Source organism: Nycticebus coucang, chromosome 9 (genome assembly GCF_027406575.1).
Source record: "Nycticebus coucang isolate mNycCou1 chromosome 9, mNycCou1.pri, whole genome shotgun sequence".
Taxonomy (NCBI): Eukaryota; Metazoa; Chordata; class Mammalia; order Primates; family Lorisidae; genus Nycticebus; species Nycticebus coucang.
The window spans coordinates 111,666,659-111,953,810 of record NC_069788.1 but is presented as its reverse complement, the minus strand read 5'-3'; the positions used below and the strand labels follow the sequence as shown (position 1 = coordinate 111,953,810).

The window sequence follows — 287,152 nt, the reverse complement described above, 5'->3', positions numbered from 1 at the left end:
TCCCCTACCTTGGCAGAAAAGGACATCCCTTGTTTTCCAAAACCCAGGAGCAAAAAATGAAGAAAGACTGAGAAAAATCAGATGTTCCTTTTTTTTGTCAGAGAACTTCAGGGCCCTGAGACCTTAAGTTAAAAGAGGGTCTAGCTTTGGGCTTGAAACGAAAATGAAAAATGAAATGATTTGTGGTCATGGACCCCATAGCGCTAAGCCAATACCCTCTAGTTAGGCACAACCAATGAATGAAGAAAAGAAAGGAGGGGGCTGTAAGGACTTAAGAGGCCAGGAGCAAGTAAAAAATTGAGCCTAGGGGAATTCTGCTTGAAGCTATTTAGAAATCTTACATTTGAATGGCAGTTGGGGCGAAATTCTCTTGGATTCTCCAACAGACAGACAGGTTAGTGAAGTCAGGTCTGGGCACAATTGAACTAGGTTCTGAGCAAACTGGGGTGACTAGGGAGGCTGCAACCACCTTCCAGTCAGCCACCAGGCCTGGGTCTTTGGCACCATGTGAAAGGTGTAAACGATGGCACCAGAGAGGAGGCTACAGATATTTTAAACACCCCAGAAGGTGGGCGGCGCCTGTGGCTCAGTCGGTAAGGCTCCGGCCCCATATACCGAGGGTGGCGGGTTCAAACCCGGCCCCGGCCAAACTGCAACCAAAAAATAGCCGGGCGTTGTGGCGGGCGCCTGTAGTCCCAGCTACTCGGGAGGCTGAGGCAAGAGAATCGCTTAAGCCCAGGAGTTGGAGGTTGCTGTGAGCTGTGTGAGGCCATGGCACTCTACTGAGGGCCATAAAGTGAGACTCTGTCTCTACAAAAAAAAAAAATAAAAAAAAAAAAAACACCCCAGAAGGCTCAGGCCAGGTTTATTAAAAGGGGAGGGTGACCTGCTTGGGCAGTGCAAAGATGGCATCTGCGCCTGGGGGTGGGGGCAGTTAGAGACCCCTTTTATAGGGGCATAACGGGTAGACACATCCACAGGTTGCCTGCCAGGTTAGGGTCTTTTGGCTCCGACTTCTAGGAGGTAAGGCTAGTTAGAGCCTTTGTGTCTTTGTCTTAGGAGGAGGAGGAGGGGAAAAGGGTTTGTATGTGGCTGCATTATGTCCCCCAACAGTGACAGCATGTGAAAATACAGCACCTTCTTGTTTTCATGTGATGGAAGGGGCAAGCCCCTCTTCAACCTCTTTTTTTTTTTTTTGTAGAGACAGAGTCTCACTTTATGGCCCTCGGTAGAGTGCCGTGGCCTCACACAGCTCACAGCAACCTCCAACTCCTGGGCTTAAGCGATTCTCTTGCCTCAGCCTCCCGAGTAGCTGGGACTACAGGCGCCCGCCACAACGCCCGGCTATTTTTTGGTTGCAGTTCAGCAGGGGCTGGGTTTGAACCCGCCACCCTCAGTATATGGGGCCGGCACCTTACCGACTGAGCCACAGGCGCCGCCCTTCAACCTCTTTTATAAGAGCATTAATCCCATTCTTGAGGGGACAGCCCTAATGACTTAATCATTTCCCCAAAGGGTGAGAGAGAGCACTCCTTCCCTCAGTTTCCCCATCTATAGTGTGTATATAACAACAATCCCAGATTGTTGGGAGGAATTGATAACTGTGTATCAAGCTCTGAGACATCAGGCTCAAATAGTGTTAGCTAGCATTAGAGCTAATTATCACTTACTGTTTTTTTTTTTTTTTTTTTTGTAGAGACAGAGTCTCACTTTATGGCCCTCGGTAGAGTGCCGTGGCATCACACAGCTCACAGCAACCTTCAACTCCTGGGCTTAAGCGATTCTCTTGCCTCAGCCTCCCGAGTAGCTGGGACTACAGGCGCCCGCCACAATGCCCAGCTATTTTTTGGTTGCAGTTTGGCCGGGGCCGGGTTTGAACCCACCACCCTCAGTATATGGGGTCGGCGCCCTACCGACTGAGCCACAGGCGCCACCCAATCATTTACTGTTTTAAACACCCCAGAAGTAGGGAACATTCACCAGATATTATGCAGAAAAGGAAACTGAGGCCCAGTACCAAAGGCAGAATCTGGATCTGGGGGTTTACTCTAACGGTCCCCAGCCTTTTTGGCACCAGAGACCATTTTCATGGAAGACAATTTTTCCACAGATGGGGGTGAGTGGGTGGAGGGTGGAAGGTTTCGGGATGAGTCAAGCTCATTTCATCTCTGCCTCAGATCAGCAGGCATTAGATTCTCATAAGGAGCATGAGACCTAGATCACTTGCATGCACAGTTACAGAAAGGTTTGTGCTCCTATGGGAATCTAATGCTACCACTCAGGTGGTAAAAGGAAGCTCAGGCAGTTGATGGGAGCCACGGGGAGTGGCTTAAATACAGATGAAGTTTTCTAGGTTGCCCCCACCCCACCCCACCCGGCTGTTCACCTGCTGCTGTGCAGCCAGATTCCTAACAGGCCACAGACTAGTACTGGTCTACATACAGCCCAGGACATTGGAGACTGCAGCTTTACCTGGTTAAATGCCAAGAGAGGGCTGGGTGTCATGAGCCTGTAATCTTAGCATTCTAGGAAGCCAAGGAGGGAGGATTGCTTGAGCTCAAGAGTTTGAGACCAGCTCGAGCAAGAGTGAGACCCTCTCTCTACCAAAAATAGGGAAATTAGACTCGGCGCCTGTGGCTCAAGCGGCTAAGGTGCCAGCCACATACACCTAGCTGGCAGGTTCGAATCCAGCCCAGGCCCGCTAAACATCAATGACAGCTGCAACCAAAAAATAGCTGGACGTTGTGGCAGGCGCCTGTAGTGCCAGCTACTTGGGAGGCAAAGGCAGGAGAATTGCTTACACCCAGGAGTTGGAGGTTGCTGTGAGCTGTGATGGCACGGCACTCTACCCAGGGCGACAGCTTGAGGCTCTGTCTCAAAAAAAAAAAAAAGGAAATTAGCCAGGTGTGGTGGCATGCTGCCTGGGAGGCTGAGATAGGAGGATTGCTTGAGCCCAGAAGATTGAGTTGCAGCGAGCTATGATGATGCCACTGTACTCTACCCGAAGCAACACAGCAAGACTGTCTCAAACAAACGAACAGAACAAATGCCAACAGAGGGTACAGCCCTGCGGCCCCTGGTGGAAAAGAATGCATACCTGGGGCAGCGCCTGTGGCTCAAAGGGGTAGGGCGCCGGTCCCATATGCCAGAGGTGGTGGGTTCAAACCCAGCCCTGGCCAAAAAAAAAAAAAAAAAAGAATGCATACCTGAGCCTTCTTTTAGAGCCTCTGGGGCCACCTGGAGTAGTCAGTCTTTACAGGGCTTCTCACCTCCAGCTGCCCTTCCTTTGAAGGGGCCCCCTGCCAACAGAACCAGCCCCAACCACCCAGAAATCCCAAGCTTTTTTTCTATCATGTTGTAAAGGTAATACTGCCCTCCTACACACATCCCAAAGTCAGGGACCCTGGCCCAAATCCTTCTCAGGGGGTCCTTCCTCCTCTCATCAGGACTCCTTCCCAACCCTCAAAACAGCCTCCTGCAGGAATACAGGGCCCAACGGAGAGAAAGAGCACCCAAACACCACGTTTATAAGAGGAAGGGCTTTATTCACCAGCTGGGCACTTACAGCATGAAGAATTCCAAATGGCCGTGCTCCCCGACTGGCTTGATCTTTCCCTTTTTATCGACAGTCAAAAAGTTCCACTCCACAGGTACCCTTCTCATTGGCCAGTTTGAATCAAGTGGGAGATGCTATTCCAGCCCCTACAGAACTACAGGATTTCACAGAACTTGGAAATTTCCAAGTTTCAGGAAGTTAAGTTTACAAATTCCCAAGTGCTGAGTCACCATGGAGAGGACCCTGCAGGTGTATCCTTGTGGTCTCCTTGAGAAGACCTGTTCTCCTAGATCTCAACCTTTTCGGGTATCCTCTCTCACTACCTACATTCTACATCCTCCTCCTTGCCTCAGGCCTGTTGGGAGTCCCCAGCTATGGCTGGATCACCATTCCTCCCCCCAAACCAGAGCTTGGCAGAGGCAGAGCCATCATTCCAACTCATGGTCCCTTCCCTAACCTTCAACTGCCTATTTCATCTGGGCTCTGGCCCCATTTTCTTTTATCATTTTTTTCTTTTCTTTTCTTTTTATTTATTTATTTTTTTGAGGCAGAGTCTCACTTTGTGGCTCTTGGTAGAGTACCCCTTTGGTAGAGTGCCTCACAGCAACCTCAAACTCGCAGCGGGTGAAGTGATTTTCTTGTTTCAGCCTCCCAAGTAGCTGGGATTATAGGTGCCCACCACAATGCCCACCTATCTTTTAGAGACAAGGTCTTGCTCTTGCTCAGGCTGGTCTTGAACCTATGAGCTCAGGCAATCCACCTGCCTCAGCCTCCCAGAGTGTTAGGATTACAGGTATGAGCCACTGCACCTGGCCTGGCCCCATTTTCTGATCCCCTTCCAGCCCTCACCCCCACAATCCTGTTCCACACAAATTGTTCTCCCTGTGACCCAACCACTGCTGCCCCATGCCTAGGCCAGCCCACCTGACAGCTGCTTGTCATCCTATAAACACCCCATGTCCTCAGAATTTCCCCCTTACAGATACCATAACATCTACTACACCTTCCAGACGCCCTCTGCCTGGGCCTCACGTGATGTCAATCACCTATGCAGGCCTCCAAGACCCCATGCCATCTGATCTAGGGCATGGACCCCAAACCTCTCATGAAGTCATGGCCCCACAGCTCTCCCACTGTGCTCCTGGGCTGAGGCCCCTCCCTAGCTGGCTCTGACACCTTCCCCATAATTCCCTACCCCTTTTTATTTTGTGCCTGCTCCTTGGGGACACTTACCTCCTGCCCCCTCCTGGGGTCTTGGTCCTGGATATCCCCCTCCCCGCCCCCAGCTGCCAAAGCCCTGCCTTTGAATACTATCACACTGGGTATTAAGTTTATTAGGTTTATTAAATAAAGACAATGGCAGGCCATTGTTCTGTACTAAGCTCCGGCATTAGACTGCAATAGACCAGACTCAAAATCAAAATGGAGTCACTCATGCTAAAGTTCCACCTCACCAAACCCAAACTGAACTGTTATCTGACCTTCCCCAGAAATCAGGAGAGATAACAGCCAATTGCTCACACAGGCCAATTTTTATCTTCAATTTCCAGGACCATGAAGTTACCTCTAATTTAATCCTTACAGAAGTAGCCTGAAGCAAACTGATGTTAACTAATCTTTTTTTTTTTTTTTTGCTGTTCTGTCTCCAATTCCCAGTTTTAGAAGAAAAGTTGCTTCTAAAGGACTAATAATCTCTTTGTTCTTTGCTTCTACTTTCTTTACCTCTTTTCTGTCTATAAAGCCAACTTCTGCTCAGCTCACGAGAACATGTATTCTTCTATTTTATGTAATGAAATGTTGCCTAATCCTAGAATCGCAGTAAAGCCAATGGACATCTTTAATTAAATTTGTTGTAATTTTGTCCTTTCTGATGAGTTCTAATGTTTGAATATAGAATTCAAGCCATGGCAGCAATTATAATCAACTCTCTTAAGAAAAGTCCAGTGAGGCTGGGTATGGTGGCTCATGCCTGTAAACCTAGCACTCTTGGAGGCCGAGGTGGGTGGATTGCTTGAGCTGAGGAGTTTGAGACCAGCCTGAGCAAGAATGAGACCTTGTCCCTACTAAAAATGAAAAACTGAGGCAAGAGGATTGCTTGAGCCCAAGAGTTTGAGGTTGCTGTGAGTATGAGCTATGATACCACAGCACTCTACCAAGGGCGACAAAGTGAGACTCTTGTCTCAAAAGAAAAAAAAAAGGAAAGAAAAGTATACAATACATTACATATAATCACCATGCTGTCCAGAATTTATTCCTCTTGTAACTGAAAGTTTGTATCCTTTGACCCACATCCCTCCATTTCCCCCTCAGCCTCTGGCAACCTCTGTTCTGCTCTGTTTCTGTGAGAGTTTGACTCTTAGATCCACACTGAAGTGAGATCATGCTGTGTTGTCTGTGTCTGGCTGATTTTACTTAACTTAATGATCTCTTGGTTCATCCATGTTGTGACAACTGGTAGGATAACCTTCTTTTTAAAGGCTGAATAATATTCCTCTGTGTGTGTCTTTATATCACACTTCTTTAAATCCATTCATCTGTCAAGGGACACTTGGACAGTTTTCATATATTGGCTGTTGTGAACAATACTGCAATGATTATGAGAGTGCAGGTATCTCTTTGAGATACTAATTTCATTTCCCAATTTGGGAGCCAGGACAGCCCGGGAGGCCCTGGGGACATAATTTTTGGAGCCTCTGGGCCACCTGAGAAATTCAGTCTTTACAAGGCTTCTCACCTCCAGCTGCCCTTTCCTTCGAAGGGCCTCCCTGCCAACGGCACCAGTCCCAACCACTCAGAAACCCCAAGGTTTTTTTCTACCACATTGTAAAGTTAACACTGCCCTTCTACACACAAGTATATACTCAAAAGTGGGATTGCTAGATCACATGATAGTTCTATTTTTAGTTTTTTGAGGAACATTCATACTGTTTGCCACAGTGGGTGTGCCAATTTACAATCCCACCAACAGTGTACAAGGGAACTTCGCTTTTTCTTCACATCCATTCACATTCCATATGAAAAGTGCTCAACGTCATTAATCATCAGGGAAAGCACATCAAAACCACAATGAGATAGCACTTCACACCTGTTAGTACGATGTCAACCTAAAAAAACTGAGGCAAACTTACTAAATAGAGACTTTATTTAGGCCAAGTTGTATGACTACAATCAGGGAGCACAGATCAATTGGCCTAAATATATACTGATTAGTAACAGTTACCAATGATAGGTTGGTCGGAGGAACTCCAAAAACAGAGCAAGCATAGGCCACTCCATTTCGAACATAAGGTCCGCCATCTTAGCTATTCAGAGACCTCTGCTGAAACTACCCCCTTCTGGGACTCAGCCACAAGGAAGGAGAAACTAGTGTACACATTGGCTCCAGGAGAAGCTAAAGTACAAACAAACAGAACGGTCTCAGTGTGAGGCCAGCTAGAGCCATACCTGGCAACAGCTGCTGGTACACCAAAGTAACATTCTCCCCCTCCTCCCCTGCCTAAAACCTTTTTTTATTTGAGACAAAGTCTCACTCAGTTGCCCTAGGTAGAGTGCTATGGCGTCATAGCTCACAGCAACCTCAAACTCTTAGGTTCAAGTGATCCTCTTGCCTCAGCCTTCCGAGTAGCTGGGACTACAGGAACTTTCTATGATGCTTGACTAATTTTCCTATTTTTAGGAGAGATGGGGGCTCACTCTTGCTTAGGCTGGTCTTGAAGTCCTGAGCTCAAACAATCCACCTGCCTGGGTCTCCCAGAGTGCTAAGATTACGCCCAATCAGCAGGGTTTTAAAGGAAAAGAAGAGGCAATTTCTGTTTACCAAGAATTTGCATTAAAATAACATTAGCTGCAGCCCAGTGCAAAGGCTCATGCCTGTAATCCTAGGCCTAGGCGGGTGGATCGCTTGAGCTCAGCAATTGGAGACCAGCCTGAGGAAGAGTGAGATTGCTTGAGCCCTGGAGTTTTAGGTTGCTGTGAGCTATGATGACACTATGGCACTGTACCCAGGTGAGAAAATGAGACTCTGTCTCAAAAAAAACCAAACGAACAAAAATAAAACATAAGCTTTTGATTGTCTATACACTGTTCTTTATATCACGAATTCTAGGAAGATGAAGATAATGGATGAGACAGCTTGTCAGGAACAAAAAGTACGTAAGCAAAGGCCCAAATTCATCTCTCTCTGGGTAAGTCACAGAGCTCAGGCTCTTATCAAAAGGTAAAAAACAAAAACAAACAAAAAAACCCACAAGTGTTGAGGAGAATGCACCTCTATGTTTTGTTTTGTGTGATAACTTTTTACCCTAAAAAGATAAATGCTATAAAAAATGCTGTATAGTAAACGTTTTAGGATGCAGATGGGCTTTCTTTTGTAAAGGACTATTTTACTTTTTCTGAAATAGGACATACATGCACTCTGATAAAACAGAATGAAAGGCCTCCATTCATGGGAGTTCCTGTACAAGGCTCTGACCCCGTGTTTGAAGCTGAGCGACGCACCGCAGCTCTCCCAGCTATCTTTCCGGAATGGTGTTCTGTGAGGCAAGAGATAAATGGGTGCTAACTGACTTCTCAATTCCCTCTTTCTCCAATGGAATAAACCGCTTTCACAAATAACTGCTCTGGGTGGAGCCTGTGGCTCAGTGAGTAGGGCGCAGGCCCCATATACCGAGAGTGGCGAGTTCAAACTCAACCCTGGCCAAACTGCAACAAAAAAATAGCCGGCATTGTGGTGGGCGCCTGTAGTCCCAGCTACTTGGGAGCCTGAGGCAAAGAGAGTCACTTAAGCCCAGGAGTGTGAGGTTACTGTGAGCTGTGATTACTGAGGGCAACAAAGTGAAGACTCTGTCTCTAAAAAACAAACAAACAAACAGCTGCCCTATGTGAAACCCATCCTTTTCTAGCTTGCAACAAAATAATTAGGGAAAAATAGGAAAAAAATAAGAAAAACCAACACTGAAGCAATCATACTTCTCATGTCTTTAAATAGAGAAGTTTGGGGAACCTTCAACCAAAGGAAATAAAATATGTGCAGGTTAACGACTTAATTTATTCACCAGTAGCTAGGTTTGTTCACTGTGGGGAAGAAATCCTCAGGACCCTAACAAAAGTACAGCTATTTGGAGGCAGGAAGCAAAAGAAAGCAGGCCAGAAACCAAACTGCGTGATTACAACAACCCTCTTCCCATACTCCTGTAAATTCTCTGACCCTGACAAGAGTATAGCCATCCTGGGAGGACAGCTAGTGATAGAAAGCAGGTCAGAGACCAAATGGCAAGATCACAGCAACCTCTTCCCCACCCTCCTGAAATGCTTTAGGGCTAGTGTTCCTGGGAAGCATCAGAATTTCCTATCCTCATCCTGGCTGGCACTAGAGATAAGGCCTTCAAGTGCAAGATTAACACCTTTTGTGAAAGGCAGTAATTCTAAAATCACCCTCAGACACAGCATCATTCACTCTGTAGGAAAGATGACTTCCCTCTCCTCTCAAGACCCCCTCCCACATTCCAACTACAGTAATAAAAGTTCCTTGAGGCTTGGCACTTGTAGCTCAGCAGCTAGGGCACCAGCCACATATATCAGAGCTAGCAGGGTTCAAACCCAGCCTGGGCCTGCCAAACAACAAAGACAACTACAGCCAAAAAATAGCCAGGTGTTGTGGCAGGCACCTGTAGTCCCAGCTACTTGGGAGGCTGAGGCAAGAGAATCACTTAAGCCCAAGAGTTTTAGGTTGCTGTGAGCTGTGACCTTATAGCACTCTACTAGGGCAACATAGTGAGACTCTGTCTCAAAAAAAAAAAAAAAGTCCTTGAAACTATGTGAGGGGAGCTGACTTCTGGTCAGACTCCATTCTGCTCCTTTAAAATAAAATCCATCCAGGGTAGCTCAGCACCTGTGGCTCAAGCGGCTAAGATGCCAGCCACATATACCTGAACTGGCAGGTTCAAATCCAGCCCAGGCCCGCCAAACAACAATGATGGCTGCAACCAAAAAATAGCCAGGCGTTGTGGTGAGCACCTGTAGTCCCAGCTACTTGGGAGGCGGAGGCAGGAGAATCGCTTGAGCCTAGGAGCTGGAGGTTGCTATGAGCTGTGATGGCACAGCACTCCACCCAGGGAGAAAGCTTGAGACTCTGTTTAAAAAAAAAAAAAAAAGGGTGGCGCCTGTGGCTCAGTGAGTAGGGCGCCGGCCCCATATACCGAGGGTGGTGGGTTCAAACCCGGCCCCGGCCAAACTGCAACCAAAAAAAAAAATAGCCGGGCGTTGTGGCGGGCGCCTGTAGTCCCAGCTACTTGGGAGGCTGAGGCAAGAGAATCGCTTAAGCCCAGGAGTTGGAGGTTGCTGTGAGCTGTGTGATGCCACGGCACTCTACCGAGGGCCATAAAGTGAGACTCTGTCTCTACAAAAAAAAAAAAAAAAAATCCACCCAGGGGCAGTGCCTGTGGCTCAGTGAGTAGGGGGCCGGCCCCATATACCAAGGGTGGAAGGTTCAAACCTGGCCCCAGCCAAACTGCAGCAAAAAATAGCCGGGCATCGTGATGGGCGCCTGTAGTCCCAGCTACTCGGGAGGGTGAGGCAAGAGAATCACCTAAGCCCGGGAGTTGGAGGTTGCTGTGAGCTGTGTGATGCCATGGCACTCTACCGAAGGTAATAAAGTGAGACTCTGTCTCTACAAAAAAATAAAAATAAAAATAAAATCCATCCTTAATTCCTAGACTGGCCTCCTCTCTTTTTTGAGAGTCCTAGCAGGACTCTATCTCCAAATCTATCATTTACTTAAGGCTTTTAACCCCTTTCCAACCCAACGATCCAGCTATGCTTCTAATAAATGAAATGCAAACAATTCCTAGATAGATAGACAGTATATTTTTTCATTGTCAGGTACCAAATCCAGAGGCTCAATACTTCATTCTTCATTGATTCTTCATTCATACTTCATTGAACCTCTGGATTTGGTACCTGACAATGAAAAAATATGTTTTCTAAAGAGGAATCATGAAGGTGGGCATCTGCAGCTCAGTGGTTAGGGTGCCAGCCACAAGCTCTGAGGCTAGTGGGTTCCAACCCTTCCCAAGCTAAACAACAACAAAACAACAAAATAGCTGGGTATTGTGGTGGGCGCCTGTAGTCCCAGCTACCAGGGAGGCTGAGGCAAGAGAATTGCTTGAGCCTAGGAGCTTGAGGTTGCTGTGAGCTACGACACCACGGCACTCTACCAAGGGTGACAAAGTGAGACTGTGTCTCAATAAAAAAAAAAAAAAAAGAGAGTAATTATGACAGCTATGATTTGCAGTGGTCTAGGGAGGAAAAAGTTGACAACCTTGGTGACAACTTCTGTCTGTTTCACATATCCTGGCACTCGCTCAGTGCTGTAGAGAAGAGTTTGTTCACAATAAAAACAGGTAACAAGCAATGAGGACATCACTGTTGCAATGGAAAATTCTTATAAGGAACCTCTTGAGAAATGTGTCTTGTGTGGAAAGCGTGTAAATTATAAGAATGTACAGGTCTTATAAGAGCAAAAGCAATTAAAAGAGCCCAGAAATTGGGGTTTATGGCAGCTACATATAAGGATTCTGCGTATCTCAAAGACCCTAAAGTTTACAACATCAAGTATTGGGAATACATGATGTGTTAACACCAATAAACTTATTTTACAGTAAAAAAAAAAAGATGCTTTTTAACAGGTCAGGACTGAAGACTAAGAACAAGAAATCCAATTAAAGAACAATACTCTCTTACTCAGTAATATGTCATCCACACTTTCCCTAACCTCATATTAAAGGAAGGAATCCACCAAATTTAGATTGTTGGGACTCAGAAAATAATACCCTAAAGTGAAGACTTCAGAAGTAAAGTTTCTCTCTGACCTTCTACTGCCCTCCTAACCTCCTTCTCCCCTGAGGCTAGCCATTGGAACTTGAATTCCTTTCCCACAGGGCAGGTCACAGAAACCAGAAGCTCCTTTCCCCAAAGCCAGCCATAAAACCTAAAAATATTACTCTATTGGGCAGCGCGCGTGGCTCAAGGAGTGGGGCTCCGGTCCCATATGCTGGAGGTGGCGGGTTCAAACCCAGCCCCGGCCACTCTCCCTCTGCCTTTCTGTGTAAAACTGGCCATAAAGAAATCAGCACTCTGGGAGGCCAAGGTGGGTAGATTGCCTGAGCTCAGGGAGTTTGAGACCAGCCTGAGCAAGAATGAGACCCTATTTCTACTAAAAATAGAAAAAACTAGCTGGACATTGTGGTCCCAGCTACGTGGGAGGCTGAGGCAAGAGAATCGCTTGAGCCCAAGAGTCTGAGGTTGCTGTGAGCTATGATACTACAGCACTCTATCCAGGGCAAGGGAGTGAGACTCTATCTCAAAAAAAAAAAAAAAAAAGACAGAAAGAAATTATCTGACCTACCTTGTCTGACCATAGGTCACAAGATCCCCATTCCACAGAGGGCCCTGCCGCACACCCAGAAGGAAGGAATGCATGCTCAGATAAGAAAGGCCAAGAAGAATCTAGACAGACAGGCCCTGGGTTTCACTACTTAGTCTATTATTATCATATACTTTTTGTCCAAACATTTCTACATGGCTGTCCATACTTTGTTGAACCTAAGCATAAAAATAGACAATTTCCCTTCCATTATCTTTGCTTTTTCATCCTGAAGGCTCCCATGTATACATTAAAAATGTTTGGGGCGGTGCCTGTGGCTCAAAGGAGTAGGGCACCTGCCCCATATGCTGGAGGTGGCAGGGTCAAACCCTGCCCCGGCTAAAAACTGCAAAAAAAAAAAAGAAAAAAAATATTTGCATGCTTTTTCTCTGATTAATCTGTCTTTTGTGAGTTGATTTTTCAGCATACCTTCAGAGGCCCTTCAAGAGGAAAAGATCCCCTTGCCCCCTACAAGTTCAGTTTTCTGCAAATAAGTATCACCACCACAATTTTCAATTTTGGGGAAACTACCTCAAACCTTTTTTAAAGGAAAAATGAATAAAGATATTTTCCCAGGGCGGCCCTGTGGCTCAAAGGAGTGAGGCGCTGGCTCCATATGCTGGAGGTGGTGGGTTCAAACCGAGCCCTGGCCAAAAACTGCAAAAAAAAAACCCCAGATATTTTCCCAGCTTAAGATCATCTCCTAGCCTTTCATCTTCTACTATAAGGGTAGAATATAGGTTAAGATAATAAAAATCCAATGTCTCCTATGGCACCAGGAAAATGGAAGGCTATAAAAATAATCCTCACCACCCTAGTGTGGATGCTGATGCTTTCATACTGGGTATTCACTGACAATAAATGATGTAGCCTCCTAGGAGTCCAGCTCCAGGCTCGGCACCTATAGCTCAAGCAGCTAAGGCACCAGCCACATACAACAGAGCTGGTGGATTCGAATCCAGCCTGGGCCTGCCGAACAACAATGACAACTACAACCAAAAATAAAAATAGCAGGGCGTTGTGGCGGGTGCCTATAGTCCCAGCTACCTGGGAGTCTGAGGCAAGAGAATCACTTAAGCCCAGAAGTTGGTGGTTGCTGTGAGCTGTGATGCTACAGCAATCTACCCAGGGTGATAGCTTGAGGCTCTGTCTCAAAAAAATAAAATAAATAAAATAAATGAATAAAAATAATAAAGTAGGGGAGCACCTGTGGCTCAAAGAGGTAGGGCACTGGCCCCATATGCCGGAGGTGGTAAGTTCAAACCCAGCCCCAGCCAAAAACTGCAAAAAATAAATAAATAAATAAATAAAATAAAATAAAAATAATGAAGTACAGCTCCACAGAAAGTTTTTGGGTTAGTGTTTTTCCCAGCTTACTTCTGAAATAGGAAAAGGAAATTCCAAACCAAAAAAAAAAAAAAAATGAAAAAGCTATAGCTATTAACTTTTTTAAATTTATGTGTGTGTGTGTATATATATATATATATATATTTTTTTTTTTTTTTCTGGAGACAGAGTCTCACTATGTCACCCACAGCAACCTCCAACTCTTGGGCTTAAGTGATTCTCTTGCCTCAGCCTCCCAAGTAGCTGGGACTACAGGTGCCCACCACAACGCCCAGCTATTTTTTTGTTGTTGTTATTTTTGTCATTGTTGTTTAGCATGCCCCGGCTGGGTTCAAACTCACCTGCCTCACTGTATGTGGCCAGCACCTTAACCACTGAGCTATGCGTGCCGAGCCTTTATTTACGTTTTTTTTTTGCAGTTTTTGGCCAGGGCCAGGTTTGAACCCACCACCTCCGGTATATGAGGCTTGCACCCTACTCCTTTGAGCCACAGGCACTGCCCTATTTATGTATTTTTGAAACAGAGCCTCACTGTGTTGCCTTGGGTAGAGTACCATGGCGTCATCATAGCTCACAGCAACCTCAAACTCCTGGGCTTGAACCCTCTTCCTGCCTTAGCCTTCCAAGTGGCTGGGACTACAGATGCATGCCATGACACCTGGCTAATTTTTCTATTTTTAGTAGAGACAGGGTCTCTTAGGCTGATCTCGAACTCCTGAGTTCAAGCAATCTACCTGCCTGGGCCTCCTAGAGTGTCAGGATTATAGGCGTGGTGGCTTGCCTGGCCCAGATGCTAATCTTTAAATATGAATGCAATGGATTAACTGATAAGGAGAAAAGATGTAAGAGAAGGGGAGTGCCCACGAATAACCCAATAAAGATCAAATTCTGCAAATGGAAATTTTAAAGCTGAGTAAATCTTTCCTAGATCCAAACACAGGCTATTGACACCAGATTTTTTTTTTTGGCCAGGGCTGAGTTTGAACCCACTACCTCCGGTATATGGGGCCGGCGCCCTACTTCTTCAGCCACAGGCTCCACCCAGATTTATTTATTTTGAGACAGTTTCACTATGTTGCCCTCGGTACAGTGCAGTGGGAGGCACCTCAGCCTCCCAACTAGCTGGAACTACCCAAAAGTGCTACCATGCCCAGCTAAATTTTTTTTTTTTTTTGTAGAGACAAAGCCACGTTTCCCAGGCTGATCTCAAACTCTCAATCTATCACAGCTCACAGCAACCTCAAACTCTGTTATCATTGTTTGGCAGGCCTAGGCTGGGTTTGAATGCGCCTGCCTCGGTGTATGTGGTCAGCGCTCTAGCCACTGAGCTACAGGTGCCAAGCCTATGACACCAGATTTTTAAGTTCTCAACTTATAGAATTAAGAGCTCTTTAGCTGTTAACTTTGTCTTGTATCTGCCTATTCAGAAAAAAATTTCTCCTAGAATCTATATAAAAGTGACGAGACAAACCTGACAACACAAGAGATAACTTCCAGCTCTTTTATGAGATGAAAGTCATTTTTCTTTTCCTTAAAGACAGGATCTCAGGCTCAGCGCCTGTGGCTCAAGCATCTAAGGCGCCAGCCACATACACCTGAGCTGGCAGGTTTGAATCCAGCCTGGGCCCACCAAACAACAATGACGGCTGCAACCAAAAAATAGCTGGGTGTTGTGGTGGGCGCCTGTAGTCCCAGCTACTTGGGAGGCGGAGGCAGGAGAATCGCTTGAGCCCGGGAGTTGAAGGTTGCTCTTTGCTGTGATGCCACAGCACTCTACCCAGGGTGACAGCTTGAGGCTCTGTCTCAAAAAAAAAAGATAGGATCTCAATCTATCACCCAGGCTGGAGTGTAGTAGCCCAGTCATAGCTCATTACAGCCGTGAATGCTCCAGCTCACCTCATCCTCCCAACTAGCTGGAACTACCCAAAAATGCTACCATGCCCAGCTGAATTTTTTTTTTGTAGAGACAAAGCCATGTTTCCCAGGCTAATCTCAAACTCCTGGCCTCAAGCAATCCTCTGATTTGGTTTCCCAAATTGCTGGGATGAGTCATTTTTATTTATTTTTTTTGGGGGGGGCGACAGTCTCACTATATCGCCCTCATTAGAGTGCTATGGCGTCATAGCTCACAGCAACCTCAAATTCTTGGGCTTAAGCGATTCTCTTGCCTCAGCCTCCCAAGTAGCTGGGACTACAGGCACCCACCACAACGCCCAGCTATTTTTTGTTGTTGTTGCAGTTGTTGTTTAGCTGGCCTGCGCCGGGCTCAAACCCACCAGTCTTGGTATATGTGACTGGAGTAACCACTGTGCTACGGGCAACGAGCCCTCCCTCTGCTTTTTGGGAACACCCATTTGTTTTAGCGCTATTTCAATACTTGTAACTATTCTTTTTTTTTTTTTTTTGAGGCAGAGCTTCAAGCTGTTACCCTGGGTAGAGTGCTGTAGCATCACAGCTCACAGCAACCTCCAACTCCTGGGCTTAAGCGAGTCTCCTGCCTCTGCCTCCCAAGTAGCTGGGACTACAGGCGTCTGCCACAATGCCCGGCTATTTTTTGGTGGCAGCCGTCATTGTTGTTTGGCAGGCCCAGACTGGATTCGAACTTGCCAGCTCAGGTGTACATGGCTGGCGCCTTAGCAGCTTGAGCCACAGGCGTGGAGCCAATACTTGTTACTATTCTGATATCAATACAGTATCTGCTAGGAACACCTTATCTCACCTGACTTATTTCCACAGGGTCTCCCATGCCCACTTGATTTTCAGTGTTGAAGATAAACTGAGAAAGAATTTTCATCTTGCAGGGAAGTACCACTATGGGCTTAGTTTTTTTTTTTTATTTTTTTTAAGACAGACTCTCTCTCTGCTGCCGTGGCTAGAGTACTGTGTTATCAGCTTAGCTCACAGCAACCTCAGACTCCTGAGTAGCTGGGACTAACAGGTACCCACCACTACGCCTGGCTAATTTTTTCTATTTTTAGTAGAGATGGTGGGTGGTGCCTGTGGCTCAAAGGAGTAGGGCACCGGCCCCATATGCCAGAGGTGGTGGGTTCAAACCCAGCCCTGGCCAAAAACTGCAAAAAATAAATAAATAAATAAAAATAAATTAAAAAAAATAGAGATGGTGTCTTGCTCTTGCTCAGGCTGGTCTCAAACTCCTGAGCTCAAGAGATCCTCCCGCCTCAGCCTCCCAAAGTGCTAGGGTTATAGATGTGAGCCACTGTGCCCAGCCTAACATACATTTTGTATGTTCAAATCTACACCACAGTCTTCTTAAATTCAGCCTCCAACTTCCAAATTCCTTAGTATGTCTCATTAACACATTGACACACTAGAAAAAAAAATTTTTTCCCCTTGGGGCCATAGTGTTTTATTAGGTCAAGATAGCTCAAGAGACAGAGGTGCCCTGTAGCTAAAGTGGGTAGGGCGCTGCCCACATACACCACCGAGGCTGGCGGGTTCAAACCCGACCCGGGCCAGCTAGAACAACAATGACAATTGCAACAACAAAAAAATAGCCAGGCGTCGGGCGGCGCCTGTGGCTCAGTCGGTAAGGCGCCGGCCCCATATACCGAGGGTGGCGGGTTCAAACCCGGTCCCGGCTGAACTGCAACCAAAAAAAAAAAAAAAAAATAGCCAGGCGTTGTGGCGGGCGCCTGTAGTCCCAGCTACTCGGGAGGCTGAGGCAAGAGAATCGCTTAAGCCCAGGAGTTGGAGGTTGCTGTGAGCTGTGTGAGGCCACGGCACTCTACCAAGGGCCATAAAGTGAGACTCTGTCTCTACAAAAAAAAAAAAAAAAAATAGCCAGGCGTTGTGGTGGGTGCCTGTAGTCCCAGCTACTTGGGAGGCTGAGGCAAAAGAATCACTTAAGCTCAAGAGTTTGAGGTTGCTGTGAGCTGTGATGCCAGCACACTCTACCCAGGGGGACAGCTTGGGACTCTGTCTCAAAAAAAAAAGGTTAAGAGATATGTGAGTTATATATGCTTCATGAGGCCCAGGGCTCAAAAAATGGCATAAATTAAATATAAGTCATATGACAGTTAATGTGTTAACAGTCATAAATCCTATTAGACCCATATTTTCTTTTCTTTTCTTTTTTTGAGACAGAGCTTCAAGCTGTCGCCCTGAGTAGAGTGCTGTGGCATCACAACTCACAGCAACCTTCAACCCCCGGGTTCAAGTGATTCTCCTGCCTCCGCTTCCCAAATAGCTGGGACTACAGGCACCCGCTACAATGCCCGGCTTTTTGGTTGCAGCCATCATTGTTGCTTGGTGAGCCCGGGCTGGATTCAAATCCGCCAGCTCAGGTGTATGTGGCTGGCGCCTTAGCTGCTTGAGCCACAGGCACCAAGCCGATCTATATTTTCTTTAAATTCAAAAATTTTACTTTCTTGCCCAAAATGTTAAGGATTACTTATCAATAAGAAGTTTCTTCCATCATACTCACAGATGTTGTTGGGTACCTACTCAGCATACATCATCCCTTTCCCTTTTATAAGAACTTTTGGTTTGTATCCAGGTATTGCCCTTCCCCTTGCAACTGTGGGTTGCAGGGAATGCCAACTCCACCCAGATCCAGTGGGCAATGATGGTGATCTCCATTTGGTTTAAGCCAACCTCAACATTCCATGAGAGGAGAAAGTATGTGATTTAATGCTTGCTTGGAAATCTAGATATTCTCTCTACCACTAAATATTAAAAAGAAGCATGAACACTGATTACTCTAGCAGCCACCTTATCATGAATGGCAGAGCAGACAGAAAGCAGACAAAAACAATTATTTTTTTTCATCCCTCTCCTCCCCCAACCCTGGGTAGAGTGCCATGGCACAAACAGAAACCTCAAACTCCTAGGCTTAAGCCATTCCCTTGCTTCAGCCTCTCAAGTAGCTGGGACTACAGGTGCCCACCACAACACTTGGCTAATTTTTGGTTGCATTTGTCATTGTTGTGCAGCAGGCCCCACCCTAGGTATATTGTGGCCGGTGCCCTGCCAACTGAGCTACAGGCGCCGCCGAACAAAAACAATTTTTAGTGTCATCCTTGAGCCACTAGGTCAATCAAAGGGGAGACCCACTCCTGACTTTTCAGCCAATAAATTTACTTACTCTCTAAAGCCTTACTTTTGAGTGTTAGATTCACAGCAAAATTGAGCACAAGGTACAGAGATTTCCCATATACACCTTCCCCACCCCACACACAGTTTCCCTCCATCTGCTGTCAACAGCCAATACCAGAAAGGTACTTTTATTACAACTGATTAACTTACAGTGACTTATCATTACCACCCAAATTCCTAGGTTTACTTTAGGGTTCACCCTTGGTGTTGTGCATTCTATAGCTCTGGACAAATGTACAATGACGTGTCTACCATTATGTAATACAGCATAGTTTCACTGCCCTAAAAACTGCTTTTGCTCCAAATATTTATCCCTCTCTTCCCCCAACTCTGGCAACTACTGACCTTTTTACCATCTCCATAGTTTTTCCTTTTCCAGAATGTCATATATTTGGAATAATACAGTATGTAGCTTTTTCATATTGGGGTCTTTCAGGTAGTAATGTGCATTTAAGGTTTCTGTCTTCCCATGGCACATTTCTTTTTAGTTCTGAATAATATTCCATTATCTGGACATATCAGTTTATCCATTCACCTATTCAAGGACATCTTAGCTGCTTCCAAGATTTGGCAATTATAGTTTTTGGCCGGGTTTGAACCCACCACCTCTGGTATATGGGGCCAGTGCCCTACTCCTTTGAGCCACAGGCACCACCCAGATTTGGCAATTATAAATAAAGTTGCTCTAAACAACTGTGTGCAGGTTTTGTGTGATAAGTTTTCAACTCATTTGGGGAAATAACCAGGAGCCTGATTTCTGGGTAGTTTCATAAGAGTATGTTTCATAGGTGAGAAACTGCCAAACTGTTTCTTAAATTGGCTGTACCAGTTTGCAATCTCATCGGCAATGACTGAGAGGTCTTGTCACTCTACATTCTCACCAGCATTTAGTGGTGTCAGTGTTGTGGATTTCTGCCTTAGGTAGGTGACTCTATTTATTTATTTTTGTAGAGACAGAGTTTCACTTTATTGCCCTTGGTAGAGTGCCATGGCATCACACAGCTCACAGCAACCTCCAACTCCTGGGCTTAGGCGATTCTCTTGCCTCAGCCTCCCGAGTAGCTGGGACTACAGGTGCCCGCCACAACACCCAGCTATTTTTTGTTGTTGTTGTTGCAGTTTGGCTGGGGCTGGGTTTGAACCCACCACCCTTGGTATATGGGGCCAGCGCCCTGCCCACTGAGCCACAGGCGCCGCCCTTTATTTTTGTTTTATTTGTTTGAGAGAGACACTGTCACTCAGGCTAGAATGCAGTGGCCAAATCATAGCTCACTGCAATTTCAAACTCCTCTTGCCTCAGCCTCATGAGTAGCTAAGACTACAGGTGCATGCCACCACATCTGGCTAATTTTTCTATTTTTTGTAGAGACAAGGTCTTGCTCTTGCTCAGGCTGGTCTTGAACTTCTGATCACAAGTAATCTTCCCACCGGGGCCTCCCTAAGTGCTAGGACTTACAGATATGAGCTACTGTGCCCAGACTTTTCTTTCTTTTTTTTTTTGTAGAGACAGAGTCTCACTGTACCGCCCTCAGGTAGAGTGCTGTGGCGTCACACAGCTCACAGCAACCTCTAACTCTTGGGCTTACGCGAGTCTCTTGCCTTAGCCTCCCGAGCAGCTGGGACTACAGGCGCCCGCCACAACGCCCGGCTATTTTTTTGTTGTTGTTGCAGTTTGGCCGGGGCTGGGTTTGAACCTGCCACCCTTGGCATATGGGGCCGGCGCCCTACTCACTGAGCCACAGGCGCCGCCCGACTTTTCATTTTTTAAAAAAAAAAAAAATTTCTTTTTTTTTTAAATTTCAGTTTGCTTGTTCATTCTTCTTTGTTTGAAGTACTCCCTTTTTGTTCATTTTCTTCTTCCTCTGGCGGTGCTGGCTGTTTTTGATGTTGTTAGTAGAGACGGGGTCTTACTCTGGCTCACTGCTGCTCATACTGGTCTTGAACCTCTAAGCTCAGACAATCCACCCGCCTCAGCCTTCCACAGTGCTGGGACTACAGGCGTGAGCCACCACGCCTGGCCAAGACTTTTCTTTTTCAATTTTTTGCAGTTTTTGCCCAGGGCGGGGTTTAAACCCATGACCTCCGGTATATGGGGCGGGCACCCTTCTCCTTTGAGCCACAGGCACAGCCCCAGTGCCCAGTCTTAATTATTTTTTAACCACATTGTTGTTACCCTGCACTTAGAGAAGCCTAACTAATATAACTTAACTGATGTGGTCAGGGAATTATTAAAAGACCAACTTGAGGGCAGGCGCAGAGGCTCATGCCTGTAATCCTAGCACTCTTGGAGGCTGAGGCAGGTGGATTGCTTGAGCTCAGGAGTTTGAGACCAGCCCGAGCAAGAGTGAGACCCCATCTCTACTAAAAGTGAAAAACTGAAGCAAGAAGGTCACTTGACATCAAGATTTGAGGTTGCTGTGAGCTATGAGCACACAGCACTCTACTAAGAGCAAAAAAAAAAAAAAAAAAAAAAGAACCCAAATAAATAAATGACATAAAAGAGAGAAATAAAATTTTAATTGTTAAAAATAAAGTCATATAAGTATGATACTAGAAGAAAAAAAAATAGATCAAATTTAATAATCCTAGGTAGAGGAAAGTCTTTCTTTTTTTTTTTTTTAAACTTTTTTTTTTTTGGCCGGGGCTAGGTTTGAACCTGCCACCTCCAGCATATGGGACCGGCGCCCTACTCCTTGAGCCACAGGCGCCGCCCGAAAGTCTTTCTTTTTTCTTTTTTTGAGACAGAGCCTGAAGTTGTCACCCTGGGTAGAGTGGTGTGGCATCACAGCTCACAGCAACCTCCAACTCCTGGACTCGAGTGATTCTCCCGCCTCAGCCTCCCAAGTAGCTGGGACAACAGGTGCCCGACTGCATTTGAACCCACCAGCTCAGGTGTATGTGGGTGGAGCCTTAGCCACTTGAGCTACAGGCGCCAAGCCAGGAAAGTCTTTCTTAACATGACACACAGCCCAGAAACCATACAGAAAAGACCAAGAGGCTTGGCGCCTGTAGCTCAGTGGCTAGGGCACCAGCCACATACACCAAAGCTGGTGGGTTTGAACCCAGCTCAGGCCTGCCAAACAATAATGACAACTGCAACCAAAAAATAGCTGGGCATTGTGGCAGGCACCTGTAGTCCAAGCTACTTGGGAGGCTGAGGCAAGAGAATCACTTAAGCCCAAGAGTTTGAGTTTGCTGTGAGCTGTGATGCCATCGCACTCTACCGAGGGTGACATAGTGAGACTCTGTCTCAAAAAAAAAAAAAAGAAGAGAGATAAGACCAACAGATTCAGCATCGTAAGATCAAAAACAGGGCACAAGAACATTAATCGACAGGGCGGCGCCTGTGGCTCAGTGGGTAAGGCGCCGGCCCCATATACCAAGGGTGGTGGGTTCGAACCTGGCCTCGGCCAAATTGCAACAAAAAATAGCTGGGCATCGTGGCAGGTGCCTGTAGTCCCAGCTATTCGGGAGGCTGAGGCAAGAGAATCGCCTAAGCCCAGGAGTTGGAGGTTGCTGTGAGCTGTGACGCCATGGCACTCTACCAAGGATGATAAAGTGAGACTCTGTCTCTCACAAAAAAAAAAAAAAAAAAAGAAACGAAAATTAATCGACAAATTATATAATGGGAGAAAACAACACATAGCAGGTAATATATAAAAGGATATGTAAAAGGTCTCTACACAGTAATAAAGAATATGGACAAGGCTTGGCATCCGAAGCACAGTGGTTATAGTGCCAGCCACATACACCAAGGCTGGTGGGTTCCAACCCAGCCCCGGGTCAGCTAAACGACAACAACAGCAAAAAAAAAAAAAAAAAAAAAAAAGCCGGGCGTGTGGCGGGCGCCTGTAGTCCCAGCTACTTGGGAGGCTGAGGCAAGAGAATCGCTTAAGCCTAAGAGTTTGAGGTTGCTATGAGCTGTGACACCGTGACACTGTACAAAGGGTGACATAGTGAGACTGTTTCAAAAAAAAAAAAGAATATGGACAAAAGATAGAAAAATACATCTTTTAGGAGAAAAAAATACAAGTTGATAATAAATATAGGAAAATAATAGGGCGGCGGCTGTGGCTCAGTGAGTAGAGCGCTGGCCCCATATACTGAGGGTGGTTGGTTCAAACCCGGCTCCGGCCAAACTGCAACAAAAAAAATAGCAGAGCATTGTGGTGGGTGCCTGTAGACCCAGCTACTCAGGAGGCTGAGGCAAGAGAATCACCTAAACCCAAGAGCTGGAGGTTGCTATGAGCTGTGACGCCACAGTACTCTACTGAAAGTGACAAAGTGAGACTCTGTCTCTAAAAATAATAATAATAATAATAATAATATTGGCTCCACTTGGACTAAGTTCATCATTCTTCTTCCACATCCCTTAAAATGAAAGAAAAGATACATGTTTTAGAAGAGTAATTCATAATAATCTCAGAGGATAGAAAAACAGTGCTATTTTATTTATTTATTTATTTTTGGAGACAGAGTCTCATTATGTCACCCTTGGTAGAGGGCTGTGGTGTCACAGCTCACAGCAACCTCAAACTCTTGGGCTTAAGTGATTCTCTTGCCTCAACCTCCCGAGTAGCTGGGACTACAGGCACCTGCCACAACGCCAGGCTATTTTTTTTTTTTTTATATTGCAGTTGTCATTGTTGTTTAGCAGGCCCAGCCTGGCTCCAACCCACCAGCCCTGGTGTATGTGGCTATCGCTGTAATCACTGAGCTACGGGCGCCAAGCCTATTTTACTCTTTTTTTGATCAACATAATTTTAAGTGTGCCATGGAAGTTTAACTCTAGGTTCAAGTGTGCGTTGAGATAAAAAAGATTGAAAAAAACTGATATAGAGGTTCAGAGACAAGCAGCAGATACTGAAGTAATTTACAACCTCCACAAAAGACAGAGAGGGGAGGGGGTAAATAGGGAAAGGCAGCTCTGCCTGGAGGCAACTGGCATAAATTATACCTCCAATTCAAGTTGTAAAGTCCTCTTTTTGGGGGGTGGGGAGTTGGGGAGAGGTTGTCCCCAGGCAGCCTGCTTGCTCAGGCTGAAGATAAGTCTGATACTGACACTCACATGTCCCACTCATTTACATAAAGCCTATTCAGTCACTTCCCATTTAGGAGAGACCCCCCCCCCCCACAAGTGTATGCCAGAAACTGCGGTCAGCACGGAACACTACTTATACAGGGTGTCCATAAAGTTCGTGTGCAATTTAAAATAGTAAACACGAATTTTACGGTCAGGGCTAGGTTTGAATCTGCCACTTCCCGCATATGGGGCGGGCGCCCTACTCCTTTGAGCCACAGGCACTGCCCCGTCACTATGTTTTTGTTTTTTTTTCCCTATATATACATTTCTATGAAAAAGTTTAATTTATAAATTAGCAACAGTGCTCTGTCTGGCACATTAGGGGTCACTATCAAAAGTAAAATAAGGGTTACTTGAACATAAGCCTTGCAATATCTCCATGATGGATCTGATAGAGTAGGTGGCTGTTAAGTGACTCACAGGTGAATAACCTATACAGCAGGGATACTCTGCACAAAGAGCTAATTTATGTGTCAGGGAAGAAAGAGCAAAACACGAGATTTCATCATGCTACGCAGAATAGCATGAAATTTAAAACGTATGAATTGTTTATTTGTAGAATTCTCCATTTAATATGTGTCCACCCCAGTTGACCACGCAAAATATATTGGCTTGTGAAAATTCACTAACCTGTGCACGTAGGATTTGCCCATTGTGGAGGTATGTAAGTTATACTTTATTAAAATAATTTTTTTTTAAGTTGCCATAGAACCCATAGAGAGGCTGAAATTGGCTTGATCTCACTCACCTCTGGCTTTAGGAGGAATCCAGCAGTCAAGAACTTTCACTCCAACAGGGAGTGAGACAGAGAAGCGTCTTCGGGGCGGGTTAGGGCCACACCCACAACTTCCGGACGCCCCAGCTTGCCCCACCCGGGGGCCAGGACAGGAGCCAGGTATTTTTCGCCTCGGAGGAGTCCCAGCCGTCGGGTCCACGGATCTCAAGCGACAAGACGCCTCCCGGGCCCCTCAGCGCCGACCGCTCCTGGTGCCAGGGGACGCGGCATCAGGCACGTCTCTTGAAGCGCTCGCCACTACCCCGACGTGCCTGGAGACCTCCTCATCCAGCTCACCTGCCCCGACTCCGAGATGACGGCGGCGCTGAGCCTGGAGCCCGCGGGCCGCTGCTGCTGGGACAAGCCGGTGCGCATCGCCGTGCACGGCCTGGCCCCTGAACAGCCGGTCACGCTGCGCGCGTCCCTGCGCGACGAGAGGGGCGCGCTCTTCCAGGCCCACGCGCGCTACTGCGCCGATGCCCGCGGCGAGCTGGACCTGGCGCGCGCGCCCGCCCTGGGCGGCAGTTTCGCGGGGCTCGAGCCCATGGGGCTGCTCTGGGCGCTGGAGCCCGAAAAGCCTTTCTGGCGCTTTCTCAAGCGCGACGTGCAGACGCCCTTCGCCGTGGAGCTGGAGGTGCTGGACGGCCACGGGCCTGAGGCCGGACGGCTGCTGGGCCGGGCGGTGCACGAGCGCGACTTTTTGTCGCCCGGGGTGCAGCGGGAGCCTGTGCGCGCGGGCCGGGTGCGCGCCACGCTCTTCCTGCCTCCAGGTGAGCCGAGGCGGTGGGGATGGTGTGAGCGTAGATGGCCTGCGCTGCCGGTAGCTTCCGTGCTGCTCCAGCTGGGGTTTGGCCTTGGGCCAAAGTCATAAAAGCTGGCATTGACTGCCAATAGCCACTTGACCAAAACGGAGTTCTGCAGTATGCGTTTTACTTACATTATACCACTAAATCTTTGCAATATTCCCCCGAGGTGGGCGTTGCTCTTCAGCAGAGGAAAAGCTAGTGTCAGATGGGTGGGTGGATACATTGACCCGTTTGCTATTAAGCACTCCCCTAAGGTCCCTACAGGCATCAGCCCCACTGATCTTAGACAAAATGCTCACCATCAAAGAGGTGGTTGCCACGTCCCCTTCTCAAGTGTCCTAGGCACGCTGGGCCTCTTCTCCACTTCTTCATGTCCCACTTTAGATCACAATTCAGACTCCATGCCTCCCTCACCTACAGACAACTCTGGATATTTCTTTTTCTTTCCTTGCTTTTAAGTAGACACCTCAAATTATCAGTACACAAAAAACCTGAAGGCTGATGTAACACAACATAAAGCTGTTTTAGATCCTTATTTCTATGTCCCAACAGAGAACTTATTTCTTCTAACAGAGCACTTTGTCAACACCATTTAAAATGTGAAATCCCTCTTTCCAGGATGTATTCATAACAAAAGACCTTGTTACTCCTTTGTTACTTAAAGATTGTTAGTTAGCATAGAATCATTTGGAGGGTCAAATCATCCATGAGAAGGTACTCTGTTTTATATTTTTCTCTTTCCAAGAACCTTTGTTTGCCTTCTCAGTAGTGACTCAGGCATTTGCTCTCTTTCCTTTGATTTATAAGAACCCACTAGATTTAGGATTTAGAACAGTGGTTCTCAATCTTCCTAATGCCATGATGTATTTTCATTGTTACAAAGGGGTCGCGACCCTCAAGTTGAGAACCTGATTTAGAATGATGTGTAAAAGGAGCGTAAATTCTTTAAATTGTATAATGCCTTGCCTTTATAATTTCTGTTTTCTAGGACCTGGACCCTTCCCAGGAATCATTGACATCTTTGGTCTTGGAGGGGGCCTGTTGGAATATCGAGCCAGCCTTCTGGCTGGCCATGGTTTTGCCACATTGGCTCTAGCTTATTATGACTTTGAAGATCTCCCCAAGCAAGTGGACGGCGTACACCTGGAGTACTTTGAAGAAGCCTTGTGCTACATGCTTCAGCACCCCCAGGTTCTCCCATGTCCTTTCTTTAATCAGGCTCTCCAGAAAAATCTCCATAGAGGGATGACACCTCTACCAGGTGCAGAGATGCTATTCTGTTCGTTTTTGACATTAGATTAGGCTTCTTTTGGAGCCTTTTTTTTTTTTTGAGACGAAGTCTTACTCTGTTGCCCTGGGTAGAGTGCCATTTGTCGTAGCTCACAGCAACCTCAAACTCCTGGGCTTGAGCAATCAGTCCTCTTGCTCAGCCTCTCAAGTAGCTGGGACTACAGGCGTGCATCACTATACCCGGCTAGTTTTTCTTTTTAGTAGAAATGGGTTTCACTCTTAGTTAGGCTGGTCTCGAACTCCTAAAGTCAAGCAATCCATGCACCTCAGTCTCCCAGAGTGCTAGGATTACAGGCGTAAGCCACCATGCCCTGCTTCTTCTGGAGACTTTTTGAGCTTATTCATTTATTTATTTATTTATTTATTTTATTGCGACAGTCTCACTTTGTTGCCCTTGGTAGAGTGCCTTAGTGTCACAGCTCACAGCAACCTCAAACTCTTGAGCTTAAGCGATTCTCTTGCCTCAGCCTCCCTAGTAGTAGGGACGACTGGCGCCCGCCACAATGCCCAGCTATTTTTCTTTTTCTGTTTAGCAGGCGCAGGCTGGGTTTGAACCACCAGCCCCAAAGCATGTGGCCGATGTCCTAACAACTGAGATATGGGTGCCGCAAGGCTGTTATTTTTAATATTTGTTTATTTATTTATTTATTTTTTGCAGTTTTTGGCCAGGGCCGAGTTTGAACCCACCAGCTCTGGCATATGGGGCCAGCACCCTACAACTTTGAGCCACAGGCGCTGCCCCCACTTTTTGAGCTTATTATTATTTTCACTTTCACTGCCAGATGGATTGATGGTGCTAGAATTAATGGTAAAATTCATTTGAAATTATATTTAATAATATTAAGATGCCTTTTGTAGTACAAACTGAGCTTCTAATTTATTTTCTTTGCATGCTTATTTTTAATCTTTAATCTTCTGATATCAGCTTATGTTCTCAGATTTTTTTTTTTTTTTTTGTAGAGACAGAGTCTCACTTTATGGCCCTCGGTAGAGTGCCGTGGCCTCACACAGCTCACAGCAACCTCCAACTCCTGGGCTTAAGCGATTCTCCTGCCTCAGCCTCCCGAGTAGCTGGGACTACAGGCGCCTGCCACAACGTCCGGCTATTTTTTGGTTGCAATTTGGCCGGGGCCGGGTTTGAACCCGCCACCCTTGGTATATGGGGCTGGCGCCTTACCGACTGAGCCACAGGCGCCACCCATGTTCTCAGATTTTTATCAGAACTTGTCCACTCCTTGTAGAAGCTAAGAACTACTTATTTGAGCAATTCTCAGATTAAAGCTGGTAGCATCTCTATTTGAATTTTAGAAAAGCATTTTTGTGTTGGATGAGTTTTTGACTCTTCTCTCTTCTTTTCTTCCAGGTAAAGGGCCCAGGTATTGGGCTTTTGGGCCTTTCTCTAGGGGCTGATATTTGTCTCTCGATGGCCTCATTCTTGAAGAATGTCTCAGCCACAGTTTCCATCAATGGATCTGCGTTCAGTGGAAACAGTGGCATATACTATAAGCAGACCAGCATCCCACCATTGGGCTATGACCTGAGGAGAACCAAAGTAGTTTTCCCAGGCCTCCTGGACATTGTGGATGTACGGAATGATATGATCGGCGGTTGTGAGAACCCTAGCATGATTCCAATAGAGAAAGCCCAGGGGCCCATCCTCTTCATTGTTGGTCAGGATGACCACAACTGGAGGAGTGAGTTATATGCCCAGGTAGCTTCTGAACGGTTACAGGCCCACGGAAAGGAAAAACCCGAAATCATGTGTTACCCTGGGACTGGGCATTACATCGAGCCTCCTTACTTCCCCATGTGCCCAGCTTCCTTTCATATATTACTGCACAAACCTGTGGTCTGGGGTGGGGAGCCCAGGCCTCATTCTAGGGCTCAGGTAGATGCTTGGAATCAAATTATATCCTTCTTCTACAGACATCTGGGAGGTACCCAGAAGAGTGCTTTCCCCAAATTGTAATGCATTTGTCTGTTGTTGACATGAAAGTTTCAAGGTCAGTTTCTAATCTTCAGTAACCCCGTGTGAATCAGATGTGTCCTGGATAACATTCAATTCACATCTTTGCCATTTATGGTGTATTTTAGGTAACTTGATTGAATAAATTTTATTTGTTATTAATTTTACCAATGTAATACATGCTTGCTCTAGAAGATTCAGAGCTATACAACACCAAAATATAAAAATTATCCCCTTGTTAATTTTTATTTTCAGCTCGGCGCCTGTGGCTCAAGCGGCTAATGTGCCAGCCACTTACACCTGAGCTGGCGGGTTTGAATCCAGCCCGGGCCTCCAAACAACAATGATGGCTGCAACCAAAAAATAGCTGGGCGTTGTGGCGGGCACCTGTAGTCCCAGCTACTTGGGAGGCTGAGGCAAAGGAATCGCTTAAGCCCAAGAGTTTGAGGTTGTTGGGCGGCGCCTGTGGCTCAGTGAGCAGGGCGCCAGCCCCATATATCAAGGGTGGCGGGTTCAAACCTGGCCCCGGCCAAACTGCAACAAAAAAATAGCCGGGCGTTGTGGCGGGCGCCTGTAGTCCCAGCTACTCGGGAGGCTGAGGCAGGAGAATCGCCTAAGCCCAGGAGTTGGGGGTTGCTATGAGCTGTGTGATGCCACGGCACTCTACTGAGGGCAATAAAGTGAAACTCTGTCTCTACAAAAAAAAAAAACAAACAAGAGTTTGAGGTTGTTGTGAGCTGTGACGCTACGGCACTCTACTGTAGGTGACATAGTGAGACTCTGTCTCAAAAAAAAAAAAAAAAAAGAAAGAAATATAGCTTTACATTCTTTGACATTTCTTCAGAGAAGAAATGCCATAAAGAGTTTTACAGATCAGAAGGCCTATGTCCCTTTCCTTTAAGTCTGGATGGACTTGTGACTGTTCAGTGAGTGGACTAGAGCAGAAGTCAGCCTAGGTGCTAGATATGTGAGTGAGAAAACCTCCAGATGATTCCAACCCCCAGCTATTGGATTCTTCCCAGTGAAGATTTCAGATATCCTAGAGCAGAGAAGAGATGTCCCAGTTTGTTCTGTCAAATTGCATATTTGTGAGAAAAAGAGATTGTTCTTGTTTTACATGATTTATGTTTTGAGGTGTGTTTCTGTTCTCTATTGTTGTATAACATTCACCCCAGCACATAGTAGCTTAAAGCAATAACCTGGTATCTTTAAGTCTGCAAAGTGAACAGAACTCAGTAGAAGATCACTTCTGTTCCAAGTGGCAGTGGATCTGGCAGTTTGAGAAGGCTCTACTTTCATGGCAGGGAGGTTGGTGCTGGCTGTTAACTGGGACCTTAGGCAGGGCTGTGGTTAGGAGGTTCTTCCATCCAAGTACTAACCAGACCAGACCCTGCTTAGCTTCCAAGATCAGATGAGATCAGGATTATTTAAGGTGGGTGTGGCTATAAATAGAAGGGTCTCAATTTCTCTCCACCTGGGCCTTTCCGCAGGCTACTTGGGCTGAGTCTCAAGAATGAACATCTCAAGGCCAGGCGTGGTAGCTCACACCTGTAATCCTAGTACTTTGGGAGACTGAGGTGGGTAGATTGCCTGAGCTCAGGAGTTTGAGACCCACATGAGCAAGAGGGAAAGCTCATCTCTGAAAAATAGCCAGGCTTTGTGGTAGGTGCCTGTAGTCCCAGCTACTCCAGAGGCTGAAGCAAGAGGATCACTTGAGCCCAAGAGTTTGAGGTTCCTGTGATCTGTGATGCCATGGCACTCAACAACAGGAGGTAGATGTAGACTCTGTCTCAAAAAAAAAAAAAAAAAGAATGAGCATCCCAAGACAGCAAGGTGGAATTGCATGGCCTTCATTTGACAGTTCTGGAAGCTACGTACTATCACTCTAGCCATAAGGCTCACTGAAGTTCAAGGAGAACACAGAGGTCACCTCTTGAATGAAGAGTGGCCAGGATCTCGATTTTAGAAGACCATGCAGAATGGGAAATACTGTAGTCATCTTTGGAAAATACAATCTGTCTTCCTGTCTACAAATACTTTCCATATGTCAAATGCACATGTCCTTCCACTAAAACACCTCAACCTCCACAAATTTCATTTCAATATAGCATCACACTGAAGCTCAAGATCCAAGATCTCATCTGTGTCAGGTCCAGGTACAGAAGAGGCTCCTCAGACCAGTCTTGGGTATAGCTCCTTGAGGACTATTCTTCAGAGTCTGAACACGTTTGAAACAAAGAAACAAGTTAACTGTCCTCACAGATACATAATACAATGGTGGGAGAGGTATGAGAAAACTCAGATAGTCTGGGCCAGTGAGATGGCTCACGCCTGTAATCCTAGCACTTTGGCCAGTGAGATGGCTCATGCCTGTAATCCTAGCACTTTGGGAGGCCAAGGCAGGTGGATTGCCTGAGGTCAGGGGTTCCAGACCAGCTTGAGGAAGAGCAAGACCCCATCTCTAGTAAAAAATTAGAAAAACTAGTTGGGTGATATGGCAGGCACCTGTAGGCCCAGCTACTCGGGAGGCTGAGGCAGGAGGATCTCTTGAGCCCAAGAGTTTGAGGTTGCTTGAGCTATGATGATGCCACAGTATTCTATACAGGGTGAGAGTGAGACTCTATCTCAAAAAAAAAAAAAAAAAGATACCCTCTATAGACACTCATGTTTAGAAATAGGGAAAATGGGAGGCACAGAGCCATCATGGGCCCTTAGCAACTCTGAAATCCACTGAGAACATGGTGTGAACTCCTTCATTACCACTTGGTTTACTCTGTGAGTTGTCCTACGAGGTTCTTGGTCCCACCTTCTAAGTTGCAACCTTTCTTTTCCAAAAGAAAATGAAATAGCAATTGAATGTTGGCTCAAACTGCTTCCCCGATGGAGAGGATTAGGAGTGCCAAGTTACTTTTTGCTTGTTTGTATGTTTGTTTGTTTGAGACAGAGTCTCAAACTGTAGAGTGCCATAACATCACAGTTTCACAGCAACCTCTAACTCTCAGGCTTAAACAATTCTCTTGCTTCAGTCTCCCAAGTAGCTGGGACTACAGGCACCGGCCACAATGCCCGGCAATTTTTTGGTTGCATTTGCCATTGTTGTTTAGCAGGCTCACGCTGGGCTCGAACCCACCAGCCTCGGTGCATGTAGCCAATGCCATAACCACTGTGCTACAGGCACTGAGCCTACTTTTTGTTTTTGACTCAAACCCCCCCCCCACCCTTCTGTTCAAGCTCATAGTACTTCCACCCGAACACTTCTCTTAAACATTTTTGGGGTTTTGGCTCGGCTCCTGTAGCTCAGCGGCTAGGGCACCAGCCACATACACCGGAGCTGGTGGGTTCGAATCCAGCCCGGGCCTGCCAAACAACAATGAGAACTACAACCAAAAAATAGCTGGGCATTGTGGTGAGTACCTGTAGTCCCAGCTACTTGGGAGGCTGTGGCAAGAGAATCACTTAAACCCAAGAGTTTGAGGTTTCTGTGAGCTGTGATGCTACAGCACTCTACCGAGGGCGACAACTTGAGACTCTGTCTCCAAAAAACAAAAAACATTTTTGGGGTTTTTAAAAAAAGTTCAGTGTGCTTCACGTCATTAGTCAGAGTTCATAGCTGTAAATCTGTTTGATGTAAGAACCTGTGGGTATGCCACAGGACAATGCCCTTTCCAGTGCCCTTCTATTTACTGGACAGGCCTCAACTAACCTTCCTGCCTAAGCATCCTAAGTAGTAGGGATTGCAGTGAGGAACCACTGCTCAGTTTTAAGTCCACACAGAGGGTTGTAGCCTACAGGCTAGATTTTTCCCAGGCTTGGAAATATAGCCTAAGGTCCAGGCATTTTGAGGTAGGGAAAGATGAGACAGGAATCTGTGATGAATGTGTTGGCCAAGCATATATATTCAACAAGTTACAGGAAGAGCTCTGAATATTCATGAAGGTGGGACACGCACATGTATAGTAAGGAAACATGCATATCACATGAGGGTAATTTTCACTTTGAGGCAGAGACTTAACATTTAAATACAGGGCATTCCAAAAGTCTCCATACATAGGAAAATTAACAAGCTCATATTTCAATTTTTTTTATATTTATATACCTGTAGGGCCACTTAAAAGGCATAGTGTACAAGGAAAAGATTAGAAAGGTGGATCATTTAAAGGAATGCATCAAAATGTGATTACTTATACAACAACTGATACCTTGGGCCAGGTGAGGTGGCTCACGCCTGTAATCCCAGCACTTGGGAGGCTGAGGCAGATAGATTGCCTGAGCTCAGAGGTTCAAGATCAGCCTGAGCCAGAGCGAGACCACACCTCTAAAAATAGCCAGGCATTGTGGGGGCACCTGTAGTCCCCACTGCTTGGGAGGCTGAGGCAAGAGAATCACCTGAGCCCAAGAGTCTGAGGTTGCTGTGAGCTGACACAATAGGACTCTACCAAGGGCAACAAAGTAAAACTCTGTCTCAACAGATATCTTGGAATGTGTTCACCAGGAGTGGGAGAGAAGACTTCATATGTGTGTAGAAAGAAGTGGCCAACATGTAGAGAATATTTTGTAAATATTGTATAAGATTTTGTAAAGAATATTTTGTAAATAAAGGTGCATTTACCTATAATTTCCCATTTTCCCTATGTACAGTGATGCCCCACACATTAAAATTAGGCTCTCTGAATCAAAGGTGAAACAGGACACACAGGTATCTGGGGAGTAACCTTAGTAAACCAGTCAGAACCAGTCCGTCATCTGTCATTTCCTTTTTTTTTTTTTTTTTGCAGTTTTGGCCGGGGCCAGACTTGAACCCACCATCCCTGGTATATGGGGCTGGTGCCCTACTCCTTGAGCCACAGGTACTGCCCCCATCTGTCATTTCTTGTCTGGAAGAAATACTCATCAGTTGTATAAATCAGTAGTGGAGCAAGTCTCTCAAAAAGGTGATTTCCATCTAACCTGTCAATGGGAAAGAAGCCGTACTCTGTAAAATAATTTAAAGAGGTTTATTCTTTTTTTTTTTTTTTTGAGACAGAGCCTCAAGCTGTCACCCTGGGTAGAGCGCTGTGGCATCACAGCTCACAGCAACCTCCAACTCCTGGGCTCAAGCGATTCTCCTGCCTCTGCCTCCCAAGTAGCTAGGACTACAGGCGCCTGCCACAACGCCCGGCTATTTTTTGGTTGCAGCCGTCATTGTTGTTTGGTGGGCTGGATTCGAACCCTCCAGCTCAGTTGTATGTGGCTGGCACCTTAGCTGCTTCAGCCACAGGCGCCAAGCCACGAGGTTTATTCTGAGCCAGATTTGAGGACCATGACCTGGAGCTACACCCAAGAAGCCTTGAGCAAGTGGACTTGCTGTGGTGGGGTTACAGTTTGGTTTTATACACTTCAGGGAGGCAGGAGTTACAGGTAAAGATATAAATCAATATGTGAAAAGCATACATTGTTTTGGTCCAAAAAGGTGAGATGTCTCAAAGTAGGGGCTTACAGTTTAGTTTATAGGCGGGTTTAAAGATTCTTCAGTTGACAACTGGCTAAAAGAGTTAGGTTGTGTCTAATACACCAGGACTCAGAGAAAAAGGAATACTTGAGTTAAGGTTCTGTTAATCAGAGACAAACTACAATATATATGCCCAGATTCAAGTGGTTTGTTGTGTATACCGAGGACCTGCAAGTATGTCTTGCATAGTCATAGGCCTGTTTTTTTGATTTTGTTTTCTTGTTGTCATTTTGAGATAGTCTTATGCTAAGCCCTGGGCAGAGTGCCGTGGCATCCTAGCTCACAGCAACCTCAAACTCTTGGGCTCAAGTGAACCTCTTGCTTCAGCTTCTGGAGTAGCTGGGACTACAGGTGCACCCCACAACTCCTGGCTAGTTTTTCTATTTTTAGTAGAGACAAGGGTCTTGCTTATTCTCAGGCTGGTCTCGAACTCCTGAGATCAGGGGATCCACCTGCCTCAGCCTCCCAGAGTGCTAGAATTACAGGCATGAGCCACCTTGCCTGGCCATAGGTCTATTAATGAGTCACAAGGACATCTCTAAGAAGGAAGGGGAACATGATGAAGCAAGTCTGATCTCCTTTGTCATGGCCACCAACTCAGTTGTAAGGGGTCTATTTGGCTAAGAGTGGGTCTAGTCAGTCAGTTTCTGGCAGGTGGAACCTTAAGCTTTTATTTTAACGCACAGATCCTTAGGAAAGAAAGTATAATGGAGGTTAATTAGGAGGGAGCGGGTATAAACAGTGCCTGACTTCCTGTCCAGTCATGGCTGAGAACTCAGTTTTTAAGGCTTTCTCTGGGGTACCTTTCACCAAGAGGTCGTCCATTTAGTTGGGTGGGGAAGGGCTTAGATTTTTTTTTTTTTGAGACAGAGTCTTGCTCTGTCACTGAAGCTGGAGTGCAGTGGCTTGATCATAATTCACTGCAACCTCAGACTCCTGCCCTCAAGTAATCTTCCCTCTCAGACTCCCAGAGTGCTGGGATTATAGACATGAGCTACTATGCCTGGCCTAGAATTTTATTTTTATTTCTTTTTTTTTTTTTTTGAGACAGAGTCTCATTATGTTGCCTTTGGTAGAGTGCTGTGGTGTCACAGGTCACAGCAACCTCAAACTCTTGAGCTTAAGCGATTTTCTTGCCTTAGCCTCCCGAGTAGCTGGGACTACAGGAGCCTGCCACACAACCTGACTATTTTTGTTGTTGTTGTTGCAGTTGTCATTGTTGTTTAGCTGGCCCAGGCTGGGTTTGGACCCACCAGCCTTGGTGTATGTGGCTGACATCATAACCAACGTGCTATGGGCACCGAGCCAGAATTTTAATTTTATTTCTCATTTTGCATTTTGTTGTAGGCAGCAAGAAGAAAGCAGATCACTTTCAGTATTCTTCTGGGAAATCACCTTAACTAGGTCATTGCATTCATTAGGTATATTTTTATTTTTCACATTATAGCAGGTTTAATTGCTGACTCCAATTTCCAATATGTTTTTCTTGTTCTCCTTTAAGCCCTCCTGAGGGCTTAGGATTTCACTACCAATCTCCTGTGAGGCCCTTCTAGCTTCTACCTGCTACCTAGTCCTAAAGATACTGTGATTCCTGAGCATATGGTATGGATTTCTCCATAGGGTGCTTTGGCTTCCTTGGATCATGAAATTTGGTTTTCAATCATGAATGTATCAAGAGCAATACATGCTTTAAAAAAATATACGGCACTGTTCACAATCTAAATTTTGGAAGTCATATAATATCCCTTCCAATGTACTCTATTGGATGAGGTAGACACAAAGACCCGTTTGGGTTTAAGGAGAGTGGACACAGACGCAGTTTTCTTCATAGGGAATGGCCAGGTTTTGGAAGTGCACGTAGGGTGGGAGACACCATCACAGTCATTTTTGAAAAATATAATCTGTCCACAGACCTGTCTGTTGAGTATCAATGGGCAACAGAAACACTACTGAAATAAAGTTAAAACATTTAACCAGCAAAAGAAACAAAACAAAAGCAAATTAAAAAAAAAAAAATTTAACCAGCAGCCACGGAAAAAAAGAAGACAATATGCAAGGGAGTGGTAAGACTAACAACTAACTGCTCAACAACCATGATGGAAGAAAAAAAGCACTGGAATATCTTCAAAGTATTGGAAAAATAGCTGACAAAGGAGTAGTAAATTCTAACCTAGGGGAACATCATTAAAAATGAAGATACTGGGAGGTGCCTGTGGCTCAGTGGGTAGGGCACTGGCCCATATACCGAGGATGGCAGGTTCAAACCTGGCCCCGGCCAAAATGCAACAAAAAAATAGCCTGCATTGTGGCGGGCACCTGTTGTCCCAGCTACTCAGGAGGCTGAGGCAAGAGAATTGCCTAAGCCCAGGAGTTGGAGGTTGCTGTGAGCTGTGTGACGCCACGGCACTCTATTGAGGAGGATAAAGTGAGACTCTATCTCCACAAATAGAGATAGAATATCTCCAATAGAGATAGAATTTTGCTATGTTACTTTAGGCTGGTGTTGAACTCCTTGCTTCAGACAATCCTCCTGCCTCAGCCTCCTGAATACTTGGGGTTATAGGCGTGAACTAGTGCACCTCACTTTTAAGGTAATTGTTCTCCATACAGCATATTCAAAAAAATTGAATGAGGCAGTACCTGTAGCTCAGTGGGTAGGGCACCGGCCACATACACTGAGGCTGGTGGGTTCAAACCCAGCCCGGGCCAGCTAAAACAAAACGACACCTGCAACTTCAACAAATATCAAGAGCCTACTACGTGACAAAAAAAATTAATCAGACACAAAAATAAAGTCATTTTCATAAAAGTAGGAATGTAGAGAATTAATATAGTAAACCTGCAATAAAGGAAAAAGTAAAGAATATTCTTCAGGCGGAATGAAAATAATTCTAGGTGGAAGGTCGGAGATGCATGAAGACATGAAGCATAATAAATAAGGTAAATATGTAGATATTTTTATAAGTAATGTACCATAGGATTTGAAATACATGTAGATTTAAATAGCATATGTAGGGAGAGGGTAGATGGAGTTAGTATTCCAAGATTATTGAATTCTTCAGAAAGTGGCAAAAATATTGACTTATGGTTGATGTTAAAAAACTCCAAAGAGACATGTTGCAATAAGCTAATAAATGAAGCACTGGAGAAAACAATATAGAACAAGCAGGGTATAGTATAATAAAGTGGTAGATTTAATCTTAAATATATCAGGAACCACACTGAATGCAAATGCACATTCCAGTTAAGGACAACAAATAAGGTTGACCTTCCTGCCATGCCCAATTCTGTGCTCTAACAAAAGGTATTAGATCATAGACAGTATTGATTTCTAGTCGGGGATTAAAAAATGGACAGTTTAACCTCTAGAGATAGTAGGTACCTATGCAGAATGTTAAGTAAATGTGTAAGATAAAAGAATTGTTATGTTTAAACCCTGTCCTAAGAAATCATTACTGATAAATAATAAAACAAAAATCTCAAAAAGAAAAGTCACTTTAACCAATGTGTTTAATTTCCATATCACCTTAAGCGCATTGGCAAGTGATTTATATTAGGTGTTAATGTAGCATTCACTTGGTCAAGGGGAAATAAATTTGCTTGAATTCTTTGTTGAAAGATGATCATCTCAGACTAGTCTGGTAGTGGTGCAGGTGATAGAAAATAGTTACATCCCAAAGTAGATGTGCAAGATTTAAGGAATTCCAAAGATAACAAAAAAACCTTTTCTTTTTTCTAGTGTTGCCTCAGTCATTCAACTGCCTTCAACATATATCAAGAGCCTACTATGTGTGGGCAGTGCCTGTGGCTTAAAGGAGTGGGGTGCTGACCCCATATACTGGAGGTGGTGGGTTCAAAGATGGCCCTGACCAAAAACTGCAAAAAAAAAAAAAAAAGAGCCTACTGGGCGGCACCTGTGGCTCAAGGAGTAGGGCGCCGGTCCCATATGCCAGAGGTGGTGGGTTCAAATCCAGCCCTGGCCAAAAAAAAAAAAAAAGAGCCTACTATGTGGCAAACAGAGTTCTAAGCTCCTGGCTGTGATGAATAAAGAGAGAGTCTTTGCCATCAGGGAACATTTGTTCTAGTAGGGGAGACAGAAAATGAAATGATAACTGCTATGAAGAATAAAAAGAATAGGGGCTTGGCACTTGTGGCTCAAGTGGCTAAGGTGCCAGCCACGTATACCTGAGCTGGCAGGTTCGAATCCAGCCTGACCCGCCAAATGACAATGATGGCTGCAATCAAAAACATAGCTGGGGGGCAGTGCCTGTGGCTCAAAGGAGTAAGGCGCTGGCCCCGTATGCTGGAGGTGGCGGGTTCAAATCCAGCCCCAGCCAAAAACTGCAAAAAAAAAAAAAACATAGCTGGGTGTTGTGGTGGGTGCCTGTAATCCCAGCTACTTGGGAGGTGGAGTCAGGAGAATCGCTTGAGCCCAGGAGTTAGAGGTTTCTGTGAGCTGTGATGCCACAGCGCTCTACCCAGGGAGACAGCTTGAGGCTCTGTCTCAAAAAAAAAAAAAAATGCAGAATAGGATTAGAACATGAGGAGGGGGACCAAACAGGTTGGTCAGGCAGAGCCTGTAGCTCAGTTGGCAGGGTGCCAGGCACATACACTGAGGTTGGCGGGTACTCATCAGTCGTATAAATCAGCAGTGGAGCAAGACTCTCAAAACAACAATGACAAATGCAACAACAACAAAATAGCCGGGCATTGTGGCAGGCGCCTGTAATCCCAGCTACTTGGGAGGCTGAGGCAAAAGAATTACTTAAGCCCAAGAGTTTAAGGTTGATGTGAGCTATGACAACACAGTACTCTACCCAAGGCAACAGCCTGAGATTCTGTCTCAAATAAATAAATAAGTAGAAAGAAAGAAATAGGCTGGTCAGGGAAGGCATCTTTGAATAAGTGATCTTGGAGCAGAGACCTAATGGCACACAGGGAGTGATTCATGCTCCAGGCTGAGGGGACAGTGAAGGCACTGGCCTACAGTGGAAGCATGTGCTTGGTCTGAAGCCAAGAAGGGAGGGGCAGAGGAAGAGAAATGAAGTCACAGAGGCAGCCAGGGGATGTGTTATGGGAAGCCTCTGGGGAGTAGAAGATAGGGAAGTGGCATGATTTAATTTTTAATTAATATTTTAGAATGTCACGCTCACTATTATATGGTGAATCACCTGAAGGCAGTGTTAGCACTGATTCATTGAGGCCAATTGGGAAGCTATTACGGTTGTCCCCATGAAAGATGCTCACCTTGGACTAGTCTAGTAATAGTGCAGGTGATGAAAGGTAGTCAGTTTCATTCCAAAGCAGAGCTACCAGAGTTAATTCTGGATAGAATTTGGGATGGAAAAAAAAAAACGACAAGAATGATTCCAAGCCATGGATGAGTCATGGTGCCATTTTTAAAAACAGAAAACAGTGGGAAAGGAGCAGATTTGGGTAGAAAAAAACTAGGTTTCCTTTTTCTTTTTCTTTCTTTTCCCTTCCTTCCTTCTTCTTCTTTTTTTTTTTTGCAGTTTTTGGCCGGCGCTGGGTTTGAATCTGCCACCTCCTGTATGTGGGGCCAGTGCCCTATTCCTTTGAGCCACAGGTGCCACCCTCCCTTCCTTCCTTCTTTCCTTCCTTCCTTCTTTCCTTCCTTCTCCTCCCTCCTTCCTTTCCTTCATCCCTTCCTACTTCTTTTTACATAAGATCTTACTCTGTTGCCCTGGTTAGAGTGCAGTGGCATCATCGTAGCTCACTGCAACCTCAAACTTCTCAGCTCAAGTCATCCTCCTGCTTCAGTCTCCCAAGTAGCTGGGACTACAGGTATCAGCCTTCACACCCAGCTAATTTTTCTATTTTGTATAGAGATGGGATCTTTCCCTTGCTCAAGATGGTCTCAAACTCCTGGCCTGAAACAATCCTCCTGCCTTGGCCTCCCAACATGCTAGGATTAGAGACATGAGCCACTGTTCCTGGCCAAAAATCTTAGCTTTCAATTTTTGCCATGTTAAGTTTGAGTGTCTGTTGGGCATCCAAGTGAAGACTCCAGATAAGCAGCTAGACCTACAATCTCAGAGGTCTCATCTGGGTTGAGAACATATATCTTGGAGTTAACAGTCAGTAAACTGGAAAGTGACCGATCACAAAAACTGGGTTGTAGGAGGATCAATGTTGATTTTATATTAGTTTGTGCCCTGAAGTTAGACAAGTGAAATTAAATTCAAATATGTATGCCTTAAACACTACTATGTAAAAGTGAACTGATGTCCTTTTCTGGACCAGGTACCTGAATCTGGACCAGTTCTCCCACAGAAAACATTTAAAACTCCTGGATAAATATGTTTTTTTTTTTCTTTATAATAGCCTTTTTTTTTTTTCTTTTGCAGTTTTTGGCTGGGGCTGGGTTTGAACCCGCCACCTCGAGCATATAGGGCTGGCACCCTACTCCTTTGAGCCACAGGTGCTGCCCAGCCTTTTATTTTTTAATACCTATTATGCCATGAATTCATACGGAAAAGGTTCCAGCAGCTTTGGGAGAGGTGCCGTACCATTGAATGTGACAAAACTTACTATGCCTATTATTCCATGAATTCATGGGAATAGGTTCCAGCACCTTATGCTCCTGTTCCATTGGTTCTCTTGGTTCTCCTGTGTGCTGTGCTGCCCGCCTATTATTCCATGAATTCATGGGGATAGATTCCAGCACCTTATGCTCCTGTTCCATTGGTTCTCTTGGTTCTCCTGTGTGCTGTGCTGTACACCTATTATTCCATGAATTCATGGGGATAGATTCCAGCACCTTATGCTCCTGTTCCATTGGTTCTCTTGGTTCTCCTGTGTGCTGTGCTGTCTGCCTATTATTCCATGAATTCATGGGAATAGATTCCAGCACCTTATGCTCCTGTTCCATTGGTTCTCTTGGTTCTCCTGTGTGCTGTGCTGTCCGCCTATTATTCCATGAATTCATGGGGATAGATTCCAGCACCTTATGCTCCTGTTCCATTGGTTCTCTTGGTTCTCCTGTGTGCTGTGCTGTCCGCCTATTATTCCATGAATTCATGGGAATAGATTCCAGCACCTTATGCTCCTGTTCCATTGGTTCTCTTGGTTCTCCTGTGTGCTGTGCTGTCCGCCTATTATTCCATGAATTCATGGGGATAGATTCCAGCACCTTATGCTCCTGTTCCATTGGTTCTCTTGGTTCTCCTGTGTGCTGTGCTGTCCGCCTATTATTCCATGAATTCATGGGGATAGATTCCAGCACCTTATGCTCCTGTTCCATTGGTTCTCTTGGTTCTCCTGTGTGCTGTGCTGTCCGCCTATTATTCCATGAATTCATGGGGATAGATTCCAGCACCTTATGCTCCTGTTCCATTGGTTCTCTTGGTTCTCCTGTGTGCGGTGCTGTCCGCCTATTATTCCATGAATTCATGGGAATAGATTCCAGCACCTTGTGCTCCTGTTCCATTGGTTCTCCTGGTTCTCCTGTGTGCGGTGCTGTACACCTATTATGCCATGAATTCATGGGAATAGGTTCCAGCACTTTATGCTCCTGCTCAACTAGTTGGTTCTCTTAGTTCTCCTGTGTGCTATGCTATATGCCTTTTATGCCACGAATTCATAGGGAATGGGTTCCAGGAGCTCAGGCTCCTTTCCATTGGTTCTCACAAAGTAGGCTTCTCTGGGTGGCACAGGCTGGTGCTTTGATTGAACCCAGGCACCTTTCTCCTTGGCTTCCTTCTTTTTCTGATCATTTTCCTTCACATATTTCAGGAAGCTATCTCGCTTCTTAGAGTGCTTAACATACTCAAGACAAATATTAATCCTCTTGGCAAAAATCTTGCCCTTAACCTGTTTGTTTACAAAAATGCCAACACCATGCTGGGTAACACTGTAGACTCTTCCAGTTTTGCCACAGTGACATCTGTGTGGCATGTTTTTTTGAACAGTACCCATTCCCTTGATGTCTACAATGTTACTTTTCTTGTAGATTCACGTATATGTGGCTAAAGGAACAACTCCATTTTTTTTTTTTTTGTAGAGACAGAGTCTCGCTTTATGGCCCTCAGTAGAGTGCCGTGGCCTCACACAGCTCACAGCAACCTCCAACTCCTGGGCTTAAACGGTTCTCTTGCCTCAGCCTCCCAAGTAGCTGGGACTACAGGCGCCCACCACAACACCCGGCTATTTTTTTTTGTTGTTGCAGTTCGGCCGGGGCCGGGTTTGAACCCGCCACCCTCGGTATATGGGGCCGGCACCTTACCGACTGAGCCACAGGTGCCGCCCAACTCCATGTTTTCTAAAAGGCCTAGAGAACATGTATCGGGTGCCTCTCCTCTTTCCCTTTGTGTTTGTCATTTTGGTGAATTACTGGAAGATGGCGTCTCTGGCTGAAAAGCCTCGATAAATATGGATAAAAGCCTGGATAAAGCATTTGATGATCTGACAAGAAAGAAAGGAAATTCTTAGGGAATGAGTAACGGTAGGAATACTGAGGTCAGCACTGATTTATTTCCTGAAAGAATTTGCTGAATGTGGAAACATTTCACTATATAATATAAAAAAAAAAACAACTCACTCAGGAGGCTGAGGCAAGAGAATCGGCTAAGCCCAGGAGTTTGAGGTTGCTGTGAGCTGTGACACTACAGCACTCTACTAAGGGCGACAAAATGAGACTCTGTCTCTAAAAAGGAAAAAAAAATCTCATTAGTTAATATTCACTACTAATCTCATTATTTAATTAAAGGTACATGTAGCTATCAAGGTGACAGAAATTCTGATTTTCTCTTGAAAGTTCAAATCTCATCGTAGGTTTATAAAGTTGTCAATTTGAACCAAGAGGCTTGCTTACTTAGCAACCTGCTGGGAAAACATTCGGCAAATAACCAAGTGTTAGTGTCATTTTATCAAGCAATCCAGTGTTCTGTGAAAAAAAAAAAGTGGCTAGTTCAGTTCACAACTCAATCACATTAAGTACTTTTACTGAAGATAACCATATTTCTGTTGCAGCAGAAATGCTTCATGTGCTTCTCAATTTGTCAAACAGAATATTAAAAAGATGTATACCCTGGAGTGAAGATTTAGTTAAACCTGTAAATTTTACAGACTCAACAGAAATATTCTTCATTGAAATTGCCTTTTCCCCCCTTTCTGCCAGTGGTGGTGGTAAGGAATACAATGATTACAATGCACTGTTTGGTGTCACCACCTTATTCATGGTAAGGTGCCAGCAGTTTGACCCATTCTTGCATCAGTGCAGATGTCAACACGGTGAAAAAGGAAAATAACATCAGAGAGTTATTATAAAAATAGTTTTTATCTTCACCCAGGCATTTACAAACCACATTTGGAGAATGTTTATTCTAGTGAAACTCTTAATATATGCACCAGGAGACAAACACAAGGATATTTAGAGAGACCTGTTTGTACTAACAAAAAGCTGGAAATAGTCAAAATGCCTAGTAACAATAGATGTGATTAATAAATTGTGGACTACTAGTAAAATGTAGTAAGATGAAACAATGAAAATGTATGAGCTGAGTGGAGCCTGTATCTCAGTGGTTAGCGCACTGGCCACATACACCTGGGCTGGCAGGTTTGAACACAGCCCAGGCCAGCTAAACAACAATGACAACTGTAACAACAAAATAGCCGGGCATTGTGGTGGGCGCCTGTAGTCCCAGCTACCAGGATGGCTGAGGCAAGAGAATCACTTAAGCCCAGTAGTTTTAGGTTTCTGTGAGCTGTGACACCACAGCACTCTACTAAGGGTGACATAGTGAGACTCTGTCTTAAAAAAAGAAAGAAAGAAAATGTATGAACTATAGAGATCCAACACATAAAAAATAGTGGCATCTCAGCAAAATATTGACTAAAAAAGCAAATTGTAGAAAAATTAATAAAGTATGTATTCATTAAATACGCTACCCAAAACTTGAGCAAAAAAATCAATAAGTTGGGACTTGATCAAAATGAAACATCTTTTTGTGCTTCAAAATATACCATCAGGAAAGTGAAAAAAGATAATCCACAGAATGGGAAAAATTATTTGCAGATCATGTATCTGATAAGAGATTAATGTCTAGAGTATATAAAGAGGGCTGGGCGAGGTGGCTCACGGCTGTAATCCCAGCACTGGGGAAGCTGAGACAGGAGGATTGCCTGAGCTCACAGATTTGAGAACCAGCCTGAGCAAGAGCGAGACCCTGCCTCAAAAAAATAGCTGGGCGTTGTGGCGGGTGCCTGTAGTCCCAGCTATTTGGGAGGCTGAGGCAAGAGAACCACTTAAGCCCAAGAGTTTGAGGTTGCTGTGAGCTGTGAGGTCACAGCATTCTACCAAGGGTGACAAAATGAGACTCTGTCTCAAAAAAAAAAAAAAATAGAATATACAAAGAACTCTTAGAACTCAAAATAATAAGACAATGTAATATTAAAGGCATCTATTTGGAAAAGATATTTCCCCAGAGAAGTTATACAAATGGTAATAAGCACATGAAAATATGCTCAACATTAGTAGCCATCAGAAAATGTGAATTAAAACCACACTGAGACATTACTGCAATCCACTAGGGCAGCTATAATAAAAAGACATACAATAACAAGTGTTGGTGAGAACATAGAAAAATTGGAACCCTCATACACTGCTAGTAGGACTATAAAATGGTGAAACCACATTGGAAGTCTAACACATCCACAAAGGTTAAACATAGAATTACCATATCTTCCAGCAATTCCAGTCATAGGTATATATCTAAGAGAAATGAGACCACTGACCACACAAAAGCTTGTACACTGAAGCACTTTTCATAATAGCTAGAGGGTATATACAACCCAAATGTCCATCAACTGATGAATGGATAAATGAAAGTGATATATCCACACAACAGAATATTATTCAGCAATTAAGAAGGAATGAAGTACTAATAAATGGATGTACCAAGTAACATAGATGAACCTTACAAATAGTATGGCACAATAAAAGAAGCCAGTCATGAAAGACCACATATTTTATGATCCCATTTATAAGAAAGGTCTGGAATAGCCAAATCTATAGAGACAGATAGTAGATGAATGGTTGTCTAGGGCTGAGAATAGAGAGAGTTAGGGGCAAATGGGAAGTGATTGCTACTGGGCACAGGGTTTCTATATGGGGTGATGGAATATTGTAGAATTAGGTAATGGTGATGATTGTACAACATTGTGAACACTAAAAAACATTGAATTTGTAATGGTATGTACATCGATGCCTTAGAAAGATACTATTTTTTTAAAAAGTGGATGAACTCATAAGATTTGCATTCAGCTAAAATAAAAGCTTAACTTTGATCATGGAAAAAAGAGAATGATTTAATTTATGTAATTTTCAAAAATTAGCAAAACTTCCAGCATGAAACTGGAGGTGAAAAAAATTAGCAAAACTAAAACTATTTAAAATTATTATATATATATGCCACCTCTGGTATATAGGGCTGGCGTCTTACTCCCTTGAGACACAGGCACCACCCTATATATATATATTTTGAGACAGAGTCCCACTATGTTACCCTCAGTAGAGTGCTGTGGCATCACAGCTCTCAGCAACTTCAAACTCTTGGGCTTAAGCGATTCTCTTGCCTCAGCCTCCCAAGTAGCTGGGACTATAGGCACCCACCACAATGCCCGGCTATTTTTTGTTGCAGTTGTCATTGTTGTTTTTTTAGCTGGCCAGGGCTGGATTCAAACCCCACAACTTCGGTGTATGTGGCTGGCACTGAAACCACTGTGCTATAGGCTCTGAGCCTAAATTATTATTATTATTTTTTTTTTTTAGACAGAGTCTCACTATGTCTCCCTCGGTAGAGTGCTATGGCGTCACAGCTCACAGCAACCTCATTGCTTGCCTCACTCTCCCAAGTAGCTGGGACTACAGGCACCCGCCACAATGCCCAGCTATTTGTTGTTGCTATTGTTGTCATTATTTGGCAGGCCCAGGCTCGGTTTGAACCCACCAGCCCCAGTGTATGTGGCCAGTGCCCTAGCTGCTTAGCTACAAGCGCTGCCCTATTTTTAAAGTATTATTATTATTATCATTATCATTATTATTATTATTTAGAGACAGAGTCTCACTCTGTTGCCCTCAGTAGAGTGTAATGGCATCACAGCTCACAGCATCCTCCAGCTCTTGGGTTGAGGCGATTCTCTTGCTTTAGCCTCCCAAGTAGCTGGGACTACAGGCACCCACCAGAACGCCTGGCTATTTTTTGTTGCAGTTTGGCTGGGGTCGGGTTTGAACCTGCCACCCTTGGTATAGGGGGCTGATGCCCTACTCACTGAGCGACAGGCACCGCCCTTATTATTATTATTTTTGAGACAGAGTCTTATTCTGTTGCCCAGGCTAGAGTGCCTTGGCATTACAGCTCGCAGAAACCTCAAACTCCTGGGCTCAAGTGATCCTCTCGCCTCCACTTCCTGAGTGGCTAGGAGTTAAGCCCAGGAGTTCAAGGTTGTAATGAGTTACGATAACACCATTGCATTCTCCTTGGGTGACAGAGAAAGACTCTGTTTTTTAAAAAAATGCAAATTTTGAAATAAGAAAGAAGGCTCTAGAAAACTTGCCTGTCTTATGTTAGGACCCTCCTCCTTCCTTGCGCACTTTAGAGCCAATCAGCATTTGGCACTGCCTTAGGGATCCCTAATGGCTTCAGATCAAGGGAACAGTGGGTGATGGGCTCTTTTTTTTTTTTTTTTTTGCAGTTTGGCTGGGGCTGGGTTTGAACTCGCCACCTCTGGCATATGGGGCTGGCGCCCTACTCAGTTGAGCCACAGGCGTCACCCCAAGTGATGGGCTCTTCTAAGGGGATGGGGGATGGGTTGGCATGACCCATCAGTATTTTATTTCTGTCACTTTCCATTTCACCCTTTTAATTAGAGAAATCAATGATACTGACTTCAAGAAGAGCCACTAGTTCTGCCCTGTTTTCTGAGCTCCTTACCCAGCTTCTGGAGTTTCTCTTTGAGAAGATCTCCTGGCTAGACTGATGTCGTCTGATCATCCTTACCCAACATATGATGTGTTTCATGAATTAGATTGGTCTTATTAAGATACTTAAATATTGAGCAGTAACTACATCAAACCACTTTCTTCTCAAATACATCAACAAATAATGGTCTTCAATAAGGAATCTCTCTCTGTGGGTTTGGGGTTTTTTATCTCTCTCTCTTGGGTTTTGTTTTTCTTTTGAGACAGCGTCTTGCTCTGTTATGGAGTACAAAGGAGCGATTACCTGAGGTTCTCATTAGGTGAGAGTGTGACCAAAACTTGGGGCTTCAGCACTCTCTCAATTACCATTATTTTGGATTTTCAGTCCTAGCATGTCACTCAAAGGTTATGGTGTCCTCAAGATCATTCCAGTTTTTGTCATTCCGTTTGAAGAGAGAACATTTGACGAGAGAAATACATTTAATTAATAATTTTAGCTATGGTTATACACACAGGTGTAGCATTGGCCTTTTTGCATAGGAGTACCTCTGTACAACCAGAAAATGTATTAAAAATGACAATTGAATGAAATCGCTCTATAAATATTCAAATGGCCCATCAGATAATGGAAATTTGTCTGAAACTTTGTCTTCCCAAGATTATGGGTTTTATCTGTTCCATGATGAGTTATGGAGTGTTTTTTTTTTTTGAGACAGAATATCACTTTGTCACTCTCATAAGAGTACCAGGGCGTCATAGCTCGCAGCAACCTCAAACTCTTGGGCTCAAGCAATTCTCTTGCCTCAGCCTTCCAAGTAGTACAGGATCCCACCACAACGCCCAGCTATTTGTTTTTGTTGTTTAGCAGGCCAGTGCTGGGTTTGAACTCACCAGCCCTGGAGCATGTGGCCGGCACCCTAACCACTGAGCTATGGGCACCCAGCCAAGTGGAGAGCTTTTAATGATGGAAGTTTTAAGGACTCAGGAAAGGCCATGTGGCTGTCCACACTCTCCAAGAGTTCACGCTTAACAGTGGATTTATAGTCTCTTAAATGCTAATTTTGTTTCTCTAATTTAGGTGCATGGTGCTGTTTATTAGATGGGTTACGACAGGTAATTTGACTTGGACCATAGAGTTCCTTCAAAATTGTATATCTAAACAATTTTGGTATTGGCTGACTTAGCATGAGAATCTGGTAAGGCACTTTCTTGGCATTCAATTAATTTTTGTCATGCTTAGGTGAATAGTTTATAAAACTAGTCAGTTTCTTCATTAGAGTTCAGGAAATTCTTTCCTAGTGCAAATGATAACGATCCTAAAGTTATCAAAAACTTGTATTTAAGAGTGCTTGTCAGGCTTCTTACCATCCTTTCAAGAACCTCTTCAAAGATACAACATGCTAGGATTATACTTGCTTGTGAGGGGTTTTTAAGAAATGCATCAGAATTAATTATCCCAGAAATATGGATGCCTTAAAAATGTATTTTAAAAAAAGAAAGTAGTAAAAATGAATTAAAATGGTCACAGTTAAGGACACAATTGACAAGGAAATTTGTTTATTTCTGTGGCCTATAATAATTAGCATAATCATAATTATGAATGATAACATTACCAAGACATAGAATCTTAGGAATATCGTACAATTTTGGAGCACATATATTAATAACACACACATAAAAATATAACTTGAAGGTGAAATATAATTTCTTATTTGGCAATGTTTCCCATATAATTTAACATACCAAATAAATAAGCCTATTTATTATCACTCTTTTGGATGCTGCTGGGGCCCTCTGTAATATCTCAAAGTTAATATGAGGTCAAAAACTTAATTTTGAGGGCGGCGCCTGTGGCTCAGTGAGTAGGGCGCCAGCCCCATATGCCGAGGGTGGCGGATTCAAACCCAGACCCGGCCAAACTGCAACCAAAAAATAGCCGGGCGTTGTGGCGGGCGCCTGTAGTCCCAGCTGCTCGGGAGGCTGAGGGAAGAGAATCGCGTAAGCCCAAGAGTTAGAGGTTGCTGTGAGCCGTGTGACGCCAGGGCACTCTACCCGAGGGCGGTGCAGTGAGACTCTGTCTCTACAAAAAAAAAAATAAATAAAAAAAAAACAACTTAATTTTGAATTTGAAATTTGATTTTGGGAAGCATGTCAAATATTTCAAAGGTTTAAAATGCTTGATAAAACTAGGATCACTGTAAAATAAGTCATCCATTTAGCCACTGTAATAATCCAAAGGTTTTAAAAAAACAAAATCCTTTATTCTTTGCCAGAGAGGAGTCTCAGTTTTCCAAACGATCAGAAAATCTCTTTTCTTTGGAATCCGTGAGTCTACTCACAGAAACTGTGGGTTCAATTGGGGGTATCTTCAACTATTTATTAAATTTCCTTCTTTGTCAACTGAGCTTTGGGAAGTCATCATATTTATTCATTAGTGGTTTAATGGATTTCTTGGTCATTCTTTGAAAAATAAACGTGTAAAGTGTGTAGCTCAATATTTTTTCCTCACAGGGTTTCATAAATCCTGCTGAGAATGAGGCAAAGCAACTAAGGAAGCAGGGAATATGCTTCAGATTACCAAGCTGAGCGAGTAAACGGGAAAGTAGAAGCTGCCCTTGGGCCTTTTCCATCCCCTTTCATCTCCTCACTCCTACTTAATCTCCTCCATCTATACATACAGTTCAATTCCATTCTCCTGAACCCTGGATCCTGGCTAGATCCAGCTAATAGTGTTAGTCATTAACACTATTTTTAAAAGGGGACTTCAAGTCCTGGATTTCTAATAGTATAATTTCAGGCCCACGGAAATACTAATCATCACCTTGTGAAACAAACTAATTTATCCTGACAGCAGGAAGTATTTCTGGGCCTAAAGCTCCATCTAGCTGACGCAGGTCATGCTCAGCATCTGTTCCTTCCAGGTAAGGCTGGCATTGCTGACCTACCTGGGCACTGACTTTAGTGCCTGGCTCCAGCTGTACTCAGACCCTTGGACCCCCAGAAAATGTCAGAGGATATAGTCTCTGGTATGAGACTGAAAGATTTAAAAAATTAAAGATTTAAGTCCTGTTGAAATTCTCTCAAAAAATTAAACATGGAATTACTATGTGATCCAACAATTCCCCTTCCAGGTATATGCCAGAAAAAACTGAAAGCAGGGACTGGAACAGGTATTTGTACATCCATGTTCATAGTAGCATATTTGCAATAGTCAAAAGGTGGAAGCAACTCAAGTGTCTATCAATGGATGAACAGATAAACAAAATGTGGTATATGCATACAACAGAGTGTCATTCAGCCTTAAAAAAGCATGAAAATTTGATACATGTTTCAAGTATATGTATTAACCTTGAAGATATTATGCTAGGTGAAATAAGCCAGACATAAGAGAACAAATATTATTATGATTCCACTTATGCAGGAACCAGAATAGTCAAATTCATAGAGACAGCGTAATAATGGGCTGGGGGCAGGGAGGGAGGAATGGGGAGTTATTTTTTAATGGGTAAGGATGTTTAGTTTGGGATGATAAAGTAATTCTAGAGATGGATGGTGTTGAATATACTTAATGCCACTGAATCACACACTTAAAAAATGGTTAAAATGGGCTTGGCACCTGTGGCTCAAGCGGCTAAGGCGCCAGCCACATACACCTGAGCTGGCAGGTTTGAATCCAGCCTGGGCCCGCCAAACAACAATGATGGCTGCAACCAAAAAATAGCCGGGCATTGTGGTGGGCGCATGTAGTCTCAGCTACTTGGGAGGCGGAGGCTTGAGCCCAGGAATTGGAGTTTTGCTGTAAGCTGTAATGCCATGGCACTCTACCCAGGGCGACAGCTGGAGGCTCTGTGTCAAAAAAAAAAAAAAATGGTTAAAACAGCCAAGTGCAGTTGCACAAACCTGTAATCCCAGCTACTTGGGAGGCGGAGGCAGGAGAATCGCTTGAGCCCAGGAGTTGGAGGTTGCTGTGAGCTGTAATGCCATGGCACTCTACCCAGGGCAACAGCTTGAGGCTCTGTCTCAAAAAAAAAAAAAAAAAAAAATGGTTAAAATGGCCAAGTGCAGTTGCACAAGCCTTTAATCCCAGCTATTTGGGAGGCTGAGGGAGGAGAATCCTTAGAGCTCAGGAGTTTGAGGCTGCAGTGAGCTCTGATCACATCACTGCACTCCAGCCTGGGAAACAAAGTGAGACCCTATGTTTAAAAAAAACACTTTAATGGTTAAAATGGTACTACATAAAATAATAGTAATAAAATAAGTAAAATGGTAAATTATATGATTGTATATTTTGCCACAATTTAAAAAAAACAAAATTCTGTTTAATCATAAAAGCCATTTAGATATTGTGATAGAAATTCTAGACAAAGAAGAAAATTAAAACTATGCATAATATCCCATGGCCTAATAAACAACAGTATGCAGTAGTTTTTGACTATTTTATAAAATGTATTAATATCTTATAAAAGATAATACATACTCTAACCTATCTGTAATATGCTTTTTTTTTTTTTTTTTGAGACAGAGTCCCACCTTGTCACCCGTGGTAGACTGCCATGGCCTCACAGCTTACAGCAACCTCCAGCTGTTGGGCTTAGATGATTCTTTTGCCTCTGCCTCCTGAGTAGCTGGGATGACAGGTGCCCACCACGGTGCTAGGCTATTTTTTTTGGGCGGGGTTGGGTTTGAAACCCCCACCTCTGGCATATGGGGCTGGCGCCCTACTCCCTTGAGCCACAGGTGCCGCCCATCACCTGGCTATTTATTATTGCAGTTTGGCTGGGGTCAGGTTTGAACCTGCCACCCTCGGTATATGGGGCCAGCGCCTTACTCACTGAATAGGCACAGGCCATAACATGCTTATTTTTCAATTTTATAAAACTTTCCTCATCATATAGTTTTCTGCTGTATCATTTTGATTTTTTTTTTTTGAGACAGAGCCTCAAGCTGTTGCCCTGAGTAGAGTAGTGTGGCATCACAGCTCACAGCAACCTCCAACTCCTGGGCTCAAGTGATTCTCCTGCCTCTGCCTCCCAAGTAGCTGGGACTATAGGCGCCTGCCACAACCCCCGGCTTTTTTTTTTTTTTTTTGGTTGCAGCCATCTTTAGATTGGAACCTGCCAGCTCAGGTGTATGTGGCTGGCGCCTTAGCTGCTTCAGCCATAGGAGCCGAGCCTGATGTTTTTTTTTTTTTTTTTTTTTTTCAGGCAGAGTCTCACTCTCATCCTCCACAGAGTGGTGTGGCATCATAGCTCACAGCAACCTCAGACTCTTGGGCTCAAGAGATCTCTTGCCTCAGCCTCCAGAGTAGCTGGGACTACAGATACCAGCCATAATTATTTTCCAAATCCTCAACACTGTACATGCCATGTGAGAGACAAAACGTAATAGTTCCCAGCACAGGCTTGGCAATCAGATTGCAAAGGTATGAATCCCAGCATTTCCACATTCTAGCTGTATGATCTTCAGCAAATCAGTTAACCTCTCTGAGCCTTAATTTATTCATAGGGATTTTGCAAAATTAACAACTAGCTTTTTTTTTTTTTAATTGAGACAGAGTCTCACTTTGTCACCCTCTGTAGAGTGCTATGGCATCACAGCTCACAGCAACCTCAAGCTCTTGGGCTTAAGCGATTCTCTTGCTTCAGCCTACCTTAGTAGCTGGGACTGCAGGCGTCTGCCACAGTGCCCCGATATTTGTTTGTTTGTTTTAGTTTAGCAGGCCCAGGCTGGCTTGGGACCCACCAGCCCCGGAGCATGTTGGCACTCTAATCACTGAGCTTCAGGCACACGGAAAACTAGCTATTATTATTTACCTTCTTTATTTCCTGCAACTCCTGTGCACAAAATACACCTGCAGCAAGCCACAGAACCCATGCAAAAGTAATCAGAGATACAGGGAGCTGCATGATTAACAACCAGCGGGACATGAGAGAATTTGGAATTAGGTTAAAAGGCTTGTCTTGAGGGCAACGGTACTGCCAGGAAAGGCAAACAAGATTTTTGCACTTGAAGAGTATACAGTTCCCTAAAGCAGGTTTCTCTAACAAAGAGAGGAAACCATGAATGTAAAATCAGGTACAAGGCCTTGGAAGGGGCCTAAGGCTTAAGTCTGACGAAAAATCCACCCCTGGTTGGAACTAACAGCTTATGAGAAAGGGGGGAAAGGTGCTGAGAGGGCGATTTGGCTATTTTTACATCTGTACCGAATGAGGCTCAGATGTCACACTGCTAGGAAGAGGTGCTTAGATATGAGACCGCTGGGGAGGGCACAGAGAACACATACGCCAAACACCCTGCTGCTGAGCGGCCCCTGTGGCTCAGTGAGTAGGGCGCCGGCCTCATATACCGAGAGTGACGAGTTCGAATCCGGCCTAGGCCAAACTGCAACAACAAATAGCCGGGAGTTGTGACGGGCGCCTGTAGTTCCAGCTGCGTGGCGCCCTCGAGGGCGACAAAGTGATACTGTCTCAAAAAACAAACAAAAAAACACTCTAACACTTTGCTGCGAACTTTGAAAGAAAAGGCTTGTTTAGTAAGGAGCGGAGTCTGGCGATTGGAGACTTTGGTAGCTGCGGGCTCTTCAAGAGCCAGCTCACCCTTCGCGGGCAATGAACTTATGAAAAGCAGTGGCAGGAAGCTCCCAACAAAGAGGTCTTCGCAGGTGGAGTTGAGCAAGTTCGCTTGCATGGGTCTGTGTTCGCTTCCGCTGCCTGGCAGGGCTATGGCTTTCCCAGCTCACATAAGCTGATCACTTGTCCCAGTGGGCGCTGGGCCGGCGGGCAGGCAGCCCTAGAGGATTTTCTTCCTTTTTCTTTGGCTAGGGCTGTGTTTGAACCCGCCACCTCCACAGCGCCTACTCCTTTAGCCACAGGCGCCGCCCAGCCCTGTGGAGGATGATTTCATCCGTGTGCAGTTGTTCCCAGGTCTGAAATCCAGGTGCAAAATGCCGTCTCTTGCTGTCTTGCGAGCGTCCGGACTGTTCCGAGGGGGCCTGAAAAGTTGGGCGCAGTGCTGGGGGCCTCCTCCGCTGAGATCTCATGGCCCGATGACTTGGGCTCCTGCACGGACAGCGGCTACGCTGAGCCTGGAACCCGCGGGCCGCTGCTGCTGGGACGAGCCGGTGCGCATCGCCGTGCACGGCCTGGCCCCGGAACAGCCGGTCACGCTGCGCGCGTCTCTGCGCGACGAGAGGGGCGTGCTCTTCCGGGCCCACGCGCGCTACCGCGCCGATGCCCGCGGCGAGCTGGACCTGGCGCGCGCGCCCGCCCTGGGCGGCAGCTTCGTGGGCCTCGAGCCCATGGGGCTGCTCTGGGCCCTGGAGCCTGAGAAGCCCTTGCTGCGGCTGGTTAAACGCGACGTGCAGACTCCCTACGCGGTGGAGCTGGAGGTGCTGGACGGCCACGGACCGGAGTCCGGGCGGCTGCTGGGCCGGGCGGTGCACGAGCGCGGCTTCCTGCGGCCCGGGGTGCGGCGGGAGCCGGTGCGCGTGGGCCGGGTGCGGGCCACGCTCTTCTTGCCGCCAAGTGAGCGTCCGCTGCCCTAATTATGCCGGCTGCTTGTCCCTCTTCCTCTGGCTTTTACACTGAGAAAGGAGGTAACTTTCTGGAGGTCAGTGTAAAGGAGACAGGAAAGGAATGGAAGGTTGGCGTGGGAGGTGGCCCTGCTGCTCCAAAACTAAGAGGTCCTTCAAATTTGGTACTATTAAAAGACCTCGTAAGGAAGGGTTGAGGATACTTGAAAATTTTAAAATAAAACCAAAGGTAATTTAGTTTGGATTTTTAAATTTTTTTTTGTGTGTGTGTGGTTTTTGGCAGGGGCTGGGTTTGAACCCGCCACCTCTGGCATATGGGACCTGTGCCCTACTCCTTGAGCCACAGGCGCCGCCCTTAAGTGTTTTTTAGTTTTGCAACTTTTTAAAAAACTCTCACAGCATGTTGTTTACATACGTAGATTAGCATCTCCAATAGGAAGAAGGCCTTTTGCTGTCAACTGCAAATCTGAGATAATTGGATATTTTTACATAAAGACCAGCTGGCTAAGGAAAAGATGTTTATCCTTACTAATAATCAAGGAAGTGCAAAATAAAGCTGCAGAGTATATATATTTCATACCCTCAAAAGTGGCAACACTTTAGAAGTCAAACATTACCAATTGATGACAAGTACAGAGGACATGAAACCCACATGCACTGCTAGCAAAATATCCATCTACTCTGGGGAACAATTTTTTTTTTTTTTTTTTTTTGAGACATAGTCTCACTATGCTACCCTCAGTGGAGTGCAATGGTATCACAGCTCACAGCAACCTCAAACTCTTGGGCTTAAGTGATTCTCTTGCCTCAGCCTCCCAAGTAGCTGGGACTACAGGCATCTGACACAACGTCTGTCCAGCTATTTTTTGTTGTTGTTTTCGTTGCCATTGTTGCTTGTAGGCCCCTGCTGGGTTCAAACCCACCAGCCTGGGTGCATGTGGCCAGCACCCTAACCACTGAGCTATGGGCGCCAAGCCTGGGGAACAATTTGTTTTTAGTTAGTTTAATATGTCATTTGAAGGGATCATGGTGAAACATTCCTTTTTCGTTGGTTGGTTAGCTGAAAGATCAACTCACAATTATGGTAGATTAGTAAGAGAAAGGTTTATTGGCTCAGCTCTGGTGCTCAGTGGTTAGGGCACCGCCCACATAGACACGGCTGTCAGTTAGGAAACTGGCCTGAGCCTGCTAAACAACGACAATTACAACAAAAAAATACCCGGTTGTTGTGGTGGGCGCCTGTACTCCCAGCTACTTGTGAGGCTGAGGCAAGAGAATCGATTGAGCTCAAGAGTTTGAGGTTGCTGTGAGCTGTGACTCCAGAGCACTCTACCCGGGTGAGAGCTTGTGCTCAATGTATAAATAAATAAATAAGGTTTATTTCCAAATACCATGAGCATGGTGGGAACCACAAAAATGATTACCTCATGTCTCAGTGATAGAGACCTTTTATAGATGCCTTTTGGGGGGAGAATGTGGAAAATACAGGGACAGCAAGAGATTGCTAGAGGGGGTGTACGTGTAGATAGGTGGAAATAGATTGATTTGGAGATTAACCTGAGAGACAGGTATCATGCTTCAGATAACCCTGGGGCCAGGTCTATTGGCATGTAATAAGGAAGTCAGCAGCCCCTTTTTGATTCTGAATCAAGTTACTCAGGTTTTATGTTTACAGAGGAAAGCCCTCCTTAAAATATTCTGTATACTAAGGAGTCATATTTTAGGGCAAAATTTCCTTAGCTCTTTCACATTGTACTCATATATGTGTGCCAGGAGACATGTTGTCCATAAGCAGAAACTATTGGAAACAGCCCACATGCCCATTCATAAAGAATTGATGAATAAATTGAAGTATATTTCCAGCAGTTGAAGTGGTTGAACTATAGCTACAAAACATAATCAACATGGCTGAATCTCCAAAATAGTGTTATGTGAAACAAATTCTCAAAAAACACATTGAATATCTTTCCACTTAGATAAAATTTTAAAAATATGCAAAATAAAATATTATTTCAGTTACACATTGAAGTGCTAATACTATAAAGAATATCAAGAGAATAAGAAACAGAAAGTACAGGATAAGGGAGGTGGAGGAAAGGGACACATTCGGGATCTTAGTACTTAAAAACCATTTATTTTATTTTTTTAGAATTAACCAGTTACCCAAGTAAATACTGAACAACTTCTTCTTTTTTTTTTTTTTTTGTAGAGACAGAGTCTCACTGTACCGCCCTTGGTAGAGTGCCGTGGCGTCACACGGCTCACAGCAACCTCCAACTCCTAAGCTTACGCCATTCTCTTGCCTCAGCCTCCCGAGCAGCTGGGACTACAGGTGCCCGCCACAACACCCGGCTATTTTTTTTTGTTGCAGTTTGGCTGGGGCCGGGTTTGAACCCGCCACCCTCGGCATATGGGGCCGGCACCCTACTCACTGAGCCACAGGCGCTGCCTTGAACTACTTCTTAAACCAACTTTTGGCTATAATGTGTTTGCTTTATTATTCTTTAAATTTTATATGTGAAATACAAACTTTTTATGTAAATGAAGAGAATATCTAATAAGTGGAATCATAAGAATGCGTATGTAGCCTTTTGAGTCTGTTTCCATTCACTTAAGCTGTATGTGTAAGTGCATTCTAGTAAGTGAATGTTTTTGAGATTCATTTGTGTTCCTCTGCGTATCAGTCCCTTTAGTTTCTTAGTACTCCATTATATGGATGTACACAGTTTTGTTTATTCATTTGCCAGTTGAAGGATATTTGGGTTCTTTTCAGTTTTTGGAGATAATTAATAAAGTCACTATGCATACATGCATACAAGTTTCTGTGTGAACACAAGTTTTCATTTCATTTGTTGGGCTCATTATCTAGGAATAGGATTGTGGTAAGTATATGTTTAACTTAAGAAACTGCCCAACAGGCTTAGCGCCTGTGGCTCAAGCAGCTAAGGCGCCAGCCACATATACCTGAGCTGGCAGGTTTGAATGCAGCCCCGGCCCACCAAACAACAACGGCTACAACCAAAAAAAATAGCCTGGTGTGTGGCAGGCACGTGTAATCCCAGCTACTTGGGAGGCAGAGGCAAGAGAATCGCTCGAGCCCAGGAGTTGGAGGTTGCTGTGAGCTGTGATGTCAAAAAAAAAAAGAAAAAGAAAAGAAACTGCCCAACTGTTTTCCCAAGTGACTGTATTTTGAATTCCTGCCAGAATTGTATGAGGGTTTAATAGCTCTGCCGCCTCACTAGTATATGGCAGCGTCAGTTTTGGAGGGGAGAGTTCAGTGTTTTTGTTGTCATTGTTTATAAATTTTTTTTTTTTTTTTTGCAGTTTTGAACTCGCCACTCCAGTATATGGGGCCGGCACCCTCCTCCTGTGAGCCACAGGCACTGCCCTATAAATTATTTTTATTTTTTATATTATTGGGGGAAAATTATTATTAAAAAAAAATCTTCTTGAGACAGTCTCCCTCTGTTGCCATGGTTAGAGTGCCATGATGTCATAGCTCACAGCAACTGCAAACTCCTGAGTTCAGGAGATTTTCCTGCCTCAGCCTCCCACGTAGCTGGGACTACAGGCACCTGCCACAATGCCCAGCTATTTTATTTATTTTTATAGTAGAGACAGGGTCTCACTCTTGCTCAGGCTGGTCTTGAACTGAGCAGCTCAAGTGATCCACCTGATTTGGCCTCCCAGAGTGCTAGGAATACAGGTGTGAGCCACTGTGCTAGGCCTTATAAATTATTATTATTATTATTATTATTATTTTTTGAGACAGAGTCTCACTATGTTGCTCTTGGTAGAGTACTGTGGCATCACAGCTCACAGCAACCTCAAACTCTTGGGCTTAAGCGATTCCTTTGCCTCAGCTTCCCAAGTAGACTACAGGTGCCTGCCACAAGACTTGGCTATTTTTTGTTTCAGTTGTCATTGTTGTTTTAGATGGCCCAGGCTGGTTCGAACCCTCCAACTTCTGTGTATGTGGCTGGCGCTTTAACCACTGTGCTACGTACAGGTGCCGAGCTGCTTATAAATTATTTTTAATCTCAAAAGTAATACAGTCTCTTTGTAAAAATCTGTGATGCTTTGAGGCTTTGAATGTAGACAGGAATGTAGATTTAGCCTATGCCAATCTCTAGATTAGTATTTCTCTTTTCTTTTTTTTTTTGAGACTGAGTCTCACTCTGTCACCCTGGATTGAGTGCCCTGGTGTCATCATAGCTCACAGCAACCTCAAACTCTTGGGCTCAAGCCATCTTCTTTCTTCAGCCTCCTGAGTAGGTTGGACTACCTACAATACATGGCTAATTTTTTTCTCTTTTAGTAAAGATAGGTTGGCCTTGAACTGCAGAGCTCAAGTGATCCTCTCCTGTCAGCCTCCCAGAGTGCTAAGATTATAGGTGTGAGCCACTGTACCTGGCCAGTGTTTTTCACAACCTTTTTTTATCTCATGGCATACTTGAACCTAGAGTTAAATTTCCATGGCATGCTTAAATTATGCAAAAAAAGAGTAAAAAAAGAATATACTGGGCGGCGCCTGTGGCTCAGTCGGTAAGGCGCCGGCCCCATATACCGAGGGTGACGGGTTCAAACCCCGCCCCGGCCAAACTGCAACCAAAAAATGGCCGGGTGTTGTGGCGGACGCCTGTAGTCCCAGCTACTCGGGAGGCTGAGGCAAGAGAATCGCTTACGCCCAGGAGTTGGAGGTTGCTGTGAGCTGTGTGAGGCTACGGCACTCTACCGAGGGCCATAAAGTGAGACTCTGTCTCTACAAAAAAAAAAAAAAAAAAAAACAGAATATACTTACTGTACTTTGAACTTCTTTCAAAAACAATTTAATTAATGATCTTTAAAATATTTTTCAGCAGGCTTGGCTCCCATAGCTCAGTGAGTAGGGTGCCAGCCACATACACTGAGGCTGGTGAGTTTGAGCCCAGCCTGGGCCTGCTAAACAACAATGACAACTACAACCAAAAAAAAAAAAATAGCTGGGTGTTGTGGCGGGCGCCTTTAGTCCCAGCTACTTGGAAGGTTGAGGCAAGATAATCGCTTAAGCCCAAGAGTTTGAGGTTGCTGTGAGCTGTGACATTACAGCACTCTACACAGGGCGACATAGTGAAACTCTGTCTCAAAAAATATATATATATTTTTTCTCAGCACACCTAAGATCCTCCCATGGCACACTGGAGTGCTGTGGCACATTGGTTGAAAATCACTGCTGTAGATGTTTGAAGACCAAGGTGTTTCAGCATTTCTGATTGTTAGTAGAAAACTTTGATATCGCCAAGTAGGCAACAAATGGCTTTTGTTATCACTGCAAAGAGTTTCAAGAATAGTTTCATTTTAGGGTGGTGCCTGTGGCTCAAGGAGTAGGGTACCAGCCCCATATACCAGAGGTGGTGGGTTCAAACCTGGCCCCAGCCAAAAACTGTAAAAAAAAAAAAAAAAAAAAAAAGAATAGTTACTTTTGTGTTTTATTTTCTTTCTTCCCTAGAACCTGGGCCCTTTCCTGGGATTGTGGACATTCTTGGAGCTGGAGGTGGCCTCCTGGAGTACCGAGCTAGTCTGCTGGCTGGGAAGGGCTTTGCTGTGATGGCTCTGGCTTATTATAACTATGAAGACCTCCCCAAGAGCCTGGAGACCCTCCACCTGGAGTACTTTGAAGAAGCTGTCAACTACCTGCTCAATCACCCTCAGGTTAGCTCTTCTCTGAGTTTTATGGGCTACCTTTTAGGTCTCCTCCTCCTCCAACAGAAGTTGGCTCATTTATCACAGCTCCTCCTTACCCAGCATACACTACCTTTTATAGTCACTCTCATAGACATCTTCTACACAATTCTGTATTACTATCATACACTTTCTGCTAGTAAAGATGTTCGTAGTTGTTATTATGGAATTTTAAATTCCAATATTTTATAATATTTCATAATGAGTCCAAACACATTTAGGAAGCCTTGGTTTGATATAGGAAGTAAATGGAAAGAGGAAAGGAGTTGCTGTCTCTGGAGGTGCCAGATTCAGTGTTTGAATTTAACAGTTCTCTCTCCTAATATCTCCTTGTCCTGAGTACAAAATTAAGATTTTTTTCTTCTATTAAATTTTAAGGGAGAAACATGGTAGTCAGAGAACCTGGATACTAGGTATGTTTTGAGGGTTCTAGATTTAGCATATCAGGGGATTTGAAGATAAATCTTGCTTATTATATAAGTCAATCAGAGCTCAAGGTTAATCGCACTGAAGCTCATAAAAAAGGTGATAGGAGAGTTGAGCACAGTGGTGTGAGCCTGTAGTCCCAGCTATTTGGGATACTAAGGCAGGAGGATCACTTGAGCCCAGGAGTTCAAGACTATCATGAATTGTGATCGTGCCTGTGAATAGCCACTGCACTCTAGCCTGGGCAACATAGTGGGACTCTGTCTTGAAAAGAAAAGAAAAAGGTGATAGGGGGACAGGAGAGGTGGCTCATACCAGTGATCCTCCCACTCCAGGAGGCTGAGGTGAGTGGATTGCCTGAGCACAGGAGTTTGAGACCAGTCTGAGCAAACATGAGACCCCTTCTCTACTAAAAATAGAACTACCCAGGTGTTGTGGTGGGCACCTGTAGTCCCAGCTACTCAGGACGCTGAGGCATGAGGATCACTTGAGCCCAGGAGTTTGAGGTTGCTATGAGCTACGACACCATGGCACTCTTCCCAGGGCAACAGAGTGAGACTCTGTCTCAAAGACAAACAAACAGAAATGTTTTTGTTTTTTTTTTCTCATTGTATCTTTAGGTCTTTGTCAGGAGAATGACATTAAACTCTAGCTCTGCTCTGATGAGGCTCCAGGAGATTTGGATGTGGATGTTTACACTATGCCTTTCATGGGATTATTTTTATCCTGGTAGATGGCCTAATGCCTAAGTATCTGACATTTGACCAGATGTCCTTTTTAGAGGAAATTTGTTTGTATTTGTTTAATGCCCTGTTTCTCTTACCAGACTCAGGTCCGGTTTGTTCCTAACAAGATAGCCACTCTATAAGATAGCCCTGACCTGGAAAGAAGTTAGCTGTGTGGGTCAGGTGAGACACAGAAGAGGCAGTAAAATGAAAAACATGAAATAACAGAAGCAGTTTATTACTTACAGATCCAGAGTAAAAGGATGGTATAACTTACAGACATGCACATTCAACTAAGGAGTGGGAGAGAGAGAGAGAGAACCTGTGGGCCAAGTGCTTTATTGGGGCTGAGGGTGTTACTCAGGCATATTTTTCCATAGGGGATTATGAATTGGCCAGTTTTTAGAAATGATGCAGAAGGTAGGGAATTTATTTCCATGACTCTGGTCTTGGTCATTAGGTTTTAATGCAGTCAGCAGCAATGAGCATCCCCAGTGTCCATTAATCCTGCCACACTTCACTGGCATATTTACTTTTCACGTCTGGGAAAGACTACTTCATACCTTATCCTGTCTCCTCTAGACCCTGTAACTCCCACTTCCCCCTCACTTTTTTTTTTTTCTGAGACAAAGTCTCACTCAGATGCCTCAGTTGAGTGTTGAGGCATCATAGCTCAACAACTCTGTAACCCCCACATCCCCCTCATACAGAGGTATGTTGGGTTTTGGGTTTGTGGGAAGAGGCACAAGTGGGTTATATCATAAACTGCCACACACAGGGGAAGTCTTCAGTAGGCCAATGATGTTGGGGGTACAACTGGGTTTCAAATAACTTATATAAGGCAACTGTATTGAGACAGCAACTGTATTGAACAAATTTATGTCAGGTGCTTCCTTGGACACAGGACAGAGGGCAGAAATGTTCATGTGAAAATTAGATTTGGCAGTAAGAAAATAGTATCTGTTATCATTTTAATGAAGTATGAAGAACTGATGATCACACACTGTACTACAGCCTGGGTGACAGAGTGAGGCACTATTCCTACCCAAAAAAAGTATGAAGAGCTAAAAGTAAGTGGGAAAGGCCGAGCGTGGTGGCTCACACTCTGGGAGGCCAAGACAGGTAGATTGCCTTAGCTCAGGAGTTTAAGACCAGCCTGAGCAAAGCAAGACCCTGTCTCTACGAATAGAAAAACTAGCTGTGAGTTGTGGCAGGCATCTGTAGTCCCAGCTACTTGGGAGGCTGAAATAAAAGAATCGTTTCAACCTGAGAGTTTGAGGTTGCTATGAGCTATGATGCCTCAACACTCAACCCCAGGGCATCTGAGTGAGACTCTGTCTTGGCAAAGAAAAAAAAAAACTGAGGGGAATGTGGGGGTTACAGGGTCTAGAGGAGATAGGAGAAGGTGTGAAGTAGTCTTTTACAGAAGTGAAAAGCAATTATACCAGTAAAGTGCAGCAGGACTGATGGACACTGGGGATGTTCATTTGAAATTTGTGGTCATGAAATGAAAGTGAGGTCTGTTACCATCAATGTATATATTTTTTTCCTCTACCAATGTTCATTTGCACAAATGCAGTCCTGGATGAAGTGAATAGGTAGATTTAATCAGAGTTAGCATTTTTCCAGGTCTGTATGATCAAAGTTTGCAATGGAGTGATAACGAATGAAGCATGAAATTTAAGCTGGAGAAGATGGGAAGTGAAAACAGGAGAGAGATATTGATAGTGAAAAAGTGGTAGCCAGGGTTGCAAAGAAGTGGACACAGGGGTTATCAGAATGGCTAAACTGAAAGTATTAAAGATGGTGATCTGAGAGTGGAATGCTTAAAGATGAGATTTTGGACATGATATACTTATTGATGACTCATTTTAGTTATGATAATGGGACTGGGTGGCTTGGGTAGGACAGAGAAAAAGACCTTGGAAATACAAAGTCAAGGAAATGAGCAGCCAAAATAATTGACAGATTAGACATATGGTTGTCACTAAACAGTGATGGAGAAATTGTGGAAAAGAAGACATGGAGAGGAAGGGTAAGTAAATTTCCCAAGCCTGCAAACTGGGTAGATGGTAGAAGCCACATTCAAGCTCAGGGTTGTCTGACTTCCAAGGGTGGTACCATTTATCACACTCCCTGTTGTCTCTTTCTTCTTCTTGTGTCCCTGTCCCTTTCACAGGTAAAGGGTCCAGGAGTCGGGCTGCTTGGAATTTCCAAAGGGGGTGACCTATGCCTTTCCATGGCCTCTTTCCTGAAGGGCATCACGGCTGCTGTCATAATCAATGGCTCTGTGGCCAATGTTGGGGGAACCTTACACTACAAGGGTGAGACCCTGCCCCCTATTGGCATCAACAAAAATCAAATCAAGGTGACCAAAGATGGCTTTGCAGACATTGTGGATGTCCTTAACAGCCCTCTGGAAGGACCTGACCAGAAGAGCTTCATTCCTGTGGAAAGGGCTGAGAACACCTTCCTGTTCCTTGTGGGTCAGGATGACCACAACTGGAAGAGTGAGTTCTATGCTCATGAGGCCTCCAAACGCTTACAGGCCCACGGGAGGAAAAAGCCCCAGATCGTCTGTTACCCGGGGGCAGGGCACTATATTGAGCCTCCTTACTTCCCCTTATGCTGGGCTTCCCTGCATACTTTGGTGGGCAGTCCTGTCATTTGGGGAGGGGAGCCCAGGGCTCATGCCATGGCCCAGGTGGATGCCTGGGAGCAGCTCCAGACTTTCTTCCACAAACACTTGGGTGGCAAAGAGTTCAGGGAACTCTCTTGAAAATACAATTCATTATTTGAAGGTCTGTAGGTTAAGACTTTAATATAGTCTAAGAACATCAGTTAGATCACTTAAATGTGTTGTTATAACCTCTTCAAGTTTTTAGTATTTTCTTTTAAAAAAATATTACTATTAAAATAGTTTTCATACAAAAATGATATCCAGAATGAAAAGGGAGCCATATGTATAAACACCTTTGTTAAACTAAGACATGGAAAAGCCTCCATCTCCTTCAATACTTAGATTTTTTTTTTATTTGCAGCTTTTGGCCAGGGCTGGGTTTGAACCCGCCACCTCCGGCATATGGGGCCGGTGCCCTACTCCTTTGAGCCACAGGCGCCGCCTAATACTTGGATTTTTGTCACTACCATCATTCTCATTTCCAAAAGTAACCATTGTGATGATTTTGATTTTTTTGAAATATTATTCTTTAACATGCATAAATATACTAAATAACAAAGCTTTTTAGTGCTTAATATCATTTTAATAAGAATATTGATCTTATAAAACAAATAAGTGTTAGAAAAAGAGCACCTTTTACCTGAGATAAACCTTAGGCCACGGCAGCACCTGGAACTAACCAAAGGTTTTATTCCAGGATGGAAAAAAGAATTTCAAGGAGAAAACAGTGCTCCCAGGACACCTATTTTATGTAATCCCACAATCATTCTGTGAGTCAAATAAAAGAATGTGTGCAAGTAAAAATATGTGTGCAAGTAAAAGCTCTTGTTCACAACTTTTTTTTTTTTTTTTTGACACAGAGCCTCACTCCATTGCCTGGGCTAGAGTGCTGTGGTGTCAGCCTAGCTCACAGCAACCTCAAAACTCCTGGGTTTAGGTGATCTTCCTGCCTTAGCCTCCCGAGTCTCAGGACTATAGGTGCTTGCCAAATACCCAGCTAATTTTTCTCTTTCTTTCTTTCTTTCTTTCTTTTTTTTGAGACAGAGTCTAACTACGTTGCCCTCGGTAGGGTGCTATGGCGTCACAGCTCATAGCAACCACCACCTCTTGGGCTTAAATGATTCTCTTGCCTCAACCTCCCAAGTAGCTGGGACTAAAGGCACCCATACAACGTCTGGCTATTTTTTTTGTTGCAGTTGTCACTGTTTAGCAAGCTTGGGCCGAGGTCAAACGCACCACCCTTGGTGCATGTGGCCGGTGACATAACCACTGGGCTATGGGCGCCCAGCTGCCCATCTAATTTTTCTAGTTTTAGTGGAAACAGTCTTTCTTTGCTCAAACTGGTCTTGGACTCTTGACTTCAAATGATCCTCCTGCTTCAGTCTTCCTGTGTGCTAGATTACAGGTGTAAGCCCCTGCACCCAGCCTTGTCTATGAACATTTCACGGCAAAAGTAATCTGTCAGAATCAGTGATTGCTATTAACAGCCATTCAGCCAAAGATAGACCAGAAAGACAAAATCAGTCTAAATTGTCTCTCCCTAACAATGAAAATTTAGGTATTTCTATATTGAGCATTAGAAACCAGCAAGGTTGTTTTACATAATTAAGTAGTGAGGCTTAGATATGGATGGTTCCATTCTATGGGTCATAACATTAAACTTTTTATAGTCGAGGCTGGCGGGTTTGAGCCCAGTCCCTACCTGCTAAACAACAATAACAAATGCAACCAAAAAGTAGCCAGGCATTGTGGTGGGCGCCTGTAGTCCCAGCTACTAGGAGGCTGAGGCAAGAGAATCGCTTAAGCTCAAAGAGTTTGAGGTTGCTGTGGTGCCACGGCACTCTACCAAGGGCGACATAGTAAAACTCTGTCTCAAAAAAAAACAAAACTTTTATAGTCTAGATCAGGAGCCTTCAAACTTTCTAAACAGGGGCCAGTTCACTGTCCCTCAGACCGTTGGAGGGCCGGACTATAGTTTAAAAAAAAGCTACGAATAAATTCCTGTGCACACTGCACATATCTTATTTTGAAGTAAAAAAACAAAACGGGAACAAATACTATATTTAAAATGAAGAACAAGTAAAGTTAAATCAACAAACTTACCAGTATTTCAATGGGAACTATGGGCCTGCTTTTGGCTAATTAGATGGTCAATGTTGGGTTCCATACTTGTCACTGCTAGTCATAACAAGTGATGCAAGTGTGCATCCATTAGTCTAGATCTGGTTGGAGATTTCAGATGTTTCATTCTGGAAAAAGTCTGTTCACAGACATAAGTGCTACCAAAGATGGTTGCCATTTTGAGTGCATGGTTCCTGAGATTAGAATATGTCTCAGAGGGGAGAGATGCATAGAAATTAGGAAGGCTGCTTGACTTGAATGTGTCTTTCAGAGAGTCACAATTCTGCAGTTCAGCCAGTTCCATTTGGTAAATCGTATCCACATTTTCAATGTCAATAGAAAATGGGTTACGGGAAAGCCGTATGTCCTGTTCATGGAGATGAAGCTCTTTAAATTTAAATTGGAACACCTTTTGCAACTTTTCCAGTGAATCCACACATGTTTTATCTGGGAATGCAACCAATGGATTTTCCGCTAACAGATTTTGAGTTGTGGGTAGATAGCAGGAATTTTCCTCCTTCACTTGTTAGATGAGGAAGCCTAATTTTACTCCAAATGCTTTCACATGTGATTGCATATCACAGATGAGCTTCCCCTTTCCTTGAAGTTGCACATTGAAATTATTGAGTTGCTCTGTTACATCTATCAGAAAGGCAAGGTGCCATTTCCATTCTGCATCATTGAGCTCTGGTACTTGTGTTTTGAAAGCAGAAAAGCTGTAATCTGTGGAAGCAGGTCATAGAAATGTTTCAAAATTCTCCCTTGACTCAGCCAAGGGACTTCTGTGTGGTACGGAACATCTTCACAGGCAACATTTGGCTCAGACAGAAATTCCTGAAATTGTCTGTGGTTTAGTGTATTACCTCTAATGAAGTTAACACAAGATACCACAGTTTTCATAACAGAGTCCCACTTCAGTGATTTACTACACAGCGCTTGTTGGTGGATGAGGCAGTGTATGGCTATTGGATGAGAATGGTTATGCTTGTCCATCTCTTGGTTAATGTGAGCAATTACTCCTTTCTTAGACCCCACCATGCTAGGAGCATCATCAGTTGTCACACTGGCTAGTTTTGCCCAGTTCAGCTCTAAACTATTCATGGTTTGGCAAACCTTTTCATAGATATCCTGTCCTGTAGTTGTTCCTTTGATGCTTTGCAATGCAGCAAGCTCTTCTGTGACTTCGAAATAGTCATTCGTACCACAAATAAAAATTAGAAGTTGTGCAGAATCACAAACATCATTACTTTCATCAAGTGCCAAGGAAAATGGGAAAGGTTTTTTGTGGAGTTTTGCAAATGCTGATGCAAATTGTCTCCCATTTCTTCAATCCTTCATGTAATTGAGGGTCCTAAAAGACTCACTGTACTAAATAAATCAGCCTTCTCTGAACACATCTCTTTGGCAACAGAAAGAAGGCGTTCTTTAACAAATTCTCCCTCCACGAATGGTCTGCCAGTGTATGCTATTAGCTTGGCAACTTGAAAAATTGCTTGCAGTGATGAAGTATTTAGTTGTTTCTGCTTCACAAAAGTATTTTGCTGAGTTGTCAATGTATATTTCAGTTTTAATATTTTATCTTTTCTCACTTCTCCGACCAAACGATCATCTTTATTTTTGAGTTTGATAATGTCGATGCAAATTGTATTCTTTGAACACAGACGCTTTATTCTAGCATATCAAACACACAGCTCTTTCCTTGTACTGCATGAAAAAGTAATCATAAGTCCACTGTTCTTTGAATATCCTACCCTCTGAGTCAATTTTTCTCTTTCTTGATATCATTGTTTCCTAGGAATTCCAAATTGCTATTAGTAAAATACCTATATATATATATACAGCACTCCAAAAACAATATACCAGCAATAACTTTGCCCACACAGAGACATATAGACTGCACTGCCCATCAATGCAGTCTGATCAGTGTCCATCAATGCAGCCTTGTCAGTCCACATCATTTCAGCCTCGCCAGTGCCCGTATGGTAGAACTCTGCTTTTACGTCAGGCTCACACTGGTGGTGCGGGAACTGGCACGATTACAGAGCTGGTTCCTCTACCACCTTTCCAGTTCACACTACCCTGTGCAAACTGCACTGCAATCTGTGAACTCGCACGGGAATGCGATCAGATTCCACTGCAGGAAAAAAGAAGGCTTGTATGCCTTTTTTCTTCTGAATCTAATGTGAGTTCAGCCATACAAGCATATGGCTGAACTCGCACTGCTCAGAGATTGCGACAGTGTGAACCGGGGCTTACATAGCACACAACATACAACATCATACACAACTGAATAGCAAACAGAATATAAATGCACTTACTGGCAATTAACTTGGGTTTCCTACTCCTTGGCTGTCTGCAGAGCCAGATTAAGTTCCCATGGGGCCCTAGGCAGATTACCAGTTTGGGGTCCCCATGCAATAACACTGAGCACTGACCATTTGCATTAACACTGACCACTGACCATTTGCATTAATACTGAGTGCTAACAGTTTGCATTAACACTGAGCACTTACAATTATCACAATCACTGAGCACTGACTATTTGCATTACCTCTGAGCTCTGACCATTTGCATTGCCTCTGAGCACTGACAATTAGCATTAGCACTGAGCTCTGACTATTTGCGTTATCACTGTGATGCAACCCCCCCTTAGAAACTACCCCCAACCAACTAACCAACTTAAAACAAAAGGCTTTCCTAACTTCAAAAAAAAAGGCTCTTCTAACTTCAAAAAAAATTGCCCCCATCTGCAAAAAAAAAAATACCTTCTAACTTCAGAAAAAAAAGGACCCCCTTAACTGCAAAAAAAAAGGCCCCACTAACTGCAAAATAAAAAAAAAAAAGACCTCCTAACTTCAAAAAAAAATAAACATCCTAACTTGTTCTTACCTCAGTCCTTAGGCAGCAGCAGGCTCTGCACAGGCAACCTGGTGACTCCTCAGATTACACCAGAGACTGAGATGAGGAGTCAAGAGACAGAGAGAAGGAGTGGAATTGGAGAGTAGGAGGGGATTTGGAGAGTGTGGGGCATATTCCACACATGCGCACTGCAGCCTGGACAGTGGGTTGCTAAGCAGGACGGCAATAACACCTGGCGGGGAGAGACAGAGGGAAGGAATGGAGTTGGAGAATTGGCACACATTCCACACATGCACACTGCAGCCCGGGACAAGTTGGCTACTAAGCAGGACAGGCAGCTGTGGCAAAAACCCCCGGCAGACTGGATAAATGTCCTCGGAGGGCTGCATGTGGCCCGCGGGCCGTAGTTTGAGGACCCCTGGCGTAAGCAATTCTCTTACCTCAGCCTCCCAAGCAGTTGGGACTACAGGTGCCCGCAACAACACCTGGCTATTTTTTTGTTTTTAGCAGGCCAGGGTTGGGTTCGAACCTACCAGCCCTGGAGCATGTGGCCAGCCCCCTACTCTCTGAGCTATGGGTGCCACCTCATTTTTTTTTTGAGACAGAGTTTCATTCTATCACCCTGGCTAGAGTGCCATGGTGTCATCCCAGCTCACAGCAACCTCAAATTCTTGGGCTCAAATGATCCCCTTGCCTCAGCCTCCTAAACAGCTGGGACTACAGTTACAGGCAATCACCACAACACCTGGCTAATTTTTCTATTTTTTTTAGTAGGGATGGAGACTCGACTCTACTCTTACTCAGGCTGGTCTTGAACTCCTGAGACAAACAATCCACCTGCCTGGGCCTCCCAGTGTGCTAGGATTACAGGTGTGAGCCACCTCACCTGGCCTGAACAAATTTTTAAATATTGAAATCATATCAAGTATATTCTCAGAGCCACAGTGAAATAAAATTAGAAAGCAGTATTTTTTTTATTATTATTATTTTTTTTTTGTAGAGACAGAGTCTCTCTGTACCACCCTCCGGTAGAGTGCCGTGGCGTCACAGGCTCACAGCAACCTCTAACTCCTGGGCTTACGCGATTCTCCTGCCTCAGCCTCCCGAGCAGCTGGACTACAGGCGCCCGCCACAACGCCCGGCTATTTTTTTGTTGCAGTTTGGCCGGGGCTGGGTTTGAACCCGCCACCCTCGGCATATGGGGCCGGCGCCCTACTCACTGAGCCACAGGCGCCTCCCCTAGAAAGCAGTATTAAGAAGAGCTTCACCAGTAGACAATCTAATACACATAAGAGAATAACTCAAATCAATTCAAGGTGACTGGCAAGGCAATGAGGGAGTGAGGGGAGGGGAGGCAGGCAGGGGATGGGTGGGCTCCCATTTAATGGACACAATGTTAGGGTATATGGCACACTTCTTGGGGGCAGAACATAAATGTAAGAGGAACTCTACCTAACAAATGCAAACATTGTAACCTAATTCTTTATACCTTCAAATTAACCTGAAACTATAATAAAAACAAAGAGCTTCAGAAACTGTGTGTGTGTGTGTAAATTAAACAACATGCTCCTGAATGATCACTAGGTCGATGAAGAAATAAGAATGTAAAAAAAAATTTTTTTTAGGAAGTAATGAAAATGAAAATACAACATACCAAAACTTGAGGGGTACATAAAAATCAATGGTGAAAGGGAAGTTTATAGCATTAAATGCCAACATCAAAAAAGTAGAAATTTATCAACAAGTTACCAAGATAACAATGCATCTCAAAGAACTAAAAAAACAAGTAAAATCCAAACTCAAAGTTAGGGGGAAAAAAGAAATAACAAAGAGCAAAAGAACAATACAGAAGAGACCAATGAAACTAAAAGTTGGTTCTTTGAAAAGATGAACAAAATTCATAAAATATTAGCTAGACTAACCAAGAAAAGAAGACCCAAGATAACACAATCACTAATGAAAAAAAGAGACATCACAATTTATGCTGCAGAAATTTAAAAAATTATCAGAGACTATTATGAACAAATAATACTCGCATACTAAAAACTTAAAAGAAATGGATGGTACACATCCATTTCCATTGGATGGAAAAGGTACACATACCCTTTCCTCATGAAGCATACAACCTCATGAGACTGAACCAGGAAAAAAAATAGAATTCCTGCACAGATCAATAATGAGCAATGAGATGTAATCAGTAATAAAAAAAAAAAATCTCTCCTCCATAAAGCCCACAACTAGATGGATTCACAGCTAAATGCTACATACAAAGAAGAATTAATATAGTCTTTCTAACAGTGTTCCCAAAAATATCAAGGAGGAGGGGATTCTTCCTGACTAATCTATGAGGCTAGTATCACTCTGATATTAAAACCAGACAAGGATGCCACAGAAAAAGAAAACTACAGAGAAAAATACCTAATGGACATAACCTCAAAAATCCTCACAAAATTCTAGCAAACTGAATCCAACAGCACATCAAACTATAAAACACCATGATCCTAAAGGGTTTTACACAAGGGATGCAAGCATGATTCAGCATATACAATAAACATGACACTCACATAAACAGGATTCACATAAACAAAAACCATATGACCATCTTAATAAACACAGAAAAAGCATTGGATAAATTTAGCAACCCTTCATGATAAAAATCCTCAATAAACTAGACACAGAAGGAACATACCTCAAAACAGTAAAAGCTATATATGACAAACCTACAGCCAACACCATACTTAATATTGGGGAAAAGTTTAAAGCATTCCCCCTAAGAACTGGAACAAGACAATGATACCCCCTTTCACCATTCTTTATTTATTTATTTTTATTATCAAGTCATATACACATAGATCATGAATACATTTATGCATATGTCGGGTACAATGTGTTGATTTTTTTATACAATCTGACGGGGTTATATCAAACCAATCAACATAGCTTTTGCCTCATTTACTTGATTATTGTGTTAAGACATTTATGTTGTACACTTGACAGATTTGACTTGTACCCTTGCAATATGCTCCATAGGTGTGGTCTGTCTTTTACTCTCCCTTTATCAAACTTCCCCCCTCCCCTCCCTTCCCACTCCATTTCTCTCCTTTATCCTGGACTATAGTTGTGTTCTATCTTTCATAAGAAAATGTCAGTAAATATAAGTTGGTTTCATATTAGTACTGAGTACATTGGATACTTTTTCCTCCATTCTTGAGATATTTTACTCAGGAGAATATGTTCCAGGTCCCTCCATGTAAACATAAAAGAGGTAAAGGATCCATCTTTTTTAAGGCTGCATTGTATTCCATGGTATACATATACCACAATTTATTAATCCATTCATAGGTCAATGGGCACTTGGGCTTCTTCCATGACTTGACTATTATGAATTGAGATGCAATGAATAATCTGATGCAAATATCTTTTTTGCAAAGTGATTTTGGTCTTTTGGATATACTCCTAGTAAATGAATTGCAGGATCCAATGGCAGGTCAATTTTGATTGACCTGTCAGTCAGATCCCTGAATGTTCTCCAAACTTCTTTCCAAAAGGAACATATTAGTTTGCATTCCCACCAGCAGTGGAGAAGTGTTCCCTTTTCTCCACATCCACGCCAACATCTGTAGTTTGGGGATTTTGTGATGTGGGCTACTCTTACTGGAATTAGATGGTATCTCAAAGTGGTTTTGATTTGCATTTCTCTGATGATTAAAGATTATGAGCATTTTTTCATGTGTCTGTAGACCATGCACCTGTCTTCTTCGGAGAAGTTTCTGTTCAGGTCTCTTGCCCATAGTGAAATGGGATCACTTTTTTTTTTTTTTAGGACACATTAAACTTTGCTTTAATACTTCTTTGGGGGAAAAAATCACACTTTTAGTGAATAAACAAGAAACATTTTTACAGTAGCAGTAGGCTATTATTTTTATCTACCATGCCATGAATTCATAGGGAAGAGTTTCCAGTAGCTTGGGGAGGCACCTTGCCAATGAATGTGACAAAGTGTTGATTGACTTTTGAATTCATGGGAAATAGGTTCCAGCACCTTGTATCACTGTTACATGGGGTCTATTGGTTATTCTGTGTGCTATGTTGTACACCTATTATGCCATGAGTTCATGGGGAATAAATAGGTTCTTGCACCTAAAAGCATAGGTCCACTGGTACACCTGTGTGCTATGTTACATGCTTATTATGCCATGAATTCATAGGGAATGGGTTCCAGGAGCTCAGGCTCCTTTCCATTGGTTCTCACAAAGTGGGCTTCTCTGGATGGAGCAGGCTGGTGCTTCAGTTGAACCCAGGTACCTTTCTCTTTGGCTTCCTTCTTTTTCTGACCATTTTCCTTCATATGCTCAATACGAACATTAATCCTCTTGGCAAGAATATTGCCCTTAACTTGTTTGTTTACAACAATGCCAACAGCATGCTCGGTAACACTGTAGACTCTTCCACTTTTGCCATGGTAACATTTGTGTGGCATGCCTTTTTGAACAGTACCCATTCCCTTAATGTCTACAATATCACCTTTCTTGTAGATTTGCATATATGTGGCCAAGGAACAACTCCATGTTTTCTAAAAGGCCTAGAGAACATGTATCAGATGCCTCTCCTCTTTCCCTTTGTGTTTGTCATTTTGGTGAATTACTAGAAGATGGCGTCTCCGGCCGAAAGGCCACTTGTTCTTTTTTTATTAATAAGTTTGAGTTCTCTGTGGATTCTGGTTATCAGACCTTTGTTGGAAACATAACCTGAAAATATCCTCTCCCATTCTGAGGGCAGTCTACTTCTTTACTGTTCTTGGCAGTGCAGAAGCTTTTTAGTTTGATGAGATCCCAGTAATGTATTTCTGGTATTGCTTCAATTGCCCTGCGGGTCCTCCTCATAAAGTTTTCTCCCAGGCCAATTTCTTCAAGTGTTTCCCCTGCACTCTTTCCAAGAATCTTTATGGTTTCATGTATTAGGTTTAAGTCTTTTATCCAGTGAGAATCAATTTTTGTGAGAGGTGAATGTGTGGGTCCAGTTTCAGTCTTCTACAAGTCACCAGCCAATTCACCCAGCACCATTTGTTAAATAGGGAGTCTTTCCTCCAATTTAAGTTTTTGATAGGCTTATCAAAGATCAAATGACAGTAAGTGTCTGGATTCATCTCTTGGTTCTCAATTCTGTTCCATACATCTATCTACCTCTCTATTTTTGTGCCTATACCATGCTGTTTTGATCACTATAGATTTATAGTATAGTCTGAAGTCTGGTAGCATGATTTCACCTGATTTATTTTTATTTCTGAGTAATGTCTTGGCTATTTGAGATTTTTTCTGTTTCCTTATAAAATGAAGTACTAGTTTTTCCAGATCTTTAAAGTATGACAGAGGTACTCTAATGGGGATTGCATTAAATTTGTAGATTGCTTTGGGACATTTTAACAATGTTGATTCTTCCCAGTCATAAGCATGGTATGTTTTTCCATTTGTTGACATCTTCAGCTATTTCTTTTCTCAGAGTTTCATACTTCTCTTTATAGAGATCTTTCACATCCTTTGTTAGGTACACTCCCAGATATTTCATTTTCTTTGGCACTGCTGTAAAGGGAATAGAGTCCATGACTGTTTTTTCAGCTTGACTATTGTTAGTGTCTATGAATGCTACTGATTTGTGTATATTGATTTTGTAGCCTGAGATGCTGCTATATTCCTTGATCACTTCTAAGACTTTTGTGGTTGAGTCCCTGGGGTTTTCCAGGCATACAATCATCTCATCTGCGAAAAGTGAAAGTTTGATCTCCTCTGACCCTATATAGATACCCTTGATTGCCTTCTCTTGCCTAATTGCAATGGCTAAGACTTCCATTACAATGTTAAAAAGCAGTGGAGATAATGGGCAACCTTGCCTGCTTCCTGATCTGAGTGGAAATGTTTTCAATTTTACTCCATTCAATATAATATTGGCTGTAGGTTTGCTGTAGATGGACTCTATGAGTTTAAGAAATGTCCCTTCTATACCTATTTTCTTAAGTGTTCTGATCATGAAAGGATGCTGGATATTATCAAAAGCTTTTTCTGCATCAGCTGAGAGAATCATATGGTCTTTGTTTTTAAAATTTTTTATGTGATGTATTATATTTATAGATTTACATATATTGAACCAACCTTGAGAGTCTGGGATAAAGCCTACTTGGTCATGGGAATAATTTGTTTGATGTGTTGCTGGATTGTTTGCTAGGTTCTTATTGAATATTTTTGCATCAATATTCATTAGAGATATTGGTGTATAATTTTCTTTTCTTGTTGGGTCTTTTGCTGGTTTGCGGATCAGGGTGATGTTTGCTTCATAGAATGTGTTGGGAAGTATTTCTTCTTTTTCTATGTTTTGGAAAATGTTAAGTAATATGGGTACTGGTTCCTCTCTAAAGGTTTTGTAGAATTCTGATGATGCCATCTGGTCCTGGACTTTTCTTTTTAGGAAGATTTTGTATAGTTGATGCTATTTCAGAACTTGATATAGGCCTGTTCAACATTTCCACTTCTTCCTGGCTAAGTCTAGGAAGATGGTGTGATTCCAAGTATTGGTCAATTTCCTTCAGATTTTCATATTTCTGAGAATAGAGTTTTTTTGTAACATTCATTAAGAATTTTTTGAATTTCTGCGAAGTCTGTGATTATCTCGTCTCTGTCATTTCTGATTGATGAAATTAGAGATTTTACTCTTTCATTTCTGGTTAGGTTAGCCAAAGGTTTATCTATTTTACTGACCTTTTCAAAAAACCAACTTTTTGATTCATTGATCTATTGTATAATTATTTTATTTTCAATGTAATTTAATTCTGTTCTAACTTTGGTTATTTCTTTTCATTTGCTGGGTTTGGGGTTGGAATGTTCTTCCTTTTCCAGTTGCTTAAGCTGTCACATTAAGTTGTTGATTTCCTCTCTTTCCATTCTTTTAAGAAAGGCTTGCAGGGCGGCGCCTGTGGCTCAAGGAGTAGGGCGCCGGTCCCATATGCCGGAGGTGGCAGATTCAAACCCAGCCCCGGCCAAAAACCACAAAAAAAAAAAAAAAAAAAAAGAAAGAAAGGCTTGCAATGCTATAAATTTCCCTCTTAGTACTGCGTTTGCAGTATCCTAGAGGTTCTGGTAGTCGGTGTCTTCATTATCGTTTTGCTCCAAAAGTTTGGTAATTTCTTTCTTAATCTCATCTATGACCCAGCTATCATTTATGCTATTTAGCATAAGATTATTTAGTTTCCATGTTTTTGTGTGAGTTTGCGGATTCCTGTTGTTACTGAGTTCAACTTTTATTCCATGATGGTCTGACATGATACAAGGAATAATTTCTATTTTTTAAAATTTGCTGAGGTTAGCCTTGTGACCTAAAATGTGATCAATTTTGGAGGAGGTTCCACGTGCTGATGAGAAGAATGTGTATTCAGTTTTGTTAGGATGAAATGTTCTGTATATGTCCGTTAAATCCAATTGTTGAATGGTTAATTTTAAGTCTAAAATTTCTTTGCTTAGTTCCTTATTGGAGGATCTATCCAATACAGCCAAAGGGGTGTTAAAATCTCCAACTATTATAGTGCTAGAGGAAATCAAGTTGCTTATTTCAGTTAGAGTCTCTCTTATAAATTGAGGAGCATTCTGGTTGGGTGCATAAATATTAATAATTGAAATCTCATCATGTTGAGTGTTTCCCTTAACAAATATGAAGTGATCATCCTTATATTTCCTTACTTTTGTAAGGAAAGGTTTAAAGCCTATTGTATCTGAGAATAAAATTTCAACACCAGCTTTTTTCTAATTTCCATTTGCCTGAATTATAGATGACTATCCCTTCACCCTGAGTCTATATTTATCTTTTAAGGTAAGATGAGATTCTTGTATGTAGCAGATATCTGACCTGAGTTTTTGTATCCAGTCAGCCAACCTGTGCCTCTTTATAGGGCAATTTAAGCCATTCACATTAATTGAGAGTAATGATAAGACTGGTATTATTTTGGGTGTCAAATTTTTCGAAATTCCAGTGGACATTTTTAATCCTTTCCCTACTGTGGAAGTTGGGTTTTGATCAAAATTTTCAGAGTGAGTTTACTTTGGTGGTAAAATGTGGTGGTGGTCATTGTGGAGGATGGGTCTGAGAATATCCTGGAAAGCTGGTTTAGTTATAGCAAATTTCTTCAGCATGTGAATATCATTAAAGTATTTAATTTCTCCATCATAAATGAAAATCAGTTTAGCTAGATAGAGGATCCTGGGTTGAAAATTGTTTTGTTTTAGGAGGTCGAAGGTAGATGACCATCCTCTTCTAGCTTGAAATGTTTCAGCAGAGAGATCTACAGTCATTCTAATATCTTCCCCTTGTAGGTTATGGTTTTCTTACATCTGGCTGCTTGCAGTATTTTCTTCTTCATATTAACTTTGGCAAAATTAATTATAATGTGCCTAGGAGATATCTTATTTGGGTTGAGTGGAGCTGGGGTTCTGAAACTGTCTGATATCTGAATTTCAGAATCTCTTGGCATGTCTGGGATGTTCTCCTTCATTATCTCATGAAGTAGAGCATCTGTGCCTTTCAAAGCCTTTCAAATTCCTATAAGGTGAATATTAGTTTTCTTCAAATTATCCCAGAGCTCTTTGAGAGAATGATCCGTTTTTGCTCTCCACTTCTCTTCCTCTTTGAGTGTTTGGGAAAGTTCAAAAGCTTTGTCTTTGATGTCAGAAATCCTTTCTTCTGCCTGTTCCATTCTGTTACTGAGGAATTCTACTGTATTTCTCATATCTTGAAATGCTGCAACTTCTTTTCTCAATGTGTCAAAATCTTTGGTGATTTTGTCTTTGAATTCATTGAATTCTGGAGACAACTTTTGAATTATTCCTAGAATTTCTAATTCCAACTTTACTTCCATTCTGTTAATCTTATTTGCCATCCAAATTCTAAATTTGATTTTTGACATCTCAGCATCTGTTTATGAAGGGGATCCTCTGGTGTGGCTGGTTTGTCATTTCTTGGGGGAGTTGATCTGTTCTGATTATTCATGTTGCCAGAGTTTTCCTACTGATTCTGTCCCATGATTGTTTTTCACTGTTTGGCTAGATGAGCAGGTAAGGTGAAATTGCATTGGAGGCTTCTGGGGTTGTGGTTGACCAGCCCTTCACCAAAGAGCTGGGACTGGTGACTGCAGCTTTTCCTCTACAGCTTTGCAAAGGACCCCTACAGTACTACAGCCTGAGACTCTGGAGACCTGCTTGGTGGGGTGGGGCTAGGTGGCTCTGTCTTGTATTCAGCTGATCTCTGTCCAGTCTTAGTGAATCAGTGACTCTGGGTTGAAGTCTCAGCTTTGGAAAAATACAAGCAACTAAGACATCCCGCCTGCCACAGGCAACACCTGGAAGAAGAAAATCAAACCTTCCCACTACAACAAAATGAGGGTATTGGCTCAGCACCTCTAGCTCAAGTGGCTAAGGAGCCAGCCACATACATCTGAGCTGCAGGGTTCAAATCTAGCCTGGGCCCGCCAAACAACAATGATGGCTACAACCAAAAAATAGCCAAGGCACTGTGGCAGGCACCTAGTAATCCCAGCTACTTGGGAGACAGAGGCAGGAAAATCACTTGAGCCCAGGAGTTGGAGGTTGCTATGATTGTGATGCTACGGCACTCTACCCAGGGTGACAGCTTGAGGCTCTGTCTCAAAAAAAAAAAGAAAAAAAGTTCAAAACCAACTGTCCCAACTCCACTAGCTGGACAGTTCAAAAGGTCTCCAGCAACTAGATAGCAGGAGTCTACTGATAGCTCAAGTTTGGCTCACTCTGGTGCTCCAAGGAGTCAGAAAGGCCCATCCAGTAGAAGGTTTGGACCAAGGGGGCTGATGCCTCTTTCCCTACCTTGCTCACCCTTCACCACTGGACTCTGGTAACCCCAGTTTCTGGTAACCCCACCGCCAGTCTCTGTGGCCCAGTTCTGTCCAATAAGCAAATGTGCCAGGGTTTTGCGCCTGCCAGAGTTGAATTAAAGTCAATGCCTCCTTCTCTCGGCCACCACCCTCTACCACCAGCCGGCAGGGGAAGCTGAAGCCTGCCTGCATCAGGTACTCAATGACAACTGGAGAATGTTCCACCTGAGCTCAATCTAAGCCTGAGGATATCCAGACAGCAAATGTATTTCTCCCTCAGCCACCACATCTTTGCTGCAGCTGTTCTGCAACTCTGGTATCCCTGTAGGGTGAGGTCTGGTTCCCTTGGCAAACCACAGAGTTGGGGAGGTAACTCTCCAAAATTAGACCCCAGCAGGATCGCTCTATTAATGCTGATGTTGGGTGGGAGGTGTCTCCACTTGGGTTCGTGCACCTCATCAATTCCCAAGTCTCCACCTGTCGCGTGGAGACCCAAGCCTCTGCCCACTGCTGAGATACACTTTCTCAGAGCCAGGCCAGACACCTTCCCCTCTGTGTCTTTCTGTACTGTTACCAGATTCACTGATACTGCAAGCAATTACTCCTTAGACCCACCATTCTAGGAGCACCATCAGTTATCACACTGGCTAGTTTAGCCCAGTTCAGCTCCAAACTATTCACAGTTTGGCAAACCTTTTCATAGATATCCTGTCCTATAGTTGTTCCTTTGATGCTTTGCAGTGCAGCAAGCTCTTCTGTGACTTCGAAATAGTCATTCATACCACAAATAAAAATTAGAAGTTGTGCAGAATCACAAACATCATTACTTTTGTTGAGTGCCAAAGAAAAATAGGAAAGTTTTTTGCGGAGTTTTGCAAATGCTGATGCAAATTGTCTCCCATTTCTTCAATCCTTCATGTAATTGTAGGCCCTGAATGACTCACTGTCCTAAATAAATCGGCCTTCTCTGGACACATCTCTTTGGCAACAGAAAGAAGGCATTCTTTAACAAATTCTCCCTCCACGAATGCTCTGTCAGTGTACGCTATTAGCTTGGCAATTTGAAAAATTGCTCGCAGTGATGAAATATTTAGCTGCTTCTGCTTCACAAAAGTGTTTTGCTGTGTTGTCAATGTATATTTCAGTTTTAATATTTTATCTTTTCTCACTTCTCTGATCAAACAATCATAATTTATCTTTATGTTGAGTTTGATAGTGTTGACGCAAATTGTATTCTTTGAACACAGACACTATATTCTGGCATATCAAACACACAGCGTTTTCCTTGTACTGCATGAAAAAGTAATCATAAGTCCACTGTTTTTTGAATATCCTATACTCCAACTCAATTTTTCTCTTTTTTTTTTTTTTGTAGAGACAGAGTCTCACTTTATGGCCCTTGGTAGAGTGCCGGGGCCTCACACAGCTCACAACAACCTCTAGCTCCGGGGCTTAAGAGATTCTCTTGCCTCAGCCTCCCCAGTAGCTGGGACTACAGGCGCCTGCCATAACGCCCAGCTATTTTTTTTTATTGCAGTTTGGCCGGGGCCGGGTTTGAACCCGCCACCCTCGGTATATGGGGCCGGTGCCCTACCAGCTGAGCCACAGGCGCTGCCCAATTTTTCTCTTTCTTGATATCATTGTTTCCTAGGGATTCCAAATTGCTATTAGTAAAATACCAATATATATATATTGAGAAGACCCATGCAATCAGATTCCACTGCAGGAAAAAAAGGCACGTTTGCCTTTTTTCTTCCGAATCTAATCTACATACACTTGTATGGCTGAACTCGCACTGCTCAAGATCACAACAGTGTGAACCATGGCTTACACAGCACAGAACATACAACATCATACACAGCTGAATAGTAACAGCACACAACATACAACATCATACACAATTGAATAGTAATCAGAATATAAATGCAGGGGAGTTGGAGAGTTTGGCTCACATTTCATACATGCGCACTGCGGGCCTGAGATGAGATGGCTGCTAAGCAGGACAGGCAGTGGCGGCAAAAACACCCAGCGGGCCAGATAAATGTCCTTGGTGGGCCACATGTGGCCTGTGGGCCGTAGTTTGAGGACCTCTGATCTAGAATCTACAAGGACCTCAAATAAATTTATAAGCAAAAAACAACCCTATTAAAAAGTGGGGGAAAGATTAAAACAAAATTTTTTCAAAAGAAGATATATAAATGGCAAAAAAGTATGTCAAAATTTTCAACATTACTTATCACCAGGGAAATGCAAATTACAACACAATGGAGACTCCCTTCTCCTCTCAAAGTGGTTATTATTAAAAAGTCAAAAAACAATAGATGCTGGTATGGATACAGTGAAAGGGATTGCTTACACACTCTGGGAATGAAAATTAGAACAACCTCTATGGAGATCAGGATGGAGATTCCTCAAAGAACTAAAAGTAGATCTACCATTTGATCCAGCACTCCAACTACTGGGTATCCACCCAAAAGAAAAAAAGTCACTGTGTCAAAAATACATCTTCACCTAAATGTTTATCCCAGCACAATTCACAACTGCAAAGATGCAGAATCAACCTACGTGCCCATCAGCTGAGGACTGGATAAAGAAAATGTAGTATACGTATGTATACATCTCACACACACACATACACACACACACAAACCACACACACCCTCAACTACTACTCAGCTATTAGAATGAGTGAAATAATGTCTTTTCCAGTAACTGGAATGGAATTGGAGACCATTATCCCAAGTGAAGTATCTCAGGAACAGAAGAACAAACAGCATGTTCTCACTTATAAATGGGAGCTAAACAATGGGTATATATGTCACACAAAATGAAATTATTCCATCAGAGACTAAGAAGCCGAGGGGTGCAAGGAGAGGGGAATTAGGCATAATATCCTTGCATTTTGGGAACATTATTAAGTAAAATAAAGGTTACTTGATTGCAAGCACTGCAATACATCCGCAGGGGATCTGATAAACCAGATGGTTAGCAAGTGACTAACAGGCAAGTGGCCTATAGAGGTAAATACCCTGCCAAAAGGGATAATTCATGTTGGGGCAAGATAGAGTAGGACAAGACAAGATTTCCTTATGCTAATCAGAATAGCATCAAATTTAAAACTTATGAATTATTTCTGGGATTTTCCATTTAATATTTTTATTATTTATTTATTTTCTTTTTTCTTTGCAGTTTTTGGCCGGAGCTGGATTTGAACCCACCACCTCCAGTACATGAGGCCGGCACCCTACTCCTTTGAGCCACAGGCACCGCCCATATTTTTATTTATTTTTGAGACAGAGTCTCATTATGTCGCCCTCGGTAGAGTGCTGTCACATCACAGCTCACAGCAACCTCAAACTCTTGGCCTTAAGCGATTCTCTAGCCTCAGCCTCCCAAGTAGCTGAGACGACAGGCGCCCGCCACAATGCCCGGCTATTTTTTTGTTGTAGTTGTCATTGTTGTTTAGAGGCCCCGCCGGGTTCGAACCCTCCAGCCCGGGTGCATATGGCCGGCGCCCTAACCACTGAGATACCCGCACGGAGCCCATTTAATATTTTTAGACCACAGTTGACCACAGATAACTAAGACCACAGAAAGTTGTGAAAATTCACTGAACTATACGTGTAGGATCTGTGCATTTTATTTATTTATTTTGAGATAGAGTCTCACTAGGTCGCCCTTGGTAGAGTGCTGTGGAGTCACAGCTCACAGCAACCTCAAACTCCTGGGCTTAAGTCATTCTCTTGCCTCAGCCTCTCAGTAGCTGGAACTACAGGCACTCCTCCACAACTCCTGGTATCCTGGTATATATATATATATGGTATATATGGTATACATATACATATATTGGTTTTGCTTTTGGTTTTGGCTGTAGGTGTCCTTGTTTGGCAGACCCGAGCTGGGTTCGAACCCACCACCTCTGGTGTATGTGGCTGGCGCCCTAGCTGTTGGGCGACAGGCGCCGAGCCAGTAAGTTCTATCTCATAAAAATCTTTAAAAAGAAACGTCATGGATCACATGAAGGGACTCGATCTCATTTACCTCAGGTTTCACCACGAATCGAACACGCAATAACTTTCAGTCCAGCAAGTGGGGCAGAGAAGCGTCCTCAGGGCGGTTTAGGGCCACACCCACAACCTCTGGGCGCCCTCGCGCGCTCCGCCTCGGAGCCCGCAGTGGAGCCCGCTACCTTTAGCCTCAGAGGAGTCCCGGGTGTCGGGTCCACGGATCTCAAGCGACCAGACGCCTCCCGGGCTGCTCAGCGCCTACCGCTCCTGACGCCAGGGGACGCCAGATCCCATCGGGACTCTCGACCTGACTCCGTGACTTCGGACGCACCCGTGACTTAGGTCTCCGGTTTCTCCGCTCAGATCCGAGATGACAGCAACGCTGAGCCTGGAGCCCGCGGGCCGCTGCTGCTGGGACCAGCCGGTGCGCATCGCCGTGCACGGCCTGGCCCCCAAGCAGCGGGTCACGCTGCGCGCGTCCCTGCGCGACGAGAAGGGCGCGCTCTTCCAGGCCCACGCGCGCTACCGCGCCGATGCCCGCGGCGAGCTGGACCTGGAGCGCGCGTCCGCCCTGGGCGGCAGCTTCGCGGGGCTCGAGCCCATGGGGCTGCTCTGGGCGCTGGAGCCCGAAAAGCCTTTCTGGCGCTTTCTAAAGCGCGACGTGCAGACGCCCTTCGCCGTGGAGCTGGAGGTGCTGGACGGCCACGGGCCCGAGGCCGGACGGCTGCTGGGCCGGGCGGTGCACGAGCGCGGCTTCCTTCGGCCCGGCGTGCGGAGGGAGCCTGTGCGCGCGGGGCAGGTGCGCGCCACGCTCTTCCTGCCGCCAGGTGAGCGGAGGCTGTGGGGATGGTGTGAGCGTAGGTGGCCTGCGCTGCCGGTAGCTTCCGTGCTGCTCCAGCTCTGGAGCCATGTCAGAAAAGCTGGCATTGACTGCCAGTAGCCACTCGACCACAACGCAGGATTTTGATAGTAAGTTCTGCAGTGTGCGTTTACTTGTATTATGCCGTGAAATCTCTGCAAGGGGGGTGTTACTATTCTTTAGATTAAAAGCTAGTGTCAGGGCTCGGTGCCCATAGCTCAGCAGTTAGGGCGTTGGCCACTTACACCGAAGCTGGCGGGTTCAAACCCGGCCCGGGCCTGCTGAACAACAATGACAACTACAACTACAACTAACGGTGGCTGGTGTCTGTAGTCCCAGCTACTTGGGAGGCTGAGGCTAGAGAATCGCTTGAAGCCGAGAGTTGGAGATTGTTGTGAGCTGTGACGCTACAGCACTCTACCAAGGGCAACATAGTGAGACTCTGTCTCAAAGAAAAAAAAGCTAGTGGCAGATTGGTAGGTGCCCTGTGCTCTGTGCTATTAAGCACTCCCCTACATCAGCCCCACTGTTCTTAGACAAAAAGCTCACTGTCAAGGAGTTTGTTGCCATGTCTTCTCTAGTGTCCTGGGCACACTGGGCTTTTTCTCCACTTCTTCACGTCTGGCTTTACTACAGACATGAAGTAAAAGGCCTTCCACACCTAAAGCCATCTCTGGATATTTCTAATTCTTTCCTCTGTTTTCATATAGACGTCTGAAATATCAGTACACACACCCCCCAAAAAAAGTTTTGATTCAGATTAATTCTTTTTTTTTGGTGAGGCAGAATCTCACTTTGTCATGTTGGGTAGTGTGCTTCAGCGTCATAGCTTACAGCAACCCCGGACTCTTGGACTCAACTGATCCTCTTGCCTCAACCTCCCACGTAGCTGGGACTACAGGCTCCCACCACAACACTAGGCTATTTTTTTTTTATTTGTTTGTTTAGCAGGCCCAGGCTGGGTTTGAACCCATCAGTCTCAGTGAATGTGGCCAGCACCCTAACTGCTGAGCTACAGATGCCGAACCCTGGCTAATTTTTTTTTTTTTTTTTAGTAGAGAGAGATCTCACTTTGCACGGACTGGTCTCAAACTCCTGAGCTCAAGCTGCCTACTCCTGTCATCTGCCTCCTCCTCCCAGAGTGCTAGGATTACAGGCCTGAGCCAATGCTTCCCCCAGCCCAGATTGTTAATTGTTAATCTTCAGCAGCACACTGTGTTAACATTAACGCTGTCTGAAATATGAAATCCCTCCTTTCATGATGTATTTATTCATTAACAAAAGACTTTGTTACTTAAAGATTCTTAGAATCTTGCCAATAAATTAGCATAGAATCATCTGGAGGGTCAAATTATCCATGAGAAGATACTCTGTGTTTTAGATTTCTCTCTCTCCAAGGACCTTTGTATCCCTTCTCAGTGACTCAGGCATTTGGTCTCTTTCCTTTGATTATACCCTGTTTCCCCCAAAATAAGACAGTGTCTTATATTAAGTTTTGCTCCCAAAGATGCACTAGGTCTTATTTTCAGGAGACGTCTTATCTTTCCTGTAAGTAGGTCTTATTTTCGGAGGATGTCTTATTTTCGGGGAAACAGGGTAGGAACCCACTAGATTTAGGATTTAGAATGGTGTGTAAAAGGAAAGCAAATTCTTTGAATTGTATAATGCCTTGCCTTTATAATTTCTGTTTTCTAGGACCTGGACCCTTCCCAGGGATCATTGACATCTTTGGTCTTGGAGGGGGCCTGTTGGAATATCGAGCCAGCCTTCTGGCTGGCCATGGTTTTGCCACATTGGCTCTAGCTTATTATGACTTTGAAGATCTCCCAAAGCAAATGGATGGCGTACACCTGGAATACTTTGAAGAAGCCTTGTGCTACATGCTTCAGCACCCCCAGGTTCTCCCATGTCCTTTATTTAATCAGGCTCTCTAGAAGCATTTCCATAGAGGGTGTCACCTGTACTAGTTGCAGTGATGCTGCTCTTTTCTTTTCACAAAGATTTCTTTTGGTAACTTCCTTGGTTGAAGGTGCCAGCTTTCAACCAGTTATGTAGAGTTTATCTGATGGCTTCATAATATAGTATTAATCATAAAATCTATGTGAGATTTAATTTAGTAATAATAAAATCCCTTTGTAATCTAAATCAAACTTTTATTATCTTTGCATGATTTAATTTTCTGATGTCAGATTATGTTCTCAGATTTTCATCAGCATTTGTCCACTCCTTTCAGAAGCTAAGAACTACTTATTTGGTCACCTTAGCCTTGCATTATAATCATTTACCAGTATACATTGACGGGGATTGATCAATGATTCAAATCTTGGAACAGAATTTTAGATATACACTATTGGATACACAACCATGTTAAGACTTGTATTGGGCCTACCTGAATGAGGCCCTGAACTTGATAGGCTTCATGTGGCTCAGCCTTCTATAGTGGATGATCCTCTGGATATTATCAAATATGCCAAGGAGTTTAAGATTTGTTGGCCATAATGGGGGGAAGAAACTCCACTGTCATCTGTGGTTGATTCTTTTGTGGATAATTCCCAGATTCATTAGCTAGCATTAGCTAGCAATATCTCTAATGCATTCCAAAAAAATATTTTTGTGTTGGATGAGTTTTTAATTCTTCTCTCTTCTTTTCTTCCAGATAAAGGGCCCAGGTATTGGGCTTTTGGGCCTTTCTCTGGGGGCTGATATTTGTCTCTCAATGGCCTCATTCTTGAAGAATGTCTCAGCCACGGTTTCCATCAATGGATCTGTATCCGGTGGAAGGACAGGCATACACTATAAGCAGACCAGCATCCCACCATTGGACTATGACCTGAGGAGAACCAAAGTAACTTTTTCAGGACTCCTGGACATTGTGGATGTAGGGAATGCTATGGTTGGGGGGTGTGAGAACCCCAGCATGATTCCAATAGAGAAAGCCCAGGGGCCCATCCTCTTCATTGTTGGTCAGGACGACCACAACTGGAGGAGTGAGTTATATGCCCAGGTAGCTTCTGAACGGTTACAGGCCCATGGAAAGGAAAAACCCGAAATCATGTGTTACCCTGGGACTGGGCATTACATCGAGCCTCCTTACTTCCCCATGTGCCCAGCTTCCTTTCATATGTTGTTGAACAAACCTGTGGTCTGGGGTGGGGAGCCCAGGCCTCATTCTAGGGCCCAGGTAGATGCTTGGAATCAAATTCTATCTTTCTTCTACAGACATCTGGAAGGTACCCAGAAGAGTGCTTTCTCCAAATTGTAATGCATTGTTGTTAACCTGAGAGAGTCAAGGTCAGTTTCTAATCTTGAGTAACCCTGTGTGAATCAGACGGGTCATGGATAACATTCAATTCACATCTTTGCCATTTATGGTGTATTTTAGGTAACTTGATTGAATAAGTTTTGCTGTTTTATTAATGTAAAACATACTTGAAGTTTCAGCTGTATATAACACAGAAATATTAAAAGCATCTCTACTATTAAAAATTTGTGTTTTCTTTCTCTATTTTTTTAGTTAACGTTTTAAGCCATAGATGAGTTTTTTTTTAATTTTTTTATTAAATCATAACTGTATACAATGATATGATTATGGGGCATCATACACTCACTTCATAAACCATTTGACACATTTTTATCACAGTGGTTAACATAGCCTTTCCGGCGTTATCTCAGTTACTGTGCCAAAACATTTATATTCTACATTTACCAAGTTTCGCAAATACCCCTGTAATATGCACCACAGGTGTGATCCCACCGATTCCCCTCCCTCTACCCACCCCCCCTTTTCCCACTTCCCCCTATTGTTAAGTTGTAGCTGGGTTATAGCTTTCATGTGAGAGTCCCAAATTAGTTTCATAGTAGGGCTGTGTACATTGGGTATTTTTTCTTCCATTCTTGGGATACTTTACTAAGAAGAATATGTTCCAGCTCCATCCATGTAAACATGAAAGAGGTAAAGTCTCCATCTTTCTTTAAGGCTGCATAGTATTCCATGGTATACATATACCACAATTTATTAATCCATTCGTGGATCGATGGGCACTTCGGCTTTTTCCATGACTTAGCAATTATGAATTGGGCTGCAATAAACATTCTGGTACAAATATCTTTGTTATGTTGTGATTTTTGGTCTTCTGGGTATATGCCCAGCAGAGGAATTACAGGATTGAATGGCAGATCTATTTTTAGATCTCTGAGTGTTCTCCATATATCTTTCCAAAAGGAATGTATTAATTTGCATTCCCACCAGCAGTGCAGAAGTGTTCCCTTTTCTCCGCATCCACGCCAACATCTCTGGTCTTGAGATTTTGTGATATAGGCTAGTCTCATTGGAGTTAGATGATATCTCAAAGTAGTTTTGATTTGCATTTCTCTGATGATTAAAGATGATGAGCATTTTTTCATATGTCTGAAGGCCGTGCGCCTGTCTTCTTCAGAGAAGTTTCTCTTCAAATCCCTTGCCCAGCCTGCGATGGGATCCCTTGTTTTTTTCTTGCTGATGCGTTTGAGTTCTCTGTGGATTCTGGTTATTAAACCTTTGTCAGAGTTATACCCTGCAAATATCTTCTCCCATTCTGAGGGCTGTCTGCTTGCTCTGCTTACTGTGTTCTTAGCTGTGCAGAAGCTTTTTAGTTTGATCAGAGAAGTAGATATCTGGAATAGAATAGAGAACCAAGAGATGAATCCAGCTACTTACTGCTATTTGATTTTTGACAAGCCAATTAAAAACATTCAGTGGGGAAAAGATTCCCTATTTAACAAATGGTGCTGGCTGAACTGGCTGGCAACCTGCAGAAGACTGAAATTGGACCCACACCTTTCACCATTAACTAAGATAGACTCTCATTGGATTAAAGATTTAAACTTAAGACATGAAACTATAAAAATACTAGAGGAGAATGCAGGGAAAACCCTTGAAGAAATTGGTCTGGGTGAGTATTTCATGAGGAGAACCCCCCGGGCAATTGAAGCAGCTTCAAAAATACACTACTGGGACTTGATCAAACTAAAAAGCCATAGATGAGTTTTAAAGCTGTTGACTTTCTCTGTCACTGTGAGAGAATGGTCATCCACTGTTTGCTTTTGAGCTATTGGTAGTAGGGTAGAATTGTCTTTGCCAAAAGCATAGATAGATGGGTATTGATATAAGGAAAGGCAGCTGACCTTTTCATTCTAGAGTTCAGAGAAGATCCTTCGAGAGGAGGAGTTGGGGGCATCTGCCTCTAGAATAGTTAAGTGTAAACACTGTTCCTCGAATGAATGGCTGTGATCTGTTTTCCTTCTCACTTCCTGGCTTCAATAGTGGACCTGAGAAAATCAGCATGATAATCTTTCTTGTTCTTTTTTTTTTTTTTTTTTTTTTAGAGACAGACTCTCACTTTATTGCCCTCAGTTCAGTGTGATGGCGTCACAGCTCACAGCAACCTCCAGCTCTTGGGCTTAGGCGATTCTCTTGTCTCAGCCTCCCAAGTAGTTGGGATTACAGGCGCCTGCCACAATGCCCGGCTATTTTTTGTTGCAGTTTGGCCAGGGTGGGGTTCGAACCCACCACCCTCGGTATATGGGGCTAGCGCCCTACTCACTGAGCCATAGGCACCGCCCTATAGCATGATAATCTTAGAGGAGTCATTTTTCCCTTTCCTTGTCTTCAGGCTACAATCATTGCATAAGTATATTTGAAGAGAAAATGGCTGAGAATTTGCCAAAACTGATGTCAAAGACATCAAGCCATATTTTCAAACAGCACTATAAACTCCAGGCGAAGAACACATCACAGTAAAACTGTTCATGAAATTTTTTTGTTGTTGTTCATGGAATTTTTAAAGACAGCTCCCAGCAAAAAAAAAAATGCCCTGGTCCAGATGGCTTCACACCAGAATTCTACCAAAACTTCAAAGAAGAGCTTATACCTGTATGTTGGAGAAATTATTCCCAAAAATAGAGAATGAAGGACTGTTCTTCAGCACATTCTACAAAGCAAGCATCACCCTAATACCAAAAACAGGAAAAGACCCAACTAAAAAGGAGAACTTCAGACCAATTGCAATAATGAATACAGATGCAAAGAATTCTCAATAAAATCCTAGCCAATAGATTACAGCTTGTCATTAAAAAAGTCATACATCATGATCATGTAGGTTTATCCCAGGTATGCAAGGCTGGTCTAACATACACAAGTCCATAAACATAATTTATCATATCAATAGAAGCAAAAATGAAGACCATATGATCCTCTCAATAGATGCAGAAAAAGCGTTTGATAAAATTCAGCTTCCTGGGCAGCGCCCGTGGCTCAGTGGGTAGGGCACCAGCCCCATATACCGAGCGTAGCAGGTTTGAACCTGGCCCTGGTGAAACTGCAACAACAACAACAAAAAAATAGCCAAGCGTTGAGGCAGGCGCATGTAGTCCCAGCTACTTGGGAGGCTGAGGCAAGAGAATCACCTAAGCCCAGGAGTTGGAGGTTGCTGTGAACTGTGACACCACAGCACTGAACCAAGGGCAATAAAGTGAGACTCTGTCCCCCACAAAAAAGAAAATTCAGCTTCCTTTTCTAATTAGAACACCAAAGAATATAGGCTGAGGTGGCACATTTCTTAAAGTGATCAGAGCCATCTGTGACAAACCACAGCTAATATTATACTGAATAGAGTTAAACTGAGATTTTCCACTTAGAACTAGAACTAGACAAGGTTGTCCTCTATCACCACTACTATTCAACACAGTGCTGGAATTTCTAGCCAATATAATCAGGCAAGAGAAGTAAATAAAGGGCACCCAAATGGGGGCAGAGGAGGTTAAACTCTCTTTGTCGACGATATGATCTTATACTTAGAGAACACCAAAGACTCAACCACAAGACTCCTGGAAGTGATCAAAAAATACAGTGATGTCTTACCATATAAAATCAATGTCCACAAATCAGTAGTCTTTGTATATGCCAATAACAGCCAAGATGAGATGCTAATCAAGGACATAATTCCTTTCAAAGTAGCTTCAAAGAAAAAGCTAGCAAAAGAAGTGAAGGACCTCTATAAAGAAAATCATGAGGCTTGGCGCCTGTAGCTCAGCAGCTAGGGCGCCAGCCACATACACCAGAGCTGGCAGGTTCAAATCCAGCCCGGGCCAACTACCAAAAAAAAGAAATAGCTGGGCATTGTGGCGGGTGCCTGTAGTCCCAGCTACTTGGGAGGCTGAGGCAAGAGAATCGCTTAAGCCCAAGAGTTTGAGGTTCCTCTGAACTGTGACACCACGGCACTCTACCAAGGGTGACATAATAAGACTCTATCTCAAAAAAAAAGAAAAAAGAAAAGAAATAGCAGAAGATATTAACAAATAGAAGAATATACCATGCGCTCATGGCTGGGAAGGATCAACATTGCTAAAATGTCTATACTTCCCAAAGCAATCTACAGATTCAATGCCATTCCAATTAAAATACTAACATCATACTTTCAAGACTTGGAAAAAATAATTCTTCATTTTGTATGGAACCAGAGAAAACCTCGTATAGCTAAGGAAATTATTAGAAATAAAAACAAGCTGGGAGCATCAGCCTACCAGACTGTAGGCTGTACTACAAGGCCAGAGTGATCAAAACAGCATGGTATTGGCACAAAAATACAGACATAGACATCTGGAACCAAATAAAAAACGATGAGATGAAACTAACATCTTTGACAGCCACCTAATCTTTGATAAACCAAATAAGAACATACACTGGGGGAAAGACCCCTGTTCAATAAATTGTGCTGGGAGAACTGGATAACCACATGTAAAAGACTGAACCTGAACCCACACCTTTCTCCACTTACAAAAATTAATTCAACATGGATAAAAGATCTAAATCTAAGGCATGAAACAATAAAAGTCTTTGAAGAAACTGTGGGGAAAACACTTGAAGGTATTGGCCTGGGGAAAGACTTTATGAAGAAGACTTCTGTGGCAATTGCAACAACAACAGAAATAAACAAATGGGACTTAATTAAACTGAATAGTTTCAGTACAGCTAAGGAGACAACAACCAAAGCAAATAGACAATTATCAGAATGGGAAAGATATTTGCATATTATGAATTGGACAAAGGCTTGATAACTAGGATCTACAGAGAACTCAGATTAATCAACAACAAAAAAGAGCCAACAATCCCTTATACCACTGGGCAAGAGAGATGAATAGAATCATCTCTAAAGAAGACAAATGAATGGCTAACAAACATATAAAAAAGTGCTCATCATCCCTAATTATCAAAGAAATGCAAATCAAAACCACCCTGAGATATCACCTAAACCCAGTGACAATGGCCCACATCACAAAATCTCAAAGCTGCAGATGCTGGCGTGGATGTGGAGAGAAGGGAACACTTTTACACTGCTGGTGGGACTGCAAACTAATACAATCTTTTTGGAAGGAAGTAGGGAGAATCCTCAAAGAATTCAAATTAGACCTCCTATTTGATCCTGTAATCCCATTACTAGGCATCTACTCAGAAGAAAAAAAATCATTTTATCATAAGGACATTTGCACTGGACTGTTTATTGCAGCTAAATTTACAATTGCCAAATTGTGGAAACAACCTAAATGCCCACCAATCCAAGAATGGATTAACAAGCTGTGGTACATGTACACCATGGAATATTATTCAGCCATTAAAAGAAATGGAGACTTTACATCTTTTGTATTAACCTGGATGGAGGTGGAACACATTCTCCTTAGTAAAGCATCACAACAATGGAGAAGCAAGAATCCCATGTACTCAATTCAGATATAAGGACAATTGATGACCTAGTACATGGTGGGGAGTGGGAGAATGGGGGAGTAGGGAGAAAGAAGGAGGGAAGGGAGTGGGGGGGTCACAGTGTATGTCCACCTCTTGGGGGTGGGACACAACTATAAGAGGAAATTTACCTAACAAATGCAATCAGTGTAACCTGGTTATTTGTACCCTCAATGAATCCCCAACAACAACAGAAAACAGACATAGCTGTACGTTCTTTGACATTTCTTCAACCAAGAGGTGGGAGACGTATATCCCTTTCCTTCAGGTCTGGATGGACTTGTGACTAGGAGTCATGCTATGTGATTTCACAGGCTAAGTTGTAGAAGGCCATGAAGATTCCATTTTAGTCGTTAGGAACACCTGCTTTCAGATCTTGAGCCGCCACATAAGACATTTGTCTACCTTGAGCTTGTGATGCTGTGAGGAAGCCACACACACATGGAGAAGCTAACTATTGGCTCTCAGTGGCCTTTGAGTCACCGCAACCCAGGTGCCAGATATGTGAGTGCGAAAACCTCCAGATGATTCTAGTCCCCAGCTGTTGAATTCTTCCCAGTGAAGACTTCAGATATCTGAGAGCAGAGAAGTCCCAGTCAAACTCTGTCAAATTATAGATTTGTGAGAAAAAGAGGTTGTTCTTGTTGTACATGACTATGTTTTGAGATGTGTTTCCATTCTCTATTGTTGTGTAACGATCACCCTACCACTAGTAGCTTAAAGCAATAACCACGTATCTTCAAGTCTGCAAAGTGAACCGGACTCAGTAGAAGTGGATCACTTCTGTTCCAAGTGGCAGTGGATCTGGCAGTTTGAGAGACTGGAGGCTCTAATTTCATGGCAGGGAGGTTGGTGCTGGCTGTCAACTGACACCTCAGGCAGCAATAACAGAAAACCTCTTCTCTTCTCTTGCATTGCCTTGGTCATTGAATTTCCTTCAACAAATATCAAGAACCTATGACATAGCAGGCAGAACTCTAAGTTCCTGGCTAAGATGAACAAAGAGAAGTTGTTTGCCATCAAGAAGCATTTATTCTAGTAGGGGAAAGAAAATAAAGTGATAACTGCTGTGAAGAATAAAAAGCAGGATAAGGTTAAAGCATAAGGAGGGGGTGATATTTTAAATAGGCTGGTCAGGGAAGGCATTTTTGAATAAGTGATCTTTGAGCAGAGACCTAATGGCACATAGGGAGTGATTCATGCTCCAGGCTGAGGGGACAGTGAAGGCACTGGCCTACAGAGGAAGCATGTGCTTGGTCTGAAGCCAAGCAAGGGAGGGGCAGAGGAGGAGAAACAAAGTCAGAGAGGCAGCCAGGGAATGGGTTATGGGAAGCCTCTGGGGAGTAGAAGATAGGGAAGTGGCATGATTTTTAATTTTTAATTAATAATTTATTTATTTATTTATTTATTTATTTTTGAGACAGAGTCTCACCATGTCACCCTCGATAGAGTGCCATGGTGTCCCAGCTCACAGCAACCTCAAACTCTTGGGCTAAAGCGATTCTCTTGCCTCAGCCTCCCAAATAGCTGGGACTACGGGTGCTTGCCACAATGCCCACCTATTTTTTGTTGCAGTTGTCATTGTTGTTTTAGCTGGCCCAGGCCAGGTTCGAACCCACCAGCCTCAGTGTATGTGGCTGGCATACATAACCACTGTGCTAAAGGTGCCGAGCCTAATTACTAGTATCACTCTGGTTACTATCTGGAGAATCGCTTGAAGGCAGTGAGGCCAGTTTGGAGGCTACCGTAATCTCCATGAAGGTGATCATCTTAGACTAGTCTGATAGTGGTGCAAGTGATGAAAAGTGGTCAGTTACATTCCAAAGTAGAGCTTCCAGATTTACTTCTGGATGAAATGTGGGATGGAAAAGAAAGACAAGAATGATTCCAAGTTTTTATTTTTTCTGTAAGCCAATGGACAAATGGTGGTGCCATTTATTGAAACAGAGAACAATAGGAAAGAGCAGGTTTAAGGAAAAGCATCTAGGTTTCAGTTTTTGCCATGTTGAGTTTGAGTGCGTATTGGACATCCAAGTGAAGATATCTAAATACATAGACCCACAAGTTTGAATCTCAGAGGACATACCAGGGCTGGAAATATAAATCTGGGAGTCAGCAGTTAGTAAACTTGAAAGTTACTGGTAACAAAACCTGGGTAGTAAATTGATTGATATTGATTTTTTTATTACTCCATGCCATGAATTCAGATGAATGAAATTAAATTTAATATACATATGTTAAGTACTAATATGCAAAACTGTATCAGCTTCTCATTCTAAGTTAGGTACCTGGATCAGAAAACATTTAAAACTCCTGGGTAAAATGTGTTCTAAAACCATTTGATGACCTGGTAAGAAAGAAAACAGATCTTCAGGTCAGGGAGTGAGTAAAGAGAATGCTGAAGTAAGTAGAGCATTGACTTGTTTCCTAAGAGCATTTGCTAAATCTGGAATTGAGGAATTGACACATTTCCTTACACCTTATCAAAAAATCACATTAGCAAATCATCACTACTGTTCTCAGTAAAAAAGAAAATTTCAAGTATCAGAAGCCATCAGGCTGATAATGGTGGATATAAGATTTCCTAAATTTGAATTTTTTCTTGAAAACTCAAATCTCATCATTGATGACAAAGTTGTTAACTTAAAACAACAGACTTACTTGCTTCCCTTTTGGGAAAAGTCTGAAAAATACTCAAGCCTTACTGTTAATTCTATCAAGTGTATTGGTGCTCTGGGAAAAAAGTGTCAGAGTTCAGCTCACAAGTCAATTGCATAAGTGCTTTTATCTAAGATAACTATCATACTGCAGTTGCAACAGAAGTGCTTCATGTGTACTCAATCCATTTGTCAAACAGAATATTAAAAAGGTATGTCCTCAAAGGTAAAGATTTAATTACAGCTTCAACAAGACATTTTGTCATTGAAATTACTTTTTTCTCCTTTTTGCCAGTGTGGTGGTAAGGAATATAATGATTACAATGCACAGTTGGGTGTCACTACTTTTATTCATTCTAAAGCAGTTGCACTTTGACCCATTCATGCATCAGTGCAAATGTCAACACAATTACAGGGCAAATACTATTTTAGGATTATTATGAAGATTTTTTTTTAACTTTACACATAGTTAATTATACGCTAAATAGGTGAATTGTATGGTATGTAGATTATACCTCATAAAGATTTTTTTTACCAGGCATAGTGGCTCATGCCTATATTCCCAGTGATGTTGGAGGCTGAAGCAAGGGGATTGCTGGAGCCCAGGAGCTTGAGACCAACCTGGGCAATATAACAAGACTCCACGTATAAAAAAATAAGAGAAATTAGCTGAGTGTGGTGATCATATTTTGTGAATGTTTATTCTAAAGCAACTCTTCATATATGCACTGAGAGACAAAAGCAAGAATATTCACAGCAGAACTGATTGTACTAGCAAAAAGCTCAAAATGATCCAAAATTCTATTAATAGTAGAATGGGCAAATAAATTGTGGACTAATCACACTACATCATGTCGTATGATAAAGCAGTGAAAATTAATGAGCTAAAATGATTCAACACATATAACACATGAATCTCAGGAAAATATTATCGACTGAAAACAAATGGCAGAAAAATTAATAAAGTATATTTTCATTAGATGCGATACCAAAAACTTAAGCAAAAAGTAAGTTGGACTTCATCAAAATGGAAAAAATTTGTGCTTTTAAATACACCATAGAGAACATAAAAAGATGATCTAGCCCCAGCCAAACTGCAACAAAAAAACAGCCGGGCATTGTTGCAGGAGCCTGTAGTCCCAGTTACTCAGGAGGCTGAGGCAGGAGAAATGCCTAAGCCCAAGAGATGGTGGTTGCTGTGAGCTGGGATTTCACAGCACTCTATTGAGTGTGACAAAAAAAAAAAAAAAGATAATCTAGGGCGGTGCCTGTGGCTCAAGGAGTAGGGCGCCAGCCCTATATACTGGGGGTGGTGGGTTCAAGCCTGGCCTGGCCAAAAATGCAAAAAAAGAAAAAGATAATCTACAGAATGAGAAAAATGTAATTTGGAGATCATATATTTGATGAGGGACTTCTATCTAGACTTTATATCCATAAAAAGAACCCTCACAACTCAATAATAAAAAGACAAATGACCTAATCTTAAAGGCATCTAATGTGAATAGACGTTTCCCCAAAGAAGTTTTACAGATGGCCAATAAGTACATTAAAACATTGTCAACACAGCCACATACACCTAAGCTGGAGGGTTCGAATCCAGCCCAGGGCCCGCCAAACAACAATGATGGCTGCAACCAAAAAATAGCCAGGCATTGTGGCGGGCGCCTGTAGTCCCAGCTACTTGGGAGGCAGAGGCAGGAGACTCACTTAAGCCCAGGAGTTGGAGGTTGCTGTGAGCTGTGATGCCACAGCACTCTACCCAGGGTGACAGCTTGAGGCTCTGTCTCAAAAAAAAAAAAAAAAACATTAGTAGCGGTCAGGAAAATGAGAAATAAAACCGCAGTGAGACGGTACTGCAAACCCACTAAAGCAGGGATAATTAAAAAGACAAGTATTGGTGACAACATGGAGAAATTGGAATCCTCATATACTGTTGGTGGGATTGTAAAACGGTGAAGCCACCTTGGAAGTCTGACATATCCTAAAAGGTTAAATATAGAATTGCTCCAGCAGGGCGGCGCCTGTGGCTCAGTTGGTAAGGCGCCGGCCCCATATACTGAGGGTGGCGGGTTCAAACCCGGCCCCGGCCAAACTGCAACCAAAAAATAGCCGGGCGTTGTGGCAGGCACCTGTAGCCCCAGCTACTCGGGAGGCTGAGGCAAGAGAATCGCTTAAGCCCAGGAGTTGGAGGTTGCTGTGAGCTGTGTGAGGCCACGGTGCTCTACCGAGGGCCATAAAGTGAGACTCTGTCTCTACAAAAAAAAAAAAAAAAAAGAATTGCTCCAGCAATTCTAGTCCCAGGTGTATATCTGAGAGAAATGAGACCACATGACCACACAAAAAACGTGTACATAATGTTCATTGAACACTTTTCACAATAGCCAGGAGGCATATACAACCCAAATGTCCATAAGTGATATGTCCACACAATAGAATATTATTTGGCAATAAAGAGGGAATGAAGTACTAATGCATAGATATATCATGTAACATGGATGAACCTCGAAAACAATATGGTATGTGAAAGAAACCAGTCACAAAGACCACATATTATATGATCTCATTTCTAAGAATTGTCCAGAATAGACAAATCTATAGAGACAGAAAGTACATGACTCATTACTAGGGCTGAGAAGAGAGAGAGTTAAGGCAAATGGGAAAAGTGGCTGCCACTCGGCACAGGGTTTCCATGTGGGGTAATGAAAAGTGTGGAACTAGGTAATGGTGATGGTTGTGCACTGTTATGAATATACTAAAAACCGCTGAATTGTACATTAAATAAGTGAATGATATGGCATGTAGATCATACCTCATAAAGATTTTGTTGCCAGGTATAGTGTCTCATGCCTATAATCCCAGTGATGCTAGAGACTGAGTCAGGAGGATCACTGGAAGCTAGGAGTTCAAGACCAACCTGGGCCTGTCCATAAAAGAAAAAAGAAAGAAAAATTAACTGGGTATGGTAGTACTGCCTGTAGTCCCAGCTACTAGGGGAGACTGAAGAGGCAAGATCACTGGAGCTCAAGAATTCCAGTCTGCTATCATTGCGGCACTGCACGCCAGCCTCGGGAGAGAGCAAGACCCCATCTCTTAAAAAAAAAAAAAAAGCTAGACACAGTGGCTCACGCCTGTAATCCTGGCACTCTGGAAGGGTAAGGCAAGTGGATCACCTGAGCTCAGGAGTTTAGACCAGCCTGAGCAAAGTGAGACCCTATCTCTACTATAAATAGAAAAACTAGCCAGGCCTTGTGGAGGGCACCTGTAGTCCAGCTACTTGGGAGGCTGAGGCAGAAGGATCAGTTGAACCCAAGTTTGAGGTTGCTGTGAGCTATGATGACACCAGGGCAGTCAACCTCAGGGCAACTAAGACTCTGTCTCAAAAAAATATAATAAATAAATAAATAAATAAAAGACAAGTCTTGCTATGTTGTCCAGGCCAGTCTTGAACTTATGGGCTCAAGTGACCCACCTCAGCCTCCCAGGTACTATGCAGACTGTGTCTGAATATCAATGTTTTTTTTTTTTTTTTAAGTAGAAGCACTTGTTAAATTTGCATTCAGCTAGGCAAAAGCTTAACTGTGGAGCCAGTGATGTGGCTCACGCCAGTAATCCCAGCACTCTGGGAGGCCAAGGCAGGTGAATGGCCTGAGTTCACAAGTTCAAGACCAGCCTGAGCTAGACCAAGACCCCGCCTCTAAAAATAGCCGGGCATTGTAGAGGCGCCTGTAATCTCAGCTACTCCAGAGGCTGAGGAAAAAGAATTCTTGAGCCCAGGAGTCTGAGGTTGATGTGAGCTATGATGCCATGGCGCTTTACCGGGGGCGACAAAGTGAGACTCTGTCTCAAAACACAAACAAAAAAAAAGCTTAACTGTGATCAAGGAAAAAGAGAATGCTTTAAAACAGTGATTCTCAACCTGTGGGTTGCGACCCCTTTGTAACAATGAAAATACATTGCAGCTTTAGGAAGGTTGAGAATCACTGCTTTAAAACCTGAACAAAACTAAAAAAACTATTGTTAAAAGATGGAAACACGATAAAACTATAAAGAAAACTAGGGACTTAATAAACCCAAATTGAAGGTGCTGATTATCTCTGAGTGGGAACAGGCTGGAGCACATGGAGACGTCAAAACTGATGTCAAAAACATCTGTTTAAAATTGCAAGGATGGGCCTGTAATCCCAGCTATTTGACAGGCTCAGACAGGAGGAGCATTTGAGTCCAGCAGTTCCAGGCTAGCCTGGGCAACAAAATGAGATCCCATCTGATTAAAAAAAGATAAAATTGGTAGGACATTAGGCAGCAAAGACAATTCCAGTTAGCAGGACTTGGGTCTGATTGATAGTAACAACTGTAAATATTTGATAATAAGTGTTGCCACCTTGAATTGAATGTGAATTACAGTTAATGGATCAGAGATGGGTCAAGCATGTCTTTATCATGGCTTCTAAAAGGCTACACTTGCCTCACAGTCCAGCAGGTGATGATGCTGTTTTGTTTTTCTTTTCCAGGTAAAGCCAGAGAAAAGTGTGCATCTTGATAAGAGGTGATCATCCAGGAATAGCTTATAACTGAGCAAGTAACACCAAGGTCCATGCTATAGGTGCATAAGCACTATCTCTTCTGAAGATCTCTGAAGGGGAGATGCCATCAAACACTGTCATCTCTATTTAAGATTTCACAGCATTCATGGCAGGCTACTCAGATGGGAAACCAATAACTAGATTCTCAAATACAGCTGAATAAGGTAATAGGAATAGGAAGAAATATCCGTGTCGTCATTTTTAATTTAAGACCCTAGTATTTTCCCTCTTTTTCAAAATTTCAGATTAATATGAGGGTATAAACAAATAGATCACACACTGGGCACGGTGGCTCATGCCTATAATCATATGACTCTGGGAGGGTGGATGTTTTAATTAGTCCAAAATACTCTAAGTCCTTCTAGTGAAAGCTTATATTTTATTGACTATCATTGCAATTATGGTGGCATCTGGAGTTTGTATGACTGATAGACAGTCCCCCTCTGGATAGGTGAAAGTCCAATGAAGCAACTTGTCTGACAACCAACAGTCCAGCCCAGTAGGAGTGCAAGGGAGAATCTAGGGAAGAAAAAGCTGTATGTACCAAGTGGTCACAGTGGAAACCCTTAATGATTTGATCACTGAGAACCTTATCTAAGATGAGCACAGCCACAGACACAGAAGACACGTGAGCCTCCGGCCTTGGCTCTGTGGCCTCTGGGACTCTTATACATTAAGGTACGATAGGATAGAATGGAACAGTGCTCCAGCCATACCCTCCAGAAGGCCAGGAAGGTTAGGAAGCTGACTGCTACTATAAAGCACAGTCTGCTATTATTGCAGCATTGTACTCCAGCCTCAGGGGAGAGCAAGAAACTTTTTCCTTATTATTTGTTTGCAGTTAGAAGGATCTTTGTCATTTTTACAATACAAATTCTTTGTTCTTTGGGCAACTTTTTATGAAAAAGTGAGGTAAAACATATTTACCAGAATGACTAATGGATAATGCAAACCACAAAATGAAACAAGGTCAATTTGCTGAATGGTGAGTTGAGGGATAATCTCAATGCCAGGTATCACTTAAAATATATCAGGTATAGAGGAGTAGGAGATAGATTTTTGTGATCTAACACTGTAGATATCGTGTTCCTTATTATTAGACAATAATATCATTCAGTCCAGTGTTTAGCAAACCTTATTCACTACAACTCATGGTAAAAAATAAATTTTACATCATGTACTAGTTTATACACCATTATTATGTGTGTTTATACTAGAAACAAACACTGTTAAATCAAATAAATACACCTTAAATCAAGAACCATCAAAACTTGGCATAAGGCACATAAGCTGGAACCAGAAAAATGTCTATGGATTTATAATCTATATTATCCAAAGGAAATTATTAAAATTATAATTATGAAGGAAATGAGTAAGTTCTTTTTTTTTTTTATAGACAGAGTCTCACTTTATGGGGAAATGAGTAAGTTCTTACTACTGGAGATAAACGTTACTACACATGTTGCAAGATGCATGCAAGAGAGGTACAGAAGACATCTGATTGTTGATGCCAACCGACTCCCTTTGACTCCCTCCCATACCCATCAATATACCTGATGATACTAACCTCTTCCTCAAATTATCCCCCCTGTCTTCACCATGGCCATGCACCAATTCAGTACTCTTTTCATCTCCTGCTTGGTCTTGCAGTTTTACCTTTCTCCAAGTTGTCTTCATCCTGATAGCAAAGTGATTTTTATAAAATCCAAATCTTTTCATGTATGATTCTCTAGCTAGAATCTCAGCGATCTGCCTCTTGCTTCTCTTAGCCACATCTCCCTCTTAAAACGCTACACTTCAGCTGCGGGCAGTGGCTCACACCTGTGTAATCCTAGCATATTGGAAGACCAAGGGGAGGATCACTTGAAGCCAGGAATTTGAGACCTCTTGTTACATAGCAAGATCCTGTCTCTTAAAAAAAGAAAAAAAAAAATTAGCCAGACACAGTTCTAGCAACTTTTTTTTTTTTGAGACAGAGCCTCAAGCTGTCACCCTGGGTAAAGCGCTGTGGCATAATAGCTCACAGCAACCACCAACTCCTGGGCTTAAGCAATTCTCTTGCCTCAGGCTTCCAAGTAGCTGGGACTACAGGCATCTGCAATAACGCCCAGCTATTTTTTGGTTGTAGTTGTCATTGTTGTTTGGCAGGCCCGCGCTGGATTCAAACCCACTAGCTCTGGTATATGTGGCTGGCACCTTAGCCGCTTGAGTTACAGGTGCTGAGCCTTTTTTCCTTTTTAAAAGAAACAATATTAGTAGTCCATCGACTTAACCACTAGGTGGCCCAAACAACCCAGGTGCCCATCAATACATGACTGGATTAATAAAATGTGGCATATGTATACTGTGAAAAATAGCAATCTAGTATCTTTTATAACACGTGGATGGAACTGGAGACCATTCCTCTAAGTGAAGTATTACAAGAATGGAAAAACAAACACCACATGTACTCAATACTAAATTAGAACTAGTCAATTAACACTTATGTGCACATATGGAAATAAAACTCAAAGGAAATCTAGTAGGGGGAAGAGGGAGGAAGGGTAGGATAAACTCACACCTAATAGATGCAACGCACATCTTCTGGGTGAAGGGCATATTTATAACATTGATTTTAAAAGTACAAATGCGAATTATGTAACCAAAATGTGTGTACCCCTGTAATAGTCTGAAATAAATATGTATTTATTATTTATGTTAAAACAGGGTTCTCTCATTAGCAAAGAGAGTGCAAAAGACCCTTCTTTAACCTGATGCTTTCTCACTTTTCTCAGCAGACTGGACAGTCCTCCCTGTGTAGGAGGGACGGTTCTCTACCTACCTTTGGGTTTGGTTTGGGAAAAAACTGCAACAAAAATGCTCAAAAGATGAGCTCAGCTATCCTTAGCAACTGGGATGTTGTGTGGCATCCTCGCCACAGGAATCATGACCCTCGAGGAAGAGACTGAGGGAAAGGGTGGAGTTCCAGGGATTTAGGGCAATGAAACTATTCTGTAGGGTAGTGTAATGGTGGATATGTCTTTACATATTTGTCTTTTTTTTTATTTCCTTGCTTATTTTTTATTTTTATTTCTTTGCTTTTTTTGTTGTTGTTTAGACAGAGTCCCACTCTATGCCCTGAGCAGAGTGCAATGGTGTCACGGCTCACAGCAACCTCAGACTCAGGCTGTGGGCATCCGGCAGGTTTTTCATTTTTTGGGAGGGTAGGGGCGTCTCATTCTCGCTCAGTCAAGTCTTGAACTCCTGAGCTCTCAAGCAATTCTCCCTCCTCAGCCTCCCATAGTGCTGGGATTACAGGCATGAGCCACCGCGCCCGGCTACATATTTGTCAAATGAGAGTGAACAAGCAAGAACGTTAAGGTAAACTAAGGACTTTAATTAATAATGATGTATCAGGCTAGGCGCCAGCCACATATATCAGAGCTGGCGGGTTGAAACCCAGTCCAGGCCTGCCAAACAACAATGACAACTACAACCAAAAAAACCAGCCAGGTGTTGTGGCAGGCACCCGCAGTCCCAGCTACTTGGGAGACTGAGGCAAGAGGATCACTTAAGCCCAAGAGTTTGAGGTTGCTATGAGCTGTGACACCTGGGACTCTACCCAGGACAACATAAAAAATAAATAAATAAATAATGATGATGATGTATCAATATTGGCTTATCCATTGTAACAAAAGTTACAATAGGACCACTGCCATGAAAGATGTTCACAGTAGGGGACACTGTGGGAGGGTGTGATGATAGTGACAGAGGAGGCATATGGGAAATTCTTTGTACTTTCTACTCCATTTTTTTCAAAACCTAAAATTGAAGTTTATTAAATTTTCTTAAAAAGTTACCTACTTTCGCAAAGTATATATTTAGTTATACATGTAATACAATTTTTAATGGATTTAAGAAATATTTTTATGCTCTATTTGCATTCTTTTCTCCCTTTCCTTTTTGTATTCCTTTTTTTTTTTTTTTTCATTTTCTTATTTATTTCTTTATATTTCTAGAGATGGAGTCTCACTATGTTGCCCAGGCTGGTTTCAAACTCCTGGCCTCAAGCAATCCTCCCACCTCACTCTTTGACTAACTGAGATTATAGGTACAAGCCATCTCACCCAGCTTTACAATTTTTTATATATAGATAGAGGTGAAATGCCATGGGATTGGGAGAAGAGATGAGAGTATACACTGGTACAGCCTTTTTTTCTTTCACTTTCTTACTTTATTTTTCTTTTATCAGCACCCTCCCCCGGTGGGGCTGGAGAGGAGCTCAGCAGGTTGGTTTTGATCTGATAAATGCATTCATCCCTGTCAGGAGCCTTTTTGTTTTAATTATAAAATATTTAGGTGGGCAGTGGTGTATGATTGTAGTCCCAACTACACAGGGTGACAGGGTGAGTTAAGGGGATTGTTTGCCCAAGAATTTGTGGCCAGCAAACTAGAGATACTAGAGATACTCTATCTTTATTAAAAAAACAAACAGACAAAGGCTGGGCATGGTGGCTCACGCCTGTGATCTCAGTACTCTGGGGAGCTAAAGCGGAAGGATTGCCTGAGCTCATGAGTTTGAGACCAGCCTAAGCCAGAGCAAACAAATAGTCAGGTGTTGTGCTGGGTGCCTGTAATCCCAGCTACTCCAGAGGCTGAGGTAAGAGAATCACTTGAGCCCAGGAGTCTGAGTTTGCTGTGAGCTATGATGCCACAGCACTCTACAGAGGGTGACAAAGTGAGACTGTCTCAAAAACAAAAACAACAACAACAACAACAACAACAAAAATCCAGACAGACAATTAGACTATTGTATAGAACTGTGAAGTTTAACGTCTTTGAGGTATAACAGTTAGGTTTAAGCTAGGTAATTTGAGTTTCCCTTTACCTTTTTTTCATCGTATTTGGTGATCAGAAAAAAAATTTTAATGTGATATACAGTGGAAAAGTGCTCTAAAACTCCAAAAATGATATCCACTTTGCCTATTACATTACAAGAGTGTGTGTGTGTGTGGCTTGTCTTGGAAGTGTCTTGATAAAATTCTCACACACAGTGATAAACGTGGGGTCAGGTCTTGCCACCAGACACTGACAAAACTGGGAAGATGCCAGTGGTCTTGACAGAAAATGAACAGAGAGAATTTAATGGACTGTGAAAACAGGTATATGATCCCAGTAGGCATCTGTCAGACACTTGTATTTCCTGGCTACAGTTTTAAAATAGTAACTTCTCATGGCTTTATCTTTAAATGAGCCTTAAGTAAAGCTAAGGAGAGACGTGAATATTCCCAAGGCAAAATCACAGACACAAATTTTATAAATAAGCTTTGAAGGTAAAGGACCTGGAAGGGTAAAAAACTCTGATCTTGTGATAGGACGGTATAAGCGAAAAGCCTATGTGCCTCTGTGCCCACCATTCTGAGAGTGAGCAGAGACAAATTCTTACTTTGCACAGTCAAGCCAAAACCGGGGCTGAACCCTAACTAGGCTGTTAAGCCTGAGTGCTTTGGAGGTGAAAGTCCAGTGCTCAGGGCAGCACCTGTGGCTCAAAGGAGTTGGGCGCTGGCCCTAAATGCCAGAGGTGGCGGTTTCAAACCCAGCCCTGGCGGTTTCAAACCCAGCCCTGGCCAAAAACTGCAAAAAAAAAAAAAAAAAGAAAAGAAAGAAAGTCCAGTGCTCAGAAGCTGGCCAGGGGCTAGGGCGTGCAAACATGCCATTGGTAAGTCCTAGGAATCTCCGGACTGTGGTTTTGTAAGATAAGGTCTTGGCCTCCGATGATTTGGGCTTTCAGAGAGCAGAACAATCAACCTTTTCCCGTGTGTGACTCCTTGGTCTTGTGACTTAGTGGCTTACAGGGGGGTAGGGGTAGGGAATGGCTAACGGCATGTTTTTCCGGGACTACTAATTTTAAATATAATAGCAAGAATGAGTATCAATTGATCAGTAGATTAGCAGATTCCAGGAAAGGATTAATTTGTCCTTACAATGTACATATGAAGTGATTATGTGTTTCTTGATTAACAGTGTGTATGTGCAGAACTGGCTATTTAAGCTGGTCAGAAATAAAGAAGTTTGCTACATGCCACCAGAGCTTGTAGTCCCCTTTGCCTCACACTATTTCAATAAGCAGGTCTAACCTCCACGTCATCGACCGCCCGGACAGCCCTTGCACAACAGGAAGGTCTATTTGAGGAGGCAATTTAGAAGTAAAAGCTTGGGGTGAGAAGATGAGGAGATGAGGGCACAATGTCTCCTGAATGTTTCTCCTGGACTTTAAAGAAAGAAAACAGGGGCTTGGTGCCTGTAACACAGTGGTTATGGCACCAGCCACATGCACCGAGGCTGGCGCATTGGAGCCGGCCCTGGCCAGCTAAACAACAATGACAAGTGCAATAAAAAATAGCTGAGCACTGTGTGGGCACCTGTAGTCCCAGCTACTTGGGAGGCTGAGGCAAGAGAATCACTTAAGCCCAAGAGTTTGAGGCCACAGCACTGTACCAAGGGTGGCATAGTGAGACTCTGTCTCAAAAACAAACAAACAAAAACAAAAGCAGGGTAGGACACCTTTAATCGCAGCACTTTGGGAGGCTGGGGCAGAAGGATTGCTTGAGGCCAGGAGAGTAAGACCAGCCTGGGCAACAAAGCTAGACCTCATCGCTACAAAACATTTTTTTAAACTTAGCCCGGTGTGGTGGTGCATTTGTAGTTCCAGCCTGAGTCAGAAGGGCCCAGGAGGTGGAGGTTGCAATGAGCTGTGATCCAGCTACTATATTCCAGCCTGGGGACAGAATGGGACCCTGTCTCTAAATATATATATATTTTTAAAAGAAAACAGGGCAGGCAGGAAGCATTCAGCTATCCTCTCCCCAGACCAGATTCTCTGGCTTCTCTACATGGTGTTGAAGGGCAATTTTATTTAGTCCTTCACCATAAATCTCTTCAGACTCACCCAGGCATCAGTAGAGGTAAAGTAGGAAGGCTACTAGGGGCCAGTTAATGGACACCATGTTGAGAAGAGGCCTAGTAGCACTTAGGGAAATATAGCTCTCAGTATTATTATACAGCCAGACTCCTGGCAATCTATGTTATAATGGCTATTAAGATTATAAGATAAAGCAGAAGGACTTTAGAAAACAACACCTGAAAATATGGCACTTTGGTATACTAAACTAAAGACACGGTCTCTAGGTCTCTGACCAATACCCCTGCCAAACACATACACACACACACACACACAAAATTCTCTTTCCCAAAGCAGAAGATGAAGCTGTTCTCTGTAGTTCCCTTATCTACCTAGAAAGTGGACCTCCAAAGAGAGACAGAATTACTTTGGATTCCTGCCCTGAAATTTCATTAACCAGAGAAGATTAAAATTCATGCCACCGAGGGAAAGACTGAAATGTTAGGTAGTTAGCTAGACATGAACAGGGAGAATGACAGATAATGGTTAGGCTATTTTGGATTGTTTTGAGTCAGGCTGACCTGGGCTATTATAGGAATGAAGCTGATTAAGAGCGTGCGGGTGGGTTTTGAGAATAGAGTTAAGACCCTGGGATGCTGCCAAAAAACAGCTGATACTCCTCAGAGTTGTGTATAAAAACCCAAAACTGCCTGTAGTCGCTAGGAACAGCCTTGTTTTGCTATGAAAGTTGTTACTAACATTTTTTTTTCTTGCTAAAACTTTACTTGCTCTCTCCAATTATTTTGACGACTACCTTGAGCCTTGAGCCACTGCATCACTCTAACAAAAACTAAACACTGCACCTAGAGCCCAGATGACCTTTTCCCCAAACCTTTATCTGTTCTCCAATTCCATTCAGTTCCCAAAGAGAGTCATTTACTAACCATCGTCTGACCATTGTGCCCATCTATTCCTTCCAAAAATCATTTATTACTCCTCATTAAAAGAAAAACTTCAGACAAATTAAAAAAATTTTTTTCAGCTTGCTTGTTCATTCTTCTTTGTTTGAAGTACTCTTTCTTTTTGTTCATTTTCTTCTTCCTCTGTCGATGCTCTGTCCCGTTGCCTCCCCAGTAGCTGGGATTACAGACACCCACCACAACGTCTGGCTGCTTTTTTTTTTGTTTTGTTTTTTTTAAGACAGAGCCTCAAGCTGTCACCCTGGGTAGAGTGCTGTGGCATGACAGCTCACAGCAACCTCCAACTCCTGGGCTCAAGTGATTCTCCTGCCTCCGCCTTCCAAGTAACTGGGACTACAGGCGCCTGCCACAACTCCCAGCTATTTTTTGGTTGCAGCCATCATTGTTGGTTTGGCGGCCTGGGCTGGATTCAAATCCGCCAGCTCAGGTGTATGTGGCTGGTGCCTTAGTGGCTTGAGCCACAGGCGCCAAGCCCGTCTGGCTGTTTTTGATGTTAGTAGAGATGGGGTCTTACTCTGGCTTACTGCTGCTCATACTGGTCTCGAACCTCTGAGCTCAGGCAATCCACCCACCTTGGCCTCCCACAGCGCTGGGACTTCAGGCGTGAGCCACCACGCCCGGCCCAGACAAATTAAATTTAAAAGTTTAATTGAACTAAGAATAATTTGTGAACTGGGAATCCCCCAAACCAGAATAGGTTCAGAGTGACACAGATACTGCCTCATGGTCAGAAAGGATTTATGAACAGAAAGTGAAAAGTGACTTACAGAAAATGGAAGTGAAGGTTATTAAGGTACAAACAGCTTGGTGTTTGCCTTCTCTGAACACTGTTAACTGCCTGTGATTGGCCAAAACTGAGCGTTTGGTTCACGAGAATGTCACACTCTGTTTACACACACATCCAACCAGTTAGGTTACACTTCACTACATACAGAGAAACTTTTAGGCCAAACTTAAAATGTAAGGAGGAGCTTTTTAGGCTAAACTTGTTTTAGCACCCTCAAAATTGCCACATTTCCCTTATCTCCCCTTCCTCTATAAAGAAGGGTATATAAGCATCTGGAGCTCATTGGGTTATTGTACAGTCGTTTTCCTATGAACCCCCTGTATGCGTACATGTTAAATTAACTTATATACCTTTTTTGCCTATTGTTCTGCCTTCTGTCAATTCATTTTCAGTGGCAGAGGTGAAGATTTCCATTGGCCCCTATAGATTCAAATTGACCAGGTTGAAGTAGGGAAGAGAGAGTCTCATAAAGAGGACTCTCCTTGAAAGTGGCATTGCAAGAATGCCACTTGTTCTGTTTTGTATTTGATGAGACTGCGGAGATTACCATGACCCTAATTGCCAGGTATTAGGGCACAACTGCAGTCATGGAGAATTATAATAGAAGCAATCAGTAATGATAAAAAAAAAAAAGGCCATTTGAATCAGCCTGAAGCATCTGAAGTGGGGGGCAGTCTTGTGGGACTGAGCCCTCAATCTGCAGGATTTGATGCTAAAACCAGATTGATTTTAGTGTATGAGCTAGTGGATGTAGGTTTTGAGAAAGATTTCTACAGACAGAGATTAAGGTAGAAAGAAGAAAAAGTTTATTTTACTTTTCCAGATGGAAAAGGGCCAACACAGAAGTGAAAGGGGTTGAGAGGGTTATCAGGGATTTTTAGTCAAGGTTGTAATGGAGGTGAAGAAGATTTATATCTGTAGCCAAATTAACAGAGGACAGTGAATTGCTGGGTCAGCTCCTTCTCTCTTCTTAGCAGCAGACAGGCTTATCACTGGTGGCTATGATCTTGTCAGTGATTCTGCCCTAGATATATGGTTTTGGGACAGGAACCTAGGCCTGAAGTTTGAACTTCCCTCACCCACTGTCTGTTCAGGAACTTTCCAAGGCTGTAAAAAGCCAGTTCTTTTTTTTTTTTTGTAGAGACAGAGTCTCACTTTATGGCCCTCGGAAGAGTGCCGTGGCATCACACAGCTCACAGCAACCTCCAACTCCTGGGCTTAAGTGATTCTCTTGCCTCAGCCTCCCGAGTAGCTGGGACTACAGGCACCTGCCACAACGCCCGGCTATTTTTTGGTTGCAGTTTGGCCGGGGCCGGGTTTGAACCCGCCACCCTCGGTATATGGGGCTGGCACCCTACCGACTGAGCCACAGGCGCCGCCCAAAAAGCCAGTTCTAAAAGGCAGGTTTTAGCCAATAGGTCTAAAAACTTACATTTCATTTGTTTAGCTCTTTTCAGATGTCGTGAAAACAGAGTCCCCACAGGGTACTTTTCAGTAAGAGAGGGAGAGAGCTAGAAAGCTCATATGATTGGTGTTAGTTCTTACTAGGAAACTACTAATTAGATAATTTTTCTGTTGATATTTTTCTGTTATTTTAGCAAGTCTATTCTTTCCATTGATACTGTCAGAATTGAGTAAAATCATAATGATAGAGTCAAACCCCATCAAAAGAATCAACCCACCTAAAAGAATCACCCCCCTACCTCTCCCATGGATGTCCCACCTAACAAAGATGAACGGGTCAACCCCCCTGGATGTCCCACCTGGGAAAGGTAAATGGGCCAACTCCCACCTTTACAACAGATTTCCAACCTAGGAAAGGGAATGTCCTGACCCCCATCTTTCTGACCTTTAAAACCCCCATCTGCCATTACTCATGTGTCAATTTCTTCTCAGTTGGAAATCTCACCCCACCTGCACCCAACCAGGTGGAATAAAAGCCATTTTATTTTTATTTATTTATTTATTTTGAGACAGAGTCTCACTCTGTTTTCCTTGGTAGAGTGCTGTGGTGTCACAGCTCACAGCAATCTCTAACTCTTGGGCTTAAGTGATTCTCTTGCCTCAGCCTCCAAAGCAGCTGGGACTACAGGCACCCACCACAATGCCCAGCTATTTTTGTTGCAGTTGCCACTGCTGTTTTAGCTGGCTGGGGCTGGGTTCGAACCCACCACCCTTGGTATATGGGACCGGCACCTTACCCACTGAGCCACAGGCGCCGCCCCATAAAAGCCATTTTAATTGCACAAACCAGGCCTCCCTATTCCTTTCATCTTATGCCTCAGAATAATCTCTCATCTTTGGCTCTGTAACCTTTCATTTGGTGCCCAAACCTGGGATGGGGAGAATCCCCTTTGAGGGGCAGAAATATACCCCATTGGACCCAGCTAAACACACCCTTCTTCTGGAAAGACAAAAGAAAACAGGAAACCTTTCTAACCTTGCCTAAACTTCATTCATATAATAGTGAGCTTTTTTGTCTAGAACTCCTTTCTAAATTTTTTAAAACTTCTCTTCCCATGCTCTACTCTTAATTTCCTCTTTCCCTCTCTCTCCATCTCTGGATCTCTTACTTCCTTCTCTTCCATTTTTTTTTTTCAGATGGTTTCATACATGGAGGCCTCGCTTCCCTGATTCCAGCCCTGGCCACCCCCAGCAAGCCAGGCTTGCCTGCCTGCCCAGGGCCTTGTGTTTGGGGATGTCCTCTTGTAGGCCTGGGCTCTGGCTGGTTCCCCAGCCTCATCCCTCTGGTGCCCTACTGTGGGCCTAAACCCCTCTGGCTGGTTAAGGTCACATGCAGAGACCAGACCCTCTTTTGATCAAAGCCATACTCAGATAGTCCAGCTAATCTGCTGAGCCAGCCTCGATGAGCCATTCTCATTGGTCCATTGCCCTACTGTGGGCTGGACCATTTTTGCTAGTTCAATGAGCCAGGCTTGCCCATCCAGTACCTACTGGAGGTCTGGATCACCATTTTTTCCAGCTGGTCTGACTTTCTTCTTCCTCCTCTTACATTTACCACTTATTTATTTATTTATTTATTATTATTATTTTTTTTTTTTGAGGCAGAGTCTTACTATGTCACCCTTAGTAGAGTGCTGTGGCGTCACAGCTCACAGCAGCCTCAAACTCTTGGGCTTAAGTGATTATCTTGCCTCAGCCTCCCCAGTAGCTGGGACTACTGGTGCCCACCACAACATCCAGCTATTTTTTTTGTTATAGCTGTCATTGTTGTTTAGTAGGCCCTGGCCAGGTTTGAACCTGTCAGCCCCAGTATATGTGGCCAGTAACCTAACCATTGAGCTACAGGCACCGAGCCTACATTCTCCCTTTAATCTCATTTCTTTTCCTACCTCCAGTTTTCAGTATGAGCGCCGCTCAGTCACAGATTCCCCCTTGTTCACCTCTAAGCTACCTTTTACCTCCAGAGTCACACATTCCCCTTTCTTCACCTCTAAACTTCCTTTTGACTAATCTCAAGCCTCTAATGCTCTATCTTAACCTAAAAATGTCTCATTTTTTTCTGTAACACTGCTTGGCTTATGTACAAGCTTGACAGTGGCCTCAACATGGCACCATCAATCTCTCAATTCTCACTGATCTCAATAAGTACGGTCAAAAATTAGTCAAATGGGATTGGATTAAAGATGGCGACCGAGTAACAGCTTCCCTGCAACTGGGCACGGTGAGTCTGGGGAGATAAGACTCCAGACATCTCTGGCTGGTGAAATCTGCCTATAATCATCCCTTTGAGGATACAGGGAGTCAGCAAGGGACTTCTGGACCCCAAGAGGAGGACAAAAGCAGTGGGAAACTGGCAAGTGGTTGCATGTGTTCGATCGACCTAATCACGCCGGCAACCATGAGTACAAGCAGCAGTGAGACTGCAAACTGGAAAAGTCTTATCTGTGAACTGTTTCAGTGTTTTTGGACTTGGCACTCAGTTGAACTGCCTTGGGGAGAGCTTAGGCAGGAGTGTGGAGAACTTTGGGCATTGTCTGGGGCCCCAGACAGAGCCACTGAGCTGGGCTGCAGGGAGCCATTGTGTGAGCTCCGCAAGCTCCGCCCTCAGGGTCCCAGAGCAAGGAGCCGGTGGGACCTAGTAACATAGCAACTGAGCAGTCTAAAGGCGGGGACCGAGCTGCCTTACAGCCTTAACCCTTAGGGGCAGAGTGAGATGGTTTTGGCACACTGGAGGCTCAGGCTGTTGCCCTGGGTAGAGTGCCGTGGTGTCACAGCCCATAGCAACCTCAAATTCCTAGGCTTGGTGCTGCCTGGACCTCCATAAGATCTGTGCCACGACGACGCACCAACCGGACCTCCGCATGCCCTGACCAGGAACTGCGGGAGTGGTGCAACCCTGCGTCCTCCCTCCTGTGTCCTCCCAGCCTCCACACTGGCCCACTCATCTGGCCAGGGATACTGGTAGCTGTGTGCCCCCTGGAGCCCTCCCTGCCTCTACGCAGAGCCCTTCTCCTGGCCAGAGACTGCTGGAGCCTTGGGCTCTCTGTACCAAAGTCATTGGGTGCCAGGCACTCCGAGAACCGTGCGCACCACCTCCTGCCCTGTTACTGGATCTGGGTGTGTCACCTGCTGGAGCTGCTTCCACTCCCTAGCTGGAGCAGCCCCAGAAGAACTACACAGGGTCACTCCCTACAAAGATCAAGCAACAATAGAGTGATCCCGCTGGGATCTAATCTTGGACAGACACCTGCCCAACTCAGAGGACAGCCAGGGGCAACGGTGAAAAACAATCATGAGGCAAAATCAGCAGAAAAACTCTGGCAATATGATAATCAGAGTAGATCAACTCCCCCAAGGATCAATGGGGCAGACACAGCACAAGATCCCATGCACAAACAAATAGCTGAGATGTCAGAAATCGAATTCAGAATCTGGATAGCAAATAAGATTGAATTAGAACTCCAAGCAGTAACCTAAAAGATATCTCAAGAATTCAACAAATTCAAAGACCAAATGACCAAAGATTTTGACACATTGAGACAAGAAGTTGCATCCCTCAAAGATCTGAGAAACACAGTAGAATCCCTCAGTAACAGAATGGAGCAAGCAGAAGAAAGGATTTCTGACATTGAAGACAAAGTTTTCAAACACTCCCAAACTCTTAAAGAGGATGAGAAATGGAGGGCAAAAACAGATCACTCTCTCAGATAGTTCTGGGATAATTTGAAGAAAACCAATATTTGTCTTATAGGGATCCCCGAAAGCGATGAAGTGTCTTCTCAAGGCACAGAGTCTCTTCTCCATGAGATTATGAAGGAGAACTTTCCAGACATGCCAAGAGATTCTGAAATTCAGACAGCAGACAGTTTTAGAACTCCAGCACGACTCAACCCGAATAAGACATCCCCCAGATACATCATAATCAATTTCACTAAAGTTAATATGAAGGAGAAAATTCTAAAAGCTGCCAGACGAAAGAAAGCCATTACCTACAAGGGGAAGAATATTAGAATAACTGCAGATCTCTCTGCTGAAACCTTTCAAGCTAGAAGAGAATGGTCATCGACTTTTAATCTCCTAAAACAAAATAACTTTCAACCCAGGATCCTATACCCAGCTAAACTGAGTTTCATTTATGATGGAGAAATTAAATACTTCAATGACATTCACATGTTGAAGAAATCTGCCATAACTAAACCAGCTCTCCAGGATATTCTCAGACCTATCCTCCATAAAGACCAGCGTAATCCTCCACCACAAAAGTAAACCCACCCAGAAAATTTTGATCAAATTCCAACTTCCACAGTCCCAAAAGGATTAAAAATGTCCACTGGACTCTCAAAAGGCTTATCAATATTCTCAATTAATGTGAATGGTTTAAACTGTCCTCTAAAGAGGCACAGGTTGGCTGATTGGATACAAAAACTCAAGCCAGATATCTGCTGCATACAAGAATCGCATCTTACATTAAAAGACAAATATAGACTCAAGATGAAGGGATGGTCGTCTATATTCCAGGCAAATGGAAAGCAGAAAAAAGCAGGCATTGAAATCCTATTCGCAGACACAATAGGCTTTAAACCAACCAAAATAATTAAGGATAAGGATGGACACTTCATATTTATTAAAGGTAATACTCAATATGATGAGATCTCTATGATTAATATTTATGCACCCAACCAGAACGCACCTCAATTTATAAGAGAAACTCTACAGACATGAGCAAGTCAATTTCCTCCAGTTCCATAGCAGTTGGAGATTTTAACACCCCTTTAGCAGTGCTGGATAGACACTCCAAAAAGAAGCTAAGCAAAGAGTTGAATTTAGATTTAAACTAAGCAAAGAGTTGAGTTTAGATTTAAACTCAACCATTCAACATCTGGACTTAACAGACATCTACAGAACATTTCATCCCAACAAAACTGAATTCACATTCTTCTCATCAGCCCATGGAACATACTCCAAAATCGACCACATCCTAGGCCACAAATCTAACCTCAGCAAATTTAAAAAAATAGAAATTATTCCTTGCATCTTCTCAGACTATCATGGAATAAAAGTTGAACTCAATAACAACAGGAACCTGCATACCCATACAAGAACATGGAAGCTAAACAACCTTATGCTGAAGGATAGATGGGTTATAGACGAGATTAAGAAGGAAATCACCAAATTTTTGGAACTAAACAACAATCAAGACACGAATTACCCGAACCTCTGGGATACTGCAAAGGCAGTCCTAAGAGGGAAATTTATAGCACTGCAAGCCTTCCTCAAGAAAATGGAAAGAGAGGAAGTTAATAACTTAATGGGACATCTCAAGCAACTGGAGAAGGAAGAACACTCCAACCCCAAACCCAGCAGAAGAAAAGAAATAACCACAATCAGAGCAGAGCTAAATGAAATTGAAAACAAAAGAATTATACAACAGATCGATAAATCCAAAAGTTGGTTTTTTGAAAAGATCAATTAAATAGATAAACCTTTGGCCAACCTAACCAGGAAAAAAAGAGTAAAATCTCTAATTTCATCAATCAGAAATGGTAACCATGAAACAACAACAGACCCCCTCAGAAATTCAATAAATTCTTTTTTTTTTTTTTTTTTGTAGAGACAGAGTCTCACATTATGGCCCTCGGTAGAGTGTCATGGCCTCACACAGCTCACAGCAACCTCCAACTCCTGGGCTTAGGCGATTCTCTTGCCTCAGCCTCCCGAGCAGCTGGGACCACAGGCGCCTGCCACAACGCCTGGCTATTTTTTGGTTGCAGTTTGGCCGGGGCTGGGTTTGAACCCGCCACCCTCGGTATATGGGGCTGGCGCCCTACCGACTGAGCCACAGGCACCGCCCTCAAAAAATTCTTAACGAATACTACAAGAAACTCTACTCTCAGAAATATGAAAATCTGAAAGAAATAGACCAATACCTGGAAGTATGCCACCTACCAAGACTTAGCCAGAACGAAGTGGAAATGTTGAACAGGCCTATATCAAGTTCTGAAATAGCATCAACTATACAAAATCTCCCTAAAAAGAAAAGCCCAGGACCAGATGGCTTTATGTCAGAATTCTACCAAACCTTTAAAGAAGAACTAGTACCTATACTACTAAACCTCTTCCAAAATATAGAAAAAGAAGGAATATTACCCAACACACTCTACAAAGCAAACATCACCTTGATCCCCAAACCAGGGAAAGACCCAACAAGAAAAGAAAATTATAGACCAATATCACTAATGAATACTGATGCTAAAATACTCAATAAGATCCTAACAAACAGAATCCAACAACACATCAAAAAAATTATACACCACAACCAAGTGGGATTTATCCCAGGGTCTCGAGGCTGGTTCAATATATGTAAATCTATAAATGTAATTCAACACATACACAAACTAAAAAATAAGGACCATATGATTCTTTCAATTGATGCAGAAAAAGCTTCTGATAATATCCAGTATCCCTTCATGATCAGAACACTTAAGAAAATTGGTGTAGAAGGGACATTTCTTAAACTAATAGAGGCCACTTACAGCAAACCCACAGCCAATATCGTATTGAATGGAGTTAAATTGAAATCATTTCCACTTAGATCAGGAACCAGGCAAGGTTGCCCATTGTCTCCATTGCTCTTTAACATTGTAATGGAAGTTCTAGCCATTGCAATTAGGGAAGAAAAGGCAATCAAGTGTATCCACATAGGGTCAGAAGAGATCAAACTTTCACTCTTCGCAGATGATATGATCATATATCTGGAAAACACTAGGGATTCTACTACAAAACTTCTAGAAGTGATCAAGGAATACAGCAATGTCTCAGGCTACAAAATTAACACCCATAAATCTGTAGCCTTTATATATACCAACAATAACCAAGCCGAAAAAACAGTCAAGGACTCTATTCCTTTCACAGTAGTGCCAAAGAAGATGAAATATTTGGGAGTATACCTAACAAAGGATGTGAAAGATCTATGAAGAGAACTATGAAACCTTAAGAAAAGAAATAGCTGAAGATGTTCACAGATGGAAAAACATACCATGCTCATGGCTGGGAAGAATCAACATTGTTAAAATGTCCATACTACCCAAAGCAATATACAATTTTAATGCAATTCCTATTAAAGCTCCATTGTCATATTTTAAAGATCTTGAAAAAATAATACTTCGTTTTATATGGAATCAGAAAAAACCTCGAATAGCCAAAACATTACTCAACAATAAAAGCAAAGCAGGAGGAATCATGCTACCAGACCTGAGACTGTACTATAAATCGATAGTGATCAAAACAGCATGGTACTGGCACAAAAGCAGAGAAGTAGATGTCTAGAACAGAATACAGAATCAAGAGATGAATCCAGCTACTTACCATTATTTGATCTTTGACAAGCCAATTCAAAACATTCAGTGGGGAAAAGATTCCCTATTTAACAAATGGTGCTGGGTAAACTGGCTGGCAACCTGTAGAAGACTGAAACTGGACCCACACCTTTCACCATTAACTAAGATAGACTTTCACTGGATAAAAGATTTAAACTTAAGACATGAAACTATAAAAATACTTGAAGAAAGTGCAGGGAAAACTCTTGAAGGAATCGGCCTGGGTGAATATTTTATGAGGAGGACTCCCCAGGCAATTGAAGCAGTATCAAAAATACACTACTGGGACCTGATCAAACTAAAAAGCTTCTGCACAGCCAAGAACATAGTAAGTAAAGCAAGCAGACAGCCCTCAGAATGGGAGAAAATATTTGCAGGTTATACCTCCAATAAAGGTCTAATAACCAGAATCCATAGAGAACTCAAACGTATTAGCAAGAAAAGAACACGTGATCCCATCTCAGGGTGGGAAAGGGACTTGAAGAGAAACTTCTCTAAAGAAGACAGATGCACAATCTACAGACACATGAAAAAAAGCTCATCATCCTTAATCATCAGAGAAATGCAAATCAAAACTACCTTGAGATATCACCTAACCCCAGTAAGAGTAGCCCACATAACAAAATCCCAAAACCAGAGATGTTGGCGTGGATGTGGAGAAAAGGGCACACTTCTACACTGCTGGTGGGAATGCACACTAATACGTTCCTTCTAGAAGGATGTTTGGAGAATACTTAGAGACCTAAAAATAGACCTGCCATTCGATCCTATAATTCCTTTACTAGGTTTATACCCCAAAGACCAAAAGTCACAAAATAACAAAGACATCTGTACCAGAACGTTTATTTTAGCCTAATTCACAATTGCTAAGTCATGGAAGAAGCCCAAGTGTCCATTGACCCACGAATGGACTAGCAAATTGTGGTACATGTATACCATAGAATATTATGTGGTACATGTATACCATAGAATATTATGCAGCCTTAAAGAAAGATGGAGACTTTACCTCTTTCATGTTTACATGGATGGAGCTGGAACATATTCTTCTTAGCAAAGTATCTCAGGAATGGAAGAAAAAGTATCCTATGTACTCAGCTCTGCTATGAAGCTAAATTATAGCTTTCACATGAAGGCTATAACCCAACTATAGCACAAGACTATGAGGAAAGGGCCAAGGAAGGGGAAGGGAGGCGGGAGGTTTTGGTGGAGGGAGGGTAATGGGTGGGGCCACATGTACGGTGCATCTTAGAATGGGTACAGGTGAAACTTACTAAATGCAGAATACAAATGCTTACATACAAAAACTAAGAAAATGCCATGAAGGCTACGTTGAACAGTTTGATGAGAATATTTCAGATTGTATATGAAAGCCGCACATTGTACCCCTTGATTGCACTAATGTACACAGCTATGATTTAACAATAAAAAAAAGAATATAAAAAAAAAAGTAGTCAAATGGTTGGAGATCCCTTATATCCGGGCATTTCTCATATTCCAAAACATTCCTTCCCTGTGTTTGTCCTGTAAGCCCTCTCAGATTCTCTTGGCCTGGGTAACCGGGCTTCTCCTGATACCCTTCGATATCTCCTACTGGTCTCTCCAACCCCCATCCTAAATCCCTCCATTCTCTCAATCAGAACACCTGGGAAGCTTCTCTAGGTGGGATACCTCTCTTCTTTCTATAGCCTCCCATCAGTCACCATTCTCATTGCCCTCCCACCCCCACGTCCATATCCTTCCCTTAAACAATACTCCTTCCTACCCTCTCTGCACTGCCCCACACCCACCATCTGCCACATGTGGTCGGAAAAAAAAATGGTGGAATTTCCCCCTGGGCCCTCAGACCTCCCAGCAAGATCTCAATGATCTGGCCTTCAAGGTGTGGCAGTGCCTCTCAGAGCTCCAGTATTGGCTTCCACCATTAAGCAAAACCTGGCTATTTCTTAAAACTCTGCAAGGCATCACCAAAAAACAAGATCTTCCTCAGGATCATGCTTTAAGTGCAGCCAACCAGGCTTCTGGACAAAGCAGTGCCCCAAATCCAACACCCCCCCGCCCTCCGCCCCAATTGTGTTCAGCCCACAGAGGTCTGGCTGCCTGGGTCTTTCTGAAGATCTAGAGCAGATGCTCTCGGAACGTGGTTGAAATTCCCTTCTGAGCCTACCTACAAAAGACTGATGACCCCCAGAAAATCAGAATGCCTCCTGGACACCATCCTGGAAAACTGAACTCTAGGTATTTTTGCTCATAGACGGTACGCTGATCTTTTCTCTTTTCTAACAAACACAGGAGCAACTTCCTCCATGCTGGCACCTTGTAAAAATCCTCTAACTAAGCAGCGATCTCAGTAGGGGTATTAGATGTCTTCTCAGGATTGCTGGCAGCACTGGCAACTCCAACTGGTTCCCACCTCTCACTGTCCATCTTCCTCTTTGGTTATTGTCTGATAAGGTCACTGATGATTTTTTCTCATTCTCAGTTTCAAACCAGTAACCCTCTGCCCCGTGTCAAGATTTATTAATCAGACAGTCACCCCAAAACAACTCCTCATATCCTTGCTTTACTGGATACCAACCAGCTCAGACTGAAAAAGCCAAAGAGTTTTTGTAAATGCCACTCCCTTACCTCATTCTCCTCTCCCCCACATTCTCTTTACAGGCATCCCACAGGAAGTAGTCAAAGACATACCACGCCCATCATCACACCTCCTTATAATAAACTAAAAAGACTGGGATGATAGAATCAAACCTCACCCAAATAGGGTGGACCGGCCTAAAATAATCACACCCCTACCCTCTCCCACTGGATGTCCCACCTAAGAAAGGTGAACCGGTTAACCCCCTATCCTACCCCACCGGATGTCCCACCTGGGAAAGGTAAATGGGCCAACCCCCACCCTTACAACAGATATCCAACCCAGGAAAGGGAATGTCTTGACCCCCACCTTTCTGACCCTTAAAACCCCCATCTGCCATTACTCATGTGTTGATTTCTTCTTGGTGAATCTCACCCACCTACACCTAGGTGGAATAAAAGCCATTTTAATTGCATAAACTGGGCCTCCGTCTTCCTTTCATCCCCTGCCTTGGAATCATCTTTCATCTTTGGCTCCATAACCTTTCACATAGGCCATCCAAAATTGATTGAATTATTGGTGTTTTACTACACATCTGGTGTCAGAAGTGTTGCACTAAGTGACCATGTCAGAAAGTAGGAAAAGCCAAAGTGTTTTCCTATATCTTTAATAGCTGGCAAAAAAAGAATACATTTTTGTCCCTTTCTATTAATACAACACTTGCTTAGTCCAGTTATCTTGCTATGCTTTCTGGTGATTTAATAAAATTATAAAAGTTTACCAGGAGTGGGGGCTCGTGCCTATAATCCTAGCACTTCAGGAGGATGAGGCGGGGTGATGACTTGAGGCCAAGAGTTCATGACCACCCTGGAAAATAGTGAGATCCTTGTCTCTACAAAATATTTATTTTTTAAAAATTAACAGAGCATGATAGTTCACACCTGCAGTCCCATCTACTCGGGAGGCTAAGGCAGGAGGATTGCTTAACTCCAGGAATTTGAGGTTACAGTAAGTAATAACAACACCACAACACTCTAGCCCAGGTATCAGAGCAAGACCTTGTCTCAAACAAACAAAGAAAATTACAAAAGTCATTGATACCATACCTCAAAGGGTTATTCTCTCAAACTCCCCAGTATCAACTGCAGCTAGGACAAAGTTCTTGGAAAGCTCTGGTAACTTGACAGTTCAAAGTTCTGGGAAATGAGCCAAAGAGGACACACCAGGACAAGGTCAAAGCTATTTTTGACCAGACAGCCATGTTTTGAAAACTATGCCTTGCATTTAACCTGATTAGTCTTAATGTAGGGAGCCTTCCCTCAAAGACTAAGAGTGAAGCCCTGATGGTGGGGAGATATGCGAGTGACCTCAATATCTGTTTTGTTTGTTTTTAGACAGGGGTGTGCAGCAATGATGCAAGCACACATCAGTGCAGCCTTGAACTCCTGGGCACAAGTGATCCTCCCACCTCAGCCTCCCAAGTAAGTGGGACTGCAGGCACAAGCCACTGTGCCCAGCTCAGTGTCCTTTCTCTTCAGACCTGTTATAATATCAGATTCCTCCGGAGAAATCATATGCCTGAATCCATAGAATTACGTGAAGAATTTCAAGGAATTTTAAACAGAATAAAAGATAATGCAAATTCCCGGAATCTCAACCAAAGACCAAATGCTTAGGATATGAGGATATGAAGGGGGAAGGATCTGAGGAAGACAGTCTTTGTTAACCTACAAGTTGGACACAGAAGGCCAAAGATATCTTCTATGGTGATTTTATCACTCCTTGAGATCATTGTGTTTGTTTGTTTCTAACTTTTTATTTTGACATAATTTTACACTTATAAAAATGTTGCAAAATGGTAGAGTTCCTTATACCCTTCATCCAGCTTCTTCAAATGTTGACATCTTATATACCATAGTATCACTAGCATTCAAAATCAGGAAATTAACATTGATATAATGCTATTAACCGTGAGCGTATTATTGAAATTAAGTTATTGTTATCTTGAGGAAAGGATTTACTCAAATGAGTCGTATACTGAACAAACATGGAAACACAGGGCACTCTCTTGGCCCACACAAACTGTAAATAAATATGAAATAGTACCATTCCCAGTGTCATGAGTGAAATCACAGCTGATACCAGAGTAACTGGAAATCTGTCCCTACCTCCAGCTTTTCTCCCTTTAACTCTCATTTGGCTTATTGTAAAAGCAGATGGATGTCAGATGTTTACTGAGGATTTCAGAAAACAAGATAAACTTCCGTTAACAGTGGCTGACACTGTTTCTCTCCAGGAATATCTCTATAAATCACCCCAATTGGTATCCTTTTAATGCACTGTTTTCAGGCCCAGTCTATGATTTAGACATCAACAGCAGTTTGCCCAAGTTGGCAGCCAGCGATTTACTTTTATAGTCTTGCCTCAAGAAATTTCAGTCCTCTTCATAATCTCTTAAAGTGGGATTTAAACTGGTGTTCTGAACCCAGCTCAGTTAATGAAATTACTCATTTACTGATGGCATACTGATCAGGGATGACTCAGAAACAATTTCTTTTTTGAGACAGTCTCACTTTGTCACCCTTGGCAGAGTGCTATGGCGTCATAGCTCACAGTGTGGGGTAGTTTTTGACTAGTTTTTTCAAAATATTATCATCTTTATAAAAATAATATATACCGTTCCTTAGTCCTCTTATTTTTCAATTTTGTGAAGATTTTTCTCATATATTCTTTTGCTGTATAATGTTAAATGGATACAGCTCTTCCATCATGTGACATGGCCATCAAATTGGTTAAACTAAATACTGTATATATTGCTAGTTTCTAACTTCTTCTCTATTAAAATATAGTAAGTGGCCTATTGCCAAATATTTACACACCATAAAAAGGTTTATTTGCAAGAAATTCCTAGGAGTGGAATTATCAAAGAGAATGCATTTTTTTCAATACTTTTATACAGACTCCCCTGAAAAGTTCATGCCAGTGTATGCACCCATCAATGTGTGTATTGTCCAAAGCCTCCTCAACATACTCTACGCCATGTGAGAGACAAAGCACAGGTTGTTCAGAGCACAGGCTTGGAAATCAGATTGCAAAGGGATGACTCTCAGCATTTCCACATTCCATTTGTTTAAAGCTATAATATAAAATTTAAATCATTGCCACTATACCATAAAACACAATGAAGAATTTCTCACTTAAATAAAAAGAATCATGTTACTCCAACATATTTTTTTTCTTTTCATATCTACACCCAGTGATGATATTTTTTAGGCTAATTTGTAAACAGACACAAATTTGTAAAAACTGATGGAAGCCATGTTTTGTGCAGAAGACTATTTTCTTTTCTTTTTTGAGACAGTCTCACTATGTCACCCTCAGTAGTACTGTGGCATCACAGCTCACGGCAACCTCAAACTCTTGGGCTTAAGTGATTTTCTTGCCTCAGCCTCCCAAGTAGCTGGGATTACAGGCACCCGCCACAATGTTCAGCTATTTCTTTTGTTGCAGTTGTCATTGTTGTTTAGCTAGTCCTGGCCTGGTTCGAACTCGCCAGCCCCAGTGTGCGTGGCCAGCGCCCTGCGGGTGCCGAGACCAGAAGACTATTTACACATAACATACAGGTTGTTTAACACCAGATACAAGTTTGCCAAGCTTCAGATGGCAAAATGCTAAGTTGTGAGTTTAGTATTGTCCAGTTAGTTGATTTTCCTTGCCTTGAAGACTCCAGCAGCACATACCACCTCATGGTCACCCCTTCTTTTCTCACTTTGAATCCACTACAATGGAACATTCATATCCTTAAGATAGGCCTAGGAAAAAGCTTCCCACCAATCAACTGGGTAACATAATGTCCTGTTTGATAAGTTCTGTGGCTTCTTCAATTAATTATATTGTTGATTTAAGGTGCTGCTTTATTTGCTCATTTCTTAATCTGTCCTTTTTCTTTGTTTACATCTTTTTGACTCTTTCCTAGTCTATCTGCACATAGCCACCATGACTGGCAATCTGAAGAAGAAAGCCACCACCTACTGCTGTTTCTGTAAGCTTTCCAACTTTCTTTTCTTTCTTTTTTTTTTTGTAGAGACAGTCTCACTTTATTGCCCTCCATAGAGTGCTATGGAGTCAAACAGCTCACAGCAACCTCTAACTCGTGGGCTTAGGCGATTCTCTTGCCTCAGCCTCCTGAGTAGCTGGGACTACAGGTGCCCAACACAACGACTGGCTATTTATTGTTGCAGTTTGGCTGGGGCTGGGTTTGAACCCCTTGGTATATGGGGCTGGCGCCCTACCCACTGAGCACTGAGTCACAGGCGCTGCCCAAGTTTTCCAACTTTCTGTAACAAATATCCTACACGCCAGCCAGTCACATGCCACCCCATTAAATCTGAGTAGCTGCTGAGTATTTTTCTACCAGTGGTCCTGAATTGTGGCCACTTAATTCTGCCAGTGGTGTTTTCTTGCAACTCCGTTAAATCCAACACTTCCTGAGAGTCATTCCTTTCAGTCTTAGGAGGGGAGTTCCGGGTAGCCAGGAAACCCCCAGAAGCCTGTATTGGGGTGGTCCCAAACCACCCTCATTTCCCCTGCACTTTAAGGGCTGCTCTAGCTGAGGTAACAGACTACTATGGTTAATTTTTTCCTCCTCCTCCTCCTCTCCTATTTCTACTTTCTAGCTGTATGATCCTCAGCCAATCAGTTAACTTCTCAGAGTTATTTATTCATAGGGATTTTGTGGGAATTAACAACTAGCTATTATTATCTTCTTTAGTTCCTGCAACTCCTATGCACAAAATACACCTGAAGTATGCCATGCAAAAATAATCAGAGATACAGGGAGCTGCGGGATTAACAACCAGAAGGACATGAAAGCATTTGGAATTAGATGAAAAGGCTTGTCTTGAGGGCGGCCTTATTGCCAGCAGGCTTTTTGCACTTGAAGCATATATATTTCCCTAAAGCAGGTTTCTCTAACACAGATATAAAACCATGAATGTAAAATCAGGTACAAGGTCTTGGAAGAAGCCTAAAGCTTTAAGTCTGATGAAAAAACCACTTCCGGTTGGAACGGACAGCTTATGAGAAAGGGAAAAAAGGTGCTGAGAGGGAGATAACGTTTGCTTAAATGGACCAAAATGAGAGTCTAGTATGAAAAATAACATTACTTCATTTGGTTTCTTTTACACCTGTACCGAATGAGGCTCACACGTCATACAGCTAGGAAGAGGCCAGGGTCCTTAGATGTGGGACCGCTGGGGAGGGCACAGAGAACACACAGGCAAAACAGCCTGCTGCAGACTTTGAAAGAAAAGGCTTGGTTAGTAAGGAGTGTGAATTACTCCAGGAGGTAATAATACTAAAATCCAGTCTGGAATCCCTCTTAGCTATTAGGAGTCTGGCGATTGGAGACTGGTAGCTGTGGGTTCTTCAAGAGACAGTTAACTTCGGGAAAGCAGCGGCAGGAAGCTCCTAACAAACAGGAGGTTTTCTCAGGGGCAGCTGAGCAAGTTCACTTGCTGGGTCTGTGTTTGTTCAGGCTGCTCAGATGAGATGACCTGTGTCCTAGTGAACTCTGAGTCAGCAGGCAAGCAGCCCTAGAGGATTTCATTTCGTCCACACCCGTGTGCAATTGTTCCCAGGTCTGAAATGAAGGCTTGAACGTCTCTTGCTGTCGCGTGAGCGTCCGGCTGTGCCAACAGCACCATGAAAAGTTGGGCGCTGTGGCTGGGGACGCTTCTGATGAGACCACGTGGCCGGATGACCTGGGCTGCTGCACGGATGGCGGCTACGCTGAGCCTGGAACCCGCGGGCCGCTGCTGCTGGGACGAGCCGGTGCGCATCGCCGTGCACGGCCTGGCCCGGGAACAGCCGGTCACGCTGCGCGCGTCCCTGCGCGACGAGAGGGGCGCGCTCTTCCGGGCCCACGCGCGTTACCGCGCCGATGCCCGCGGCGAGCTGGACCTGGCGCGCGCGCCCGCCCTGGGCGGCAGCTTCGCGGGCCTCGAGCCCATGGGGCTGCTCTGGGCCCTGGAGCCTGAGAAGCCCTTGCTGCGGCTGGTTAAACGCGACGTGCAGACGCCCTTCGCCGTGGAGCTGGAGGTGCTGGACGGCCACGGACCGGAGTCCGGGCGGCTGCTGGGCCGGGCGGTGCACGAGCGCGGCTTCCTGCGGCCCGGGGTGCGGCGGGAGCCGGTGCGCGCGGGGCGGGTGCGGGCCACGCTCTTCCTGCCGCCAGGTGAGCCTCTGCTTGTCCAGGGCTTAGTCGAGCTCCTGAGACCCCCTCCTCCCCGCCAGCCCCCTGCCTTGCCCCGGAGACACACGGTTGGGGAGCTACAGTAAACCCGTCCCCCACGCTCCAGGGTGTCATGGATTCCCAGTGGAAGTTTTTCTTCTTAAGTTTCATGTCACTCAGAGGAGGCACTGCCACTTTCTTACGTGTATACTAAGAGTCCCTTCAAATTATATTTATTGAGAGCAATCTTGTACCAGCCACTTGGCTGTGCTTTGAGTACCGACATATGCAAAGACCTGTGGTAGTATGCATAAGTGGTTTTTGCCTTCCTTCACATCAAACTTCCAAAGAAAGTAAAACTCACGGATAGAGGCAGCTCCCCATAATCATTAAAAAACAGACTGGCACAAAATTTGACAGTCTCTTCCCCTCTATCATAAACATTTTGTCAGTAGTGGTCAACCTGCCTTGATTTTGCCCCTTCTCTGGAGTACATTTGGCAGTATCTGGAGACGGTTCTGGTGGTCACACCTGAAGAAGGAGGTGCTATTAGCATCTGGCAGGTAGAGGCCAGAGATGCTGCTAAATATCCTTCACAGCTCAGAACAGCGTCCAGAGCAAACAATTGTATTGCTCAAAATGTCTGTAGTGGTATATTGAGAATCCCAGTCTAAGTGAAAACACAGTGCTTGTTAGGTAAAGATGGGCTGGAAACAAGGCATGTGACCCACCCCTTCCAACCTCATTCTTGACTTAAACCCCACTATTTAAAATTGCTAGACGTGCCACAGAACACAGAATCCCTAAACTCAGTTTTGTAATTATTCTACAAAACAGAATAATTACAAAACAAGAGACCCTGCTTTAATTTTTACAGTTCTTCAGCAAGTCCTAACCTTAACATAGAGGATACTATGAACTCCTGGGGTTGCAATTGGGTCTTATCATACTGACTGAGTCAGTAAGGATCTAAAGATTTTTATTAACAAACAAACCCTTATGTGTACTACCCCCTCACGGTATCTGATAATTCTAATTAAGTCAATCCTTTGTTAACTAGTATTTCAGTGTCTACTATGTGGCTTGTTTAAAATTTATTGTTTTCTCAAAGGCTTTTGTAAATAATGTAGAAGGGTTTGATTGTTTAACAAATATGTATGAAGACTATACTAAAGCATTGGGATAGCTAACAAAGTCAGAAGTAGGCCTAACTGTACTTATGGTCTAATAGAGGGTATAGGCAGTTATCCAGGCACCTATATAACACATCTTGACAGGTGCTATGATGGGGGAGATACAGGCCCAGTGAGCTAGTAGGAACATATAAAAGGTCATCTAAGGCAATTCAGCCTTGAGGGGATCAGGAAGGGAGATCTAAATTTGGGCTTGACAATTGAGTCAACCAATCAAAAATTTGGGAAGGGAGAGAGAATAGTATTCTAGGCAAAGAAAGTAGTATATACCAATATTCAGGGGCCAAAGAGAACGTTGCACCTTTAGAGATGGCATTCTTTAAGGCTGCAGCAAAGAGGTGAGGAATATATTCTAATAATCTCCTATATACGAGGTCTGACAATTAAGTTTGTGAACTCATCTTAGAAGAAATGCTGCATACTTCATTGCTGATTACCAGTCACCTTCAAAGTATTCCCTTTGGGAAGCTATGCACTGACCCCAGGACCTAGTCCATCCTTCAAAGCTATTTTGGAACTCTTTTTCTGGAATGACCATCAGAGCTATCATCATACCAAAGGTCTGATAGTTAAAAGTTGACAAACTTGCCACCGTGCACTTACACTGGCAGCACTGTACAAACAACTCAGTAAAGTTTCGTAACTTTGGTATATCACCATCTCACAACTGTGTTTGTGTCAGTGTGTGCTGGTGTCTTGTTGAGTGGCGTTTATTATTATATGTTTTTGTGTGCCGTACAGTGACAGCTCTGATCATCATTCCAGAAAGAGTTCCAAAATTGCTTTGAATGGTGGACTAGGCACTGGTCCCTTAGGTACATAGTGTCCCAAGGAGAGTACTTCATATGTAGAGCACTTTACAGCTCTCAAAGCATTCTCAAATGGATACTGTTTTTTGAGGAAAATGAGAAAGCGTGGAGAATGTTATTTCTAACTTGGCTTATTTATATATTATTATTGTTTGTGAAAATGTGCGAAAACTCTAAAGAAAATAAGACATTTTATTCCCCCTCGCTTTAAAAAGAAAAGTAAAAAAGGTTCTATCAGCCTCTCTACCCCCAGCCCTCCTGGCTTCAAAACTTCTTTGCTGACTATCAAAATCTAAAACCTGGGTGGCGCCTGTGGCTCAAGGAGTAAGGCGCTGGTCCCATATGCTGGAGGTGGTGGGTTCAAACCTAGCCCCGGCCAAGAACCAAAAAAAAAAAAAAAAAAAAAATCTAAAACCTAAGAGGTCTTTTGAGAATCTAAAACTTGTGATTTGTGGTGTTCTTCAGATGAGGGGCCCTCCCCTGGGATTATCGATCTGTTTGGAAGTGGCGGTGGCCTTTGTGAATATAGGGCCAGTCTCCTGGCTGGACATGGTTTTGCTGTGCTTGCTCTGGCTTATTTCAGATTTGAAGACCTCCCTGAATATTTGAATGACACACACCTGGAGTACTTTGAAGAAGCTGTGGACTTTATGCTGCAGCATCCAAAGGTGGGTTCCAATGATACCTGCATGCAGAGGAGAGGGGGGTAGAGAAGACACTGCTAAATCCAAAAGCCCTGTCAGGACACTGGGCACTAGAAATATGCTGGGAAACACCAAGGCTGCTTCAAAAGTGACTCTAATTACTATTTCCATTTTCACCCCTTTCCAGACCCCTAAGACTTGACTGTTTGCTCCCTTTGTGATCATTTACCGTCATTCAAAGAGCACCAGACCAAAAAGTTGTTAACATTGAGTTCTGGTTCTTTATCTACCACAAAGTAGCCTTATGATCCTGTATAAGGCAGTTGCCCTCTCTGGGGTTTAATTTTTCTCTTTTAGAAAATTAATATAAATGGTTAGAGGGAAAAGTGACTATAAAGACATGTTTTAGAGACACCTGATGACATTTGCATAGGAATGATGTTATTTGATGATATTAAGTAATCATTATTAATTTTATTATAATAAATGGTATTTTGGTTTTGTATTAATGGTATTATGGTTTTGTAAAGAAAGTCCTTATCTGATAACAGGAAAAAATTAATTAGAACATTTTAGTATGATTGTAAATAAAATGATACCAACTCTGTACTACTATCCAAATTTAAACATTCTAATATTTGTTTATGCATTTTTTGAGACGGTGTCTCCTTGTCCTCATGGCATCATAGCTCACAGCAACCTCAAACTCTTGGGCTTGAACAATTATCTTGCCTCAGTCTCCAAAGTAATTGGGACTATAGGCGCTACCATAACGCCCAGCTAGTTTTTTCTATTTTTGTAGAGATGGAGTCTCTCTGTTGCTTAGGCTGGTCTCCTGAGCTCAGGCGATCCACCCACCTCAGCCTCCCAGAATGCTAGTATTACAGGAGTGAGCCACCACACCTCGCTAACATTCTAATGTTTAGAAGAAAAATGTTCTGCAGGCTCCTCTCCCTTACCCTCCATGCCCTTGGAGAACCCCAGAATTCTCTGCCAAATAGCTGTGATCCTTCTTCGAGGCCCCAACCCCCTTCTGTGGGTATATCACTATGTATACACCTAGGCCTTAAATATGCAGCCTGGAGTGACCACACATATGTGTGAGAGGCACCTCAAGGTCCATGCAGGAGTTAGGATGGAAGAGAAAGAGGGTGGGCCAGGGGCCAGGGCCTGCTAGGGGTCAGCCTTCCCCTTTGCCATGTTCTTGTATAGAATTTGAGCCTGAGCTTATATGTTATTATGGTGGTACATTTATCAAGAGTGGAGAAAGAATATTTTTTATTTAACATTTCATTTGATGTGTATAACTTTTAAATATTTAGGTTAGGGTATATAGAACTCTGTGTGTACTCTTGATTAGGGGAGAGACTCAAATATTAGGATATAAACTGTGTACTAGGAAATCTATTAATTTGCTTATAAGAAGATAATTTTAGGCCAGGTGCAATGGCTCATGTATGTAATCCTAGCATTCTGGGAGGCTGAGGTGGGAGGATCAGTTGAGCTCAAGAGTTTGAGACCAGCCTAAGCAAGAATGAGACTCATCTCTACTAAAAGTAGGAAAAATTAGCTGGTCATTGTGGCAGGCACCTGTAGTCCCAGCTACTCAGGAGGCTGAGGCAGGAGGATCACTTGTGCCCAGGAGTTTGAATTTGCTGTGAGCTAGGCTGATGCCACAGCATTCTAGCCCAGGCAATAGAATAAGACTGTCTCAAAAAAAAAAAAAGAAGGAAAGAAAAAGAAAAGAAAGAAAGAATAAAAGCCATGCTTTTACCTTTGTAGATATATAAGGAAGGAAAGCTAATGATATTTAAGAAAGCTACTTAGAGAATGTAAAATCATTGTTTATGTCCTCCATTTATGAATTCTAACTTGTTTTCTTTATTCATCAGGTGAAGGGCCCTAGTATTGGGCTTCTTGGTTTCTCCAAAGGAGGTGACCTGTGTCTCTCAATGGCTTCCTTCTTGAAGGGCATCACAGCTACTGTACTTATCAATACCTGTGTGGCCAACACATTAGCTCCTCTGTATTACAAGGATATGATTATTCCTAATCTTGGCAATGACATAGGAAAACTAAAAGTTACTGAGTCAGGATATACCACATTTTTTGATATTTGGAACAATCCACTGGAGGAACCTGATCACCTAAGTCTTATTCCATTGGAAAAGGCACAGGGTCCCTTCCTGTTTATTGTTGGCACAGATGATCATAGCTGGAAGAGTGAACTCTATGCTCATATAGCCTCTGAAAGATTACAAACCCATGGGAAAGACAGACCCCAGATAATCTGCTACGCAGAAACGGGTCATTGTATTGACCCACCTTATTTTCCTCCTTCTTTAGCCTCTATGCACTCAGTGCTCAACAAAGCAGTATACTATGGAGGTAAGCCAAGGGCTCACTCAAGGGCACAGGTGGATGCCTGGCAACAGATTCAAGCTTTCTTCCATAAACATCTCAATGGTAAAAAATCTGTCAAGCACAGCAAAATATAACATTGTATCTACAGACCAGATACCATTAATGAACATCCTATTCATACAACTTGTGTTGGATTTTCCAGAGTGCCAAGAACCAACCAGCTCAGCTTCCTTGTCACGTTCTACTGGACTCTCACCCTTTGCAAGGTTCATCCTTCTTTCCCTAGAACTTACCTTGATCTCATCTTTAGGACCAATCTTAACCTTAAGCAAGAAAAATGGAAGAAGTGTTTGCCTGCCTCTCTAGTGCTGGCCTAGCTTCAGCCATGTGTCCCATTTCTGAGAATTGAGTTTCTGTATTGCTCTGGAGTCCTGTATCCCCTTTGGGCCCTGACTGGCCAGGTCTGAGCCTTGGGCACTGATCCACTCCAGTCCCTTAAGGAATGGACTCTGTCTTATTCTTTTTCTTTCTTTCTTTTTTTTTTTTTGGTGCAGTTTGGCTAGGATTTGAACCTGCCACCCTCGGTATATGGGGCCGGCGCTGTACTCACTGAGCCACAGACATCGCCCAACTCTGCCTTATTCTTGCTAGTACACATTTCCTGAACATTTACTCAGGACTGAACCTTAGTCTGAAGATCGGGAGCATTGTACTTGTCACTATGCTTCCTTTATGTTTCCCAACTGTCTGGATTCCTGGTCACTGTATGGTATTTACCTGCCTAGAGGAATGCCTCGATGCCAAGATTTTCAGGACTATTATACCTGTGGGCCACGGCCTTCATCATTGGATGTCTTGTTATAATTGCCAAATCAGACTTCCTTCCACACCATCTGGTCCTACTACCTTCTTACAGAGTAGGAATGGGACCCATCTGCCTCAACTCACTGCAATGTACTGGGCACTATCTAGAGTCAGAAGAGACCAGAGTAGAGGGTCTAAAATTTACCTGAGATTTCAGGGCACATTGTCAGTTTTCTAGACACATACAAAATCCTTCACCAATTTGAGTCTATGCAAACAAATGCCCTTTAGATAATTAACTAATGAAAAGAAAGATTCCCTAGAGGTAACTTAATTGTTGGGTATGGTGGTGTGTGCCTATAGTCCAACCTGCTCAGGAGGCTGAGGCAGGAGGATTGTTTGAGCCCAGAAGTTTCAGGTTGCATTGAGTTGTGATTATGTCACTGTACTCTAGCCTAGGTGACAGAGTGAGACCCTATCTAAAAACAAAACAAGTAAGACAAAACTAAAAAGAAAAACCCACTGTATTGAGTGCAGTCGTTTACCATGTAGTCTAATTTTATATGATGTGAATTCTGGGAGTCTCTGTTTTAAACTTCCTGCCAAGTGGACTTGCTGCTTTAGAAATGCTTTTGGGAGTAGGCATTTCTACTCTACTCTCAAAGGAGTAGGGTGCTGGCCCCATATAGGGTTCAAACCTGGCCCTGGCCAAAAACTGCAAAAAAAAAAAAAAAAAGAAAGAAAGAAAGAAACAAATGCTCTTGGGATGGGAAATCACAGGAAGAAGTTATAAGGAGAGTGGGAGGGTAAGAGAAGGGAGGGCCAAAAAGATAGACTAACAAGCTATGCATAGGATGATGACCAAACATCTCCACCTAATGAAACACTAGGGAAGAGCAAGCCCTAGCCCTCAATTTCTCACTGATAAAGCAGCCTGGAAATACGCTACACTGACTAAAGATATGTGGTCACTTTCCTCTAAGAGTTGGCCCTATATTTATAAGACTTTTGTTTCAAAAAGAATTTCAGATTATTATAAAAGCTATCTAAAATATGTTAAAAACAGTATTAATTAGAAGGGAGAAAGAGAAAAGATGTTCATAAAATGAAGCCAGAAATGAGGCTAATGGAATAGTCCTTATTATGACTTATTATGAAGTCTTAAACACTTGCCTCAATTGGGCCTCTCATTCAGTCATGGATTTTTTAGTGGTTTATTTAAAGTTACACAGAATTTACAGCAATCATAAAATAAAAAGCAAAACTTAGAAATCAAGCCGGTTGTGGTATTATGTGCCTGTATTCTCAGCTACTCAGGAGGCTGAAGCAAGAGAATAACTTGAGCTCAGGAGTTCAAGGCCACTATACTCCAGCCTGGGTGACAGTAAGAACCTATAGCTCAAGAAAAAAATTTAAAAAGGGCCAGGCTTGGTGGTTCACACCTATAATCTTAGCACTCTGGCAGGCCAAGGCAGGAGGTGGGAGATCAGACGTTCAACCAGCCTGAGCAAGACCAAGACCCCATCTCTACTAAAAATAAAAAAATTACCTGAGCATTGTGGCAAGTGTAGCCCAGCTATTTGGGAGGCTGAGGGAAAAGGATAACTTAAACCCAGAAGTTTGAGGTTGTTGTAAGCTTAGCTGAGGCCATGTACTTGCTTAGGTAATAGAGCAGGACTATGTCTCAAAAACAAAAAGAAAGAAAAATGATGGTCATATACTGAGAAACATGAAGTGATGTAAAGGGTAGTGCTATAATTTAGACATTGTTCTCTCCAAATCTGATGTCGAAATTTGATCCCCATTGTTGGAGGTAGGCCTAGTGGGAGTGTTTGGGTCTTGAGGCTTGGTGCTGTCCTCTTGGGTAATGAGTCCTTGCTCCATTAGTTCATGAAAGAGTTCCCTGAGAACTGGTTGTTAAAAAGAGCACCCCCTCCTCTTTCTTTGCTGCTCTCTTGCCTTTCCATCTGCACACACCAGCTCCTCTTACCCTTCTGCTGTGAGTGGAAGCAGCCTGAGGCCCTCACCAGAAGTAAATGCTGGCACCATGCTGCTTTTACTGCCAGCACGACTAACAGCCAAAATAAATCTCTTTTCTTCATAAATTACTGAGCCCTGGGTTTTCCTTTATAGCAACACAAATGGACTAGTGTCCTCAAGGATACCTCTACAGTGGCTATCATATCCCAGGCTCCACTACTAACTGTGTAACTACATCAGTGGGCTATTATGATTAAATTAGGCAATCCGTGTGAATGCTTAACATAGTTAAAATTTCACATGTAGACATATCTTGTATTATTGTGATTTTTTTTTTTTTTACTTCAAAGATACCATGTTTTGCTTTTGTTCTTTTTCCAAACTGAAGGTTTGTGGCAGCCTTACCTTGAGCAAGTTTATCAGTATCATTTTCCCAACAGTATATGCCACTTCATGTCTCTGTGTCACCACATTCTGGTAATTCTTGCAATATTTCACACTTTTTCAGAATTACTATATCTGTTACAGTGATCTGTGATCAGTGATATTTGATGTTACTACTATAATAGTTTTGAGGTTTCAAGAACTGTACCTATTAGGTTGGCCAAACCAACCCCATCTTGAACTGAAAAGCCATTCTGTGAGACTGTTACAGGCGTACATAACTCAGATAAGAGACATACTTGTCAAGTCCTTGTCCAATTACAGACCCATCAATGAGAACTATGCTGACACTGCAAACCTTTGACACTCTATTAAGAAAAGCCCACCAAGAAAGTCCCCCGATAATGAGATAACATCTTTAACATCCTGTTAAGAATGACAGTTTGGTGGTCTTTGGTAGAAACCAGCTTATTCACCTCCCCGCACCCAGCCTTCCTCCCTAAACCCCACTAACATCCTTTAGATCTTAGCCCACTTGCACCCAAGTGTCAAACATTGCTGCCTCTGTTACACTTTGGTCTTGAGTGTTCTGATCTGTTCCTTTTCAGTTTTTACCTATGAGTACCCACATAAGACCACAAACTTAAATAAATATATGTGTTCTGACTGCCCCATCGATCAGCCATTTCCTCATCTCTTTCCCTCTACTTGGGTCTCCCTGTTCCCTAAGACACAACAATATTGTGTGGAAGGAAGAGTCACATGCTAGAAATGATTAAGTTTAGCGAGGGCTGAGTGCAATGGTTCACACCTGTAATCCTAGCACTCTGGGAGGCCAAGGTGGGTGGATAGCTTGAGCTTACAAGTTTGAGACCAGCCTGAGCAAAAGCGAGACCCTGTAACTACTAAAAATAGAAAAACTGAGGCAAGTGGATTGCTTAAGCCCCCCAGTTGGAGGTTGCTGTGAGTATGACGCCATGGCACTCTACCCAGGGTGACAGTTTGAGACTTTGTCTCAGAAAAAAAAAAAACAACTTTGTTGTCTCAGCACCCACCCATAACACGGTGTTTACGGCACCAACCACATACACCAAGGCCGGCGGGTTCGAATCCAGCCCCGATCTGCTAAACAACAATGACAACTGCAAGAAAAAAATAGCTGGGCATGTGGCAGGCACCTGTAGTCCCAGCTGCTTGGGAGGCTGAGGCAAGAGAATTGCTTAAGCCCAAGAGTTTGAGGTTGCTGTGAGCTATGATGCCATGGTACTCTACTGAGGGTGACATAGTGAGACTCTGCCTTTAAAAAAAAAAAAAAGCTTAGTGAGGGAGGCATGCTGAAAGCCTAGATAGGCCAAAAGCTAGGCCTTTTCCATCAAATAGTCATGTTGTGACTGCAAAATGAAAAGTTCTTGGCTTGGTGCCCGTAGCTCAGTGGTTAGGGCACAGGCCACATACACCAGGCCTGGAGGGTTTGAACCCGGCCCGTGCCTCTAAACAACAATGACAACTACAACAAAAAAATAGCCGGGCGTTTTGGTGGGTGCCTGTAGTCCCAGCTACTTGGGGGCTGAGGCAAGAGAATTGCTTAAGCCCAAGGTTGCTGTGAGTTGTAATGCCACGACATTCTACTGATGGCGACATTGTGCGACTCTGTCTCAAAAAAAAAAAAAAAAGAAAAGTTCTTGAAGGGAATTAAAAGTGCTACTTCCAGGAATACATGGATGATAAAGCTAAATATCCTTATTGCTGATGTGGAGAAGATTTTAGTAGTCTAGATAGAAGATCAAACAACTTAAGCCAAAACATAATCCAGAGCAAGGTCCTTGTTCTCTTCAATTCTGTGAAGGCTAGGAGAGGTGAGGAACATGCATAAAAAAAGCTTGAAGCTAGCAGATGTTGGTTTATGAGGATTAAGAAGCCATGTCCATAACAAAAAAGTACAAGATGAGGTAGCAAGTTATCCAGAATAAATAGCCAAGATAATTGATGAAGGTGGTCATATAAAAACAGATTTTCACTGTAGCCTTCTATTGGAATAAAATGTCATCTGGAACTTCCATAGCTACAGAGGAGAAGTCAATGACTGGCTTTAAAGATTCAAAAGACCAGCTCTTTTTTAGGGGCTAATTTGTGATTAAGTTGACAGCAATGCTTGTTTACCATTCCAAAAATCCTAGGATCCTTAAGAATTATGCTAAATCTACTCAGCCTATGCCCTATAAATGGAACAAAGCCTAGATGACAGCTCTCTGTTTCCAGCGTGGTTTACTGAACATTTTAAGCCCACTGTTGAGACCTATTGCTCAGGGAAAAAGATTCCTTTCAAATGATTGCTGCTCATTGACAATGCACCTTATCACCCAAGAGCTATAATGAAGATGTACAGGGAGATTATTATTATTATTATTATTTGGCCTTTTAACACAACACGACATCCATTTTGCAGCCCATGGTACAAGGAGTAATTTCTATTTTTAAATCATGTTATTTAAGAAATACATTTTACAAGGCTATAGATTATTATTACTCTTTTGCCTTTTAACACAACACAACATCCATTTTGCAGCCCATGGTACAAGGAGTAATTTCTATTTTCAAATCATGTTATTTAAGAAATACATTTTACAAGGCTATAGCTGCCATAAGAGCGTTCTCTGATGAGTCTACAAAAAATTAAAACCTTCTGAAAAGGATTCACCATTCTAGAGACCATTAGGAACATTTTTATGATTCATGAGAGGTCAAAATTTCAACATTAAGAAGAGTTTGGAAGAAGTTGATCCCAACCCTCGTGGATGACTGTGAGGGGTTTAAGATTAACTATAGATATGGTAGAAATAGCAAGAGAAGTAGAATTAAAAGGGAGCCTAAAGCTATGACTGAATTGCTGTAATCTCATAATAAAATTTAAATGGAAAAGAAATTTTTTTTTACGGATGAGCAGAGGAAGTAGTTTCTTGTGATGGAATATATTCCTGGAGATGCTGTGAACATTGTTGAAATGGCAACAAAAGATTGAGAATAGTACATAAACTTGGTTGATAAAGCAGCAGCAGGGTTTGAGAGGAATGATTCCAATTTTGAAAGAAGTTCCATTTATGGGTTAAATGCTATCACACACCATCACATGCTATAAAGAAATCTTTTGTGAAAAGAAGGGTCAGTCAACATTAAACCTCATTGTCTCAGTGGAAAAAACACTCATTTTTTTTTCCTCTCAGCATAGCAACAACACAGAATACTTCTGTGATCAAGCAGTCAATTCTGTAGTGGACACCAGCTGGGCATCCTTCAATGCAATGCTGCCATTATCTGGAGATAGCAAGAGATCCCACAGATTGAGGGCTCCACCCCACAAGACTGACCCCCTCCCTTCCTACCAGTTGCAAGTCTAGCCCTCCAGAACTACTGACCAACTGGCTTCAAGTTGAAGTTCCCATGACCCCCTTCTTAAGCTTGACTAATTTGCTAGAGCAGCTCACAGAACTCAGGGAAACGCTTAACATTTACTGGTTTATTATAAAGGTTATTACAAAAGATGCAAATGAAGAAATATACAGGGAGAAGGGGCACAGAGCTTCTGTGCCTTCCCTGACATGCCACCTTCCAGGAACTTCCACGTGTTCAGCTATCCAGAAGCTCTCTGAACCCTGTTCTTTCCATTTTTATGGAATCTTCATTACCAGTGATTGGTTAAATCATTGGTCATTAGTGATCAACTTAACTTTAGCTCTTCTCCCCTCCCTGGACTTTTTTTTTTTTTGTAGAGACAGAGTCTCACTATACTGCCCTCGGGTAGAGTGCCGTGGCATCACACGGCTCACAGCAACCTCTAACTCTTGGGCTTACGCGATTCTCTTGCCTCAGCCTCCCAAGCAGCTGGGACTACAGGCGCCCGCCACAACGCCCAGCTATTTTTTGTTGCAGTTTGGCCGGGGCTGGATTTGAACCCGCCACCCTCGGCATATGGGGCCGGCGCCCTACTCACTGAGCCACAGGCCCTCCCTGGATTTTTGAGGGGGTTGGTGTTGAAAGTCCCAACACACTAATCCTGTCTTGGTCTTTCTGGTGACCAGCCCTCCTTCTGAAGCTATCTTGAGGCTGCAAGCCATGTCAAGTCACTAGCATGCAAAAAGACGTCACTTTGGATTTTAAAAGTTGTATGTCAGGAAACAGTTGAAGACTAAATATACATTTCACAATATCACATTGTCTTGTTTTAAGAAATTGCCACAGCCCTAGCTTTCAGCAACCATCACCCTGATAAATCAGCAGCCATTAACACTGAAGCATGCCCCTCCACTCGCAAAAGGATTACTACTCATGGAAGGGTCAGATAATCATTAGCATTTTTTAGCAATAAAGTATTTTTATATATGACTTGTTTTATTGCAATATTCACATTATTGTGGGGGTCTGGAACCAAGCCTACAATATCTCCAAGGTATGCCTGCTTTAGCTTATTATTATTTCAGGTGAGGAAATTGAGGCCCAGGAGAATTAAGAAACATGCCTAGTTGACAGGAGAGCTGAGTCAGTCCACATTTAAAGCCCATGGCTTTCATTGACCATTTGGCCTTCCAACCTGAGGGGAGACAATGGAATAGTTAAAAGCTACATGATGGGCTTGGTGCCTGTAGCTCAGTGGCTAGGGCGCCAGCCACATACACAGGAGCTGGCAGGTCTGAATCCTGCCTGGGCCTGCCAAACAACTATGACAACTACAACCAAAAAATAGCCGGGCGTTGTGGCAGGTGCCTGTAATCCCAGCTACTTGGGAGGCTGAGGCAAGAGAATCACTTAAGCCCAAGAGTTTGGGTTGCTGTGAACTGCGATGCCACAGCACTCTACCCAGGGTGACATAGAGTCTGTCTCAAAAAAAAAAAAAAAAAAGCTGCGTGATGGGGACCACTGGAAGATTAAGAGCAATTTAGGGTCACATAATGGAGGCTCCGTACGTCAAATTAGAAGGTTTAGATTTGAAATGATAAGAAATAAATAATCATTTTTTTCATGTTAATGTGAGGGTACAAACAACTAGGTTACAATATTTGCATTTGTTAGGTAGAATACCGCTTATAGTTGTGTCCTGCACCCAAAAGGTGTGCCATACACCCTTACGTTGTGTCCGTTAGGTGAGAGCACACCCATCCTCTGCCCTCCTCTCTTCTTCCCCTTCCTCATTCTTCCTCTCCCCATAAGTAATCATTTTTAATACACAATATTGATTTTTTTAAAGGGCTATCAATTTTTTCTTGACCCTTACCAGCTCAAAGCACCTGAAGCTGTCAACCTGAAAGAATCAAAAGTCAAAAGGGTTTGTTCAAGTGAAAAGCTGAGAATGGCCACTTGGAAAACATGCATTTTAGACAAACAGGGTCAGTGCTCTGAAGTTAAAAGTTAACATCTGGTTTATACTGGCAGAAAATAAATTTAGTAGAATTATAACATTTTCTGTACAAGGCTGGTTTATGAGTCACAGTGATTAGTTACAGATTTTTTTCTTTTCCATGTACCTTGTTTTCATTTCATTTCTGATTTATTTATTTATTTATTTTTATTTTTTTGAGACAGAGTCTCAAGTTGCCGCCCTGGGTAGAGTGCCGTGTTGTCATAGCTCACAGCAACCTCCAACTCTTGGTCTTAAGCAATTCTCTCGCCTAAGCCTCCCAAGTAGCTGGGACTACAGGCATCCTTCACAACACCTGGCCATTTTTTTTGTTGCAGTTGTCACCCTGATAAAGGGGAGACAATGGAATAGTTAAAAGCTACATGATGGGCTTGGTGCCTGTAGCTCAGTGGCTAGGGCGCCAGCCACATACACAGGAGCTGGCAGGTCTGAATCCTGCCTGGGCCTGCCAAACAACTATGACAACTACAACCATAGTTAGCTGGCCTGGGCTGGGTTCGAACCCACCAGCCTCTGTGTATGTGGCCTGCGCCCTACCTACTGAGCTATGGGCATCACCTCCTTTCCAATTTAAAAGGGTGCGTTTAACATTCCCTCTTAGACAATTTGATAGCCATAAAGTCTTTGTGTGAGAAAGGTAAAAAGGAAGTTAACCTACAATAAAGATCAGCACTTACGAGGGAAGGGGTCTTCTGGTGTTCTTTAGTCATTTTCAACATTTTACAAAACAGCATAGGTAAGGAAAACTGTTAATCTATAATCCAAGAAACAAAATTTACAGCTGCCTCTTTACATGAATCAGGTCTCAAAGTCACATTCTATTAAGGCTTAAAATTTTTAAAAATTCAAATAGCTTAGACTTTGAATTACTTACAACACTTTTTAAAAAGAGCAACAAATAGCACATTAGAAAGTATAACCTACTTCATTTCATTGTTCTGCTTTCCTCTGTACCCCTGGTGCCTTTGAATGCCCTTCTATCAGGATGAGAAAGGCCAACAAACAATTTTGTAAGTAAATACACGTTTTTTCCAACCATTGATCATTTATTTTAAGTTTCTTTTTTTTTTTTTGAGATAGAGCCTCAAGCTGTCACCCTGGGTAGAGTGCTGTGGCATCATAGCTCACAGCAACCTCCAACTCCTGGGCCCAAGCGATTCTCCTGCCTCTGGCCTCCCAAGTAACTGGGACTACAGGCGCCCACCACAACGCCCGGCTACTTTTTATTTATTTTTTTTTTGGTTGCAGCCATCATTGTTGTTTGGCGGGCCCTGGCCTGGATTTGAACCTGCCAGCTCAGGTGCATGCGGCTGGTGCCTTAGCCACTTGAGCCACAGGCGCTGAGCCAACCATTGATCGTTTTAAAAATATTTTCACAAATTTGTTACATACTTCAGGCTACTAAAAATACAGAGACTTCTTAATTCTTTCAAGGTATCATGACTAAGCTATTTTATATTCTTTTTTTTTTTTTTTTGAGACAGAGCCTCAAGCTGTGGCCCTGAGTAGAGTGCTGTGGCATCACTCCTGGGCTCAAGCAATTCTCCTGCCTCAGCCTCCCAAGTAGCTGGGACTACAGGCGCCCACCACAATGCCCAGGTGTTTTTTGGTTGCAGCTGTCATTGTTGTTTGGTGGCTGGGGCTGGATTCGAACCTGCCAGCTCAGGTGTATGTGGCTGGCACCTTACTTGCTTGAGCCACAGGCGCTGAGCAGGAAGCCAGTACTTTTTCAAGTGCTAACATGCAGATATGCATAAAATCCAATATTCATACGCTTTCAGTGATAGATATGTTAGATCCAGAAATAGGACATGTGACAATTAGGATTTTATTTATGGGTAAGAGGAATAAGATTTGAAAATGGGATTCCCCCATTCAGGATTTATATATACAACCCTATTCCTTGACAAGAAGTGTAATGAAATGTATTTCACTTTGGTTAATTAACCTTATTTTACACATGCATTTTAATTAAGAATTTTATAGTAGAAAAGAAAATTTTTTTATTTATTTATGTTTTGAGACAGAGCCTCAAGCTGTCACCCTGGGTAGAATGCCATAGCATCACACCTCACAGCAACCTCCAACTCCTGGGCTCAAGCAAGTCTCCTGCCTCTGCCTCTCAAGTAGCTGGGACTACAGGCGCCTGCCACAACGCCTGGCTATTTTTTGGTTGCAGCCATTGTTGTTTGGCGGGCCCGGACCCGCCAGCTCAGGTGTATGTGGCTGGTGCTTTAGCTGCTTGAGCCACAGGTGCGAGCCAGAAAAGAAATTTTAAATTACATATTTTGATATGTTCTTTACTGTAAAAGATTCAAGAAATACAAATAAAAGATTCTCTTAATTCATTATTCAATCCCAGTCTTTTCTCAAGGATCATTACTGTTACCAATTTGAGGTGTACCCTTCCAGAACCATTTTGCATGCATATACATACAAATATATACATGAATAAAAAAATATGGTTTTATTTTGTGGGTTCAATGCCTTCTTTTTAAAAAAATGAGTGTTATATACTGTAAGCTTTTTTATGTATACAAAAATACACATTGTTAATACCTGTACCAGGCCACTGGACAATAGAGCTTATTTCTTCAGACTACATACATTTGTAGTTTAGCTTTCTGACTGAAAAGCAAAATTTGTGCTTTCTCTTCTCCAGTCCCCCATCCCAACTTGGAGAGCTTTAGGGCTTTGTGGGCATTCAAATCAGGGGGCTTTCTCTAGTTTCTATTCTCAGTCCCTCCCATTTTATAGTTCAATTCAATGTCTCATTTGAAACGTTTAAACTCTAACCTTGACTGTCTTTCATAATCTGGGGCAAAGATTATTTCAAGGGAGGAGAGGAATTTGGCAAGAACGCAGTATAAGTGGCCTCTTTCAATCGGGGTTAGGCAACAGTGACCCCTGGTGGCCAGTGAAGGGTTTTAACGAAGGCGACAGGCTGGCATTTTCCGTCAAATCAAGAACTTCTCCACACGTCGAAGGGTAAACTCGCGATGAGATCCTGCCTCTTTCAAGCGGTCCCACCACAGGACCTCCAACAGCGCGAACGGCCGTCAGCACCCCCTAAGTCGCCCCTTATCGCAGCCCATTGCTAAGCGGTGTCATCGGGCCCAGGGCCCGTCGCGTGGTCCAGAAGGATCCCTCCCCGCGGGCCACGCTGCCCGGCTGGGCCCTTCTCCAGAGCGCGGACCCTCCGGGCTGGTATTTGACCCGGATCGCAGACGCGACGATCCGGGCAGCATGTGGCGCTCCAAGCCGCGTTGCTTCTCCTACATCCCCGGAGGTCGATGGTCCTTTTTCTCCCTAAAGGCCGTGACCCTGACTGTCACGCCCAAGATTGCACTGGCCGATGAGCTCCTGATATTAAAGTGGAAGGTTTAGGCCCGGGGCAGCGGGTGATCCTGCGGGCGTCCGCCGTCAGCTACCTAGGCCGCTTCTTCCACTCGCTCGCCCATTACGAGGCGGACAGCCCAAGGGAGGCTGGACTTGGCCGGCGACCGGGCTCTGGGCAGCGACTTCTCGGGGGTGGAGCCTCATGCCTCCCAGTTTGGAGGATCCCACCCTCAGCTGGATGCCCAGGGGAGTGATGAAAACCTCCTTTAAAGTGGAGGTGACGGTCCACCTCGAGCGGCCCGGCGCTGGCCTCCGCCCAGAAGCAGCGCTGGTTCTCCCCCGAGCTGCGCCGCACTCCGCTGCAGGCCGGCAGCCTGTGGGGCGTCTTCCTGCTGCCCCCAGGTGCGGGGGCCTTTTCCGCTGAGGGCCTGCCTGCTGGTTGAGGGTGCTGACGGGCTGGCCTGTGAAAGCTAGTTTGCCTGGCTAACTAGTCATCAGAAAACAAAGCGAGCTTCTTATTTCCTTTATTTTGTCTCCCAAACATAGGGTCGTACATTCCTTCCTTCCTCTAAAAAGGCAAGCAAAATTGAACCTGTTTGAATACCTCTCTTCTGCCCCCTGCCCACTGTTCAAACTCCTAAGCCTTGCATGTTTTCTAAGTGTAAAATTGCTGTAAAGTTTCCAGCGTTAAGTGCTTGTTTGCCATCTCTACTAAGCAGAGCTTTGTGTTACTCTAACTTCTCCCGTTATTTCTTGTTAAAACTGGCAAGAATAATTTAACGTTTCTTGTCTAAAATGACAAGAATACAAGACTTTCATTGGTACAGATTGAGTATCCCTAAAGTGCTTCGGACCACAAATATTTAAGATTTCAAATTTTTTAAAGATTTTGGAATATTTGCATACACATAATAAGCAATCTTGAGTATGAAACCCAAGTCTAAACACAAAATTCACTTCTGTTTCATATACACATTATACACAGCCTAAAGATAATTTTACAGTATTTTAAAATAATTTTTTTTTTTTTTGAGACAGAGTTTCACAATGTTGGCCTCTGTAGAGTGCAACATTGGGTGTCACAGCTCAAAGCAACCTCCAACTCCTGGGATTAAGACATTTTCTTGCCTCAGCCTCCCAAGTAGCTGGGACTATGGGTGCCTGCCACAACGCCAGGCTATTTTTTTGTTGCAGTTGTCATTGTTGTTTAGCTGGCCCCAGCCAGGTTCGAACCCGCCAGCCTCAGTGTATGTGGATGGCGCCATAACCACTGTATTACAGGCACCAAGCCTTTAAAACATATATATTGGGGGGAGGCAATTTTGGGGGGGGGCAGTTTTTGGCCGGGGCCGGGTTCGAACCTGCCACCTCTGGCACACGGGGCCAGCGCCCTACTCCTTTGAGCCACAGGCGCCGCCCTAAAATAATTTTTTAATGAAACAAAGTTTGTATACCTTTAATCATCTACAGCAAAGGTGTCAGGTGTGGAATTTTCCACTTATGGCACCATGTGGGTGCTCAAAAAGTATTTGGATTTTGTAGCATTTTGGTGTTTGGATTTTCTGATGAGTTGTGCTCAAGCTGTATCTCTTCAGGCCCCCAAATGGCTGGAGTTGTGTAATACTATTCTTTCATACTGATTTCATTTATAATAAATGCCTTTTATTTATTTTTTGGGGGGTGGAGGAAGGTTGAGTGTCATGGCATCATAGCTCACACACAACCTCAAATTCCTGGGCTCAAGCAGTCCTCTTTTGCTCAGTCTCCTGAGTATGTGGGACTACAGGCACCCGCCACAATGCCTGGCTATTTTTTTTTTTTTTATTTTAGTAGAGACAGGATCTTGTTTGCCCAGAGTGATCTTGAACTCCTGAGCTCAAGGGATTTACCTGCCTCTGCCTCCCAGAGTGCTAGGATTATAGGTGTGAGCCACCAAGCCTTTTTGTTGCTGTTGTCTGACGTACTCTAATGCCGTAGAGATAGTCACTATGATGAGAAAACTGGCTTTTTGGGGAGGGGGGTGGTTGGACTATTTCATAGATCAAAGAACAACTTTATTTTGTAAATGAAAAAAACTGAAGTTTTATGTGCTTTAACCAAATCATACAGTTAGGTGACACTAAAATCAGTATGCTAGTCAGTACGCAAGTTCTTTGGGCTCTAGACTCTGGCTTTTTAGGAATTCTGTAGACACAGGCTAAGTGAATGAATCAATGAGTAAAATAATTACGTTTTTTATTTTGAAAAGTCCAGTCTGGCTCATCTACTCTCACCACCCCCAGGATTCTTAGGGACAATTACGAATCTTGACAGTGAAAGATTTAAAACATTTTCATAGCTGAATGCAGAAGGAACTTTTTTGGAAACAGACTGTAATAAATAAGGTCCTAGCAAATTTCCATACTGGGGATTAAATTACTGAATTGAAATAAAATAATTAAATTCTCAGTCATTTTAATGTGATAAGCTAGAAACTGGAAAGCTCTATTCCAGAATGATTTGAAGGTTTACTATGTTATGTCTTTTTTGTGGCTTTCTGGTACTTATTTTTGAATCCACAAAGGCTTGAGATTTATCTAGTTTTAAAAAGAGGCAGATTAAGATATGCCAAGATATCTGAAGGTTAAGAAAACTACCATGTAAAAATCAGTGCCTTAGCTTTCATTTTGGTAGCTAGATGTGCCCTAACTTCCAGATGTGAAAAATTTTTTTTTGAGACAGAGTCTCACTATGTTGCCCTCTGTAGAGTTCTGTGGTGTCACAGCTCACAGCAACCTTAAACTCTTGGGCTTACGCAATTCTCTTGCCTCAGTCTCTCAAGTAGCTGGGACTACAGATGACTGCCACAATGCCTGGCTATTTTTTGTTGTTGTTGTAGTTGTTTAGCTGGTCCAGGCCATGTTCAAACACACAATCCCTGGTGCAAGTGGCCAGTGCCCTAGCCACTAAGCTACAGGGACCAAGCCTTAGATTTAAAATTTTAGAAATGACCTTTGGTACTGGGATATTAGATCTCTCTCTTCTTTTTTTCTTTTTTTTAGACAGGGTAGGGGTAGTGTTGGGGTAGGCATCTCATGATATTTCCCAGTATTTCCCAGGCTGGACTCCTGGGCTTCAGCTATTCTTCTGCCTCAGTCTCCTGAATAGCTGGGACTACAGGTGCACACTACTGACACCCAGCTTAGATATCTCAATTTGCTTTTATCCTAATGCCCTTGTCTCTTATTCTGCTTTTGCAGATTTATTTGGCACTTTGACTTTATTATTAATTGGTTAATTAATTGATTTAAGAGCCTGGGGTCTCCTGAGCCTCCCAAGTAGCTTAGACTACAGGCACATACTGCCTCGTCCTTCCACTTTCACTTTAGTTGGAATAATACAGAGGCATATATCTGAAAAATGCCAGGAGAAAATTGGCTGAGAAAGTCTTCTCTTGGAATGGTGAATGAATAATATAATCTCCAACAATATCTTTTCTTTTTTTTTTTTTGGCCGGGGCTAGGTTTGAACCCGCCACCTCCGGCATATGGGACCGGGGCCCTACTCCTTGAGCCACAGGGGCCGCCCCCCAACAATATCTTTTCATAGATATTGTTCTCTTTATAGTACACCTTCATTAGACCTTTAAAAGAGTTGAATCCTTGTTTAAGTATGATCTCACTGATTCTAATTATATCTTAAGTTCACTGAGAAATCAAAGGGTTTTTTTTTTTTTGAGACAGAGTCTCACTACGTCACCCTGGGTAGAGCACCGTGGCGTCACAGCTCACAGCAACCTCAAGCTCTTGGGCTTAAGCAATTCTCCCACCTCACCCTCCCAAGTAGCTGGGACTACAGGGCCATATAGATTTGGATGTCTGGAGTTTTAAGTTGTTTTTTAGAGATAGGGTTTTCCTTTGTCACCCAGGTTGCAGGGTAGTGGCATACTCATAGCTCACTGCAACCTCAAACTTCTGGCCTCAACTGATCTTCCTAACTCAGCCTCCTGAGTAGCTAGGACTACAGACAAATGCCACTATGCTCAACTAATTTCTCTATTTTTTGTAGAGAGAGGGCTCTAACTTATGTTGTTCAGGCTAGTTTGTAACACCTGGCATCAAGCAATCTTTCTACCTCCACCTCCCAAAGCGCTGGGATTACACACATGAGCCACAGCACCCAGCCTGAATGTTGATTTTTTATTTGTTTGGGTTTTTCTTTTTTTGCAATTTTTGGTCAGGGCTGGGTTTGAATCTGCCATCTCCAACATATGGGGCTGGCGCCCTACTCTTTTGAGCCACAGGCACCGCCCATGAATGTTCATTTTTATTTTTATGTGAAAAACATTTATTCTGAGAATCTAAAATATGAACCAATATTGGACTTTAGAAAAAGCCTACACAGAATTTCTTCCCTAACAAATTAACAATCTAACAATAGGAGGGATCCTTTTTAAATATTGCTTCAGGTGGTCTGCAATTATGTGATTTAAAGTGAATGTTGATTTTTTAAGATGAGATTTTTATACTTTGATGATGTAAAGCCTCAAAGCTTATATTTATCAGGACTTCAAACCAAAACACTTTCTATGTCTTTGGTGCTAATTTTCCTATTATTTTCCACTTCTGGTGATTTTCTCATAGGGAAAAAGTATAAAAATATTTTTACATTTCTAGCTTCAAAATACCTCAAATGAACGTCTTTTTAAACCACAATAATAAGCCTGTTTCCAATAAGACAGGTGTTTTCTTTTCAAAGCAAATAGGTAGATTTTTTTTTTATTGTTAAATCGTAGCTGTGTACATTAGTGCAATCAAGGGGTACAATGTGCTGGTTTCTTATATAATCTGAAATATTCTCATGAGACTGTTCAACGTAGCCTTCATGGCATTTTCTTAGTTTTTGTATGTAGACATTTGTATTCTGCCATTAGTAAGTTTCGCCTGCACCCATTCTAAGATGCACCGTAGGTGTGGCCCCATCCATTACCCTCCCTCCACCAAAACCTCCCCCCTCCCTTCCCCTTCCTTGGCCCTTTCCTCATAGTCTTGTGCTATAGTTGGGTAATAGCCTTCATGTGAAAGCTATAATTTAGCTTCATAGTAGGGCTGAGTACATTGGATACTTTTTCTTCCATTCCTGAGATACTTTGCTAAGAAGAATATGTTCCAGCCCCATCCATGTAAATATGAAAGAGGTAAAGTCTCCATCTTTCTTTAAGGCTGCATAATATTCCTATGTTATACATGTACCACAATTTGCTAGTCCATTCGTGGGTCGATGGGCACTTGGGCTTCTTCCATGACTTAGCAATTATGCATTGGGCTGCAGTAAATATTCTGGTACAGATGTCTTTGTTATATTGTGATTTTTGGTCTTCTGGGTATATACCTAGTAAAGGAATTATAAGATCGAATGGCAGGTCTATTTTTAGGTCTCTAAGTATTCTCCAAACATCCTTCCAGAAGGAACGTATTAGTGTGCATTTCCACCAGCAGTGTAGAAGTGTGCCCTTTTCTCCATATCCACGCCAACATCTCTGGTTTTGGGATTTTGTTATGTGGGCTACTCTTACTGGGGTTAGGTGATATCTCAAGGTAGTTTTGATTTGCATTTCTCTGATGATTAAGGATGATGAGCTTTTTTTCATGTGTTTGTAGATCGTGCATCCGTCTTCTTTAGAGAAGTTTCTCTTCAAGTCCCTTTCCCACCCTGAGATGGGATCACGTGTTCTTTTCTTGCTAATATGTTTGAGTTCTCTATGGATTCTGGTTATTAGACCTTTATTGGAGGTATAACCTGCAAATATTTTCTCCCATTCTGAGGGCTGTCTGCTTGCTTTACTTACTATGTTCTTAGCTGTGCAGAAGCTTTTAAGTTTGATCAGGTCCCAGTAGTGTATTTTTGATACTGCTTCAATTGCCTGGGGAGTCCTCCTTATAAAATATTGACCCAGGCCAATTCCTTCAAAGGTTTTCCCTGCACTTTCTTCAAGTATTTTTATAGTTTCATGTCTTAAGTTTAAATCTTTTATCCAGTGAGAGTCTATCTTAGATAATGGTGAAAGGGTGTGGGTCCAGTTTCAATCTTCTACAGATTGCCAGCAAATTCACCCAGCACTATTTGTTAAATAGGGAATCTTTTCCCCACTGAATGTTTTTAATTGGCTTGTCAAAGATCACATAACGGTAAGTAGCTGGATTCATCTCTTGGTTCTCTATTCTGTTCCAGACATCTACTTCTCTGTTTTTGTGCCAGTGCCATGCTGTTTTGATCACTATCGATTTATAGTACAGTCTCAGGTCTGGTAGCGTGATTCCTCCTGCTGTGTTTTTATTGCCAAGTAATGTTTTGGCTATTTGAGGTTTTTTCTGATTCCATATAAAATGAAGTATTATTTTTTCAAGATCTTTAAAATATGACAATGGAGCTTTAATAGGAATTGCATTAAAATTATATATTTCTTTGGGTAGTATAGACATTTTAACAATGTTGATTCTTCCCAGCCATGAGCATGGTATGTTTTTCCATCTGTGAACATCTTCAGCTATTTCTTTTCTTAAAGTTTCATAGTTCTCTTTGTAGAGATCTTTCATGTCCTTTGTTACGTATACTCCTAAATATTTCATCTTCTTTGGCACTACTGTGAAAGGAATAGAGTCCTTGACTGTTTTTTCGGCTTGGTAATTGTTGGTATATATAAAGGCTACAGATTTATGGGTGTTGATTTTGTAGCCTGAGACATTGCTGTAAATTCCTTGATCACTTCTAGAAGTTTTGTAGTAGAATCCCTAGTGTTTCCCAGATATACGATCATATCATCTGCGAAGAGTGAAAGTTTGATCTCTTCTGACCCTATGTGGATACCCTTGATCGCCTTTTCTTCTCTAATTGCAATGGCTAGAACTTCCATTACAATGTTAAAGAGCAATGGAGACAATGGGCAACCTTGCCTGGTTCCTGATCTAAGTGGAAATGATTTCAATTTAACTCCATTCAATACGATATTGGCTGTGGGTTTGCTGTAGATGGCCTCTATTGGTTTAAGAAATGTCCCTTCTATACCAATTTTCTTAAGAGTTCTGATCATGAAGGGATGCTGGATATTATCAAAAGCTTTTTCTGCATCAATTGAAAGAATCATATGGTCCTTATTTTTTAGTTTGTTTATGTGCTGAATTACATTTATTATAGATTTATGTATATTGAACCAGCCTTGAGACCCTGGGATAAATCCCACTTGGTTGTGGTGTATAATTTTTTTGATGTGTTTTTGGATTCTGTTTGTTAGGATCTTATTGAGTATTTTAGCATCAATATTCATTAGTGATATTGGTCTATAATTTTTTTTCTTGTTGGGTCTTTCCCCGGTTTGGGGATCAAGGTGATGTTTGCTTCATAGAATGTGTTGGGTAATATTCCTCCTTTTTCTATATTTTGGAAGAGGTTTAGTAGTATAGGTACTAGTTCTTCTTTAAAGGTTTGGTAGAATTCTGACGTAAAGCCATCTGGTCCTGGGCTTTTCTTTATAGGGAGATTTTTTTTTTTTTTTCACATAATAAAAATGTTTACTTTCTTTATTTCCTTACTTTTGCCTGATTGAAAACAATGAAATAACTGTCAAAAATCTGACATTTCATGGAGTTTAGGAAGTTATTTGTTTGAGATTAGCTAACTTTTTGCCAAAACTGAACAACGTAAACGTAAATGTCTATCTTACTCTTATTCCTTACTGGAGTTAAGTATTTTTGCAGGCCTTCTTACATGCTCCAACATTTTACCTGATTATGACTGATAATGTGTTAATATCTATTAAGTGTATTTATACACATCACTTACTATATAAGACAGTTGGGGTAAGTGGTGTCCTCACTTTTACAGCCCAAGAAATTGAGATTCCTAAGTGATTGGTATCCAAGACCAATCTTAGAAAAATCTTAGAAAGGTGAAAGCACAGGGTAAGCATTCAAAAACTTTAGCTAGTCTTGTTTAAAGCCCTGTCTCTCTAGTCCAACAAATCCCATTTATGGCCATGTTGGACCTCTTTTTACAACTTTGCAGGAATACATTTAGGCAAAAGCTCCATATATGCAATGGAAATATTTCTGGTAACAAAGTCCTTATTTATTACTAGTTACTAACAAATACCATCCCTTGGGTAGATCTGAGTGACCTGATACTTATTTCCTTGATTTTTAAGATGAGCTTTCTAATATCTTGAAATCAGGAAGTGTCTTAAAACCAGAATCAATGAAAAATGGTAACAAACATTTTACTGTGTCCTGTGTTAGATAGTGTATATACATTTTAGCAGGTATTCCTCCAAACATCTACATCTTAATATTAAATATTTGTTGTGCCTAGTATAAAGACAGGCAAGTCAAGGTACAGAGAGGTTAAGTCATTTGTACTAGGTCACACAGCTTGGTTGACAGGGTAAGAGTATCCCAAAGCAAGCAGTACCCTAGAACCCAATTTCTGTAAACTTGCCTTGAGACAAAGTTCTACTTTATGCAAAAAAAAAAAAAAAAACCCTCCTCCCCAATTTCAAATAGGGAAAGATAAAATAACCACCAAAACAAATAGACAAATACAGGCTCTGCAAGGTTAAATAACGTGTCCAAGGTTACACAGGATAGCAGAACCAGAATCCCAAGGCCGCGATGTCTTGATTCCAAAGCTCGATCTACTTCCACTAAACCACACTACCACCGCCAAACCACGTGGTAAGGGGAAGTACATTTGCTGAATTAATAATGTCTGAAAACAAACTTGACAGTAAGGAAAAGGGTAAAAACGGAAAAGAGAAATAAATCGGAAAAGCAGTCCACGGGCAGGATACAAACGAAAAGCTCCAAGTTTTCAAGGCAGTGCATTGACGGTGAGCCAAAGCTCTGGAACAAACTTTGCGCGGGTCCCGTCGGACTCCCAGGCTGGCGGCAGCAGTCTTCAAAGAGAGTTCCCAGGGAGTCGGCCCAAGAGCACGGCAGGCAAGCCTGGCCGCCTCCCGGTTTCCCTCCCGCGCCCACGCCCTCCCGATGGCGAATAATCGAGACCTGACGACTACCGGAGGCCGGCTGCCTTCCCCCTCTGGGCTGCTGGCTTAAAAATAAACACAACACACGTCCCCTGGCGGTCCGTGGCCTCTTCTCAGGGCCGGAGCTCGCAGCCCGCGCCCGCACGCCGGCAGCCATGCACGGAGGGACAGGAGCCCCTCGGGGTCGCAGCTCGCCATCAGGAAGCACCCACCCGCCGCGGTCAGCCCAGCTTAGTGCGATTTACACCTACAGCCGGGGCCCAGACGGGTTCCAGACAGGACTGGGGGCGGCGGGGCATTCGGGAAGCCTTCAGGCCGGGAGGGCGAGTGGCTGGGACCCACCGCCAGGCATTTCCTCTTCCTCCCTACGCGCTGCGCGGCGGCGGACAGGCTGAGGCCGGCTCGGGCTCCCGATCGCGGCGTGCTGGCTAGCGTGGGCAAGCTAGCCGCCCCGAGCCGCCGCCGCCACGTCTCCCCTGCCGCGACCCTTTATAGGGAGATTTTGTATAGTTGATGCTATTTCAGAACTTGATATAGGCCTGTTCAACATTTCCACTTCATTCTGGCTAAGTCTTGGTAGATGGCGTACTTTTATTGGTCGATTTCTTTCAGATTCTCATATTTCTGAGAGTAGAGTTTCTTGTAGTATTCGTTAAGGATTTTTTTAATTTCTGAGGGTTCTGTTGTTATTTCGTCTTTACCATTTCTAATTGATGAAATTAGAGATTTTACTCTTTTTTTTTTCTTGTTAGGTTGGCCAAAGGTTTATCTATTTTATTGATCTTTTCAAAAAAACCAACTTTTGGATTTATTGATCTGTTGTATAATTCTTTTGTTTTCAATTTCATTTAATTCTGCTCTGATTTTGGTTATTTCTTTTCTTCTGCTGGGTTTGGGGTTGGAGTGTTCTTCCTTCTCCAGTTGCTTGAGATGTCCCATTAAGTTATTAACTTCCTCTTTCTGTTTCTCGAGGAAGGCTTGCAGTGCTATAAATTTCCCTCTTAGGATTGCCTTTGCAGTATCCCAGAGGTTCTGGTAATTCGTGTCTTAATTGTTGTTTTGTTCCAAAAATTTGGTGATTTCCTTCTTGATCTCGTCTATAACCCACCTATCCTTCAGCATAAGGTTGTTTAGCTTCCATGTTTTTGTATGGGTATGCAGGTTCCTGTTGCTATTGAGTTCAACTTTTATTCCATGATAGTCTGAGAAGATGCAAGGAATAATTTCTATTTTTTAAAATTTGCTGAGGTTAGATTTGCGGCTTAGGATGTGGTCGATTTTGGAGTATGTTCTGTGGGCTGATGAGAAGAATGTGTATTCTGTTTCGTTGGGATGAAATGTTCTGTAGATGTCTGTTAAGTCCAGATGTTGAATGGTTAAGTTTAAATCTAAAATTTCTTTGTTTAGCTTCTTTTTGGAGGATCTATCCAGCACTGCTAAAGGGGTGTTAAAATCTCCAACTACTATGGAACTGGAGGAAATCAAGTTGCTCATGTCTGTTAGAGTTGTCTTATAAATTGAGGTGCGTTCTGGTTGGGTGCATAAATATTAATAATTGAAATCTCATCAAATTACCTTTACCAAATATGAAGTGTCCATCCTTATTCTTCCTTATTTCATTTGGTTTAATGCCTATTGTGTCTGCGAATAGGATTGCAATGCCTGCTTTTTCTGCTTTCCATTTGCCTGGAGTATAGATGACCATCCCTTCACCTTGAGTCTATATTTGTCTTTTAATGTAAGATGTAATTCTTGTATGCAGCAGATATCTAGCTTGAGCCTCTTTAGAGGACAATTTAAACCATTCACATTAATTAAGAATATTGATAAACCTTTCGAGAGTCCAGTGGACATTTTTAATCCTTTTGCAACTGTGGAAGTTGGAATTTGATCAAAATTTTCTGGGTGGGTTTACTTTTGTGGTGGAGGATTATGCTGGTCTTTATGGAGGATAGGTCTGAGAATATCCTGGAGAGCTGGTTTAGTTATGGCAAATTTCTTCAACATATGAATGTCATTGATTCTCCATCATAAATGAAACTCAGTTTAGCTGGGTATAGGATCCTGGGTTGAAAGTTATTTTGTTTTAGGAGATTAAAAGTCAATGACCATTCTCTTCTAGCTTGAAAGGTTTCAGCAGAGAGATCTGCAGTTATTCTAATATTCTTCCCCTTGTAGGTGATGGTTTTCTTTCGTCTGGCAGCTTTCAGAATTTTCTCCTTCATATTAACTTTAGTGAAATTGATTATGATGTGTCTGGGGGATGTCTTATTTGGGTTGAGTCGTGGCTGGAGTTCTGAAACTGTCTGCTATCTGAATTTCAGAATCTCTTGGCATGTCTGGAAAGTTCTCCTTCATAATCTCATGGAGAAGAGACTCTGTGCCTTGAGAAGCCACTTCATCACTTTTGGGGATCCCTATAAAACGAATATTAGTTTTCTTTGAATTATCCCAGAGCTCTCTGAGAGAGTGATCTGTTTTTGCCCTCCATTTCTCTTCCTCTTTGAGAGTTTGGGAGCATTTGAAAGCTTTGTCTTCAATGTCAGAAATCCTTTCTTCTGCTTGCTCCATTCTGTTACTGAGGGATTATACTGTGTTTCTCAGATCTTTGAGGGCTGCAACTTCTTGTCTCAATGTCTCAAAATGTTTGGTCATTTGGTCTTTGAATTCTTGAGATATCTTTTGGGTTACTGCTTAGAATTCTTTTTTTTTTTTTAAACTCTTTTTTTTTTTTTGCAGTTTCTGGCTAAGGCTGGGTTTGATCCCACCACCTCTGGCATATGGAGCTGGTGCCGTACCCCTTTGAGCCACAGGCACCACCCTAGAATTCTAATTCGATCTTATGTGCTATCCAGATTCTGAATTCAATTTCTGACATCTCAGCTATTTGTTTGTGCATGGGATCTTATGTTGTGTCTGCTCCATTGATCCTTGGGGGAGTTGATATACTCTGTTTATTCATATTGCCAGATTTTTTCTGTTGATTTCACCTCATGATTGTTTTTCATCGTTGCCTCTGGCCGTCCTCAGAATTGGGGAGGTGTCTCTCCAAGATTAGACCCCAGTGGAATCCCTCTATTGTTGCTGATCTTTGTAGAGAGTGACCCTGTGTAGTTCCTCTAGGGCTGTCTCAGCCAAGGAGTTCTGGTTGTGGAAGCAGCTCTGGAGTGTGACACACCCGGATCCAGCAACAGGGCGGGAGGTGTTGCGCATGGTTCTGGGAGTGCCTGGCACCTAGTGACTTCGGCACAGACGGCCCAAGTCTCCAGCAGTTTCTGACCAGGAAAAGGGCTCCGCGCAGAGGCAGGAGGCCTCTGGAGGGCACGCAGCTACCAGAGGCCCTGGCCAGATGAGCGGGCCAGTGTGGAGGCAGGGAGAGTACAGGAGGGAGGATGCAGGGTTGCGCGGCTCCTGCAGTTCCTGGTCAGGGCATGCGGAGGCCCGGTGGGCACAGGTTGCGGGTCGAGGGTTGCAGCACCACTCTTATGGAGGTCCGGGTGGCACCAAGCCCAGGAGTTTGAGGTTGCTATGAGCTGTGACGCCATGGCACTCTACCCAGGGCAACAGCCCGAGGCTCCAGTGTGCCAAAACCAGTCTCACTCTGCCCCTGAAGGTTAAGGTTGTAAGGCAGCTCAGTCCCCGCCTTTAGGCTGCTCAGTCACTAGGTTACTAGCTCCCTCCCGATCCTTGCTCTGCTACCCTGAGGGTGGAGCTTGCCAGGGCAGTTCTCTCACAATGGCTCCCTGCGGCCCACAGCCGAACACTAGCTCTGTCTGTCTCAGCAGCTCAGTCTGGGGCCCTAGACAATGCCCAAAGTTCTCTGCACTCCTGCTCAAGCTCTCCCCAAGGCAGTTCAACTGACTGCCAAGTCCAAAAACACCGAAAGAGTTCACAGGTAAGGCCTTTCCAGTTTGCAGTCTCAGTGCTGCTTGTACTTACAGTTGCCGGCAGGATTAGGTCGATCAAACACATGCAACCACTTGCCAGTTTTCCACTGTTTTTGTCCTCCTCTTGGGGTCCAGAAGTCCCTTGCTGACTCCCTGTATCCTCAAAGGGATGATTATAGGCAGATCCCACCAGCCAGAGAGGCCTGGAGTCTTATCTCTGCAGACTCACTGTGCCCAGTTGCAGGGAAGCTGTTACTCGGCCACCATCTTGCTCCCAAGGCCGCAAATAGGTAGATGTCAAACCTAAGTGAGAGAGAGGCCAGGTGTGGTGGCTCACACTTGAAATTCCAACAATTTCAAAGGCTGAGGCAGGAAGATCACATGAGGCCAGGAGTTCAAGACCAGGCTGGGAAACATAGCAAGACCCCATCTCTACAAAAAAGTAATCTAATAAAAAAATTTAACTGGGCATGTGCCCAAAGTCTCAGCTGCTTGGGAGGTTGGAGGGTATCTTGAGCCCAAGTATTTAAGACTGCAATGAGGTATGATCAGGCCACTGCATCCCATGCACCCCAGCCTGGGCAACAGAAATAAAAAAAGATAAGTTATAGAATTCAAATTGTATTTAGAAAATGTTGGGTGGGTGCCCAACATTAAGTGATGTGTCATTTAACCCAAGAGATCTGTCATTTAACCCCAGTTTAATCCCTTTTATAGGAGATGGTCCTTTTCCTGGTCTGATTGATATATTTGGTGACAAAGGATTAAATGAATCTTGAGCAAGTCTCCTGGCTTGTCGAAGTTTTGCCACTTTGGCTTTGCCAATTTTTGGCTATGAAGATTGCTCCAATCATGAAGGATTAAATTTTGATTACTTTGAAGAAGCAGTTAAATTCGTGCAAAGTCACTCAAATGTGAGTGGAAAAAGAAATTCATTCCAGATGAAGTCATTGGGGCCAGAAGAGAATAGATAAATTAAGTGGTACTAATGAGTTAGAAAATATCCCAAACAGATACCTATTGAATAAATAAATGAGCTATCTGATAAATGACTAATAATAAAAGACTTTCCTTTATTGAGGACTTTGTGAAAGAATGATTAACACTCATACTTTCTAGGCCGGGCACGGTGGCTCAAACCTGTAATCCCAGCACTCTGGGAGCCCCTAGATGGGTGGATTGCCTGAGCTCACAGGTTCTGAGACCAGCCTGAGCCAGAGCAAAACCTTGTCTCTAAAAATAGCTGGGTGTTGTTGTGGGCACCTATAGCCCCAGCTACTCAGGAGGCAGAGGCAAGAGAATTGCTTGAGCCCAAGAGTTTGAGGTTGCTGTGAACTGTGATGCCACAACACTCTACTGAGGGCAACAACATAAGACTCTGTCTTAAAAAAAAAAAAATCATACTTTCTTTGTCTTTTTCCATGTTTTTCTTTGTCTTCCATCTGCAGGTCAAAGGTCCAAACATTGGAGTGATCAGCTCAGTCAAAGGGGCAGAATTGGCATTTTCCATGGCTACCTTTCTTCCAAATATAGCTGCAGTTGTGAGCATCAGTGGCTGCACTTCTAACACAGCTATTGGCCTTACATGTGGTAGATTAATCCTGCCAGGACTGCCTTTTAATCTAAAGAAAATCTCTGCCACTGATTCGAGAGTAAATGATGTTAAAGAAGCACTGGAAGACCCCTTAGATCCAGCCTATCAGGAAAACCACATCCCTCTTGAAAAAGCCAATGCCCATTTCCTTTTTATTTTGGAGAAGAAGACAGGCATTGGAAGAGGTCCATTTATACTGACATAGATGTGAAGTGCCTCACAGAGCATGGGAAGACAAATTTCACTCTTTTAAGATACCCTAATGCTGGCCACAGAATAGCTCCCCTTTTTTCTCTATAGCCCTGGATCCGGTATTGGGGTTGCCTGTTTTGAGAGGGGGGCAGCTCAGAGCTCATGCTATTGTGCAGATTGAGTCTTAGAAAAAGATTTTAGAATTTTTACACTTGCACTTAGGGTAAAGGCTAGAAAGCTAAATTTAAAATGTGCTTCAGGACAAATCAAGGTACAGATTTTGAATATTTTTGATAAATGATGACTGAGATCTGAACTTCTCATGGGCATCTGCAAGCTTTCAAAATAAGTAAAAATACTTGATTCAAGTTCATCAGAAAATGTAGCTTTGGAACTATCCAAATATCCCTCATGTTTGGTTTGTTTGAGCTTCAACTCGAGGTAATTGCTAATTGTAAACCAGCTTTCAATCTAACACCCTGCTCAACTTCTTTTCTGTCACTTTCTGTACCTAAAGATTTTTAAAATACCAGTGTACGACCATTAGTTTGCTATATCTGTCCATGAAGTTTTAGAAATATTTTGAACAGGGATGAATACATAAATATAGGCCCTGGGGAATCATTGGATTATGATAATTTTCTCATAATAGGCAGAGGTGAGAGTAAATTCTAACAGCATAACTCAGACACTAGATGGTGGTAGGCAAGTCATGCAAACCTTTCTACTGTTGATCAGATTTTGGTATTTTTCTAGTTGTCACCTGTTCCAGGATCTTTAGAGAAAGTTAGAAACTCTAAGATACTTGCCTTAAATATGGCAACCACACTTTGGGAGGCTGAGATGGGAGAATTGGTTGAGCCCAGGAGTTTGAGGTTGCAGTAAGTTATGATAACAGCAGTGCACTAGTCAGGGCAACAGAGCAAGTCCTTGCCTCAAAAAAAAAAGGACATCCACCACCAGGTTCACATCTGCAATCTCAGCACTTTGGATTTTGGAGGGGGGGATTAGCTTAAGGCTAGGATTTATCAAGAGATTTATTTAACCAAAAAACACAGGAGAAAAATAGATTTTTTTAGTCACATAACTGATGGGGAATTATAATCTGAGAAATTGATTATCAGAATTTGATACAATGCTCATTCTAATTTGAATTGATAAACCGCTTAACTATATAAACAACCTTATGGAAAATGCTTATAATAGTGTTTAGGTTTTTTTTATTACTTTTTTGTGTGTGTGTGTGTGTGTGTGGTTTTTGGCCGGGGCTAGGTTTGAACCCACCACCTCCGGCATGTGGACCGGCGCCCTACTCCTTGAGCCACAGGCACCGCCCTTTATTACTATTTTAAGGTATATAACTTTTAGTTATTTTGTTCAATCTCTAATCATCTGTTAAATGTGATCATTTTTTCTTTTTATTCACTTTTTTTAAATTAAATATTTCTTAATATGCTGTATTTGGTTCTGTTTCCTGTCATTTGACACTATTTTACCCATACTTTTCAAAGGGTTTGCTAGATTTCCTGAATTTTGGGACACTGCTTAAATAATATTTTTAAACTTTCACCTTTTTTTTTTTTATCCAGGCCCAACGTAAGAGCAAGCAGACACAAAGCCATATTCTCTGGAGAACAGCTTTGTAATCTATTTTGTTATTTTGCAGGATATAAAATAACAAAGGAAGGATCCAAGTTATATAATTCTGTTGTTTTCTGTGTGAATGTTTTTAACTTTTGCGAATCTGAAATTCAAAAGAGTCTTAAGTGAAATGTACCAAGGTAATGTGAATTAATTTGCAAAGACAGTAAATTTCTGATGATACACAGTTTATGTAGTGGTAAATAAACATACATATTCATGGTCAAAGTTTTCTACTGCAGTGATGAGGAAGTAGAAGTAACATTCTGAGCAAGCATTAAGATCAATTTTTATTTATTTATTTATTTATTTTTATTTTTATTTATTTATTTTTGAGACAGAGCCTCAAGCTGTCACCCTGGGTAGAGTGCCATGGCATCACAGCTCACAGCAACCTCCAACTCCTGGGCTCAAGCAATTCTCCTGCCTCTGCCTTCCAAGTAGCTGGGACTACAGGCGCCCACCACAACACCCGGCTATTTTTTTTTGGTTGCAGCAGTCATTGTTGTTTGGCAGGCCCCAGGCTGGATTCGAACCCGCCAGCTCAGGTGTATGTGGCTGGCGCCTTAGCCGCTTGAGCCACAGGCGCCGAGAGCCAGATATTTATTTATTTTTGAGACAGAGTTTCATTATGTCGCCCTTGGTAGAGTGCTGTGGCATCACAGCTCACGGCAACCTCAAACTCTTGGGCTTAAGCAATTATCTTGCCTCAGCCTCCCAAATAGCTGGGACTATGGGCGCCTGCCACAATGCCCGGCTATTTTTCTGTTGCAATTGTCATTGTTGCTTAGCTGGCCACTCGGCTGGGGTAGAACCCGCCAGCCTCGGTGTATATGGCTGGCGCTGAAACCACTGTGCTTACAGGCATCAAGCCGAAGATTGATGTATTAATGATATTTTACCATTAATACCAGTTCCGTATGGTGTAATCCATAGCTTTTAGTAAAATGAATATCTGTTGGGTTATTAGATATGTTTGGGGATTATATTCCAATTATAGACACATAAAATTGGTAGATTTTGGCAGGCAAAGAAGGATTCCAGTTAGGAGAGACAGGGAGGTGTGGAGGTCTTCTGAAAAACACTGTAGGAACAAAAGTTGGATATGTTATGAATGCACATTTTTCTTTTCTTTCTTTTTTTTTTTTTTTCTGAGACAAAGTCTCACTCAGTCACCATTGAGTTGAGTGCCATGGCTTCATAGCAACCTCAAACTCCTGAGCTCAACCAATCTTCTTGTCCCAGCCTCCTGAGTAGCTGGGACTACAGGCACCTGCCACAATGCCTGGCTAGTTTTTTCTATTTTTAGTAAAGGCAGGGTCTCACTTCGGCTCAGGCTGGTCTTAAACTCCTGTGCTCAAGGGATCCACCTGCCTTGGCTTCCCATAGTGCTAGAATTACAGGTGTGAGCCACTGCATTTTTACTTCTTTAATAAACATTTTACTATTTCCTATTTTAAAAAATATTAAATTACCTTTTTCAAAATGAAATTTATTTTATTTCAAAATTTAAAACATCCACATTTTAGAACATAGACAAGCAAGTAAGAATGTAGACAAAAATGAAACATTGCAAAAACAGACCATAAAAAAAAGAAAATGAACATTGTATTAGTTTCCTAGGCTTCCATAATAAAATCACACAGAATGAGTGGCTTAAACAATAGAAATGTATTTCCTCACAGTTCTAGAGGCTGGAAGTCTTAAAATCAAGGTGCTGGCAGGGTAAATTTCCAGTGAGGTCCTCACATGGCCTTTTTTCTGTGCTGGTGTTCCTGGCATCTCCTACTCTTCACTGGATCACTGCCCCATTACCAGGCCTCATTTAACCTTACTTACCTCCTTAAAGGCCCTATCTCCAAATACTGCCACAATGGGCATTAAGCTTTCAGCATGAATTTTGGGGAGACAGAATTCTGTACCTAACAAACATTTAACCCTCATAATATCCTTTAAAATATATGTTTATATATATGTGTGTGATATATATAAATTTTAAAGACAATCATACCAATTTATTTTGTAACTTGCATTTTTACTTAAAATATAACTATCTTTGCATATGCATAGATGCATTTCAGCAATTTTTTTTTGTTGTAGAGTCTCTGTCAACCATAGAAGAATGCAGTTGCTGCCATCATATCTCATCCTAGCTAACTGCAACCTCCAACTCTTAGGCTCAAGGCACCTTCCTGCCTCAGCTTCCCAGAGTGCTAGGATTACAGGGATGAGCCTCTGTGTCTCACTTTAGCAATATTTTCAGTAGAACTGAGACAGGGAACTGGCAGGTACTGCTTTGGGCACTGCTTTGGACATTGCAGCAGGCATTGCTTTGGGCATTAATTACCATAGCTTTACCCTGTCAGGAAGTCTCAAAACAAAGTTTGAAGCTACCCTAATCAAAACAGAATGGAGGCAGGGCAAGTTCAACCAGTTAGAACCAAGATGATGGAGAAATTGACCACCTCTTGACCATACAGATTCATTACACATTTCATTACCATAAAAGTTTCTAAGGAAACCTCCATTCCCATCACACTTGACACCGCAACACTTCCTGTTTGACCATATTTGGTCAAAAGGAGGTGATGGTATCACCTTAATTCAAGGAAAACATCAATCCTGCTCATGAATATTCCTCCCCTTGTTTAGACTATAATTAAGCCCTTGCTTAAATAGAGGGAGAACAGGAATTATGGGTTCCCATTCTCTTCTGCAGGGAGAGCTAGCCTCTGCTTTGTCTGTGGAATAGACTTTTATAGCCTTTGAATAAATCTCACTTTCACTTTATACTATTGGCTTGCACCTGAATGCTTCCTTGTGCAAAGCTAAGGACCCACTTGGACTTAAATGGCTTCCAGCTTTGGGAGTCATTTTCCTGTGTCAGAAGTGTATTATTTCATTGTTGGGATATTCAATACTACTGACCAATTCTCTTTTGCGACATTTGGGTTTGTTTTCTCCTTTTTATTGTTAGGTCCACCCTGTTGGCAGACTGTTGTTCTGGTTCTTTGGCTCCTCACTTGGAAGTATCATAAGCAGGACCAGTAGGTCACAGAGACCACAAACAGGAAGCAATTCCACATGAACAATTTTTTTTTTTTTGAGACAGTCTCACTACGTGAGCCCTCGGTAGAGTGCCATGACATCACAGCTCACAGCAACCTCAAACTCTTGGGCTTAAGCAATTTTCTTGCTCAGCCTCCCAAGTAGCTGGGACTACAGGTGCCCACCACAACATTCAGCTATTTTTTGTTGCAGTTGCCATCATTGTTTGGCAGGCCCGGGCTGGGTTGGAACCTCAGCTCCAGTGTATGTGGCTGGCACTCTAGCTGCTAAGTGCAGTTGTGTGGCACACACACAAACAATTTTTATTACAAAAAGGGAGCTATACAAAGTTGAGAATACATTCCAGGAAAAGGAACAGGTCAGTCTCCAGGAGTGTAGAAAGACGTTGAGGACTCTGAGGTGGTTTCCTTTATTGTCTTGGTTCGGAGGTAGGCTTACACGAGGTATGGGATATTACCAAATGATTGACAGGCGTTCTTACAGAACAAGGTGTGTAAACCTCAAAACCTCAGATTCCTGATTTTTCCTTAACTATGGTTTCCTGCAGTCCCTTCCCCTGATTGGTCCCGAGCTTCTTCACCCCAGGAACCGCCCTCCTGGCCTATACCTGCCACCTGCAGATTTAATCCCTAATTAACATTATTAAAGCTTCAAACATACATCTCTCTGAAGAATAAGTGATTATTACTTCAGGATAAAGTAGTAGAAGTAGAACTGCTGGGTCCAAAGTTTTTGAAGCTTTTAATACATAATGCCTGCAGCTCTCTAGAAAGGCTGTATCAATTATAAACAGCAGTGTATTTGTGCATCCTTATTTCTCCATATCCCTAATCGCTGTATGAATCTTTTTTTCTTTTTTTCAATGATTAGATAATTTAGTAGGAGGGAGAAAAAAAGCTTGGTTACAGAAAATGAACATTCTGTGATATTTTAAATGTTCAATTGAGCACTCGGCCACTTCCTTGGCTTCCTGGGGGGTTAGAGGTAAAGAAACAAGAAATTCTGTGGAGGAGGGGCGCGGTGGCTCACAATTGTAATCTCAGCACTCTAGGAGGCCCAGGCAGGTGGATTGCCTGAGCTCTGGCGTTCCAGACCGGCCTGAGCAAGAGTGAGAGTGTCCATCTCTACTAAAAAGAGAAAAACTAGCTGGCTCGGCGCTGTCGCTCAGTGGTTAGGGTGCTGGCCACATATACCGGGGCTGGCAGGTTCCAGCCCAGCCTGGGCCTGCTAAAACAATAACTACAACCAAAAAATAGCCGGGTGTTGTGGTGGGCGCCTGTAGTCTGAGCTACTTGGGAGGCTGAGGCAAGAGAATCACTTAATCCCAAGAGTTTGAGGTTGCCGTGAGCTGTGATGGCAAAGCACTCTACTGAGGGCGACATAGTGAGACTCTGTCACACACACACAAAAATTAATTAATTAATTAATTAAAAAAGAAAAGAGAAAAACTAGCAGGCTAGTGGCACATACCTGTAGTCCCAGCTACTCGGGAGGCTGAAGCAAAACGATCGCTTGAACCCAAGAGTATGAGGTTGCTGTGAGCTTAGGCTGTGGCAATGGCACTCTAGCGTGGGCAATAGAATGAGACTCGGAGAGGGGGAGAGAGAGAAAAGAGAATTCGGTGGAGTTTACAATTTGAGCATCCTTGGTCGGATAGGGAGGTTAATTACAACAAGCGCTTTATTCTCTGCATCTGGAAAAGGACCTGAAAGGCAGTCTGTCGGGGAAAGGAATTTATTTATTTGCTTTGTTTTTTTGAGACAGAGTCTCACTCTGTCACCCAGGCTAGAGTGCTGTGGCATTAGATGAGCTCACAGCAACTTCAAACTCTTGGGCTCAAGCGCTCCTCCTTCCTCAGCCTGCCGAGTAGCTGGGACAATAGGCGCCCGCCACAACATCCGGCTAATTTTTCCATTTTCAGCGGAGACGGCTTCTCGGTCCTTCTGCCTCGGCCTCCCAATGCGCCGAGATTATAGGCATGAGCAACGGCGCCGGGCCGGGAAAGGAATTACGACCTTCTTTAAGAGGGGGGCAGCTGTTATGAGGAAATACTTAAGTTTTAAACTCTAAGCTGGTATGTCACTGCAGACCAGCTACAATTACTTTAGGCAAGAAAAAGCACACTCCTTGACCCTTCCGTGCTTAGTTAAACCCTGGAACTCTCGAGACGCAGGTAGACGCCCGATTGCTAGCAGCAGCCCGGCGGGAGGACCTCGGTGTCGGGGCCGCTGTCCCACAATGCCCCGCTCGCGCCACCCTGAGGGCGGAGAGAAAGGACCGCTGCCGGGGACGGCATCCGCGGAGAGCGCCGAGGAGTGCGCACGCGCACTGACCCCGGCGGGCCCTAGCAACCAGAGCAGTGACAGTAGCAACCGCCGGAATGGTGAGTACCCTTCGGGCCTCGTAGCCAATGCCGAGAAGAGATTGGGAGTGGAAAAGGGTGACCATGGCGTGCTGAGGGTCGGGGGTGTCCTCGAAAAGCAAAAAGCAGCAGGTAGCGGACTCTAGCTCCGTGGAGTCAGAGGCCTCAGGCGAAAAAAGAAGTCCTGGCAGGGGGTGGTATGGGGTGAGGGCGGCCTGAGGTGGATTGGAGGTTGGGTTAAGGTGGAGGGACTCTGACACAAGAAGAGCGAGGGCAAAGAGCAGGAAATTCTCTGAAAAGAGCGGATTGGAGTGGAAATGGTGATGGGCAGGCGAGTGAGATAAAGATGTCTCTTTACACAGAAGTAATTTAAGTTTCTTCCTGGTGAGATGAAGGGAGGGGCTGGTGACCAGAGGGGTCTGTGTAACACCTATTGCAGCAGCATTCATAAACTGTGATGCACCCAGGTGGTTCTCTGAATGACTGTAAGTGCAGTTATTAGGTAACACTGTAAAACCACTCTGATGGGTATACAGAGGGTGCCAAAAAAGTATACACATTTTAAGAAAGGATAAAAATTGGATGAAAATTGTAATACTCAATATATGCCGATGACAAAAGATGAATACAGGTCACGTTTGAGTGTCTTTTGTAACTGCAGAAGTCAAACGCGACTTGAGTATTACAATTTTATTTTATTTTATTTATTTATTTATTTATTTATTTATTTATTTATTTATTTATTTATTTATTTATTTTGAGACAGAGTCTCACTTTGTCTCGCTCGGCAGAGTGCCAAGTACCATGACGTCAAAGTTCACAGCAACCTCAAACTCTTGTGCTTAAGTGATTCTCTTGCCTCAGCCTCCCCAGTAGCTTGGATTACAGGCATCCACCACAACCCCTGGCTTTTTTATTTTTTTTTTTTAAGAGACAATGTCTGGCTCTTGCTCAGCTGGTGTCCAACTCCTCAGCTCAAGCAATCCACGGGTATTACAGTTTTAATACAATTTTTTCCTTTCTTAAAATGTGTATACATTTTTTCAGCACCCTCTGTATTAGGGATTTCTTTTTCAAATTTCAGTATGAAAAAGTGTGGACTGGGGGCGGCGCCTGTGGCTCAAGGAGTAGGGCGCGGGTCCCATATGCCGGAGGTGGTGGGTTCAAACCTAGCCCCGGCCAATAACCAAAAAAAGAAAAAGTGTGGACTTGTCCAAATGTAGATAATGAAGTTTAAATATGATTGGGGAGTTCAGGAATGTGCAACACACCTCAAGTGATTCCAAAATTTGGGGATGTCCCACTACACTTTGAGAAATGCTGCTGCCTCCTTAGGTTTGAAATCCACCAATCCAATCAGTTCTTTATGAAGTAACGATTTTACCTAGTGATGCTCTTCAGCTACTTAAAGTGTGAACTCCCTTGCTTACATACCTGGTAGTTCCAACTAGTAGTTTAAAAAGGGTTACAGACCAAGCCAAAGCTATTTAGCAAGGTATATGATTGTCCTACCAGATGCAGATGTTTGTGAAAAATAAGTATAATTGTGTTTTTTTTACTATTTTTGTAATTTATTCTAGTTTTATGATAAAAACAAATGTTTCTAGAGTTTTGCAAAGATTAAAAGACAATTATGGAAATTTTCCATCCACAGCCAATTTCTCTAATTATTGTCTATTTCCAATTACATTTTGTTAATATCTTTTTAAAAATGCTCAACATACCACAAGCAGGTCTTACATTTCCGAAACCTTAGAAAAATACGATTCACAAGTTGATTAAAGTAAGTACTATTGTTCCAACTTCAGCAATATTTTCATTGCTCTAAGTGGGTGGTAGTGAGACCCTAACTCTACAAAGTCAGCTAGGCGTGGTGGTGCACACCTGTGCTCTCGGCTACTGCAGAGGCTGAGACAGGAAGGCTGCTTGAGCCCAGGCATTTGAGGTTGCAGTGAGCTATGACACAGCCATTGCACTCTAGCCCAGGCAATACAGCAAGACCCCATCTCAGAAAAAATAAATTAATTGTGTTCTTTTTGTCATTCAAATGCCATACAAGTGAGCAGAAATTGAGCCCAGGAGATTGAAATGATGAGGAAGTCATGCCCACCCTCAACCACAAGATTAAATACCATTCTTTTAAAAGTAGTTTCCCCCCTTGCTCTCCTTACTTTATTCCAAGGGCAGTTAGCTGAAAACCACTGTCTAGGAAAGCTAAAAGTTCTGGAACCTAGGTTTATATTCAGGCAAAGAAATATTCGGCCCCAAGTAATTATGAAAGTTCGAGCCATAGGTATTATTGAAAAATTTCAAATAGAGAATCAGAACCACTGCAGTGGTGCATCACTTAATGGGGATAATGTTCTGAGAAATTCATAATTAGGCAGTTTTGTCCTGCAAACATTATAAACGGTACTTACACAAACCCAGATGGTAGAGCTTACTACACACCTGGGCTACATGGTTCCTAGGCTACAAACCTATACAGCCTGTTACTGTACTGAATACTGCATGCACTTGGAGTGCAATACTGTTTATTTTTCTAAAAATAGAAAAGGTACAGTATAAATATGGTATTATACAAATATAGAATATGACTGAAATGTCATCATGCACTGCATGACTTTTAATTACATGCATTAGCTGAGTCTGCACACTGCTAGACCTAGGACCCTCCAGAAATATAGGCCCAGATGGTATTTCAGTTTTTAAAATATTAGCTTCCAATGTCTTAAAAATGATATTTCACATTAAAACCCAGATTTTGGCATCTTTGAAAAATCAGAAATACCATGTTTTACCATTAGACATATTGGTTTTTACATGTTAGTATTACCAGAATATAGTGTCATATATTTGGCAGCATCTTTTCTTTCTCAATGGCATATACAGTAAGGGTGTTACTTACAATTAAAGAAATTTTTATATTTGAAGAAGTATGGCATTAGGGTAACTCTTTTCCCCTACTCTCACCCTTAACAATTGTCTGGAACTGAGTAAAGATAATCCTCTTTATGTGGGCTCTATGCTTACCTAACCAGCTTTACCCATTAATGATGTCCTCTTGGTCCTTTAGGCACTTGAATTTTTGACTCCTACTATCTATAGGGGAACCAGTGACCTTATACCAATTTATATTGCCACAGTAGACAGCTAGATTGCTTCCAACTGGGCCTCCACAAACAATGTTGTGGCAAAAATGTGCCCTTTTATGGATCCCTCTGGGAAACACACCCAGGAATAGTAATGCTCTTTCATAGGGTCTATGCATACTTAATTTCCCTAGGCGTTATAAGACTGCTTTCCAGAATGGCTCACCCAATGTTAGCTTTCTCCAGCAATGCATGAGAGTTCCCATTTCTCTATATGCTCTCTGACTTTCTTTCTTTTCTTTTTTTTTTTTTTGCTCTCCGACTTTCTGAGGATGTATTTAGCATCCCGTTGTTTTCTTTGCAGTTTTCTGATTTTCAGTGAATTCAAACACCTCTTGATAGTCTTATTAGTCATCTGGGTTTCAGTTTCTGTGAATTATCTGTTTATATTTTTGCCAACTTTTCCACTTTTCTTTTTGTTTTGGAACTTTAGAAGTTCCTTGTATATTCTAGATATTAGTCCTATGTTGGTTTTACATTGAAAATATCTTCCGATTTTACTGCTGACTTTGTCAGTGGTGTTCTTTACTTGCTGAACTTCATTTGCTCTAACATTTTGTCAGTTTATTCTACTAGGTTTTCTATATACCCTGTTTCCCTGAAAATAAGAAAGTGTCTTATTTTAAGGTGTGCTCCCAAAGACGCGCTAGGTCTTATTTTCAGGGGACGTCTTATCTTTCCTGTAAGTAGGTCTTATTTTCGGAGGATGTCTTATTTTCGGGGAAGCAGGGTAGATGATCATCTGCACATAGTGGCGATTTTATTTTTTCCTTTTAATCATTCCAATTTGTATTTCTTTTTATCATAGTATTGATAAAGACTTTCTGTACCATGTTAAGCAGTAGCAATCATAGTGGGCATTCTTAATGCTTTTGAAATCTTTTTCTTTTTTTTTTATTGTTGGGGAATCATTGAGGGTACAATGAGTCAGGTTACACTGTTTGCATTTGCTGGGTGAAGTCCTTCTATTAATATGAAATTCTTTTTTTTTTTTTTTTGAGACAGAGTCTCATTTTGTCACCCTGGTTAAAGTTCTGTGGCATCATAGCTCACAGCAACCTCAAACTCTTGAGCTCAAGTGATCCTCTTGCCTCAGCCTCCCAAGGAGCTGGGACTACAGGCACCTACCACAACACCTGGGTACTTTTTAGACATGGGGGTCTTGCTTTTGCTTAGGCTGGTCTCAAACTCCTTAGCTCAAGCAATCTTCTTGCCTTGGCTTCCCAGAGTGCTAGGATTACAGGCGTGAGCCACTGTACCTAGACTACAAACACTTTCTTATCATTTAGAATTGTTATTTTGTACTTATTGATAGAGTTCTTTTAAATATATTTAGACATATCAATTCTTATGTCAGTCATCCTTTATAAACAAAGTGGAATATGTGTATATGAAATAAAATGGTTAATGTTTTTCTAAGACTTTACCACTGCCGTTTGGCCACAGCAATTGTAAATTGTTCCCGATTATAAGATGCATCCAAATTTCAGTGTTAAAATGTGAAAAAGAGGGCAGTGCCTGTGGCTCAAAGGAGTAGAGCACCGGTCCCATATGCTGGAGGTGGAGGGTTCAGCCCTGGCCAAAAACTGCAAAAAAAAAAAAAAAAGTGAAAAAGATTTGGATCTTAGAATCAATGAAGTAAGATATATTTTAATATCAGGGGTTGAAAGCTATGTATTTTTTGTAAACCAAGTGTGGATGAAGCATTATATCAGAGGTTCTCAACCTGTGGGTCGTGACCCCTTTGTAACAATGAAAATACGTCACGGCATTAGGAAGGTTGAGAACCACTCCACTATATAATGATTTTCTCATATTCTTTGAGAGATATTTAAATAAGTCATTCTCATGTCAGGAAATTACAACACCCTCTTTGTATATAAATACGCAAAGAAATCAATCCTTTTAATGGTAGAAACCAAGGTTAGTAATTATTGCATGAAAATTGAATCAATAAACCATGCCAATACAGACAGGCTTGTTTTTTCTTTTCTTAAGGCAAAAGCAACAACAATCAAAGAAGCCCTAGCCAGATGGGTGAGTACATGAATTTTCCCTTCTTTTAGAAATAATACAAGGAAAATTTTTGGATAGTTACTTAAATCTGATCATTCAATACAAGGAATTCTTGCCAGAACTATTAAGCTTCCTTGATTCTGATGGTGGATACATGAACCTACACAGGTGATAAAATTGTATAGAATTTAATACACATTCATACATACAAATGAGTACAAGTAAATTTAGGAAAATAAAATTAAAATTGGTGGATTGTATCAGTAGCAATACCCTCATTGTGATACTGTACTATAGTTTTACAGAATGTTACCATTTGGGGAAATTGGGAAAACTGCATAAGCTATCACTCTGTATTGTTTTTTATAACTACATAGATCTTCAAATATCTTAATAAAAATTTCAATTAAAAAATCTGACCATTGGAACATTTAAATATGGAAAGGCTGATTTATCTGTTACTGTAAAATTGCTGGAATCTCTGTGTTATATTTTATTTTTCAACTTTATCATTTAAACAACATGCCAATTTTAGGTAATAGAATGGAATTTAAGCTTTAGGGCAGCTGGTGGTTTTAGCATCTTGAAGGTTAGAACAGAGGCAGCCAATGTGGGACAAATGTAAATCATGCATAGCCAACAGAAAAAAAAATGGAATTAAAATAATAAAGTGTATAGTAATGTCAGAAAGAAAACTACATTATAGAAATCATGAAAATATAAATTGCAAATAATTTGAATGCCTTTTTTTTTTTTTTTTGGAGACAGAGTCTCACTGTGTCACCCTCAGTAGTGTGCCGTAGCATCACAGCTCACAGTAACCTCCAACTCTTGGGCTTAAGCAATTCTCTTGCCTCAGCCTCCCAAGTAGCTGGGACTACAGGTACCTGCCACAACACCCAGCTTTTTTGTTGCAGCTAATTTTTTAGCTGGCCCGGGCTGGGTTTAACCCACCAGCCTCAGTGTACGTGGCTGGCGCCATAACCACTGTGCTACGGGTGCTGAGCCTGAATGCCATTTTATAAAGTTTGAACAGTTGTAATTCAACATTATAGGCAGAATTTCTATAGAGCACAGAAATGAATCCTTAATTTTGGGGTCCTTTAACTTATTTGTCTATTTATCATTAGTCTTTTGCATAATAATTTAGTTTTTGCTTTTGTTAGTGGCTTTGAATAAAAAGACTTCTAGAAGCCTTTGAGTCTGGGCAAAATAGAGGAAAACAGATAGATTAGTGAAATATTTGAATTCTTGTTTTGGTGCTTATAAATTTCTTGTTTAATTACATTTTAAAAATTTATTTCTATTTGGTTAAATGTTTAATGAAAAGTATAATTGTGATGGATGTGTTATTTAGTTTAATATAAGCATTTTACATTGTGTATCGAAGCAGTACCCTGAACCCTATAAATCCATCAATGTACAAAGTTATGATTTAATAAAAAATAATAAAAAATAAATTAAAAAAAGAGAAAAGTCTGTTAAAGAAAAAAGAGTATAGCGTGGACTCAGTATTACGTAGATTTGACTTTCCTTCAATTAGATTTAGGACTTTATTTTAGTCATAATAACAAGTGGTTGGGTTTTTGTTTTGGTTTGTAGAGTCTATTTCTAGATTACATTGTGGCCATACATTTTGTCTTTAGGATTATTTGATGATGTCAATTTCACTCTTTCATTGATTAACTGAACATTTATAGAGGATCTTCTAGGTATCAGTTTCCTTTCCCCTAACCTACAAATGGATGACACAAAAAATAAGTACTGAGTGGATGTGTTAAATCTCTTTTTACAGTTGATTGTGTATTTTCTGTTACTGTTGTGTGGTAGTTTTAAGTTTTTCAAAGGAGATTTTTTTGTGTGTCTTACACACAGAATTTTCTATGGAAAATAGAAGAAAGCAAAGGAAATTGTTCCTGAACTTCCAGTTTTGTTGGGAGAGACAAAACTAACTCTAAGTATGAGGTGCTTTGACACTATTTTTAGGCAACATACACTGATAATTGAATTTTAAATTGTGTACTTAGTACTAAAAGTTGTTTAGGGACAAGGAATTTTTCCCAGGAAAATGTTTTTGTTGTTGGCTCAGCACCCGTAGCTCAAGTGGCTAGAGCACCAGCCGCATACACCAGAGCTGGCAGGTTTGAATCCAGCCCAGGCCCACCAAACAACAATGACAACTACAACCAAAAAATAGCCAGGCATTGTGGCGGGCACCTGTGGTCCCAGCTACTTGGGAGGCTGAGGCAAGAGAATCGCTTAAGCCAAAGAGTTTGAGGTTGCTGTGAGCTGTGATGCTACAGCACTCTACCCAGGCTGACAGCTTAAGACTCTGTCTCAAAAAAAAAAAAAAAAAATTATTTTTTTGTTGTTGTGCTTTGTTTTTGTTATTTGATAAACGCTTCAAGGATTTTAATTACAAAATAAAGTTATTTTCTTTTCTCCTCATTTCCATTTGGTAGGGACCTATCAGTTATCTCATTCAGTCACATAGAAGCCTGGTGATCATAAATGTTTCCAATAACTGGTAAAGAATTATTAAATGGTTTGTTAAATTCTAATAGTTATTTTGAAATAAACATTGAAAAGCCTGGGGAAATTCTGGCCTCTTTTTGTTCCACATTACAATCATAGATCAATCATTTTCTTCCAAATTAATTTTTCTCATAGGAAGAGAAAACTGGTCAGAAACCATCTGATGCCAAAGAGATAAAGCTTTATGCCCAGATTCCCCCTATAGAGAAGATGGATGCATCATTGTCCATGCTTGCTAATTGCGAGTAAGTTCTCTTTTCTTTTACTTTCTACCTTCCTCCCTTCCTCTTCCCTTCCTTCCTTTTTATTTTTTTTAAGAGATGGGCGTCTCGCTGTGTTGCCTAGGCTAGACTCCAACTCACTCAAGTGATCCTCCTGCCTCAGTCTTGCAAGTAGCTGGGACTAAAGGCTTATGCTGCTGCACTTGGTAGTTCTCTTTCTTCATCTTTCTAGTATTTCTGTTAGGTTTTCTTTTCTTTTCTTCAACACTCAAACTAGAGAAATATGTTTCTTTTCTGTGATTTTTATTTATTTTTGTTTGTTTACTGTAATTTTCCCTTTGGCAAGGCCAACTATAAGAGATTAATTTACAGAATTATTAATACAGTGATACTGAACAGTACAATACTTTTTCAGTACAGTTTTGTTTTTTTGCTTTTTTTTTTTTTTTGAGAAAGAGTCTTGCTAAGTTGCCCTTGGTAGAGTGCTGTGAAATCACAGCTCACAGCAACCTCAAACACTTGGACTTAAGCAATTCTCTTGCCTCAGCCTCCCACGTAGCTGGGACCACAGGTGCCCACCAAAACACCCAGCTATTTTTTGTTGCAGTTGTTGTTGTTTAGCTGGCCTGGGCCAGGGTTCAAACACCCAGCTTTGGTGTGTATGGTTGGCTCTGTAACTACTGTGCTACGGGCACCGAGTCTTCAGTACAGTTTTTATAATGTTTTTTAAAATAGAAAATTTCCTAGTCTTTTGGGAGACGCTAAATAACACAATACATTGTTTTTCTGTAGGAAATCTACCTGCTTTCTCTTATAAGATTATCCACCAAAGTCAGTACAGTGCTTACTTATTAGATGCTTGAGAGATACCCCTTTAAAAAAAAAAACGTTCAAAAAGTACATTGTAGGCTTAGCGCCTGTGGCTCAAGCGGCTAAGGTGCCAGCCACATACACCTGAGCTGGAGGGTTCGAATCCAGCATGGGTCCACCAAACAGCAATGATAGCTGCAACCAAAAAATAGCCGGACGTTGTGGCGGGCACCTGTAGTCCAAATTACTTGGGAGGCAGAGGCAGGAGAATCATTGAGCCCAGGAGTTGGAGGTTGCTGTGAGCTGTGATGCCATAGCACTCTCTACCCAGGGCAACAGCGTGAGGTTCTGTCTCCAAAAAAAAAAAAGTACATTGTAAAATACCTAGAAAATACAAAAAGCCCAAAGCAAAAGAATTAACATCAACCAAAATTGCAACATCTTAGAAGAACCAGTGTTTTTATTTTTGTAGAGCTTTATCATTTAAAAAAATTGTAATTGGAATCAAATTACATGTATTTTGTAATCCTTATAAATTTCCGATGACTTTGGATATCAGACCTATAAGTGTTAATTTCTCTTAATTTCTTTTCTTAATGCTTTACACATGTTTTAGCAGGATCTGTGGCTAATTTGAGGCAATTACAATGCCTTGTAACCACGTTTTTAGGCTACAGTTGTCTCTTGTCAGGGCTGTGGAATGCTATAGAATCACTGGAAATCTTTCTGACTTCTTTACCCTGTTTGTGTAAGTGTTACCCTTGACCAACTGTACTTTATGCAGGAGGTCAGCCCTACCCCAAATTTGTAAAAACAGAGTATCTAATGATGAAATTTGTAGGAATGTGTATTTATAGTAAGCAACTTGAATGACTCTTAGACATTTATTTGTGAACATGTGCATTAGTCTAGTATCTGTCTTTGAGATTAAAGGGAAAAGTAAACATAGTTAATTGTTGTATACAATTTATTCTTTGTGATGAGAGGTATAGTATGTCACATAAAAATTTACCATAAGATGTGATTTTTGGCTTCAGGAGCAATTTCAAAGTGGTCAAATAATCTATTTATCATAAAGCCATGTCAAAGGCAAACAAATTTGAGAAAGTTTTGTACCCCATACTAAAGCACCTTGAAAACCACTTCAAGTCCACCTGTTCATATTTTTGCTGACATTCTGTTTGGGCAGAGTGCCTAAACAAAAATTAAAGAATTCTTTCCCAGACAATATTCCTAGATTTAAAGGTACTACATTTTCACTGATAGTTCTCAGGAGTGAGGGATGACTAGAAAATATATAGATTTGACTGGTAATTTACACTATACAATAATTTCTTTTGCTGTTTGAGTAGAAAAAGTGGATAATTCCTTTAAGTCTAATCATAAAGGGTAAGACACATGCTCTAGAGAGTAAAACGTACCTGGGTTTTAATTTTAGCCCTACCAATTTGTGGCTGTATAATATTGGGAAAATTACTTAACATTTTTGTACCTCAATTTCATTTGTAAAATGTGGATAATAATAATACTTATCTCAGAAGATAAGTTGTGATGATTAAGATAGTTAATATAGGCCAGGCAAGGTGGCTCATGCTTATAATCTAGCATCTGGGAGGTGAGGCAGGTGGATTGTCTGAGCTCAGGAGTTGGAAACCAGCCTGAGCAAAGCGAGACACCACACCCCCCCAATATCTACTAAAAATAAAAAAGCTAGCCAGGTGTTGTGGTGGGCACCTGTAGTCCCAGCTACTTGGGAGGCTGAGGCGGCAGGGTTGCTTGAGCCCAAGTTTGAGGTTGTGTGTGAGCTATGACGTCTCAGCACTCAATCCCAGGGCAACAGAGGTGAGACTCTGTCTCTAAAAAAAATAATTAATATATGTAAAGTATTTAGAAGAATGTTGGGCCCACATTAAATGTTCAATACAATTTTATTTTATATGTGGATTATATATATTTTTTGCTTGGCTTTTGGTATAGGGTCTTGCTCTATTGCCCAGGCTGGACTCAAATTCCTGGGCTCAAAGAATCCTACCTCAGTCTCTTGAATAGCTGGGATTGCAGGTGTACACCACCATACTCAACTAAACTATACATTCTTAATCTTCTTTTCTTGTTAAAAATGTTTAGTATCGGCGGCGCCTGTGGCTCAGTGAGTAGGGCGCCGGCCCCATATGCCGAGGGTGGTGGGTTTAAACCCAGCCCCGCCCAAACTGCAACAAAAAAATAGCCGGGCATTGTGGCAGGTGCCTGTAGTCCCAGCTGCTCGGGAGGCTGAGGCAAGAGAATCGCATAAGCCCAAGAGTTAGAGGTTGCTGTGAGCCGTGTGATGCCACGGCACTCTACCCGAGGGCGGTACAGTGAGACTCTGTCTCTACAAAAAAAAAAAAAAAGTTTAATATCTTAGTAAATTTTATGCAAAAAATATACTAAAACCAGGTAAGTGTCTTATGTGCCTACAGTTCCAGCTGGACTCCCAGTTAGAGTCCAGCCTAGGCAACATAGCATGACCCCATTTCTTAAAATAAAATAAAGAGATATGTAATTCTGTTCCTTTTAAAAATATGTTTTTATGTAATTAAAGTAAGTATAGAAAAAACCTAGAAAAATATATACAAATTACCAGACATATCTCTGGGGGGTATGTTTAAGACAGTTAAGATTACACAGGACTGGACCAGGCTCGTTGGCTCACGCCTGTAATCCTAGCACTCTGGGAGGCCAAGAAGGGTAGATTGCTTGAGCTCAGGAGTTCGAGACCCGCCTGAGCGAAATCGAGACCCAGACCCCGTCTCTAAAAATAGCCAGGCATTGTAGTGGGTACCTGTAGTTCCAACTACTCGGAAAGCTAAGGCAGAGAATTGCTTGAGCCCAAGAGGTTGCTGTGAGCTATGACAGTATGGCACTCTACCACTGGCATCAAAATGAGTCTCTCTCAAAAACAAAAACAAAAAAAATTACATAGGACTTTTTTCAGTATACCTTTGTGAATAATTTAACACATGAAAAAAATGTATCTTCACAAATGCATATATGTGGTTCTGTTTTTCTTTTTTTACACAAAGGATCATATAAAATGTATTGTTCTGCTAGATTGTATTTATTTTTTAATTAATTTGTTTATTTATTGAGACAGTCTTGCTATGTCTCTTTTGGTAGAGTGCCATGGCATCGCAGCTCACAGCAACCTCAAACTCTTGAGCTTAAGCAATTCTCTTGCCTCAGCCTTCCAAGTATCTAGAACTACAGGCGCTCATCACACACCCAGCTATTTTGTTGTTGTTGTAGTTGTCATTGTTGTTTAGTTGCTCGGGGCCACATTCAAGCCCTCTAGCCGTAACCCCTATGCTACAGATGCTGAGCCTGCTAGATTGTTTTTAAAATTAACTATTAAATTATGGACATCTGTCCAAGTCAGTATCTATAGCCCAATCTTATTTGTTTTAGTGGAAGTTTAGTATTTCATTTTCTATTACTTAGTTGACAGGTGTTTATAGATTTCTTTCAGGTTTTTTTTTTTGCTATTATAATCATATTAATACAACAAATAATCTAGTTCATATATTTTTTGGCATTTGTATTAGTATTTCAGTAGGTTATATTCCTAAAAGTGAATTACTGGGTCAAAAAAATACATGCATTAAAAAATTTTCTTTTTCTAAGACAGAGTCTTACTATATCACACAAGCTCAAGTGATTCTCTCCTACCTTTGCCTCATAAGTAGCTGAGGTTACAATGTGAGCCACTGAACCTGGGAAAAAATTTAATAGATAACACCAGATTTCCCTCAAAGGGGAATTTCTTTACTTTTCTACATTCATTTTCTACAATAATTAACTTTTGTAATCAGAAAAGTAAAATACTTCAAAATGAAGGAATAAATGCCATGGGTTAGTGAAAAAAGGATATAATGTAAAAAAGAAATATGATTTAAATCTTATCTTCCATGGGTACTATTATTGAGGAATAATTTCTGATATACCATTTAAGTTTTTCATATTAATTCAAATTTTTCTTTGTTTTCTTAAAGGAAGCTTTCCCTGTCTACAAACTGCATTGAAAAAATTGCCAACCTGAATGGCTTAAGTAAGTGATCCACAGTAACAGCTGATTCTTGGATTTTTCTATTTATTAGAATAAACATTCCAGAGACACTGGATGCTGATACCTGTTTTTTAAGGTTTTTTTTTGTCTTTTTTTTTTTGAGACAGAGTCTCACTTTGTCGTCCCATGGTAGAGTGCTCTGGCATCATAGCTCACAACAACCTCAAACTCTTGGGCTCAAGCAATCCTCTTGCCTCATTTTTTCTATTTTAGTAGAGATGGGGCTGTGCTTTTGCTCAGGCTGGTCTCGAACTCGTGAGCTTACGCAATCCACCTGCCTCGGCCTCCCAGAGTGCTTGCACTACAGGCATGAGTCACTGCATCCAGCCAAAAGATGTTTTTAATACTAAATGTATTTTACTTCACTAATCCCTAGTGGAGTAAGGGAGACTATATGTAAATATATGTTTCTATTTTCTAGTCCGAGTTTTCATAAGAGATTTTTTGGAAGCAGGGACAGAATCTCACTTTGTTGCCCTGGATAGAGTGCTGTGGTATCATAGCTCACAGCAATCTCAAGCTCTTGGGCTCAAGCAATCCTCTTTCCTCAGCCTCCCAAGGAACTGGCACTACAGTTACCTGCCGCAACACCTGGCTATTTTTAGAGACAGGGTCTTGCTCTACCTCAGGCTGGTTTCAAACTCCTGAGCTCAAGCAACCCACCCACCTCAGCCTCCCAGAGTGCTAGGATTATAGGTGTGAGCCACTGCACCTGGGCCCCTTATAAGAGATTTGAAATGAATACGCTCCCAAACTTAAAGTTAAAATCTTCTTTGCTTTTATTTTATCCCTGTAATATTTTACTAACCAGTAATTGAAAATTGAAGACCATGCATTTTAAATAGCTAACCTTTTCTTTTTTTTTTTTCTTTTTGAGACAGAGTCTCACTATGTTGCCCTTGGTAGAGTGCCGTGGCATCATAGCTCACAGCAGCCTCCAACTCTTGGGCTTAAGCGATTCTCTTGCCTCAGCCTCCCAAGTAGCTGGGACTACAGGTGCCCGCCACAATGCCCGGCTATTTTGTTGTTGTTGTTGCAACTGTTGTTGTTTAGCTGGCCCGGGCCAGGTTCGAACCTGCCAGCCTGAGTGTATGTGGCTGGCACCCCCATGAGCTATGGGTACCACCAATAGCTAACCTTCTTTTTAACTTAATGTTAGTGTGATGTGAAATTATGGTTGCAGTGTTTACCTTAGATAAATCAATGTTATTTCCTACTTGACTACCCATTTTTATTAACACAGCTTTTCTTACTCATTGTATCAGGATATTTATTATAGAAATTGTATTCAGGGCTCTATATTTACCACAATTTTGTAATATGATTCTTATAAACAAAAAAAAAAATGTTTTCTTTCCACTACAGAAAACTTGAGGATATTGTCTTTAGGAAGAAACAACATAAAGAATTTAAATGGACTGGTAGGTTGTTATTTATTATTTAAGAAAGTACACATTTTTTTCTTAGTATTAAAAATGTGTGTCTCACATTAATAAGAAATTAAAAAGTATGGGGCGGCGCCTGTGGCTCAAGGAGTAGGGCGCCGGTCCCATATGCCGGAGGTGGCGGGTTCAAACCCAGCCCTGGCCAAAAAACCACAAAAAAAAAAAAAAGAAATTAAAAAGTATATGTTTGTCTATTGCAGAAACTTTACAAAATAGAAAAACATCTATTAAAAGAAACTATAAAGCGGCTGGACGTGGTGGCTCACGCCTGTAATCCCAGCACTCTGGGAGGCCAAGATGGGTGGATCGCTTGAACTCAAAAGTTCGAGACCAGTCTGAGCAAGAGCGAGACCCTGTCTCTAAAAATAGCTGGGCATTGTGGTGGGCGCCTATAGTCCCAGCTACTTGTGAGGCTGAGCCACTCTTGCCTCAAGAGAATCTCAAGAGAATCACTTGAGCCCAAGAGTATGAGGTTGCTGTGAGCTTTGATGATGCCATGGCACTCAACCCAGGGCAAAAAAATGAGACTGTCTCAAAAAAAAAAAAGTAATTATAAACCAGTGACAGGTTAAACACAGCTAACATTTTGATTTGTACCTTTTTCCCCTTTCTTTCTATTCTCCAATGGTATGCAAATAATGAAATCATACTATACATATTGTTTTGATCTCCTTTTTCACTTACTATATAAGACTCTGTTTTCAATATCATTAATTCAACATATTTCTTGAGTGTTTCTTTTTGGGGGGGGCGGGCAGAGTCTCACCTTATTGTCCTCAGTAGAGTGCTGTGACATCACAGCTCACAGCAACCTCCAGCTCTTGGGCTAGGGCGATTCTCTTGCCTTAGCCTCCCGAGTACCTGGGACTACAGGTGCCCACCACAACGCTCGGCTGTTTTTGTTGCAGCTGCCACTGCTGTTTTAGCTGGCTGGGGTCGGGTTTGAACCCGTCACCCTCGGTATATGGACCGGTGCCCTACCCATTGAGCCACAGGGGCCACCTTCTTGAGTGTTTCTTTTAAGCCAGGTACTTTCCTGGGCACTAGAGGTACAAAAAAAATATTTTTGAAAGTCCTTGCTATCACAGAACTTACATTATAGTGGAGGAGATGTACTAAAACATCATTGTATAATACATTGGATGGTGATGAATGCAATGAGGAAATATGAAGCATGGTAAGAGAATATAGAGTGACGGGGACCATAGGGCTGACCAAGGAACAAGTGTTCTAGACTGAGGGGATAGTAAGTGAAAATGTCCTAAACCTGGAGCTGCTTGATGTCCTTGAATAAGAGCAAAAAGAATTGAGTGAAGGAGTATTGTCCTCAGTGTTGGAGGGGGAGCCAGGAACCAGGCCATATAGAGCCTTATAGAGCATGGTAAGATTTTAGATAATTTTTCCAAGTGATTTGCAAAGCTGTTGGAGGTTTTTGATCAGAATATGTGACTTAGTTTTTAAAAGTGTATTAAAGGGGTGGCGCCTGTGGCTCAAAGGAGTAGGGCGCCGGCCCCATATACCAGAGTTGGCAGGTTCAAACCCAGCCTCGGCCAAACACTGCAAAAAAAAAAAAAAAGTGTATTAAAGCTGCATGTTTTGACCTAGAAGGATATTCCTGATATATTGTTGAGCTCAGCAGTTAGGGCGAGGGCCACATACACGGGAGCTGGCGGGTTCAAACCCGGCCTGGGCCTGCCAAACAGCAATGACAACAACAAAAAAATAGCCAGGCCTTGTGGCAGGTGCCTGTAGTCCCAGCTACTTGGGAGGCTAAGAGAATGGCTTAAGCCCAAGAGTGTGAGGTTGCTGTGAGCCATGACGCCATGGCACTCTACCGAGGGCAACATAGTGAGACTCTGTCTCAAAAAAATAAAAAGGGTGGTGCCTGTGGCTCAGTGAGTAGGGCGCCGGCCCCATATGCCGAGGGTGGCGGGTTCAAACCCAGCCCCGGCCAAACTGCAACAAAAAAATAGCCAGGTGCTATGGCGGGCACCTGTAGTCCCAGCTACTCGGGAGGCTGAGGCAAGAGAATCGCTTAAGCCCAGGAGCTGGAGGTTGCTGTGAGCTGTGTGATGCCACGGCACTCTACCAACGGCCATAAAGTGAGACTCTGTCTCTAAAAAAAAAAAAAAAAAGAAAAAGAAAAATAGAAAAAAAAAAGGAAAATGTAAATTACAGGGGAAAAAAATACCTTGCATACTATGAGTGCAAACAACATAACATGTATATGCACACAGAGCTATCTATTTATTCATATGTGTACAATTTTTTTTAAGTATACAAAACAAACACAAAATTTTTGTTACCTCATGGAGCTGAGGGGTTAGGTAGGAGAAGAAAAATTTTCATGGTGTGTTTCATATACTTATAAATTACTTGATTTGTTTTTTGCAATGAGTATATATTTTAGAATTAAAAATCTTAATAGTGGTGCCTGTGGCTCAAAGGAGTAGAGCACCAGCCCCATATGCCAGAGGTGGTGGGTTCAAACCCAGCCCCAGCCAAACTGCAAAAAAAAAAAAATCTTAATAGTTGTATAATCAGTAATAAAACATATTGAGTCACTCAAATATTTATAAAGTGCATACTTTATGTATCAAGCACTACTGTAGATGTTAATTAACAAAACTGGCATGGTCAGTAGGACCAGAGAGAGAGAGAAAAAGAACAAACAACTCAGATAGTTATGAGTAAAAAGAAAAAATAAAATTATGAATGGCGAGAGTTACTGCCTAAAGGGCTGCTTTAGATATAGAATGGTTGGATTATCTTTGAGGAGGTGACATCTGAGCTGAGATGTAAAGGTTAAAAAAGGAGCCAGATTAGTGGAAATCTATTGTAATAGAGTTCTTAAGACAGAGGGACCAGCAAGTACAAACGTTTTCAGATGGGAATGAATTTGGCACGGTCATGGGAGAGAAAGGCCAGTGGCTAGAGATTACCAGTTTTAAGGTAAAGAAACTGAGGCTCAGAACCTGCTCAAGAATAGTGACAAGATATTCCTAAACACTATTGCTGAGACAGGCAGTTTGTCAAACTGTTACAAACTTCAATATGTATTTACGTTGTCTCAACTATTCTATATCTATGAGTTTTTCATACTCACATACATGGACAAAGATGGTGGAGCAAGTATGTTCATTGCAACATAATTTATACAAAGATTTTAACAATGTTTTTATCAGTAGTGGGTTAGCTAAATAAATACTTTGCATCAATGTAAAACAGAGAGGTAGAACTTACTTGTATGTGCTGAAGTGGAATAATTTGCAAGACACATTGATTGTTAAGTGGGGGAAAAAAGCAAAGTGGAATTTATATGTATATACATGAATAGAGTATTTCTGATTATATATTTCATGAATAGAATATAGCTGTTACCTCTATAACAGGGAAGGGAGCTAGGGAGATGGAGCGAGAAAAAGATTTTTCTTTTTATATTTGCTTGTACTGTTTTTTGTTTTTTTTTTAATCTTGTTAATATTATCCTTTCCATTTAAAAAAGTAATCATTTCCGGGCGGCGCCTGTGGCTCAGTCGGTAGGGCGCCGGCCCCATATACCGAGGGTGGTGGGTTCAAACCTGGCCCCAGCCAAACTGCAACCAAAAACTAGCTGGGCGTTGTGGCGGGCGCCTGTAGTCCCAGCTACTTGGGAGGCTGAGGCAAGAGAATCGCTTAAGCCCAGGAGTTGGAGGTTGCTGTGAGCCATGTGAGGCCACGGCACTCTACCGAGGGCCATAAAGTGAGACTCTGTCTCTACAAAAAAAAAAAAAAAGTAATCATTTCCCCCCACACACAAAAAGTACAAACAAACAATATTTGTATGTCCATAGCTGCATTATTTACAGTAGCCAAAAGGTGGAAGCAACCCAAGGATCTATTGAGAGATGAATAGATAAACAACAAAAAGATGAGAAGCTGATGGAGGGAAGAGGGAAGGAAGGAGGGAGAGGCAGAGAAGAGGAGGAAGGAAGAACTTAAGCCACAGTAGTCAAATATAGATAATCTGATTACAGATTCCATACTACAATTTAATGTAGTTTTCAAAACTATCAGGTATATTTTCTCTTAGTTTGTTGCTTGCCTCTTCATTGTATTCATGTTTGTCATGTGGATTTAAATTTTTTTTTCTTTTTTTTTTAGAATCAAGGTCTCTTTGTCACCCAGGCTGGATTATAGTGGGGCAATTGTAACTCAGTGTAACCTTTAACTCCTGGGCTCAAGAGATCTTCTCAGCTCAACCTTCCAAGTACCTGGGACTATAGATGCATAACACTACACCTTGCTAGTTTTTTCTTTTTGTACAGATGAGGTCTCACTGTGTTGCCAAGGCTAGCCCTCAAGTGATCCTGCCTTCTTGACTTCCCAAAGTGCTAGGATCATAGGTTTGGCCATGGCACTGATCGAGTTTAATTTTTTTTTTTTTTTTTTTTTTGAGACAGAGTCTCACTCAGTCACCCTGGGTAGAGTGCTGTGGCATCATAGCTCGCAGCAACCTCTTGGGCCCAGGCTATCCTCTTGCCTCAGTTTTTTCTGCTTTTAGTAGAGATGGGGGTCTCACTTTTTGCTCAGGCTGGTCTTGAACTCGTGAGCTCAAGCAGTCTTCCTTGGCCTCCCAGAGTGCTAGGATTACAGGTGTGAGCCACTGCACCTAGCCTTGAGTTTAAAATTTTTTATTAGTCAAATTATATGGCTTTTGTGGTTAGTATTTTATTTAGAAGGTCCTGGCTACTTACATTTTCTTTTTTAATATAAATTTTTGAAGTTACATATATTTGTTCATTTATTTATTTATTTTTGAGACAGAGCTGTCACCCTGGGTAGAGTGCCCTGGCATCACAGCTCACAGCAACCTCCACTCCTGGGGTCAAGCGATTCTCCTGCCTCTGCCTCCCAAATAGCTGGGATTACAGGCGCCCACCACAACACCCGGCTATTTTTTTGGTTGCAGCTGTCGTTGTTTGGTGGGCCCGGGCTGGATTTGAACCCGCCAGCTCAGGTGTATGTGGCTAGCACCTTAAGCCACTTGAGCCACAGGCGCGCAGCCAAAATTTTTTAATTTTAATTTGTCTAGAGGTTATTTTTCTGTGTGTCATGAAGCAAGCATGAAACCTTATTTTTATTCTCTAAATAAAAAGCTTATTATTAGAATAATAAAAGCTTATTATACTATAAATAGCTCTCTTAGCTATTTATTGAAAAGTCTCTTTTTATCACTGTTTGAAAATGTCACCTGATATATTCCAATCTACCACACTAGTAGGTTCCTGGATATTTTCTTTCTGTTTGTTTTTCTTTCTATATGTTCCAGCTTCGATATCATACTGCTTTAATAATTTTCTCTGGCTTTAAATATATGTTAATATTTGTTAAGATGAGTCCCAGCTTTCCTTGGGTATTTACTCTTTGGAGAAACTTAAGAATTATTTTGTCAAGTTCATGAAAATACATTCCTATTGGAAGTCTTGGATTGCATTTAAATTTATCGATTGATTTGGAGGGCATTTGTATGTTTATAATAATGAACATTATAGAAAGATACATTCTATAAAGATACATAGAAAGATACATTCAGATTTTTACATCCTTTAGTAGAATTTTATGGTTTTAATTCGTATAAGGCCTTGTACATTTCTTCAACAAAGATGTATTGCTGAGTAATTTTTTTAATTGACACATAATAATTGTACATATTTATGGCACGATGTGATATTTTGGGTACATATATACTATATAATTGTGTAATGATCAAATCAAGATAATTAGCATATCTATTATCTCAAACATTTATTATTTCTTTGTGGTGAAACTTTCAAAATCCTCCCTTCTAGCTATTTCAAAATATCATTATTTATTGCTTAACCACATGGATACCATTCTTAGAAGTACAGCATTAGGTGATTTTGTCATAGGAACATGGCGTACTATATACACTAGACTATATGGAATAGCCTCTTGCTCTTAGGCTACAGACCTGTTCAGCATATTACTGTACTGAATACTGTAGATCAATTGGAACACAATGGTAAGTATTTGTGTATCTAAACATATCTAAACAAAGAAAAGGTACAGTAAAAATATGGGATAGAAGGTAAAAATTGTACCACCCCACCCCATATAGGATATTGACCATAAATGGAACTTGTAGGGCTGGAAGTTGCTCTGGGTGAGTCAGTGAGTAAGCGAGTGAATGTGAAGGTCTAGGACAGTACTGTATACTACTGGAGACTTTATAAACACTGGATACTTAGGCTACACTAAATTTATTAAAATTTTTTCTTCAATAATAAATTAACCTTAACTATAACTTTTTACTTAATAAACTTAATTTTTTTAAGTTTTTTACTTTTTTTGGAATAACACTCAGCTTGAAACACAAACACATTACAGCTGTACAAAAATATTTTCTTTTGTTTTTTTTTTTTTGAGACAGAGTCTCACTTTATTGCTCTCGGTAGAGTGCTTTCGTGTCATAGCTCACAGCAACCTCCAATTCCTGTGCTTAGGTGATTCTCTTGCCTCAGCCTCCCGAGTAGCTGGGACTATAGGTATCTGCTACAATGCCTGGCTATTTTTTGTTGCAGTTTGTCCGGGGCCAGGTTCAAACCCACCACCCTCAGTATATGGCTCTGGTGCCCCTATCCACTGAGCCACAGGCTCCGCTCAAAAATATTTTCTTATATCCTTATTCTATAAGCTTTTTTCTATTTAAAAATTGTTTATTTTCTTTTTTACTTTTTTAAATTAAAACTTTTTTGTTAAAAATGAATACACAGGGCGGCGCCTGTGGCTCAGTCGGTAGGGCGCCGGCCCCATATACCGAGGGTGGCGGGTTCAAACCCGGCCCCAGCCAAACTGCAACCAAAAAATAGCCGGGCATTGTGGCAGGTGCCTGTAGTCCCGGCTACTCGGGAGGCTGAGGCAAGAGAATCGCTAAAGCTCAGGAGTTGGAGGTTGCTGTGAGCTGTGTGAGGCCACGGCACTCTACCGAGGGCCATAAAGTGAGACTCTGTCTCTACAAAAAAAAAAAATGAATACACAAACGTACATAGCTGACCTGAGTCTGTCTCAGCCTTAGTCCCTTGCCTGTCCCCACCTTGGGTTAATTCTGAGAACAGGTTTCAGAACAAGGAAGTTCCCAGAAACCCCCTAGCCATAACCAAACAATGGAAACTTACCCAAGCTGAGTTTCCCAAGCTACTAAGTGAGTTTCCTGAGCTATCCCTGTGCCAACCGCCACACTGTAACCCCCTGAGCCAACCACGACACTGTAACCACCACGTTCTGCTTCTGTAATTGCTTGCTTGCTTGCCACGCAGCACAAAAAGGGTATAAAAATCAGCCTGCTCCTCACTTCAGGGCCGCCTGCTTTTTGGAGCAGCGGTCCTCTGCGCAGGTGTAATAGATCACCATCTGATTTATACCTGAAATGGGGTCTGAGTCTTCTTTACAGGCCACAACGGGTACAACAATATGTAGACAAAAACTCTCAATTTTCCATCGCTGGCAAATTGATCAATTCCCCAATTTTCCAAAAAAATGTTTACTAAAAATTTTTAACAATTTGTTTTAGATATGGTAGGAGAGAATAAGATAGGATAGAATTTCCTTTAGGTAGATGAGACAGCTTTTGAAGCTATCTCTGATATTTTGTTCGTTCATTTGAAATATTTACTTTTGTTTAGCTTTTAGCCATTTGGATGTAGTTGTTTAGCCAAGACCAAATTTCAGTGCATTTAGGGACTTTACTTAGGTAAAGGAAATAATTTCTTATGTGTATTGAATTATATATAACTGTATACACATATACATGTTATGTGTATTGAATCATATATAAGTATATACATGCATATTTGGGGCATAGTTTTCTCTTTCATAACATTTTCAATCTATTATTTTGTGCACTTCCCTAAATATAGGAATTTATTAATTAACTCAGATTACTATTTATATAGTAAATAGGAAAGTGGAGACAGACATTCCAGAGACTTCCACGGAAGGGTTAGCTCTGGGGTAGATAGGACTATCTCGGGTTGTCCATGGAAATGGATGATGGCAAGTTGTTTTGGCAGCCAAATGGCTTCCAGGAGGGCCAGGATTTCTTCTTTGTGTTTAATGTCCTTTCCGCTAGAAGTTAAGAGTCCTCTTTCTTTATAAAGGGCCTCACGGATATGAGCTGTGGTGAACGCGTACAGGCTGTCTGTGTATATGTTGGTGGCTTTCCCCTTAGCTAACCATAAGGCTTGCATAAGGGCAATAAGCTCTGCTTTTTGAACCAAAACTCCGTGTCCTAATGTTTGTTCCCAAAGAACCTCCGTGAGTGAGGTAACAGTTGCTCCAGCTATGCCTTTACCTTCACGGATATAACTGCTGCAGTCCATGAACAGGTCAAGGTCGGTGGTCTGGAGGGGTGTGTCCTTTAAGTTTGGTCGCAGGTAGGAAAGGGTATCCAGTGTGCCCAAGCAGTCATGAATGGGCCATGTCAGATCGTCGTCCAGCAGAAGGGTGGTCGGGTTCAAGATGGCTGTTTTGAGGAATGTTACTCGGGGTGGATCAAGAAGTTAAAACCTGGTACTAAGTGAGGCGGGAGTTGGAGATCCATTGGTCAGGGGGACTCCAGAGGAGAGTTTCTATGATGTGGCCCCCAATCACTTGCAGGTCCTGTCCCAGGGTTAGCTTTTTGCTTCTCTGACTAGTACAGCCGTAGCAGTGATGGCCCGCATGCACCCAGGCCACCCAGAGGCAACTGGATCTAGGCGCTTGGAGAGGTAGGCAACAGGTCTTTTCCAGGGACCTAGGGTTTGGGTAAGGACTCCTTTTGCCATGCCCTTGGTCTCAGCTACGAAGAGTTGAAAGGGCTTAGTGATGTCAGGCAGGGCCAGGGCAGGTGCAGAAACGAGGGCATATTTTAGTTGGTTGAAAGCATTTAGTTCTGCCTGGCCTCACTGGTGGGGCTTATTGCCTCCCCCTGTGCTAGCGTACAGAGGTTTGGCTATTTCTGAAAAGCCACAAACGACAGTATCCGACCAATCCCAGAAATTCACGTACTTGCCTCTTAGTAGTCAGTGGGGGAATGCGGAGGATGGCTTCGATCTGGCTCTTGGAAAGGGTACATTGGTCTTCTTGTAGCTCATAGCCCAGGTAGGTTGCGACTGTGGTGCATAGTTGTGCCTTTTTGGCCAAAACGTGGTATCCCAGCTTCCCTAGTTCTTTAAGGAGGTTGATAGTGGTGTGCTCGTACACTGTCTCTGTCTCTGCAGCTAACAGGAGATCATCGACATATTGCAAAAGGGAGACACCCTGGTGAGCATCCCGAAAAGGGAGGAGGTCTTTGCTCAGGGCTTCAGCAAATAAGGTGGCGGGGGTGGGGGGGATGAAGCCCTGGGGCAGGCGGGTCCAAGTCAGTTGTCCAGTTTTCCCCGCTCTCCAGGTCAACCCACTCAAAAGCGAAAGTAGGTTGACTAGGAGGAGAGAGAGGAATTGTGAAGAAAGCATCTTTCAAGTCGAGAACTGAAAATCAAGTTCTAGAAGGGGGGATTAGGCTGAGCAAAATGTAGGGGTTCGGAATGGTGGGATCGTGTCCATTGGGGCGTTCACCTCCCTTAAGTCCTGGACAGATTGATAGTCATTTGTATCAGATTTTTTAACAGGAAGGAGGGGAGTTTTCCAGGCCGATTTGCACGGAACCAATATGTCTGTCTCTTGGAGTTGGGTGATGTGCACTGCAATGCATGTCCTGGCTTCTCGGGACAGGAGGTATTGGTGGACTCGGACCAGGGTGGCTCCACTGGAGACCTGCACTACCACTGGTGGCTGGTGGCTTGCCAGTTCCAGGGGATTGTCTTCAGCCCATACTTGTGGAATCAGTGATTTCCAAGCACGGAGGTGCTCTTCCTGAGGTGGAACTCTGTCAAGTCCTTCAAAGAACACGTACTCGTCCCCATGGGGGGCGGAGAACAAGATATGGGCAGGGCTGTCAGGTACTGACAGGACAGCTCCAGCCAGCCTCAAGGAGACAGTGGCATGGAGTTTTTGCAACAGATCTCGTCCTAACAAGGGGTATGGGCAGTTTGGGATAACTAAGAAGGAATGGGTGATAGTGCCTTTACCTAAATCAGTTATGTGGACCATAGTCCAGGGGACTGCCTGGGGCTTCCTGGTGGCGCCTATGATTGTTGCTTTTGGCTTTGTGATGGGTCCTTAGGGTTTCTTTAAGACTGAAAATGTTGTGCCTGTGTCTACTAGGAAGTCTACAGGCTGGCCCCCGACTTTTAAGGTTATCATGGGCTCCCTGGGGCCTACGGGAAAGGAGCCCTGACACCTACGTCTTCCCGATGAGAATTTTAGGTATCTGTTTCTTGATTGCCCTTCGGGGGTATTCATTCTTCCGGTGTCCTATTTCTTTACAATAGGTACATTGATTCGGCGTTAGAGGGGGGTCTAGACTCCTTGCCTTGGGGAGCTCCCTGGGTGCAGGAGTGCTCTTGGAGAGCAGCTATAACAACTTTAGCTGTCCGTTTAGTGGTGGCTACCTCCACGGAGTCCCAGACCCGTAGGGCTATCTCTACCAACTCACTGAGTTTTTCCCTTCAAAACTTTCTAATTTTTGTAGCTTTCTCCTAATATCTGGGGCCAACTGTGCACCGAAGGCCACGTTTATGGCTCAACGATTGTCAGGGGCCTCCGGGTCAATGGGAGTATAAGTTTTATAGGCCTCTAACAGCCTTTCTAGGAAAGCCACAGGGCTCTCCGTGGGTCCCTGAATGACTTCACAAACCTTAGACAAATTGGTCGATTTCTTAGTGGCTGCCCGGAGACCTTTTATTAGAATCTGGGGGTACTCAAGTAGAGCTCTCCTACCTCCATCCAAATTGGGGTCCCATTGGGGTTGTTCTCTTGGGAAACGAGCCTTGAGAAGAGCCACATCGGTGGTGGGCTGCCTGTCTGGTCCTTCAACAGCTTTCTGGGCCACCCTCAGGGTGTGCTCACACTCCTCAGAAGTGAACAGAACCTGGAAGAGTTGTTGACAGTCATCCCAAGTGGGTTGGTGGGTGAAAAAGATAGTTTCAAGAAGAGAGATTAACCCTTGTGGTTTTTCTGAGTAAGGAGAGTTTTGGGTTTTCCAATTGTACAGATCACTGGTAGAAAAGGGGACATATACCATGAATGGCTGACCCTCCAGGGCTGGAGTGGGGGCCAACTGGTGTAGGTCTGGGAGGGACCACTCAGGGGCCCTCCTGCAGCTTCCTGGGCCTGTGGCACCAGGGGAGCCAACAGTGCAGGCGCCTCTGGCTAGGGGTCATATGGAGGTGGGTTCAAAGACTGAAGTTGAAGGGGAGGGTCTAAGATGGGGTTCTCCGGAGGAGGGGGCAACACAGAGGCTTTAGGCTCCTGTCCTTTCGATTTGGGGGGCTCTGTTTTGGAGCAGTGAGCTTTTGCAGATCCTGACGGGGAGGCAAAAAGGATATGAGAGGGGGTTAAATGATTGGCACATTTCCAAGCGTAAGATGGTCCTTCGGAAGCTATGTCAATTCAGACATCAATGTGGGGAATCTGGTCCGGGTGGCCAGGATGACCATAAACGATCATCCGAATACTGGAAAGAGCAGAGAGGTTAAAGGTACCCATAGGAGGCCATCTGGTCCCAAAGGACAGCCAGTCTAGTTCACAGAGGATAAATAAGGTGCCTGGTTTCACCTTTTCACCATAACCTCAGGCACAGCGGCTGAAATTAGAGAAGTTATTAAGGAGACACTGTAAGGGAGTTAGCGGGATGGATGATCCTCCTGAGGAGCAGGCTGATTTTTATACCCTTTTTGTGCCGTGTGGCAAGCAAGCAGGCAAGTACAGAAGCGGAACGTGGTGGTTAGCTTGGGGCGGGGTTACAGTGTGGTGGTTGGCTCAGGGGGTTACAGCGTGGTGGTTGGCACAGGGACATCTTAGGAAACTCAGCTTGGTAGCTTGGGAAACTCAGCTTGGGTGAGTTTCCATTGTTTGGTCATGGCTAGGGGGTTTTCGGAAACTTCCTTGTTCTGAAACCTGTTCTCGGAATTAACCCAATGGGATGATCCCATTTCGAACAAATTGGTAAGCGGACACTTGACAGACGTAGATGAATAAAGACAGACAATCCAGACAGACAATCCAAAGAGACAGGGAGATGTTTCTCCTCCATCTCAGGAACTGACTCTCAGCTGCATCCAGCTAGTCTAGTCCCCCCAAATTCTTTTGAGATCCAGACAGACTCACCCAAAGTGCCACAGTTGAATCACCAGAATGGAAAATTTGGGGACCTGTGCCCCAGATCCACGCATCCAAGGGCCCCCGGGTGGAGGAACGTCTCTCCAAAGCCTTCCCCTGGAGCCGCTGGCCAGCGGCGGGCTCAGATGGAGGTCCGAGGGCAAGGATCTTGCTGGGGCCTCCAAAATGTTGTACCCATTGCATCCTGTAAAGAAGACTCGGACCCCATTTCAGGTATAAATCAGATGGTGATTTATTACACCTGCACAGGGGACCACTGCTTCAAAAAGCAGGCGGTCTGAAGTGAGGAGCAGGCTGATTTTTATATCCTTTTTGTACTGCGTGGCAAGCAAGCAAGTACAGAAGCAGAACGTGGCGGTTAGCTTGGGGCGGTGTTACAGTGTGGTGTTTGGCTCAGGGGGTTACAGCATAGCAGTTGGCACAGGGACAGCTTGGGAAACTCAGCTTGGTAGCTTGGGAAACTCAGTACCTTGGGAAACTCAGCTTGGGTGAGTTTCCATTGTTTGGTCATGGCTAGGGGGTTTTCGGGAACTTCCTTGTTCTGAAACCTGTTCTCAGAATTAATCCAAGGGGAGCTGGGGACTAAGGCTGAGACAGACTTGGGTCTTTTGGGGGGCTTGTGGTCTATTACAGTATGTAAAATGACATTAAATGTGTCATTAAAATCTGGTAGAACCCAAAATTGAGTCTAAATCTTTTGATTAGTATTTAATCAGGTGTTTTTTTTCTCTCCTTCATACCTTATAAATTGGAAACACGAGAAGGATTAGGATCCAGGGCAATGGAAATGTATGCAATAAAGTTTAAATTATCCGAGGACTGATTTCCCTTCCTTCAAAAGATATATATGGTATAATAATTAAAATCTTTTGGGAGGCTCGGCACCTATAGCTCAAGTGGCTAAGGCACCAGCCACATACATCAGAGCTGGTGGGTTCGAATCCAGCCCAGGCCTGCCAAACTACAGTGACAACTACAACCAAAAAATAGCTGGGTGTTGTGGTGGGTGTCTGTAGTCCCAGGTACTTGGGAGGCTGAGGCAAGAGAATTGCTTACGCCCAGGAGTTGGAGGTTGCTGTGAGTTGTGAGGCCACAGCATTCTACCCAGGGTGACAGCTTGAGGCTCTATATCAAAAAAAAAAAAAAAAAAAAATCCTTTGGGAGACAGTGTCAGAATACTAGTTGAGAGGGCTTGATTAAATCACAAATTGCTGATATAAGTGTGCCAGGATGGACTGATAGAACATTATTTTACTTTGAAAGTGTTGTTTCCTCTCTGCTTGGACAGTTGAAGCTAAGATGTGTTTGGGGGGTTGGGATGATAGATAGAGCTAACTCAGGTCACCCCATCCTGACCTTTCCCCTTGGCCACATCAGTGTGGAAAACACCTAAAGTTCTTCATTCAGGATACATTTGTTTTCTCTGTAGTCTTTAAATGGATAGTTAGTAAGACATAGTCTAGACATTGCCATGTGGATGTAGGTAAACTTGGGTGGGAGAATAAAAACAGAATATTATACATCAAAAAAGTAAGATAAGGCTCAATAATAAAAAAAAAAGTAAGGTAAGGCTCGGTGCCCATAGCACAGTGGTTACAGCGCCAGCCACATACACTGATGGTGGTGGGTTCGAACCTGGCCTGGGCCTGCTAAACAACAATAACAACTGCAACAAAAAAAATAGCTGGGCATTGTGGTGAGCACCTGTAGTCCCAGCTACTTGGGAGGCTGAGGCAAGAGAATCACTTAAGCCCAAGAGTTTGAGGTTGCTGTGAGCTGGGATGCAACGCACTCTACAGAGAGTGACATAGTGAGACTCTTGTCTCAAAAAAAAAAAAAAAGAAATTGGTGGATAGATGTGGGTTAGATAGATATGTAACAGGATATCTAACAGTATAGTAAAATGTTAATTGTAGGCTCTAATTGATCCTGCCTAGTACTTTCTTTTGTTCATCTTTTTAAAAATAAAAAAATCATTATTTTTTTGGGCGGCGCCTGTGGCTCAATCGGTAAGGCACCAGCCCCATATACTGAGGGTGGTGGGTTCAAACCCAGCCCCGGCTGAACTGCAAACCAAAAAATAGCCGGGCGTTGTGGCAGGCACCTGTAGTCCCAGCTACTTGGGAGGCTGAGGCAAGAGAATCGCTTCAGCCCAGGAGTTGGAGGTTGCTGTGAGTTGTGTGATGCCATGTCACTCTATGAGGGTGATAAAGTGATAAAGTGAGACTCTGTCTCTACAAAAAAAAAGAAAAAAAAATCATTATTTTTGTCATATGTCTATAAAAGAAAGAAAAATCAGGCCAGGCACGGTGGTGCACACCTGTAATCCCAGCACTCTGGGAAGCCAAGGAGGGTGGATCACCTGAGCTCACAAGTTCGAGACCAGCCTGTGACAGAGCGAGACCCCATCTCTAAAAAATTACCTGGGCGTGGGGGCGGCGCCTGTGGCTCAAGGAGTAGGGCACCGGTCCCATATGCTGGAGGTGGTGGGTTCAAACCTAGCCCCGGCCAAAAACAAAAACAAAAAAAAAAATTACCTGGGCGTTGTGGTGGGTGCTCTCAGGTACTTGGGAGGGTGCTCTTAGGTACTTGGGAGGCTGAGGCAAGAGGATCACTTGTACCCGAAAGTTAGAGGTTGCTGTGAGCTATGATGCCATCGCACTCAACTGAGGGTGACAAACTGAGATTTTGCCTCAAAAAAAAAAAAAAAAGAAAGAAAAAGAAAAAGAAAAATCTTTTTTTTTTTTGAGACAGAGTTTCACTATGTTGCCCTGGGTAGACTGCTGTGGCGTCACAGCTCACAGCAACTTCAAACTCTTGGGCTTCAGCAATTCTCTTGCCTCAGTCTCCCAAGTAGCTGGGACTACAGGCACCACCATAACACCCAGCTGTTTTTTGGTTGTAGTTGTCATTGTTGTTCAGCAGGCTTGGGCTGGGCTCCAACACGCCAGCTTCCATGTATGTGGCTGGCGCCCTACCAAAAAACTTTTAAATGCATTTAAGAGGCAGTATGATATAACCTTAATACTATAATGGAAAGATTAAAAACTGAATATTATACATTAGAAAAAGATAAATTGGTGGATGAATGTGGGCTAGATAGATGGACAGTTACATAAAGGACAGTGTAGCAAACTGTTAATGGCAGGCTCCAGATCGTGAATGTGTATGGATGTTTAATATAAAATTCTTTAAACTTTTTATGTTTCAATTTTTAAAAAAAAATGTTAGGGAAAACCCTAAACTTTAGACCTAGCACTATTATTTAAAAGTCCCTTAATCTCTCTATAATAGAAATCAAATAATCTGCATTGTCTATTTTAAATGTTGTAAAGACCAAGTAATATAATCTGGAGGAGTGTAATTTAAAAATTATACCATTCATAAAAGTGATAAAATAGTGTAATTATTTCTTCTCTAGGTGATTTCAGTAGCTGTTAGTAAAGTATTGTGTTTTGTGAGTTTTTGCTTAGTGAAACAATCAGAGAAGGAAGAGTTTGGATCAATATGAAGAGAGGAAGAGCATGTTCTACTTGGCTCCCTTAATGAGAGAAAAAAACCTCCCACCCAGCTATCAGCTCTCCTACAGGTAGACAGGAGGGTCTTAGTTCTCTTCAAAAGCCTTTGTTGACATGTGTATAAAGAAAAGACAAAAGGAGAAGATTAAAAATAACCATGTAAGTCAAATATCTGTCTTTTTCAGGAAGCAGTAGGGGACACATTAGAAGAACTGTGGATCTCTTACAATTTTATTGAGAAGTTGAAAGGGATCCATGTAATGAAGAAATTGAAGATTCTTTACATGTCTAATAACCTGGTAAAAGACTGGGGTAAGCTGAGAATGGCTCTTTGCTAACCTTCTACTTCCTATTCATAGAAAATAGTCCAACAGGAAAAAAGATGCAAAATGGAAACATGTATTTCTAAGCACAGAGAGAAAATGAGAACATTATTTCTAAGCTCAGGAAGAAACAGCAATAAGAGTTCCTAAATTTTAAATGCTTAAAATTTATAAACATTTACTTAGAATGAATATAACTGGATAGATTCTGATCCAATTAATCATGAAAAACATTAAGCTTATTATCCAAAAGCTAAAGGAATCTGTTTAAATTTAATAATTCATGGGTAGGAGATATTTGATAACAATATTGCTTTGTTTTCCTTTATTGTACATTATCCATTCAACTATATGCCGTGAATTATGCCAGACTTTTGAGGTACATATTTGAATAGGACACTATCCCTGCCCTCAAGGAGTTCATAGCTTATTGGGGGAAAATCAGTTTATAGCTAATAATTATAAAATAGTGTGATAAATTCTGTAATAGAGATTTTAATGAATTGCTTTAAAAATTCAAAGATGGAGTCATGGATAGAGACAAAGGCAATTTAGGCACAGCATAGAAAAGACCTGTCACTGGAGATTGATTTGGTATTTTTTGTTTGTTTATTTTTGAGATAGTCTCACTCTGTTGCCCTGGGCAGAGTGCCAAGGCATCATAGCTCACTGCAACCTCAAACTCTTAAGTTCAAGCAATCCTCCTGCCTTAGCCTTCTAAGTAACTGGGACTACAGGCACCTGCCGCAACACTTGGCTAATTTTTCATGCCACCTGCTCTTACTCAGGCTGGTCTCAAACTCCTGAGCTCAGGCAATCCACCCTTCTTGGCCTCTCAGAGTGCTAGGATTGCAGGTTTGAGCCACTGCACCCTGCCTGTTTGTTTTTGAGAAGGGGTCTTACTTAGTTGCCCAGGCTGGAGTGTGCAGTGCCCTGGACATAGATCACTGTTGCCTCAGACTCCTGGGCTCAAGAGATCCTCCTGCAGCTCGGTGCCCATAACTCAGTGAGTAGGGAGCCAGCCACATACATGGAAGCTGGGTTTGAGCCCGGCCCAGGCCTGCTAAAACAACAATGGCAACTGCAACCAAAAAAATAGCTGGGTGTTGTGATGGGCACCTGTAGTCCCAGCTACTTGGGAGGCTGAGGCAAGAGAATCACTTAAGCCCAAGAGTTTGAGGTTGCTGCAAGCTATGACACCATGCCACTCTACTGAGGGCAACATAGTGAGACAGAAAAAAAAAAAGATCCTCCTGCCTCAATCTTTTGAGTAGCTAGAACTATACAGGTGTGCCACCATGACCAACTAATTTTTAAAATTTTTCTATAAAGACAGGATATTGCTGTGTTCCCACGCTGATCTCAAAACTCTCAGCCTGAAGCGATCCCCCTGCCTCCTAAAGTGCTGGAATTACAGGCAGGAGCCACCATGCCTAGCCAATTTGTTCCTTTTGACTCAAAAACTCCTCTTCTTATCCCATCCTTAGGCTAGCATTAAAGGTAGAAGAAGTATGTCTTCTTCTCCTGTCAATCCTGTAATGTCTTCTGAAAATAACTTCATATGGTATACATTTCCTAACTTCAAAATCTTAACTAATTATTCTGATTGCTTGCAAACTGAGAATTAGTGATGTTGGAATTTAATCCCAAAAATTATAACAGTAAAACTTGCTGTTTTAATATGGAAAATGTTCTTTGTACTTGTAGCTGAATTTGTAAAGCTGGCAGAACTGCCATGCCTGGAAGACCTGGTATTTGTAGGCAATCCCTTGGAAGAGAAACATTCTGCTGAGAACACCTGGATTGACGAGGCAACTAAGAGAGTGCCTAAACTGAAAAAGTTGGATGGTGAGTGAATTTCAACTGGCTTGGAATGTTTTCTATGTATAAAAGTTAAATTTGTGGCATAGAATCATGAAGAGGAAAAAAACTGACGAAAATGACAGGTTATTTCTAATCTTCAAGGCCATTTCTGTCCAAATAAAATTTAATAATGGTCCAGGTTTGGGCCAGAGTACTATAAAAAAACTCCTAGGATATTTAGACTGATGCAAAACCATCTCTAGACCAAAAGGTTATAAGAAAGCTAGGCCATGGCTCGGTGCCTATGGCTCAAGCAGCTAAGGCGCCAGCCACATACACCTGAGCTGATGGGTTCGAATCCAGCCCGGACCTGCCAAACAACAATGATAGCTGCAACCAAAAAATAGCCAGGCATTGTGGCAGGTGCCTATAATCCCAGATACTTGGGAGGCTGAGGCAGGAGAATCGCTTGAGCCCAGGAGTTGGAGGTTGCTGTGAGCTGTGATGCTATGGCACTCTACCCAGGGAGACAGCTTGAGATTCTGTCTCAAAAAAAAAAAGAAAGAAAGAAAGCTAGGTCTTATAAATATATGTGGGCTGGTCACAGTGGCATGTGCATATAGTCTCAGCTACTTGGGATGCTAAAGTATGAGGATTGCTTGGGTCTAGGAGTTTGGATCCAGCCTGGATAACATGGTGAGAGTCTCTCTCTTAAAACAAACAAACAAACAAACAAACAAATGTATATATATATATATATATATTTATGTATGTGTGGGAATTGCTTGCCATCCAGCATGTTGGGACATATATTAAAGCAGAGCCAAATATCTAACAGCAATAATTTCCAAACTTTTTCATTCATTCATTAATCTACTCAACAAATACCTTATTAAAGAACTATTTATTGTGCATGGTGTTCCACTGAGGATAAAAAGTGATTATTAAAATAGTGTCTGCCTGGTGGCGCCCATAGCACAGTGCTGATGCCGGCCAAGTACACCAAGGCTGGTGGGTTTGAGCCCAGCCTGGGCCTGCTAAATAACAATGACAACTGCTACCAAAAAATAGCCAGGCTTTGTGGCGGGTACCTGTAGTCCCGGATACTTGGAGGCTGAGACAAGAGAATCACATAAGCCCAAAGTTCGAGGTTGCTGTGAGCTGCAACATCATAGCACTCTACCGAGGGCGGCATACTGAGACTCTGTCTCAAAAAAAAAAAAAAGAAATGAAATATAACAAACAACTACACAATATCCTTTTAGTTGAAGATTGTGTACTCTTGAAGTTTGGTGCAACAGTGCTGCTTGTAGTCCTAACTATTCAGGAAGCTGAGGCAGGAAGACCCCTTGAGCCCAGGAGTTTGTCACCAGCTTGGGCAACATAGTGAGACCCTGTCTCCAAACACCCCCACCCCCAAAGATTGTATATTCTTATATTCTTTCCTGACATAAATTTCATATTAATAGGTTGCATCAAAGCTGGAGCTACTTAGGGTTTGGTACTGAGCCTCCTTCTTTGCTCACTCTGCCTTCTGTCACAAAGAGGTCACACATGCAAACAGTAACAGAGAAGGATCCTGACTTCCTGATAATACAAAGTTCTATAACTTTGTACCATCTACTTTCTTTTATGTAAAAGAAAAATAAACTTCTAGCTCATTTAAGCTAGTTAAAAAGAAAGAAAGCTAGGCTTGATCTCAAGTTACAAATGTATAATTTTGGTGAATAAGTAGAAATAAATGGTAAGTAGTTGCTTTTTTTTACAGTTGTATCAAAATTGTGGTGTTCTCTCTCACTCTCTCTCCTCTCACCCCCAATTTTAGTTTCCTAATATCTAAAATTGGTGTCAATGTCAGTAGATATCCCTGACTGGAACAGGCCCTGTCACAAAGGCTATTAAGTAGATACCCACCACTTAATAGCCTTTGTGACATTATGCTAATTAATTAATCTCACCAAACCTTGTTTGTAATCTAAAACCTAGAGATGATTAAAGTACCATTAGTAATCATTTTAAAGTATATATCTTAGTGTTATTATGATGATTAAATGAAATAATCTGTATGAAACATTGAGCACATTGAAATAATCTATATTAAACCAGAATAAGTATTCAAAAAATAGAGTAGACCCTCTGTAAGATGACCACCCAAAGGACTGTAACAAACTGGTCAACATCCAGAGGTGGTCAACATAAGGAACTGGTCAATATAAGAGATGGCCAACTATCGATACTCTACTGTATATTGTTTTCATTATTATAATCATTTTAGAAAATTTTAATGTCAATCTAAAAACTCACATGTATAAGAAATATTTCAATATTAATCAACCCCATTTGACTTTTTTTGGGACAAATTCTCACTTTGTCACCCTTGGTAGAGTGCCATGGTGTCATAACTCACAGCAACCTCAAACTCCTGGGCTTAAGCAATTCTCTTGCCTCTGCTTTCCAACTAGCTCGTCAGGCTAGTTTTAGAGGCAGGGTCTTGCTCTTGCTCAGACTGGTCTCAAACTGTGAGCTCAGGCAATCCACCCGCCTCAGCCTCCCAGAGTGCTAGGGGAAAAAAAATATTTTTTACAGGTGATGCTGTTGTGTCCCCTCAGGAGAGATGTGCTCATCTGTCTTCAAACTGAGAATCACTGCCCTAAGAGCCTCTGGAGTAGTTCTTTTCTTTTTTTTTTTTCTTTGTAGAGACAGAGTCTCATTGTACCGCCCTCGGGTAGAGTGCTGTGGCATCACACGGCTCACAGCAACCTCTAACTCTTGGGCTTACACGATTCTCTTGCCTCAGCCTCCCGAGCAGCTGGGACTACAGGCGCCTGCCACAACGCCCGGCTATTTTTTGGTTGCAGTTTGGCCAGGGCTGGGTTTGAACCCGCCACCCTGGGCATATGGGGCCGGCGCCCTACTCACTGAGCCACAGGCGCCGCCCGAGTAGTTCTTTTCTTATACCAGATAATTTTAACAGGTCGATTGGGATATAATTGACCATACAATTAACTGTACATTTCAATAAATTTGATTTCAATAAGTGTACAATTCAATAAATTTGGACTTATGTATATCCCTGTTAATTTGTCCCCACAGTCAACAGATGAATATATTCATCACCCTTAAGAGTTTGCTTGTGTGTCTTTGTAATCCGTCCTTCCTCTTCACTACCATTCTTCCAAGGCAATTACTGACTGCTTTCTGTCCCCATAGATTAATTAGTTATTATTTTCTAGAGTTTTGTATGAGTGGAACCATGCAGAATGTTCTTTTTCTTCCCTCTGGTTATATACCTAGGGATAAAATGACAAGGGCAGTAGATTACTTTTTGTGAGAAGGTCCAGGAATAATCAAAAAGAGGCAAACAAGTTTCTAAGATATGTTCTCTTTCCTAAATTGGGTAGTGACTATAAAAATATTGATTTATACTATGTTTGTATGAATGAGTTTTTCATAATTTAAAAATAAAATAGAAAAAAAGAGAGCATAGTGTCTTGAGCTTTGCCTTTTCTATGTTCACCTTTGTCTGAACTCTGGAACTCTTCATTTAGGGTTGCTCATAGGATTTGAACCCCTTCCCTTAAGAATAGAACAGTATCTCTAATGTAGAACATAAATAGACCAAGCCATATACCTTAGCCTTTTAGACAAGTATTGACCTCATGCCAGTAGAAACAACCTTTATATAAGAACTGCCTTGGCTCGGTGCCTGTGGCTCAAGTGGCTAAGGCGCCAACCACATACACCTGAGCTGGCAGGTTCGAATCCAGCCCGGGCCCACCAAACAACAACGACTGCAACCGGTGGGCACCTGTAGTCCCAGCTACTTGGGAGGCGGAGGCGAGAGAGTCACTTGAGCCCAGGAGTTTGAGGTTGCTGTGAGCTGTGATGCCATGGCACTCTACCCAGGGCAACAGCTTGAGGCTCTGTCTCAAAAAAAAAAAAAAAAGAAACTGCCTTGGTTTATCCTCAACCAGTGGATAGACCAGAACAGAGGTGGCTACAGCTGCTAACTTGCCTATTTTTGTTCCTTTTCATTTGCTTTAAGCAAAACTAAAGGATCTTAAAAAAGCTAAAATGGAAAAGACAAAACCAAATACTAGTGAGCATGCGGAACAACTCTCATCCCTTACAGGATAGTAATATAATTTGGTATAACTACTTTGGAAATTGGCATGATCTACAAAAACTCTACATGTGCATCCTTGTGACCTAGCAATTTCCCTCCTAGCTATATACCCAGAAGAAAAGGCTATGTATTGTTACCAAAGGACATGTATGTGAACATTCATAGTAGTACTATTTTAATAGCTAAACATTGGAAACAACCCAAACGTCCATCAGCAATAGAATAGATAAATAAATTATAGCACAGTCATATAATGGATTATTAAAAGGCAGTGAGAACTGGGTATGGTGGCACACGCCTATAATTTCATCACTTTGGGAGGCCAAAGTAGGAGAATTGCTTGAGCCTAGGAGTTCAAGGCTGCAATGGGCTGTGACCAGGCCACTGCATTCTAGTCAGGACAACACAATGAGACCTTGCCTCTAAAAATAAAATAAAATAAAAATACTAAAATATTAATAAAATAGCAATAAGAGTGAATGAACTACAACTTTATATAACATGACTGAATCATACAAACATATGTTGAGTAAAAGAAGCCAGATACAGAGTGCATACTATATTATTCCATTCATATTAATTTCAAAAACAGATAAATTAGTTTATGGCATTAGACATTAGGATAAAATAATACCTTTTGGAGAAACAGTGACTGTGAGGAGGGCTGAGGAAGTTTTAGAGGCTCTAATAATATTTTTCTTTTTCTTTTGAGACAGTCTTACTTTGTCACCCTGGGTAGAGTGCTGTGGTACCATAGCTCACAGCAACCTCAAACTCTTGGGCTTAAGTGATCCTCTTGCCTCAGCTTCCCAAGGAGCTGGGACTATTGGTGCCCACCACCATGCCTGGCTAGTTTTTCTGTTTTTAGTAGACATGGGTCTAATTTTTGCTCAGGCTGGTCTCAAATTCCTGAGCTCAAGCAGTCCACCCATCTCAGTTTCCTAAAGTGCTAAGATTACAGGTATGAGCCACCATGTTTGGCTCTGATAATATTTTTTAAATCTGGGTGCTGGTTATTGGATGTGTTCAAAGTATGAAAGTTTATAGACCTGTACATTTATAATTTGTATACTTTGTATGTTATGAGTCAATAAAAAAGTTCACTCTCACTGGGTGTGTTGGCTTCTGCCTATAATCCCAGCACTTGGGGAGGCAAAGTGGAAGGATCACTTAAGACCGGGAGTTCCAGACAGCCTGGGCAACATAGCAAGACCCTGTCTCTAGGGGAAATAAAAGTTCATTTTCCCCAGATGCTTTGAGAATATAAAAAAGTAAAACTATGCTTACTACTGTAAAGAATATAAATGTATGTATCAGAAGCATCACAGCAAAGGAGGCACTGGAGTTGTTTCTCAATTAAAGGTAGGGTCTAGATGGGAGGAGAGTTGGGGAGGACCTTATAAAATGAAGGAACTTTTAAACCTAGAGTCCAGAAGTAAGAGTGTGTATGATGAGTTTGGGAAACAGCAAGTTGAATGGTGAAGAATTGAGGCTGAATTGTCACCTGGGGTCAGATTGTGGTTTCAAATGCTATAACTCAGAAATGGGTCATCCTTGGCCCAGTGAGAACCTGCAGATGTGTTGTTTTCTCTGTAGTGATTTTTTTTTTCTTTTTCCAATTTATCCCCAGTGTTTAACAGTTGGGGAGAAATTGACATAAAAATTCAAATTTCTAGCAACTCTGGGGATTATATTTTAATGTGAAAAATGAAGACTGTTTCTTTTTTGCTTAACTTAGAAGCTTTTTGAGCTGGATGTAGTAGCTCATATCTATAATGCCAGCACTTTGGGAGGCCGAACCAAGAGGATTGCTTGAGACTATAAAGAAGTTCCAGAGCAGCTTGAGCAATATAGCAAGACCTCATCTCTAAAAAATAAAGAAGTTTAATGTGTACAGGTTTTACTTTATTTTTCTGCCTTGCATTTGTGGGCATTTCATTTGAAAATTTTCTTGAGATGCTTTTTAGAGAATTCAAAATTAAAGATATTATTTTATGAAATTATTTTAACTATGGCACACTTCATAGTATCTCAGAGCTTCTCAGGTTAATAGGAAAATATTTTCATCAAGAATTTTAGGGCCAGGCATGGTAGCACTCTGGGAGGCCAAGGCGGATGGATTGCCTGAGCTCACAGGTTCAAGACCAGCCTGAGCCAGAGTGAGACCTCGTTTCTAAAAAATAACCAGGTGTTGTGGTGGGCGCCTATAGTCCCAGCTTCTTGGGAAGCTGAGGCAAGAGAATCACTTCAGTTCAAGAGATTGAGGTTGCTGTGAGCTATGCTGCCATGGCACTCTACCAAGGGCAACAAAGTGAGACTCTGTTTCCAAAGGAAAAAAAAAAAAAAAAGGCCAGGCATGGTGGCTCAGTCCTGTAATCCTAGCACTCTGGGAGGCTGAGACAGGTGGATAACTCTAGCTCATGAGTTCAAGACCAGCCTGAGCAAAAATGAGGCCCCATCTCTACCAAAAGTCGAAAAAACTGAGGCAAGAGGATGGCTTGAGCCTAAGAGTTGGATGATTTTATATGTCATGTGGATTTAGAGAGCCCATGACACTCTACCCAGGGCGACAGCTTGAGACTCTATCTCAAAAAACAAAACAAAACAGGTGGTTCCCGTAGCTCAGTAGGTAGGGCGCTGGCCAAATACACCAAAGCTGGTGGGTTCAAACCCAGCCTGTTCCAGCTAAACAACGACAACTGCAAAAAGAAGGTGGCCGGGCGCCGTGGCGGGCAGCCTGCGGTCCTCGTTGCTGGGGAGGCTGAGGCAAGAGAATCGCTTAAGCACAAGAGTTTGAGGTTGCTGTGAGATGTGATGCCATGGCACTCTACCAAGGACAACATAGTGAGATTCTGTCTTAAAAGGAAAAAAAATAATAATTTTAACAATCTTTTTAGAATAACCAGTAATAATTTTCTTTTTCATTTTAGGTACTCCAGTAATTAAAGAGGATGAGGAAGAAGATAACTAACTACACATTTTCTACTTTGTGTTAACTTATTTAAATGTCATAAGAACAATAGATAAGTTTTATATAATTGTCTATTTTAAAGATTCTGTGCGGAGCAAAAGGTTCTTAAGATAAAACAAATCTCTCATTCTCATCTTTTCTTTTCTTAATCCACTGAGTGTTTTTCTCCCTAAAACTGATAACACCAACTTTATATATTCTAGTCCTCTTTTTAGAAACTACAGATTTTCCATTTTTGTCTTCAGTCCCAGTTATGTACTGCATGGCCCCCTTCACTTTTAACAACAAAGGAACAAATGTTCTTTATTCAATTTGTTTAGTTTTTTTAGGTTAGTCATTTTAAGATACACTTTTGAATCTGAAGAATAACTTTCCTGAAATTCCATCCCCTTACAACTCAGAACCTGAGTATATCATGCCTTTGGTGAAGAAAGCATGGTGATGGGAGGAGTTCCTCTTAGAAATACAGCATCCCTAGAAATAAGACTCCAAAATCCAGTTGGGAAAGCTATGGTGAAAAAAGGAAGAACAAACATCTTGGAGGCCTTCTAGCTCATATATTTATTTATTTGTTTTTCCAAAAACATGCGCATTGTCCACTGGAATTTAGGTTGTATTTACATGCATGGCCACTTGAGTCATTCTGTACACTCAGTCATTCTGTGATCCTACTCAATGGCTAAGTGACTCTTATGAGCATTCCTTTGACCAATTAATGTGGCCATGTTACTCATGTGGACCTGGCCTTAAGCATACTTTTTGGATTATAGTTCCTTATATGTTAAGAGCAGTTATATTTGAATTCCTAGCCTAAATGTTGATCATTGATATATGTCAAAATTTGACCTAATGATTTGGTCTGGTGACCTTCATTGCTGGGAAAATGATTGTTATGGTTATAAGGGTGTGGACTTAAGGACTGAATTTTGTACCTTTTGATAAATGAAACTTAGTACTTCAAAACATATTTTTGGGAGAAGTTCTAAGTTAAACAGCTCTTAAAATGTGTTAAAGTAAGTGGTTGTAGAGGAAAGAGAGATGTTTCTTTATGGGATCCAGGCAAAAGGCAGTATGTTTGAGGATTGCCTTTGTCATGAAGCACTGTAGGTGATTTAACCTCAAAATAGCAAAGCAATAGTTAGACGCAGAGAGTAGAATTTATCATGTAAAAAAATTATTTCTGGGGCGGCGCCTGTGGCTCAGTGAGTAGGGCGCCGGCCCCATATGCCGAGGGTGGCGGGTTCAAACCCAGCCCCGGCCAAACTGCAACAAAAAAATAGCCGGGCGTTGTGGCGGGCGCCTGTAGTCCCAGCTGCTCGGGAGGCTGAGGCAAGAGAATCGCGTAAGCCCAAGAGTTAGAGGTTGCTGTGAGCCGTGTGACGCCACGGCACTCTACCCGAGGGCGGTACAGTGAGACTCTGTCTCTACAAAAAAAAAAAAAAAAAAAAAATTATTTCTGGGAAATGCAAAGCATTGTAGTGAGTAATCAGATGAGGTCCATAGAAAGCCATGGTTGCATCACAAATTGCAGAAGAGAAGTTGGGCCCTCTGCCAAATTGTGCCTAAAGTCCCTTAGCCAGAGACTATGATTCTTGTTTCCCCATTGACTTGTGTGATTTCACTTGCATAAAGTCACAATGAACAAGGGGAGAATCGTTTTGTAAAAAGTGATTATATAAGCAGTCCTGGGTTTTAGAAGTTTTCAGCTATCTATTAAGTTTTCAATTTAAGTAGAAATTACTTGATTTTTCTGAGTCACTCTGATCAAAAGGGACCAACTGCTTTGACAATCAACTCTAAATACAAACGAGAGGGAAACTTAGTATAACACCTTTTTAGCTTCCTTTTATGGCTTCCTTTCAATCTGATAGGAAGAAACCTTTACATTGACTGGCTTATACTTTCAAAACTTTTGGACATTTCTTTTGAATGAGCCTTCACTCTCCATGGTGATATTTAAGACCCAGAAGCAGAGAAGGGAGACACCTTCTTTACTTATACAGTATTTTGTACTTCATCTGGTAGACAAGCTTGAAGCTACATTGCTATGTATGGGCATGTTTTCTAAAAGTTACCTGGAAATGAATACGAATAAGGAATGGATAAATGACTTAATATTGAATTTATTTGTAAGATGGCTTACAGTTTTGGTGTTTTTTTCTGAATTCTATAATATAGAAACAAATTCTCACTTTTTCTCATTTCTTAAATTTTTAATTACTGGTAGTTCTCAGAGAAATGTAAGATACTTCTCTGTGTCCATATCGCAGAGAAATTCATATTCAGTATCATTCAAAAAATATTTGAATGACCTCCATACATCTCTTTTAATAGAACTAAAGCCAGAATCCATGCCATTATGAAATGGAAGGTAGGCTGTTTGAAGTGGGGATATCCTCTGAAATCATTCCTTGAACTATCATTTATTGCTACATAGTTAGCTGATATTAAATGCTTTTATGACTGTTGGATTAGATATTTCACTTACTTGAGATGGATTCTCTCTGTGCTTCAGGTTTAAAGCATTAAGCCTTTTTTTTTTGAGACAGAGCCTCAAGCTGTCGCCCTGGGTAGAGTGCTGTGGCATCACAGCTCACAGCAACCTCCAACTCCTGGGCTTAGGCGATTTTCTTTTTTCTTTTTTTTTTTTTTTTTGTGGTTTTTGGCCGGGGCTGGGTTTGAACCTGCCACCTCCGGCATATGGGACCGGCGCCCTACTCCTTGAGCCACAGGCGCCGCCCGGCTTAGGTGATTTTCTTGCCTCAGCCTCCGGAGTAGCTGGGACCACAGGCGCCTGCCACAATGCCCGGCTATTTTTTGGTTGTAGTTGTCATTCTTTGGCAGGCCCGGCTGGATACCATCTGGTGTATGTGGCTGACGCCTTAGCCTCTTGAGCTACAGGCGCCAAGCCAGCATTAAGCCTTTTTAGGGGATCATTTAAATTTCTTCTCTTCTTATAAATGATGGTAGAGCTCTGGTCTAATTTTTGCAGCAAGTCTGGTTCTAGTCTACCAAGGAATTTAACTTTTCTGTGTTTCCTTACACTAAGCTTATGGCTGTATTACTTAGCCAGGCCTTGAGAAGCTTTTGTGTTCTCTGTTAATAGGAACTTGTTCCTTTAAATGAGAAGTTCTCGACCTTAGAACCATTAACATTTCTGGTCGTATAATTCACTGTTGCGGGGAGGGGGCTTGTCCTGTGTATTATAGAGTGTTTAGCAGTATGTCTGGCTTCTACCCACTACAGTTCAGTAGAGTCTCCTCCCCAGTTATGTTATCTTCCGGACATTGCTATCTGTCCCCTGGGACAGGAGGCTGGGAACAAATTCTCTCCTGGTTAAGAACCAGGGCTTTTTACACTAACATTCCTTTTGTCCAGTGTCTATTTATTTTCACTCTGTAGCCATGTGCCACTTGAGTTGTTGTATGAGAGAAGGTGGTATATCTAATAATCATGGATTCCAGGAATGGCTGCTGGTATTTCCCTTTTTTGTAATGCCCATTTTCATGATTTTCAAATAATGCTAAAACTCAGGGCTAGAAGGTTCAACTTACCTTTTTTCAGCAGGATGTCAATTTTTATTTCTTAACATTCTTGCTTATTTTAGGACAGTGATTATTAACCTACCTCTGTTATATCAATGGGGTCCAATTTTATGATAGATTTTTACCTTATCTTTAAAGTTTAATATTTTGAGAGTACTCCAGAAAATGGATCATCATTCTTTGTAATTCATTGTCTATAATGCACAGATTTTGCAGACTGTGGAAGTAATTACAGAAAAATGTAAAGTTTGATAATTGTATAGGAATGTTAGCTGGTGTTGACATCAATTTTGGGTGTGATCGGAAGAATGTCTCCTCACGATAACTGGTCAATAACTTGGTATGGTTACTGGCTCCATTCCACATATAGATGTGATACAAGGCACTTAAATGTGGCTGCTACGTGGAAAGAGGAATTTCAACTTGAATTAAGTGCTTCTGTACCTCTTGCCAGTGATCTGAAGCAGAATAAGGATGAATGAGAAATGAATCTTGATGATGGACTTATTCTTAGAATTGATGATAAGTAAAAAGAGTTGGCATCTTGTACCTGAGTTTTTCTTAGGGCTGTATGGAAAATCCACAAAGGTTGGAGTTAATCATTAACTTAAAAGCAATTGGGGAGAGTGTGAAAGCATTCATCAGGAGGAGCTAGTGTCTCTCTGACTGCAGTCAGACCATCAGTTCACTAAGACCTTGTCCATTGTTAGTAAGTCTTGGTAAAGGGAAAAGAATGCTAAAATGCATGTTATCTTTTACCAAAAATTCATTCCTTTGGCACAGATTTTCTTTATTTGGTCTGTTTAAATTTCCCATATTGAACAGGTTAGAGGGAAACCAGCAAACCAAAAAATGATGATCTAACAAATTTAACAAGGGGGGTAAGGGAGAGTAAACTATTTTTCAGTAGATTTGCATTTTAATATTATAAACTGGATATTGGTGGAAGTACTTCCAAAGGACAGATGGGTAAATACCTCGCCTGCACATGGATGCTAGAGAATCAGACCTTACCCTTGCTTGTTCTAAGCCCATTACCCATTGCTGTCTGTTAGCATAATTGGAGTCAGGAATTTCCTTTTTCTCTACCTGGGTTATCTCCCATGTCTGCTAAGGGGATGTACAAGTAGTTCTTCTACTCAAAAACTTGGTGAGTCATCTTTCCCACATCTAGATTTTAAAACTAAGTGTTAGCTAAATTAAGTTGTGGGTATCATTTTAGAGGTGGGAAGTTCTTTGCTTCTTTTATCAGTAGGGTACCTGCCACCTAGAGGGCTCAATCCCATCAAAAGACAGAGGAGTTGAAAGCTGAAGAGAATATACATATAGCCAGATACTTCTCCCAGATTATCAGTTATGCTGGTCACAAGCATCATTCCAGAATCTTTGGCTTCTAGAACCAACTCCATTCTGAAGAACATTTTAACAACTATTAATAGTTTAGTGATAATCTTTTGTATACAGGAATTTTGTAGCATGACTATGACTAAACTTATTGTGTTAAATTATTTAGAAATGTTGAGTTTCTGAATGGTGTGAGGTTTGTTTTTAAATGGTAATAAATTGTGTTTTATAAAAATGATATGTATTTTTTGGTGACATGGTTCTTGCTTTTAGCTAATATAGAGCAACTAGGTAAACTTCCAATAATATTGAATTCCAAAGGAATTTGGCCTTTGGGTAACATACTTCATGCAGCTTGTGTGTGTCATGCACACAAGGGAGAGAAAAAAAAATACTCATTTATTTGTTAAAAATTTTCCCTCTGTAGTTAACTACCAATGATAATCTTAAACCCAGGTTTAAGTGGGCTCGGGCACTGGCTTGGCACCCGTAGCACAGTGGTTACGTGCTATGTATGCCGGCCACATACACCGAAGTTGGCGGGTTGGAACCTAGCCCTGGCCAGCTAAACAATGACAACTGCAACAAAAAAATAGCTGGATGTTGGGGTGGGCACCTGTAGTACCAGCTACTTGGGAGGCTGAGGCAAGAGAATCACTTGGGCCCAAGAATTTGAGATTGCTGTGAGCTATGACGCTTTGGCACTCTACTGAGGGTGACATAGTGAGACTGTCTCAAAACAAGACAGACAAAAAAAAAAACCCAAGTTTGTAAATCTACCTCAGAAGTTCTCTGGGCACCACTTCAAATTATTAGGCTTCTGCTTGCTTCCAGGATCAGTAGGTTACTACATTTGACTACTCCTAGTCCTTGCTTTACTTCCAGAAGTGTACAACCGTACACGGTAAAGGTTAGTTGATTGGCTCTTGAATTGAGAAACAGGAATCACTCAGCAATATCAATAACATTACTGATTTTGCCAGCATATATTCTGTGCTATCAAACAAAATGTAGTGACAGAATAGACTATAACTATAGTGCAGTTTCTATTTCTTATTCTACAGTTGATTGTGAAAGAGACATTTCTTGGTGCTGGCCCCCCTGAAAAGTACATAAATTTTGATCTGAACCTATAAAGAGAAAGCCTTAATTCAGATCATAAATAGCTCATTATTTTCAGTTAATTATTTCCTGTAACAAAGGGTGGACATCTAGAATTCTGACATTGTTTTATGTCATATATATTAAATATTTGTGTGCATGTGTAGATATATACAATTGTTATATAATTAAACACAATAGTAAAAGTCTGAATCCTAGGTGTTGACTTCCCTCCTAGGATGCAATCAATTCTGTAGCTATTTAATATAAAAAGAAGATATATCTATATGTACAGACTATGGAAGGATAGCCATATATACTGGGTAATATAAAGAATCCCTATTTTTTTTTTTTTTTTTTGAGACAGAGTCTCGCTACGTTGCCCTCAGTAGAGTGCTATGGCATCACAGCTCACAGCAACCTCAAATTCTTGGGCTTAAGGGAAGAATCTCTATTTTTTTTTTATTAAATCATAGCTGTGTACGTTAATGCGATCATGGGGCACCATACACTGGTTTTATAGACTGTTTGAAACATTTTCATCACACTGGTTAACATAGCCTTCCTGGCATTTTCTTAGTTATTGTGTTGACATTTACATTCTACATTTACTACGTTTCACATATACCCTTGTAAGATGCACTGTAGGTGTAATCCCACCAATCACCCTCCCTCCGCCCCCCCTCCCTCCCCTCCCTTTCCCCCTATTCTTGGGTTATAACTGGGTTATAGCTTTCATGTGAAAGCCATAAATTAGTTTCATAGTAGGGCTGAGTACATTGGCTACTTTTTCTTCTATGCTTAAGAATCTCTGTTTTTTAAAATGTGTGTATGTGTATGGAATGGGAGTGTGTAGACATGGAGGCTGGTTTGGCATTTGATGGTAGTAGGAGTGTGTGCCTATGTGGAAATGCATGCTGCGGGGTAGGAGACTGGCATAGCATAGTGGACATGTGTAGTAGGAGGATGGAGTGTTTCCAGAATACTGACAGGGAGGTGACAGTGACTGCATGAAAATAGGAGTGTGAGAGGTGGGATGACTTGGCACCTAATGCTGGTGAGAATGATGGGAGAAACTGAGTCTGGTGGTAGGGGATAGGGACCTGGCAATTGTTTGTGAGAAAAAGTGAAGACAGACCTATCTGTTGAAGGGGACTGAGAGGCAAGTATGTGGAGCTGGGTGCTGACATGAGACACAAGCGTACTGAAAAATCTGGAAGAACATGTAACAATAGTAGCCTTTGTAAATTCTGTACCATATGATTGCATGAGTCAGCTATAATTTTAAAACCTTATTAGGGAAAAGCCCACTGAACACTTAATGTTCATATAATCACTTAAGGATTTACTAAGAATCTCAAAAGATAGGTATCTCCAGTCACTGAAACGCTGCAGCAAAATAAACATGAACCATCATAGTTCTTTTTGTTATCTTGCTATAAAATGGCTGCTGTAAAACGTTCGTTTTACACCGGTATGACAGTGTTCTTTCAGTGAGAACAAAAACTTTTAGCTGCAAAGTGACTTAAAAGGGGAGAAAAAACATTGCCAGATAACCTCTTGAACCCCATTTCAGGATTTTCTAAAATGCTGTAGTAAACATTTTACTTATATATAAGTAAACATATACAATTATGTCTATTTAACCTTATAATACTTGCTTTGGAAACATGTAAAATTGGATACCTTAAAAAATACTACAGGTGCTGGTGGTGCCTGTGGCTCAAAGGAGCAGGATGCCACCCCATATACCAGAGGCGGTGGGTTCAAATCCGGCCCCGGCCAAAAACTGCCAAAAAAAAAGTACTACAGGCTGGGTGCCTGTAGCTCAGCAACTAGGGCGCCAGCCACATACACAGGAGCTGGTAGGTTTGAACCCAGCCCAGGCCTGCCAAACAATGACAACTACAACCAAAAAAAAAAAAAAAATAACCGGGCATTGTGATGGGCAACTATAGTCCCAGCTACTCTGTAGGCTGAGGCAAGAAAATCACTTGAGTCCAGGAGTTTGAGGTTGCTGTGAGCTATGATGCCACAGCGCTCTACCAAATGCGGTAAAGTGAGACTGTCTCAAAACAAAACACAAAAAAACCCTGCAATTTAAATTTATAGTATATGACATCAAGCTTGAAAGTAAAATAGGGTTTGAATTTTAAATGACATGGGGAAATCTGCATAAGAAAAAAGAACATAGGGCTGGGCAAGGTGGCTTATACCTGTAATCCTAGCCCTCTGAGGGGCCAAGGCTGGTGGATCGCTTGAGCTCAAGAGTGAACTCCACTAAAAATAGGAAAACTAGCCAGAGTGTTGTGGCTGGTCCCTGTAGTCCCAGCTACTCAGGAAGCTGAGGCAAGAGGAATGCTTGAACCCAGGAATTTGAAGTTGCTGTGGGATATGATACCATAGCTCTCTACCCAGGGTGGTGGGAGACTGTCTCAAAAAAAAAAAAAAAAGAGTTTAGTTTTATTGAAAATTTTTATACATGTCAGAAAAACAAGACAATGGGATTTTTTAAATATCTTTATTCATATACATCTATTCAATAACTTCAAATTTAGAATACTTAAAATCAGCATTAACAAGAACCAGTCCATGACATACTGTAACTGGGTCATGTCAACCTCCCCATGTGATTTATATCTGTATCTTAGGCAGTGAAAAACTGATTTATACAGCTTCATGATTGCAGTATTTTTCTAACACCCCATTTTAAATTGATACACATGTTTAAAGATGAGAAATACGAAATCTGCACTGTAGAGTAACTAATACCTAATAAATTCGTATTTCTTTCCATTAATATAAATCTGTAACAATTTACAGTAACACTATCCACGATATTAGTAACAATACAACAGTTCACATTTTTACCAAACATTTCCTGTGAGCCAGGCCCTGCATTAAACATCTGAACATGCAATGTGAAAACATTTAATTATCTCCATTGGAAGAGTCACAGATTCATGTGTTTTTCACAATTGATGATGATGCCATGACAGCTTGCACCGGGCACTTTTGTCCAAACCTTTACCTGGCCCTTTCGCCCCACTGAAGCAGCTCACAGTGCTTGCTTGCACAATTTTACAAATGTTACATGAGTATGCAGGCTTGACTACCCCCGCCCCCACCCCCCATAAAAAAAAAAAAAATAGAACCGGGTAAGTCTTACTATTCAGACACATCTATGAGACTCCACTGGCACAAGGAAGCAGCTGTGATCTAGGTCTGCACTAAAGCCTTCTTTAGGGGACTCAGAAGTGCCCTTCGAGGCCTAACTGCAGGAGGGCCGCCTCGGCTTCCTCCTCCTCCTCCTTGGCTTCCTCCTCCCGAATCTGCACCAGCAACTGGAAGAGGTTTGGGGCTGGTCCTTCCGCAGCTCCGGTCAGCCATAGCTGCCTCCGGATGGCCCCGCTGTGGTTGGCCCCGGCAATGACCTGCTCTAGGCGGGCCTGGTTCACGTTATCTTTATCAATGGCTCCCTTTTCCACCACCTTCTGAAGCAGAGGCTCCAAACGAATGACATAGGCAGATAACTTTTCTCCCGGGTTCTGGTAAGTGTTCAGAAATTTGACCTGCGCATCCCTTGAGCTCTCCACGCTCCCGAACACCTGCTCAAGAGCCTTCAGGCATTCAGTAGTGGTTATCGCAGGGTTGTTGGTCTTGAGGATGCGAATGACATCAGCAGCAGGCCCTCTAAGACTCTCCATCAACCGCCGCCTCTTTTCCACATCAGACACCTGCCACTCCTCTATGACCTCATTAGTGTGCTCCAGCCAGGGATCAAAGGTTTCCTCCCCAGGCCCCGGGATGTCCCTCCCGGAGAAAAGTGTCAGCTTCTTGTACCATATGGACTCAACGAGAGGCTGAATAACATTATCCAAGATATAGTTTAGCATCTCTGCTGGCATCTCTGGGCCTGGGGACGGAGTAGGGTTCTGAAACCCAAGGACACGAGCAACATCTTGCACGGTCCACCCCTCTCTAGCTAGGAAGAGGTGCAACCTTTCTAAAAATTCTGCATCGGAAGTTGGGGGTTTAAAGACCACTTTCCAAACCCCTCCTTTGCCCGGCATCTCCCTGGGGATCGCGGCATAATCGACAGCGCCAGTGAGCTCTAACAAGGCTGCTTTCGCATTCTCTTCCCTCCAGAACATTCTCCCAAGTACTCGATAAGGCACCTGGGGCATTGCGGCATGGAGGGTCTCTTCGATTTCAGCCTCATCACAGTTCACTGGGATCCCCCAGACCAGGAGAGCTCTCTGGGAGTTCACATCCATCCCTCTGCACCAATCTTCCAACAGTGTCATCGCCATTTTCCCAACTATCAGGGGCACCAATTCTACAAACACAGATTAGACGTAAGCTCACCGTGCTCTAGGACTTAGAACAGTAGCAACACTCTTCCCAAGCAGACCGGAGGAAGACAAGCTTCACGCAATCACAAGGAACAAATGGCACCAGAGTCCTGCTCTCGCCCCTTCCCTGCCCTCAAAGCCAGTCGGTCGACACGTCCTCGGAGCGGCCTCTTGGGGATGCTCAGTCACGCGGCCGTCGCCATCTTGCGTCTGGGGTAGGGGTCCACCGCCGGCAGACGGGGCCTCCCGTCGCCGCGCACAAGGCTAAGACGGTGGGTGGCGAAGGCGGGAGCCGTCGGGTAAGGGAGCTGCCGGGGTGTGGCCGCGGGGCGTGGCTGCCTCCTCCGGCCGTGGGCGCGCTGGGTAATCGCTGCCGCCGGCGAGTCGATCCGGCGTTCGCGGTCGGAGTCGGGCCTTCAGACCAGCGAGGGGCGTCGTTTTAGCAGACGAGGATCGTGCTGTCCCCGGAGGGAGAGGCTGTTCCGAGACTGTCGCGGCGGTGGCCGGACCAACCCACAAACTGCTTCTTCGCCGGCGCGGGGACTCTTCTGTTCGGCGAGGATGGCCCAAGACCAAGGACCGAGGCAGCAGAGGCACATTAAAGACCCAGAGGCGCGGCGGAGGCGAGGGCTTGCAGCGCTGCCGCCGGCGCCGGCTGCAGTGGCTCAGGTGCAGAGTAGGGTCTGACTGGTCCCACCTGGCGCCCCACTAGCCGATACTGCTGCAGTGAGAGGCGGAGCCTGCTCGCCTGCGGCGTCAATCCCGCCCCCGCGACAGAGCGCGCGCGCGCGTAACCACAGCGACGGTGTCCGGAACAACGGGAGGGCCGCGCGCTCCCGCGGCCGGCAGGGTCGAGCGGTTGCCATGGCGTCGGCTGGGGGGGCTCCGGCGCTCGTTTGTCTCATGTCTCTTTTTAGTATTTTCCAGGTTTTTTTAAACAATGAACAAATACTGCCAAGCACTGTGTTTAAAAACTCATCCAATTCTGGGCGGCGCCTGTGGCTCAAAGGAGTAGGGCGCCGGCCCCATATACCGCAGGTGGTAGGTTCAAAGCCAGCCCCAGCCAAAAAATGCAAAAAAAACAAAACAAAACTCATCCAATTCTGAAGCATTCAAATATCATCCAATATTTAAGATGATACTTTGAAAATGCACCCACCACAGCGGACTTGTGTACTTAGAGCACTCATTCAGTGACTTTGTGTTGCGTATGCAAATGAGCATGCCATTTGTGTGTATTTGTGTGAATTACTGACTTCACTTTTTCTTGTCTTGAATTTTACAAAAAGATATTTGTGTCAACTCAGGCATCTTTTGTAGTCAGGCAAACACTAGTGAGATACTTCCCTGTCCTGGCATCACTAGACATCACTGACAATGAATGGGCTGGTAAAATAGAATCCTTAAAGTTCAAAAACTTTCAAAATTACTTGAATAATTTCCCTACAAGTAAAATAAGCCTACTTACGACAGTACCTGATGGTGAAAATCCCCCTAGAAGAACACAGCATTCAACTCTAAATTTTTAAAACCTTATTTAATAAAAGGTTTAAAGATACAGGACATTCAAAAGTAAATAAGTTACATAGGTACATTACAATCACATCAGCAAGATTCTCTTTAGTGTATTAATTTTTTCTTATAAAAAGCACACAAAAAATAAAATCTTCAGTCTGGTCTATCACAACTGTACAGCAAAAGAGGTAATATTTATATATATGTATGTACACTATTTTAATATGTAACAGTCTTTTTAAAAAAGGGTGCCACAGGCAGCAAACACACAAAAGGCAGTATCTGATCATTTCTGTTTCAAAATAAAAGGAATATACTTATTTATAAGCTATTAAAATATTTGTACACTAATTACAGACTGTCAAGGCTGTTCCTGTGCTCTGTCCCCTCCAACAAGGCCTTCAACTTAGAGACGAGTAAGGAAAAAGTTAAACAGCTGCAAATTGTTAGGCAAATATTAACATAGCAAAATGTGGGGAGGACACAACTGTTTTATAAAAATATGCATACTTCCTGTAAATCTAAAGTTAGGCTTGCCAGTCTGATAATAAATACCATCCCAGAAAAGTGAGCCCCAGTGAAAACATATTTAAACAGCTGAGGCTTGAGTATTTATTGTATTCCTCCTTCATCTTAACATCTGGCACATGAGAAGAAAGAGGTTAGGTCACTGAGGCAGTTAAATATAGGCAATCCCTTTAGACATAAGCAGCAAAAGATCTCTGTGCCAGGGGTGGAGGTGGGGTGACTGAAGGGGCGGTGTGTACCTTAGCTGTGAGGGGGCTGCCAAAGGCATGGAGGACAGTAATGATGGCACTGTCTCCTTGGATGGGTAGAGACCTCAGAAGTGGTCTGCAACACAGGCACTAGGTCAGTTTCACGCCCTTAGGTGAATGCATATGGAAGCCGGGACTTGGAAACAGTGAGATGATGTGGGGAGGACATTATAAAGCCGGAAGTGTTTATCACTTAGCTTCTTAAAGCAAAGAGCTCTGAAGAGAAGGAAAAAACAACAAAAGACAAACCTAACATGTTCACAGGGAGAAAGCACCATTAAGAATATACCTAGGCCATCTTCTATGGCTGGACTACGTTATTGGCAGGTTACTTGCCACAATTGCATCTGCCCTCTAAACATTTTTTCACATAGCTTCCTATATATAAATGCTTCCTGGAGCATGGACCCTCCTAAAATATGGTGTCTGGTGAAATTACAGAGTTACCATACTGATTTTCCCCAGTTACATTCACCTGGTCTGGTCTCTCTGAGCTTAGAAGAGTAGACTTACTTTCTTACTAAAAAAGATTTCCAAGTCTTGTATGTTACCACTGAACAGAAGGGTCTCATGTGAATGAAGGTTTCTGTTACCTCATGTCCATAAAGGGGCCTGAAACCAAATATGGGTTAAGTAGAAAAACCTTGGGAAACATAAGTAGCACTTTTGGGGTATGCTGCAAAGGCACTCATATTACTTAAATAATTTAGAAGAGAGCCTAAATTTGCTACCCTCCCACTTCTAGAGAATACACCAGATTTTTGCAGTCTTGGGACATTGAGCTTGCAGAAACCTATGGAGGAGACTAACTAGGAAGTTGCAGATCTAAGAGTCTGGGGCAGTGGGAGAAGAATTTTTTAACTTCCATAGCCGGGGTCCTGTAGAACCTTGTTAATGTATAAATGGATTCTCAAAAATATCTAACCCAATTGTACATAGTTTCAAAACAAAACTCCCTCTCCACTCCCAGTTACTGATGTGATGTTTTTAGGCCACCACGGAATAGCAGAATAAATGCTTTTTGGCTCCTTCCTAACACACTGATCTGTAATATATGCATCCACTTAGAATTTCTTTTGCAAAATTAAAGTTGAGTAATAAGATCATAAAAATAACCCAGTCTGCTATGGGGCTGACAAGTGAAGGGGACTCCAGAATCTTCTGGCCCTTTCATTTCAGTGACTCCAAGCCAAATATGGCTTCTTCAAGCTAGACTCTAGGCCTGATAAACAAAACTAGAATTCTGGCCTCTTGCCGATCTCTCCAGCAATTTGAAAGTACAGCAAAGAAGGGGCAGCAGCAACTGCCTTTGATCTCCCTCGATGCTGCTAGTCTCTGTGTAGCTTTGGTGATACCCTCCACCTTCCCACCCTCTTTCAGTGCTATCATTCCTATTAGTAAGAGCTTCCAGAGCAACGAGGCAAGGGACCTTGGGATCTTGGGAATTGGGAGTGGGGATGGGGATGTCAAGAAGGTGCCTTGTTTTGGGATAAATGCACTTGGGCCTCTGGAAAGCAGGAGGCCCCTGGTCCCTGAGAGGATGTTAAAAATTAAATATTAAGAATAAATAAATAGCTCCCAACTGACATAAGTCAAGGAATGAAGGCTCCTGTCCAATCTAGTTAGGAGACCTCCCTCTCCCAGGGAAGGATCCAGAAATCTCCAGCGTGCAGGACTGGGGCTGGGCTGCGGACATCAACATTGGGTGAGGTGTGGTAGGATCAGGCAGCAGATGCTGAGGGCAGGACAGAGGCAAGCAGGGAGCTAGCACCAAGAAGGAGCAGGCCGGGCCTCTCCAGTACCTGCTCGAGGCTAAGCTCCCTCAGGGACCCAAAGGTATTTGGCAAAAAGATATGAGACAGGAAGAGCCAGGTTTGTCAAAAGCTCCCTCAGGCCTGGACCTGCAGCTTCCAGCCTCTGTAGTTTCTCTTCCTGTATCAGGCTGAGAGACTTGGCCAAGAAGAACAGCCCCTTCCCCAAACATTTGAGAAAATGTCCTAGGCCCAGCAGGGCTGCTAGTAAGCAGCAAAGGTACAATAGTACCTGTCTTGGCCTCCCTTCCAGGAACAAGGTGGCCACTCCGAGGACAAGTCACTGAAGCAGCTCAGGCAGGCTGGGACACTGTTGTGCAAGCACAGCACAGGCGTCAAGCTCTGAGACACTCCCTCCCAGGGAGTCCCTTTATCTGGGGCTGGGGGCAGGGCCTGTGCAGCCCCGAGGTCCTCTGAGGACCTTAAGTAACACTGCAATGAACAAAGGTGAGCCTGTGCTGGGCCCACCGTGGTGGCTTCCTGGAGAGCGAGGAGAGGCAAAGAGAAGGGAAGAGACCGCGCAGAGATCGGGTGGGACAGGTGGCGGTGGAGCTCCTCCAGAAAGGATCAGGACGCTCGTGTTCCGGGGGAGCATGAGGACAAAGAGAACCAGATCCTGCAGCCCTTAACACCGCTCCTAGGGTCTTCATAAATAGAAGAGCCGTTTATTTCACTGTCTTGTATGTTTTGCAGAGAAAGGTCCACGTGATTCTCTCCTCACTCATTCCTGAGGTTCCCGGTGTTTGCGGGTGGCGGTGCAGGGTGCCGGGCCCGGGGCCAGGCCCCGCACTCAGCCCTTCTCGCCCGCGCCGCCACTCTCCTCCCGCAGGGCCTGTTGGTGGGAGGCGACTGCAGCAGCTGCGGCAGCCGCGGCCTCCTTCTCCCGCTGCCTCAATGCCGCTGCCTTCTTCTCCTGCTCAGCATGGCTCTTCATGTGGGCACTCCGGCTCTTCACCTTGTAAAACACCCTGCCATGAGGCCGGGGGAGAGGGGGGATCTGGCGTCAGCTGGGTCTCTCGCAGGACCCCTCACGGCCTTGCGGGAGCGGCTACACTTGCGCAAGCACTTGCTGCGCGTGTGCGCTCCTCCCACATCCCCCAGTCAGGGCAGTTATTTCTAAAGACTGCCCAATGGCGTCACAGCCCTAGGAACCCGCTGAGCCAATCAGAAGACAGGCCTCCAGGGCTCTTCCCCCCTCCCCCCACTTCTCCCGCCCCACCGCTCACCACCAGGCTAGATCTCAGTAGGGCAGGGCTGGCTGGCTGGCTTACCTGCCACACTTTTTACATGGGAAAGTGTTCTCCTGATTCTGAGTCTTATTAAATGTCTCTGTTTTTTTCTTCTTCTCTGAAAATGGTAGTGCCCTTCGTGACTTCCCTGCACCCTCCCTTGGCTTCTCCAAGGTCTGGCTGCCCATGGACCCAGGGGCGTTGGACTCGTGGCTCCGGAGGATAAGGATGTCATTGGCCTGTAAAGAATCAAACAAAGCGAGTTGAGAGATGTGGAGAAGGGCCCACCCGGAATTCTGGAATCTCAGGGAACGGAGGGCCAGTAAAGGCCATGCCCTCCTGCCCAAGGGTCACCTAGCCTGCACCTGAGTCTTTCCGGAGGCAGGGCCCTCACTGCCTCCTCAGAAGCCCACTGTGTCTTTAGTCAGCTCAATTGTTGACCAAGTACAGTCATTCTGTGGGATAACCCTAGCTAGCTGCTATGGGACTTTCTTTGCTTTTTTTTTTTTTTTGGAGACAGAGTCGCCCTTGGTAGAGTGCCATGGCATCACAGCTCACAGCAACCTCAAACTCTTGGGCTTGAGCGATTCTCTTGCCTCAACCTCCAAGTAGCTGGGACTACAGGACCCTGCCAGAACGCCTGGCTATTTTTGTTGTTGTTGCACTTGTCATGGTTGTTTAGCAGGCCAGGCCTGGTTCAAACCTGCCTGCCTTCAGTGTATGTGGCTGGCGCCCTACCCACTGAGCTGCGAGTGCCACCCATGCTATGGGACTTCTTGATGCATATGACCCAACCTTGAGGTCTGAACTAGTGAAGCTCATGTTCATATTTTCTGTCATTTAGTCCCCTCCTACCTTCATTCAATAGGGAATCAGGCCCCGTGATGTGCTGGGTGCAAAGGATACAGAGGACAGGAAACCCTGCCCTCAGAAAGCTCAAGTCTAGTGGAAAGGACAGATGCACTGGTCCACTAGCTCAGGACCAATGGGAGATGCTAAACTGAGGGGAAGAGCAGGGGTCAGAGAGTTGCCTCAGGTAGGGGACTCAGTGGCCATCAGAAGTGGTAAGTGTGCCTATAATTCTAGCACTCTGGGAAGCCAAAAGTGGGTAGATCTCTTGAACTCAGGAGTTCAAGACCAGCCTGAGCAACAGGGAGACCCCCATCTCTACTAAAAATAGAAACAATTAGCTGGGCGTGGTGGTAGGCACCTGTAGTCCCAGCTACTTGGGAGGGTGAGGCAGGAGATCACTTGAGCCCAGGAGTTTGAGGTTGCTGTGACCTATGATGCTACAGCACTCTACCCAGGCCTAGAGTGAGATCCTATAATAGCAAACTGAGCACAAAAGACAGCAGAACTGGGTGGAGTGTGTACAAAGAGTACAGCTCTTGGTGCAGAGGGACAAACAGCTGTGTGTTCACAAGCTGTCTGCAAGGGGTCTGCAAGCACAAGTGTACAACATGAAATTTTTTTTAAAAAACACTCTGCAGTAGCTCCCTAAAAACCTCCTCTCCATTCCCTTCCTGTAGGGCCTTTCCCTGTAAAGGTGCAGCTGTGACCACGAATCCTGCTTCTTGGCCTATCATAGATGGAGACAGCACTATGCCAGGAGTACAGGGACATTTAGCACCCCTGAACCCGTTCCCCCCACCCACAGAGTGAGGGTTGTTGTGAGGAAATGGTAAGATAACAGAAATGAAAGCACTTTGCAGATCATGCAGGAAGGGCCATTATTATCACTCCCATGGTTTCAACTCAGTCTCAGACATTTTTATCAGCTCTCTCAGGGGTAGCCCTGTCTCCAGTGTCTCACATATCTACTGGGTTTTCACAAAGCCTTTTTCCTCTGAATCTCAGATATAAAAGCAGTATAATGTAAAAAGCAACAGCAGACTATGGAGTCAGGTTGCCTACGAGCTGTGTTATGTTGGGCCTCAATTTCCTCATAGGTAAAATGGGAATAATAATTGTGGATGAAATGAGTTAACAGCATAAAGTACTCTGTGTACTTCCTGCTATTATGAGAATGATGAGTATCTAGCATTCCTGCTCTGCCCTCCCTCCCACACCCCCAGGGCCAGCTCCACCCTTTTCCTGGCCCTGGGCTCAGGCAGTAGAGGTGACACTTACCGACTCATTGGCCTGTAGTGTCTGCGTGGCTTTGACTGCCGCAGCCCTCCGGCTGCGCTCTCGCCCTTCTTCCTGCTCCCCCTTCTCCTGGGTCTCTGGCTCCTCCTCCTCCCCCTCTTTGCTGGGCTCCTTCACCTCCCTCTTGGGCTCCAGCCTCTCTTCACTTGGGGACTCTCTTCTGGGAGGAGGCACTCTTGGGAACTTCTGGGAAGTCTATAGGGGACAAGAACAAGGGCAGTGAGCGTAGAGCTCAGTCACACTGCCATTGTGGACCGATTCTGACCCAGCCAGGGCTTCCCTAGCCTTGCTGGTCCCACAAGCCTGTCCTGGCCCAGTACAGCCTTCTGTACTAGGACTATGTCACTAGTCACAGCACTTAGTGGCTAGTATGCCAAGGGATAGAATAGTCTTGAGCCCTTGGAGCCCTCAGGGTAAAACAGAGCACTTGAGAAGGAAGTGTGAGAAGTGGCCTGGTGGGTCAGGAAGGAGCCTTGAGCTCCAATTTCAAACTATCTTTGTAATGTTTTCTATATATCTTCATCACCTTCCTATATACAAAATGGGCACCAAACCACTCCCTGTCTTAGAGTAGGCATGTCACCAAGTGTAGAGATGACAATCCTGTGATGATGTTAGATGGATACATGGACACAGAACTAAGTAACATTCACTTTTTAATTCTCTTTTGATCCTGATTCTATCAAGTACAAAGGCGTATCTCATGCTTCTCTAGACTTGATATTCTCTTTAACAAAGACTGATCAGGGTGGTGTCTGTGGCTGAAGGAGTAGGGCACTGGCCCCATATGCCGTGGGTAGTCGGTTCAAGCCCAGCCCCGGCCAAAAAACTCAAAAAAAGACTGATCAGGCTTCAGCGTTAGAGCCCTGGCAAGTAACACAGTCTCTGGCTAGACTTAGCACTGTTTGGTTTTCATATGTATTTAACTTACCTAATTGAGTAAAAAATTAGTTGAATAAAAAAAATATTAAGTAACAGCACAAGTCGCATGTGAACACAACAAAAATAGTAATGGTAATAGATGGTAGGATGCAGACATAGCATGGTCTGCTATGAGGAGACAATAAGTTGACGCCAGTACAATTCTCCAGTGTTCTGTATCAACACAATATATTATTACTTTGACATTGGTAGCATAGAGAGGGGAACCCAAAGGTCTAGGGCCTGGGACATCAGCTCCTTGGGACTATCAGGGACACTGCCTTCTTCTGCCTGCCCTCCACAGACTCCTAGAGAGCTTGACCTCAGGTTCCCAGCTGGCCGTGGCCCCAGATCCCGCCTGGGTTCTAGGCTGCTGACACTGGGCAAAGAGTCACCTTAATATCCACTTCAACTTCTTCCTGGGCTGACTTCTCATCGCTTGTATCCACATCCCCAAAGGTTAGAGTCCCGTTGCGGCCGATTTTCACCTGCTTCTTATAGGTGTAGTAGAACTCCACGCACTGGGCCACAGTCTTGGTCTGGATCTGGTTTGAAGCCAAAACTGTGATCAGATTCCCCTGGTTTGGCTATACTTCTTGGGGATAACCCAGCCTTTCCTATATATCCCCCTTAACCTCCAACCAAAAACTAAACCCACTGAACCCAGGAAATATAAGCATTTCTCTAATGCCTGTTCTCTAACAAACCACTAATCAATTCTATTAATCAATGCTTCAGCACATTTAAAATAAGTGAATAAATAAATACAGTAAGTTATTAAGGACAACAAAGGAACTGCTGGGAAGATATGAATATGGATTGTATCAGATTAAATTTCTTAGGAGGGCTAATAGTATGGTAGTCTTGTAGAATATACTTGTTTTTCAACAGGCGATACATGCTGAAATCTTTTGAGTCATGTGACAGATGTCTGTAACTTAATGATTAGCTGAAACAGAGGGAAAAAATAGTGTGTGTGTGTGTGTATGTGTGTGTATACAGAGAAAGAGAAAGCAAATGTGACAAATGTTAATAATTGATAAATCCAAGTGAGGGGTAAATGAGTGTTCATTATATTGTTCTCTCAATTTTTCTCTAAGTTTGAAATTTTTCAAACTAAAATGTTAAGAGGAAAAGGTCTGGGCTCGGCGCCTGTAGCTCAGCAGCTAGGCTGCCAGCCACATACACCAAGAGCTGGAGGGTTCAAACCCAGCCCTGGCCTGCCAAACAACAATGACAACTGCAACAAAAAAATAGCGAGGCGTTGTGGTGGGTGCCTGTAGTCCTAGCTACTTGGGAGGCTGAGGCAAGAGAATCATTTAAGCCCAAGAGTTTGAGTTTGCTGTGAGCTGTGATGCCACAGCACTCTACCTAGGGTGACATAATGAGACTCTGTCTCAAAAAAAAAAAAAAAAAATCTGGGCACTATTCAAAGTCAAAGCCATCCCCAACCTGGCAATACAGATACCGTTCATCAATCCAGGCAAACATTATGGGCACAGTGGCTCACACTTGTAATTCTAGTCCTCTGGGAGGCCAAGGCAGGAAGATTCCTTGAGCTCAGGAGTTCAAGACTAACCTGAGCAAGAGTTAGACCCCATCTCTACTAAAAATAGAAAAATTAGCCAGGCATTATAGTGGGCACCTGTGGTCCCAGCTACTCAGAAGGCTGTAGCAGGATTACTGGAGCCCAGGAGTTTGAGGTTGCTGTGAGCTAGGCTGATGCCATGGCACTCTATCCTTGGCAACAGACTGAGACTGTGTCTAAAAAAAAAAAAAAAAAAATCCAGGCAAACAATTGATTCTTCTCCTGACAAAGGAGGGCAGAGAAATGTCACTGTGTCTTATATGGGAGAGGAACTCAAGAAAAACAAGAAAGTCCTAGATAGGGCGGCGCCTGTGGCTCAGTCAGTAAGGCGCCGGCCCCATATACCGAGGGTGGCGGGTTCAAACCCGGCCCCGGCCGAACTGCAACCAAAAAATAGCCGGGCGTTGTGGGGGGCGCCTGTAGTCCCAGCTACTCGGGAGGCTGAGGCAAGAGAATCGCTTAAGCCCAGGAGTTGGAGGTTGCTGTGAGCTGTGTGAGGCCACGGCACTCTACCGAGGGCCATAAAGTCAGACTGTCTCTACAAAAAAAAAAAGAAAAGAAAGTCCTAGAAAACCTGAAGAGGAAGCAAAAGGCTCTAGTCTTGCTCCTAAATCTGCCACCAAATAGCTGTGTGACTTTAGGCAAGTAATTCACCTTTCTAATTACAGTTTTTCCAAATATACATAACTTATTATGGGTAAGTTAAGACTAGCTGATCTCCGGGGGCTCTCAAGCTCTGAAACTCAGCCCTCTTTCATAAACTTACGGGTTTAGTTGTTAGACTACTTCCCCACACACAGAGGATGTTTTCTCTGACACCACCCCTTTTTCCCCCACCCACATAGCCTCCCAGACTGCTCAGCCACCGCTGGCTGGGAGCTCTTGTCCAGAGGGCCTAGGGGTCAGTGTGGGTCCTCTGTGCCTGAGGAAGAAACAGAAATGTTTCATCTCACAGGAATGACCAAGTCACACATTTGTTAATTGGATCTTTTATACTTTTACTGCAATTCTCTCTGACTGACTGACTAATGGTCTACTCTTTTCATTAGGCATTAAGGGGCGCCTCAGTGAATTTCATTAGGCATGTACTTACCAGCAATATTGCCCAATCAGGGAATAGACTGTTACTAAAACACAGAAAAAAACTGGCCTCACAACAGGGTCCTTATAGGAGAATTCATCAGTACTTTGCCCAGTCCCTAGGGCCATTTCTGACACAATCTAAAATCCCAGAAGGAAAGAGCAAGTTCTTAGAAGTGTTTTTTCCTTGGCAGCCCACACAACTCACTCTCCATAGCCCAGATTTGTGAGTCAGGGCTAGAAAAATGCAATTCCTTGGATTAGCAAAGTACTCTATTCTTCAGAAGAGTAAGGAGAGAGGACAAGATAAATCTAGGGAACCTAGGCTTGTTCAGCTAGGCCACTGGAAGGAAGCCTTGGGCCAGATAAGGAAGTGAGCAGAGGTCTACCAGGTCAGTTACACAGGCACTTGCCCAATCCCAGTTCCCCTCACCCTAGGTTGCCTTTCCCCTTCCACATTCCCCTGGGGGAGGGCTCACCTCTGCTTGCAGCCCTACTACCCATCTAGTTGTCCTGCCTAATTTAAGTATAGTGCCATAGGGTCTGATGCCCACTTAGGCCTCCTTCTGGATTCAGACCCCAAAGCACAGCCACACCACCCTAAAGAAGGAGAAGGATGTTTAGAACCAACAGGGATAAAATCCCTAATCTTTTCCCATTCTTGTATTGTTCCAAAAATTGCCTCTGAGCCTACTTAGTGGCATGGACCTGACTACTCTTTTCTTTTTTTTGTAATGAACAGAAGCTTGCTGTGTTGCCCAAGCTGGACTTGAACTCCTAGGCTCAAGCAATCTTCTTGCTTCAGCCTCCAGAGTAGCTTGGACTTCAGGCACATGCCACTGTGTCTGTCTTGACTGCTTTTTAAGAGGACTTGGTCACTGGCAAAGGGAGCCTCAGAGTCACTCAGGCAACTCCTGGCCCTTACTTGCCCCTGAAATAGGACCCAGCTCACCAGCTTCTGGACCAGGAAGAAATCCTTCTTGTAGATGGCAATGCCCTTGTTGAATAGCTTCCTCTCGGCCATCTTCCACTGGTCAGAACCTACATGACAAAGAGGGAGCAGTGAAGTGAGCAGGACCATGAGCACAGGGCAATCCTAATTAGCAGGACATGTGAGGCCACTGACCCACAGTCTCTGCAGTGTCAGGGCCAGCTGCACATCCTGCTTCTGCCTCTCACTAGCCATGTCACTCATTCCCCTTGTTTGTGAAATGGGAACTAATAATGGAACCTAGCTCACTAGTTGTAATGAGCACTAAATGAAATAATACATGTGAAACCCCTGGTACTCTGCCTGATAGCACCAACAAAGGATCAAGAACAGTGGCTGCTAAGATTATGTGACTTGATCAATGTTTCCCTTGAAGTACAGTGCCTGGAACAAGACATGCACTCCAGGGCTAAGTTCCAGGTACTTGGTGCCAATTTGGATAACACTTCCTGGGTTCCTCTCTCTGTACTTGTAATCTGCACTTTTTTTGCCTAGATCAGCTCCAATCTGCCCACCCTTTCTCCACATTCCCCTCCAGGGTATCAAAGCCCCTGGAACGCTACCCCAGCTTTGGCTCTTAGCTTATCTACCCCCTGCCCCTGACCCCACCCAGAGCTGTGACTTATCACCAAGCAGGGGCTCATTGATGCTGGATACCTTCTGAGGCTCCAGGCCCATGCCCACCCCAGCCAGACCCACCTGTGTAGTGATAAGTTGCCAGTGGGTGGTTATGAGGCCGCAGGGGCTTCTTCAGTAGCAGCTTATTCAGTGTTTCCTGAAGGGGAAATAAGGGGAGGTAAGGGACCCAGCAGGGGTCTCCATGATGGACTGAGCATCCTAGGCCCTGTCAAAGGTCAGAGGGCATCCTTAGGCCTCTAAGTACAGTAGGGGCTTATTCTGGCCTCCCATAACTTCTGAGGAACAAGAGGTCTGGCTGGATGGCAGGGTCATGGGCAGTTGGGAGTAGTGCTACTCAGAAACCAGGGTGCAGGCCCTCTTAAGAAAGAACCACAGACCCCGAAGCAGGTAGCACAAACAGAAAGCTCTCAGCAACAGTCCTGTTTGAGAGTAGTACCCACTGACACAGAATCAGGGATTAGGATGGATGGAAGGATCCTACATAGCAAAATCCGGAGTTTGGAACTAAGGTTTCCTTGGGCTGAGCCTCCACAACCCCCTTCTTGCAGGGCCTCCTCTTGGCTCAATCTGCATGCTAGAGGCCTAGCTCTGGGGAAGCAGTCATGGATCAAGCCAGTTTCCCTGAGGGACCCTCCCTCCACTAGGCATGTCATCTCACCAGGATATCGCCCCTGGACTCATGCAGACAGTGCAGGGCCAGCTCCTGGTTGGTGCCAGCTCCAGGGAAAATGCTGGAGCAGGCAGCTGTCAGCAGGTCTTCCACTGGATTCACAGGAGCATGGGAGGGAGGAGAGAAAACCCCATTCAGGGCTGGGCTGGCCCCCACAGCCACCTACCAGCCTGCCTCACTTGCTTATTCCCAGGGGTCCCTCCTCACCTTGCCTCTGCTTCTCACGGCTGCTTTCTAGGTCCTCCCATGGCTGCCACACCAAGTCAGCCTTGTGGGGGTCTGTAGCTGCCAGGGCACGGTCCCTCATCAAAGGGATTTCCGCCTGGAACCGGGAGCCCACGTTGATGCGTCTGCAGGGATGGAAATGGAAGAGAGTGAAGCTTCTCCCCATGGGGATAATACACTTATCTCCCTGGAGATAAGAAGATGAGGGTTTGGCAAAGGCAAGGCCTCAGCTGGGTATAGGGTATCTGGCTTCAGGAGACTGTGAAGACAGCCTGGCACCTGGTATCACCAGAAAGGCAAGGCCCAGAGGTCGGATGTGGGAGAAACTGCTCTAAGTTTACAGGTGGAGAAAGAATCTCTTAGACCACCTTTCCAACTCTCCTAGAGATAAATTCAAGCTGAGCTGATCCTTTCCGTTCCCTGCAACTTCCACACAGAAGCAGCTGGTAGAGACAGCAAAGACCAAGGCCAACTACAGAAGCCCAGAAAGGGCTCACAGAACCCTCCACTCACTCCCAGGGCCTGTTTGCACACACTGGACCAACATGGCTACCCTTACACCATGGGTTAGAGGCAAGGCTGTACTTACGGCTCAATGCTCACTGGGGTGGCCTCCCCCATCACAGACAGGACGGGCGGAGTGACTTCAGCGCTGTCTATGAGACATAGAGCAGGTTAGTCAGTGGCACCCTCCCTTCAGCAAAGTTTCCTCAACCCCCCAGTTAGCTGCCCTATGGTGCAAGAGTCACAGTGGTAACTTACATTTGGAACTCAGGTACCCTGAGTCCTGGCTCTGCAGCCTGTTAACTCTCATGACTCAACCTTTACTAAATATTTGGGTGCCCCGGTTTTCATACTGCAAAGGGGCTATTACGACCTATCTCTTAGGGGTTAGTATAAGGACCAAGTGAAATAACAGAGACTGGCACTCAATAAATATTAGCTATTATCCCGACCATCACCACCACTACTACTTTTTTTTCTTTTTTTGAGACAGAGTCTGAAGCTGTTGCCCTCGGTACAGTGTCCTGGTGTCACAACTCACAGCAACCTTAAGTAAGCTTAAGTGATTCTCTTGCCTCAGCCTCCCAAGTAGCTAGGACCACAGGCACCCACCACAACACCCAGCTATTTTTTGGTCGTAGTTGTCATGGTTGTTTGGCAGGTTCGGGCTGAATTCAAACCCTCCAGCTCTGGTGTATGTGGCTGGTGCCCTAGCCGCTGTGCTATAGGCGCCAAGCTAACACCACTACTACTATAACCATGTTCCTCTCCCTATGAGCTCTTCCTGCACTAAGTAGGAAGTAGCTGCAATATAAAACTATGGTAAAGAGGCTGAAACTTTGGGCACACTAGAGGAGCAGGGAAGGAGCCTACTGATTTATTTTATTATTTATTTATTTATATTTTATTTTTTATTTTTTGGAGACAGAGTCTCACTATGTTGCCCTTGGTAGAACACCCCGCTATTTTTTTGTTGCAATCGTCATTGTTGTTTGGCAGGCCTGGGTCTGGTTTGAACCCACCTGCCTCAGTGTATGTGGCTGGCGCCCTAACCACTGAGCTATGGGCGCTGAGCCTGATTTATTTTATTTTATTTTTTTAATAAGAGTTTTGCTCTATTGCCTAGGCTAGTGCAATAGCATAATCATAGCTCACTACAACCTTGAACTCCTGGCCTCAAGCAATTCTCCTACCTCAGCCTTCCAAGTAGGTGGGACTACAGGCAAGCACCACCACACCTGGCTAATTTTTTTGTATTTTGAGAGCCTGGGTCTTGCTCCTGTTCAGGCTGGTCTCAAACTCCTGGCCTCAAGTAATTGTCCCCCCTTGGCCTCCCAAAGCTACATGAGATTCGGCATCTGTAGCTCAGTGAGTAGGGCGCCGGCCACATACACCAAAGCTGGCGGGTTCAAGCCCAGCCTGGGCCCACCAAACAACACTGACAACTGCAACCAAAAAATAGCCGGACATGTGGTGGGTGCCTGTCATCCCAACTATGTGGGAGGCTGAGGCAAGAGAATTGCTTAAGCCCAAGAGTTGGAGGTTGCTGTTAGCTGGGACGCCACGGCACTCTATCGAGGGCAACATAGTGAGACTCTGTCTTGGGAAAAACAAAAAAAGATTACAGGCATGAACCACAACACCCAGCTCACGTGCCCACTATTTTATAATTATCTCCTCGCTTTCTCTCTGGATTTTCTGCCTCAGTTTCTAATCTTCTTAAGGCCCCACATGACCAAGACACTCCCTTACTCCAAAAAAAAAAAAAAAAAAAAGAAGTCTTTGCTGACTTCCTTCTGCAACATAAAGATAAACCCTAAAATCCTCCGCTCTGAGTTCATGACAATTGCTCTGCAGTTCCCCTTTCCATTGATACCTCCCACCACCCACTTGCTAGAACCTTGGCCCTAGCACATTGCTTACCTTGTAGCCCTTCCCTGCATGGTTCCCACCCACAGCCTCTGCACCAGTCATTTCCTCAATCTGGCTTGCTCTCTCTAGTTCAAGCTTGGCTCCAGCCCCACCCCCTCATGACTGCTTTCCTCACCATCCCAGGCTAGCAGCCTCTGCAGGCTTGGGCTGCGTGTCAGCTTCACTCACTGGCTACAGATACAGCACTGCCGGGAGCCTCTGTTTTTCTGACTCCCAGGCTTTCATAATGACCTTGTACTCTCTTTAGAACAAACTATGGTGTCCCATACATTCTTGGAGGCCTCACAGGATCTAGTTCCACATTTTACACCCAAGTGCTCGGTAAATACTCATGGATAGACTGACCTCTTTTTTGCTGCCAGTCTAGCCTCTATAGTGACTTCTTTTCTGCACAACCCAACCAGGGAGAGAAGCCTCCTGGGCCAAGCGGGAAGCAGGAGAGCCAGGGGCCAGCCAGCCTGCTACAAACCACCTCTCACCCACAGACACCAGGGGGCACCAAAGAGCTGCGCCAAGGGTGAAGTCGGGGTCAGAGGTTTCTTTTTTGTTTGTTTTGTTGTGAAACAGTCTCACTCTGCAGCACTGGGTAAAGTGTCCTTGCATTATCATAGCTCACAATAACCTCAAACTTGTGGGCTCACGGATCCTTCTGCCTCAGCCTCCTGAGTAGCTGGTACTACTGACTGCCTGCCAACAATGCCCAGCTAATTTTTTCTATTTTTAGTAGAGACAGGGTCTCACTCTTGATCTGGCTGGTCATGAACTTCTGAGCTCAAAAGATCCACCCACCTTGACCTCCCACAGTTCTAGGATTACAGGTATGAACCACTATGCCTGGCCAGGGTCAGAGGTTAATTGGATAAAGGCAACCATGAGGTACTCCCATTTAATTCTCTCCATGACCATAAGTGATAGTATTATCCTATTTTTCAGAGGAAATGGATCCTTTTGTGGAGTGGGCAACAATTTTCAGCAATACACCCCATAGGCCAGCCCAATATTTCCAGAATACCTGCTCTTGGGCAAAATGACTATCCAGGAGACTGGGGAACAGATCTACCACACGGGATTAAGAGCAAACATGATGACCAAGCACAATGTTAGGGACTTTACGGATGCTAATGCATCTGATCCTAAGAGGTGGCCATTAGGGTGAACCATAGGAAACTGCTATTTGTAGATCCAATATGGTTGAATATTGGCAATTTCATCATCAACCAAGAACAACTAATGTCCTCATCTTAATACTGAATAAACTGAGGCCTAGGGTGCTTAAGTGACTTGCTCACAGGGGTGTATTAGTATATAGTGGAATTGAGATTTGAACCCAAGCAGTCAGGCCAATTCCCAGTAGCATGATAATTGAACCAACCTGCCTTGTGCCCGATCCCCACCCACATGGCCACAGAGGGGGGGTTACTCACTAGATCGGAGCAGGGTACGATGGGCACTCTTCGGCGTGATGGGAGGAGGGGGTGGGATGCTGCTGGTTGATATGATAGCATTGAAGTAGAGGCCAGAACCCTCCCGCACAGGGCTAAGGATGGGGGGTGGTGTGTAGGGGGGTAGCTCGAAGCTCCGCTCAGAGGGGTGGTCAGCCAGGCGAACAGGAGACCGCAGGTGGCTCTGGTATGGGGTGATGTTGGAGTAGACGGGCGGTGCAATGAAAGTGCCTGCCTTGGTGGGGATGATCAGAGGTTCGGGCCGTGGTCGTTGCTTTGGTTTCCGCACAGAAGGCTCCCCCTCCAACCTGACATTCATGTCCTCAGACTGGAAAGGAAAGAGAACAAAGAGGACTCAACCTCCTCTGTCCTAGGAAAACTGAAGTCTTGACCACTGCTTGCAAGTCTCACCTCTGGAACTTAGTCTGCCCACCACACCCACCCAAGCAAGCCTGAAAAGGGAGCAGGTCCCTTTTTATCGGCTTCTCTAGGGCAGAGGTCAGCAAACTTTCTCTGTAAAGGGCAGGATATTAAATAAGTATTTTTGGCTTTGTGGGCCACATGCAGTCTCTGTTAACATATTTTTCTTCTTTCACTTTTTCTTCTTAAATAATCTTGTAAAATTGTAAAACCACTCTTAGCTCTGGATTTGCCTTCAGGCCACAGTTCACCACCTCTGATACAAGGTATGTGATCCAGAGTATAGGGTTAATGTTAAGGGTTCAGGCTCTGAAGATGGACTGTTTGCATTGGGATCTACTGTCCTTATTGCCACCTAAAATGACTGAATCATTCTGTGCATCCTTTTTTTTTCTTTTGAGATAGAGTCTTATTTTGTTGCGCTCGGTAGAGTGCTGAAGCATCACAGCTCACAGCAACGTCAAACTCTTGGGCTCAAAGCGATTCCCTTGCCTCAGTCTCCCAAGTAGCTGGGACTACAGGCGCCACTACCACGCCCAGTTATTTTTTAGAGATGAGGTCTCGCTTTGGCTCCGGCTAGTCTTGAATCTTTGAACTCAGGCAATTCACCTGTCTCAGCCTCCCAGAGTGTTAGGATTACAAGCATGAGCCACTATGCCCAGCCTTGTGTATCTTCATTTTTAACATGAGAATAGTAAATGCCTACTTAATGAGATAGCTATGAAAACTACGTAAGTTAATACATGGACATTACCAAGAATATTACCTGTTACTTAGTATTTACTGAGTGGCTGTTATCACTACTTAAATACCACGATCTGCCCCTACTGTATGCCAAGACTTGAATTGAGCATGAGACCACCAAATGGAATAGTTCTTGCCTGTAGAACTTTTAATTTCATAGTATTAGTCCTATTATGACAGGCTAGCCCACTTGTGCTGTCAAAGGTTAGCCCTCCCAGTTCCCACTTCTCCCTGCTTGGTAAGTCTCATGGTCCTTCATATAGAATAGAAAGCATGGCTACAAGGGAACAGAAGCCTTCCTTTGCTCTATCCTTATTCTCTCAAAAGGCAGAGAACGACCCCACAGTGTGGGCAGCATCCAGGTTAACCCTCTGGGTAAGGTTGGCCGCGCTGAGTGAGTGGGCCTGGCAACAATGAGCTCTCTCCCTTCCACAGCTCCAGCTCTCATAACACCTGCCAGCCAAGAGTCCTGACTCCGTATGAGGCCCTGGCCATGTCCTTCAGCCATCTCTGCCCTATTTTCCCTGTCACAGATTAGGAAGAGGTGAAATTGTTCATTCTTCCATCCTTAGGGGATCAATATGATTGCACAGAAAAAAATATAGTGGAGCAAAAGACTCCCTAAACTTACTAGACAAGAAATCCAACATAAACTCAGCTTCAATAATTTGTATTTTAATACAACATTTAAAGTAGTATGAACATTGGACAATATTTTTTTCTTTTTGAGACAGAGTCTCACTATGTCACCCTCAGTAGAGTGTGGTAGAGTCACAGAAGCTCATAGCAACATCAAACTGTTGTGCTTAAGCGATTCTCTTGCCTCAGCCTCCCAAGTAGTTGGGACTACAGGCACCCAGCACAACACCCAGCTGTTTTTTTGTTATTGTTGTCATTGTTGTTTAGGAGGCCCTGGCCAGGTTCAAACTCGCCAGCCCCAATACATGTGGCCAGCGCCCTAATCACTGAGCTACAGGTGCCGAGCCAACAATATTTATCGTATTATGTTTTTAGGTGTGGTAATGGTATTGAGCTTATCTTTTAAAAGATGAGAGTCTGGCTTGGCATGTGTGGCTCAAGTGGCTAAGGCCCCAGCCACATATGCCTGAGTTGATGGGTTGAAATCCAGCCCAGGCCTGCCAAACAACAATGACGGCTGCAACCAAAAAACAGCCGGGTGTTGTGGTGGGCACCTGTAGTCCCAGCTACTTGGGAGGCGGAGGCAGGAGAATCGCTTGAGCCTAGGAGTTGGAGGTTGCTGTGAGCTGGGATGCCACAGCACTCTACCCAGGGCAATAGCTTGAGGCTCTGTCTCAAAAAAAAAAAAAAAAGATGAGAGTCCTTATGTGTGTATTTCAGATACAAATTAAAGTATTTGTGGATAGAATGATATAATGTTTGGAATGTGGTTCAAAATAATCCAGTGGCAGAGAGAAGCAGGTGAAACAAGATTGGCTGTATTTTGGCTCAGCGCCTGTGGCTCAAGTGGCTAAGGTGCCAGCCACATACACCTGAGCTGGTGGGTTCGAATCCAGCCAAGGCCTGCCAAACAACAATGACAACTGCAACCAAAAAATAGCCGGGCGTTGTAGCAGGTGCCTATAGTCCCAGCTACTTGAGAGGCAAGGGCAGGAGAATCGCTTGAGCCCAGGAGTTGGAGGTTGCTATGAGCTGTAATGCCACAGCACTCTACCAGGGTGACAGCTCGAGGCTCTGTCTCAAAAAAAAAAAGATTGGCTGTATTTTGATAATTGTGCAAGCTGGATGATGGCTAAACATTGGCATTCATTATAACTCTCTCTACCATGTAAATGAAAATGTCTGTAATACAAAGAAAAATAAATAATGAGCAAAATAAACAAATAACAAAGAATAAACCTCCCCCGCAAAGTACTATGTAGTGAAGGCACTCATAGGTGAGGATTCATAGCTCTACCAGTACTTGGCTGTACAGCGTTAGGCCAGCTGCTTGCCTTTTCTGGACGTAATTCCTCATCTACCTTGTCTATGAAATAGGACTGTTGAGCTGTGTAGTTGCTCAGGCTCTTCCTGCCTACTCTCAGGCCACTCAGGCCTCTGGCCTCTCTACCAGAATTTTCCCCCAGCCAGAGAAAAAGACCCCAGAAAGCAGAGACTGTCTTCAAGCTCCCCTTCCTGACAGAGGATAGGCATGCAGGCCAACTCTGCAGTGCAGAATAACCAGAAAATCTGGACTCGTAAAAATGCACATTTCTGCAAGTATCAAAGAGCAAACAGGTTGGCAAAGAAAGGAGCCAAGATCCAGAGAAGAAAAGAATGCCAAAGAGGTGAGCCTAGCATTTGGAGCTGTATTCTCCCCAGAGGTAGATGCCATTACTAGAAGAGGAAACTTAAGCTGAGAAATGGAATAGAACTCTTAAGAAATGTAAGGAGCTAGCACAATAAAACAAACAAAAAAACTGGAGTTTAGGGCTCACCAAGGAAGGAAAGGATGGTAAACTTCCAGACTTTGGACTGGGTCTCCAAAAAGCTACCTGTCAGAATAAAGGTGAATCAGAAATAGGCTAGTCTTCACATGGAATAAAGACCAGCCTCAAATCATCTCCTCAACCTACAATTACATTGAAATGATTCAGGATTGCTAGTGCCCTTTGCTACCCATCAGAAGCAAAGGCAAATTCTCTCTGGAAGAGAACATCACCTAAGGTGTTTAATTACCACAAAATTTTTTTATATACAATGTCTGGCATTTAATAAAAATTAACCAGATACACAAGAAAACAAAATGTGATTGAAAAACAAGACATTGAGATCAGGCGCAGTGGCTCACGCTCGGAAGCCAAGGTGGGTGGATTATCTGAGCTCACAGGTTCGAGACTAGCCTGAGCCAGAGTGAAACTCCGTCTCCAAAAATAGCCAGGCGTTGTGGTGGGCACCTATAGTCAAAGTTACTTGTGAGGCTAAGGCAAAAGAATTGCTCGAGCCCAAGAGTCTGAGGTTGCTATGAACTATGACACCATGGCACTCTACTGAGGGCAACAAAGTGAGAGTCTGTCTCAAAATAAGTAAATAAATCAATGAAAAAAACCAACTAACAAAACCCACAATCATGAAAGCAAGAAGATAAAAAGATACTTTACATCCAAAGGAACAACAACGTGGCTTATAGTGGTTTCTCAACTGTAAGAATAATGGATGCCTAAAGACAATGGAATGATACCTTTAAGGTACCAACAGAAAATAACTGCTGACCTAGAATTCTCTATCTACAAAATTATCCTCTAAAAATGAAGATGAAATAAAAACTGTCAGATAACCAAAGACTAATAAAAGTGATCGCTAACAGACTCACACTAAAGGAAATATTAAGGGATGTTCTTTAAGCAGCATGTGTATAAATGATCCAAGACAGAAGCTTAGAGACATGAGAAGAAATAAAAGCAACAAAAGTTTTAGGATAAATTTAAAATAAATAACAACTGAACAAAACAATGTTATATATGTCCTATCAATGTTAAAATACAGAGAGAATGAAAACTTGTCAATAAAGCTACAAATTAGGGATTGGTAGAAAATAAAGTATTGTAAAAACTTTGCATTGTTCAGGAATTTAACTTATATTAGATTTCAATAAGCCAAGAACTTTTTTTTTTTTTTGTAGAGACAGAGTCTCACTTTATGGCCCTCTGTAGAGTGCCGTGGCCTCACACAGCTCACAGCAACCTCCAACTCCTGGGCTTAGGCGATTCTCTTGCCTCAGCCTCCCGAGTAGCTGGGACTACAGGCGCCCGCCACAACACCCAGCTATTTTTTGGTTGCAGTTCAGCCGGGGCCGGGTTTGAACCCGCCACCCTCGGTATATGGGGCCGGTGCCCTACCAACTGAGCCACAGCCGCCACCCCAGCCAAGAATGTTTTAATCCCTAGCAGCCCTTCTCAGAGAACTAAGCCCTAATGTCACAAGGAACTCCCTGTACATAATGAGTGAAATTCTTTCTGATGTATTTAGAATGGTACTAGCTACGTATCACCCTTCAGAGAATTAAGTAAATAATCATTCAAATCCCTTTCGCTAGAACTTATTTTTCTTGCAGAAATCCCATTAAGAAGAATGCAAAGGTAATCAATCAGTAAAGGAGAGATAAGTAAGTACATAATAAATTAACAAAGTGGGAAAATGGAATAAAATTAAGTCAATCAAAGGAAAACAAAAAAGGAGAACACAGAAAAGGCAAGATGGGATAAACAGAAAGCTAATAGCAGGTGGGAAATTTAAACCCAAGTATATCTAATATACTAATATTAATCTAAAAAAATGAATTCAGAAGCGGAAAGTAGAATGGTGGATACAAGGGGTTAGGGAGTGGGGTGAGGACTGGGAAACCATTGGTCAAAGGATACATAATTTCAATTATAAAGAAAAAGTTCAGTAGATGTACTGTACAACATGGTGACCATTACTAATAACAGTGAATTGTATACTTAGAAACTGCTAAGACAGCAAATCTTAAATGTTCTTAGCACCAAAATATGGTAATTATGTGAGGGATGGATATGTTAATTAGCTTGATTTAGTTATTCCACAACATATACCTGTATCAAAACATCATGTTGTATACTAAAGCTACATATAATTTTTTTTTTTTTTTTTTGCAGTTTTTGGCCAGGGCTGGGTTTGAACCTACCACCTCCGGCATATGGGGCCGGCGCCCTACCCCTTTGAGCCACAGGCACCGCCCCATATAATTATTTTTAATTAAAAAATATGTAAGTAGAAAGAAGAAAGACATAATTTTTTTTCGGCCAGGGCCAGGTTTTTTTTTTTTTTTAACCCACCACCTCCAGTATATGGGGCTGGTGCCCTACTCCTTTGAGCCACAGGTGCCACCCGAGAAAGATATAAATTTTATTAATGCTCTAATTAAAAGACTAGAAAATAACAGACCCCAATTACATGCTGCTTGCAAGATACACCTTAAGTAAAAGGATGCAGAAAAGCTGATAGTAAAAGGATGGATAAAGATACACCTTACAGGTCAGTGCAATAGCTCATGCCTATAATCCCAGCACTCTGGAGGCCAAAGCAGGTGGATTGCCTGAGCTCGCAAGTTCAAGACCAGACTGAGCAAGAGCGAGACCCCATCTCTAAAAGTAATTGGGTGTTGCGGCAGACACGTGTAGTCCCAGCTACTTGGGAGGCTGAGGGAAGAGAATTGCTTGAGCCCAGGTGTTTGCGGTTGCTGTGAGCTATGATGTTACACCACTCTACTAAGAGCGACAAAGTGAGATTCTGTGTCAAAAAAATAAATAAATAAATACAGGAGGCACCTGTAGCTCAGTGGGTAGGGTGCCGGCCACACACACGGAGGCTGGTGAGTTTGAACCCAGCCTGGGCCAGCTAAAACAACAATGACGACTACAACAAAAAAATAGTCAGGCATTGTGGCAGGCACCTGTAATCCCAGCTACTTGGGAGGCTGAGGCAAGAGAATGGCTTAAGCCTAAGAGTTTGAAGTTACTGTGAGCTATAAAGCCATAGCACTTTACAGAGGGCAACAAAGTGAGACTCTGTCTCAAAAAAAATACATTAATTAAAATACGCCCTGTGGACTCTAAACAAAAGAAAGCTAAATATCATAGAAGACTTTTAAAGGCAAAAAAAAAAATTAAGATAAAAAGAAATTTTATAACAATAAAGCGTCTAACCCAGTTCTAAATGAGTATGCACTTAATAACATTGCATTCAAATGCATAAATCAAAGTGACAGGACTAAAAGAAAAAGCAGAAAAAACTTCAATCTTAGTGGGAGATTTTAAGATATACATCTCAATAGTGACAGTACAAGCAACATCCCTATCTCCTAGTGCCTAGCATAGGGCCTGACTCATCGAAATTGGCTGATCTGAAATAAAAGAGACTCACACATCCTAGATTTTCCTAGTCTCAATTTCAACTATAAAACACTCTTGCTGTCTTCCACATATACATTTGTCCAGAAGTCTGGTTTGGAAAATGAAAATAGTAATTCTATAGACTCCTTGAATCCCTTTACACTGCTTTGTTCTCCTTTTCCCCAGTGTCTTAGGCACTCAGGTACTGGAGGTGTTTGGATGGGGAGCTTCTCATACCTGAGCTGGGGCATCTGACCCAGGGATACGGGTAGACCGCCTGCGGGTGACAATGACCGATGGCTTGTGCTCAGTGGGGTTCTGTTCATGACCCTTATGATCCTCGTCAACACCTTGAGCTGCCTCAGTTGGGTCCAGAGTCCGTACAGGCACAGACACTGGGATGATAAGGGGTACCATCCCACTGTCTTCTCGTGCTCGCTTGGGGGCTAAGGAAGGCTCAGAATACTCTACCCCACACTTGGTAGTTGAGGTCAGTACACTTTTGCGCTTTTCCTCAGAGCCGCTGGCATCCTGGAAAAGAGGGGGATGGGAGAGAATGGAAGTGAGGTTTAGAAGATAAGTGCTGATTAGCAGACTCATCAAAGGGAGGACTGTTCACCCCAACACACACACTCTCCCATTTAATCCAGAGATTCAAACACCCATAGTGGCTCCCAATGGTTTGACAACCTGGTCTTTCCCTGACCACTTTTTCTCCCATCATATTCTCCCAAATTCTCCATAACCTCACTTCTGAAGCCAGGTTATCTCATCCCCAGGTAGCCATTTCAGGCCACCAGTGGCTTACCGTTTCATTTGACCCACAGAGTGGGCAGCATATGAAATAGTGTCTAAATATTCAAACAGTATCTCTGGAAGAAAAGTAAGCAAGAACCCTATGGCAAGGTGAAGGATGGTCTTTGTACTATTTTCCCATAGGCAGCTGGTGGCTACAGCAAAGTCGTGCAGGCTCCTCTGTATCGGCCTGATGCCCCCAGGTCTGGAATCCACCTCCCACCACACTTACCTTTGCATTCTGCAGTGAGGCCAGCTCTACTGCCTTTTGGGCCAAGGTAAGCAAATTGGCTTCCTGAGATGCCCGGCGCCTCCGTCGTGTGCTCTGAATCACCCCACCCCGTAGCACCTGTCCACAGTCTCCTGTGCTCACTGCCCTCATGCCCTCTTCGCTGCCCATGGCAGGAGCCTCCCGTTCCCGACCATTGGGTGCCAGTCTCTCCCCATCAGACAGCAGCTGCGACTCCCTCAGTTCCAGGGGGAATCCCAGAGCTTCAGGATGGGGTTGCGCCAGGGAGCCAGGTGGTGGCTGCTGCAGAGGCCAGTGATGTAGAAACAGATTGCCAGTGGGCTCCTGCCCAGGTTGGGTGCCAGCCCCATCTAGGGCGGTGGGAGGCAGGATACCCTCCTTAGAGAGGCGGCGAGAACGGCGGGGGAAGGGGATCTGGACCTGAGGTAGCGCTGGCTGCGGTGGGGCTGGCTCCTGCAGGAGAGCCTTGCGCAGTTCTGGGTTCATATCAGGGTTGGGAGGGAAGGGATAGGGTGCCATGCTGTGGTGAGCCAAGTGGGACTGTCCCAGTGGCCCAGCGGGCTGCAGGCCAAAGTCCTGGGGCTGCTGAGAGGGCTGCTGCATGGGGTAGAAGTTCTCAAAGAGCGGGGGCATCTGAGGCAGGGCCGCCTGCTGCTGCTGGTGTGGTTGCTGCTGCGGCTGCTGCTGAGGCTTCTGTGGGGGGAAGGCGGCAACAGGGTTTGGGGGTGGTGGGCCCTGCCGGAAGACATGCCGGTTCACCTGAGGGCCAAATGCCAGCTGGAATGGTTGCAAGGGCAGTGTCTGGTTTGGGGGTTTCTTGGCTGCATGGAAAGAATTCAGGGATGCCTGGGGCTGCCCCACCTCCAGCTGCATCTTCTGTAACATCATGGGCCGCACTGCGTTTCCATAGCGGTCCAGCTGTGGGGCCCCCCCTTTCTCCCGCTTCAGTGCCTCAGGGTGGTTATAGTAGGTAGAGACCCCCACGCCAGGATGAGGGCTCCCCTTCGGTCCACTGTAGAGGGATAGGCTGTGGCAGTTCCACGATGAGTGAGGTGGAGGCTGGCCTGGCTGTTGCTGCCAACTGCTGTCACCGACACCCCCACCTCCTCCCCGTTCAGGGCCTCGTCCTGGAGCCATCACAGAGTTGGGCCACTTCACTGAGCCCACCTGCTGTGACAACATGGTTGCTGTGGTCTGCTCAGGCCCATACACCACAGAGTTCAGCAAAGCCAGGCTGCTCGGAGGAGGCAGTTCTACAGGCTGGGAGGTGGAGGCTGCCCCTGTCGGACCCTCGTGCCCAACGTACTGTTCCTCCTTCACTCTGATGGACTGCTGTGAAGCCTGCAGAGGTGTGGACTGCTCCTTGGGAGCCGTTTCCTGGTCCCCAAAGAGGCAACGCTTCCGCTTGTTTTGAGCCTTGGGCTGGGCCTGGAAGTTCATGGTGTGCCCAGCTGAGCCCTGACAATGAGACCTACTTCACTAGTTGCCCATTCCCCTGGGGAAAGGTCCTGCTGAAAGCCCAGTCCACGTCCAGGAGCCAGTGAGGGCAGAGCAGAGCCAGAGGAAGATGTTGGATGATGCAATCAGGCACAGGGAGAAACAATTGCTGGTTCTTCCTTCCTCTTCCAGAGAGGTTCTTGGGCTTGTCTATGCCTCCCAGTTCATAATGCTCCACCAGGTCCTGGAGCCTGTGGAGGGAAGAGGCAACAGTGTCAGCCACATTCTTCCAGGATACCCTAGGTGTTGGCACAGGGTGAGAAAGAAGCTTCCAAGGCCCTTGTTCCCACCACCTCATGTCACAGGGATGAGCTCAGGGTTATAAGCCGCACTGGTGATACAGAAGCCAGCAGGCAGCAGAATCCGCAGCATCACTCGAATGCTCCGTGACTCTCCTCCTGCCCCATCCCCTCACCCTCCTGGTTAGGCTCCAGGACTGCTTCATCTGGTTGTACCATTTGTGCACCACACAAGGCAGATGCCAAAGGGGCAAGTAGGGCTGACATCCAACTCTATGGAAAAGGGGTGACAAAAGCCATATTAAGCTCCCTTCTCTTGACACACACTCCACCCCTCTGGTGGCCAGGCCTGGTCTTCTTTGTGTATCCATCTATATAGTGGCCTCCCACCAGACTCAGAAGGGATCTCTATGCCCACACCTCCTCTGACACTCCAAACGCGTCTCAGACATAGCAAGTGGAGAATACAGGGGTCTTCCCCAACATGGCCACCCTCCTGTGCAGCCCCAGGGACAGGAGTCCCTCCCCCAGGTCCCTGCAGAGTGCGGGGCCCAGGGCTAGACTGACAATCCTTTACACTGAGGCACGCAGGTGAGGCCCCAGAAAGGTGTGTGCAATTCTGGCCCCACCCTAGGGAAGAGCTGCCGGGTAGGGCTCTGCTGCCAGAGTCTTCCCCAAACCAGCACAGAACCTGTTTTGCAGCCCTGACAGGCGGGAGGCAGGATCCAGCCCAGGAGCTGGTCAGTAGCTTGACTCTGCCCCTGCCACCTCCTCAGCAAAGAATAGTAGAACTCAGATATTCCAGGGTACAGATGGCTAAAACTTAGGTCCGGAAGATTTCTTCATGATAATGTCATGACTAAAGTCCTCGGTTTTTCTGTTTTTGTTTTCTAACTTGATTTTTTTCCCCCTTGGAAACAGTCTCACTCTGTTGCCTAAGCTAGAGTGAAGACGTGTCATAGCTCACTGTATTCTCAAACACCTGGGTTCACAAGATCCTCCTGCTCAGCGTCCCAGAGGAACTAGGACTACAGGCACCCACCCCAATGCCCCGCTAGTTTTTCTATTTTTTGTACTGATGGGGTCTCTTGCTCAGGCTGGTCTCTAACTCCCCAGCTCAAGCAATCCTCCCACCCTGGCCTCCTATCACATTTGGCCCTAACTTGATTTTGTTAAAAAGTTTACTATAGAACAACCAGAACCCAGAACTGTATTTTACAACTTACATAGCTGCTAGCGTGTACATTTAAAGACTTTTTCTTCAGAGAGGTTTTATTTGTTTAGGTTTTTCTTTTCCACCCAAGAAGTTGGTGGGGAAAGAGGAGCTACATTGCCCAGTTCTTCCTGCAATAAGACCAGGAGGGGAAAGGCGGCTCAGGGAGCCCTAGAGAAAAAATTTCAGGCCCTGCGTGCTCCGACTCCTGGTTAGCAGCCCAGCAACTACCAGAAAACTGCCAAAAGCAGAGGGCAGGGGCTGGGCAGGCACAAAGTCCTGGCCACTCCCAGCAGCGCCCTCAGCACCCGGAATGCCCCTCCCGGAGCTATGGTGCTATCAGCCCCTCTGCAGGCTTCCGCAGCTCCGGCTCTGGGAGCCTGCCTGCCTCCTGCCTGCCCCGCATGACTCACTAGAGGCCCCTCCCTATCTTTCACTTTCACCCAGCACCCAGAAGGGGAGTAGCCTCCTCCTCCATTTCCTTCCTCAGCTCCCAGGCCCTGGAGGGAGTGAGTGACCCTCCCCACACACCCTCTTTGTCTTCACAAATGGAAGGTGGAGGGAGGGAGAGGACAGAGACCAAGAGAGCATCCAAGTCCCCCTGGCCCCCAGAGGATTTGGACAGAGGTGAGAGCTGAGGGCCAGAGAAACAACCTTTGGAACAGCCCTCTTTCTCTTGCTTTTAAGTCCTCTTTCCCCAGCCAAACTAATTCAGAGCAAAGACCCAAAAGCCAGCCCCGAAACTGAAAATCACCCTCAGCACCCCCATGGAGCTGCAAGGTGGGACTGTCCGGCTCCGCCTCTAAGCCCAGCAACTAGCAGCGCCGCCAGTCTGCAGGAGACAGAGGAAAAAAGAATGCCAGCCTGGCAGGCCCACATGTTTCCAGGGGGCTGCAGGCGCCTTCCCCATCACAGCCCTGTCGCCTTGTGGGCCACAGCGCAGGCGTGGGGCCTGGAGCAAGGGAAGGCCCACGTGGCAGGCAAGCCTGAGTGCATGTGCCAATGTAGGCCTAAGGAGCGACTGGGAGGGGCTGGCAGGGGGATGGCTGCTCAGCGCCTCTGCAAGGCCTTGGAGGAGACAGGCTGGAGTCTGTAAATGGGGGCTCCAGGGAAGGGCTGCTGCTGCCCAGCAAAGAGGCCAGGAGACAGATGCAGGTCTCACAAAGGCTTACTCGCAGCTGTATGGTCAGGCCTGGAGGTGCTGGGCTCGGCAGGTCTGTCTCCCACCCATGCACATCAAGGAGGGCCATCATTTGGGACACCACTAGGTTTCTGAACCTTGGACAGGAACTTGCTGAAATAAATTAAGGGACCTGGTTTTAGGGAGGCTGAATTATCCAGGAAGCTTCCTGCTGTAGAGTCCTCCTTATCAAGCCCACTGAAAAGCTAAGGAGTACCAGGGTCATGGCCATTTAGGCCTGGGACCACCAGAGAAGAAAGGTCATTGTCTAGGTGATGGAAAGAAGAACAGAAGATACCCAGGAACTGGGGGTGAAAAGGGAAGGAGACACAATGTGGCAGCAGGACACTAAGTTGTAGAAGCAGTGGCAACAATAATAATACACAGATGGCAGGCAGGTCCTAAGTGCTTTGCATCCTTTAAATTCCCACAATAGCCTTAGAAGGCTGGCACTGCTATCTTAACATCTGTTTTACAGGTGAGCAAGATGAGGCTTACAGGGGCTAAGTGACTTGCTAATGCTCACATGGTCATTACATTGCAGAGCCAGGACTTGAACCCAGGTCTGTTGGTTTGGATCAAGCTCTTATTCCTTATTCCCAAGAAATGCCACTGAGACTCCAGGTCCCTCTGCACACTCCCTACCTCCTCAGAGTGATGGACACAGATATTCTTCCTCACTGGCACTGGGAAGCCCCTTACTCCCACCTGAATCTCTGGCAAGTAACCCTCTCCCATTTTCCCCAAATACATCAGAGTCCCTAGATCCCATAGGGAGGGCAGGGAAGGAGTCTCACCACAGAGAGGTCAGTCGGTCCACCTGCAAGGAGCCTGATACACTTCCTCCTGCACTGGCCACCTTGGCCCCAGCCTCTGGGCCTGGACTCTCCAGCTCCTGCAGCTCCACGCTGGGCTTGGTCCTGCTTGTTGCTGGCGGGGCTGCCAGTCCTCAGACCCCACGGGCACCTCCCAGCCTGCAACTCAGGGTAGGACTGAGCCACTTCTTCCTGTTTCTTCTGCCCCACCCCCACTCCACTGTCCCTCAGGTGGAAGTCATACTGCCCTTCCTCACGGCAAGGAAGAGGAAGGAAGCCACCTGCTCCACAGGCTGCTGACCCAACCAAAGGGCCAAGTCCCCAAGGATGCAAGGAAGAGAGTATGTAACGAAGAACTCTGCAGGCAGCTCACCCCTGGAACCAGCTGCAGAACCTCTGACAACAGATGCAGGAACACTGCGAAAGGAAACCCACAGTCACCACGGGCCCCGACACTGTGGCCCGCTTTGTCAGTGTGTCTGACTGCCACACTCTAGTTACTCTTTCCTTCCTCAAGACTGCAACCAATCCTTGACCAGACCCACAGGTACCCTCAGACTAAAGATAAGGCAAGACTCAATACCAAGACCTGGTGCCTACAGGGCTTTCAGGCAGCGCTCTGGTGAGACGGACTTTCTCTCTACAGAAGAAAGCAGTGTGCACCAAGAAAGGAAAACAGTATTGAATCCACATACATGTTTTGCAGTCATACAAGGGGAAGGTCCTAGAAAGGCCTTCAGCACTTATGGTGACACCAGTTCTCCAGGGATGTCAGCTTGAATACACACTGCTCTTCAAGTGCCATCAGCAGCTCAGTCACATGCCCAACAGTGACTGGCTGATCCCAGGAGAGTCCATTGAGCCCTCACCATAATGCAAGGGGGCCATGACCATGGCCACTGAGAGGCCAGGGCCACTCTCCAGCTTACTTGGGGCACTAGTGGGGCTGGGAGCTGACTGAAGGATGCCCCTGCCCTCAGAGGCTAATGGTCCAATCTCCTGCTCTCACGAGCTGGGCCACCCCAGGCCCCACAAGTTCAGTGCTAGGAAGAGGGGGCGTCACAGTGCATGCACCTCCACACACCAAAGAAGCTATCTTAGGCCAAGTCTAAAATCCCTACCCTGCCAACAAGTCACCACAGACTCTGGCTCCTGCCACCTCTCAGCTCTGCATGCTTGAGCCTACAGTCAGGGCCTCTAAGATGCCATTCCCTCAATGTCTCCCGGTCATTGATCAAGCTGTACCCCTGCCTTGGAGACCTCCCCACTCTTCATGTGGCCAATGCCCCCACTCACCCTTCAGGTCTAGACACTGCTTTCTCCAGGAAACCAATCTGTGACCCCAAGGCTCAGAGAGGAGCTGCACCATGAACCCTCAACGCCTCCTAAGCCCCCACCACTGTGCTCAGCACACTAAAGCCCATGTGCCTGTTTCCTCATACCCAGCAGACAGCAGGCTCTACAGGACAGAGTTTGCAGACTGCTGTCCCTTAGCACTTGACTTACATTTACCTCTTGAGACACTAATTCAAGACTGTGCCCAAGGTGAGTCAGAGCCATGCCTGGGCAGAGGCACTACTCACAGCCAGCACTGCCACCCCAGGCCCCTGCCTTGTCCTGACTTCCAGTCTCTCTCCCTGACCACACGTCAGAGCTCCCTACAATGCTGGAATAAAGTGAAGAATCCCAGCATAAGGACCCCACCCTACCCTACCCTAGCCCCAGGTCCTCTCCGGCTAAGCTAAATACAAGTTAAATACAAGTCCTTTTCCAACTGCTGGCCCACAACTCACCTGCCCCTTGACTGTAACTTGCTGCCCCAAACCACACACAGACCAACGGGAAAAGCGTCAGCCCCACTCCCGATCCCAGCCCTTTTCCTCAACCAAGCCTTTCCACCTCTGCCTAGACCATAGCCGGAGACACAGCCTGTGGGTCTTCTTACCTCATGCCCTGACACAGCTGGGCTTCAAGACATTGAGGTCTGGTCAGAATGCCAGGGGGCCATAACAGAGGCTCTCCCTAGAGTAGCCCAGCATGACCCAGCTGGCCCCACAGTCCAGGCTCACATCCTGAAAAGTTCTCTCTCAGATACTCTGGGGTCTCTGGCTATAGCCAGACTGAGTAAGTGGCCTGGAATGGCCATCTCTGGGTCAGCTAAAATTGCCCAGGTCCTACACAAACCTTCCCGCTGGACACCGAATAGCTGTCTGCAATGTTGTATGTCCCTCTACCAACTGGGAGTTCACACATAGGCCACAGGGCCCCCATTCTCTAAGCTACTGGAAATATAAGCCCTATTCTCAAAGGGTTTGCAAACCAATAAGGAAGGAAACTCTGATACAAAAGAGGTGGACCTGCCTCCCACAAGTGTCATCTCCCCAGGGAGCAGGAGAGCAGGGAGGAGCCCCTGTGACTGGCCCATTCCCAGTCTATAGGGTCCCTGGATCATCACTTCTTTGGACTGAACTTCAGCTCTGAAACACAGAGCCCAGGCTGACAGGCCGAAGACTCACAAGTGTGATGGGTCTCAGCCATCAAGCTGGTCAGGCTCAGAAGCTTGGCCAAGATTCATGCTGCCTGCAGGATGAGCTTAGACATAAAAATGCCAATACTGAGATGTTTTTGAAGTGTGCGAGGGGAATCCTTTCCAGATTTATGAGGCACCCTCTGGCCTCCATCCAGGCATCTCCCTTTATCATCCCTTACCCCACTGTCCCACAAACTCCTGGGAAGCCAGGACAGCTAGGTCTGTTTTGCATGGGGAAAGCTAATGCAGAGAGAAAACACAGAGTCACGGCAAAGCCAGGAAAGGATTAAGCCTTCAGGCGCAGCCTCTGCCTACACTGGGAAGACTGGCTGCCTCCCTCCTAGGCAAGATCCATAAAGGATCACAGGCAGTTCTGAACAACCCCTCCAAAGGATGGGGAATCCCAAGGTAGAAGTTGCCAGGTTTAGACTCTCTCCATAGAAGATGCAGCAAATGTCCCAGCTGCCAGGTCCTCAAGTGACTGAACCTTTGGCGAGGGCCTTGTGGGAACTCCTAGGGCCCTTGGTCTGTCTCCTCACAACACTCTCTATGCCCTATAGGGCTGGTGCCACCAGAGACTGCTGGAAGGGTCTGGCTCCCTGGCAGTCTCAGGGCAGGGCTCTCTGGAGGCTGAGCTTGAGGATGCCCCAGTGCCAGACTCTGTATTGGGCCAAGATACAGGCGGCCACTCACAGAAGCCTCCCTTGACACAGCCTGCAAAGACACAGAAACAGTACTGAGAACAGTGGCCCTGGGGAGCTCCCTGACTTTCAGCCTTTCCTGGAGCTGTTCCTATTGCCTGAAAACCCACGTCCACTCTGTCAATGTGCCTTGCTTCGAGGCTAACCACCCACAAACAGCCTTCTAGCACATACTGTTGTCACTTCTTCTGAATCTTCCCCTTCTTACACTACTGTCTCATAATCCTCTGTCAATTTCTTTCTGTTTCTGTACCAATAAGGCAATGGACTGCTTGTCAGGTAACCAGTTGTGTGATTCCCATTTTTGTGGAACTTAAGAGAGTGTGGTGGGATGAGACCTGCGTCCAGGAATCAAAGAAACCCCTTTGTAAAGAGCAAGTGCCACATGAAACAGTCACCAGCAACACTACCTGCATGCATGCCCAGCGTGTACGGGTATTGCTTATTTATAAAACCACTTATTCCCAATTGAGAAATGAGGATAGGTTGCCTCTGATAAGTAAATTGTCCCAGGTCACAGAGCTCACAAGTAAGAAGCCAGGATTCCAATTTAAGCCTCCAACTCCAAACCAGGTCTCTCTGTGTCATACTCTGCTGCCCTCTGTGTCATTGTCAAGCAGTAGTTTTCAAACTTCAGTATGTGCAGTAAAACTCACCCTGAGAGATGGTTCATGGGCCTGGCCAAGGAGTGGGCAGTACAGGATGGGTTATCTGTGATGCTTCACAAGCAGCCAGGTGTCCAGGTACTGGGGCAAGGGAAGGGTTAGAGTGTCAGGGCCTGGCACAATAAAGTTTCCCAGGACCCACCATTCCCTACTCCCCAAAGGAACTACCTGCCAGAGTGTTATCTCCTGCTCAGGAGGTATGACCCATAGAGCCATGGGGTGGAGGAGCTTTGCTCTCAGCTAGCCCTGGAGCTGACTGTGGCTCTTTATGCCTGAGGCCCAAGTACCATTGTTTTCTATTTGCCAGGCACTGTTCTAAGTACATTGCAGACAGCACCTTATTTAACCGTTACTGTTCTCTCATTTTACAGTCCAGGAATGGTATCAATTCCTGATATAGTTACATCAAAATTATCTATTTAACACAAAAGAGAACAGTAATGGAGGAACAGAAGAACAAAAAGACATAAGACACAGAGAAATCAATTAGCAAATGACAGATAAAAAATCCTACCTTATCAATAATTACTTTTTTTTGCAGTTTTTGGCCGGGGCTGGGTTTGAACCCACCACCTCCGTTATATGGGGCTGGTGCCTTACTCCTTTGAGCCACAGGCGCCACCCAATTACTTTATTTTTTTTATTTTTTTTTTATTTTTGGAGACAGAGCCTCAACCTGTCGCCCTGGGTAGAGTGCCGTGGCATCACAGCTCACAGCAACCTCACCCTGGCTTAAGCGATTCTCTTGTCTCAGCCTCCCAAGTAGCTGGGATTACAGGCACCCGCCCCAATGCCTGGCTATTTTTTGGTTGTAGTTGTCATTGTTGTTTGGCAGGCCTAGGCTGGATTTGAACCTAACAGCTCTGATGTATGTGGCTGGCACCCTAACCACTTAAGCTATAGGCACTGAGCCTCAATAATCACTTTAAAAGTAAATGGATTAAACATTCTAATTAAAAGGCAGAGGTTGACAGAATGGATTGGTGGGGGGATCCAATTATGTGCTGTTTACAAGAGACAAAGAGACACACTTCACATTCAAAGACACAAAATAGACCAGGCATGTGGATTGTTTGAGCTCAAGAGTTTGAGACCAGCCTGAGCAAGAGTGAGACTCTGTTTCTACTAAAAATAGGAAAAATTAGCCAGGCATTGTAGCAGGCACCTGTAGTCCTAGCTACTCCAGAGGCTAAGCAAGTGCATCATTCCAACCCAGTAGTTAGAAGTTGCTGTGAGCTATGATGCCATGGCACTCTAACTAGGGCAACAGAGTAAAACTTTGTCTCAAAAAAAAAAAAAAAAAAAGAAGAGACACTATAACAGTTATAGACATTTACGTACCTAACAATAGAGCCCCAATATACATGAAGCAAAAACTATCAGGATTAGAGGGAGAAATACATAATTCAACAATAATAGTTGGAGACGTCAATGGTCTACTTTCAGTAATGAACAGCACAACTAAATAGAAGATCAACAAGGAGATAGGTGAGGGGCACAAATGCAACTTGGACTCTACCTAATAAATATGAACAATGTAACCTAATCATCTGTACTCTCATATTAATGTGAAATTTTAAAAAACCCAAGGAACTAGAAGGTTGAACATTATAAACCAAACATCTATAGAACACTCCATCTGACAACTGCAGAATATACGCGCTTCTTAAGAGCATATGGAACATTACCTATAATAGAATATAAATTAGGTCAATAAATTAAAAGGACTGAAATAACACAAAGTATGTTCTTCAGGCAAAATGGGTGAAAATTAATATCAATAATAGAAGGAAATTTGGAAATTTACATGAAACAAAGGTTAGAAATAACTTGCCAAGCTCTCCGAGCTCTGAAAGGCCCCTCCCTCCTCAGCCCACGTTCTCCACACTTTTGGCACCATCTTAGGCAGCTGGCAATCTCAGACTTTTGCAAAAGCCCTTCTCCCATCCCCTATACCAGACATACACTGATCACACTTGATCCCAAAATCAAAACAACTGGGGGAAGAAGAGGCCTTTGAGGTTGCAACAACTTGTTATGTAACCCTGCTTTTCCCTGGAAAAATGGCCACAGGTAAATGTTTCCACTTCCATGGCCAGTCTATAAAATATCCAAAAGAAAGATCTTCCTAAAAGAAGGGAACTAATATTTATAAAGCACTTCCAAGAGCAAGACACTTTACATATTCTAAAATCCATGCTTACAAACTTCCCATGGCATTACTGCCCCATTCTACAGAGGAAACTGAGGCTCTGCTATAAAGTGGCAGAAGCAAGATTCAAATCTTTACTGTTTGCCTTCAAAACCCTTACTTTGCTCTTTCCAGTAACCTTCCAGAAAAATCCCAAATCTATACTTGTTATGGGCCTCAGAAGAAATGCTACACTGGAGAACCCCCCAAAGCCAGCTCCTTCCCAGGACTGCTGCTCTTCCTGGGGGCATTTCCAAGCAGAAAACAACATATAACCCTCTTAAATAATCCCAGCCTCAGTCAGCCAAAACAGGTTCCCCATCAGATTGGAGGCATCAGTAAGTGCCCCTGGAAGTCAGAAGAGCCTCCATGGTGCTGAGGTGTGGGGAGCTGCAGAGGTGAGTTGGGAGCTGGTGAGTTGGGAGCTGCAGATTCAGCAGGTTCTCACTCTGAAATGAAATGTAGCTCACTGGGTAGGGCGCCAGCCCCGTATACCGAGGGTGGCGGGTTCCAACCCCGCCCTGGCCAAACTGCAACAAAAAATAACCAGGTGTTGTGGTAGGCGCCTGTAGTCCCAGCTACTCGGGAGGCTAAGGCAAGAGAATCACCTAAGCCCAGGAGTTGGATATTGCTGTAAGATGTGACGCTGTGGCACTCTACCAAGGGTGACAGGGTAAGACTCTGCCTCAAAAAAAAAAAGAAAAAGTCTTCACACCACATGGAGAAAGAGGGGTTAGGCCTCTTTTCAGAGCCACTGGCAAATCGGGCCCATCTGGGTAAGCTGATTCTAAATACCAAGGGATGTCAGTGTTCATCTAGTCCAAGTCTTCATTCCACAGAGAAGGGAGGAAACTTGCCTGAGGACACACAGTCACTAGCACAGCAGGCCCCAGAATTAAGGACTCTAATAACAATGCTCCATGCCTTCATTTAGGCAGACCCCAGGCCACTTGGCAAGACACTGGACAAAGCTTGGAGCCAAGATTAATCCCAACATCACTCAAATAATGCTTCATCAATACTTATAACATTTCTTGCAGGTGCTATTATGCCAGGCATGGTGCTAAGCACTCTACATACATTATCCTGTTTAATTCTCACAACAAGACAGGTATTATTATTTTCCCCCTTTCTCAACAAGAAAGAGATCTAAGGGTGGCGCCTGTGGCTCAGTGAGTAGGGCACCGGCCCCATATACCGAGGGTGGTGGGTTCAAACCCAGCCCCGGCCAAACTGTAACAACAACAAAAAAATAGCTGGGCGTTGTGGCAGGCACCTGTAGTCCCAGCTGCTTGGGAGGCTGAGGCAGGAGAATCACATAAGCCCCGGAGTTGGAGGTTGCTATGATCCTGTGACGTCATGGCACTCTACCAAGGGTGGTAAAATAAGACTGTCTATACAAAAAAAGGAAAAAAAAGAGAGATCTGAGGGGTCAAATCCCTTGCCTTAAGTCATAGCAGTACAGAAGCAAGACCCGGGCCTGCGTATCTCCAGAGTTCTTTCTGCAAACTTCCTCCCTCAGAGTTTTAGGCTTAGCCTCCAGTTGGTTGTTACACCAGGCTATCTGGGATGGACAGCAGCAACTTCTGGAGGCTTCTCCCTGGAGAGAACCTTCAACTGGCCTGAAAACCACTGTGAAGTTCTGGAAGTGTAGCTGGTCAGGTAAGGTGGGTGGAAAAGCCTGGCAGGTGTATAACTTTGACAATGAAGAGGCTACAAGTGATTACCACCACTGGGTCAACCTGTGGAAGGCTCAACATCTTCTGCCCAAGAAGCCACACCCCTCCCACACCCTTCAACCCCACACCCATAGTTGGCCAACAGCTCTTTATTTAAAAATAAAGCCTTATGGCTCAGCGCCTGTGGCTCAAGTGGCTAAGGTGCCAGCCACACACACCTGAGCTGGCGGGTTCAAATCCAGCCCCGGCCGCCAAACAATGACGACTGCAACCAAAAAACAGCTGGGCATTGTGGTGGGCACCTGTAGTCCCAGCTACTTGGGAGGTGGAGACAGGAGAATCGCTTGAGCCCAGGAGTTGGAGGTTGCTGTGAGCTGTGATGCTACAGCACTCCATCTAGGGGGACAGCTTGCAGCTGTCTCAAAAAATAAATAAATAAATAAAGCCTTATGAAGAAATGAGTATAATTGTGATGGATGTGTTACTTAGTTCAATGTAAACATTTCACATTGTATATCGAAGCAGCACCCTGAACCCCCTAAATGCATCAATGTACAAAGTTATGATTTAATAACAAATAATTTAAAAAATAAAATAAATAAAAATAAAGCCTTGACTCTACCCTGCTTGTCAGATGCCCTGTTCCCCATGGGGCCCAGGCTCCTGTGCCTCTCCTTTCACCCTGAAGTCTGGCTCAGATCAGCTCCATGTGTGGGCTCCTATTCATGCCAGTGTCCCCCCACTTAGGACACCAAGCATCAGCCCCCGGCCACAACCACTCACATCTCTACCCAGGGCTCTCAGAGGGCTTCTTCTCCCAAGAACTCAACTACAGGATGTGTTCGTTGCATATCCTGAGATCACTGGTCCAAATCTCTATTTTGTAGCTGATTAAGACTGAAATCCTGATGGCGCCCGTAGCTCAGCTGGCCACATACACCAAGGCTGGTGGGTTCAAACCCAGCCCAGGCCAGCTAAAACAACAATGACTACTGCAACAACAACAACAACAAAAAAAAAAGACTGAAATCCTGAAATGTAAAATGACTTGCCCAAGGACATAGGGCTTCTCAGGTGGATGTTCTTACACCTAACACACACACCCCCGCCCCCGGGCCTAGCATTGCCAGGGTCCTTGACATTTGTCTCATCTCCTCCCCAGCAAGGAGTTGAAGCAAAGTCTGATGTGTGTGTCAAGGCTGCCAAGCCTTCACTAGCCTGTGCTACCCTGCCTGGACAACACTGGAAAAGGCCAAGACCCACTTGGTGACCTAGGGGGGAGGAGGGACAGTGTCTGCCAGTATGGGGTGAGAGTAAAAGATGGGGGCAATATGGCTCCCCAATACCTGCATGTGACCAAGCACAAAAACTTGCCACCAGCAGAGCCTGGGGCCTCCTGAAGAGCTGCGCCTTGGGTTCAGAGAGCTCAATCACAGGCCATTATATCAGCATCACAACCTTTCTCAGGCCCTAGTCAAGATGTAGGACTTTTACCAAATGCTTGCACATTCTTTGCATTTCTCCGGTCTCTGTGCAACTGCTGCAGGGCCTTTTCTCCTATGTTGATTTATTCTTTATTGTTCCTGAAATACACCCAGAGGCCTTTGGCACAGTGCACGGGGCACCGGCAGAGCATCCAGTCCAAGCCCCATGTACACACTAACCAGGCTCTCTGGGACCTGGGCCAAGCCAGATGGAATGATGGGCCTCAGGGTCAGACCCAGCAGCCAGACCCAAGGTCCCACCTAGGCTCAGCCTGTGATACCAGAGCTATTCAGAGGCTGGGATGCATTTGAGGAGGAGAGACACTTAGAGGGTTCCCAGGAGGCCTAAACCAAGCCTTTCTACTCCTCCTGAGGAACTGACCGGGTGGATTCCCAGGCCCACAGCTGAGCCCTCCACTGCAGGGCTTCTGGACTCAAGGCTGAGCTTCTGGCTACCCTGTGAGCACCTATAGAGGGAGACCCAAATAGGGTCTTCCTACCCTTCCCAGCCCAAAATATCTCCCCTATCAGCCAATCTAATAGTGCCTGAATTCCCACCATAAGCACTTCATTCTAAGAATCAAAGCATTGTTCCTTGTGCACATGAAAATAGCTGGAGAAGTGTGGAAGCAGCCTGGTAAAAATCGTCAGACAGAGCATGAGAAGCTTCTCTAAACCAACAGCCCCTGCAAGCCTTATTGGTTGAATGGGCACAACATCATCTTATATTACTGTGGGATCCAACAAGGTAATACACAGATGAAACACAAAGAAAGCATGTTCAATAAAGGTGATTTCCTTTCTCCCTTGCTGGGCAGAGGCTCCAACATCATTATCAGTCCTTAACACCTTGGAGGAAACGGATGGCCTGACTCTCAGTTCCAAGGCTGGCTGAGAGCAGGGTTGGCTGGGCAGGAGCAGGACACAGAGACTCAGAGTCCTAGCAACAGTGTCAGGCTCTGCAGACCTGCAGGGCATGTGGCCTAGAGATCCAGGAGATAGCAGTCTGGCAAGCAAGAGGGCACCCAGCACAGGCCTCCTTTGACTCCACCGTGCTGCAGGGATACAGCGGGTCGAGTATTTCCCTAAGAATACCTGGCAGAGCTTCCAGGCCCACAAAAATGAGCCACCCTCTTGGGCTCATTCTAAGAAGAGCAATAAAAAGGAAGGCACCATCACCTGAAGGAAGCTGGGGAAGGGTGGCCACAGGAAATAGGAGCAGGGACTCAGCAGGGACTCTGGGGCCGGCAGAAAGCAAGCAACCCTGCCCAGAGGCCACCACAGTGAATGTCCCACAAGTGGAAGTGCCTGCCTATTTTTGGCACTTCTGCCCAAAGCCAGCAAAGAAAGGCAGCTGCTAGCAACATGGAAGGGCTGTTTACAAGCAAGTGTGCAAGCCTGTGACAGGGACAGAAAGTGCACCAGCAGGCACCATGCAAAAGGCCCTCTTTCTGCCCCTTTTCCTCTGCAGACGGTCCCTGTAAGGTCTGTTCAGCACGCTGCATCGCTGGCACAGTGTGGGGACTTCTGCTTTCACTCAGACCCAGCCTCCCAACCACAGAACTCACTAGCACACGCAAACAGACAAATAAATAACTAGAGCCAGCTGAGGACTGAGCCACACCCAGGAGCTAAGACAGTATTCCTCTGAACTCTTCCTGCATGGAAGCAGCCCTCCCAACTTCCAAGGGGCAGGGCTCAGGAGCAGCCCCTCTTTCCATCCTCCCAAGGCGAAAGTTGAGACGGTCTACCAGAACCTCAAGCAACTCACCCTCTCAGCTTCCCTATTTGAAAAGGAAGGAGTTGGACTAGATGTCCCAAACACTTTCCCATCTCTGGGATGACGCCCAGGACTCTGACCCAAGGCCAGCCGGGGCTTCAGACAGAGCAATGTCAGGTGGGAAGGGGGATCTGAGTGGCAGCCAGACATTTACCCCAGGAGCTGCCAGCAGGCTGGAAGGAGGAGATGGAGATTGAAGGGCCACCCACATGCCCTCTCACCCAAGCCCCTCTCTCGGCTGTGGGGGCCTTCCCCTCCAAAGACCCAGCACGTTTTGGCAACAACAGGCTGGACTGGGACCTCTGTCTGCTCAGTTACAAGAAAAAGCAAGGAATCAAAATCCCTCACCATTTTCCTTCCTTTCTGGACCCCATTTCCCCAGAGAAGTTGGGTAGCCTCGGAGAGAGCCCCTTCTGGCTGCAAGCCCAGTGTACTTTCCTTTCTCCAAGCTTTAACTCAGATAAACCTGGCCCTGGCTCCCCCTTTCCCGGGACTCCCGGAGGAAGAAACATTGCCTAGAAAAAACACTCTCACCATGAGCTCCCTGTGGCTGGGAGAAAGGCAGAGAGAACGGGGAGCACGTCCCTAGCTGGCCACAGTACCAGGCTGTGTTCCAGGAAGAGCAAGAGCAAGAATGGCTGCCAGGGAAGTCTCTAGCCCTCAACAATGGCCTCCCTCAGGGAGACCACCGTCTCCTCCCCTGCAAAACTTCAGCTCTTTCCCGACACATAGCAATTTTCTTCTTACATACTATCTTGATGTTCCCCTTGTCCTACTCATAATTTTGGTGAAAGAGTCAAAGTGGTCTTTGAAGGAACAACTCCCATCCCCAGCCCCACCCAAACCCCCATCGAGGTCACTCTGGGAGGCTTCAGGTGAAGCAAAGACAAGGGGACTTTTTTCTAGGCTGAGAGAGTAGCTTTCCTCCCGCCCACATGAGCAGTTCAGCCTGGGGCCTAGGTGGGTAGGCTCCCAGAGCACAATCTGATCTTGGGGAAGATTTAACCCTCAGATGCAGGGACAGAGGCCCTCTCAAAGGCACACAGGCACCAAGGTCTGGGCTGGTCTGGAGGGGAGTGAATCACAGGGTGCCCAGGGCCTAAGGAGTTAGAAAATAAACTTCATTTACATAGCCTCAATGGCCTGGAAGAGGCTCTCCTACCACAAGCAGGGCATTCTTCATTTTCTCTTCCCTGGTGGGGCAAAAGGCAAACAAGAGCTGGACCTGGTAGGAACTGGTAAAATGGTAGCTGCCATCAGTTGATACCTAATATGTGCCAGTCACTTTGCATGCATCTTGTTTACTTTCACAGCCTATGAAGCACTATCATTGTCCCCATTTTACGAGTGAGGAAACTGAGCCCCAGGAAGTTAAGCAACACCCAAAGTCACACTGTAAGTGAAGAAGCTGGAATATGAACCCAGGTCCAACCTGGCCTCATTCCCACGTACCCACCAGGCTTCCTTCAGTCACTGTCAGGGTGACTGTCCACACACTATCCACAGGAATGGTATTCTGAGTGTGGGGGCAGCATGGGTGTGGATGAGTTTTGTTTGATGGCTCTGGAATCTGAATTGATCCCCCCACTAATTGTTATTGCTCCCAAATGTGTGATTGTGAGAGCCCACGTGTGGTGGGGTGGAGGGTGATCTGGATTCCAAATAGCAGTTTCCAGCACCAATGTTATGCTATAATGCTTCTGATTCATAAAATGAGCTCACAGTCTCACGGTATCCTGAATGTTGCTTCGATTGCAAATGTGAATCTCTTAGTAAGAGCTAGGGATTTCAGCCTACTCCACCTAGCCCCAGCCCAGCTGGCAATATCATTCAGCCTCACACAGTCTTACATGCAGAAGAACCCTTCCAACAGAAGGCAACTACTGGCTGCACTTCCTGAAGCCTGCAGTGAATCAGGGAAGAAGAGAGCTCTTGAGGCTGGTTCTGGACAGATGCATGAGTATACACATAGGAAGTCCACCAACCTGGTCTGGCCAAAGGAAATGCCCAGATTAGCAGATCCCAGGGCAAGTGGCTCCACAACTGTTTCACCCTGAAGTCCCCTTGGGTTCAGATCAAGATAACTGGGACACGTACTCCATGGCCAGCCATAGGACAGTGCCAGGGAACTGGTCTCTCCAGCATTAGAATCATGTGTGGTAGACTGACTTTTTGAAAACAAATAGTGCAATGTGAAGAGATCCCAGCAGCAAGGTCTCACTGGGCCAAACACGTGCCAAATTCACATTGTTTTGATGGAGATCTTTCACTGATTTGTTCAACTAATGCACTGGATGCTTGTAAGTGCTAGGCATTGTGGAAACAATACAGAGCTTACCCTAGAGCAGAGGCTACTATAATATGAAATGTGCTTTAAGCATCTTAAGCATACTGAAAAGTCCTCACAGCTATTCTATGAAGGGGACATTGTATAGAGGCCAGCTCTATGTTCCTGACCACCATATTGCAGTATGTGCCATATGGTGGAAGTGTTCAGAAGGCTGCTAAGACCTTCAGAAGTAGCATCTGAAATAAAACTAGAAGGATAAGCATAGTGGGGTGTCACGGCAGATGCCTATAGTCTCAGCTACCTGGGAGGCTGAGGTAGGAGGATCACTTGAACCCCAAGAGTCTGAGGTTGCTGTGAGCTAGGCTGACACTATGGCACTCTAGCCTAAGGCAGCACAGTGAAACTGTTCCCCCAAAAGAAAAGACAAGCAGTAATCTCCCAGCCACTTGTGGCCATCCCCACCCCCACCAGGGGCAAGACTTTCTTTTGGAAGACCCAGACAGAAGAGCTAACAAGACCAAAGATCCCTGGATTGGGCCCCTTCCCCTTTCCCACTTCTCCCAGAGGTCTTAGCACCACTGGGCAGCCTCTCCCTGGGTTTTACAGCCACAGGAGGCCCTCAGCTGAATCAGTAACTACATGTTGTCATTTCTTTTTTTCCATTTATTGAAAGCAGCAGCCCCCAGAGTCAAACACTGGGGCTATTTTTAAATTCCATGTTTAAAAGTTTAATTCTCATCACCATGGGCACGCCATAGCTCTTTCCTAGGGTGGGGTGGGGTGGGGTGAGGGGCTGACAGAGCCATGGAGAGTCGGAGGGTGGGGGTTCTGCAGGCACTCCATAGGGTACTCTTTCCTGGGGTGAAATGGGGAGAGGGGCTGACAGAGCCATGGGAAGTGGGGGGGGCTCTGCAGGCACTTGGAGAAGTCTGGAGGGGCAGGCTGTTCCAGAGCAAGCTGTAGAACCTGGGGTCTTCCTCCAGGTTCTTCACCCCCTTGTCCCCTGTGACACAGACCAGAGTAACCAGTCAGAGGCCAATCCAATTACAGAGGAGACTGGACCAGGGTCATGCAATGACATGGTTCATCATACTAATTGAATGCTCATACCCCTATTATTTACTGTCCAGAGCAGGAGGGAAAAAAGACCCATAAACTGTCCATTTGGGAAGGTTTCTCCTTTCCTCTTGGTCCAAAAGCCATTTAACACCTGTGGAAAGGGTGCAACTCTCTGATTCTAAAGGAGCATGTGCCACAACCTCCCTGGGAGGTTCTGTAGCAAGACAAGTCTTGGCTGAGTGTGTCTCCCCTCAGCCAAGGACCCCTTGGGGGAGAATGGGTTTTCCTTAGAGCTTAAGTTCTCCTTCCACCCTTACCAGGCCTCCAGTCTCAATCCTGGTGCTGCAGGGGGCAAGGGAAGCCCAGACCTCTCCTCCCACAGCCACAGATGCCCACAAGGATCCCCTGCATACATGCCACACAGCCTCCATGGCCAGCCAGCTCTTCCCCCATCCCACTGCCCACCCCCACCCCACACACAAACTCGCCCTCCGAAGACTCTGCGGCTGGGACACAGGTCCCACGTGGGATGGTGGAAACAGGAAGAAGCCACCAAAGTTGTGATCAATAAAGTTTTAAATGGGGCCCGTAACTTCCCCTTTCATCCTTCTAGCAGCTCTCACTAGAGGCTGGGCTGAACACCAATGGGCTCCACTTTGGCTGGGAGATACCTCCTCCAGGTCTGCTTCTATGAAAGGGAAACTTGAAAGCCCTAGGGCACATCAGCTCCCCCGTGTCCCCCTTACCCAAAGGCCTGGCTCGTGGCCCTCAGAGGGGCAACCGGTGCACATGCTCCTGCACGTGCGACTTTCGAGGGGGCTTTGACCAGCTCCACCAAGCAGGCCATATGCAGGGCCCAAACAAATCCTGGGCTCCAGCGTTGCAGACAGGCACCGTGGAACACTGTACTGACAAGGCTGAACTGGCCACAGCGGCTGGGGCGTGCGGGGGTGGACGAGAGGGATGACAGGTCCGAGGTGCGCGGAGCCAGGCAGCTCTATGCCCGCCTGCCTGCCGCCCGCGCTAAACGCTCCAACTTAGGCCTCGACAGCACTTGCCCCAGTTCCCTGCCGCCCCTGCAACTCTGTCCCCCAAACTCCCGGTGAAGACAGTGTCCATGCCCACTTTCCCGTGCACGCTGGAAGGGGAAGGGGCTCCAGCGCCAAATTCCCGCAGCTCACGAGCCCCTCGCCGCGCCTCCTGGGCCTGTCCTCTGTCACGCCAGCAGGTCCCTGCGGACACCACGTTTCGCTCCGGCAGAGGAGGAGCAGCCGTATTCCTGAGCCGCCGCCGCAGGCCGGGCGGGTTGGGAGGGTTTTCCTGCCGGGGCCGCGCCCGGGTGGGCGGGGGCCGCGCGCGAGCTGCGTAGCTGCACAAACACCGCGCGGCTGCGCTGCACACGCCGCTGCAGGCGGAGGGTGCGGGGCCCGGGTTGGGGGGGTTGCGGGAGGCCACCGCACGTCCACACGCACCAGCTCCCACGGCAGCCCAGGCCTCAGAAGTTCGCACGCGGCGGTCCCCACGGCCCCGTGACCCCCGCTCCGGGCCGCGCCTGCAGAGCTGCAGCCCGCCGGGCGGGCGGCCACCAATTGCGCGCCGCCCCACGTCCCCGCGCCGCCCCCGCCGTGTGCAGGCCTCGTCCGCCGGCTCGGCAGCCCCACTTACCCCGCTGCTGCCCAAGCTCCGGCCTCGGCTGTCCCCCTTCAGCCGCTGGCCGCCGCCTTCTGTCGCCTCCTGCACTCCAGCCGCCTGCATGCACTCCGGTATTTCAAAAACAAACAGGCGCCGTAGCCTCCCTGCGGCGCTTGCGGGGCTTCCGCCAGCCCGCGCCTCCAGAGGTTGGGAAGTTTGCTGGCGGGGCCCGGGCGGGACGCGCGGGCTGTCACCCCCCGATCGCGGCGCAGGAACCTCGGCGCACCCCGTGCTGTCCGCCTCGCGGGCGCTCTCCCTCCCTCCGTGTCACCCCCAGTCCTGCGATGCAGTGTCAGGATTGCACGGCTCTGACTCATCGGTTGAGCTCACAGCTTGAAAAAAAAGAGAGAGAGGGCGAGAGGCAACAGCGAAGGAGGAGGACTCGCTGGCGAGCTACAAAGGATTGCACAACTCGAGGATGGGAGCGCGGAGAGCCCAGCGGCCGGCTGGCGCGCGCAGCACCGCGGCGAGCAGAAACCAGCTCTACCACTTCATCAGCACAACTGTCTCGGGGCGGCCTCTCAGCCAGCAGGCCCAGCGCCGCCCACTTCCTGCGACCAAATAAGGCTAGGGAAGGCGTCTTTAAACCTCAGGCGGCTGCTCGGGCTGGGGATTTCCAGCAGACCTCACCTCCACTCTGGAGTCGGTCGCCACCCTCCCCCAGCCCAGGCCGGCGCCCTCGATAGCTTTGCTGGAACCAATCGGCCACGAGGCTCGTTCCTTTCACACCAAGGTCAGGAGGAGACGGTGACGAAATGTTTGGAAACCCATCGAGCCTGCCAGGAAAGTGTGTGTGATGTTGGGGAGGGCACAAGTCGCTTTCTTCCACAAAGAAAACTCTTTGGTTTTGGATACGGTAAATCATGCACAATCCTCTCCAAGACACTTTAACTGCCTCCCAGAGTTTCACTTTCTGGCTCACTAGCATCCTAGTTCGTGTAAAAGGTTATTGAGAAACGGGCAGCGCCTGTACCTCAGTGAGTAGGGGGCCAGCCCCATTATACCGAGGGTAGCAGGTCCAACCCGACCCAGGCCAAACTGCAACAACAAGAAAAAAAAGATAGCCAGGCGTTGTGGCGGGCGCCTGTAGTCACAGCTACTCCGGAGGTTGAGGCTAAGCCCAAGAGCTGGAGGTTGCTGTGAGCTGTGATGTCTCAGTACTCTACCTACGGCGACAAAGTGAAACTCTGGAAAACAAAAAAAGAGAGAGAGAGAGAAACTGGCCCTACCTCCCATAAAGGACCCACATCTCCCAATACTTAGGTGATGAAAATCTCCTGGGTTTAATCCTAGCAACTCAGGCCAGAGATGGACAGCTTTTCATTCCATGCCCACATTTACCCCTGATCAATTCTCTAGTCCAAGCCCTCATGCTTTCTTGCCTGACAGGTGGGAGGATGGGAAACAATTCTGCAGCTCAGAAGGGTCTTCCTGGCCTCCACAATTCAATGAGGCTCCAGGGCCAGGGGGAAATCCAGGGGAGGAGTTCTTCTATGTTTTCTGGTGTGTTTTGTTGTTATTTTTCAAAGAGACGGGTCAGAAGGAGAGTTTCCTTCGAAAGAAAAACCACTGAGAAATACACTGTGTCCTAGCAGTCACTTTCCCCCTCTCGCCAGTCCTGAGAACCAGGTGCATCCCTCACTTTCTCAGGGAGAAAAGGGGGATGACAGAGTGTTTCTCACACACTCACTGAGGCTGCAGGGGCAGGGTGGGGAGGAGATGACACAGGCAACAACCCTGCCTAGAACCCTTGCAAAACCTACACTTGGTCCCAAGGAGCAAGGCTTTCCCATCCTCTTCCACATCTCTGTTGGCCAGAGGACCTGTGTGCATCTGGAGGTCACACCTCACCAAGAGGAAAAGGATTTATTTGAGCCATGTTATGACAGACATGTCAAAGTAATGAGCACTTAAAACAGTCTTATAGATAATTATGCCAGAGGACTGGACCAGATAATCTCTTGGAATTCCTTCCAGTTTAAGATCCATGATTCTGTGAGTGTAAAAAAATGAATGGGGAAGGTTGGGCATGGTGGCTCACACCTGTAACCCCAGCACTCTGGGAGGCCAAGACAGGAGGACAGTTTGAGGCCAGGAATTCAAGACCAGCCTCAGCAACATAGTAAGACCCTGTCTCTAAAAAAACATTTAAAAATTAACCAGCCTTGGGCGGCGCCTGTGGCTCAGTCGGTAAGGCGCCGGCCCCATATACCGAGGGTGGCGGGTTCAAACCCGGCCCCAGCCAAACTGCAACCAAAAAATAGCCGGGCGTTGCGGCGGGCGCCTGTAGTCCCAGCTACTCGGGAGGCTGAGGCAAGAGAATCGCTTAAGCCCAGGAGTTGGAGGTTGCTGTGAGCTGCGTGAGGCCATGGCACTCTACCCAGGGCCATAAAGTGAGACTCTGTCTCTACAAAAAAAAAAAAAAAATTAACCAGCCTTGTGGCAGATGCCTCTAGTGCCAGCTACTGGGAAGGCTCAGGCAGGAGGATCTCTTGAGCCCAGATTGTGATTGCAGTCAGCTATGATAACATCACTGCACTCTAGCCAGGTGACAAAGTGAGACTCTGCTTTGACCAAAAAAAAAAAAAAAAGTGAATGGGGGAGCCAGGGAAATTACCTTCTGCAAAGAAAAGCCCAGGCTTGGGATTTAGCACCAACTAAGCAGTACTGTTCCTCTGAGCAGCCTACTTAACAACCCTGCATGTAAGAGAGTGTTATCCCTCTCTCCCTATGGATGAGAACACTGAGGTTCGGAGAACTGAAGTGACATGCACAAGGTTGGCAAGCCAATCATCTGTCCCATCACTGCTCCCACAGAAGAAGGCAGTGGGCAATTGAGGGACTGGGGTGCTCAGGGATGCAGACCCCTAAGTAGAGGTCTCAGGACTCCTGACAGGGGCTCAGTGTAAAGCCTTTTCCGTTTTTTTGTTTGTTTGTTTTTTCCATTTGTCTGATTTCTTTCTTTCCACTGACAACTCATGAGAAACAAAAGCAAAGCCACTTGGTCTCCAGTGTCCACTGCTTCCAGGTTCCTCTGTACACCGGTGGCCATTCTGACCTTCCCTCCCCGCCCCACCACCCTTCCACCCACCCACAGGTCTGAGGCAGACCCCTGAGAGCTATGGCTGTTAAGACCAGCCCAGGGATGTTCCCACCCAACCAGAAAACCCAGCTGGGGAGCACATTCCTAGAAGAGCCTGCTACCATGGAGCCAGGGCCAGCCTCCAGGGAACAAACGGGAGCCACTACAAAGGGCACTCCTCAACCTTGTCCTATCAGGGACTTTCTCTCTGTCCCACACCAGGCTTCAGGCCTGGCCCAGAAAGCAGCACAGGGAGTAGAGGCAGGTGGCAGGATGCAACTGAAACTGAGAAGTCAGTAGCCCTACAGGAGCCCTGCTCACCTTGGAGCTACACAGCCCCACCACAAATACACTTCAAATTCAGGCCAACTCAGAAAGGAGGACAGAGAGGAAAGGGGCACATGGGTGTAGGGCAGGAGAGCTCAAGACTGTACCAAACAGCTTCTCTGCTCAGCAGAAGTTGTCTACCTCCCAAAGGTGGGCAGATGAGGCTGGGTAAAGAAAGCTATAGCCCTTTCGGGAAAGCCCTGGAGGTCATTTTTGCTGCAGATATGACAATGCAGAATCACTGACATGTGAAGTGAAAGTTTTGGTTTTAGAAGCCCTAGCCTCCCCTAAAAACATCTGGGACAACCTAGAAGGGTGACCTTTCAGGGTGGAGGGGAGGTGTTCTAGAGACTTTACCAACACAGTGGGATTTTCTCCACCCTTGACCTTCTTTACAAACTGCAGGAGAGACAAGTACAAAGCTCCAGTTCCCAGGGAGAGTGATGAGAAAGAAACACTCCAGGAAGCAAAGCATCCTAGACAGGATTCCAAACTCTGGGTCCCAACAGGGTAGAGTATGGTGTTGGGGAGGCTTTCTGGGACCGCTCAGCTCTCTGGACTCCACTCAGAGTGTTCTATCACTGCCCTCTGTGGTCATCACCAGTGTCTAGCCGGGGTCCTCAAACTACGGATCGTGGGCCGCATGAGGCGGTGGGATTGTATTTGTTCCCGTTTTGTTTTTTTACTTCAAAATAATATATGTGCAATGTGCATAGGAATTTGTTCATAGTTTTTTTTTTTATAAAACTATAGTCCGGCCCTCCAACGGTCTAAGGGACAGTGAACTGGCCCCCTGTTTAAATAAAATGTTTGAGGACCTCTGGAAGAGTGAATTCTATGCTATGTGAATTATATCTCAATAAAGCTGTTAGGAAGGAAGAAAAAAGCTTCCAAGGAAGCCAGGTTCTCCCCACTCACCCACCTGCCTCCACTAAAGTCCTGAGGCCATCACCACTATTTAAAAGAGGAGTTTCCTTTTCCCAGCCCCGAGCCCACGTTCCTGTCCTTTTTCCACTGTTCCCTCTCTATCAGTGCCACCAGCACACCAACCTTTACCAAAGTGTGGGGAATTGGGAGTACAAATACTGTTACAGGCATCACAAGTCCACAATGCCAGGCTCCTCGTGTCCCTTGTGTTACCTCTAGGACTTCATTACCTACAGTTACAACAGAAGAATGGAAAGGGTATGGAGAGAAAAGAGAACCGGAACTGAGTCTGGGTCCTGCCTAACTAAAATAAACCCACTACGCGGCCTCGGGAAAGGGGCAAGTGGGGAAGGCCAGGGACACTGACAGCTGTGGGCTGGTGTGGCAGGCGGGGCCTCACTAACCTCTCAGCCTCACTTTTTTGGCCCATAACAAATGCACCATGTTTGCTGCATGAACAACAAAAGAATGACCACCCTCTAGGGGCTTAGGAGGTTGAAAAGGACAAAAAGCAGCTTTATAATAACTGACATGCTAACAATACAATTATTATTTTTACTATTTTATCCTCTATCTCCTCCCTAAACAAGCTTATCCTTTTAAAAAAAATTAGTTCCAGGCAAGATTTTCTTTTCTTTCTTTTTTTTTGGTGAAAAAACCCTATAGACCTCAGGGTGATAACCTCTGCCCAGAGAGACTCTTTCCCACATCAACTCAGTACCTCATCGGGGTGTCCCTCCAGTGCTTCTCCTCCCAGCCCCTGTTTTTTGTGTCCTTTTGACCACATTTTCCCACAGGGTGGAGGGGAGGTGTTTCAGTCTGAATAGGGACCCCCTGTCACAGCTGTGTCTTCTCCTCAGCCCTTTCATGAGGTCCTGTCTGAAGAAGCAGGGAGCTCACAACCATCCCAATCACTGAGTTAAGCCACCATGTGCTGAAAAGTCTCTGCACAGACTTCTCTTTTACCCTTGAAAAACCCAGGGGACTCTCCTCTTCTTCAGCCCCCACTGACTTCACCTGTTTTGAGGCAGGGCCCCGCCTGCCACACCAGCCCACAGCTGTCAGTGTCCCTGGCCTTCACACTTGCCCCTTCCCCAGCCACCTTCCCCCTGCAGGCCTGGGCCAGGTTCTGAGTGCCTTTGTCAGGCCTGGGAGGGAGCTTCTGTAGATGTCCCCAGTTGCTGCTGTCACTCTGGGAAAGACGTCTGGCTGGGTATAGGGCAAAACAGGTGTGGCTGCCAGAGAGGGCAAGCCAGCAGAGCCAGGAGACAGAAACACCCTCTCTAAACAGATTGAGAGCTGCCAGCTTCCCAAAGGCCTCATCGTAGCACAGTTCCATGCTTTCTGCAAAACCAGCCCCAACACACTTCCTCATCGGCTATTCACTGGAGCTTGGCTTCCCCATCCTATGGCACTGGGCCAGGAGGAACGGGTGAACCCTGAAGATCCAATGTGTGTGATGGGGCATGCTTTAAGTCAAGGCATTATATTTGAAAATGAAAACAAATACTAGACTAGAATCCAACATTCATGTTCATGGGAGTGTACAGGTTAAGAGCACAGGTTGAGACCTGAGTCCAGATCTTGGCTCACATCAGCGTGACAACCTTGAGCAAGTTACTTAACCATTCACCTGCAAAAGGTTCATGATAAGTAAGAGCGTAAAACAGTGTCTGGCACACAGTAAGTCTTTTGTAAGTGTTGGTTATCCTTTTTTTCTCATCTCCTAACTTATCTCCTTGCTTCTAGTCTTGCACACTTTACCATCTATACCGCCATCGGAGTGATGACATGCTATTCAACAGCTCCCATCGTCTCCTGCATAAAGCTGAGTCTGTAAGCTAGACTGTTGGGCAATTTTCCTGCAGGATCAGGCTCTGTCCCACTTCCCAGCCCCAGCCCACACAGCCAAACAGCCAAACAACCTGAGGTTCCCCAAGACACCTGGTTTCTTACCCCCATATACCCAAGATCCTCCTCCCTCCACCTCGATTCCCAGATAAGCCTACATCCACCAAACTTGAGCTTTAGGGCAGCTCTTCCAGGGAAGCCTTCCTGGACTCCTCCAAGCAGAGGAAAGCCACTGGAGTGTACACTGTTAGAACCCCCTCTTAGGTCCCACACAGTGCCTGTACGTGATGGGTGCTCAGTGAATGACAAATGTATGAATAAAACAATATGTGAAAATTTTAGGTAAGCAATAAAATGTAACAGATTATTATTGTTACATTTTTTACTATTCTAGTTCATTGATTCTAAGATGCACATTTCCCCCATTTAAACATCTCTGAAATCAGGATGTATTTTGCAATTAATAGCATGTATGTTTAATTAGAGGCATTTTCTCTTTCTTAGCTTTACATAAAACAATGGCACATATTATAACATCATTAATGGCTCCCTAGGTTCCATGGTGTATGGTATTATTCCTATTAACTACTGAGGCTCCATCTCCTGGATTCTGGGGCCTGCTGTACAAGTCCACAGAGCTGTAAGGCTCTATTTTCAGAGCTCAGTAGCTTTTGGGCAGACAAGCTCTCATAAAGTGACCTATAATTTCTCAGGGATAAGATGGACCCTGTGTCTAGACACCTCTGGAAACTCCCACAAAAGCAGTCCACTGTGACGTGGTACATGCTCTGGACCGGGAATCATGAGAGCAAAGGTCTAAGTCTAGTTCTTCCTCTAATGTTCTGGATGACCTCACATAGGACCTATTTAACCCATTTATCTGAACATCTATTAAATGCTTGCATGACACAAGCCCACAGAATCCATACTGCACCCTGGGAGGAAGCCATTATCCCCATTTTACAGATAAGAAAGCTGAGGTTGAAGAAGGCTGAAGGTCAGACAGATGGAATTTGACCTCTGGACTCTTGATTCCTTCTCTCTGCTACAATGAGGATACCTCTCTGGGCCCGTTTCTCCAGTAACGAAGATAAATAAAATAGGAGGGAGGGTGTCACAAACTGGGGCTTCCCAAGCCATTGTCCCTCACAGATATATTTTATTTGACCCATATATTATGTTTTATTTGAATTGAATTTATTGCCAACATTTTTTTTTTTTTTTTTGCCGGGGCCGGGTTTGAATCCACCTCCGGTATATGGGGCCGGTGCCTGACTCACTGAGCCACAGGCACCACCCTATTGCCAACATTTTTTTAAACCAAGAAACTTAAACTAAAACTCCGGATTTCTGATCTGTTGTGAAAAAAAAATTGGAACACTGGCCACACTGACCCCTCCTTCTTGGAGGTGGAGCTGAGTATTGTAGCCATGGAGTGGCACTTAGGTGGGACTCACATTCCAATTGTCCACAGAGCGTGCCCCTTCTCAGGCTATGGGTCACTTTCATTGCATTCCCTCTGCTCCCTGCCAACCTCTGAGTGCATGACCCTAGACCAGATGAACTTCAGTGCCCTCTCCAGCTCTAAAAGGCTGTGGTTCCTCCCAGAATCTCCCTGGGCATCCTCCCTCCAAGGTCTCCTCTCCCTTTCCCCCTACCCTAGGGCCTCCGTCACAAGGGACCTCAGTACTGGTCCCCCTCACTCCCTCCGAGCCCCAGTGGCAGTCCCAGGCAGTCAGAGGGACTAGGCAAGAGTGGCAGTGTCGGAGAGCCAGGCAGGTATGGAGAGTAGTTAGCCAAAGTCAAGGGTGGGTCACTCCCTCTGAGTGAGGAAACCAGTGAGGAAGAGAGGATTTCACATTTCCTGACAGGAAAGTGGTTCAGGGAGCTAAATGTAAGCGGGGAGGCTCTGCAGTCACAGGAGATGAGCAGGGTTTGACACATGAGGAAACACAAATAGTAAATCATCCAGAGGAAAAATGTACAGTCTCAGCAGCAATTTAAGATATGCAAATTAGAACACCATTAAAGCCCCATTATGGCCCAAGTCAACGTGAAAATAAGTAAATAAATAAGATAAGAAAGAAGCTCTTGGCAGGCCTATCAGGAAACTGCTGCATATACTACTGTGCTACTATAAACTGTTTAAGTCTTGCTAGAATGTGCTTTGGCCTTGGTTGCAAGAGTTTAAGACTCTAAGCAGGTCATTATGGTTGGGGGACTACTTATCCCAGGAAAACAATCTAAAATACCACCACAAAAAAAGTTTTTATAAACTATGCTTATAGCATCTGTATGTAGAGTAAAAAAAAAAAAAAAAAAACAAAAAAAAAAACCCTGAAATTCACTGGGAGTGTGGTAAGGTGTGGTCACAGAATGAATATGAAAGGGATCAGTACATGGAAACAATCTGATGAAACCATTTGATGAAATCAAGTGACAAAATCAGCACAAAGAAGTATGTAGAGATGAACTTATAAATGACATCTCATTAGAAGCCATCAGATGAAAATTCTAAACAGGGTAAATTGTTGTTGTTTTTAAACAGTGTAAATTGTTAAGGTGTAATGTTTATTATGCTAAATTGATCGAGACAGTTTAAATAACAATGATGATGATGTTTTTGAAAGGGCCACTGAACAAGATTTCCTCATCATAAAAATACCCCAAGCCAGGGTTCCAAGGAGCAGGTAGGTAGACTCAGGCCCCTGGCTCCAAGAGGAAAGAGGGAAGAATGAACACTGGGAGAGGAGGGGTTATGCCTGCAGGCAGGGGAAGGGCCACCCCAGAGCGCAAAATATCTGGAAGGCTTTGAAAGACACCAAAGAAACAAAGTTATACAAATAAACCCACATCATTTAACCTTCCACGTCCTGGGTGCTAACTCTTACTGCTACCTTTGTGCTCTCTCTCTATTTTACTAAAATCTATTTCAGCAACTTCTGAAGTAACACCAGGGCTCTTTGTGGGCTAGCCTAGGAACCCAACCACCATTTATAGCATTGTTTCTATGGAAATATGTTTCAAGCTTCAAAAAACTGAGCTGCTGACAACCCTGGGGCACACACGTGGTCTCTAAATTAGGGAACTGAGAGGAGCAGTTTGTGCTGGGGCCTGGGCTCAGGAAGACAGCTTGTTACTTAGACTCAGTGGCAGTTAATATTCACACCACGGGCAATCATCAGAATGAGGTTCCACGTCACTGGAAGCAGGTGAAGATGGGACCAGAGCATCCAGGAATGAACACAATATTCTAGAAAAACCCATGGACAGTCCCCACCTCCACCTCCAAATACACACACCGAGCCCTGCTCATCTCGGAAGACGTGAAATGGGCCTGAGTACTCTGATGAGCCAGCCAGCCCTGAGCCCACACTCTTTCTATTTTCTCTCTGACCTGGAAAACCTCCAGCCACAAGGTCCTATTTTAGTCTGATCATAGAACAAAAACTCTAAATCTTGGACAATTCTGGAATTTGGTTTTAGCGGGTACTTACTTGAGATAACCAGGGCCCCAGCTGGGCCTGGACATCCCTCCACATGTGTTTGGCTGAGTGAACTTTGCTTTAACAGGCTCCAACCTGTCCACCCAGGTACCCAAGGCTCTCCAGCTCCTACTCACCTTAGGGCTCTGACAACACCAAGAAGTCTTCATTTCCTGCCCTGTCACAGTGAAGGGATAATAATGGGCCGTCCAAACAGACCCTCCCCATATCAAAAAGAAAGGCTTCCCACTCAGAATAAAAGGTTTCCCTCAAAGGGAATAGGTGGGTAAGAATGTCATTCACGAGGCCTCTAAAGGTTCTGAGATACCAGAGATAATGAGAAAGTGGTCAGAAGAGGGTCAGCTGCTCAGCCACAGGGCCATACCTGCAGTTGCAAGTCCCAGCAGAGCTCATGGCAAAATGTGGGGTCAGAGGGACCCGCCTGCTAGGCCAGAAGTGGACAGGATGATGCAGCTTGCACTAAAGAGCAGCTCTAAATCCAATACTTTGGTAAGTACATGCAGCAGTGTAAGCACCCAAGACTCAACCTCACTAGGGCCCCACTTGGGTTAGAAAAGGGTGCAGGAGGTCACTTTGCAAAGCACACCCTCCCTGCTGCCTGTTAGAACTGCAGAGGACTCAGCTCCCTCCCTCTGTGGCAGAGGCCTGCAGGACCTGGCAGCCAGTGGGTGGCTCAACAGCCTCAAGGCCCATACTGCTCACCAGGCTGGTTCCCTGGAAACCCAGGTGTGAACAATCATCTGGGGCCCAGAGCCTCCTGCAGGTTGTTGCACCAGCACAAGAGGCAGAGTCCATTCTGGGAACCTCACAGTTAAGCAGTTTAGCCAGTGTTTGAACTCAGGCCAATCTGAACCCTCCAGCCCCTCCTGTGGTTGATAAGACAGAGCAGTTGGGTCTTCCAAGTGGTAACAGATGGGAGGCTTGAAGTCCTCCCCCTGGCCTCCTTCCCACCCAGATCCAAAGTCTTTGATGTAAAGCCTTGTCTTAGAAAAGAAAAAAGGATAGATGCAATATATATTACTAAAGCAATTTCAAACACACAAATACCCTGTCCGTAACCTCTTTACCTAAGCCCAGTATTTACATTATGCCAATTTGTACTATGGTCATGTAATCCACTTATCAAGGGCATATGCAATTGTCTTTTACATTTTTCACTAAAACATTTTCCTGTGAATTAACATCATGTTCATATTAATATGACAGTGGCACAATATCCCACCAAATCTCAGTATTATGAATTACATAGCCATGTGGAATGCTGAGGCTGCTTACAGTATTTTTGCTATTTTAAGCAATGATGCTATAAATATCTTTGTGCTTATAGTTCTCTTTTTATTTATTTACTTAAATTTTTCTTTTTTTGTTTGTTTGTTTTATTTTTTGAGACAGAGTCTCACTTTATCAGTAGAGTGCCATGGCATCACAGCTCACAGCAACCTTCAACTCCTGGGCTTAGGTGATTCTCTTGCCTCAGCCTCCCGAGTAGCTGGAACTACAGGCCCCCACCACAGTGCCCAGCTACTTTTTGTTGCAGTTTGTCCAGGAACGGGTTTGAACCCTCCACCCTCGGTATATGGGGCCGGCGCCCTACTCACTGAGCCACAGGCGCTGCCCACTTAAATTTTTCTTTAGAGATCAGGGTCTTGCTATATTGCTCAGGCTGGTCTTGAACTCCTAGCCTCCGTAGTAGCTGGGATTACAGGCATGAGACACCACATCTGGCTTCTCTATTGTTTTTAGAATTACAGCCTTAGAATTAATTCCCAAGCGTAATACCAATAGGTGAATGGAAATTAACATTATCTTACAGTTTCAAGTTCTAGTACATTTTTCAAATAAATTGTTCTCTGCATGTTCCAGCAGCTGGACTCTTTTTCAAAGTACTTTTCCTGACAATACCTCACAATTCTACCAATCAAGGTCTACTCTTTTTTTTTTTTTTTTTTTTTTTTTTTGCAGTTTTTGGCCTGGGCTGGGTTTGAACCTCCAGTATATGGGGCTGGCGCCCTACTCCTTTGTGCCACAGGCGCCACCCAAGGTCTACTCTTTTTTTTTTTGTAGAGACAGAGTCTCACTTTATGGCCCTTGGTAGAGTGCCGTGGCATCACACAGCTCACAGCAACCTCCAGCTCCTGGGCTTAAGCGATTCTCTTGCCTCAGCCTCCCGAGTAGCTGGGACTACAGGTGCCCGCCACAACACCCAGCTATTTTTTTGTTGCAGTTTGGCCGGGGCTGGGTTTGAACCCACCACCCTTGGCATATGGGGCCGGCACCCTACTCACTGAGCCACAGGTGCCGCCCCTAAGGTCTACTCTTAATATGCACTTTTCCCAACTCCCCAATGGGTCAGCAACTGGAGTACACACCTATGACCGACAGATATTGAACGGAGCATAGTCGAGTTGCTGTGGAGGGATGAGAGAAAAGGACAGAGAGGTGTGGGCAGGAAGGTAGGAGGCTGGGATGGACAGGAAAAGGAGAGCGGGCCCCACAGAGGCAGAAACAAAGGCACATCCCACATTCTGTCCTTCCCCAGATGAGTTCACAGCTTCCTGGACATCAAACCCACTCCACCTACCACTGAACTTCCCCTGAGCTGATCTTCCAGGGGCCAAGAACAAAGACACACACTGATGGCTTCCTAAAGGAGATTTAGAAACACTATGTGCTTCTAGGTTCTGGAAACATACTGTGCCAACAACAGAAGTCATGCACTCACCAGCAGTCAACAGGTCCATGTATGTGTGGGTTTAGCCCTAAGAGTGGCTCAACTTTAAAAAAGATGAAGTCTGTAAAGAAAGAAATACCAACTTACCAGCCACAGCAAGAAAGATGCTATTCCATAATGCTGAGCAGCACACGGACCTGGGATAACTATTTGACAATGGGAAGGCTCTGAGTGACTACCCCAAGTCCCACTGGGAGGCACCACAGAGAAACTACCTGCCCGGCTCCATTCACAGCTCCCAGAATTTTCCATCAGGTAAAGACTGAATGGAGTCTAACCCCTTCATTTTATAGACAAACTGAGATTCCAAGTCCCTGTTTTGGGGCTCCCATTGCAGCCCTCAATCACCATCAGAAAGACCTGTTCCTCTTTGCCCTCCAGTAGCAAGAGCCACCTCCTGTCCTGACTGCCTCATGATCAGGCTGAACAGGGCTTTCATTTTAAAGAGCCCCAGTCTCTCCTCTCACGGTCTGCTGACTCATTTTCCCCAGTTTCTTTTCTGCACAAAGCCAGCAGACAGTGCTGGGCATGAAAACTAAGGGGACCTCGAGGAGCAGCTGGTTTTTATTCTTCTTCAAGGGTCAGGGCTGGTGGGAAGGAAGTCTCCTTAGAGCAGCGGTTCTCAACCTTCCTAATGTCATGGCCCTTTAATACAGTTCCTGTGGTCATCACCACAGATGCCTCCTCAGAGTCCTCCTCAGGGTGAATGGAGCCCAAGTGCTGGCTTTTGGGTCCCCAAATCCCCTTCCCACCCTTAGTAGGGTCTTGTTGGCAGGCTCACAAAAACACCAGAGTCACCAACGTGGTGGCTCCCCCAGCAGGTGCTAAGAGAAGCCCAGGGCTGTGGTGCAGACAACCAGCTCACCCAGCACACACTCCCACCCAATCAGGCCAGGTCCCAGACCTGCCCACTGCTCCCTCACATCCCCACAAGCTGCCCTTCTGGTTCCTCCCATGGTACACCTACTGTGTGCCAGGCTCAGTTCTAGGTCAGTCAGGTGCCAGGCACACCTGCAGGTGACACCAGGGAAGTTCAATTGCAGAAATGCCAGGTGGTGGCTCAGGAAGGCAGCATGGAAGCAAGGTGACTTCTGGCAAGGGCAAGGAAGGTGTCTGCCATCAAGAAAAGGGAAGGAAGAGAAGGCCTTCCAGGTAGAGGGGAGAACAGTAAGCAAATGCCAAGAGGAGTACAGTGCACCCAGGAGCAGCGAGGAGCTAAGTGAACATGCTAGTAAAGGCAGATGGCAAGGGAAGGCCAGAAAGGTGAGCTGGGGCTCAAACAAGGACCTTGATGCCATTAGGAGGACTATGGGGTTCCTTCTGCAGGACTTGGGCAGCTCTCAAAAGTTCTTAAGCAGGGTGACAAGACTAAAGCTGTATTTTAGTAAATAACTAACACGGGTCCTTTAAGACTTCTTTTCCGCTTTAATGCTGCTTTTAACACAATCTCATTTCTGGACAAAAATGGGCAAGTTCAGAGTAAATTAGGTCAGAGCCAACTCTCGCCAGGAACCAGGAACGCCCCTACTCCCTCCCCCAGGAGCCCATCCAGATACTACATTGGTCCCCAAGCCCTAGGATTACTTCTAGCCCAGGGCTGCAAAAACCTAGCCCATGACACACCCAACTTCAGGGCGGGGCGGGGGGGGGGTGGTGGGGGGGCAGCAACTTCCTGCTTTGAGGTACTGGGGAAAAGTCTTGGAACCCTGGCAGGAAAGAACCACAGCAAAGAGCTGGTAAGTTCAAAACTGCATTTTTCTTTTTCTTTTTCAAGGAAATTAATTACTTTGTCTAAGGTTATTGGAACTGTATGAGTGAGATGCCAGCCAAGGTGCCCTTGTTCCAAAGAGGAGATCTCAGAGCAAGAAGGAAGCTAGTGCTTGCCCTATCTGACACCCTCTTATGCTTTTGGATGAGTTAACTGGGCAGGATACGACAGGTAATACTGACAGCTATGGGCAAAGCCCTAGCAACCTTAACAAGTAGGTGGGCAGCTTGGGCACCAAGGGCCTCAAGTATTCCACAAACCAAGCCTGAAGCCAGAACTCTAACTTCTGGTCTATAAAGCAAAGTAGCCCCTCCCAAATACCCTGTGGCCCTGTGAATCTCATCTAACCCTGGCAGACAGAATTTAAGCTGTGACTGCCAGCTAACCAGAGAGGGCCAAGCCTTGGCCTCTGTCCTCACAAGGCAGCACTGAAGTTTTCCAAGTGGAACCAAATGTGCAGGGAGGATCCAGATGCTGGGATGACCTCCCTTTTCCACTGGAATAGTTCACATTCCAGAGGAGAATTCCAACTGGAAATGAAATGCTCAGCTCTCCTGTGCGTATAACAGTCCTAAAGCTCAAACAAAGGCTAAGGATATGGAAGGATGTCTAGAAAGATTAATACCAAGACACAGATGTTTTCGGTGGCCCAATGGGGTTGCCCTGTCTCTTTCCTATATCCAGCTCTCCCCAATCATCTCAGTCTGAGGGCAACAGTGGGCTTGTGGGCTCTAGGTTCTACGGGGGAACTCGGATGCTTGTCCACCAGGCATGTGCACCCCTGCCCTGGTTTCAGTCACCTGACATTGTTAGTCCTGACAGGAGGCAGAGTTCCACCTGCCATTGGGGAAGCTGCAGCCTCCACAGCCTTGCTCTTCAGGACCCCTAGCAGCAAGAACATGCGCGTGTGATTCAGCCGGGCTAACTGCATGTTCAGCCTGGGCTTGGGAGCGAATGGCACAAAGCAGGGAGGATTCAGAGCAGGGAGGATGATCCTGGAGGAGGTGGCAGCACCCAGGTCTGGCGGCAATGAATCCAAACCAGCAGCTTTGTGACCTTGGCATTGGTTCTGCTTATGAGTCCTGATTGATTTCTGAGCCTCAATTTTCCAGCCTCCCTGGACATTCAGTGAGCCACCAGATATCCTTTCCAATTAATTTCTTTTCTCCTCAATTCAGCCAGAGTCAGCTTTTGCTGTTTGCAGACCTAAGACCTGGACCATCCTGGCATCTCCTTCTACCTGCACACAAGCTTCTTTGCCTCCCCCCACAAACGACACTGTGCTCAAGCCTCCATCTTTTCCTCCGTGAAAAGAGACCAATTAAAGTACCCACGACATCCAAGATCGCAGCCACCTACAATAATAACAAATCCTGGCAAATGCCAGAAATGCTCTCTCTCTTTAGTCCCAAGTGGCTCCCCACTGCCTCTGGATACAGTCCAAACCTAGCTGACATACACAACTGACCTGGCCCCTGCCTGCCCTCTTCCACATTCCCCACCAGTGCTCCATCATACCCCACGTCTTGCAGTTCCCAGAGTAGACCCAGCAGTGTCATGCCTCTAGGCTTTGCCTGAGCTGCTCCCTGTGCCTAGAAAGCTTTGACTCCCTTTGCCACCTGGTAGACACCTACCTGTTTCTGCGGCCTCAACTTAAACAGCTCCTCCAGGAAGCCTGTTACTCATTAATTCCACAGTATTCACCAAGCACAGCTATGGGGCAAAGCACTGGGGCTATCTCAGACTTTCTTGACATTTCTCTTTACCCTGACACTGGCAGAAGCTAAAGTCCCTTCCTCTGAGCCCAGGAGATCCTGAACACTTTCACATTGACATTGGCGGCACTTAATTTCTCTTGGCTTTTGTGTGTGTCTGTCTCCCTCGCAGACCACAAGCACCTTGAAGGGGGAGCCTGGACCTTCTTTATCTTTGTATCCTCAGTATAAAGCACAGAGCCACGTACACAGTATGGGCTCAATAGATGCGTGTAGCATGACTGGAGAGAGTGAAAGAATGAAGAATGTGGGGGAAAGCACCTCATAACCATGATGGGCAAGGTTGCTACTGCTGTGGCTAAGGCCACTTTTTATTTTCTCCATAACTAAGGAAGTCAGATCCTAAATACCATCTTGGTAGGTCAGCACTACCTCCTGGGAGAGATGGTGGGAGAAATCCTGAGACTTTCTACCCTCTCTAGTGTGAGTGGAATTGGGAGGTCAGGGAATTGGCTTCTAAGTTGGCCCAGAGCATGTGCTTTTGGGAAGCAGACAGATTCACACTGGTTGATTCCTTACTGGTTGATTCCTTGCTGGCTTCTCAAAATGGTCAGCAGTAGGGAGGCTGAGGAGGGGAGAGAAGGTAAGGAGGCAGAGGGAGGGCTAGGGCCCTACAGCCAAATGTCATGGGCACTGCCCTCTCTTAGCTCCACCCTGAGGCCTGGTTAACCCAAGCATAAGTCTTTTACCTGCAATCCCGGGTGATAGAACTGCAGTTTAAAACCTACTCCATGGATTCCTCTCCAGGACAGGCTGCTCACCTTGTCTAAGACCTTTCTTGCTTAAGCTCATATGGTTATTTCCTAATTGATAGCCCCTATGATCTTTTGGTGAGGCATAGAACAACGGAATCTCTTAGCGTATTCATTTAATGTATGCAAATTCAAATTGTCAAGCTCAGCAGAAGAGAGGGGACCAAAAAAAATGGAGGGAGGAAAGGAAAAGAAAAACAGAATAGAACAAGGAGAAATAGCCACATGAACCCACTGTATTCAGCGTAAGCCTGCAGCCTGCTGCCTCAGGGATATCATAGTATACACATCTCAGCATGCACACACATCTGCTGCATCTGGTGCTCAACTTAGAAAGTGTAACTTCTTCCAGAACTAGAGGAACGGGCTGAGATGAATTTAAGTATCAAGAGTCAGTGTGTCTGTTGCCTACCTGGTGCCTTCCTAGAGGACTTTCAAGCTTAGTCTGGATTATATGCTTATTTTCCACCTTACACACTGACTTTAGAACCTGACCTCCAGAACTGCAGCTCCTTCAAATTTCATCTGCAGTGACAGACCGCCCCCTCCACCCAGTTGGTTCTTCTCTCTGGATATGACCTGTGTTAGAACCTGGGCATCAAGCGTCCTGGGGGGACTCTGCACCCTACACTGTGCCGCACACAGTGCTGAGAGCTCTGCAGCTGTTCTGAATGTGCAGGTGAGGACAGCTGGCCCTCCATTAACAGCTGTCCAAGGGGTGCCACAACTGTGTTCCTGGGCTTTCTTCTGCATGGCTCTTGGGAAGTGAGACTTCCCCCTGTCTTCTTGGTGTTGTCTAGCCTTTGTTCTAGGACTTAGAAAACACTAAGTAATCTTGTTGGCCAACTGAGTCTGATTAGAAGGCTTTATGAACTCAATAGATTCATAGCAATTAAGAATAACTGAGGGGGCGGCACCTGTGGCTAAAAGGAGTAGGGCGCTAGCCCCATATGCCAGAGGTGGCCAGTTCAAACCCAGCCCCAGCCAAAAACTGCAAAAAAAAAAAAAAAAAGAACAACTGAGACTTCAATGAGATAATAAAGGGCAAGAAATCTATTAAATAAACATCCCTCTCTTTCTCTCTCTTTTTTTTTTTTGAGACAAAGTCTCAAGCTGTCGCCCTGGGTAGACTGCCATGGCATCATAGCTCATAGCAACCTCCAATTCTTAGGCTCAAGCTATCCTCTTGCCTCAGTTTTTCTATTTTAGAGATGGGGGTCTCGATTTTGGTAAGGCTGGTCTCCAACTCATGAACTCAAGCAATCCACCCACCTCAGTCTCCCAGAGTGCTGGGATTACAGGCGTGAACCACCGCGTGCCTGGCCTCTTTTATTTTTTAAATTTATTTATTCATTTTTTTGAGACAGTCTCACTCTGTTGCTCAGGCTAGAGTGCCATGGCATCAGCCTCACCCATCCACAAAAACCTTAAACTCCTAGGCTCAAGCGATCCTCCTGCCTCAGCCTCCCAAGTAGCTGGGACTACAGACATCCACCACAACGCCCAGCTAATTTTTCTATTTTTAATAGAAACGGGGTCCCACTCTTGCTCAGGCTGGTCACAAACTCCTGAGTTCAGGGATTCTCCTTCCTCCGCCTCCCAGGATCCTGCTAGGATTACAGGCGTGAGCCATGGCGCCAGGCCCCTCTCTCTTCTTACAGGCCTCCCTTTTACCTCCAGTTTGTTTTTATGTATTTTTAAAAGTTTTCTTCTTTTTATATCTTTGAGTATTACTTTAAGGAAACTGAAGAAATGGGATCCTTGGTTTATAAATAGACATGGGGGAACTGAAAATTATGATGACTAAGATTATCAATGCAGGCTGGCAAATGGAAACAGAATGTGGGCTTTGTTACCCTGATTCTTCCATTAAACAGTCGTGTGGTCTTAGAAAAGTAACTTGTCCTCTCTAAGCCTTAGTTAAAATGAGACTTAGCACAGGTTTCCTTCCTAGCTCTAAGTCCTTAACCACAGATTATCAGAGATGCTTAACCACAATATTATTAGAGATGCTGTTACTGTAGTCACTACAAAACTGGGGCTGCCTGGTAAGAGTCCCCAAGATCCTATCCAGTGCAAAAAGTTGATTCTGTAAAACAGCAGATTCTAGAAAATACTGATTTATTAAATTTGGTTTATACATAACTTTCAGAAATAGTTTTCTATGGAGATCTGTTTCACTCTTTTACATTCATCAAGAATTTTCAATTAGAGATGAATTAAACATATTAACTGCAACATTATGTACAGTAACAAAAAGTGGAAACAGCCCAAACTCTCTTCAATAGATCAGTTAAATAAATTATGGCATTTTCATTTAGCCATTGGAAAAAATGAGGTAGCTTTACATGTATTGATATAAAACAATCTCTAGGACATAGTCAGTGAAAAATGCAGGCTACAGAACCCTGTACAGTGTGCCACCGTTTGCTTATATATTCATATTTTCTCTGCTCTGCTGAGACATTTGGAAGGGTAGCTGAAAAGGATAAACTGTAGTTGTTCTAGAGAGGGAGAGTGGAAAATTAAAGAAATGGAGAACATTAGAGAATGAAAAATTCATCTTCTCAAAGTTTTATGTAATAAAATTTATCAATAATTTATTATGACTTCTGGGCTTTTTATGTCTCTTAAGAAGGTCTTCTTTCCCTCCTGGCTAAAATGGATATTTATTTTTCTAATTCTATTGCATATATAATATGTATGTGAGGTCAGACAATGAAGTTCACAAACTCACCCTACATACCTCATTACTGAGTATGTAAAGTGCTACATACTTCATTACTGAATATCACTACGGTCACTTTTGGAGTATTCTTCTTGGGAAGCTATGCACTGATGCCAGTGCCTATTCCATCCTTCAAAGCAATTTTGGAACTCTTTTTCTGGAATGGCCACCAGAGCTGTCATTATACAAGGTCTGATAATTAAGTTTGAGGGCAGCGCCTGTGGCTCAAGGGGTAGGGCGCCGGTCCCATATGCAGGAGGTGGTGGGTTCAAACCCAGCCCCGGCCAAAAACCAAAAAAAAAAATAATAATAATAATTAAGTTTGAGAACTCATCCTAGAAAAAGTGCTTTGAAGGGTGGGCTAGGCCTGGTGTCGGTGCACAGCTTCCCAGGAAGGGGTACTTCAAAAGTAACCATAGTGATACTCAGCAATCAGGTATGTAGCATTTTTTCTAGGATGAATTTGGGAACCACATTATCCAACTTCCTGTGTGTGTGTGTGTATAAATATCTTGTACATTTTGAAATTACTTTTTTTTCTCGAGACAGCATCTCACTATGTCCCCCTCGGTAGAGTGTCATCCTGTCATAGCTCACAGCAACCTCAAACTCTTGGACTTAAGCGATTCTCTTGCCTTAGCCTCCCAGGTAGCTGGGACTACAGGCACCCGCCACAATGCCAGCTATTTTTGGTTGTAGTTGTAATTGTTGTTTAGCTGGCCTGGGCGGCACTCGAACACGTCAGCCTAGGTGTATATGGATAACACTGTAACCACTATGCTAGGAGCACCAAGCCCGAAATTACTTTTGAACTAACTTTGTACTATGTATCTTTTGAATTTTGAACTATGTATAGGGTAAAGGGAAAATCTATCAGATTCTATTTTTATCTTCATTTTATTTATTTATTTTGAGATAGAGTCTCACTTTGTTGCCCTCGGCATCAAAGCTCACAGCAACCTCCAACTTTTGGGCTTAAGCAATTCTCTTGCCTCAGCCTCCTAAGTAGCTGGGACTACAGGCGCCCACCACGATGCCCGACTATTTTTTTTCTGGTTGTAGTTGTCAATGTTGTTCGGCAAGCCCAGGCTGGATTCGAACCCACCAGCTCCAGTGTATGTGGCTGGCGCCCTCTCCACTGAGCTACAGGTGCTCAGCCCAGATTCTATTTTTAAATAAAACAAAATTGCTAAAGAATCTAGCTTATAGGGTGCATTTTATGGTACATGAGTTATATCTCAATTAAAAAAGAAAGAATCCAGCTTATAAGGCAAGGCTGTGGTTCACAGCATCAGATGTGATGTTAGATGCAGGCAACAGAATCTCCCTCCTCAAGCCCAATATTAGTGTTCAGCCAGGCTCTTCCCAAGACTCAGTTTTATAGTTTAGCCTAGTTCTATAGGTTCAACACTTGTTTGGGCAAAACAAGCCTGCAGATGACAAGAAGCAGCTCTTTGCCCTTCTCACAAGTCTTGTCTGAAAGTTGGCTCTACCTCCTGGCATCAGACTGGTTCCCTCAGATGGCCAGGTCAACCCAGGTAACAAATCATCTCTCCTTGGAACCAGGGCTAAGGCATAGGACATGGTAGGGCAGGTGAATCCAGCCCAAATCAGGATAAGAGGAGTCAGCGCTGAAGCTGGACAGACAGATACTGTCTGACACTCAAGGGAAAGAGGTGCTGAAAATGATGCAAAGTCAGGAGAATTCTTGGGTAAATGTCCAGAATAAAGTCCAGGAACCACAGTCCTTGGTGCTTGGCTTAGGTGTGTATGCCTATATGCACATAAAAAAAATCTGATGACCCCTGCCCTTTGTATAATATCATCATCATCATCATCTCATCATCGTTTACTGAGACTTGCCTGAGGATACAAAGACATATAAAACAAGGGCTTCCAGTTTAGTCAAAAAGTGATAATATTTATCCACCTAAAAGCATATTTAAGCAGCCGAACAAAGTGTATGATTGCAACCCTGACCCAAAAGAGAAGCTGAAAATCCCTAGACCACAATTCAAGGTTTTTCTCAGCATAGGGCCTGAGTGGACGTCACTGGAGTCCTGGGGGAGGCCCACATGGTGGGACTGGGGAAATTCTCCAGGAGGGGAACATGAACAGGCCTTGAAGGAGAGCAGGACTGAGTCCAGTAGAAGAGAGGAAGGAGGAGGCACTCCAGGCTTTCAGGGCAGCAAGGGAGGTAGGAATGCTTGCCACCGGTGGTTTGGACAAACACACAGCGTGGGTCACTGGGTCAGAGCCGAAGGTTAGAGCAAGAAAGCAGCAGAGGCCAGATCCCTGTGAGGAAGGCCCTGGCTGGCCAGCCTAGAAGTTTGATCCTTACCACACAGACAGTGGGGAGCCATTGAAGGCTGCTGAGCAAGAGGGTGACCCTTGGAAAAAGGCATTTTAAGTGAGATTACAGAGCAGCCCTTTATCCAAAGCTTATTCAAAGCCCTGTGTGTGTTTCAAGTGGCACTTGAGAGAGACATACAGCATTTGCTCTGTGTCACATACATGAGAAAAAGGTTTAAGGGTCCCACAAAGAGATGCTTCAGTGAGAATGAGAAATGAAGGGAGGCACATTTTAAAGAAGGAAACAAATGTGCAGGACAGAAGCACAGGCCACAGCATCTGGAAAATTTCAGTGCTTCTTCAGTCTGGAATGCCCTCTTTAGCTGGGGGTGTTCTGACTCCTTTTTTGGAGGTGAGTTGTGATGTCAAAACACTGGGTTGTGGCTTAGGCAATGAGACAGCCAGGAAAAGGCAGATGAGCAGAAATAGAAATAAGGGCCTGGATAGCATAAAAGGCCCCATTCTATGATCATCCTCTTCCAGACTTCTCCATCTGCCTCTCTCAGGAGCACTTTGGGGGCTTTTGCCAGAGTTGTTGAGCTCCCCAATCACCTCCAATATATTTTCCTCTTAGAATAATAAAATTGTTTTTAAAATCTCTGTCAACTTTTGAATCACAGGGCTTTCGATGTTGTTCCTGATTGTGCGTAACGAGGCAGCAGGCAGGGCTGCTCAGGGGCTGTAAACTGGGCAGCAACTTCAAGCCATAAATCAGCATTTAGGTAAGAAGGGAGAGGAAGTTAGGATTAAGTTTCTGGCTCAAAGTGGGCTGTGTACAACTGCAGGGCAAGCCCTGTCAACACAGAGGCACAGCCGAGCAAGCCGGGGAAAGGGCCTGAGTTGTACACCAAAACCAGCCAGGTGGAACTGCAGATGTGGGCCTGCGCCTGGTCCAGGTGGCTTCACCACTCCAGGAAGCCTGAAGTTCTTCTTTCTCAGGCTTTTGCAAGGGGCCCCTCCCTCCACTCTCCTAGCCACACTCCTGGAGGGCTTTTGGACACTTTTAGTCTCTGCAGGTTCTACCTGAATACAAAGGATTGCAAATTCAGAGCTTTCTTTTGTTTGGGGTCAGAAGAGAAAGCTCTCATCTCCTGCCCTTCCAGACTAGCAAGCACTAGGTACCAGGAAGCCCTTCTTTCCATACTGGCAGGCTTGACTCCCTCCCTTCCTGCAGGTCAGCATCTCAGTAGATATAAGGACCTCTGCCCTGACCTGTGCCACAGGCCTTGGTCAAGTGAGGAAGCTAACCAGGACCTTGACAGTCAAGTTAAGTAAAACCCCAAATGTTCCTAAAAACAGGGGGTTGTGACCCTTGCAAACAGGCATTTAAAGTGAGATTACAGAGAAGCCCTTTATCCAAAGAATGACTTTGACCACAATAGTACATTTGCTCTAAACATCATTCCCCTGTGGCAACTGTGACCATACATCCCAGACTTTCCAGAACTGTCCTGATTTTACAAGCTTTGCCTCGAGTTTCTGGAAGCACATAGGTACCTGCCAGGGATTATGCCCTAATGTTTTGGTTTGACAAATGGTCATTGTGCCGGTGACACACAGCTGGCACAAGGCTACAATATCGCATTTTCCCTCTGTGTGAAGCTCAGCCACTTGGCTGGAGAGAAGGAAGGCCAGGCATGGAGGAACTCCAGTGTCCCAGGGTCATAGGCGCCCACACACCAAGGTGGGATGTGCCACTAAGTCACACAGCAACCTAGCAGGGCTGAATGCTGCTCCAAGAGTCTTCAGCCTCGGACAAGGAGTGAATGGGTTGAGATTTGGGCTATACGAAGAAGGGCCTTGCACAAATCCAGTACATGCTTTTTCACTGTGTTTTAAATCCCCCTTCTCAGTTAGCCACCTCTGAAGCCCTCCAGGGGAAATTATTTGCCTTCTTTTTTTTTTTTTTAATTTCAATTTCTTTTATTATTTTTATTTTTTCCTTTTTTTTTTTTTTTTTTGCAGTTTTCAGCCAGGGCTGGGTTTGAACCTGCCACCTCCGGCATATGGGGCTGGCGCCCTACCCTCTGAGCCACAGGCACTGTCCTATTTGCCTTCTTTCCATACTTGCAGGCTTGGCTTCCTTCCTGCAGGGCAGCATCTCAACAGATGTAAGGACCTCTGCCCTGACCTGTGCCACAAGCCTTGCTCAGGAAGTGGGCCTGGGGACTCCTCTAGAGAAACTGTACCTGAGTCACTCCTCTGACTCCACTGCACCCAGATGACATCACAGACAACAGTCTCAAAGTCTGGGCAATTTTCCTTTGGACACTGAGCACATTTCCCCTCTGCCCAGAACATAATAAAGGAATAAGGACCTACCACCTACTAAGTTTCTGCAGTTGACACTTCAAGGCCTAAAGTCTAGTTCCCCAACCCAGTTATACATGGTCTGACCAGGCCTCTTTGCAAGCCAGCCTTAATCCGTGCAATTTTGCTAATTCAAAGTAATTCAAATGGCTTTCCATTTAGGGAGGTTGCTAGTCATCTCCCATCTCCTTTCCCTGCTGAGGTCATTCCACATTTTCTCCAGACACAAATATGGGTACAGTTTCTGGGATAGTTTTCAGGTTGCCTAAGGTAGGAGTCAAGAGACCCTGCCCGACCCTGGTCTACTCCACCTCTCAGGCCGATGGCAAGTTGTCAAAGGTAAAGGAGAGATAAGGAATTAAGTCACCTAGCTAAAGCTAATGTGCAAAAAAGAACATAGAGACTGCAGCTTGGAACCCAGGTCTGTCCTGGGAATTTGCAATGCAAAGCTGCATTTTGTTCACCACCGATGAGGTCTTGCACAATAGCCTACGTATAAACATCCACACCAACAATGCCTGACTGTGCAATCATGCTGTAATTCCAGGCCGGCAGGAAGCTGCTGCTAGGAAGTGCACCATTCAACCTCCAGACATCCCATCTCCGAGTCTGCAGGGCTCGGGAAGCACATTCCTGCACACACCAACGTGTCCCCACCGCCGCTGCTCAGGCGCTGCCGCTACAGTTGCAGTCTCGCCACCGTCCCGCCTGCCAGCCTCGAGCTACTCTGCTAGAGTAGCTAAACTTCTCAGCTGTTCTTTTAAAAACCCTGCGACACGAGGCTACCGAGGGCGGCGGGAACCACCATCAAAGTTCCCAAGCACATTCCTGCAGCCCTAGCAATTTTAGAAAACAGAAAAGAACGAGATGCCACAGAGTCCACTGGAAGCGGCTTTCTGAGTTTTATATAGAAAACACTCACATATGTACGTGGGCGTGCTGACAGTTTTTGTGGCTAAATTGCACACAAATTGTTAGGGCCTTAGCGATTACTGTCAGGTTTGGGACGTGGAGAGGAGGGTGGGAGAGTCAGGAATGATTTGTTTAAAGGGGGCTAGGGGCAATCCGAGTTTTGTTTTCTGGAAATGCGCAGGGTTGTTTTCCCAAACTTCCCAGTCGATCTGCTCCTGGTCCCTGGAGGGCCGAGCAAATAAAAGTAGGGGGAAAATTCCTTTAACTTCCTTCCTGCGACCCAGCCGAGGGCTGCGAAAAGGAAGAGAACGTTTCCCAGGGAAACACCGGGCGGGGGCAGCGGAGCGGCTGTGTTCAGCCTGCAGAGATGCGGACGCGGGGCGGGGAGTCGCCCCAGACAGAGGCCTAAGGAGCCCCCTTCTCCGCACCCCTCCTCTCGCAAACGGCGCCTGGAGCGGCCCCGGCTGCAGCCCAGGATGCGTCAAGTCCCGCCGCGGAGCAGCGACAGGAGGGGCCGCAGCTCGGCCCGCAGACCCTCGCAGCCGCCGAGCTCCCCCCTACAGCGTCCCCCGCACCCAGGCGCCTGGCCCAACCCGGCCTGCCACATCCCCTACCGCGCGGCCCAGCTCCAAGCCCGAGACGTTTCCGAGCCCCACGTCGGCGCCCCGGCTCACCTGTGCACTGAATCCCGGGATGACTCGGAGCGGAGCGGGGAGCCGGCGAGCGCGGCCCGCAGGCTCAAACTTTGTTGCTCTCGGGACGGCGCAGTCGTCACTTCCTCGCGAGCGGGCGGCGTAGCCCGGGCTGTGACCCAGCAGCTCGCGCGGTGGCGCGCCGGACTCCGCAGCCGCCCGCCCCGCCCGCGCCCCCGGCTCAGCACTCCTCCCGGCCCCCGGCGCCGTCTCCCGGCTCGGCGCGCCCTCGGCTGCGTGGGGGGAGGCCGCCTCGCGCGCCCGGCCACCGAGCCTGCACCCCCGAAAGGTTCGCTCCAGCCGCGTCCTTTCTGCGCGGAAATGCGTTCGGAGGCGCAGCTCTCAAGTACCCCGCTCTGGGGCTGGGCTGGGAGGTGGTGTTACTGTTCCTGCCGGAACTGGAGACTAGTTCAAGGGACCCCCACCCCGCAAGAGAGCTGGGGTTCCAGGACAAGCACACCCCTTAGACACAAAGGAGTGGAGTAGAGAGAGGAGAAAGAAAAAGGTTTTCAGTTTAGTTTAAGGGCTAGAAAGGTCATGTCTGAAAGCAGTGTGTTCTGTGCTTTCATAAATAATGCCTAAATTGGGCCTTATGACAAGGGTCGCCTCTCCCCACAGTCCCCCCAAAAGATCTGCATGATTTTCTTT

General features: G+C 44.2%; 7 protein-coding genes and 1 pseudogene across 17 annotated transcripts; 6 read left to right on the top strand and 2 right to left on the bottom strand.

Annotated features, from left to right (window-relative positions):
* Positions 1-10,571: 10,571 nt before the first annotated feature.
* On the top strand, positions 10,572-11,192 carry LOC128594783 (28S ribosomal protein S18c, mitochondrial-like; annotated as a pseudogene).
* A 12,877-nt stretch (positions 11,193-24,069) lies between these two features.
* LOC128594543 (peroxisomal succinyl-coenzyme A thioesterase-like) lies at positions 24,070-28,473 on the top strand. The gene is made up of 3 exons (XM_053603451.1): positions 24,070-25,068; positions 26,093-26,295; positions 27,758-28,473. Exons 1-3 carry the CDS (start codon positions 24,612-24,614, stop codon positions 28,361-28,363), a joined length of 1,266 nt encoding a protein of 421 aa, XP_053459426.1. The 5' UTR covers positions 24,070-24,611; the 3' UTR covers positions 28,364-28,473.
* Positions 28,474-53,633: 25,160 nt separating this feature from the next.
* Positions 53,634-64,660, top strand: LOC128594540 (acyl-coenzyme A thioesterase 1). Its single transcript, XM_053603445.1, has 3 exons — positions 53,634-54,311; positions 59,808-60,010; positions 63,371-64,660. Exons 1-3 carry the CDS (start codon positions 53,732-53,734, stop codon positions 63,968-63,970), a joined length of 1,383 nt encoding a protein of 460 aa, XP_053459420.1. The 5' UTR covers positions 53,634-53,731; the 3' UTR covers positions 63,971-64,660.
* A 17,731-nt stretch (positions 64,661-82,391) lies between these two features.
* Positions 82,392-87,080, top strand: LOC128594542 (peroxisomal succinyl-coenzyme A thioesterase-like). Of its 2 annotated transcripts, XM_053603450.1 has the most exons (4): positions 82,392-83,568; positions 85,296-85,498; positions 86,257-86,445; positions 86,820-87,080. In XM_053603450.1, exons 1-4 carry the CDS (start codon positions 83,112-83,114, stop codon positions 86,874-86,876), a joined length of 906 nt encoding a protein of 301 aa, XP_053459425.1. In that variant the 5' UTR covers positions 82,392-83,111; the 3' UTR covers positions 86,877-87,080. The 2 variants fall into 2 exon arrangements, with proteins under 2 accessions (XP_053459425.1, XP_053459424.1); XM_053603449.1 differs by having other exon boundaries at positions 82,402-83,568; positions 86,257-87,080.
* Positions 87,081-121,075: 33,995 nt separating this feature from the next.
* ACOT6 (acyl-CoA thioesterase 6) lies at positions 121,076-131,103 on the top strand. 3 transcript variants are annotated; one of them, XM_053603447.1, is made up of 4 exons: positions 121,076-121,159; positions 125,318-125,913; positions 128,378-128,580; positions 130,449-131,103. In XM_053603447.1, exons 2-4 carry the CDS (start codon positions 125,382-125,384, stop codon positions 131,052-131,054), a joined length of 1,341 nt encoding a protein of 446 aa, XP_053459422.1. In that variant the 5' UTR covers positions 121,076-121,159; positions 125,318-125,381; the 3' UTR covers positions 131,055-131,103. The 3 variants fall into 3 exon arrangements, with proteins under 3 accessions (XP_053459422.1, XP_053459421.1, XP_053459423.1); XM_053603446.1 differs by lacking the exon at positions 121,076-121,159 and having other exon boundaries at positions 125,090-125,913; XM_053603448.1 differs by lacking the exon at positions 121,076-121,159 and having other exon boundaries at positions 125,121-125,913; positions 128,496-128,580.
* A 33,440-nt stretch (positions 131,104-164,543) lies between these two features.
* DNAL1 (dynein axonemal light chain 1) lies at positions 164,544-204,014 on the top strand. Of its 2 annotated transcripts, none has more exons than XM_053601435.1 (8): positions 164,544-164,619; positions 169,749-169,787; positions 172,437-172,546; positions 177,361-177,416; positions 178,800-178,855; positions 194,844-194,970; positions 196,689-196,829; positions 203,841-204,014. In XM_053601435.1, the coding sequence occupies exons 1-8, from the start codon at positions 164,617-164,619 to the stop codon at positions 203,879-203,881; spliced, it is 573 nt and encodes a 190-aa protein (XP_053457410.1). In that variant the 5' UTR covers positions 164,544-164,616; the 3' UTR covers positions 203,882-204,014. The 2 variants fall into 2 exon arrangements, with proteins under 2 accessions (XP_053457410.1, XP_053457411.1); XM_053601436.1 differs by lacking the exon at positions 164,544-164,619 and adding an exon at positions 164,632-164,730.
* An 8,361-nt stretch (positions 204,015-212,375) lies between these two features.
* Positions 212,376-215,195, bottom strand: PNMA1 (PNMA family member 1). Its single transcript, XM_053601434.1, has one exon. It carries the CDS (start codon positions 214,182-214,184, stop codon positions 213,123-213,125), a length of 1,062 nt encoding a protein of 353 aa, XP_053457409.1. The 5' UTR covers positions 214,185-215,195; the 3' UTR covers positions 212,376-213,122.
* Positions 215,196-215,746: 551 nt separating this feature from the next.
* MIDEAS (mitotic deacetylase associated SANT domain protein) lies at positions 215,747-286,647 on the bottom strand. 7 transcript variants are annotated; one of them, XM_053601429.1, is made up of 15 exons: positions 260,765-261,282; positions 248,608-248,697; positions 244,703-245,137; positions 239,759-241,464; positions 238,969-239,262; positions 231,680-232,025; positions 228,409-228,475; positions 227,802-227,944; positions 227,583-227,686; positions 226,985-227,060; positions 226,247-226,335; positions 223,022-223,171; positions 221,688-221,900; positions 219,600-219,796; positions 215,747-219,296 (listed from the first exon to the last, which is right to left on the bottom strand). In XM_053601429.1, the coding sequence occupies exons 4-15, from the start codon at positions 241,214-241,216 to the stop codon at positions 219,119-219,121; spliced, it is 3,315 nt and encodes a 1,104-aa protein (XP_053457404.1). In that variant the 5' UTR covers positions 241,217-241,464; positions 244,703-245,137; positions 248,608-248,697; positions 260,765-261,282; the 3' UTR covers positions 215,747-219,118. The 7 variants fall into 7 exon arrangements, with proteins under 7 accessions (XP_053457404.1, XP_053457408.1, XP_053457405.1 ...); XM_053601433.1 differs by lacking the exons at positions 244,703-245,137; positions 260,765-261,282 and adding an exon at positions 286,487-286,647; XM_053601430.1 differs by lacking the exon at positions 244,703-245,137.
* Positions 286,648-287,152: the final 505 nt, after the last annotated feature.

Excerpts from the sequence above, each read along its gene's own strand:
- LOC128594543 (XM_053603451.1), top strand. The coding sequence starts at position 24,612 with ATGACGGCGGCGCTGAGCCTGGAGCCCGCGGGCCGCTGCTGCTGGGAC. Across the intron at positions 25,069-26,092 it reads CACGCTCTTCCTGCCTCCAG|GACCTGGACCCTTCCCAGGA; the intron begins GTGAGCCGAGGC and ends TCTGTTTTCTAG. Across the intron at positions 26,296-27,757 it reads ACATGCTTCAGCACCCCCAG|GTAAAGGGCCCAGGTATTGG; the intron begins GTTCTCCCATGT and ends CTTTTCTTCCAG.
- LOC128594540 (XM_053603445.1), top strand. The coding sequence starts at position 53,732 with ATGCCGTCTCTTGCTGTCTTGCGAGCGTCCGGACTGTTCCGAGGGGGC. Across the intron at positions 54,312-59,807 it reads CACGCTCTTCTTGCCGCCAA|AACCTGGGCCCTTTCCTGGG; the intron begins GTGAGCGTCCGC and ends TTTCTTCCCTAG. Across the intron at positions 60,011-63,370 it reads ACCTGCTCAATCACCCTCAG|GTAAAGGGTCCAGGAGTCGG; the intron begins GTTAGCTCTTCT and ends TCCCTTTCACAG.
- LOC128594542 (XM_053603449.1), top strand. The coding sequence starts at position 83,112 with ATGACAGCAACGCTGAGCCTGGAGCCCGCGGGCCGCTGCTGCTGGGAC. Across the intron at positions 83,569-85,295 it reads CACGCTCTTCCTGCCGCCAG|GACCTGGACCCTTCCCAGGG; the intron begins GTGAGCGGAGGC and ends TCTGTTTTCTAG. Across the intron at positions 85,499-86,256 it reads ACATGCTTCAGCACCCCCAG|ATAAAGGGCCCAGGTATTGG; the intron begins GTTCTCCCATGT and ends CTTTTCTTCCAG.
- ACOT6 (XM_053603447.1), top strand. The coding sequence starts at position 125,382 with ATGAAAAGTTGGGCGCTGTGGCTGGGGACGCTTCTGATGAGACCACGT. Across the intron at positions 125,914-128,377 it reads CACGCTCTTCCTGCCGCCAG|ATGAGGGGCCCTCCCCTGGG; the intron begins GTGAGCCTCTGC and ends GGTGTTCTTCAG. Across the intron at positions 128,581-130,448 it reads TTATGCTGCAGCATCCAAAG|GTGAAGGGCCCTAGTATTGG; the intron begins GTGGGTTCCAAT and ends TTTATTCATCAG.
- DNAL1 (XM_053601435.1), top strand. Across the intron at positions 194,971-196,688 it reads TAACCTGGTAAAAGACTGGG|CTGAATTTGTAAAGCTGGCA; the intron begins GTAAGCTGAGAA and ends TTGTACTTGTAG. Across the intron at positions 196,830-203,840 it reads TAAACTGAAAAAGTTGGATG|GTACTCCAGTAATTAAAGAG; the intron begins GTGAGTGAATTT and ends TTTTCATTTTAG.
- PNMA1 (XM_053601434.1), bottom strand. The coding sequence starts at position 214,184 with ATGGCGATGACACTGTTGGAAGATTGGTGCAGAGGGATGGATGTGAAC.
- MIDEAS (XM_053601433.1), bottom strand. The coding sequence starts at position 241,216 with ATGAACTTCCAGGCCCAGCCCAAGGCTCAAAACAAGCGGAAGCGTTGC. Across the intron at positions 219,797-221,687 it reads CACTACAGGCCAATGAGTCG|GCCAATGACATCCTTATCCT; the intron begins GTAAGTGTCACC and ends GATTCTTTACAG. Across the intron at positions 219,297-219,599 it reads CCATGTAAAAAGTGTGGCAG|GGTGTTTTACAAGGTGAAGA; the intron begins GTAAGCCAGCCA and ends GCCTCATGGCAG.